Genomic DNA, 288,358 nt, shown 5'->3' with positions numbered 1-288,358 from the left:
TGGTGAAAATGTACTCATAACACAATGATTTTATTGTGATTGCCACATAAGAATTTCATCATTGAACTAGGGAAGAGCAACAAAGACTTATCTACCTGATTCTTGGATCAGGCACTTTAGCTACGTGGACATTTATAGGAGAAATCTTTGCTTGCACGAGAGAAGACTGGCTTGGGTTTCAGTGAGGGATTTTTTTTAACCCAAACTACTACTACTACAGCTTGATTTCTTGAATGTAGGTTCTCGCTTTCTATCCTCTTAACACAGTCAATAATTAACAGAGCTGTCCCTCCACCTGTCCCTAACTTCCCAGCAGTTGGGGCTGTTTGGGGATGTGAGCCATGGTCAGTTTTAATAGTCAGCTCAATTAAAGTAAAGAGGGTTATTAGAGGCCATTGCAATGGTAGGGAAGTTGGGGAAATCAATTCCAGGAATTGGAGACAGCATACTGTGATGCAAAAGGGGCGATATTTATCAGGGATGTGACCTTAAACGTGTCATCTGCTTTGACAGTCCAAAATCCCACAGAAGAGCATAAAGGCATAGTTTCCTCTCACCTTGAACTGTAAATATTTGCCACCATGCTCCAATATTCAATGCTACCTTTCTTGAGTAATATGAGGAGGAGCAGTGAAGGGTGAAGGCATCAATAATCCTATCACACTTACCATGACTTACTGTGTTTGCCTAGCCTGGCTGGTGTTACATTTGATTCATTGTAGTCACGTGTACCGAGGTACAGTGAAAAGCTTTGTTTGCCAGCAATACAGGCAAATCATAGCAAGCAAGGACATACACATCACAGGATGCTCAGACAGTGTGAGGCATACAGGTTACACTGCGCAGGAGGTACGTGAAGCAAGATCAACATTAGCATTATTTGAAGTCAGAGAGTCCATTCATCAGTCTAATAACAGCAGGGAAGAAGCTGTTCTTGAACCTGTTGGTGCAAATGCTCAAGCTTCTGTATCGTCTGCCTGATGGAAGAGATTGTAGGAGAGCATTATGAGGTGCGAGGGGTCTTTGATGATGTTGGCAGCTTTTCCATGGCAACATAATATGCAAATGGAGTCCATAGATGGGAGGTTGGCTTCTGCTATGGTCTGGGCTGTGCACATAACTTTCTTTAGTTTCCTACAGTCCTGGGCAGAGCAGCTGCCATACCAGGCCGTTATGTATCCGGACAGTATGCTTTCTATGGTAAAAGTTGGTGAGGGTCCTTATGGACATGCCAAATTTCCTATGCTGCCTGAGGAAGAATAGGCGTTGTTGCGCCTTCTTGACCATCTCATCTACATTGCCAGTTATCATCATTCCTCGGAACTTAATGCTCTCAATCTCCACATCACTTATTTAGATGGGGGCATGCTCTCCTTTTTTCCTGAAGTCAAAAATCAGTTCTTTTGCTTTGACAACATTGACAGAGAGGTTGTTATCATTGCACCACAAGTGAAATAGTGTTGTTATGTCAAAAATCAATGTAGAGGCATTCCATGGCCTTCCTTGGTACTGTCCCACTGTACCAAGGACCATGTTAAACTATCCATTGTGATTAATGCTGATTGCTCACAATACTACGGACCTGTTCTGCTTTTCATATTCTCAATCCAGGTTAATCGGAAGCAAGAACAATGGATCTAGCCACAGCAAGGGTTTTGGTGCTATTGTTAAGTGCAACAATGGTACAGAGAAATGGAGCAGGAACAGATGCACCAGTGAGCCCATGAGCAGCAGCAATCCCCCAAAGCTGCCATACATGAAGAATTTGCAGCTGAATCTCACCAGAAAGTGCAGGAGGCCGCGAGACTATCATACTCAATACCATTTCCTCCAGATGAGCAAGGCACAGCGTTGATGCAAACTGAGAGTGTCCTGAGATACTATTACAGAACAGTGAGAAGTGCTGGAGTGGGACCTGCAACATGAAGAAGTGGGAGGCCATTCTATCTCTGCAGTCACCAAGGTGACAGCTGAGCTAAACTTGTATAATTTGCTGCTTTCAAGAATTCACTGGGGCCCTGGATGAGATCTCTCAATCCTCTACCCACATATGCATCAAGGCTGTTACTGATACAGTTTGTGCCAGATCGCACTGCTACATCTTGTTTCTCTGTGACAAGGTCAATGCTGCAGTTCGGGCAGTAGGCTTTGCCAACATAGCTGGCATTCCTCCAGGTACAGGACTCTATATACTGCGCACACATTTCATTGAGAGTGCCATATGCAGCTGAGTTGATGAACAGAAAAGGGTTCCATCCAATCAATTTACAAGTCATCTGTGATCAGCAGTGACACATATTGGAAGGCTACACCAGTTCTTTGGGAGCTTCCATGATACATATATCCTTGAGAATTCTCATTTTCCTGCTTCTTTTCAAAAGGCCAGATGTGTTACAAAGCAGACGCTCTACAGGCATGGCTGATGATTAGCAAACCCTGACTGAGGCTGTGTGTAGAAACAATGCTGTCCATTGATGCCCAGGGTGATGATGGATCACACGGTAGATCTGCTGAGAGTGAGGCTCTGATACTCGGATCAATTTGATGGAGCAGCGTGGGTCTTGCTGTACATCCCAGACAGAGTCTGCCACATAATCCTAGCATGCTGTGCTCTGCACTACTGGAGCAGGCAAAGAGGGGATGTAATGCATGCGACAAAGCTGGGACAGTGACAGCAGTCTTCCAAGGAGAAAAACAAGAACATTGAGCAGGAGGAACATAACCCTCTGCATGATAGGTGCAGCATCAAGTGCATGTAGCCAGACAGAACCAAATTGACATCCATAAGATAGTAAGACAATAATAAATAGGTCCAAAAGAGGCCATTTGGCCTCTCAAGCCTGCTCCACAATTCAATATGATCACCATAACCCTTGATCCCCAACTGAACGAGAATCTTATCTCAGCCTTCAATGTACACAAGGACTCTGTCCCACAGCTCTCTGTGGTAATGAGTTCGAAAGCCTCTAAGAGAAGAAATCCTTCCTCGTCTCAGCCTTAAATTGGCTCCTCCTTAATTCTGAGACTATGCCCTCTGGTCCTCGACTCTTCTATGAGGGGAAACATCCTCTCAGCATATACCCTGTCAAGCTCCTTAAGAATATATGTTTCAAAGAGATCGCCTCTCTTTCTCCTAAACTTAAGTGAGTAGAGTACTAATTTGTTTAACCTGTGCTCCTAAGACAATCCCTCTATGTTGGGGATCATCCTAGTGAACCTTCTCTGAACTGCCTCCAATGAAATAATATCTTTGCTTAAATGAGGGGACCAAAACTGTCCATGGTGCTGCATATCAACAGATGAGAGCTGGGTTCAGTTATCATTCATTGCCTGTAAATGTACAACTCCTGGCTGGTAGCACTTGACCTCGTTCATGGCTGGGCTTGAAATATGGTTCTGGTGCTTTGAGCAGGTCCCAGGAAGTGTGAGTACTCCATATGTTGGCAAGAAGGGACTTGGTATGAATAGAATAGAATATCCTTTACTGTCACTTGTACTCGAGTACAGAAGTACAGGAGTACAGTGAAAAGTTTTTCAATGGTTGCCTTTAATAGCACCATCTTAGGTAAAAGTACCTAGGTACAAATCTTGCATACAAAAGAGGATTAAAAGGAGACGTAGGAGCATTACTTACAGTGTGTGAAAAAAGCAAGTTAGAGATAACGTAGTTGTTACAAATGTTATAGACGAGGCCAGACCACCTCAAAGCATTTCAAGAAAGTAGCCAGGACCCTAACTTTCTTAGCTATTATAAGCAGGTGTAAAGGGATGCAGCTGGCCCAACCTTAGTTTTAAACAAAACATAACTTATTAACATGATTACCAAATGAAACACAAACAAAAGAGAACAGAATATAGAATAACTTAACTAAAACCCAATTTAATAATACTGTTCCAAATACTTACAACGGCTGGAAAATGGGAAGCTTTCAGAAATGAGATAACAAGAATCCAGAGAAAGTATATTCCTGTCAGGGTGAAAGAAAAGGCTGGTAGGTATAGGGAATGCTGGATGACTAAAGAAATTGAGGGTTTGGTTAAGAAAAAGAAGAAAGCATATGTCAGGTATAGACAGGATGGATCAAGTGAATCCTTAGAAGAGTATAAAGGAAGTAGCAGTATACTTAAGAGGGAAATCAGGAGCGCAAAAAGGGGACATGAGATAGCTTTGGTAAATAGAATTAAGGAGAATCCAAAGGGTTTTTAGCGCCAGTACTCCGGTTTCCCTACACGTCCTGCTCCGGTAATCCGGTTTCACCACACGCCCCGCTACAGTACTCGAGTTTCCCCACATGTCCAGCTCCGGTACTGGGGTTTCACCACACATCCTGCTCCGATACTCAGGTTTCTCCACACGCCCTGCTCCGGGACTTGGGTTTCCCCACATGCCCCGCTCCGATTTCTCCACAGGGCCTGCTTCGATATTTGGGTTTCCCCACACACCCCGCTCCGATACTCGGGTTTCTCCACACGCCCCGCTACGGTACTCGGGTTTCCGTACACACCCCTGCTCCGGTACTTGGGTTTCCCCACACCCCGTGCTCCAGTACTCAGGTTTCCGCACACCCCCTGCTCCGGTACTCGGGTTTCCCCACATGTCCTGCTCTGGTACTCGGGTTTTCCCACACCCTCCGGTCCGGTACTCGGGGTTCCCCACACGCCCTGCTCCGATAATCGGGTTTCCGCACACCCCCTGCTCCGGTACTCGGGTTTCCCCACACGCTCTGGTCCGGTACTCAGGTTTCCCCACACCCCCTGCACCGGTACTGAGGTTTCCCCACACGCTCCGGTCCGGTACTCGGATTTCCGCACACCCCCTGCTCCGGTACTCGGGTTTCCCCACACGCTCCGGTCTGGTACTCGGGTTTCCCCACACACTCCGGTCCGATACTCGGATTTCCGCACACCCCCTGCTCCAGTACTCGGGTTTCCCCACACACTCCGGTCCGGTACTCGGATTTCCGTACACCCCCTGCTCCGGTAATCGGGTTTCCCCACACGCTCCGGTCCAGTACTCGAGTTTCCCCACACGCTCCGGTCCGATACTCGGATTTCCGTACACCCCCTGCTCCGGTAGTTGGGTTTCTGCTCACCCCCTGCTCCAGGACTCGGGTTTCCTCACACGCCCTGCTCCGGTACTCGGGTTTCCCCACACGCCCTGCTCCGGTACTCGGGTTTCCCCACATCCACTGCTCCGGTACTCGGGTTTCCCCACACGCTCCGGTCCGGTACTCGGATTTCCGCACACCCCCTGCTCCGGTACTCGGGTTTCCCCACACCCCCTGCTTGGGCACTCGGGTTTCCATACACCCCCTGCTCCGGTACTCGGGTTTCCCCACACGTTCCGGTCCGGTACTCGGGTTTCCCCACACGCTCCGGTCCGGTACTCAGATGTCCGCACAACCCCTGCTCCGGTACTCGGGTTGCTGCACAACCCCTGCTCCGGTACTCGGGTTTCCCCACACGCCCTGCTCTGGTACGCGGGTTTCCCCACACGCCCTGCTCCGGTACTCGGGTTTCCCCACATCCCCTGCTCCTGTCCAGTACTCGGGTTTCCGTACACGCCCTGCTCCGGTACTCGGGTTTCCCCACTCGCCCTGCTCCGATACTCCGGTACCTGCTCTGGTACTCGGGTTCCCATACACCCCACCGCTCCGGTACTCGGGTTTACACACATGCTTCGCTCCGGCACTCGGGTTTCCATACACCCCCGCTCCGGTACTCGGGTTTCCATAGACCCCCTGCTCCGTTCCTCGGGTTTCCCACAACGCCCTGCTCCGATACACGGGTTTCCGTACACCCCTGCTCCGGTACTCGGGTTTCCGCACACCCCCTGCTCTGGTACTCGGGTTTCCGCACATCCCTGCTCTGGTACTTGGGTTTCCCCACACACTCCGGTCCGGTACTCGGGTTTCCCCACACGCTCCGGTCCAGTATTCGGGTTTCCCCACAGCCTCTGCTTGGGTACTCGGGTTTCCGTACAGCCCCTGCTCTGGTACTCGGGTTTCCCCACACGCCCTGCTCCGGTACTCGGGCTTCGGTATACCCCCTGCTCCGGTACTCGGGTTTCTGCACACCCCCTGCTCCAGTACTCGGGTTTCCCCACATGCCCTGCTCCGGTACTCGGGTTTCCCCACACGCTCCGGTCCTGTACTCGGGCTTCCGCACACCTCTTCTTCGGTACTCGGGTTTCCGCACACGCCCTGGTCCGGTACTCAGGTTTCCCCACACGCCCTGCTCTGATAATCGGATTTCCGTACATCCCCGGCTCTGGTACTCGGGTTTCCGTACACCCCCTGCTCCGGTACTCGGGTTTCCGTACACCCCCTGCTCCGGTACTCGGGTTTCCGTACACCCCCTGCTCCGGTACTCGGGTTTCCCCACACGCCCTGCTCCGATAATCGGGTTTCCGTACACCCCCGGCTCCGGTACTCGGGTTTCCCCACACGTCCTGCTCGGTACTCGGGTTTCCGCACACGCCCTGGTCCGGTACTCGGGTTTCCCCACACGCCCTGCTCCGATAATCGGCTTTCCGTACACCCCCTGCTCCGGTACTCGGGGTTCCCCACACGCCATGCTCTGGTACTTGGGTTTCCCCACACGTCCTGCTCCGGTACTCGGGCTTCCGCACACCCCCTGCTCCGGTACTCGGGTTTCCCCACACGCTCTGGTCCGGTACTCAGGTTTCCCCACACCCCCTGCACCGGTACTGAAGTTTCCCCACACGCTCCGGTCCGGTACTCGGATTTCCGCACACCCCCTGCTCCGGTACTCGGGTTTCCCCACACGCTCCGGTCTGGTACCCGAGTTTCCCCACACGCTCCGGTCCGATACTCGGATTTCCGCACACCCCCTGCTCCGGTACTCGGGTTTCCGTACACCCCCTGCTCCAGTACTCGGGTTTCCCCACACACTCCGGTCCGGTACTCGGATTTCCGTACACCCCCTGCTCCGGTAATCGGGTTTCCCCACACGCTCCGGTCCAGTACTCAAGTTTCCCCACACGCTCCGGTCCGATACTCGGATTTCCGCACACCCCCTGCTCCGGTACTCAGGTTTCCCCACACGCCCTGTTCCGGTACTCGGGTTTCCCCACATGCCCTGCTCCGATAATCGGCTTTCCGTACACCCCCTGCTCCGGTACTCGGGTTTCCCCACACGCCATGCTCCGGTACTTGGGTTTCCCCACACGTCCTGCTCCGATAATCGGCTTTCCGTACACCCCCTGCTCCGGTACTCGGGTTTCCCCACACGCCATGCTCCGGTACTTGGGTTTCCCCACACGCCCTGTTCCGGTACTCGGGTTTCCCCACATGCCCTGCTCCGATAATCGGCTTTCCGTACACCCCCTGCTCCGGTACTCGGGTTTCCCCACACGTCCTGCTCCGGTACTCGGGTTTCCCCACATGCCCTGCTCCGATAATCGGGTTTCCGTACACCCCCTGCTCTGGTACTCGGGTTTCCGTACACCCCCTACTCTGGTACTCCGGTTTCTATACACCCCCTGCTCCGGTACTCGGGTTGCTGCACACCCCCTGCTCCGGTACTCGGGTTTCCCCACACGCCCTGCTCTGGTACGCAGGTTTCCCCACACGCCCTGCTCCGGTACTCGGGTTTCCCCACATCCCCTGCTCCTGTCCAGTACTCGGGTTTCCGTACACGCCCTGCTCCGGTACTCGGGTTTCCCCACTCGCCCTGCTCCGATACTCCGGTACCTGCTCTGGTACTCGGGTTCCCATACACCCCACCGCTCCGGTACTCGGGTTTACACACATGCTTCGCTCCAGCACTCGGGCTTCCATACACCCCCGCTCCGGTACTCGGGTTTCCATAGACCCCCTGCTCCGTTCCTCGGGTTTCCCACAACGCCCTGCTCCGATACACGGGTTTCCGTACACCCCCTGCTCCGGTACTCGGGTTTCCCCACACACCCTGCTCCAGTACTCAGGTTTCCGCACACGCCCTGCTCCGATACTCGGGTTTCTCACACGCTCCGGTCTGGTATTCGGGTTTCCCCACACGCTCTGGTCCGGTTCTTGGATTTCCGCACACCCCCTGCTCCGGTACTCGGGTTTCCCCACACGTCCTGCTTCGGTACGGGAGTTTCCGTACACCTCCTGCTCCGGTACTCGGGTTTCCCCACTCGCTCTGCTTCGGTACGCGGGTTTCTGTACACCCCCTGCTCCGGTACTCGGGTTTCCCCACATGCCCTGCTTTGGTACTCTGGTTTCCGTACACCCCCTGCTCCGGTACTCGGGTTTCCCCACATGCCCTGCTTCGGTACTCTGGTTTCCGTACACCCCCTGCTCCGGTACTCGGGTTTCCACACTGCTCCACTCTGGTACTCAGGTTTCTCCACACGCCCTGCTCTGGTACTCGGATTTCCGTACACCCATTGCTCCGGTTCTCGGGTTTCCATACACCCCCTGCTCCGGTACTCGGGTTTCCGCACTGCTCCACTCTGGTACTCGGGTTTCCCCACACGCCCTGCTCCGATACTCGGGTTTCCCCACACGCTCCGGTTCGGTACTCGGGTTTCCCCACACGCCCTGCTCCGGTACTCAGGTTTCCGCACACGCACCGCTCCGATACTCGGGTTTTTCACACGCTCCGGTCTGGTACTTGGATTTCCGCACACCCCCTGCTCTGGTACTCGGGTTTCCCCGCACGTCCTGCTTCGGTACGCGAGTTTCCGTACACCCCCTGCTCCGGTACTCGGGTTTCCCCACTTGCCCTGCTTCGGTACTCTGGTTTCCGTACACCCCCTGCTCCGGTACTCGGGTTTCCGCACTGCTCTACTCTGGTACTCGGGTTTCTCCACATGCCCTGCTCCGGTACTCGGGTTTCCGTACACCCCCTGCTCCAATTCTCGGGTTTCCGTACACCCCCTACTCTGGTACTCGGGTTTCCGCACTGCTCCGCTCTGGTACTCGGGTTTCCCCTCACACCCTGCTCCGATACTCGGGTTTCCCCTCACACCCTGCTCCGATACTCGGGTTTCCCCTCACACCCTGCTCCGATACTCGGGTTTCCCCTCACACCCTGCTCCGATACTCGGGTTTCCCCTCACACCCTGCTCCGATACTCGGGTTTCCCCTCACACCCTGCTCCGATACTCGGGTTTCCCCTCACACCCTGCTCCGATACTCGGGTTTCCCCTCACACCCTGCTCCGATACTCGGGTTTCCCCTCACACCCTGCTCCGATACTCGGGTTTCCCCTCACACCCTGCTCCGATACTCGGATTTCTGTACACCCCCTGCTCCGGTACTCGGGTTTCCGTACACCCCCTGCTCCAATTCTCTGGTTTCCGTACACCCCCTGCTCCGGTACTCGGGTTTCCGCACTGCTCCGCTCTGGTACTCGGGTTTCCCCTCACACCCTGCTCCGATACTCGGATTTCCGTACACCCCCTACTCTGGTACTCGGGTTTCCGCACTGCTCCGCTCTGGTACTCGGGTTTCCCCTCACACCCTGCTCCGATACTCGGGTTTCCGTACACCCCCTACTCTGGTACTCGGGTTTCCGCACTGCTCCGCTCTGGTACTCGGGTTTCCCCTCACACCCTGCTCCGATACTCGGGTTTCCGTACACCCCCTACTCTGGTACTCGGGTTTCCGCACTGCTCCGCTCTGGTACTCGGGTTTCCCCTCACACCCTGCTCCGATACTCGGGTTTCCGTACACCCCCTACTCTGGTACTCGGGTTTCCGCACTGCTCCGCTCTGGTACTCGGGTTTCCCCTCACACCCTGCTCCGATACTCGGGTTTCCGTACACCCCCTACTCTGGTACTCGGGTTTCCGCACTGCTCCACTCTGGTACTCGGGTTTCCCCACACGCCCTGCTCCGATACTCGGGTTTCCGTACACCACTGCTCCGGTACTCGGTTTCCGTACACCCCCTGCTCCGGTACTCGGGTTTCCATACTCCCCCTGCTCCGATACTCCGGTTTCTGCATAGCACCTCTCAGGTACTCGGGTTTCCCCACACGCCCCGCCCCGGTACTCGTGCTGCTCCAGGACTGTTGAAAGAGAGAAAAAAATTGAAAAGTAACAAAAAGAAAGGTGTTGTGCATAGCTAATGAGGTAAACTGCAGAGAATAGTTTGAGAAACCTCACTAGGGATTTACAGAGAGAATGCCTCTAAGAAATGTAACAAAAATTACAGTTAGCCAATTTCTGGTCAAATTCAGGATCATGCCTCCCCTTATTCACCTACCTCACAGCACTCTGTTCAAAATTAACTGTGTGTAATGTGAGCCAACATTATTTTAGTCAGATCTTATGAAAGGCCGTCAACTGAGATACTACCAGCTGTGTTTCTAGTTTATCTGATTAACTTGGTTAAATGTCACACGGTAATGGTTTGACTTGTTTGATGTCAACAAGTCTGCTTAAACTCCTTGTTTATTTTTAGCTTTACCACTGGCTTCAAAACCAACAATGGACGGTGTGACCTATTTTTCCTTCTTATGTGTAGGACCGTAGCGACTTACATGCAAATGTTTCATCTGCCACCCTGAAGCACAACACAATAACATGTTGCCCATAGACAGAAGCACTACTCTTCTGTTCATAAGTTCAGCATGGGTTCAGTTTGGATTTCTTGTAACTTTCCCTGCTCTGAAGTATTCAGAGTCCATCTGTGTTTGTGAATAGTTTATCTCTTATGGGACCCATGAGACATTTTTTGTGGGTATAACGGTTCTAGGCTGTGATAATCAGTCATCTGCTGTGATTTGAAATAGTGTTTCCACATCTTCATACTTGCTTTGCACTCTATACTAAGCAAGTCAATTGGAAAACCAGGCATAGAATCATAGAAACCTGACAGCATGGAAGTCCACCCAGCCCTCTGAACAGCATCCCACCCAGACCTACCTCCAAATCCTATCCGTATAACCCTACATTTCCCATTGCTAATTCACCTAACCTGCATATCCTTGGACGCTATAGACAATTTAACATGGCCAATCCAACTAACGTGCACATCTTTAGACTGAGAGAGGAAATGGGAGCACCTTGAGGGAAGAATGTGCAAATTCCATATCAACAGTCATTTGAGGGTAGAATTGAACCCAGATCCCTGGTGCTGTGCGGCAGCAGTGCTAATCACTGAGCCACTGTGCTACCCCAAACACTTGGATTCCAATGAGTTATATTTTGTGCAAACATGAATAGACTCATAAAGTCATAGAGATGTACAGCACAGAAACAGACTCTTTGGTTCAACTCGCCCATGCCGACCAGATATCCCAACCGAATCTAGTCCCACCTGCCAGCACCTGGCCCCTATATAGAGTCATAGAGATGTACAGCACGGAAACAATGAATTTTTATTAAAAACACAATACTGTAACATAATTCATCCTCAAAATATTCTGATGAGATTGAAAGTTTTAAATTTGACTTTCATCCTTAAAATTTACAATATTTACAGATTTAGAAAAACCTGTTTTGAAGTTTTACCAAATATGTCATTTGTATATATTGTACCAATACTGATGCCACTAAATCTATAGATTTTCACAAATTCTTTTGTAATAGTGAGAACATAGAAATTATAGTTCTCAGGTTGCTTAAATTTTGTGCCTGAAATTTTTGAAAATGGTATACAGAATTTGTGAAAGCCTATAGATTTACTTCGATCAATATTATTTCTTCTACATTTTCATGATTGCCAGAATGCTGATTGAGATCACATTTATGCTTCAAGCAGTGACATTTGTGACATAAACAACTACAGAATCGTGCTGTAAATATTTGTAATAAAAGCATGAAATCAATTGAATTCTTTCAGAGCACTGAGGCCTTTTGATAAAAAAAACATTACTGTGTTCACTGAGAGGCAGACTTTACCAGCAATAAAATAGACAAGAATCAAGATAATGACCAGCTTCCCCTCATCCACATACTGTCTTGCGATGGTTTGAGGAAACAGAATCATAAAAATTAGAATAAAAATGGAAGGCAAATGGAGAAACACACATGAGTATACAACTTGCTCTAAAAGGAAATATTAATAGGACTGCTAAAGTGAAAGAGGCAAAATGTTTGTTCATGTCTTATCCACAATGACCATAAAAAGGGTGAAGAAACACACCTGAGTTTGATGCAGTTGAAAATAAAGAATACATGTAGGCTGTCGAAAGAGAAATGGTATAATGAGATGTAAGATGAAGTATTGAAGCCAAAAAGAAATCACAAAATGAGTGTCATCACAAAGGGAAATATATGACAAATAGGTGGAAAGGCATAACTATAGGTGGCAGTTGTCACAAAGCTGGTCCTCTTTTTCTAAAATCTGTCCCTTCTTCTCAAGGTTACCGAGTCCTTGATTTTTTTCAGCGGGGTAGGAATACAGCCTGGGCTCCGAATCAGCTGAAGTGGTACAGAGATGAAAGGGTTTACTGAGAGGCTTTTTGTTGATACCTAAACAAATAAGTATTCAAACTTTAGGCTTTCATGTCTTAGAAGTAGCCTGTCTAATGAAAGGGGCCATGGCCAGCTCTCTAGCTGTGCAGTTTCAGTTCAGCAGTGGTGTGTGTGAAGAAAGGCTGCTGAAGTCAGTCAGATGAGACTGGAAATTCTCTCCCTATTTCTGCCCTTCTAACTTCAATCTGAAAGCCTCTGTTTCAGTTTTACTCTGTGTTTAAGGGGTTTGTTTACTGGGACTGTTGTGTATTTTTGGAACAGCATAATTAAGTTTAGTTTGGATATACTAACTTCGGGGGGTATTCTATATTCTGTTCTTTGTATTTCACTCTGTAATTTTGTGAATAAACTTTTTGTCTGTTTTAAAACCTGGTAGTCAACCTAGCTAACTTACTCCGGGTAATTTTCACTGTACCCTTACCGAAACAAATAGCAAAGTTACGGTCTGAGCTGCCTGCTGAAGAATGTTTTGAGTGGCCTGGCCTAGTCCATAACACGGTGGCATAGAAGATAGTCCTGAAGAAGGGTCACATCTGAAATATTGACTTCTTCACCTCCTAATGCTGCCTGGCTTGCTGTGTTCCCACAGCCTCCTACTTTTCTACCTTGGATTCCAGCATCTGTAGTTTTTTTTTGTCTCTATAAGATAGTCTTGGCAAAGTATTGTCTGAAAGGGATGCAGTTGCAAAATGATGGACAGATTATGGTAAGTGGATAATGTGATAGTCCAAAACAAGGCAAATAAAGGACCAAACATGATATCAGAGGTAAAAAAATGCTTTAAAATTGACGAATACAGGGAAAGCTCCATGCATAGACCAATTAACAGCAGGATATCTAAAAGCCCTTGAAGAAACAGAATTAAAAGTGGTAATGGAAATTTGTGATCAAAAATGTACCAAAAAATATGTTCCAAGTGACTTGAGATATTAATTATTTGTTAAGATAACTCAGATACCTAAAGCAATGTAGTGCAATCCATTTAGAACTTTCAGCTTAATGAGTTATCTTATTAAAGTGGTCATCAAAGAGAGAACTAATAGTGCATTTGAAGCAAAAACTAGTGAAACAGAGTCTGGATTTAGACCTGAGGTAGAAATAAGAGGAGGAATATTGAACATAAGGACAAGTTCAATGAATATCTAGAAGTAAACAAGAACAAGATAATGGGCTTCATTTTCCCATTTTAAGTTAAAGTATGTTTTGTCCAAGTGAGACTCAGGGCATGATTCTCAGTGATTTTTTGCATCTAATCCTTTGCCCCTCACCTCATTAATTACACATTTGGGCTTGTTGGCATGCTTCTCATGGAATCACATGGAAAGGAATGGTTGAAATATATCCTAGGATTTTCTGACATTCATGCAGCTGTCACCATATTTAACTCTGGGCTGTGCACCACTTCAGACATTGCAAGCCAGGCATTGGCCCTCACACTGGTGCTGCATCATTACCACAGTACAGTACTTCCCAACCTTTTTGGAATCAAGGCACACTTCAATGGGACAAACAATTCAACAGTATATCCACTTTCTCACATTGCATGCGTGGCATCAAAAGTCTATGCATATGTGGCTCTGGAGATTTGCATGTATGGAGTCGAAAGAAGCACCTGGTGTCACCAGTTATCAGATTCAATAATACACACTGAGGCACTGGAGGAGATAGGAAGTGTGAATGCACCTTAAAGCAGCACTGCTTCCTAAACGTTTTGCAGCACACTTCTCCACAGCATCCCAGTGGAAAACCCCTAACATAGAGGACACGGCCCAGAAAGGCAATTTCACTCTATGTATCAATGACAGAGCCGTGGAGGTACTGGTACACTCAGTAATCATGAAAAGGGCAGTGATTTTTTTCCTGCAGGTAGCTAAAGGAGGCTATGACATCAGACACAGCCAGTCTGGACTGAGAGAGTGGTGTTGCAGGTAAAACAGCGTGCCCAGTGGTGCAAAGAAAAGTGTTTTGCAGTCCATAAGGATAATTGCCACTATCTTCTCTCTGCTACATCATACTCATGGGTTTAGCACACATTTTGCCACTGAACCCACCTATCACCAAGATGCACCTCTCACCAAGATGCACAGACTACCACACTTAGTATTGTATGTCCACTCAATGGCTTTGGCCCACTACATTCTCCCAAACTGCTAACCCTTCCTATTGTCTAAGCTTCTGACTCACTCACTGTGGACACCTGAACAACTTCTTCTGGTCTTGCGTCACCACTAAGAACTCTTCCATCCAATTTTATTGTACTTAATCCCTCGCTTTGTCTCATTGTAGGAAACATTGACCCACAACTGGGCCTAAAGGCTAAGATCAGCAGTGAAGTGTCAGAATAAGGTCCCCCTCACAATGAGGAGAAAATACTTGAACTGGCAGGAGAAGGACTGACTGTTCATGTGGGGATGGGGAGACATTAATGGGCAACCAAAGCAATAATCCCCATTTTGATGCACTGCTCTCCCATTACAAAATTAAAAATCACACAACACCAGGTTACAGTCCAACAGGTTTATTTGGAAGCACTAGCTTTTAAAGTGCTGCTTCTTCATCGGGTAATTGTAAAGCAGGACCATAAGACACAGAATTTATAGCAAAAGATCACAGTGTTATGCAGCTGAAATGATGTACAGTCATAAAGTCATAGAGATGTACAGCATGGAAACAGATCCTTTGGTCCAATTCATCCAAACCGACCAGATATCTCAACGTAATCTAGTCCCACTTGCCAGCACTCAGCCCATTTCTTGAACAAACCAAGATTTTTAAGTCTTTCATCTTTTAGAATGAGTTTGCTGGTTTAGGTTCTTTAATATGTAAATCCCAGAACTTCTTTGAAGTCAGATTCTCAAGATAACTTAAGGTTTTATAACAAAAGGTGACATCTCAGCTCAGACAAGGTATGAAGTTAGAGTCTGTCTGTGTCCCAACCTTGATCAGACTGGTTCCATTTCCAAAGTAGGAATTTATAAAATCTTACATGGATTGACTGCTTGCATTGACTGCCTGCAGATTATGTACGTTTTGAACAAAATAGAATATATCTGCAATTACAGTTCTGCAAATGCAAATTCACCCCATAGACTTATATATGTGTCTGTGCGCATGCGACAGAGAGAGAGAGAGAGAGAGGAGGGATGTGTGTGTCTGTGTGTGTGTTCCCTGCACGTATTTCTTGTGTAAGGGACTTCTACTGCCTTCTGAAGATACAAAAAGCCAACACACCTCATTGTTCCATTGTGTCAGAGAACGGAACACTGTGTGAGAACCTCTCTGGCTATGTTAAGGGCATCTTGAAACCCATTGTACAGGTGACCCCCAGCTTCTGTCACAACACTATAGACTTCTTACAGAAACTCAGCACCCACGGACCAGTCGAACTGGGAACATTCCTCGACACAATGGATGTTTCAGCACTCTACACCAGCATCCCCCACAATGACGGCATTGTGGCAACACCCTTAGTACTCAACACCAACAACTGCCAATCTCCGAACACCATCCTACAACTCATCAAATTCATCCTCAACCACATTTTCACTGTTGACAACCAGTTCTTCATCCAGACACACGGAAGTGCCATGGGGACACTTAAATCCCAATATGCCAACATTTTTTAGATTAGATTAGATTACATTAGATTACATTACATTACAGTGTGGAAACAGGCCCTTCGGCCCAACAAGTCCACACCAACCCGCCGAAGCGCAACCCACCCATACCCCTACATTTACCCCTGCACCTAACACTACAGGCAATTTAGTGTGGCCAATTCACCTAACCTGCACATTTTTGGAGTGTGGGAGGAAACCGGAGCACCCGGAGGAAACCCACGCAGACACGGGAGAATGTGCAAACTCCACACAGTCAGTCGCCGGAGTCGGGAATTGAACCCGGGTCTCTGGCGCTGTGAGGCAGCAGTGCTAACCACTGTGCCACCGTGCCGCCCATTTTCATGCACATGTTTGAACAAGGACATTTGCTGCACAGGACCTCCTAACAGCACTATACACCAGATATATTGATGACATTGTCTTCCTCTGGACCCATGGTGAGGAGTCACTGAAACGACTACACAGTGATATTAACAAGTTTCATCCCACTATCAGCTTTACCACGGACTACTCTTTAGAATCTGTCTCATTCTTAGACATATGCATCTCCAGCAAGGACGGGCACCTCAGTACCTCATTCTACTGCACACTCACAATATATCTCTCACACACACACAAACACACACACACAAAAACAACAGTCTCTCCGTCACATGCACACACACATAGGTCTATGGGGTGAACTTGCATTTGCAGCATTGTAATTGCAGATACATTCCAAAATTGTAAATAATCTTGCATTTTTGTAAACATATGTGCCCTTGTAATTTTAAGATGTTTGCGGTAGCGTCTTTGTTGCTGTCAGATCTGGTTAGGGTCAGCATGCCTTTTTCAGATTCCCAAGGATGGAAGAAATAATAATGGCTCAAGATTGTTCATCACTCACAAGCAACTGACTCTTTGATTGGAGACACCCTTAGACCTCAGGGATCCTCAAAATATTATATTGATAACTGCAAGCAAGTTAACATGGTTGCTAAACACAATGTGCAGGGATTGTGCTGGTGTCAGACCTGCACACACCTTCCACATTTACACCTGTCTTCTGAGTGAGAGGAGAAAGTGAGGTCTGCAGATGCTGGAGATCAGAGCTGAAAATGTGTTGCTGGAAAAGCGCAGCAGGTCAGGCAGCATCCAGGGAACAGGAGAAGCGACGTTTCGGGCATAAGCCCTTCTTCTGAGTGAGACTACAGCATTAGTGATGATTCCGCAGTGTTACAACAGGGGGTTAAACCACCCCCGCTTAATTTGAACCAGCAACACAGAAAAGATTTATCCCGTGCAGTCATCTGTGAAACTTCGAGGCCAAAACTATTTAAAGTAAAAATTAATAGCTGTTCTGAACCAAAAGTTACATTGTAAATTCTCCAGCATTCTGTATGCTTCTCTAAGTCCTTGCTTGCTTTCAACTTGCTTAAAGGTACAGCACCCCTTACACCTTCATAACACCTCCCCCATAAGAAAAAATGAATCATCATAATGAAAGGATGACTTCATTTTTTTGTATTCTTTAAACACATTACCCTAACATACAGATAACTTTAATCCATATAATACAAAACTGATCGAAACTTTATCAGTTAAAACCGTGATAACGCATCTGCGATTACACTCTTACGACCTGCAACATGTATAATTTTTAAATTAAAAGTCTGTAACATAAGAATCCAATGAAATAGTTTCATATTGTCTTTAAAGTATTCTAAAAATGTAAGAGGATTGTCATGTGTGTACACAACCATCTCTGACACATTGTTTGTGACATGCACATTAAAATGTTGTAAGGCCAGTACTAAACTCAACAGTTCTTTTTCGATCATGGAGTATTTCCTCTGGTGGATGTTGAGCTTCTTCGAAAAGTAACCTACTGGCAATTCAATCCCATCCTCATCTTCCTGTAGGAGTACAACTCCAACTCCTATGTCACTAGCATCAATGGCAACTTTAAAAGGTTTTGAAAAGTTTGGCATAGCCAAAACTGGTTTGGTGGTTAATATGGCTTTAAAATGGTTGATTGCCTCCTGGTATGATTCTGTCCACTGAATCTTTGTGTTCTTCTTCAGCAAATCAGTTAATGGTGCCACTACACTGCTGAAGTTTGGAATAAACATTCGATACAATCTGCTAAGTCTGAAGAATCAAAGCACCTCTTTCTTCGAGGTTGGGGGGGTCATGAAAATTCCTTGATGACCTTTATCTTTGTGTTCCGTGTGGTCAACTTTCCATGATTGATGTTATATCCCAAAAACATCACCTTTGCTTTCACAAATTCAGTTTTATTTCACTTTATTACTAGTTTGCTTCTCCTAGTCATTCAAAGAGCTCTGGCAACTGTACCATGTGATCTTTCCAGGACATACTAAACATCACGACATCGTCCAAATAGACTGCACAGTTTGTTAACCCAGCCACAAGTCTGTTCATGAGTCTTTGGAATGTGGCGGGTGCATTCTTCATTCCAAAGGACATCACTTTAAATTGATATAGCCCATTTGGGGTTACAAACACAGAAATTTCTTTCGCTGTCTCTGATAAAGGTACCTACCAGTAACCACGCATTCAGTCCAACATGGTAATGTAAATGGCTTGTCCAACTTTCTCCATATAGTCCTCCACTCAAGAAATCGGATTTGAGTCCGATTTTGTAACGGCGTTGACCTTCCGATAATCCTCCCACAGTCCAAAGATGTGCAAGTCAGATGAATTGGCCATGCTAAATTGCCCATAGTGTTAGGTAAGGGGTAAATGCAGGGGTATGGGTGGGTTGCGCTTCGGCAGGTCGGTGTGGACTTGTTGGGCCGAAGGGCCTGTTTCCACACTGTAATGTAATCTAATCTATCACTGGAACAGTATTAACACATGATCCCCTTGGGAAAACGTCCGAGTCTCAGAGCTTTTATCTGTCACCTGCTTCATTCTGTACTATGCCCTCTTTAGGTGCTGTTTAGCTAACTCACCTATTCGATCTAATCTCTCCCTCACCTCTGACACATAATTAAGTGTGAAATCTCCGACTTTGGTCCTGTCAATTTTTCTTTAATCAATCTCAAACGTACTCTCACGTCATGACCGAATATTAACTGAAAGGGAGTGAACTGAGTAGATTTGTTTGGGGCATCTCTAATGGCAAACAATACGAATGGGATACCTTTATCCCAATCATTAGAATAGTTCTGACAGTATGCTCTCAACATGGTCTTCAAGGTCTGATGCCACCTTTCTAAATCTCACTGGGATTCAGAATGATACACACTGAACTTAAAGTGCTGTATACCTAAGCTATCCATGACCTCCTGGAAAAGCCTAGCAGTAAAATTTGACGCTTGGTCCGACTGAATATGTCTGGGTAGCCCATACCATGTGAAGAAAGCTACTAACACCTCTACTACACTTTTGCCTTGATTTTCCGTCATGGAATTGCCTCCGGATCTGGTAGATGCATCCACGTGGTTAACAAGTACTGGTTACAACTTTTAGTTCTTGGGAGGGGAACTACACAATCAGTTATATCCCACATGAAAGGTTCTTCAAATGTGGGAATTGGCAACAAAGGTGCTGGTTTTATTACCGCGTGTGGCTTATCTACCATTTGACATGTATGACACGTATGGCAAAAGTTAACCACATCCTTGTGCATTTCAGGCCAATAAAAATGGTTTTGTATCTTAGCCTGAGTCTTTTTACCCCTAGGTGACCTCCTACAGGTGTTTCATGTGCTACCCATAACACCTCCTGTCTGTATCCTACCAGCAACACAATCTGGTGCAATTCGGCCCATTTCTCCTCTGCAACCTGCCATGGTCTCCATTTCCGTCTTAGGATGCTATCTTTCAGATAATAAGCCTCCAGAATATTCTCTGTCTCCTTTTTGGAGTATGCATCCGCATACATATCTTTTATCATCTTGTCTTGCTGTTGCAAGTCCATCAGCCTTTCAGGACTAAACACTTCTGTCTAGTCAGGTTTTTCTCGCACCATTATGTAAAACAGGGGTCTGCTAATTGAAGCTCAACTCCGTCATCTTTCTCTTTAGATTTTGCTTCGTGCTGTAACTTACGATAGTGGAATCTGGTTACCACACAGTCTAGGAAAATATCAGGATATTTCTGTTTTAACTCCTCAGTTTCTTGGTCTTCCTTGGGCTTCTCCACAACAAGGGGAGTCACTCCCACCTTGGATCCTGCCAAATCATTCCCAAGAACAAACTGAATTCCTGGAACTTTGTCAATCACTCCCACTATTACTTTTTTTTTTATATAGTCTTTTTTTTATATAGATATTTTTATTGAAAACTTAACATATTTTTACAAGTTTACAAATAAAAAAACCCAGGTATAAACATTGATATACAATTAAATCTTAAATAAATAATAGCCAAAATTTATCAAACAAAAAAACCGAGAAAAAAAACTCAACTAACTACTAATCTAACCTACAACTAACCAGAGTGTATAATTAAGTCTCTTAGATTATTCAAAGAAGAGAAAAAAAACCGACGGATAACACAGAAATTGGGTAGTGAGATACATGCTCGGAATGTATTAACATCAAATCGTAACAAAACCCGTATTCATGCGGGATTCCTCTCCCAAGGGGCCCCGGACCAGCCAGGTTCACCATCTCAATTAAATAAAAGCTCTTGTTAGGATGGCTGAAATATCTGTATTTATGTAATTCAAGAAGGGCTGCCATATTTTATGGAATAATGCGGTCTTTTGGTGCACCATATTTGAAAGGAAGTCAAGGGGAATACATTCCATGATTAATCTGTGCCAATTCCAAAGTCCAGGGGGGCCCTCAGCCACCCAGTTTTTTTTCCTTGCACAGAAAGAGAGAATAGAAAATAATCTCTTCACGTGCATATCCAGGGAGGGTAAGTTCAAAAAGCCCAAAAGGAAAGATACAGGGTCCACTCTAATTTCCGTTCCTAAGATTTCTGTCAGAGCACTTGCTACTTTAGTCCGATATCTACGGATCTTATGACAGGTCCATAAGCAATGTACAAGAGTGCCCACCTCTATTTTACATTTGGGACACATTGGAGATGCTCCTGTCTTAAATTTTGCCAATCGGTCCGGTGCTATATGGGCCCTATGAAGTATCTTCAACTGAATGGCCTTAGTTCTGTTGCAGATGGTGATTCTTCTGGCGTTTTCCCAAATGTCATTCCACATTTCTATAGAGATTTCCAATCCCAAATCCTGATCCCATGTTTTAAGCTGATTGTCCATATCTCCCGATACATCATGTAATAAATGATAAATAGTGCTGACGGAAGATACTCCCATTTGCCATAGCACTCTACGTTCTCTATCTGATTTATAAAGACTATCTATTAACATAGTCTTCCTCTGTATGTAGTCGCGAATTTGGAAGTATCGAAAGAGGTCTCCATTAGGTAATCCAAATTTCTGACACAGTTGTTCAAAAGACATCAGGACCCCTTCTGTAAACAGATCCCCGAAACATGAGATACCCCTGGATCTCCAGAGTTTGAAAGTGACATCTGTAAGCCCCGGTTGAAATCCCCATGCTCCCACTCAGAGCATAGGGGGATGTTTTATGTGAGTTGCCCTCATTTTGCCGCATTATATTGCAAGCTTTAATTGTGTTTAGTATTATAGGGTTTTTACATTGATCCGTGATGATTTTCCTCTTGTCTGAAAATAAGAGGTTAATAAGTGGGCATTTTACTTGAGAAGCCTCGATGTCCAGCTAGATCGATTGTGGGTCAGACAAGACCCACCGGCTATGTAACTTAATAGGGAACTTAACTGATGTTTCCTAAAATCTGGGAAAGCCAATCCTCCCCTTGCCTGTGGAAGCTGTAGCTTCTTCAGCTTAATGAGGGGCTGTCTATGATTCCAGATAAAGGAACCCAACCAGCCATATAATTTACGTAGTGCCAGCTTCGGCAGCATCACCGAAAGCATTCTCATAGGGTATAGGAGACGGGGCTACCTAGCCAGGAAATTGGAAGGTCTCCCCATCGCTGGAGGTCCTGCCTTATCCTTTCCAGTAAATGCACAAAGTTAGCCTTGTATAACTGACCAAATACTTGGGTAATAAAAATGCCTAAATATAAGAAACCCTCCAGGGAAAGGGAAAGTGGGATTTGTCCAATAAGTGGGATATACTAGCAAGGCCACCCATTGGCATAGCCTCCGATTTTGAGAAATTAATTTTATAGCCTGAAAATACACTAAATGTATTAATGACTTGGATTAAGCGAGGCACAGACATCAAAGGATTACTGAGAAATAGAAGAACATCATCTGCATAGAGGGTAATTTTTTGTTTACCTGTACCAATCCTCGGAGCCGTTATATTAGGGTCAGCCGTATAGCTTCTGCTTGTGGCTCGATTATTAGTGTAAATAGCAATGGCGAAAGAGAACATCCCTGACGGCAGCCCCTATCCACACTGAAGGTATCCAAGCCTAATCCATTGGTAATCACAACTGCTTTGGGATCACTATACAGTGTTGAGACCTATTTGGTAAACACCTTTCCAACGCCAAACCTTTCCAATGTGTAAAACAAATATGACCATTCAACCCTATCGAATGCTTTTTCCGTGTCTAATGAGACTACTACTCCTGGCATCTTTCCCTGATGGCAGGCTTGAATCACATTCAAAACCCTTCTAACATTATTGGATGATCTACGGCCCTTAATAAACCCCAACTGATCCTCCTTTATGATATGTGGCAATACCCTTTCTAGTCTCAATGTTAACGTTTTAGAGAGGATTTTAAAATCTACATTTAGCAAGGATATTGGTCTGTATGACACGCAATCTTCTGGGTCCTTTCCTTTTTTGAGGATAAGAGAGATATTCGCTTCTTTCAGCGAAGGCGGGAGACAACCCTGACTGTATGAATAGTTATACATGCCCATAAGTGGACTAGCCAATATTCCTCTAAATTCTTTATAGAATTCAGCTTGAAAGCCATCTGGGCCAGGCGCCTTACCGCTCTGAAGTTGCCTGATTGCGTCAAGTATTTCTTGGATTGTTCGGCTATCATTCAAGACCGATACCTGTTCCAGAGTTAGGTCCGGGAAGGTCAGGTTTTTAAAAAATGACTGCATCCCCCTGGTCCTGTCTCCACAATTCTGCGATTTATATAAATCAGAATAAAATTTTCTAAAGATTGCGTTAATCCTTTTATGATCATGAGTCAGAATACCCGTACTTTCCTTGATAGACGTGATAGTTTGAGGGGCCTTCTTTTTCTTTGTGAGAAATGCTAAATATCCACCAGGTTTATCGCCAAATTCATATAAGCTTTGTTTTGCAAATAATATTTCCCTCTTACCCGTTTGGGTAAGCGTGGCGTTTAGAGCTGTCCTAAGGGCTGTAATCCTTTGTAATTTGATAATGGAAGGTTTGTCAGTGAATGCTGTTTCAGCCGCTTTTAAGCGAGCTTCGAGCAGACGCTGTTGTTCTCCCTTTAATTTTTTCTGGGTCGCTGAGTATGAGATGATCAAACCTCAGGCGTAAGCTTTGATGGTCTTCCACGTCATTGATGGGTTGCTAGCCGAACCTGAATTAATTTCTAAAAAAGTTTTAAATTCTTGAGAGAAGTACTTTACAAATTTACTATCTTTCATCAGAAAGGGGTCCATACGCCAATGCCGGGGGGATGTCTCATTGTTTCTCGCCTTGATTTCCACATATACAGCAGCATGATTGGAAATTGCTATACTGTCTATTTTACAGGATGATATGGAATTTTAAAAAAATCGAGGGGGCAAAAAACATATCGATTCTGGTATGACATTTATGTGGATTGGAGTAAAAAGAAAAATCTCTGCCTGTGGATGAAGGCATCCTCATACATCTACTAGTCCTAATTCTTTGTTCAAATCCACCAATTGTCTAGATCTGGGAGATACTCCTGCAGTATTCTTGGTAATCCTATCTATTTCCGGAATCATAATGCAATTAAAATCTCCCCCTATAATTGTATGACGAGCACTGAGAGCCATCAATTTTGAGAAGGTTTCTGTTATAAATTTAAAAGGATGTGCCAGGGGGTAATACAAATTTAAGATTCCATATTCCTCTCCATTTATAAGGGCTTTAATCAGAATATATCGTCCAGATTCGTCTTTTATCTGATTTAGGATTTTGAAAGGGAAATTCTTCCGAATAAGAATAACAACTCCCCTGCTTTTTGAGCTGAAAGAAGAAAAAAAGGCCTGATCAAATCCACCCTGTCGTAATTTCAAGTGTTCTTTATCCAGTAAGTGTGTCTCTTGTAGGAGAGGTATACAGACCCTTTCTTTCTTGAGGTTTGATAATATTTTCCTCCTTTTGACTGATGAATTACTCCCCTTGACATTCCAGGTGCACCACTTAACAGACCGATCAACCGTAATTATCCGGGCAAGTCCGATACCCCTCGGGAGGGGAATTCCTATCCAGAACATCCCAAGCATAGAGCATATAAAATTTACAAAAATAAAGGCTCTTTAGTGCACTCACATCGATATAATAAAAAACTATTTCAAAATAAACAAAATATAAAATGTATTTAAATAGAGATTTTCCCCCTTGTTCCCAGGGGGTATCACTTCCTTTCCAACAGTCCATCCTATCCTCTCCCAACCATGCCCCACCCTTGGCACACCTCGATAGGATGAAAAAAATTCAAATATACTACAGAGCTAGAGTTAACAGTGAGCATCCTACCTCCCCCCCACCCACACCAACACCTGGATATGGTAATGTTAATACCATGTATAAACATATATAACTATAAAATTACAATCTCAACAAGTAATAATTAAATATAACAATACAAAATAACAGGGGAAACGAACCCCGCTCCTAAAGACAGAAATAAAACAGGATAAGGTAACCACCTCCCCCCACAAACATTAACTAGACCCCCCGACCTATATATATATAAGAAAAAGGGAGAAAATCGCTAAGTGGAGAACAAATAAATAAATCCCTCTCCCCACCACCCGAAGATAATTTTAAACAGTAAGGTAAAAAAAGGGATTAATATAAAAAAAAGGATGTAAACCGGAGTGGGGGGAGAGTAAAACAACATCAATTAACTCTTACAATATATCTAAAAGAGTCCAAACATTCCTTGGCCTTTTCCAGCGATCTGAAGTTATACACTGACCCTTCATGGTTAAAGCGTAGCGTCGCTGGGTAGTGTAAGGAGTACTGAATATTTAAGTCCCTTAAACACTTCTTCGCTTCATCAAACGCCTTCCTCTTTTGGACCAGAGCTGGGGAAAAGTCCTGGAATAACATAATCTTGGATCCTTTATAAATCATGGTTTGGGCATCTTTCCCAAGATTTCTGGAAGCTTCTAAGAGTATCTGCCTCTTCCTATAGCTCTGCAGCCAGAACAGGACTGGGCGGGGGCGTTGGTTCGAGCCGGGCCTGCATATTGCAACCCGGTAGGCCCATTCCACCTTTACCTGGCCTGATCCAGCCTCCAGATTTAAAAGCTGTGGAAGCCACTGTTCAAGAGACGCTGTAAGCTGGCCTTCCTCTTCCTGTTCGGGAAGGCCCAGCAAACGAATATTTTTTCGATGACCTCGATTCTCGAGGTCGTCAATGTGATTCTCTAAGGTCCGGACTCGCTGTTTGAGAGTCCGGACCCGATCCACGGCCGATTCTGCTGTAGTTTCGGAGGTCGCGGCCTTTAGCTCCGCCCCTCCGACTCGGCGCTCAATTTCCTTGATGTCTTGGTCACGCTTTTGTAGTGCGTCCGAGAATGAGTCCCATCGGCTCCGGGATTCTTCAGTGAAGGCATCGATCTTCGCATCGAGTTTGGGGATTATTTCCGCGAGGCTCGCCACCGTAGGTAAGTCCCCCGGGGCGGCTGCGGACGCCTCTGCTGCAGCTGGAGAGGATGGAGGAGGGGTTCCTGCTTGCTGAGAACTGCGGGTTCCCTTCCCTTTAGTAATTTTTACTGGAGATTAAATTGTTTAAATGCAGTACTAAGCAACTAATTACATTCAGTAAAAACTATTTTAAATGATTTGGTGAGTGTGGTGGGGTGGGTGACCCACTTTGCCCAAGCCTTGGGAGGAGCACTATAGACTCAGACTTGCTGGGTCGCCGCCATCTTGGATCCCCCCACTTCCCCAGTCTTGAGTTGGCACTCCAACCTGATCTTACAAAGGGGAACACTAAATTTATTTTCAACTATCCCATAAATTACCACACTCTCAGGTAACAGATCAGGAAGATTGCATATTCGCTCATTCGTTACTATCAGTGACTGGTGAGATCTTGTATCTCTCAAAATTATAACTTTCTATCCTTCTTCCCCTGTTTTTTCTGAATAAACGTTACCTGCAGAGGCAAATTCTTTGTAGAGATCAGGTACTAACTCCATACCCAGCCGCTGCCTAGGCTGTGCACTCTACTGCAGCTCCTCGGCTCTTTTGTCGTCTCCTTTACTACTTTCACTAGTGCCACTGGCCTACCTTCTTTTACCACATCTTTTCCCACAGTGCCTTTCTTTAACAACCAGCACTGTGTCTTTATGTGTTCCATCTTACCACAGTGGAAACACCTGAGGCCTTTCACCTTCTTTCCACCCCCTTGGGCTTCTTTTTTAACCTGTGGTAAACTCTTACTAGTGCTCTCCTCTTTCTTTTGTAGTGTAGGATCTCCCCTTCTCCCAACTTCTATCCCTCACAGGACACAATTCTGGCCGGAAGCTTGACTTATGCACCAATATGTATTCACCCACGAACTCTGCTGCCCTTCTCAACTTCCTGAACTTTCTGTTTCTCCACATGAATTCTTACCATCTCTTGGAAGTGAGTTTTTAAACTCCTCCAGCAGATTAATCTCTCTTAGAGCCTGAAAGGTCCTATCTATCTTTAAGGCCAGCACCCATCTATCAAAATGACTATGTTTAATTCTTTCAAACTCAATATAAGTCTGACCTAGTTCCTTCTTTGTATTTCTGAACCGCTGTCTGTGTGCTTCTGGTACCAATTCATAAGCACTTAAAATAGCCTGTTTAACCTCTTTCTTATCTCTTGACTCCTCATCTGACAGTGCGGCAAACCTCACTAGCTCTACCTGCCAGTTTAGTCTGAACTAGCATTACCCATAAATCCTCGGTCCACTCCATCTGCCTAGCCAACTTTTCAAATGAAATGAAGAAGGTGTCAACATCTTTCTCATCAAAATGTAGCAGAGTTTTGACATATTTGTATATAAGTGAAAGTGAGGACTGTAGATGCTGGAGATTAGAGTCAAGATTAGAGTAGTGCTGTAAAAGCACAGCAGGTCAGGCAGCATCCGAGAAGCAGGAAAATCAACACTTTGTGCAGGAGCCTTTCATCAGGAATGAGGCTGGAAGCCTCGGGGGTGAAGAGATATATGGGAGGGGCTGGGGAGAAGGTAGTTGAGAGTGCAATAGGTGGATGGAGGAAGGGGTAAAGGTGATAGGTCGGAGAGGAGGGTGGAGCGGATAGGTGAGAAGGAAGATTGACAGGTCGGAGAGATCATGAGAATGGCACTGAGCTGGAAGTTTGGAACTGGGGTAAAGTGGGGGGAGGGGAAATAAGGAAACTGGTGAAGTCCATATTTGTATACATATATATTTGTATATATCACTACCTTCTCTTTTAATCTCCATCCTGTTAACTTAACTTTGCTAACTAAATCTCAACTTCTCAAGTTCAAATTCTCTCTCTTTTTGCTTAGCTAAGAATCTTCTCTCTTTCTTTTTCCTCTCTCTTTCTCTCTCCCTTTCTTCTCTCTCTTTGCTCAGCTAAGAACCTTTTCTCTCCTCTTTTTCCTCTCTCTTTCTCTCTCCCTCTCTTCTCTCTCTTTTTCTTCTCTCCCTCTTTCTTTGTTTATCTTCTAACTCCATTTTCCTCAATTATAAGTTAAGTTTTTCTACCTCTACTGCACTTGTCTGTTTCTCTGACACAATAAGTACTTGAGTAATTCCCTTACAATTTCAGCTTTACTTTTGTCCTTAGTTAAACCCAAATCTAACTTATTTGCTATTTCTAAAAGTATAGCCTTTTTCTTTCCTTCTAAACTTTCTTGGCAAATTTGAGAATCATTCTTAAATCCCAGAATCTCTTTAGCAATTTTAAGAGCCATTTCTCTCACTTTTAATTTAATCAACTACAAGTCACCGAAATTAAACAAATTGTCTCACCTACGTTTTATTTAAAGATCTAGGACACTAACCTGCAAGTGTTAAAATCTGCCCCCAAATCTATTCAAATCTATCTAAATCTCAGACTGGATCTGTCTCAACCAGTTCAAATCCTGATGACGAGTCCCAAATTGTTATGACACGGGGTAAGCCCTCCTGCTTAATTTAAACGAGCAACACAGAAATGATTTATCCTGTGCAGTAATCTGTGAAGATTTGAGAGGCCAAGAACCATTTAAAGTAAAAATAAACAACTTTATTTCTTAAAGTAAAGCAGAAAATAATTAATTAACAATATTTACAACTCCTTCCTCTAACCTATCTTTTACTTTCCCTTCTATAATACTAGTCCGATAAACCACCCCCCACCCTGAATAATATTTAGAAAAAGTTCCAATTTCAAAACCAGGCAGTTGTCAGGTCTTCTCTTTGTATCTTCCTGTGTAGATTTTCTTCTTTTTGGGGATTTCTGTTTTACAGGTCATTGATAGATAAAGATACTTTTAAGAGAGCTGTGTTTTGGGCAGTCTGTACATGCTGATGGCTTGGCAGTTCTCTCCCCGCCCCCACAACTGTCCAATTTTTCTCTGGTCTTATACCCCAAAGCATTGGATTATTTCATTGGTTTTTAATATTGTCAATATCCTAAATTCAAACTTGTTTGGAGATTGGTATTTTGGGGTATAATTTAAACTGATTGACTGAATTTGAATTTGTTTTTGTCTCCAGGTAACCCAGCTAGTGCTAGAGGTTCTGAACCAAAAGTTCTCCAGCACTCTGTGTGCTTCTCCAGTACTCTATCTGGTTCCTGGGCATACTGGGCAATTACTTGCTTTGGTATTAGCAGACAGGCTAAGAATGAATTCCCACATCATGCTTAGAAGGGAAATCAGGAGAATTAAAATCAGGTGAGTTTTTCTTAAACTGGTTTACCATCCAAGTAATGATGATGAAAATTAACACCAATGGATGTTTCTAAAACTTCTCTTATTTCATATCTCCTGCAGCTGCAGCGACCTTTCCTTTTAGGTCATGGCATCATCTTACTTTTGTCTTTTTGTGGGCTTCCATAAGTTTGGATTGTTATTGTTGTTATCTTAATCCTTTAAGGATTTAATTTACACACAAATGATGCCCAATATCACCATAACCCCAAAGAGGTGCCTGCTTGAGCAATTGCTCTCAACTTCCAGCACAGTCACCTTGGGTGATCTGGCAAGGGGTTAAGAAAATTACTTGCACTGATATCTTTCAACTGTCTCCCTGCTGCGGCACATTACATCATCCAATAATTTCCTGTAATTTATGCAGGCTCTTTGCAGATTACTCAACCCATTATTTTCTTCTGTGTGACTCGATTATTTGCAGTTTCTGCCCGTTCATTTTCTCAGGCTTAATAAATGAACTTCTTATGTGTTTTCAAGACTTGCTGTCTTTGTTTCAGATTCATCACACCTGCTTGCTTATCTTTCAGTTGTCAGGACTGAGAAAGCATTTTTATGTCTGAAATGCTCACCTATCTACTCTCATCATAGATAGTGAGTGATGTGCTAATACACATGTCTAATACTTTCTATCTTGGAGAATTGGATAGTATGTAGTTCACAAATTTATATGTGGTTCACAAATTTGTATTTCCAAGTAGTCCTGACATCTTTCATATGCATTTTTATTAGGAATTAATCATTGATGTGACAGCTGTTGTCACACCAATAATTTAAATATTTGTAGAGTTGGCCCATGTTGCCAACGTTTTGAGCCACAGCCTAATTGATAAGAGTTGCCTCATTTAGCAGCATCCTGTCCCAAACTAAAAGCTTCAAAAATAAAATCTGGTCACTGGTGGAATGAGCGGCTGAAGAACATAATCAACACTGATAATTCTTTGTTTTCTATTACTGTATTTCCATGCTATTAAGAATGGCATATCATCACTAAATAGAAATGACCAATTTCTATTTCTGTAACACAGATGACATTAAGTGCCTGAATTTCATCTGCCATTGAAACCTTTGTCCATGCCATAATCTCAGGATGACTATTCCAATGCACTCCTCACCAACATTTACAGATGCACTATAGAAAACAAACTGTCCAGGTGCGTAACGGCCTCGTATGGCAAATGGTCTGCCCAGGACCATAAGAAACTACAGAAGGTTGTGTGTACATTGTGGAAGCCAACCTTCAATCCATGGACTCCATTTAAACCTCTCATTGCTGTGGAAAGGCTGCCAGTCATCAAGGAGTGCTGATGAAGGGTTATGCCTGAAGCATTGACTCTCTTGCTCCTCGGATGTTGCCTGACCTGCTGTCCTTTTTCTAGTGCCATGCTTTATTGACTCTGACTCTCCAGCATCTGCAGTCCTCATTATCTCTTAACATAATCAAATGCTCTCCTACAACCTCTTCCATCAGGCAGAAGATACAGAAGCTTGATCACACACACACACACACACACACACACACACACACACACACACACACACACACACACACACACACACACACACACACACACACACACACACACACCAGCAGCACCAAGACCAGCTTCTTCCCTGCTGTTATTAGATTTATGAATGGACAATCAGTGAGGGCTGCAGATGCTGGAGATTGGAGTCAAAACGTATGGTGCTGGAGAAGCACAGCAGGTCAGGCAGCATCCGAGGAGCAGGAGAGTTGACGTTTTGAGCATTAACTCTTCGTTAGGAATGTGCAGGTGTGGGGGCAATGGGGCAGAGAGATAAATGGCTAGGGGGAAGGTAGCTATGGATGCGATAGGTAGATGAAGGTGTGGGGTGATGGCAATAGGTCGGAATGGAGGTTGGAGCTGATAGATGGGAAAGTAGATGGCCAGGTAGGACAGTTCAAGACAGCGGTGATGAGAAAATAATGTTGATCTTGCCTTGTGCTTCTTAAGTGAGGTGTAACCTGTATGCCTCATTCTGTCCAAGTTTTTTTCACTTCTTTATCTTCTTGCTTACCATGATCTTCTGCACTGCTCGCAAACAATGCTATTCATGGTGCACGTGGCAATAAATCAAATTAAATCATATCCTCTCCTGAATGGCCTTCCCATTCTGCCTTCCATAAACCTGTGTTCATCCAAAACTCTGCTCCCCATTGTCCTAACTCTCACCAAATCCCATTCACAATGTTGCATTGGTGGTTCAGTGGTAGAATATTTGACCCCACCCCCAGACCAATGCATGGCAGTCCTTTCCTTCCGGGGTGGCATGCTGGCTCAGTGGTTAGCACTGCTGCCTCACAGTGCCAGGGACCTGGATTCAATTCCAGCCTGAGGTGACTGTCAGTGTGGAATTTGCACATTCTCCCTTTGTCTGCATGGGTTCCTCTGGGTGCTCTGGTTTTCTCTCTTGGTCCAAAGATGTAGGTTAGGTGAATTGGCTGTGCTAAATTGCCAATAGAGTCCAGTGACGTGTAGGTTAGGTGGAAAAGCCATGTGAAATTCAGGGCTAAGGAAAGGGGGTGAGTCTGGGTGGATGCTGTTCAGAGAGTCGGATTTGTTGGGCCAAATGGCCTGTTTCTACTCTTGTAGGGATTCAACGATTCACCTCCACCATCTCTGTGCTCTCTGACCTACACTGACTCCTGGTTAAGCAAAGTCTGAATTCAAAAATTCTCATCCAAGTTCTCAAATTCTCTGCCTTCTCACCCTCCTTACCCCCGTAACCTCATTCAGTTCTATAACCTCCAAGCTATCTGCATTTAAATTAGTTGCTGCATTTCCTACATTACAACAATGACTACACTTCAAAAAGTACTTAATTGGCTGCAAAGCTCTTTGAGAGGTTCAGTGTGTTTGTGAAAATGCAATTATCGCCATTTGAGCATCCCTGATTTTAATCACTCCACCCGTTAGTAGCTGTGCCTTCATTTTTAAACACAGAAATTTCCTCCTTCAATGTTTCTGTATCTCAACTTCTATTTCCCCTTTTAAGATATTATTTAAAACTCATATCTTCAATTGAGTTTTTGTTATTCTTCCTAATGCCTCCTTACGTTATTCAGTGTCACATTTTATTTGACTGTGTCTGTGTCTATAATGCGTCTGTGAAGCATCTTAAACCAATATAGTCATCAGAGCCATTAGACTGCATAATGGAATAGCCCAAGTTAGCACTCTTATATAATAATGAAAAAATTAGTCAGGAAGTGGTTCTCCAGCATATATCTATAGTGCAAAGAAGCAGGCACAAAGTGGTTTCAAACACAAAAGTAAAATTAAACTGCAAATGCTGGTAATTAAAAATAAAAACAAGTCATAAAATTTTGGAGAAACATAGAGTCGTCAACAGCTGAAAAGCAACAAAAACAGCTTATTGTTTCGAGTGTGCACCTATATGTAACCATAAACAAAGGAAATGGTGAGAATGAGGACTGTGAGGATTATGGACAGCTATGAGATAGACTTGTGAAGACAAAGGAGTACAAATAAAATTTTCAGATGATATCAAGGTTACTAGTGAATGTTATGTGTGAGTACATCAAGAAAAAGATCAAGAGAGAAGCTGAGAGCATTCATATCAGATTTTAATATGACCCCAGTTATAAACAAAAACAGGGTATAGCTGTTAAGTTAATGATTTGCTTTCACTCTGGTCTCCACAGTGAACAATGGAGAGAAAATGCCAGAGCTATGAAGAAAAGAGATTAGTGAAGCTTTTTGCGATTAGCTTGAACTGAAATGTTTTAATGGCAAGATCTTTAAAGTACTGAAGCCAGTCAAATCTCCTGGTTCAGACAATTGCCTCAAGAGTCTTTAATAACACAGCAAACTCTGGGCAGCTACTTATGTTCTTATAGTTAAACATTACACAACACCAGGTTATAGTCCAACATGTTTATTTGAAAGTACTAGCTTTCGGAGCGCTGCTGCTATATCAGGTAGCTGTGCAGCAGGATCATAAGACACAGAATTTATAGCAAAAGATCACAGTGTCATGCAACTGAAATAAGACATTGAACAAACCTTGATTGCTGTTAATGTTCTTATAAACTTCCAAGGATTCAAAGATAGTAGTAGAGGATTTCAGGGAAATTAAAGTTCACAAGGGCAATAATAGAGAAACCAACAGAGTAATTTTAACCACAAAAAAGTCTGCTTTGAAATTACTCCACAGAAGCTAGTATCCCATTACAAGTCACCCTTAATTTACATATAGAGAGTTGTTGTCACTGATCCTGCTCCCTCAGAACTTCTGACACTCCTGTTTATATCTGTCAGCCACACAGCCCCAATCAAGGAACCCATATTCTATGTGGTCCAACAGGCTGACTTTGTAACAATCACTATAGGCTTGAGTCAGGTGGACACTCCCAATACACCGACTTCTGATTCTTACATGTTTTAGTGAAGGCAGTGGTGGTGAGAGGGGACTGCTGGTTGGTTGGTCATGGAAGGGTGGGGGTAGTGTGGTGACAGTGGATAACCAACCATTGTTTGTGGGCTAGAAAAAGTAAATGTGGTTCCCCAAGCTCTCCAAGTTAATCCATCTCCCTGTTCATCATTGGACCCACCACTTCTTCCCATACCTCAGATTCAGAGATTCACTCCCCACATCCCCAAGGTCTTCAGAGTGTTAATGTCCTATTTGCCTGGGGCATGAGCAGTAAAAATCAGCTTGGCTGAAGTGGACACCACCTCGCTCCTTAGAGGAAATTGCTAAGGTGAGAGTGAACAGACAGGTGCTGTCTTCCAGGAATTAGGGGAATACTACATCAGTTTGCTCTATATATCAAGGCTGCATTTGTGGGGCATACCACCACTAGGTGGAGCATTGCTTGCATATGCACAATATCAGAAAGCAGCTTTTAAACTCCCATCCAGTATCAATGAGTTATAAATAAATGCAATTAATGGCCAAATAAATTAAAGTACATTTGGGAAAAATGCTTGTATATAGCCTCCAAAATGCTGACTCTTATTTGGAATGTTGTACATTTAGTTTCCTAGGTTTTAACAGAAACTACATTCGTCGGCCAGGATGGTGGCTCAGTGGTTAGCACTGCTGCCTCACAGCGCCAGGGACCCAGATTCCAACCTTGCACGCAGTTTGCACCTTCTCCCAGTGTCTGCGTGGGTTTCCTCCGGGTGCTCTGGTTTCCTCCCACAATCCAAAGATATGCAGGTCAGGTGAATTGGCTGTGCTACATTGTCCATAAAGTTCAGGGATGTGTGGGTTAGGTGCATTAGTCAGGGGCAAATGTACAGTAATGGGTCAGGGTAGGTTACTCTTCAGAGGATCAGTGTGGACTTGTTGGGCTGAAGGGCCTGTTTCTAAACTGTAGGGATTCTATTCTACATGCTTTATTGTCAATTTCCCAACTCTGATCTCCTTCGAAGGGTTGTACATTTTGCAGTATGTACACTCAATGGCACTCAGCATTTTCTCTTTAATTTTCTGGCAGAAGGCCTTATTTTAATTATGCTCAAATGAGTCGGGCTATCTTTCTAGCAAATTATTGACAGTAAATTCCATCAACTTCAGAAAGATAATGGCTTAAGATACAAAAAAGACAACTTGTGGTTTACAACTGTTTAAATGTCCATCAGCTTTGTGAAAGTGCATCAAAGCTATGCAACCTTTACATCACAGGCTGCATTTCAGTAATGGCATGATGTCAGGGTGTAACTATACATGCTCACAAGGATCATGATGGTCATTTTTATCACAGAATCGTTATGGTGCAGAAGGAAGCTATTAGTCCTATTGTATCTTTACCGAATCTCTCAGTATTTTAATAGTGCCAATCTCTTGCCTTTTCCCAGTAACCCTGCATATTGTTTCTATTTAAATAATCATCCCATGCCTCAACTGAACCTGCCTCCACCATGAGTCATCTGAAACCTAGTGAAAAAAATCTTCTCACCTCATATTTGCTTCTTTTGGAAAACATTTTTAAAACGGTGCTTTCTGGTTCTCATTCCATTTCGAGTGGAAATAGTTTCTCCCTATCGACACTGTCCAGGGCCCTCTAGATTTTGAAAACTTATATCAAATCTTCTTTTAGCCTTCTCCTCTCCAAGAAAAACAATCCAAACTTCTTCTACAGCCTTTAGAATAATACCTTTTATACTGTCTCTCTGTACGCTTTGTACCAAAGTGTGTTACATCACACTTCCATCCATAAGACCATAAAAAAATAGGAGTGGACCATTTGACCCCTCAAACCTGCTCCACCATTCAATTGGATCTGGGTTGATTCAACAGTCCGCATGTCTATTTTCCTGCCCTTTCAGCTTAACTCTTGATTTTCTGACTAATCAAGAATCTGTCTATCTCAGCCTTAAATATGCACAAGGTCTCTGTCCCACAGCCCTCTGTGGCAAGGAGTTTCAAAGATTCTGAATCTTCTGAGAAGAAACTTCTCCTCATCTCAGTCTTAAATTATCACCCCTTAATTATGAGACTATGCCCTCTGATCCTAGGTTCTCCCACGAGGGGAAATATACTCTCAGCATTTACCCTGTCTAACCCCTTAAGAAGCCTGAACGTTTCTATTAAGTCATCACTCATTCTTCTAAACTCTAATGAGTAAAGTCCCAACCTTTGCTCATAAGACAACCCCTCCATACCAGTCAACAACCTAGTGAACATTCCCTGAACTGCCTTCAATGAAATAATACATTTTCTTAAATAAGGGGACCAAAACTTCTCACAGTACTCCAGATGTGGTCTCATCAGTACAACTGTGGTAAGATTTCCCTACTCTTCTATTCCAACTCCCTTGAAATAAGGGCTAATATTTCATTAGCCTTCCTGATTACCTGCTGCATTTGTGTGCACGCTTACTGTGTTCTGTGCACAAACACCTTCAATTTCCTATGAATTGCAGCTTCTGTAGCTTTTTCCTCTTTGAAGTAATACCTTTATTTTGTGCTTCCTTCCAAAATGAACAACTTCACATTTTTCCACATTCACTTGCCAATTTGTTGCCCATTAACTTAACCTATCGATATTTCTCTGTAACTCAAGGCCCTTCAGAAATACCATCAACATTGTTTGAGATGGATTCTCCTATCAGCTGGGGTGACAGGCATACTAATGCTAATGTCCTCAAAGCAGCTAACAACACCAACATCAAGGCCATGATCATCTGAAACCAATTCTGCTGGGCCAGCCACATGCTTAGGATCCAATTGCGAAAGCAAATCTTCACCCAGTTCAAGGAATACACTCAAATGTGAAGAGGACAAAGGATGGGTTTCAAAGATTCCCTGAAGGCTTCGTTCAAGAAATGCAACGCAGATGTTAACATGTGGGAGACCCTTGTTCAGAAGAAACCAATTGGTGGAATTTCCTTTATGGAGGGCTACAATTCTTTGAGAACACTCAGTGGCAAAAGGATAGAAAAGGATCCGGAGAAAGAATGCTAACAATCTCAATGCCAAGGACCAACTTTAACTGCTGGAAACACCTGCCAATGTGTGTTGGGAGATGTGGCTCTAGGATTGGACTCATCAGCAATGCAAGGATCAACAGAACCCAGGACCAATGACACAAAATTTCTTAAGTGGACAATCTTAAGGCTTGTGATTACTGATTTAGTGATTACTGACAACAACAGCTTTCATCCTGGTCCCAGCATGATTCAGGTGGAGCCCATCCCTTCAGAAAATGGACTGAACTTTATCTTCCAACTCCCCCACTATAGTCCACCAATGTATTAATGGAAACAAACATGATATATACTTTACCTGGATTAAGTAATAAGGAGCATTCTTCAATTTACAGCTGATGCGTTTAAATGATGCAGGGGCTGTCATTAGAATTATGCTACAAGTTTCAAAGAGAATCGTTTGCCAAGAGGATTATTATGCACATGCAGATTATCCTTGTGCAACAAAAGATGTTTAAGTACATCACCATGTGTCGAGTCAAGAGACATCGGTACCATTCTGTTCAACAATGTTCTTGCTATTGCAGGCATTGAATTAATGGGCTGAATAGCCTCTTTCCATGATATAACCATTCTGATTTGGAATGAAAATAGTTTGAATCACAATAATCATGCTTGTGTGAACTGCCATTATAAACAGGGGCCTTCATCGCATTTGTATTTTTATATAATGTTGTTACTAAGTAAGGAGCAAAGCCCTGGGAAAACACAAAGGTTATGTTCAAGATTTTAACACTGCTGTCTTTTTGTTGTTTTAACTTCTAAGGAGGTCACTTGGGACTAAGTAAAATGCTCCAGAAAACCCACCACAATCTGCTAGCTTTTAGTTTTGGCTCATTGCTGAATAATAAAAATAGTACAATTCATGTTAAAATGCCACACTAAATGGATTTTGGCATAGCCTCAATCTCAGGACCTTAGTCTGAAAGCTGTTGGGATTTCAGCAGGATAGCAGGCAGTGGAAAACTCAAATAACGGATCATGTTACCAAGCTCTATGACATGGAGCCTACTTTGTAATCAAAATATATTACAATAATAACCAATTTATATGTCATTAATGAGCTAAAAAGGAAAAGGGTCCTTACAACAAATCACAAACAAAAACACTAAGTGCCAGAAATTAGCAAACGGAAGAGAGGCATGAGCCAACATTTTAGGTGCATTATAAGTGATTCCTGCTTTTATTTCTAAGATTACATTCAGTAAATAGAACATAAAATTATATCTTTCTTTAGCTCTTCTGAACAAGAGAACTTGACTGTGACTATCATTCATAGAGTCATAGAGATGTACAGCATGGAAACAGACCCTTCGGTCCAACCCATCCATGTCGACTAGATATCCCAACCCAATCTAGACCTACCTGCCAGCACCTGGCCCATATCCCTCCAAACCCTTCCTATTCACATACCCATCCAAATGCCTTAAATGTTACAATTGTACCAGCCTCCACCACATCTTCTGGCAGCTCATTCCATACACGTACCACCCTCTGCATGAAAAGGTTGCCCCTTAGGTCACTTTTATATTTTTCCCCTAAACCTATGTCCTCTAGTTCTGGACTCCCCGACACCAGGGAAAAGACTTTGCCTATTTATCCTATCCATGCCCCTCATAATTTTGTAAACCTCTATAAGGTCACCCTCAGCCTCTGACGCTCCAGGGAATACAGTCCAAGCCTGTTCAGCCTCTACCCATAGCTCAAATCCTCCAACCCTGGCAACATCCTTGTAAATCTTTTCTGAACTCTTTCAAGTTTCACAACATTTTTCCGATAGGAAGGAGACCAGAATTGCACGCAATATTCCAACAGTGGCCTAACCAATGTCCTGTACAGCCGCAACATGACCTCCCAACTCCTGTACTCAATACTCTGACCAATAAAGGAAAGCATACCAAACGTCTTCTTCACTATCCTATCTACCTGCGACTTCGATTTCAAGGAGCTATGAATCTGCACTCCAAGGTCTCTTTGTTCAGCAACACTCCCTAGGACCTTACCATTAAGTGTATAAGTCCTGCTAAGATTTCCTTTCCCCAAATGCAGCACCTCGCATTTATCTGAATTAAACTCCATCTGCCACTTAGCCCATTGGGCCATCTGGTCCAGATCCTGTTGTAATCTGAGGTAACCCACTTCGCTGTCCACTACACCTCCAATTTTGGTATCATCTGCAAATTTACTAACTGTACCTCTTAGGCTCGCATCCAAATCATTTATGTAAATAACAAAGAGTAGAGGACACAGCACCGATCCTTGTGGCACTCCACTGGTCACAGGCCTCCAGTGTGAAAAACAACCCTCCACCACAACCCTCTGTCTTCTACCTTTGAGCCAGTTCTGTATCCAAATGGCTAGTTCTCCCTGTATTCCATGAGATCTAACCTTGCTAATCAGTCTCCCATGGGAACCTTGTCAAACGCCTTACTGAAGTCCATATAGATCACATCTACTGCTCTGCCCTCATCAATCTTCTTTGTTACTTCTTCAAAAAACTCAATCAAGTTTGTGAGATATGATTTCCCACTAACAAAGCCATGTTGACTATCCCTAATCAGTCCTTGCCTTTCCAAATACATGTATACCCTGTCCAAGATTCCCTCCAACAACTTGCCCACCACTGAGGTCAGGCTCACCAGTCTATAGTTCCCTGGCTTGTCTTTACCACCCTTCTTAAACAGTGGCACCACGTTTGCCAACCTCCAGTCTTCCGGCATCTCACCTGTGACTATCGATGATACAAATATCTCAGCAAGAGGCCCAGCAATCACTTCCCTAGCTTCCCCCAGAGTTCTCAGCTACACATTATCAGGTCCTGGGGATTTATCCACCTTTAACCGTTTCAAGACATCCAGCACTTCCTCCTCTGTAATCTGGACATTTTGCAAGATGTCACCATCTATTTCCCTACAGTCTATATCTTCCATATCCTTTTCCACAGTAAATACTGATGCAAAATATTCATTTAGTATCTCCCCCATTTTCTGTGGCTCCACACAAAGGCCGCTTTGCTAATCTTTGAGGGGCCCTATTCTCTCCCTAGTTACCCATTTGTCCATAATATATTTGTAAAAACCCTTTGGATTCTCCTTAATTCTATTTGCCAAAGCTATCTCATGTCCCCTTTTTGCCCTCCTGATTTCCCTCTTAAGTATACTCATACTTTTTTTATACTCTTCTAAAGATTCACTCGATCTAACCTGTCTATGCCTGAACAGTGGGGGACAAAAACTGTTGTAAGCCTCGAACAAGGAGATAGAAATTTGGGCTGCAGTTGAGCGCTCTGTGCATTGAGTATGTGGGCAGGTGTCTTCAGGGGAAATTAATTCTATTTCCACCAGTGAGAAAACCTTCAGGATCAGGCACTGGTACTGTCTGGTAAGCTGCATGTCTAATGAAGTGGCATCACTGGAGTACGACTCCAGCTAAAGCACTTAGCAAGTTACCCTCACTTGTCTGTTAAGAAAACAACTACATTTCTTGTTTGTCAAAAAGTTAGATAATTGGGACGGTAGCGGATGAACACTTTACGTGGCTGTTACTTGACTACTTAAATGCCTTGATTGGGTGGTGGATCAAGAAATGAATTGCCTTGAGGTGGGTAAAAGACAAGTAAATCTCCAGAGCTAATCCACCCAAATATTTGCCATTAAACCTCATTTATTCTGTCTGACAAATAATCGTCATGCGTTTCAGCCCTGGGTTTGTTCGAAAAAAACCTGCAACTCACCAAAGAAAAAAGCATGCACACTCTAACTTCAAGCCGCAAGAGAAAGTATTAATTTTTGTCAACATGAAGAGATCACACCACACACTGTTGGAAACTCTATTCACTGGAAAGCACCAAATTGGCCTGTTCCTATTACAATTGGAAGTCTTGAAAATGTTGTTGTAGAATGTCCAAATTGTTGGCTGTTTATTTAATATGTGTCAAGAGTGTGGTGCTGGAAAAGCACAGCAGGTCAGGCAGCATCCGAGGAGCAGGAAAATCAACCTTTCGGGAATAAATCCACAAGCCTCATTCCTGAAACGTTGATTCTCCTGACCTGCTGTGCTTTTCTAGCACCACACTCTCGACTCTGATCTCCAGCATCTGCAGTCCTCACTTTCTCCTGTTTATTAAATAAGCCACAATTCAGCAGAATTACATTCTCCATTTACAGACATGCAGCTTCATTAGACATGCAGCTTACCAGACAGTACCAGTGCCTGATCCTGAAGGTTTTCTCACTGGTGGAAATAGAATTAATTTCCCCTGAAGACACCTGCCCACATACTCAATGCACAGAGCGCTCAACTGCAGCCCAAATTTCTATCTCCTTGTTCGAGGCTTACAACAGTTTTTGTCCCCCACTGTTCAGGCATAGTAATCTCTCCTCTTTCCCACTGAGAAGATCCCAACTGACACAGAGATAAGTAGAGATACTGCTTTGTTTCCAGCTCAAAAGTATCTCGTGTATTCTGGAAAAATCAAGTTATCTCAGCCCTTTTGATTCATTTTGTTCCTATTACAAACAGTCATATCCAGAAATCTGAACGCATCAGTGCATTTCCCATGAGCTCTGTGCAATCAAAATGTCAATTTTCTTCATAAATTATAAACGTGAAGTGGACTTCTCAGAAAATTCAATAAAAGCATAAATAGTAATTCACTGGTAAGAGGATAATTTTAGGTTAATAAATTAGCTGAAAACACATTTATTATTTGTATTCATGAAGATAAAAATCAAGATAAACTTTTCATTTTATGGTGTCTCATTCTGTGGCTTTGTTAAGTAGTGAAATGCAACTGTATTTGAAGATAACAAAATGCGTTAGAAATGTACAAATTTAGAGAGCTTTATATAAAAATGTCAACATAAAGAACAGAGTGGACTGTAGTGTTAAACATTATTTGACTAATAGCGAGCTCTTTGTATTGTAATCCTCACTTTGGCTTCATGGTTTTTACTTTTAGTCCCAGGTTGCCCATTTTCCATTTCCCATCCAAAATGTCATGGCAGCTCAGCATCCCTTTATTATTTTATAAATTTTCACAGCTTACTAAATTAAATTCTTTTATAACATTTGAACAGATTGGCAGGAATGGATGCCAAGTGTTTTATACTTAACAGTTCCAAAATCATCAATTTTCCCTGTTGCAAGCATGCAAACAAGCAAGGACGGATATCCAGGAAACATAGCAGCAGTTCAGTACCTGGCCGCTCGAAGGATTTAGTAACACTAAGTAGGGGCCACCATCAGGTTAATTCAAATGTCACTTTAAAATAAAAAGAATTTTGAGATCATTCATTGTGAGTTTGTTATTATAAACATCTTATGAAAATCCTGCAGCTTTGTTCTTTTACTTGAGCAGCAGCACAAATGGCAACATAAGTCTATTTACTTTATGTGCCTTAGGTTATACAAAGTTTGATTCATCGATCCTAGAGGAGAGTTTATGGGATCATCATGAGAAAGATCATTCTCACACACCTGACAAAAGTGAACTAACCTTGCTACATTTAGTGAGATTACGTTATTCTTTAATAATTTATGTGCCTCTGACAAGGATAAAAAAGTCAGTACCAATGTTCCAAACCACATTGACTCCTTTGTTCCCTTGTTTCATCTGTCTGTAATTAGAAAGATGTTAGAAAGATCCGTAGCTAGAAAGCAGCCCAAGACCATATTCATGTGCAGGTCCATGCCAAGAGCACTAGGAGGGGGAATTTGTTAGGTTTACCTTGAACATCAGCTGGGTGAGGTTTTCACTGTTATGCGGCATCACACGATGGCTCTTATGGTTGGATCTTTGGTATGGACTGGCTTTTGAACATATACATACATGTACACTAAATTACATTCATTAACCTATGTACACAATACTGTCAATATTACTTCCAAAAGAAACACTGATTTGGACTGACAAATCAATTAAGATGATTAGTCTTTTAAATGTTTCAGTATCAGATTGTTATAGTTCACAAAACAGTAATAGATGGCTTAGCATTTACTTTAATAGCCCACGGACTGCTTAAATCCACCGTGAAAATTCTGGCCTTTTTATCTTCCAAACATTAAAAAAAAGGGTCATTGGCAACAATACAACAGGTGATGTCGGCATTTTGTTTCTGCCTGGGAGAGCTGTGGTAAGCAATGTTGGCCTTGGGGATGGATATGCATCACGGAAGACTGTGGCAATGTTTTTGGAATTAAAAAAATGATGAGCTTAGGAAAGGTGGCAGTTGTGTCGATGAGGTAACAAATACTTTGAGGACAAAACTGCAAGTGTCTTTTATGTTACTGTTCATTCTATAATACTTTGTGTATCCTCAGTCTCGAGTGATACACATGACACGGATCTAAAGGGGTAAGTGACAATTAGGACACTCTGACAGCAGTGGCGGCCAAAAGACAAAACTAACATACTTACATCTTTTAATAATAATTATATTTTTAGGAAATTTATATATTAAATTATTATGGGAAACACAATGCTCTAGGACAAGAGCAACTCATCCTATTGATTATTGGCAACAAATGTTGCTATTATGAAAATACTGTCTATAATCTTTAATGACATGAATATTTTAGATTCTAATTGTGGTGTTTTGAATGACAAATCCCTGTTACAGCAACTATTTCTGACACCACCATATAAAAGATGCAAGATATATAGTGGCCTGCCACATGCTATGACAAGTAGCTTTTTTGAAAAGACTGACTGGCTAACTTGTGTGACACAGTCACGGCTTGGTTATAATTAGCCTCATGAGCGGAGATACTTATTGTGTCATGTGCTTGGCTGCAATACATTCTACTTATAATTACTGTGTAGCTTCCCTGGAAAAAGGTAATCAGTTTATATATAGTATAAATAGTTTATGTATATGTATTCTAGAAAATTGAGAAAAGTTAATGAGTGAGGGCACCGTGCCACGGTGTTAATACACTTCTTGAGTTTATAACCATTCCTAAATGTCCTGGGCTTTTCAGAAATTATTACTTCAATCACAGAAAGGCATACCTTTGTAACCGGATTGTAGTTTAAAAAACAAAACTACGCCATTTCATTTATTTTTGTGACAACTGGGCTTACTTAGGAATTAAATACTTCGCATCAACATTGATTAATCTTTTTTATAATCTTATCATCTCTACAAAAAGCTTAAACAAATATAAAAATAGCTAAAATACCTGATACAGAAATTTCTAAACAATGTTTTTATGAATTTCCTTTAGAAAGGAACCATTGCAGTCTGCTTTGTTGAAAGAACACTGAAATTGACTTTGAGGAAAGTAGACAGTTACCTCTTAAACAATTGGACAGGGTATATAATGGACAGCTGATCTGCACTTATTTTGCACTCTCAACTACAGTTGAAACTGATGTACAATATTTTTGTTTTGAACAAAAGATCTAATTTCCTTGGCTGACATAACATGTACAGCAAGAATGGTAACAGTGCTAAACTACAGTGTATCAATGGAAGATCAGTCAAACCATGCCTTGTGAGAAGACAGTCATGACACAATAAAATGGACGTTATTAGTGAAAGTAACAGTCTTCTGGAGTAAATATGATTAAGCCTTAGCCTAGAAATTAGACACTACGTCTTATTGTGCCTGAGACATTTGCAAATGCTAACCTTACTCTGATCATATTGAGACCTCTCCAGTTGTACGTGGGATCTGTCACCAGCTGCTGCATAAGAGCTGGAATGTTGCACACATCACCAAGAATGTTGTTTCTTGTGGTACCAGTCTAGCAAGTTTCACAACTTTATTCTGTGAGTGCCTTAATTTGTCAATGTTGCTCTATCTCTGGCTGATGTCATCTTGCCCATTGGGAGAGGCTTGCCGGTACAATCCAGATTGCATGATCCTATACTAAAGATTCCATCCAGCTTGACTCTCATGATTGGTACGATTGGAAAATGAGTCTTAATGAGTTTGCGTGGCTCCCACTGATATAGGATCGTCAACTTTCCAGGATTAGCCTGGCATATCCAGGAATTAGCAAATAATTTCCAGGTTATTGCTGAGTGCAAAGAGAAACAAATCATTCACATAAAAAGATTCAAAATGGAAGGCAATGATCAAGAACCTTCCAATCTGATAAAAATTTCGTGTTTACGTCTTGAGTGGCCTTGGAAGATAGTAAACCACGAGAAGGAATATGTTGAGTGTCAAGTTATGGAAGTGTGAGGGTCAAGCTGTTGGAGACAGCATGTCACCTGATGAATATGTTCAACCAGAGTTGGCAACCTTTCATTGACAAGGTTCCTCCAGCAGAAGAAAATGCTACAAGATTTGCCGTTCACTGGAATATGAATTGCAACCATTTATCAAATGCATTTCAATTTCATCCTCCTCCTGAATAATAATCTTGTGATGACCACCATTTGGGAACTTCTGGTCGGATTACCTGACTGTTACCTGATTCAGTTAGTACAATAATGTTAAACTCAGTGCCAAATAATTTTACCTCATGCTGAAGCAGCAAAACAGACAATGGTCACACATTCAGTTCATGCTATGGAGTAACTGAAAAAGTAACAAGGGTTTCTTTTAAACAATTTGAACAATTACAAATAAAAAAAGCATCTGCAAAAGTTGACATAGAAGCTGCTGAAAGGACCGATAAATATTCCAAATCAAAGCAAAAGGCAGTGGATGCTGAAAATCTGAAACTCAGAAAATGCTGGAGTAACTCAGCAGGTCACAGAATCACAGAAGTGTCACAGCACAAATAGAGGCCATTTGGCTCATTGTGCCTGCACCCTTGTGCCAACCTCCTGCTTTTACCCCATACCCTTGCACGCTATTTCTATTCAAATTATCATCCAATGCCCTCTTGAATGCCTCAACCGAACCTGCCTCATTTCCAAATAATGTATTCCATACCCTAATTACTTAGTCATAGAGATGTACAGCATGGAAACAGACCCTTTGGTCCAACTCGTTCATGCCAACCCGATATCCCAACCTAATCCAGTCCCACTTCCCAGCACCCGGCCCATATCCCTCCAAACCCTTCCTATTCATATACCTATTCGAATGCCTTTTAAATGTTGCAATTGTTCCAGCCTCCACTACTTCCTCTGGCAGCGCATTCCACACATGTACCACCCTCTGTGTGAAAAAGTTGCCCCGTAGGCCTCTTTTATATCTTTCCCCTCTCATCCTAAATCTATGCCATCTAGTTCTGGACTTCCCTGCTCCAGGGAAAAGACTTTGTCTATTTATCTTATCCATGCCCCTCATGATTTTATAAAATTCTATAAAGTCATCCCTCAACCTCCGACGCTCCAGGAGAAACAGCCCCAGTTTATTCAACCTCTCCCTATAGCTCAAATGCTCCAACCCTGGCAACATCCTTGTAAATCTTTTCTGAACCCTTTCATGTTTCGCAACATCATTCCAATAGGAAGGAGACCCGAATTGCACGCAATATTCCAAAAGTCTCTTTCTTCAGCCACACTCACCAGGACCTTACCATTAAGTGCATATGTCCTGCTAAGATTTGCTTGCGCAAAATGCAGCACCTTGCAATTATCTAAATTAAACTCCATCTGCCACTTCTCAGCCCATTGGCCCATCTGATCAAGATCCCATTGTAATCTAAGGTAACTTTCTTTGCTGTCCACTACACCTCCAATTTTGGTGTCATCTGCAAACTTACTAACTATACCACTTATGCTCACATCCAAATCAATTATATAAATGACCAAAAGTAGTGGACTCAGCACTGATCCTTGTGGCATTCCACTGGTCACAGGCCTCCAGTCTGAAAACAAATGTCTTCTACCTTCTGTCTTCTACCTTCGAGCCAGTCTGTATCCAAATAGCTAGTTATGCCTGTATTCCATGAGATTTAACCTTGTTAACCAGTCTCCCATGCGGAACCTTGTCAAACGTCTTACTGAAGTCCATAAAAATCACATCTACTGCCATGCCCTCATCAATCCTCTTTGTTACTTCTTCAAAAAAATTCAACCAAGTTCATGAGACATGATTTTCCACATACAAAGCCATGTTGACTATCCCTAATCAGTCCTTCCCTTTTCTAATACACGTTCATCCCATCCCTCAAGATTCCCTCCAACAACTTGCCCACCACTGACGTCAGGCTGACTGGTCTATAGTTCCATGGCTTGTCCTTACCACCCTTCTTAAATAGTGGCACCACGTTAGCCAACCTCCAGTCTTCCGGCACCTCACCTGTGACTATCGATGATACAAATATCTCAGCAAGGGGCCCAGCAATCACTTCCCTAGCTTCCCACAGATTGTTGTATAAGCAGGTTTCTCTCATATCACCCTTGTTTCTTTTACATGTCAATTTAAATCTAAGCCTTCTTGTTCTTGTTTCGTTTATGAGGGGAAATATTTATTCAGTCCAGCCTGCTCACAAATCTCCTCTTCGATTTATTTTCTCCGATAGACAGTTCCAACTGCTCCTATTGTCATAATGCACTGCCTGCATCTGTGGAGTCAGAAACAGTCTTGAGTGTGTTATCACCCTTCTTCAGTATTTCCTTGATGTCTAATGTTGATCTTGCTTTTGTGCACTACCTGTGCAGCTGTAACCTTGTCTGCCTCAATCTGTCTAAACACCCTATGATCTATATGTCCTTGTACATTATGATCTGCCTGTACTGCTCACAAAACTGAAGTTTTCACTGTATTTAGGCACATGTGACAATAATAAATCAAATATTGTCAATTATCCTGCACAGACACATATCTGGGAGCAAGTGGGACTTGATTCTAAGCAAAAGTGAGGACTGCAGATGCTGGAAACCAGAGTTTAGATCAGAGTGGTTCTGGAAAGGCACAGCAGGTCAGGCAGCATCCAAGGAGGAGGAAACTCAACGTTTCAGGCAAAAGCCCTTTGTCAGGAATAGAAGCATGGAGCCTCCAGGGTGGAGAGATAAATGGGGGAGGGGGGGGGGGTGGCGGGGTGAAGGGAGGAAAGAGTACAATAGGTGAATGGGGGTGGGGATGGATGGAGGTGACAGGTCAGAGAGGAGGATGGGGGAAGGTAGCAAAGAGTACAATAGGTGAATGGGGTGGGGATGGAGGTGATAGGTCAGACGGGAGGGTGGATCGGATAGGTGGGAAGGGATATTGGCAGGTAGGATAGGTCATGAGGACAGTGCTGATCTGGACTTGATTCTAAGACTATTGCAGCAGACTGTCGGAACACAACAGCCTTCAATAAAACAGATAGTCTTTATTTCTGAGAGGGGGTGGTGATGGTGTATCATCAGCTACAGATATACAGACATATTAATACAGATGCTGAAAATCTGAAACAAATTCCAAAGAAGATTCTCACTTGAAACCAACAAAGAAATTGCTAGAATAAACCAGCAGGTCTGGTAGCACCAGTAAAGAGAAAACATGCTCCGATTGACCCTTCGTCACTGGGACTCGAAATGATAACGCTGTTCTCTCTCCAGCAATTTTCTGACTGTTTCTTTCAGATTTCCAGCATTCTTTAGTGTTATTTTTATGCAAGAATCAGATCAGATTCGAAAAATGCCAGATCTGCTGTGATTCTCCAGCAATTTTTGTTTGTTTCAAATCTCCAGCAAATCTTTTGGTATTTTTTAAAAAATCACACCTAACTGGAAACTTTAAGCGTCTCCTTCCTGCTGGGGTTTCTCTCTGCTGCGTCGGTTAGCAACCACAATCAAATCCGGCTCCCGCCTCAGAGACTGACAACTGTCGTGAGACCTCCTCGCCTGAGGGGCGGCGCTGCGCTCGGAGGACCCCAAGCGGGAGGCGATCCGTTGGTCGGCGGTACACTTGTCGTTAAGCCGGAAACTTCCTGGAGACGGGCCGGTGAAAGGAGTGTGTGTGTGTTTGTGGGGGGAGGGGAGGACAGAGAGTTGACAGCAGCCCACGGGGAGGGAGAGAGGAAGTAAAGAAAAAGAACAGCAAGTTATTGTTGCAGGAAGTGGGTGCTCAGCCTGTGGCATCCTTCACCTCGCGACGGCAAGAAGTTGGCGATCAGGCGGCGGACTGTTACTTTTAATTTAGGGGTTGGCTGTGGTGGTGATGGTCAGGGGAGGGTCTAGTTTGAGAGCTGGCGGCCGGTAGGCCGGACACGGTGGACAGGGAGTGAGAGCTACCCCCTCCCCGAGGAGTCGCCGCTCCCCAGCAAACCCTCCTTCGCTAAAGTTTTTGCTCGAAGACACGCCACGTCACGGTCCTGGTGCTTTCACCTCCATCTCCTGAGCTGCTCCACTTTCTCCCTCACTCTTCCAACACCCATTTGAATTTATTTTGAATACCCTTCCACGCCTCGTTTCACTTGCTGCATCTTTCACGCTTTTACCTGCAGGCAAACTTTGATTTGCAGTCTTTTCCCTTTGTTTTTCTTTGTCGATACACGCTGAATTTTCAGACCTGTTTTCTTTTGGGCGTTGTTTATCCTTGCATTTTATCTCTTCATAAGCTTTTGATTTTTAAACTAATATTTCTATTCTGTTATCCAGCTCTATCTGCCTTATTTCAGTCTAATTGACATGGTAAATTTCCTTTGCTATGTATAACTTATGTTCCAGGATCACTTAATCGATCCCGCCCCAGGAGTGTTTTGTTTGGTACAGTGCTATTGTTTACCTTATGCTCCAGCTATTTTCACCCTTTCAAGCTCTTGCAGAATTTTTAAAAGTTGCAACACCGTACAAACTAGCAGGGTCAGTTTTCTGTTCGCAAATGACAAGTTGGGGTTGAGAACATAATGTTCGATACTCGTCCGCTAATGAGGACAAGATTCAGTAGGCAGCTGTTTTCTGTTTGATGATGTGTATCTGTCCTTCATTAACTGTTAATTCGCAACGTCGAAGAGAGATGAGCCAAGAAGTCTAACGTGTTTTGTAACCACATTTTGAGATTCTGCGATATCTCCCCCCCCCCCCCCAAAAAAAAACCTGATCAAACATGGCTACTTCAAACTGGGGCCTCATCATGAATGTGGTGAACAGTATCGTGGGAGTGAGTGTGCTCACCATGCCGTTCTGCTTCAAACAGGTGAGTGAAGATGTGCCAGGCTACAGGTGTCTCTAATGCAATGCTGTACTAAGTGTTGGAAGTCTTTTTACAAATATAACATCTTTACCTTCGTGTGGATGTTTTATTTTTAAACGAATGTGGTTTAACATATGTTTCAGTTTGACTCACTGGCATATTAGGTACCTTGAGTCACAAGGCCATGGTTTCATGTCCCACTCTGAGAATTAAACACATTTTTGAGATTAGAATATCAGTGCAATACTAAGCAAGTAAGCTCACTTTTGCAGAATATTACATTTAAAGCTCCATATTCCTATTGTAGATTCTAAAAAATTTACTAAGGTGTGCTGAAATCTCTGGATCATCCATATCTGACTTGTAATCTTGAATAATTTTACTGTCACTTTAATTCACTTTTGTAGAATTTTATTTTGCTTTGAACCAGGAGACTGTGCACTAAAACTCCACTCCACTCCAGAATTTGATGAAAGAAAAATCTCTGCAAACATTTCAATGTAACACTGAGGGAGTGTAACGTTGCAGGAGATGCTGTATGATCTAAATTGTGGGCAAATTCTGGCCTGTTTAAGTGATTCACTTGAATGTTAAAGATTTCATGGCACTAGTTATAAAATAACAGGAAGTTCTGTGGTGTTTGGATGATGGCAATGCTAAATTCACAGATTTTTGTCTCTTTGATTTTTGGGAGACTTGTATCCAAAAAACTGGTCCTGTATTCGCCTGCACAAAAGTGACTGTCCTTCGTAGGGATTCATTGTAAGAAAATGCTTTGGGCCACTTCTGATGTGGATGGTATGATGTTAGGGAAGTGTGATACAATTTCCTTCTATACCTCAATCATGAGGTTACTTTATAGTTTTGCAAATGCTCCTTGGAATCTGTAATAAGATTGAAACTGTGGAGACTCAAATGGCTTATCAAGAAAGGACTCTGAAGGTTCAGTGGTTATAAGTGACTGCTATCTTGCATTTTGACATCATCTGAATCCCTGAATTAGATTGGAACCTAGAAACTCCTCCTTGGTAAAATTGTTTATCATAAAACATCAAACTGAAGCTGTATTTATCTTGTGCAGCCTGTGTGGTTAAAAACTGTCAGTACTTGGGTACCTTCATATGTGATGTCTATAATCAGAAGACATGATTACACTCGGACTGATTTATCAAGAAATAATCCAAAGTTGTTAATTAGAGAACATTTGTGTGTAGTGCCTATAGTTTTGTGAATAATTCTGTGGAAATATGATCCAGGAGTTTCAATAACAACTGCTGTCACAGTTCATATGTACAGATCATATTACAGGCCACTATTGCTGCCATGATGTACATTCATAATGGATCCAGGGTTGTTGCCAGTAGGGTTATATCTTTCCTTATTGACAACTTTTTGTTTGTTACTTCTGGTATATCTGACATTATTGCTGCTGTCTTGCCACCTGGCTTCAGCTCATATGACAAAAAGGGGGCATTTTGCTCAGAAATAATAAATGTTCTCTTACATCCAGGAAATAATTGTTCTGTTGAAATTTATGGCAAACACTTTCTTTGTTTGTTTCAATAACAGCAATCTGGTGTTTTAGTATTCAAAGGAATTATGTATTGATTGTTCATCTCCTTTCCCAGCCTGCGTTTTGTCAGCACGTTTTAGCCTGACAAGCAGCATATTTCTTATATGATTTGTAGCAATTTCAAAGATATCTGGATGTAAGTAACTGGAAGGTTCATTTTCAGACATTTCACGATACGAGGTAACATCTTCAGTAAGCCTCCTGTGAAGTATTGGTGTTATGGTCTGCTTTCTACTTGTGTTTAGATTTCCTTGGGTTGGTGACATCATTTTCTGTTCTTCTCGGAGAGTGATAGATGGGATCCAAATTGATGTTTTTGTTGATAGTTTCAGTTGAAACGCCATGCTTCTAGGAATTCTCGTGCATGTCTCTGTTTGGCTTGTCCTAGGATGGTCAAAGTGGTGTCCTTCCTCTTTTGTATGTAAGGATGCCAATGATAGTGGGTCATGTCTTTTTATGGCTGGTTGATGTTCATGTATCCTGGTGGCTAGTTTTCTGCCTGTTTGTCCAATCTAGTGTTTGTTATAGTTCTTGCAAGGTGTTTTGTAAGTGACATCACCAACCCAAGGAAACCTAAACACAAATAGAAAGCTGACCATAACACTAGTGCTTTACCAGAGGCTCACTGATGATACTTCGTATGGTGACAAAACATCTGAAAATGAACCTTTCAGCTCAGCGAGCAAACTTAGATCCAGGACCTCAACCTGAGCTACAAATCGTCTCCAACCTCAAAGATATCTCTATTATAATTGTGGATAATTAGGAAAGTTATTAGTATACACAGGCGGTCTTGTTGTATTTAGCTAGGTAAAGTTACATTCAGTAATAGCTTGAAGCATCATCGTGATTTTCATGTTTTTACAATCCCAGCAGTAGAGGGACGGAGGGAGGTTTGGGTCATGGTCATTCCTCAATTACTTTTTATTCAGCCAATGTTTTGTCAAGACTCAGTGACAACTGCACATTATTTGCATTGAGTTTATATTTCCAAACGTCACATTGGAAGATGTCACCTTGGCTGTTCTATGCCAAGTTGATTTAAATCTGAACATCAGCCTCCTTGAACCTCATTCTTGGACTTTTACTTTTTTCCCTGAATTTACACAGACCTGAAAGTCAGAATGATTCTTGGTATTATCTGGATAGATAATGCACAGCATTTAGGGAATCAGCTGGAGAGTTACTTATTAGAGAATTCCTAACCTCTGATTTGCTCTTATACCTGCAAGGATTTACATGGTTGATTCAATTATAGTTTTGAGCAATTGTCACCAAACTCCACCCAAAAAACCCAAAGATCATCCTGACTGTCTGACTGTCAGATTTGTGCAGACTCAGGTGAAATGATGGGGATGATGGTGCATTCCATAGAAGAATTACATAATTTACAAAAGCAAGAGTTTTAAAAAAAAAAAAAAAAAATTCTTTCTCTGTGCATGCTACTTTCTCATCAACCCAGGCCCAGAAGTGAAGTGCATTCTTGATGGACTAATGGTCCCAGCATAAACCTGCAACTTGGCTGTTCCTCATAATATATTGTTCGGGTATGAAATGGAGGAGTGCAGGAGCATGTCGAGAAGTCCTAAAATTGCTTGCCTTGATTCTCACCTGAGCAAATTGTCTTTATTATTCCAGAGCCAAAAAGATTGGATGGTGCAAGGTTCAAAAACAAGCAAATTAAAATATTGCTTCCACTTTGGTTTATTAATAGGTTTACTCAGACTGGAAGGACTATAACAACTCCTTGAGGATGCACAACCTCGCACATTGGAGTCCTTTGTATTGGTGCATCCCATGAATGCTAGTCCAGGGAAGAACAACAAAGATCATGAATGACCCCTCCTTTCACTTTAAAATTTGTTCCATCCTACCTTGAATCTCTAAAAACACATCCTTACCATAAGGTGGTGGAGCTTTGGCCAAAGTTGGCTTTGCCTTATTTATTCTTTTGTATTTTGGTAAGTAAGATTGTAGTAATGATCAGCTCAAGGGTAGGTCATTTAGTTTCTTCAACCTATCCAATCCAAAATGTCTCTAGTTTTTTGTTGTTTCCTTGTATGCTTAAACTGCTTTTACTGAAGGATCGCTGTTCTGCAAAGGTTAAGTTACTCTACCATTTTGACTGAAAGTTTGTTTGTAATCCTGAGTATGGAACTCTTAGCTGGACCTGGGCAGATTGCAAATGGGATAACTGCCCTTTGAGGTCTGTTATTTTTGGTAAATAGGGAATTACACAACTGTTCTAGAATTATATTAGAATTTTTTTTTAGGTTTTGATAAACTGAATTGAAAGTCATTTTCAATTCTCGTTTTAGTTTACAGTCTAACATTCCTATCGAATACTGTTTGCAGGCAATTTTTTGTCTGGTTCAGATTTCTGAATCCAGTCTACACCACAGGTAATTTCACCGGACTGAATTATTGATAGGTACTTTTAAAACTGCTAATGTACAACCTTTGGGATCAGTTCTTACTTGGTCCATACTCTTGTTGCTGCTTTCAAATTATCATGGATATCTTATCTCCTGATTTTTCTTTTACCTTGCAGTGTGGAATCGCATTTGGTGTTGTTCTACTTCTCTTCTGTTCCTGGATGACTCACCAGTCCTGCATGTTTTTGGTGAAGTCAGCAAACACCAGCAAGCGCAGGACATACCCAGGCCTTGGTAAGATATTTTGTGGGACTGCAATAATAGAGACGTGTTTCTAAATGTTGAAATTATCCTCTGCACCTTTAGACTAAAATGCAGCAATTTCAAATACTGCCTCCTCTGTTATATGTTGACAAGTTCCTGTTTATTACCAATGTGCTGTCAACTGTCTATCTTACAGTTGAGAAATATTATAACTGAGCCCAGTTCTGTCTTGAACTGTTGCCCATTCACATGAACCTCCAGTATCACTGATGCTGAATCACACAGAAATCAACTCGTTCCAAGTTACTAACTGTCCAGGCGGTGGGATGTTGCAGTTGATTTCCATTTTACAATTCTGTTCTAATGTTGACTTATAGAACATTAAGAACTTGGGTAATCTAACAATTTAGGCTGTATTCTAATTTTTTAGTAACTTGTTAATTCAGTGCAAGTATTGAATTGCCTTTCACTTGATTTCAGTAGCTGGAAGATATATTTGTTCTGATTGGGTATTTGTTTGCGTATGATTGAAACTGTTTCACTATATGTAATCCATTGCACCCTCTTTAATGTTTCCTGCTTTAGGCGTTTGATATGCTTTCTTTTGTTGGTCAGAGTATTGATTACAGGAGTTGGGAGGTCATGTTGCGGCTGTACAGGACATTGGCTAGGCCACTGTTGGAATATTGCATGCAATTCTGGTCTCCTTCCTATCAGAAAGATGTTGTGAAACTTGAAAGGGTTCAGAAAAGATTTACAAGGATGTTGCCAGGGTTGAAGGATTTGAGCTATAGGGAGAGGCTTGGGCTGTTTTCCTTGGAGTGTCAGAGGTTGAGGGGTGACCTTATAGAGGTTTACAAAATCCTGAGGGGCATGGATAGGATAAATAGACAAAGTCTTTTCCCTGGGGTGGGAGAGTCCAGAGCTAGAGTGCATAGGTTTAGGGTGAGAGGGGAAAGATGTAAAAGAGACCTAAGGGGCAACGTTTTCATAGGGTGGTATATGTATGGAATGAGCTGCCAGAGAAAGTGGTGGAGGCTGATACAATTGCAACATTTAAAAGGCATTTGGATGGGTATATGAATAGGAAGGGTTTGGAGGGATATGGGCCAGGTGCTGGCAGGTGTGACTAGATTGGGTTGGGATGTCTGGTTGACATGGACTGGTTGGACCGAAGGGTCTGTTTCCATGCTGTCTATCTCTGACTCTATGACTCGTAAGTGGATTTACTCTGTGTTCGTATTGCTGATAAAATGAATGATCAATCTAGATACAATATCAGTTTGCATTTATGGAATGTAAGAAACTGCGGTGAAATAACACAGAATTTAAAAAGATGGTTTGATGATTTGTTTTTTGAAGAAGTTTTTTAAAAGATCGGTTTTAAAAAAAGTAGGTAGTATGGTTTTGGATGGATGACCACTGATCTGGGTGGACTGGAGAAGTTTTTTGAAGAGGAGATGGAGTTAGATTTGACAGCTATTTGGATGGGGTTTGGCAACAGTGGTTGTCTAAAGAGAGCCATTTTCATGATGATCACCATCAGTAAGGGAAGGCCAAGATTTATTGAAGGAATGGGTTGGGAAGTTGAATGAGGAAATTAGGCAAGGACTGAGGGAATATGGCTAAGTCACAGAGCAATTATTCTGGTAGGATTAAATTTAGCTGGTTATCCAAGAGAACCACAAGCAAGAATAAAATTCAGAATCCAAGATAATAAAGGTTAAAGTGAGTTTTTGTGGCAGATTGCAGTTAAGTGAGGATGATAAGACTAGGAAAAAGGAAGTGGGGAAAGCTCAGGAGATCGAGTAGATAAGCCACTGGCCCTAAAGGTTAGTGGGAGAGCATATGGATTAATTTTTGAATAAATCACAATGGTACTTGGGAAAACTTGTAAATAAGGACTTTACAGAAGGGGCAAGTGAAGAGGTGAAAGTGTAACATGTTCTACTCTGACCACTTTGATGTCTCGTACAGACTTTTCATCCAGCCTGTGTGTAAAATAACCCTGAATCCTGATTTCTATTTTTGACCTTATTTCCACCAGCAGCTTTATTTTTAAACATCAGTGTGTGCTCTTTAAGGATAGGTGATTCCATAGGTGCATATTATCACTAATAAATCTTTACCCATAGAGTTTTCTTGATGTTGTAATTTCCTTTCTGCTGGCCACTTTAATTTTTTTCTTGCTGCACTCTGCTGAGAATTTAACAATTTAAATTGTATAGCTGTTGATATCTGTAATGTTGACTGAATACTGCTGTAATATAAATATCATGCAACAGTAGGTGGCTTATCTTTTTGAGAAGACATTGCAATCTTCATAATGTGCAGCCAGCAAGCTGAAATTTTTCAACTTCCCTGCCATTTTATTTAAAGTAGTTCTGAATTCATGATCTGACCATTATGTCAATCTATTCTTGATGTAAGCAAGAATGGTCATTGCAGTTGAGTATACAATATGTGCGAGTACTTTATCAACATATTAGGTGTTCTGATATCTCATAGAAACCATCAGTCTTATGTTACTGAACTTGAGATAGCTGACCTGGCATTGGAATTTTTACTACAATTCTGCTGACTGATGTTCAAATTGATATTTCAGTATTTTAGAATTTATTAATATACTGTTCTTCGAAGGGAATGTGTTCCATAAGGAAGTACCATCAATTATTGATATTTTTAGATAGAATTCTTCCTCTTTGCCTTGAAATAATATTTTGAAACCAGCATTTAAATGTTATTTGCAGCCAAGAGCACCTATTAGCAATAATGTATCCTTGTGGAATTACACTCACCATTAAATGGTATTTAGTGCTTTAATGTCTTGCACTAAAATTCAGCAATGGTAGAAGCTAATGCTCTCTGTATAGTACAAAATGTAACAAAGATTGATCGTATACTTTGGGAATTTTTATATATTCAAATTATTTCTGTCGCATCTCACTTGCTATATAACATTTTATCCTGAAATGTAATGGAAAATAAGTTCAAATCTATTCTAAGTGCTTGTACTGCTGTGCGGTTCTAATCAGTTACTTTTAATTTTTAGCTTTTCATGCCTATGGAAAAGCAGGCAAAATGCTGGTTGAGACCAGGTAAGCTTGACTTCCACAATTCAAGGTAGTTTTTTTAAACAATAATATTCTTTCATTAAGCACACTTGCACTACACTTTAAAGCTATCATAAAACCTAGATAACTTGTCGAGCTATGATTCCACAGCAAGCGTTGCGCTTAACATTGAACCAAAGAAATGGTTGTCACACCAATCCTTACCTTGTGCTAATTGTCTCTTTGAAGAAGACCTGTTACGAGATCAACTGGGAAAATCTGTCTTTTATGAGGTTCAACCTATGATTACTGAGAATCATGTAATTCTGAAGTATCTGGATTATGCAGTTCATAATAGAGAAAAAGATCAAGAGGTTACAGATGTTTACCAAGGCACCACCCATTTGTATCGAAATACTCAGTTTTTCTTGTGAAGCTGTCACCTGGGTGATTTAATTCCGTTGAGTAGCTTGCTGGCCTTAACACTGACTTGGGTTAAGATCAAATCTAATTGAAAGGATGAGTAGCTTTCAGTTTTAACAACAATGAGTAGTGAAGGCAGGTGCAACTTTGTCGTTTTAGAGTAAAGGCCTCAAGCTCAAAGTACCACAAGCTTGGAACTCAGTCTGTCAGTTAGTGCACGCATTCAGATTTAATCGGTTGTTGTTATGAAAAATGTCATGCTGACTTGGTGGGATTTTGATATTGGGGAAACTACAACAAAGCATTGGAGAAGACTGCTAGACGCGCTCTACATTTAACTGTTGTGACTCCCATAAGAGAGCTTGCTATTAACACATATCCAAAGTGGAAAATTTAAATTTCCCTTAGCTAACATGATTTTAAAAATCACGATTTACAAAAACTTAAATCTGTTTTCATCAGAATCTAAAACATATTTAGTGAATACTTTTCTCTCATTTAGTCAGACCTGTCAATCTTTTTTCAAACATTAGCTGCATTCACTCTGGCATTCAGTATTGTACAAAATTGTTTGTTGATTGCCTTAAAATCATTTCTTGGCAGTCTTAAACGCACTTTGGTTCTCTTCTCTAAGTGAGCATATCTTTTTGGGATCATGGATGTCTGTGAAAAAGGTATTCTTTGTAACTTTGTTTAGATTTTCATCAAACTTGTTGTCTTAACTACCTATGTTCTGTGTGCTAATTTTGAAAACAGAAGTACTTGAAACTTAATAAAGATGTTGGACTGCTATTTTCTGGTCAACTTTCTACAGAATCGCTGAATTGTTTTGGTGCAGGTGGAGGCCATTTGGCCCATCATGTCTGGACCTGGTCATTAAATATGCATCATTATCTAGTGCCAGTTGCCTGCTTTTCTGCCATACCTTGCATGCAATTTTTAAGCAACTAATCATGCAATTCCTTCTTGAATGCCTAATAAAAATATTTATTTCAAATTAAAGTCAGGACTGTAAATCATGCTAATTTGCTATTTGTAAGTTGCTTAGCAAAAGATTAGTTTGTTAGCCAATCTGAGGTTTTAATCCTTAGTTTTAAAGACAGTTTTAAGCTTTTTCTGCAGGATGTTACCCATAGTGCTCTAGACTTGAACTGATGTTTGATGGGAAAGAGAGATTCTCAAATTGTAAGTAAGCAAGGCTGAGTGCTATTGGATTAGTATTTAGATCTTGGATTGGTTGTGGAGCAATTGGCTTGTGTTTTGCCATTTGTCTTTTACTGTGAGATGAATAAAAGCAAAATAATACACTTGGATAGGGGCGATGTCAAGCACATGAACTCTGCTGGTATCCTGCTTGAGGCTGCTGAGTGGGAAGTGGACCTGGACATTTTAATGCACTAGTTGTGGAAGCCCCATGAACAATGTAGCAAGACTGTTGTGAGAGTGAATAGAGTATTAGGGTCTACTGCCAAGTTAATGAATATAAAACAATAAATATTATTTATCTGGCTAAATCTAGAATGCTGTATATGGTTTGTTTCCTTTATCAAGTCGAAATATAGACTTTGGAAAAGGTTTTTGTAGAACAATTATTTTAAGATTCCTCAGTTACTACAATAGAGTGAGGGATTGGCGCTTTTTATCCCTAGAAAAACATAGAACGTTGTTGTGGTTCTGTTTGCCGAGCTGGAAGTTTTTGTTGCAAACGTTTCGTCCCCTGGCTAGGCGACATCATCAGTGCTTGGGAGCCTCATGCGAAGCGCTTCTTTGATGTTTCCTCCGGTGTTTATAGTGGTCTGTCCCTGCCGCTTCCGGTTGTCAGTTTCAGCTGTCCGCTGTAGTGGTTGGTATATTGGGTCCAGGTTGATGTGTTTGTTGATGGAGTTTGTGGATGAATGCCATGCCTCTAGGAATTCCCTGGCTGTTCTCTGTCTGGCTTGCCCTATGATAGTAGTGTTGTCCCAGTCGAATTCATGTGGCTACTACACACGCAGACAACAAGCAACATGAATTCGACTGGGACAACACTACTATCATAGGGCAAGCCAGACAGAGAACAGCCAGGGAATTCCTAGAGGCATGGCATTCATCCACAAACTCCATCAACAAACACATCAACCTGGACCCAATATACCAACCACTACAGCGGACAGCTGAAACTGACAACCGGAAGCGGCAGGGACAGACCACTATAAACACCGGAGGAAACATCAAAGAAGCGCTTCGCATGAGGCTCCCAAGCACTGATGATGTCGCCTAGCCAGGGGACGAAACGTTTGCAACAAAAACTTCCAGCTCGGCGAACAGAACCACAACAACGAGCACCCGAGCTACAAATCTTCGCACAAACTTTGAAAACATAGAACTTTGAGGAGACTCTCAAAATATTTAATGATAGGCTTTGCTTCAGAAAAGTGGATAGTCTACTGAGCGATATAGTTTAGGGAGGATATGAAATTAAAATTCACTCAAGATAGATTTGGGTTATATATTGGAAGTACTTTGTGTACAGTGAGTGACCATTCTTAGAATTGCAGTGATTCAAATCCGTACTGGATGAATTCAAAAACAAAAGTTTGTGCAAACAGAGCCTATAACGTAGAGAAATGTTTCAAGACTTTTCATAAAAGCTCAGACAAAAATGAACTGAAGTTAGTATTATTTAAAAGTTTGATCAGTATCAGAAAGAGCCTTGAGAAAGGAACTAAATATAGGGCATTTAGGGTGGAATTCTGTAGCTTAATGCTTCATTAACTGTAGGCATGTATTGTGATGAGGACAGTAGAGGAATCTCAATCCCAGAGTTAGAAGGCTGCAGATTTCTTGGAAGTGTTCCAAGTTTAAATGTTAGAGCTAGAGATAGGCTAGCCTATGTAGGGTGTTAAATTGGAAGCTTTGTGGACCAGCAGTCGGTATAGGTTGCAAAGCAGGAGTGATGAGTTAGAGGGATTTCTTGAAGATCATAATGCAGGCTGTAGCATTTTTTGATGAAGTTTTATTAAGGATGATGGAGAATGCAAGAAAGGCCAAGAGAGTCTGGAAATAGTTCTAGAGTGGCCAACATAATTGCAGGTGGAAGATAAGCTGATTGTTGTGGGATGTGCTACTGTGTCATTGTGGTCTCCTGGAATGCCTTTAATTGCCTTCAGAGGCTGGAGGGGAATTACCACAAATATGTTTCCTGTGTTGATCCAAGTTGCTTTTCCTCTGTTTTAACCTTTTTGGGGATGTATTGTGTAGGTGGTACAGCATGCTTTTTAGGGATACTACTTTGGTTGTCTGTGTTTAAGAATTTTTTTTTTATTCATTCATGGGATGAGGGCATTGCTGGTGAGGCCAGCATTTATTGTCCATAGGGCAGTCAACCACATTGCTACAGGTCTGGAGTCACATGTAAGCCAAACTGGGGAATAATGGCAGTTTCCCTTAAAAGACATGAGTGAACCAGATGGGTTTTTCCAACTATTGACAATTTGAACCATCTTCAGACCTTAGTTTAGACTTTTTTAAAATTGAATTCAGATTCTGCCATCTGCCGTGGTGGGATTTGGACCCAGGTCCTAAGAACATTACGTGGGTCTCTGGATTAACAGTTCAGTGATAATACCACAAGGTCATCACTTTCTCTGAATTGGCTTTCAGAAAGATGTATTATTGCTTCAGCTACTTGACCCGAGCTGAAAAGTTACTGAAATCTCTTGTGGAGGGAAGGAGAAGGGCAGTAGAAAGGGAATTTGGCCTAATTGTAGTGGAATGCAAAATAGTGTGGGGGTTATAGATCAGCATGACATACCATGACAAATTTCCTTACAGGAGGAACTACAAACAATGTGCTAAAATCTGGAGGAAACATTAATAGCTTTGTATTAAAGCTAGTAGCTTGTCTCTTATGCAAGATGTTTTTTATTCATTTGTGGGATATGGATGTCACTGGTCAGCATTTATTGTCGGCCCCTAATTGCCATTCAGAAGGTGGTGGGAAGCTGGTTTTTTTGAATGGTTGTATTTCACATGCTGTAGGTTGACCCACAATTTCCTTAGGGAGGAGATACCAGGTTTTGACAGTGACCGTGAAGGAATGATAATCTGTTTCTAAATCAGGATGACGAATGGCTTCAAAAGAAACTTACAGATGGTAATATCCCCATGTATCTGCATCCATTGTCCTTCTTGATAGAAGTGGTTTTGGGTTTAGAAGGTGCTGGCTAAGAATCTTTGGTGAATTTCTGTAGTGCGTCTCGTTCTATTGAATGAAGGTGGTGGAGGAAGTGGCCATTTGTGGTACCTGTCCAGCGAATTGCTTTGTCCTGGATGGTGTCAAACTTCTTGAGTATTGTTGGAACTATATCCAGCTAGAAAAGTAGGGATTATTCCATCATACTCCTGACTTGTGAATTATAATTGGGCAGGCTTTGGAGAGTCAGGAGGTGAATTTCTTGCCGCAGTATTCCTAGCCTCTGACTTGCTCTTGTAGCCACTGTGTTTATGTGGCAAGCCCACTTGAGTTTCTGGTCATTGCTAAGTGCAGGATGTTGATAGTGAGGGATTCAGTGATGGCAACACTGTTGAATGTCCAGGCAGAGTGGTTAGATTGTATCTTAGTGGTAATGGTCATTGCCTAGCATTTTTTGGTGCGTATATTACTTGCAAGTTGTGAACTCCAGCATAGATATTGTTCAGATCTTGCTGCATTTGAACATGGACTGCTTCGGTATCTGAAGAGTCTTGAATACTGCTGAACATTGCACAATCCGAGGCAAACTTTCCCAATTCTGATCTTATGATTGAGGGAAGGTCATTAATGGAACAGCTGAAAACCATTGGGCCAGAGGAATTTCAGCAGCCATGTCCTGAGCTGAGGTGACTAACCTTCAACAACTACAACTATGTTTCTTTATGCCAAGCATGACTCCAACCAGTGGAAAGTTTGCCTCATTGTCCAGTTTTGCTATGCTTTCCTGATGTCATGCTTGGATTACTGCAGCCTTGATGTCAAGGGCCGCCATTCTCACCTCTGGAATTTAGTTCTTTTTGTCTGAATTTGAGCCAAGGCTGTAATGACATCAGGAGCTGAATGGACCTGACTGAACCCAACTGGGCATCATTGAGCAGGTTATTGCTGAGCAGTTGCAGCTTCGTAGCACTGTTCGTGACACATTCCATCACTTTACTGAGGATTAAGAGTCGACTGGTGGAGTGGTAATTGGCTGGGCTGGATTGTCCTACTGTTTTAAAAAATTCTCAAGGTCAGGTTCGTAGGAGAGTAGTCTGACACAGAACAAACGACCAAGAGGCGAGTCTGCTAGAATATGAGCATTTTATTCCCCGCAGCGTCGCCACAACCAACGGGTCTGGCTTATACTCACTCTACATGTTACCGGAACTGGGAGCCGTCAGTTCTCGTAGAGCGGTTGCCAACAACCCACGCTCGGCGGTTAAACGTAACCCCGGAGCAGACTCCCCGAACTGGAGACTTTTCCAGCTGATATACTCTTTTCCAGATATAAACATTCATGTGAACAGCAGAGCAAGGCTAAAAAACACATTCCATTCTGGTTACATACAGATAAGAAGATTCACACGGGGAGGTGTGTAATAAGATTCACACGGGACTAAGCAACACCTCCATTCCGGTTAGATTCACACATGTATTGGGACATAATTTTTTAACCGTTTCACCACATTCCACTGCTTGGCCCAATACATGTGTTACATTATGATTCACACATGTATTGGGACATAATTTTACACCACACCTACTTTTTGTATACAGGATATACCTAGGCAAATATCCACTTGTTGGGTAGATTCCAGTGTTGTCGCTGTACTGGAAGAGATTAGTTAGGGGAGTGGCTAGTTCTGGAGCACAAGTCTTCGTGTTATTGCTGGAATGATTTCTGGACCTGTAGCTTTTGCAGTATCCAGTGCCTCCATTGGCTGAAGCCTGGTATCGGTGATGCTGGGGACCACTAGAGGAAGCTGCTGGGCACTTCTGACTGAAAATTGGTGTGAATGCGTCAACCTCGTATGTTTTGGGCTGATGCATTGATATTTTGGGCTGTTTCATCATTGAGAATATTTGTGGAACCGTCCCTTCAAGTGAGTTGTTAAATGTCTGCCACCATTCGTGACTGATGTGGTAGGACTGCAAAGCTTAGATCTGATCCGTTGGCTGTGGGATCGCTTAGCCGAGTTTATCGCTTGCTGCTTGTGCTGATTAGTATGTAAATAGTCCTGTTTGGTAGCTTGACCAGGTTTAAACCTCATGTTAAGATTTACCTAGTGCTGTTCCTGGCATGCTGTCTTGTACTGTCTTGGGTTGATTGCCTAGCTTGATGCTAGTAGTCGAGTGGGGGATATGCTAGGCATGAGGTTGATGGCCCACAGTACTTCATGGATGTCCAGCATTGTGTTGCTAGATCTGTTTCAAGTCTGTGCCATTTACCCTTGTGGCAGTGCCAAACAACGTGAAGGCAAGACTTCATCTCTATCAGGATGGTTCAGTGGTCACTCTTGCTGATACTGTCATGGACAGATGCATGTGCAGCCAGCAGATTGGTAAGGATGAGGTCAAGTATGTTTTTCCCTGTTGGTGGTTTCCTCACCAGATGCAGTCCAGTTGCTATGCCCTTTAGGACCTCACCAGCATGATTAGCAGTGCTTTTGCACTTTGCCTTTGCCATCCTCGATGCCTCCACCAAATGTTGTTCAATATTAAGGAGTACAGATTCATCAGCCGAGGGAGGACTGTTTATGGTAACCAGCAAAAGGTTCCTTTCTCCGTTAACCTGAAGCCATGAAACTTAATGCTGTCTGGAGTCAATGTCGAGGACTCCCAGTGCAGCTCCATCCCAGCTGTGTACCACTGTTCTGCCACCTATCCTGCTGATGGGATAGGACATATCCAGGGATGATGTCTGGGACATTTTCTGTAAGATATGATTCTGAGAGTGTAACTGTCAGGCTGTTGCTTAACAAGTCTGCTAGACAGTGCTCCCAATTTCACCACTAGCCCTCAGAAGATGAGGATTTTGAAGGGTTGACAGAGCTGCCTCTGTTGCTGTCTTTTTGGTGCCTAGGGCAACACTAGGTGGTTTGTCCAGCGTCATTTCTTTATTGGGACTTCGTAACAATTGATACAACTCCACCATATTTCTATGGGTCTGAAGTCACATGTAGGCCAGACCAGGTGAGTGTGGCAGATTTCCTTTCCTGAAGGGCATTCATGAACCAAATGTGTGTTTCTAACAATCGACAGTGGTTCTGTGATCATCAGTAGATTCTTAATTCCATGTTTTTTATTAAATTAAAATTCCACTATCTCTCATGGTGGGATTTGACCCTGAGTCCCCAGAATGTTATCTGAATTTCTGAATTAGAAGCTTAGGGATAATAGCACAAGGCCAGCTCCTCCCCTAAAAATAATTCCTTGAGTGCTCCACAGATAAGAAAAGACAAAATAAGTAAGTGAAATAAGTGTAGGATGTTAAGGCACATAAAAGCAAAATAACTTTCATCTTAGACTGTTAAGAGTTAACACTTGTATCTTATTAGAACGCTATCACATTACTCTAGAGGTCGTTTACAATTTAAACTGTAATATTTCAGTCTTGACAACTAATCCATGCAGCCAAATAATTGTAGAGCAATGTTCTTCACTAATTATAGACTTCCTTTCTTCAGTAATTAGAGTGTAATTGACTTGGACTGAAAGGACAGGCCTCTACTGCTTGGCATCTTTTTTGCATCTTTGGTTAAAATGCAGCATTGTGAAATGCTTCCTGAAAAGACGTGTTTCAAATTGCTTTGTAACTGTGTACTGGGCTGCTTTTACATTGCCACATAAATGTATTGCAGTAAATCGAACTTGAATGCTAGGTTGGTGATTTGACTTTTCTAAGTATTTTGTCCTAATTTTGAAATTGTCTCCACTGGATGACTTTACCTTCACCCTATAGTTTTGAAGTTGTACATTATAATTGATATGAATCTACTTCTGGAAAGGCCTAAGAATTTGAGATTTTGTGAAGCAGTGACTTTTTCATTGCCGAAGTAAGTGACTACTCTAGCCTGTGTCCTCAGAGGGAGATTTTCTTTTAAATAGTTTTTGAGAGGTGGTGGAGAAGCGGTATTGTAACTGGATGAGTAATCTGGAATCCCAGGCAAAGGTTCTGGCGGCATGGATTCAAATCTTTTCATGGCAGATGGTGAAGTTTGAATTCAATACAATCTGAAATTATAAACTAGCCTAATAACAACCACATCAGTGTTTATTCTGTATATATGTGACCTGTCACTCCAGGAGTTTCTATGCCCAACCATCTTCAGCTGTTTCATCAATGACCTTTTTCTTTCTCCACAAGATCATTCACTGATGATTGCATGATGTCCAGCACCATTTGGAGTTTTTTTCCCAATATGAAGGCTGTCTGTTCAAATGACAAGACCTGGACAATAATCAGATTTGGGCTGCTAACATTTTTGGGACACAAGTTGCAGTCACTGACCATTTCCAAAAAGAATAAATCTGATTAACCACCTCGAAATTCAGTAGCATGAATATTACTGACCACTATCAGCAGCCCTTGGGTTATTATTGAGCAGAAAATTGGAGTTGCAGTAGTCACACACTGATGCGTGCGCACACATATGCACATGTCAGATGCTAGAAATTTCTTTGGTAAGCACTTACCTCTCTGATGCCTGCCCACCGTCGATGAAACAAGGCAGGAGTTAATGCACTATTCTCCACTTGCCTAGATGGATGAAGGTCCAAGAATATATTGAAGCGCAAACAATCCAGGACAAAGCATCCTGCTTGCATTGGTAGCCCCCATCCACCACCTTCAAGATTCATTTCCTCTCCATCACCACCATGTAGTGCTAGCAGTGTCTATCATGCAGTACATGCACTACAGCAACGTAACAAAGTTTTCTTCAGTAGCAGCTTCCACATTTGTGATTTCTACCACTCCTCAGCCCATTGGCCCATCTGGTCCAGATCCTGTTGTAATCGGAGGTAACCCTCTTCACTGTCCACTACCCCTCCAATTTTGGTGTCGTCTGCAAACTTACTAACTGTACCTCTCATGCTCGCATCCAAATCATTTATGTAAATGACAAAAAGTAGCAGACCCAGCACCGATCATTGTGGCACTCCACTGGTCACAGGCCTCCAGTCTGAAAAACAGCCCTCCTCCACCACCCTCAAATTTCCTCCAAAGGTTCCTAGATAGTGATCAAATGTATGAGCTAAGAGACATTATATATTTTTGTTTGTATTTTTCCATTTAGCTCATTTTATTGAGGTCTGTTGAAGGTTTCTGCAATCATTCCAGCTGAAATAATCTATAAAACCCTGCAGATGGAATATAAAACTCAAGATATGCGCTGGTCTCTGTGAGTTTATATCATGATGTGGTGCAGCTACCTCTAAGCTTGCTATGGCTTAGGGTAAATGGTGAGGGTTAAATTTTATTTCAGGCTATTAATTATGGGCTTCTGTTTACTTTCTAGCTTGATTGGTTTGATGTTAGGTACCTGTATCGCTTTTTACGTCGTTATTGCTGATTTAGGATCCAATTTCTTTGCTCAATTGCTTGGACTTCAGGTAAGTGGATTTTGCATAGAGTATAAATTGAGTTCAAAAAGGTTTACTTTCAAGAGTGGCACACAAATGCAATTATGAAGTTGCACCCCTCAGCCAAATAAAATATGCAACGTTTTATGATCTAGTTATTCCAAGCAATGAGCTAATAGAAGTATTATCCATTTATGGGGCGGTGGCGGTCGGGGGGTGATCTTCCTGAAGTGGCTAAATAATATATGTTATGCAGATCATAAACTTGGAAACATTTGATTTGTACTCCATCTTTCTTTTGTCATTTTGATTTCAATTCTTAAGCTGCACTATAATTAAAGCACTCTAAAATCATGCATATAAATGAGCTGCCAAATCTTTCTGGCAATATTTTCATTTTGGGGTGCAAGTATCTACCAAAGTCTGAGTTTCATTCTGAATGCTTGTGAAGTCAGTTAAGTCCTCAACAGATTGACAGCTTTGTAACTCACTCCCTGATTTCTATAGTGTTCTATTATTCTTTTGAATTTTCTGACAGTAATAATCTTCTATGATGACCTTACAATGACCTTACACCAACTGCTGCTGTTATATTTTTGATGCTGCCTATAACTGACATTATTATTGTACTCCCTTGAGCAAATCTGAATTTTTTTTATAAAAATAGATGATAAACGAAGAATAGAAGACTACAATTTAATCTTGAGTTTCAAGTGACAACCATAAACCCTTCAAGATTCATGTTGCTTAGTTCTGACCTTGTTTGAACGCTCTGATTAAATTATAATATTATTACTCCAATGATTTATATTTTTAGGTATATTGCATTTTTTGTTCATGTAATCTGTTTACTGGAGGACCATACCTTGTTATAAGAAATGAACTTGTGCAGTAACCTGTTGGCACGATGGAGTTCTAACATCATTTTGCACTTTCACTATCTTTTTTTTTTCTTTAGGTAACTCCAGGATTTCGAGCATTCTTGCTATTTGCAGTCTCTGTATTTATAGTGCTGCCACTGAGTTTGCAACGGAACATGATGGCCTCTATCCAGTCCTTCAGTGCTATGGCTCTCATATTTTACACACTCTTCATGTTTGTCGTGAGTACCCTACCTTTCATATTTGACTGTCAATTCTTCAAAATCTTTCATTTCTCATTTCCACTGCAGGTTTTCAGCATCCGTGTAACTATTCTTTTAAAGTGTGGTATTTATTGGAACTTCAGACTTTCACTAGTAATGCTGTATATTGCCAATTTCTAGAATTAAAGCTATAAATATGTTGTTTAAAGTAGGATAAAATTGAATGTGAAATTAATAAATGTGTTGGAACTAAATTGGTACATGTTAGCAAAGTAGAAAGTTGTCTTGACTGTGGAATTATGATTGTTTGCAAAATGTTTGATCATCTCAAATCAAAAAACAATCCCGAACAAATTTTTAGTGTAAAATTAAAACTTTGCAATATTTCCACATTTTTAAATCAACATTAAATTTTGGATAACAGATCACAATGGAATCGAATACTTAAGTACTTCTAGTAGCGAAGCTAATTTTTAAAGAACACTTAGAATTCACTGTCCCTCTCATCACTTAATGTTATCAAAAGATAATTAGAAGAAGCTTGCAAAGTTCAAATTAAGTCAACAGTAGGAAATTCTTAAAATGCACTTATGTAAAAGCCAGGTTTATGTATTGGGCTTTATTTCAGATTTGTAGCATCTACAGCGTTCCCGTTTTAATTTTACTTCTGTTAATAGCCATGCGCAAAGCGCAAATAAAACAGGGATTTAAATTCAGGTTAGTAAATATTTAATTTTAATTTCTCCAATAAAATGCTGTAGTAGTATTTTCGGAGTAACTGCAATATTTGTTGGATAAGCATTAAAGTAAATGTATGTTGAGGTAATCTTTATCGTTATGTTGTTAAGATGTGTGAATGTACTCTGGGATGGACACAGTTGAGGAACATATTGCGGTTATTGCCACAGTGGAACCGTTTATAATGCTGTACTGTAGACATAGTAAAGTAATACGTTGTATTCATCAATTGCTCACTCATACGAGAGTAATAAATATGTATATGAGGTACTACTTTTTTTTTCAATCCTCATAATATCTGCAGGTAATTGTTTTGTCTGATATTTATTATACACGATCACAAGCTGCTTTAGGTCAGATTTGGTCATTTGTTGAAAGTTTATACGAAGTGCAGTGATTACTGGACTTTATTTTCAGTTGTTTTAAAAATGTAGTAAATGTTTCACTTTTAAAAGGAAAAATAAATGCATATTGATGTACATTAACTTTAGCAATTTAAGTTTGACCTTATTTCTATTTCTGAGCAGAGAAACAAATTGCATAATGAAAACAATTTCAAATGTCATTTCAAACATGTATTATTTCCGTCCCTTCTTGAAAGACAGTAATTGCCTCAGGCGCATGTGTTCTCATTTGGGTTCAGTAGTACTAAAATGATGTAGTATAAATGGGTCAAAAATCAGGAATAAAATGTGGGTTCAGATGTTAGAACATATGACCTGAGAATTGGGAACAGGAGTAGGACATTTATCTCAAACCTGCACCATCAATTTACAATCTCATGGCTGATCTGCCCCAGGTCTCACTCCTCTTTTGTGCCAATTCCTTCATATTCTTCAGTTCCTCTATTTATTAAAAATAATAGTCATGATTTGGAGATGCTGGTCTTGGACTGGGGTGTACAAAGTTAAAAGTCACAAAACACCAGGTTATAGTCCAATTAAACCTGTTGGACTATAACCTGGTGTTGTGTGATTTTTAACTTTATTAAAAATAAGATTGTCTATCTGTTTAATACTGTCCATGATCTCGCCTCCATAACTTTCTGGGTAGAGAATTCCAGACATTTATTACCCTCCTGAGAAAAGAAATTCCTTTGTGTCTCAATTTTAAATGACTGTAATTGTGTCCTCCAGCTTGAGATGCCCCACTAATGGAAGTATTTTCAAAACAGCTAACCTGTCAAGCCCCCTCAAAATTTTTTTTCAATAAGAGCACCATTCATTCTTCTAAACTGAAATGAATGAAAGCCTAATCTGTTCAACTATTCTTGATATGCCAACCCCTTCCCAGAAATCGACCACATGAACCCTCTGGCGATACGTCCGAAGTCTGTCTCTCCTTTTTTAAATACAGGAGCCAAAACTATATGCAGTTCTCCATGTTTTAACATTTCTTCTTTTTTTCAACTCTAATCGCCTAGCAAGAAACGTCAGAATTCCAATTATCATCTTTTTATAGGTAGTAAATAATTGAGGCACTAGGACTAATCCTTAGGGCACTTCACCAGTTATATATTTCTAACCTGAAAAAGAACTATTAATCCCAATTTTTGTATTCTGTGTATTAACCAATCCTCAGTCCATGCAAATAAAATACCTATCTTTTGCAATAACTTAATGAATGCCTCTTAGAAATTTACCTTCCTTAGCATCTTGCTTATCTGATACCTTTGAGATGCTTTCAGAGCTCTCCATCATGAAGACTGCAGAATATTGGTTTAAACTATCTGCCATTTCCCTGTTGCTGTTATCAATTTCCAGTAACATCTGTGAAGGATCTCTCTGCTACTTTACATACTTTTTCCAATATACCAATAGAATTTTGATTGGATATTCTCCATCCAGTCAGTTAGGAGATAACAGTGAAGCATTTCCAAAGGAATGACTCCACACCTCAGGACTTGCCCATGGATATCATTGCAATAAATAGATGTAAATTAGAAGAATGCATTTGTCTAATTTTCCTTTTGATGTTATGAGAATCTTCCAAAACTCTGAAATATGGAAAGGAAGTGCAATTAGAGGAAGGATTGAAAAGCATGCATTATGTTTTGAAGGTGATGACAATTTAACATGCAAGTGTAAACTTCCTGACTAATTGGCAAACTCTACATTTATGACCACAATTGCAATGCTCTGATCCAGTGCTATTAATTTCTGCTTCTGGTTTGCTTTGGTGCTGAATTTAATAGATCATAAGTTTCATCTAAAAGGTCACAAATAAGAAATGACAGATTTCGGGCGGATCAAACCATGTCCTTGCTTACCTGATCCATTTAGATTAATAGAATACACTAAGAAGGATCATTATTAGCCTCAGTGATTTACAAGATCATAATTTATGAGCCTCCACATGGTACAGTCTATAAAGTGACTTTATTCAAACAAAATGCTACATTAATATTTAGAGTGCAGATTTACTTTTTTTAAAAAAGCTAAAATGTTTTAGAACTTCTTCCCAATCATTGAGTTGTGCCTATTGCAAGCAATGAAATTTGAAAAACAAATCAATAATCTATGTTGCTGTTTGTTAACTGTGAGAAGTGGAACCATAGATAAGATTCTAGCATTTTTTGCTATTCTGAATTACCACAATTTAGATGACCATGAATGTAAAACTTTCATTTCCAGCATGCAGTATTTATAAAAACAGTGCAACTTCTATTACCAATTGGAAGTGTGATAGAAAATGGCAAGTTGGAATCTTGCAAGTTGGAATCAGAACTACCATACGAAATTGTGTAGTAAAGCTGTCTGTTTACATAGTCTAACACTTATTTGGTGACAATGACTGGCTGTGGATTTATTATAAAGGCCCTGCAGTAAACTCTAGGGAGAGAAAGTACTACACTTACCGAGACATCGAATCTCCCACACAGCACTGATTTACTTGTCGCAGTTATAAGCACATAACAAAATAAATTAGCTAAATTAAATGCCATACTTCCCTCACCCTACAGCCTGTACCCCCCCAACCACCCACAAAAAAAGACTGTGCAGGAAACCCCTTCAGTCCTGTCTAATAGCTGAGTTGGAACTTAGTTGGGATGTTTAAACCCAGAGGCATTATTTCGAATCCAACAACAGAATACATTTGTAACGTACTTTATTCAATTTCATTTGAGTTTTACCAAACAATATTACAAGCTGAGCTTATTGGAAGTTGAGAAGTTTGATTGCTGAAATAATATATCTTGATTATATTCTGTACTTGTTGAAGCATCAAAAGTGTATTTTATAGGGGAGCAGTTGTACATGTTAGATAAAATGAATACAAGAAGTTGCAAGTAGTTAAGGACTGCAAATGTAACATTAGTTTGTGACAAGCCAACAGGTTTGTTTTAATGCAGCAACTAACTCAGACAGTGACAGTGAGACCAACACTGCATCAACAGTCAGTGCTCCCCTGGCATTGTGGCACAAATGAATGTAACACAATTTTATATAAAACCTATTTGCTTTGACCAAATGACTTGAAATTTGGTGAAATACCAAAAATGCTATATTTTTCTTAGAATTCCTTGAGGGTAAGAACAATATGTACTATTATTTTTTAAAAATCTCTTCTGAGTTTCCACAAATTAGTTCCATAAATTTATAGTGTTGTCTTCAGTTGAGAGTGGGACTGTTGAGTCTTGACAACTCCAGGTACAGCAAGTAGTCCCAGAAACAGGCCATTCATTCAGCCCTGCAAGTCCACTCTGCCACTCAGTATGATCATGGTAATCCATTCATTGGATGAAAGTTGCTGTTTGGTGAATCTTCCCATAACTGCCATGTGGAGAGGCAAGGGCAGTGCTTTCCAGATTGTTTTCCCATTTTGACCCAGTGTTCAGGCTTTTAAATTGTCTCAATTCCTCAGTGAGAACAGAGGGAATAGAGTACAGAGGCCGAGCAGGAGTGGGAGCACAGCTGGTATAATGTGCTCTTGGACCCTAAAATTTCACTTCATGGCCCCATATACCCTGGATTAAAGATCTCTTCAGGCTTATTTTCCCCTGGTTGTGGTCCTCCTCAAAATTCGTCCAAGTTGAGGAATTTCTGTTGCAAGGGAAACTTGCAAGGATTTGTGTGCTTGATAACACAAGGGCATCTATCTGCAAATTAAGATTTCAAATGTCTGCCTTTTACACTTTGCCTACTTTTGATCAAAAATATTTGTTTGTATTTCTATAAATTTGAAATGATGAAAAAAAGTTGACTATGAATATTTATATTTCAAGCTGCTTTGTTTTAGAATTTACCAAACCATCATCTCCCAGACCATCCATAACCTCATCACCTCAGGGGACCTCCCATCCACCGTCTCCAACCTCATAGTCCCACAACCCCGCACCCCCCGTTTCTACCTCCTGCCCAAAATCCACAAACCTGACTGCCCCGGACGACCCATCGTCTCAGCCTGCTCCTGCCCAACCGAACTCACCTCGGCATACCTCGACACGGTCCTGTCCCCATTAGTCCAAGAACTCCCCACCTACTTTCGTGACACCACCCACGCCCTCCACCTCCTCCAGGATTTCCGCTTCCCCGGTCCCCAACGCCTCATCTTCACCATGGACATCCAGTCCCTGTACAGCTCCATTCCCCATCACGAAGGACTCAAAGCACTCCGCTTCTTCCTTTCCCGCCGTACCACCCAGTACCCTTCCACCGACACCCTCCTTCGACTGACCGAACTGGTCCTCACCCTGAACAACTTTTCTTTCCAATCCTCCCACTTTCTCCAAACAAAAGGAGTAGCCATGGGCACCCGCATGGGCCCCAGCTATGCCTGCCTCTTCGTAGGGTATGTGGAACAATCCATCTTCCGCAACTACACTGGCCCCACCTCCCATCTTTTCCTTCGCTACATTGATGACTGTATCGGCGCTACCTCGTGCTCCCACGAGGAGGTTGAACAGTTCATCCACTACACTAACACCTTCCACCCCGACCTCAAATTCACCTGGACAGTCTCGGACTCCTCCCTCCCCTTCCTAGACCTTTCTGTTTCTATCTCAGGCGACCGAATCAACACGGACATCTACTACAAACCAACCGACTCCCACAGCTACCTGGACTACACCTCCTCCCATCCTGCCCCCTGTAAAAACGCCATCCCATTCTCCCAATTCCTTCGTCTCTGCCGCATCTGCTCCCAGGAGGACCAGTTCAAAATACATACAACACAGATGGCCTCCTTCTTCAAGGACCGGAATTTCCCCCCCGACGTGGTCGACGGTGCCCTCCACCGCATCTCCTCCACTTCCCGCTCCTCCGCCCTTGAGCCCTGCCCCTCCAACCGCCACCAGGACAGAACCCCACTGGTCCTCACCTACCACCCCACCAATCTCCATGTACAGCGCATCATCCGCCGTCACTTCCGCCACCTCCAAACAGACCTCAGCACCAAGGATATATTTCCCTCCCCTCCCCTATCAGCTTTCCGTAGAGACCACTCCCTCCGCGACTCCCTTGTCAGATCCACACCCCCCACCGACCCAACCTCCACTCCCGGCACCTTCCCTTGCAACCGCAGGAGGTGCAACACTTGCGCCCACACCTCCCCCCTCACTTCTCTCCAAGGCCCCAAAGGAAAATTCCATATCCGCCACAGATTCACCTGCACCTCCACCCACATCATCTACTGCATCCGCTGCAGCCGGTGTGGCCTCCTCTATATTAGGGAGACAGGCCGCCTACTTGCGGAGCGATTCAGAGAGCACCTCTGGGCCACCCGGACGAACCAACCCAACCACCCTGTAGCACACCATTTCAACTCCCCCTCCCACTCCACCGAGGATATGCAGGTCATTGGACTCATCCACCGCCAAACCACAACAACGCGACGGTCGGAGGAGGAGCGTCTTATCTTCCTACTGGGAACCCTCCAACCACAGGGGATGAACTTGGACTTCACCAGTTTCTTCATCCCCCCTCCCCCCACCTTGTCTCAGCCGAATCCCTCCAGCCCGGCACCGCCTTCCTGACCTGCAGTCGTCTTCTTGACCTCTCCGCCACCATCCTACTCCGACCTATCACCCTCACCTTGACCTCTTTCCACCTATCACATTTCCAACGCCCCTCCTCCAAGTCCCTCCTCCCTACCTTTTATCTTCTCCTGCTGAACACTCTCTGCTCATTCCTGAAGAAGGGCCTGTGCCCGAAACGTCGAATCTCCTGTTCCCTGGATGCTGCCTGACCTGCTGTGCTGTTCCAGCAATAAAGTTTCAATTTAGAATTTACATCTATAGATCTTTCCTGAAGGCTTCCCCTCCCCCGCAATGATTGTCAGGAATCTGTACTGTATCCACTCTTGTTCCTTCACTCCTCCTCACACAACATCCCTTACAGAACAGCAATATGGTTTCCCTTGTCCTTGCCTTTCACCTCAATTAACTTCAACATCCAAAATTTCATCTCTAGCCTTTTCTTTCACCTGCAGCATAATGCTACTATCAAGCACACCTTAAGCCTTTCCGTTTGCATTCCGAAGGATCTTTTCCTCTAACTCTGGTCCAGTTACTCTCCCAAGAAGGTTTTCCACAGTACCTTCACCTTCTCGCTGTCCAATGCTTGAAATTAATTTTTTTTAACTTAATGTGTTCACCGTTTGTAATATGGTCTCTACATTCAAATCAAATGGGGGTTCCTGGCCACTTTATGGAACATCTCTGCTGAGTTCATAAGCACGGTCCTGAGTTTCCAGTATCTTGCCGTTTTAATTCTCCCTCTTGTTCTCACACTGACATCTCTGTCCTCTGTCTGTGTAGTTTCTGTGAAGCTCAATTCAAGCTCGTGAAACAGGGTCCCATTTTTCAATTTGGTCACTTAGATTCAACATTGTGTTCAACATACAGTAAACTCTCCTGTTGTATTTTCACTTTGATTTGCATATGTCAGTCCTAACCTTGCCTCTGCTATCAGATATGATTTTGTTATTCTGGCATTCATGCCACCCTGAACAAATATTTTATTTCTTTGCCATAACCATTACCACTGTCTTCGCTCATTGTGAAATCTTTTGCCATTTAATTTCTCCTGCTCACCGACCTACAATAGATTTCTTTTGTTCTTTTCACTTGCTCTGCCTATTACATTTCCATATATCTTGAATTATGAAGAAAGGCCTTTGACCTGAAATGTTAACCCTGTTTCTGTCCACAGATGCTGCTGGACCTGCTGAGTGTTTCCAGAAGTTTGGTTTTGTCTCCAATTTCAAATATCTGAAGTATTTTGCTTTCATAATAGTGTAAAATAGATTTCCAGATACATCAGACACAAATCCAAGAATCATTCAAAAGGATAAGTCGCTGCAGTGATCTCTGGGGCCAGTCCAGATGGATGAATTGAGGTGGACCAAATAGTCCCCCTCATTTGCAATGCTCTGTTAATTTTGTAATCCTTAAAAGGTGATGCTTAGAGCTATTTATTTACTGACTGATAACCTTGGTGATTTCTCTTCCCACAGATTGTGCTGTCTTCCTTCAAACACGGCCTCTTCAATGGTCAGTGGCTTAGCCGAGTCAGTTACGTTCGCTGGGAAGGCTTTTTTCAGTGCATTCCTATCTATGGCATGTCTTTTGCTTGCCAATCGTAAGTACTTTGTTTTCTTTTTCTAAATTGTTTTGTGCTGTTTCTACAGCAACAACATTTCATCCTTAAAGCTTACTAGTTGTTATTCATTAAACGTGGATTAATTAGACCTGCGTGATCTTACAGGAGGAATTGGAATTGAGCAACAACGTGCATTTACAGTGTCTTAATTTTAGAAAAATTTCCCTAGACACTTCGTGAACATTAAGAGGCGAGCAAGAGCTTGTTTAGAGGTGGGTTTTCAGGAGGGTATTACTGAAGAACAGGGAAGTGGCAGGTTGAAGTGTTGTACAGATTGGCCTAACAGCTTTGATCCAAATTCGATGAAAGCAGGGTTGCCTGTAGTGGGGTGAAAAGTGAGATGAATGTGCAAAAGGATATTGTTGGAACTATAGAACTAGAAGTGATTACTCAGAGAGGTGTTTGGCAAAACACATGTTTTAATCACAAAGACAAAAATTGTAAATTAGAGTTGTTGAAAAATTGGGATCCAGTTTAGGTAGTATTGGGTGTTGACTGGAAGAGTGGGATTTGAAATAGGGTAAGAAATGAAAGTGAAATTTGTTACATCATCTAAATGCATCTTTTCTCTTAGGACCAGTACTTTTTCAGTCTTTAGGGAGGTAATTTGGCTATAAAGATGCACCTGTCCTCCACACAAGACGCCCTTATCTTGTAGATTTTGTTGAACTAATTTTATATAGCAAAATAAAATTCTCATTATTAGTTGGTTTCAGTTATTGATGTAGCTGCTGTGTGAAATTCAAATTATTTAAGATAATTCGAGTTTGATATCACCTTCGCAAGGGATTGCTTGTTTTAAATGTGCCATACCATTCTATCTATTAAACTTCAATGTTACCCATCAATTTGTAATTAACCTGGGTAGAACTGATGCAGTTGAACTCCAATGAACAGTTACAAATAACCGAAAGCTGTCCAAATTTTATTCATGTTATTCTGCTTCAGTTAAAGAACATACAAGCAAATTCCTTAACTCTGGCCACACTGAAATTCATGGTATTGAAGTTCTTTTATATTCACAACATTACTTTAGTGCAATTCTGTGCCAGTGCTCCATATGCAAATTGCTTAGCATTAAAATGCATTTTATTGCATAAGTGCTGAAAAAACAAAATTAACAAACTGTTACTAAAAGTATTAAGGCGGAAATCTCCTTGTGCTCCCAAAACAGGTAAATTGCACTTCAAAATATACATGCATCCACTGAAAATGAGAAGCTGCCATTGAGTTATATACTCTTCAATATGTTACTGCTTAGGTTCATGGGAAATTTTTTAAAGTTGTAATCAGCGGTTAGATAACAATTTATATTTTTAAATCTAGTTGAATTTGCAATATAGTCAAATCAATTTCACAAACAGATTGTATCTTTTAAGTTAATTTCTATTTTTCCCACAAATCCCTCTTGCTGGCCATATTTCCAAAACATTTGAAACATCTGCTTCTGACCCTGACTCATCTGGATTGTATCTAAGGTCATTGAATATTCAGATTCAACTGTATTATAATGCAAAATGAGTTTATCACTAAGAGAATTTCTACTATCAGATGTCTTTCATTTCAAAATTACTTTGTACATCGTGATTTTACTGTTAACTGCTCTCATAGTAATGTAGCCCAATGCAAAGCTATTTTGTGAACAACATTATCGTGCAATTAGCACAATGAATGGTCAGGTTATTTTGAGGAACTTCAGCAGTGCATCCTCTGGAGAAACATAGAATCTCTGCAGTTTCTGAATTTCCACATTATTCTGTGCGTGTGTGCACTGCCAAAGTTAATATCAATTTTGGCTATCTAATGAAATTGCACACTGACAATTTTGCTGTCATTACCACCACTACATCGGAGCCAGTTGCAGATGAATCTAGCCCTCTTTCTTTCTCCAGCTACCTATCAATTTTTGGTTTAATCATGGAGAGGGAGCCCCAAGTTTTTGTCTACTCTAGCTAAATCCACAGGTACAAACTTGCACTTGCACTTCTCTGTTAAGTCTATTTACTGGAGTATAAAGCTTCAAATTCCTGAAATGATTTTGCTGTATTTTTATTATAGTAATTAAGAACAATCACAATTAAGATTATTTAGACTAGTGAAGCTTATCTTTTCAATAAGTTTAACTTGAATAATTTGGCATTCAACTGCATGTCAAATTCCTCGAAGGCTTTTGTCTCAATTGCATTGCTAGGCAGATTATTTTCAACAGTTATCGAACATTAGGTACAGAAGTGCTTTGTAGTATTTGAATTTTTAATTTCACTAATTTAATTTTGTACCTTTTGTTCAAATTTGTTAGACTTTAAAATCACCTGTATTTCAATATGCCTTTTTATACTACTAAATTTTCTTCCCAAGCTGTCGAGATGGTTTTCTGTAATAGTTTTTTTCTTGGCTCAATCCCTTTATTCCAAGGAATATTCCTGTTGCTCTTTTCAATTAATCAAATTTGTAGCATTGTAACACCAATATATTGTTTAACCTCAGCATAACAAATAGATTCACCACCGAACAATGAGACTTATGGCTTAGACTTAAGTCATTTTTAGTTGTGCATTTTTTTAAAGATGATTCGTAGTGCTTTGAGGAAATCTACTTATGATAGTCTTAACAATTTCTATCTACTTGCACTTAGTAAGAGCTTTGAGTCATACACCCAAATTTAATAAAGAAACATTAATGGATTAATTGTGAAAAAACAAGTTGCTAGAGAAACTTAATAAGTCTGGCTCTGAATAAATTATATATTTGACGCAAACATAAACTCTGTTTCTCTTTCCAGAGATATTTCCAACTTGGAGTTTCTGAAGCATTTCTGTTTCTTTCTCAGATCTCCAGCACCTGCAGTATTTTGCTTTTCTAATTGTCAATAATTTTTGAGCTTTAGAGATATTTCAGATGTCATTTTGATTTTTTAAAAAAAAGTGTTGCTCAAACTGATGGGTTTATTTTTATAATTTTCTCATAGTCAAGTGTTGCCCACCTATGACAGCTTGGATGAACCTTCTGTTAAACGGATGAGCACAATCTTCTCATCAGCCCTGAATGTGGTTAATATGTTTTACATAACTGTAAGTCTCTGGTGGTTCATATTGCATGTAACTAGATAACTGTGCAGTAGCTTTTGAAAATTAATAGAAGCAGCTTGTATTGGGGATAAATTATAGAAGATGATATGTATTGCAACATTTCAGCTTAAATGATGTGAACAGTGGCAACGCTAGACTTTTTAAAATAGAAAATCTTTTGAATAGCTATAATTTGACGCAACACACTTTGGTGAATTTGTTTAAGTGTGATGTGTCATTGGTATTACTTTAAAAAAAAATTCCTAATAATCTGGCAGCATCTACGAAGAGAAAGTAGAGTTCATATTTGGCCTTCAGAACTGTTCTAAACAGGGTGGCGAGTGTTTGGGCGAGTGAGTTTGTGGAATACGTATTGAACCCAAAATGTTGACACTGCTTTCTCTCCACAGAAGCTGCAAGAACTGATGAGTTTTTGCAAGAATTTCCGTTTTTGCTTCTGGTTTCTAACATCAACAGTTGTTTGGTTTTTATTGTCAATCAATATTCCTGAAATAATACTGACTGAAGGCTTAGAAAGATATATTTGTTTGATATTTACTTTTATATGCTAGATCTTTAGATCTAATTAACTTGTGGCAGCTTAAGGGACAATTTAATTGGGGGGGGTGGTGGTTGGGGGGGTGGGGAGGGAGCTTAGCCGAGTCACAGCATTAGAAATAATACACAAGTCTTGTTGGGTAACTTTAATTATTGAAGAAAACACATTCTGATATTTATAATTCTTGAAACAAAAACAAAATCCCTTATTAATTCCCAAGATGTAATTAAATTGGAGAGTATAGAATAATATATTGGAGCAGATAAATCTAATGCTTCACAAATCTGGTCAATTAGTATAGTAATGCAACCTTAAAACTTACAAGCATTTACATATGTATCTAATTTTTTTCCTATCAATTTGTTTGAAAACCATTTAATTTTTTTGTGTAAAGAGATTTGGTTTTACATTTGTGTAAGTAGGACTGTTTAAAGATAAATATTGAAAGATCCAATGGCCATCTGACAAATACCCGCAAAGACTTTAAAGTGTGTAGTTTAAGTTGTACATTTCAAAATGAATTCTTAGTTTAAATATTTTTATCTATAAAAAATAAACCCAAGAAAATGTTTAAATTTCTACTTGGATTAAGAGTCTTAATTTAATATACCTGTTGTGTTACTGTTTTACTGTTTCTCATTCTTTTGAATTTTGGTGATAAATGATGTATCTTGTTTAGTTTTCTTTAAAATTTTTTGAGTATACAGTGCTAAAAAAGAACTATTTCTGCTATGTAAAATCAGAAAAGGTTTTGAAATACAAGTTTGAAAAGTTACTTAAGACTTCAATATTTTACACTGGCTACATTGCTTAGATTGTAAACATGGAGATGAGCTTCTCTCTCTCTCTCTCTCTCTCTCTCTCTCTCTCTCTCTCTCTCTCAAGTTTTTCCTGTTATGTGGAGTTGCCATAATGCTGGTTGATTACCTTGATGTCAACAGTAATTTTAGATTTGGCAGTTGGTTTTACAGCTGAATGTCCGTCTTAATGCTAGACATTTCTATTCATTAGCTGAGAATCATAGCATAATTGACTAGCTAATTCCCCACTCTGACCAGATTCATATGCACTTATGAAGGATTCATAGCCTAGTAATTAATCTTTTTGTCCATCTTATGAGCCCCACATTTCATGTCTATCAGTCCCGAGCTGGGGCTTGAACCTGGAGTTTCTGGCTCCTCAAAATGCTTGTAGATATGGATAATGGTGGATAATAGCTTGAGTATTTGGCAATTAACGTGAAGGGAAAATTGTGGGATAGAATACAAGGCAGGGATGCATTGCTAAGGCTGTACAAAACTCTGGTCATATTGTGAGCAGTCATGGGCCCCATTTCTAAGGAAGGATGTGCTTGCCTTGGAGAGGAAGTTCACAAGAATGCTCCTTTGTTCCCAAGACTTATCACATGAGAAATGGTTGAGAACTCTGCATCTGTACTCCAAGTTTGGAAGAATGCAGGGCGATATCATTGAAGCCTATGGAACACTGAGAGACATGGAGAAGATGCTTCCACTAAAAAAAGAGACTTGGACCAGGGTGAAGGGAAACCCCTTTAGAATTAATAAGAGAAATTTCTTCAGCCAGAGGGTGGTGAATCTGTGGAACTCAGTGCCGCAGAACACAGTGGAGGCCAAGTCGTTGAATGTATTTAAGATAAAGATAGGTCCTTGATTAGTAAAAGAATCAAAAGTTACAGGGAGAAGGCAGGAGAATGGATTGAGAAACAAATCAGCCATGATTAAATGGTGGAGCAGATTCATTAGATTGAATGGTCTAATTCTGCTGCTGTGTCTTAAGGTCTTATTTGATGATTATTGTTATTATTATCATCGTCACCCAACAGGTTGGTTCTTTTGGTTACATCGGTTACACTGATAATATCGCTGGGAATGTTATGATGAACTTTCCGTCCAACTTGGTCACAGAGATGATTCGTGTAGGATTTATGATGTCTGTTGCTGTGGGGTTCCCCATGATGATTCTTCCTTGCCGACAAGCTCTGAACACTTTTCTCTTTGAACAGTTGCAAGTAAGTACATTGAAAAAAAAAGCTATCTGTATGTAATAAATGTACAGGTTGTGGGAGGGTTAGAATAAGTTTTAAATGTAAGTAGTTTTTAAAATTATTTTAAGCTTGAAACTCACTTCTATATTCCAGTCTGCTCATGTTCATTCCGTAGCATTGGTGGTTTGGGCCGCAGCGTTTAAGGTTAATTTCGATACAGAAATTGAACCCCAACTGTGATTAATTATTTGTGGCTGGCAAGTGGGTTTTCTACATTTGTTTATAGGGTATGGACATCACTGGCTAGAATAGCATTTATTGCATATCCCTAATTGACCTGGAGATGGAGGCAGTGGGCTGCCTTCGAGTCACTGTCGTCCTCATTGGGTTGTTGACTATTTTTCTGACCCGATTTCCAAGTCTGGCTGATCCAAGTGCATCATCGGTGAAAATCAGAGAGAAATGCATTCAGTGCAGGAACAGCATTGTTTGCAATACTTTCCATATTCATGGCTCTTGCTGTGCTCTTTTAGGACTTAAGTTATATAAAGACCCCATTCCATTTTAAGTGTGGAAGTGAGGGGGTTTATAGATAAGAGAATAATATTCAATGGTTGAGGTGCATAGGGTGCCAGTTGAACTTTTGAGTACCTAATGTAGGTGCTGGTAAGAGGTTGTGGGAGTGGAAGAACGAGAATGTTCGATCGAGGTGGTGAAGTGACATTAGGTCTGGCAGGTGGCTGTTCAGTTAGGGCCAGGGAATGACTTTCTGTTCGGGGGTTGGTGTTGGGAGGGAGCTATGGGTTCCACTGGGGTTGTGGCAGTGGTACAGAAAGTCAGAGCAGGGATTTGGATTGGGGTTCTCAGTGTGGTGGAGGGTGTTGAATTTAGTAGAAGGGTCAGTGTTGCATTTGGGGATTAGTTTAATAGTTAACCAGTATTACAGTTGTTTGTCTAATCTACTAATCTTTCCTGGATAACTATTAAACTTAACTGAATTTGGAACTTACTGAATTTTGACTTTAAGGAGATTTTTTTGAAGGCTTGGGATGTAGGGCCATTTCTAGGGCAATTTCTTTTGGAGTCAGCTGTGTTGGAATTTTCACATGGCCCTCATGTGCATCTCCAGCGAGCATTGCAGAAATTACTGTCTGGCCATTAGTATTTCTGGGCCACTATCTTCTGAAGTATACTAATATTTCCTACTTTACAAATATCTGCAAGTTGAGAAATTTAGAAAAACTCAATCTTGTTTGAGAAGTGAAATCCTTTGTCAATGTTAAGCTAATGTCAACCGCAGGCTTACTTAGTAAAAGCAACTCAGTAGAATGAATATTCATGGCTCTTGATGGTAACCTTATATATGACCCTGAGAAAGTCAATAGTTTGTTTGGTAGGTGGTGCACAACTGTGATCGAGCATAATGTCCTTACCAATCAAGTGTATTTTAGTTAGAGTAATGGAGGTTATGGCCAAGCTAAATAGTGATGAGATTTGATTTCACAATTGAATTCTCATTTTATCCCACTTAGCTAGATTTTCATGTTTTCTTAATTGAAGATATTGAACAATTTACCAACTTTCTCCTCCCTTTTGATTTCAGCAGAAGGACGGTACCTTCGCTGCAGGAGGATATATGCCACCCTTACGTTTTAAACTTATTACAGCTGGAATAGTGTTTGGCACCATGTTAGGTGGAATTCTGATTCCTAATGGTAAGATTGCTTCACATTTAATGAGTCTTATTTTGTTAAAGCAAAAATATTGTGCTTTGGAGGAAAAAAAACATACACTCTCTGGACTGCAGGCAGTGGCAGCGCATACTTTTCCAACTATCCTTTTTCTAACGCACTTGATCATGAAAAAAAAGTATTTGGAATGGCAGCTGAAATAGTTTTCAACAGGTTCATCAGCAGCGACTTCAATCTTTTATTGGGCAAGATCCTGGTAATTTTGAACCACCTGAATATAGTAATGTCCATCTTGCAAAATGTTTTTCATAGTCATGCATTTTGAGGCCTGAATTTTCCAGAAAACACATGAAACTATAAATGCATATCTTCAGTTGAGTTTACAGACACACAAAATTCTTGGAGCATCAGTGGTCCATTTGAGGCAGCCCTTTGAGTCTGTTCTGTTATTTGATAAGACCGTGGTTAATCTGTAACCTAACTCCATATACCTGCTTTTGTCCCATAATTCTTAATAATTAAAGTAAATAGTTTTTCAGTCTCATTTTAAGTTCAACAATTGATTGGCCATCAATTGCATTTTGCAGAAGGGAGTTCCAAACTTCTCTCTCCTTTTTCAGGTAGAAGTATTCCCTATATTACTGAAAAGTCTGGCTCTAACTTGTAGACTATGGCATAATCTGAGACATCCCAACCAACAGGAATGTTCCCCTTAATTAATTTGAAAACTTCAATCAAATCATCCCATACTCATCTAACTCCCAAGGCCCATACCCCTACTTTGTGCTGTCTGTCCAAGTAACTTATCCCTTAGAGCCCAGTTGAGTATTCTGTTAAACCTAGCCGACATGTGCAACCCCCCCCACCCCGAGCATTCCAGTAACCAAGGGCTTTGTACACCTATAAATAATAATTCCACCCTTTGTATATCATTCCTTTAAATATCATGGTGACATGATGGCTCAGGGGTCAGCACTGCTTCCTCATAGCGCTGGGGACCTAGATTCGATTCCACCCTTGGGCGACACTGTGTGGAGTTTGCACATTCTCCCAGTGTCTCCAATGGTTTCTTCCAGGTGCTCCAGTTTCTTACCTCAGTCTAAAGATGTACAGGGTAGGTGGATTGGAAATGCTAAATTGTCTATAGTGTCCAGGGATATGCACAATAGATGGGTTGGCCGTGGAAAGTGCAAGGTTATGGTGATATGGGTGGGTCTGATTAGGCTGCTTTTTGGAGGATTGATGTTAATTCGTTGGGCCAAATGGCCTGCCTCCGCACAAGGGATTCGATGATGATGAAAACCAATGTTTAATTAGCTTTTTTGATTAGTTTTCTGGGCTAGTGCATGGCATTTTGCTGAGCCATGTACTTGGACATTTTTGCATCTAAAATCTCTTTGGATCTGCTCTGATTTTAATATTGACCTTTTTAAGTTACATTATTATCTAGCATGGACAACCTCTCACCTTTATTAACATCTATTTGCTACAGTTTGATCATTTACTTATCATAGAACATAGAACATTACAGCACAGTACAGGCCCTTCAGCCCTCGATGTTACGCCACCCTGTCATACTAATCTGAAGCCCATCCCACCTACACAATTCCATGTACGTCCATATGCCTGTCCAATGACGACTTAAATGCGCTTAAACTTGGCGAATCTACTACCACTGCAGGCAAAGCGTTTCATACTCTTACTACTGAGTAAAGAAACTACCTCTGACATCTGTCTTATACCTATCTCCCCTCACTTTAAAGTTGTATCTCCTCGTGTTTGCTGTCCCCATACTTGGAAAAAGGCTCTCCCTGTCCACCTATCTAACCCTCTGATTATCTTGTATGTCTCTATTACTTTCTCTGTTATTAATCCATTACTTTCATAAGATTGCAAATGCAGTGCTTGCAGTCTTGTATGATTATTCTGTGGAGTCTCAATGTAAACTTTCAGATTAAAGGCCTTGATTTTATTAACAGACCTTGAATTATAAGACTATACTTCAGAAATTATTTTCTTTATACTTTGCAATGGTTGAAATGTGCTGGAGGGCAAAATTAATTTGAAAGCATTTTCATATAGATGGCTACTCTTGACAAATTCATTGCTTTGTGCATGTTCTGTACTAAAACCTAACTTAATGATAGTGATGAGCAAAATGCAGTACAGTTAATGATCATGTATTTTTCATGATCGCACTAAAAGACCTTGTATATTATACAAGGTTTGTGATTTACCTGTAACTTCCAAACTAAAATGATATGATTTGAGCTAGTGATATGTGAATTTTGGTCCATGTCTGAAGGGCATGGTTAACTTGCATTTATTTCTGTAGTCATGGTGATTTCTTTTAAAGCCATCGAAGAGAGTTGTTGGATGCTCATGGGAATTTATTTGGGAGAGTTTGTACCAGGAACAAAGTAAACTGTTGTGCATTAAGAGTTCAGTTTAGAAGGTCAGACTTTTTTTTTTCTTCTGACTTGAGAGTGTAACTCAGATTGGAAAAAGCTTTTGGATTTTTGTTAGGTTTGTGGACTTCTTGGCAGAAGCAGAATGCATAAAACAGTCCCAAGGGTTGGTTAAAATCCTGAAGAGGTTATTTGAAATTGGCAAAGTCTATGCTCACGACTACAGACAGACACGGTCGGATAGGATACGAATGCTCAGTTGTATAAAGGCTTATGGCAAAGGCTATCGAATTCTTGTGACTGGGAATTGAAATATCTGTTAAGTCACACGCTGATTATTCTCTGATGATTTGAGTCCTGTAAAGCCGTGCCTTTGGAGTTACTGGGGTTGTAGTTTACTACATCTTTCAAAATCTTTGAACTTGTGTTATTTGTAAATTGTCACATCTCACTGGTGTAGCATGGTGGAAGTAAAGTCCTACTGTTCCCAGAACCCTCTCAAAAGTTCGAGATTTGTCAAAGTGTACACACTCTCCAATTTTAGCAGTCTTTGTAGACCTAGAAAATACAGACCAGAATTCAGGCTTTAATATTTCCCGACTGCAGGGAGAAGGACACTGCCTCCTACTTTGGAAGTCAAAGGCTTCTAGCAGTGTAATTCCCAAATACAAGTTGTTTGTTTACCCTGGAGTCATAATTATTGGCAGACTGATTTTTCTTTTTATCATCAACAACGAGTTAACCACTCCAAATCAAACAGCTACTTATTGCTGGCTGAATCTCTCATTGTGTTAACAGCCTGTTGCTAGTCCATCTGCCAACCAACCGTCGCCACTATTTGAACAAAGCAGCTGGGAAAATACCACTTGCAGTGCGTTCCACTAACTTGCTTTTAAAGTCTTTGTCTATTTTAGTCCACTATCAAAAATACACAAAAAGATAGTTTGGCTTATTTTATTTTCATTTCTTCTGCACAATAAACTTCTGTTTTATTGTTAATACTAAATATGCATCATTGCATTTTGTTTCTGTGAGAGATCACCTGGTTAAAACCAAAAAAGTTCAAAATAATCTGCCAAACCAGGTTGTAGTCAGGTATCTGATTTTTCTGGTAAGAATATCAGTACCATTAAAACTAAACAGAAAAAAAAAATCCATTTAATCAGAATTTCACATGGATTGCAACTATGTCATTTTAACCAGGTTGTCTTCACTATAATACGGATACGCAATCCTTTATCTGAAATCCTTGGGGCCACTGGTTTTTTTTCAAATTCAGCATATTTCAGATTTTGGAATAAATGATATTTTCACAGTGAAATTTAAAAAATTACCTAACAACAGACGCACATGTGAATATTACGAGCACTAAGACACAATTGATGCCTACCAGTGCTGGGCCATGCCACCCTGTTACATCTGAGTGACATAGTTCGAGTGGGTATGGAGTTGGGTTACCTGTTCGTACACTAAAGTGACATTCCACGAAAAAGTTTCATATTTCGGAGCTTTTCGGATTTCAGAATTTCTGATAAAGGATTGTGTACCTGTACTTCACTACTGTGGTCAGTAACATTTCTCTCCAGGACTAGACCTACATTTTGCAGCTTAGCAAGATTAACTTTGCAGTGATTTCTGAAAAATTCTAAAAGTGAAAACTGGATAAACTAATGGTATAAACCCTGGTATCATGTTGAATGTGACTGATTTTTGGCTCAATAATGCAAGACTTAATGGAGAAATTGCAACATTTTTCTGTGGTGTCATCAGTAGTTATCAAAAAGAAAGTTGTTAAAAATTAGAGGCAGATTGATTCTGGCTATTAATCTCATTTTGTAACCCATTTGTAAACTAAAATTTATAGCTAGTTGTTTTCCAAATCTATCACCCATTTCACTTCTGAACTAATAATAAGCATAATTCCTGTGTTTGTGGAGCCAATATCACATTTTTAAGTCTTATTCTGGTGTTTTCTCCTTGTTTGTTAGTTGGCCTCTAAAACAAACTTCCTTGAAGGCATACCAGTAAAATACTGTGGATGCTAGAAATATATTATAAAGCCAGAAAACTTTGGAAATACTCTACAGGTCTGACATCAACCGTGGAGACAGAAACCAAATTAATTTTTCAAATCATCAGAAATGTTCTGATGAAAGGCTATCAACCAGAAATATTAATTTTCTTTTCTCTCTCCATGGATGCTGCCTGATTCTGTGATGCTTGGGAGGGACCAAGCCGCCAACTATCTTCACATTGACTGCTTGAATTGCCTTGTGACATCAGCACAGTGTAGCTATTTGTGTCCCATTGCATTCAATAGTTTTGTTTGAAGGGGTGTTCTCTTAAATTTTAAAGTTTGAGACAAAAGGGCTGGGAATACTTTTGGCTTAAGGACTTTCATCCCTTCTGCCAAATTTATGCAATCTGATAAATTCATAGTATGTATTATGGAAGATGTATTTCTCCACTATCCCCAAACAACAATGGAATGACATGTTAAGGGTCACTGTTGATAAATTAGCAATCATCAATGTTGCAGGTTTGAGTACCACTCCTTCTAAAAGCTGATTTGAGTTAGTTGATGCAGATACTTTCTGATCCCTTGACAAACCTGTACGTCTGGGAAAAAATTAGACTGAAAATAATAGCTGCATTCACACTGTAGGGACTCTGATTCCCTTCAAATGGGTAGTGGAAGTGGTTGCTCCTCATTTGATCAATGGTATAAGCAGCATGTAATAAGTGGCTTGCTAGTTCGAGAAAAGTAGTTTTCCAATGAATTTCTATGAATTGTTGCTGCAGACTCAACTTGACAGCAAATCATACAGCTAATCACTGAGGCATACTCACCCAGTCAGATTTATTTTTCCAAAAGATTCAAGCTATGCACACTCTCCGATTATATTAATCGGTGATTGGTATAATCTTGGCATATGAACCTATGTCATGATCTCTGTAGTGACCACTAAGCTATTGTAAAAAAACTCTGGTTAGTTGTTGAAAGGATAATTCAATAACATTTCATGCTTAAGACATAGAAGTTGAAGGGTGAGTAGAATCTCACCTGTTTCCCCTTGAATCCAATGGGATAGTTTGTGTCCACTGGACCGAACAGACGAGCCTTAATTCAAAATCTCACTGTACAGTACCTCTGACAGTGTAGCACAACTCCATTGCTACCATTGTCCTTATGGTTTATGTTGTAGTTAGAATGTTTTATTACAGACATCTTTAACTTGCATTTATAAAATGCCATTAATGCAAAAACAAAGCTACAAGTATTTCAAAGATGTATAGTCTGAAAATAAATGCATGCCAAATCAAACCATGGATGCTGCCTGATTCTCTGATGCTTGGGCGGGACCAACAGCATTGACTGTTTGAATTACCTTGTGACATCAACACAGTGTAGCTATTTGTGTCCTATTGCATTCAAGAGTTTTGGTGTCCCTTAGAACAAAGCTGTTATGTTCTCTTATACAGGTTTCCTATTATCAGTTAGAATATTGCTATTGATGCGTAACCTGTAGATATTTCAGGAATTTACTAGAATCCATTATTAAGGAGGTTATAGGAGGATACTCAGGAATTGGGCAGAATTGATATGGCTTTGTGAAAGATGTTCTATTTATCTACCAACTAGTTCTTGAAGCAACAGGCAAGATGAATAAAGGGGCAACTCTACCTGTGCCTTACTTATTTTCTGAAGACATTTCATGAGGTTCCATTTGAAAGGATGCTACATAAGATAAGAGCACATGGTGCAAGAGGTAACATATTAGCATAAAATAAGGATTACATTGCCAACTTGGAGCTGAGATAATTGGGTCGTTTTCAGGTTTGAGAAGCTGTAACTCTGGAGTGCCATGGAATCTTGGGACCTCAATTATTGACTTGGATAAAGAGACCAACATTTGCTATGTACACCAAGATGGATATGAAAGTAAGTTGTGAAGAGGAGCTAAAGAGTCTGGTGGTTGTGATGTATAGGTCAGAAGAAGTTGGTATGCAGATATGGCAAATGATGAGCAAAATAAATGGAATATTGACATTTGTTGCTGGAGGTGGTATATTGAAGTAGAGAAGCCTTACTGGAGCTGTGTAGGGCTTGGATCTGGAATGTTTCATGCAATTATGAACTCTATCTTTTTTAAAAAAGGCTAATTGATCATTCCTGGAAGGAAAAGCTTATCTTAGGCTGAAATGTTGAACAGATTGGTCCTGAACCCATTGGAGTTTAGAAGAATGAGAGGTGATCTCGTTTAAACATAAGACCTTGACAGTGAATGCTAAGAGAATGTTTCCTTTTATGGGAGCGTTTTGAACTAGGAGACGTGGTTTAGGAATAAGAGGCTTCCTTTTTAAGTTAGAGGTGGGAAAAACTTTTAAATTGGTTTGTTGGTTATCTTCCTGATAAAGCAGTACAACGTGAGTCATCAAACTGCTGTAGAATAAATTCGATATCTTTTATAAAAGGCATTTGACAATTTTGGGGACAGATTTGGAAAGTGGAGTTACGACCACGTCTAGATCAGCAACGATGCCATTGAATGTGGAAGGTTCAAGTGGCTGCCGCCGCCTCAGTCGTGTATTCCTAAAATATCAGTTTGTAGCACACATATGTAATTTATCTAATACAGCCCTGGAGTTCTTTTGAAAACTGTCTTCCTGAAATTTAAGAGCTACTGAATGAATACTTGCCTAGCACTTAGAGTCATAGAGATGGACAACACGGAAACAAACCCTTTGGTCCAACTTGTTCGTAGATATCCTAAAATAATTTCGAGCCATTTGCCAGCACTTGGCCCATATCCTTCTAAAATCTTCCTATTCATATACCCATCCAATCTCCTCCACTTCCCCAGGCAGCTCATTCCATGCATGCACCACCCTTTATGTGAAAAAGTTGCCCCTTAGGTACCTTTTAAATACTCCCCGCCCAAAATATGCCCTCTAGTTCTGGACTCCCCAAACTCAGTGAAAAGACTTTGCCTATTTATCCTATCCATGCCCCTCATGATTTTTCAAACCTGTATAAGGTCAACCTTCAGCGCAGTCTATCCAGTCTCTCCCTACAGCTCAAAGTCTCCAATCCTGGCCACATTCTTGTAAATCTTTCCTAAATCCTTTCAAGTTTCACAACACCCTTCCTGTACCTTTCAATGCCACTTGTTATTCTTTTTAAGCAATCTCAGATATATCAACGCTGTAGTGTTGTCCTTGCCAATAACCTGAGGACTCATATCAAAATTGGAGGAGCTCTTTCAGATTAGTTAAACATGCCTGTCATAATCAATTCCTTACAGAGAATGATACTTTTCAAACCAGGCAGCACCATCTCCATCCCTGGGTATTCTGTCCCACAAGCAGGACAAAGCCAGCAGAGATGGCAGCATACTGGTATACAGTTCGAAGGGAACTGGCTGGGAGTCCTCGATATTGACTCTGGAGCCTATGACATCTCAAGTATAAGGTCAAACATGAAGGAAGCCTGCTTAGAATGTCACCACTTTACTCCTCAAAGCAAGGCACAAGTCATAAAACTGATAGAATACTCCCCACTTGCCTGGATGAGTGCAGCTCCAACAATACTTGAGCTTGGACAAAGCAACTTGCCTGCCATCATATGGGGAGATCTATTATTGCGAAACCTTTAATCCAGAAACTCAGCTAATGCTTGAGATTCTGGTTCAAATCCCACCACAGCAGATGGTGAATTTGAATTCAGTAAAAACAAATCTGGAATTAAAATCTACTGATATCCTTAGCAAATTGCTGGTTGCAGATACATCTATCCATGACAGTGTTGGTGGGAGAGGAAATTGCATAGTCCTTGTGGAGACAAAGACCTGCTTTCGCATTGACAATGTTCTCCATTGTTTTGTGGCAGTATAACTGTGTTAAATGGGAGAGACTTAGGACAAATTTGACAACTCAAAACTGGATATTCATGAGCTGCTACAGGCCATCAAAAGCAGCAGAATTGTACTGCAGCACAATCTGTAACCTCGTGTCGTGGCATACCAATCCTGGTACCAGGGAGGATGCAGGACCTAAAAATGAGGTATCAACTTGGCAAAGCTACCCAACAGGGTTATTTGCAAGTCAAACAGCATAAGCAAATGACAGGCACAGTTAAGTGAGTCCGAAGGATCAGATGTTATCTCTGCAATCCTGCGGCATCTACTTGTGAATGATTATGAACAATTAAACCACTCGCTGGAGGAGGTGGAGGCTCCACAAATATGCCTTTCCCCAACACATCAGTGCAAAAGATAAGGCTGAAGCATTTGCAAGTTTTCAGCCACAGGTGCTAAGAGGGTGATCTACCTCGAGATCTTGTAATGGTCCCCAGCATCGCAGATAAGTTTTCAGATAATTCTAATCACTCCATGTGATATCAAGAAATGGTTGGAGGCATTGGATGCTGCAAAGGCTACGGGTCCTGTCAACATTCTGGCAATAGTGCTGAAGACTAGTGTTCCAGAACTTGACGCTCCCCTAGCTAAGCTCTTCCAGTACAGCTACAACACTGGCATCTACCCAACAATGTGGAAAGTTGCCCAGATATGTCCTGTACACAAAAAGCAAAAAAACCTAATCCGGCCAATTACCACTCCATCCACTGTCATCAGTAAAGTGATCAAAGGTGTCATCAACAGTGCTATCAAGCAGCCCCTGCTCAGCAATAACCTGCTCAGTGATGCCCTGTTTGGGTTCCACCAAGACCCCTCAATTAATTCTTGACCTCTTTACAGCTTTGGTTCAAACATGGACAAAAGAGCTAAATTTCAGAGGTGAAATGAGAGTGGCAGCCCTCGACATCAAGATCACGTTTGACTGAGTATAGCATCAAGGAGTCCTTGCAAAACTGGAATCTCTGGTTATTGGGCAAACTCTCCACTGGTTGAAATTATACCTGACACATAGGAAGATGGTTATGGTTGATGGAGGTCAGTCCTCTCAGCTCCAGGACATCTCTGCAGGAGTGTCTCAGGTAGTGTCCTGCAATGTTCTTCCTAAGTGCATTGAGGGTCAACCCACAGCAGGTCGACTGCAGTGGTTCAAGAAGATAGTTTATCATCACCTTTTCAATGGCGACTAGAATTGGGTAGTAAATGCTGGGCGGGCAGTGATACCTGTGTCCCATGAATGAATTTTAAAAATCCACAAACCTATATTGTCAATATTACCAATGCTCTATGTACCATCCACTTCATGGACTGCATAAATTTTTCGAAAATAGGCCTCACATTTTAAGCCTTTCTGGGAAACTGATATTTTGAACAAATAAGTGCTGCTTTTCTCCTCCCTGTCAAAAGATGAACCACAATTTAAATCTCCCTTCTGCAAAGGCAATCTTTCAATTTAAGCCTAACAAAAAGTACAGTAGATGGTTGGAAGCAGACCGTTTTGTGTTTCTGTTCTAAAAGTGCAGTTTGCAGTGATTGTTAGTGACACTAATTTCTTGTGTCTTAAGAAAGCTAAAAGAGCTTACCACAGATGGTCATAACAATCCCCTTTCTGCCATCAAGTCATATGTACGTTCATTTTTCCCATTGACTCAGTGCAAAGTGCTCTGAAATTCTTGGTAATGATTCAGTTTGATGCTCTTCTCAGAATTCACTGCAATATGTATCAATTTCTCATCATACTAACATGTTGGTTTCCACGGTTACTCTCTTCCTTTTTGCTTCTCAAATTCACTCCACAATTTACCAGAACAGTTGTAGCATTCTTTTTCCTGAACACCCCTGTGATTTGCCTTCTTTGCCTTAAATGTTCTTTTTACATTAACTTGATGTGATGCTCTTCTTTCCTGGAACATCTACCCTGTAATATCTGTGACTTAGTGTAATAGTCTTGTTTTCTTGTAGAAATCCATCATAACACTCGTTTTTGTAGACTTGCTACAGTGCTTCTCTCTCCCAGAAGCCTGACATCATCATATAGATTCTACCATCAAGTTGCCGATATTTTTCTCTTCCTTTTCTCTATAATTTTCCATTCTCATTGCTTGTACGGATTTGTTGTGACAGTTATTTCTCACAGGGATTCATTGTGATGCATGAGATGCTCCTGTTTCACACACTGACCCGTAAACATTGACTTGTGACCTCAATAAATTCAAGACTTCATTAGGTTGTGTTCAAACCTGTAGGTGACTTCCTCTTAGAAATTTAATTTGTCAGGTTCATGACATATTTTTAGGGTGTGAATATGATTAGCTATGTAACCTAAATGTTACAGTAAATTTGCATTATTGCAGAATTCACTATTTAAAATGTTTGGTGGAAAATGTAAGAATAGATTTTGTAGTTGTAAATGTGTTACAAAACATCTTGTTCTCTCTATTTGTTTCATAGAAGTTGACATATTTAAGATTTCAGCAACCTCTCAGCCACTTTGTAAGGGATTTTTAAATTTATGACAAAATATGAGTTCATTTCATTTTGTTGCAGATGGAGAATATAATTTTCTGTTGCTTTCTCCCCCCCGGCCCCCATCTTGAGAGGAGCAAACAATCTATGGACATGTTCCAGTCTATAGGTGAACTGAACTCAGTGATTTATAATGACTTGCCAGGGTGCAGAGTTACCTAATGAGTTTGGAATCTGTCTAAGGAATTGCCCACATTTTGTGTTAGCTTACTGCAGTTAATTATGGGGCTTTAGGGGAGGGCAGAATGCGTGTAGTGCCACCTCAGCAGAACGATGCATTGTGTCACATAGCTCAAAGCTGTTGTCTTCTTAAAACAGAGTATTCCCCTGACTTAGCAGAAAGTGAGGACTGCAGATGCTGGAGATCAGAGCTGAAAAATGTGTTGCTGGAAAAGCGCAGCAGGTCAGGCAGCATCCAAGGAGCAGGAGATTAGATGTTTTGGGCATAAGCCCGTCTTCAGGAATGAGGAAGGTGTGCCAAGCAGGCTAAGATAAAAAGTAGGGAGGAGGGACTTGGGAGAGGGGCCTGCTTGGCACACCTTCCTCATTCCTGAAGAAGGGCTTAAGTCCGAAACGTCGATTCTCCTGCTTGGATTCTGCCTGACCTGCTGCGCTTTTCCAGCAACACATTTTTCAGCTATTCCCCTTACTCACAGTCTTGAGCTCTGATAATATATTAAATGGCACTGCTTAACTGCTGAGTGACAGTATTGAAGTTAAGTTTTAGGTTCACACGGGCAAATATTGAGGAATAATAAATTAATCAACACTGGCGGTTGGCTACTGAAGTAGATTAAAATCTGCATTTTGGGTTTAAATTTAACCACTTCCTATAGAGCCCCAAAAATTAATCTTATTGCACTTTTACATGCTGTTCTTTGGCATCAGCCACAAACCTGGTTAGTGATGCAGAGTGACACCAGCAGTGAGAGTTCAATTCCTGCACTGGGTGAAGTTACCATGAAGGTTCCACTTTCACAACCTCTCCCCTCCTGAAGCATAGTCATCCTGGCATTAAACCATCATCAGTCATTCCTCTCTGATAAAGAGAGCAGATCTGTGGTCGTCTGGGACTGTAGTGAGGTTAGTTTTACTATTAAAATCACAGAGGTGTGACTAGCTTGTACAGCTTTATCAATGACACTAACTCTAACTTTCCACAGTCTGTTTCAACCCTTCATTGTATGCCAACAAGTCTTGGATAAATTACCACATTCTTCTATTAAACATTCGGAAGATGGAAGCTGTTACTTTTTTTTCCTGTCACCCCACCCACCCATCACAGTCGCAGGTTGAAACAGCTTGCTTGGAAATGTAGTGTCCTGTAAACTGCAAGCTGAAGTTCCAAACCCATAATCTATCCTTTACAAAAAAAAGCCAATTTCTCTCTGCATAACGGGGCCTATGTTCATTGCATATCTTCCTCTTTGCTATTGAAAGCTTCACCTCTGCCTTTGTTCTAATGCACTCTGGACCAGAGCTTCATCCTTCATATTCTTTAAAATGTTTGTTTAACCAAAACTGTGGTACCTTCATTATCATATGATGAAACCATTTTCTTTCTGTGTTCGTCACAGGAGCCTAGATGAAATCAACTTGGGCAACTGCTTGCCTGCTTCTAGCTAATAGATCCATAGCTCATAGATTTGCACAATCCTTAGTATATTTTGGCAACAATACTCAAGAATGATGTAAGGATAAGTTTAATATGAGAATTTAATGTGTCACTTTCATATAGTGGCTGTGCTCTATTAATGTTGGGTTTTAAGAGATGCTCTTCAATGTAGAGAGCAGGTATAGCGTATTAGTAGTTGAGCAGTGCTTTGCCACAGTATGATGGACATGCATACAGTTACATTACACCACTTGAGAAAGTTGTATTAAGCTTAAAAAAAAGTGGCACTGCCAATGCCCCAAGTCCAGTTGATTATGATTACATTTCCTACAGTGTGGAAACAGGCCCTTCGGCCCAACAAGTCCATACTAACCCACCCAGGCCCATTTCTCTCTGACTAATGTACCTAACGCTATGGGCAATTCAGCATAGCTACTTCACTTGACATCTGTGGACTGAGAGGTACCTGGAGGAAACCCACGCAGACACGGAGGGAGAATGTGCAAACTCCACACAGACAAGTTAACTAGTTTTTCCGAACTAATTGCACATACTTATGGAAACTGGTATAAAATGGTAGTAAATCATTATTTCAACCTTAGATTTGCAGAAAGTGGAGAATTTTGATGAGCCAGGTGCTGGCAAGTTGGACAAGATTAGGTTGGGATATCTGTTTGTTTGGCATGGACGAATTGGACTGAAGGGTCTGTTTCCATGCTGTACATCTCTATGACAACTTGCAATGTAAAATAGCTTGACATTATTTGATACAGCAACGTTAAATGGAAGTATTGCATTTGGATTTGTTTCTGAGATTGTCGCTGTTATTGTTTTCAAGTTCTTTCTTGATATATCTTTGAGTTCCATTGTGTATGTGAAAGATAGTGGAAAGTTATTGATGTGTTATATTAATAGAGGGAATGGTTAGTGGGAGATGCATGACAATTTCAGAAAAGCCATTTAGTGGTTTTGATTGCTTGGCTTAATAACTTTCTACCAATCAAATGTTAATGGCAACAACTTAATTGATCAATTGCTTCATTCGCATGCTAGTTGATGTTAACATGGTAAAGAGTACTATGCAGATAATATTGATATATTTCCTATCTATAAGAACGCTAATGAGTTTGTTAATTTTTTTAAGTTTATTAGCAGGATAATTTCTCCAGATCAGTCAAAAAAAGGAAAACATCCAGGCTTATGGAGATCACTATATGGGTGTGCTGGATCTTGGAATGCATCTGAGAGATGCATTTTTTTGTTCATTTGCAGTTCATATCAGTTATTCATTTCCATAAGATTATGTGAATATAAAAGGACAAACTATTTATTGCATTTGTACATTTAAAGTGGAAAGGATGATCCAGTTTTGAAGTCTAACACTGTTTCTCCTTTTGTCAGTGGAAACAATCCTTGGATTGACAGGTGCTACAATGGGGAGCCTCATCTGTTTTGTTTGCCCAGCACTTATCTACAGAAAAATCCAGAAGAATAGTTTCATTTCACAGGTTAGTTTACTAATTCTTAAAATAAGCAAGAAGCCATTTTACTTCTGCCTTTCATCCATGCTGTGTGAATTTTTTATTTCTGTTCTTTTATGGAATATAATTTAAAAATGGGGAGCTTGTGCATTTGTTATATATCAGAATATATCGCCCACAGTTCTGCACTCTTGAATAGTGCTATGAAATTCAATTGGAAAAATGAAGTACCTGACTGACATCGTGAATATTACTAGAAGGTGATACTCCATGTCTACACACTTGAACTGCTGCCTCCGTGTTTTCAAGTCTTTAAAAACAGCAAATAATATTTAATTTCCTTTTTCAAAGTGTTCCGACAAAATTTTTAAGCATTGTTTTTTAAAGTCCATTGCCTCTAGTTCAAGTTAGTTTCTGACAAATAAAGAATTTTAAAAATCAGTTAACCCTGTAATTCATGTAGTACACTGTTGATTTCCCAATCTGCTAAGAAGTGTTTTGTGTGATCTCTGCTAACTCACTTTTTGTCCTCGTCACTTAAATGTTCTGCAGTTGTAGCAAAGTGGAAATTGAAAGTTTCTGTCCACTGCAAATATGCCCTTCTGTGGAGTGATGTTGAAATCGAATTTCAAAAGTCAGTCATTTTGCTCTGCTTTGCCAGTTTGTCTGAAAGAGACTTTGTGAAGCACAGCTACCTTTGTGGTAGGAGCTGGAGAACACCTGGATATAAAAACAGTTTGAACTAGGAAAATTGATATTCAATTTTCATTATCAGTCAAGCTATGTAAGTTCAATGGTAGTTGCCAAAGGCAGTTCTAGTCAAGATGACAGAATAGCAGTGAAAGATAACTGGTATTATTCTTTTATTTGCAGTAGATTGAATTACATCAGTGTCTTACCAGATTTATATGTACATAATTTTTCTAGTTTAATTGTCCTAGGGCAATTGCAACCAGAAATTCTTTCCTAAGCATCTGTTTTGGTTGTCCCAAATGATACAGCTGTGTTGTCATGAGGACTGAATTTTACTGACAGCTTTAAAATACATGCATTGCATTTAATCATGTGACAATAAAACAGTCTTATAACATTTAAATTACAAAGTAGAGTCGGAGGAAGAGAATTAATCTTGGTTGTTAATTTACTTTAATCCTCTCTTCATTGGGGTAATGTTTGGGGTACTCGGTTAAAAGTGGCTCAAACTATAAAAATGAAAATGATTTAAGTAGTTCACTGGAACTGAAGCGATATATCCAATGATATTCTCCAGTTGTCCTCAGTGACTGAAAATCTTGCCTGATGGTCTTCACAGTTGGGTGGCATGGTGGCTGAGTGTTTAGCACTGCTGCCTCACAGCACCAGGGTCCCAGGTTCGATTCCAGCCTCGGGTGACTGTGTGGAGTTTGCACATTCTCCCGGTGTCTGCGTGGGTTTCCTCCAGGTGCTCCGGTTTCCTCCCACAGTCCAAAGTTGTGGTCAGGTGAGTTGGCCATGGTACAATTGCCCATAGTGTTAGGTGCATTAGTCAAAGGGAGATGGGTCTGGGTGGGTTACCCTTTGGAGGGTTGGTGTAAACTGGTTGGGCCGAAGGGCCTATTTCCATGCTGTAGGGAATCTAATCTAATTGTGTTGCAACTTGTTTTTGTGCTTTGTAAATTGTATTCTTCTCTACCTATTTACTTTTGCATTTATTTTACTTCTGTAATATGGTATTACAATGTACATTTTCCAAAACATGTTTCAAAGGTACTTAGTTTCTTATGGACTTAAAACCACATGAAAATATGTTACCCTTTGTTTTAATTAAGCTAAAACATGTTTAAAAATGTTCAATAAGTTGCTTCCTTGAACTGAGGCCAAACCAACCAGTAAATAGTAAAAGCACTTTGTATTTTCTTTTAGTGTGTTCTTTCTATTAGTGTGTTCATGTGGGAATTTTATAACTAGAGCAAATTTAAAAAAAGACTGTCTTTGTCTTTGATCTAGTCACTGAAGTTATACAGTCTAAATAAAGTTTACAGTAAGCCAGCTGGCTATATTTTCTTAGTGACCAGATTATTGCTTAGTACATACGTTTAAATTGAAGACATTTTTGCTTTTTTCTAAGAGTAGAACAATTTGACTATCTGGGCAACAGGTTTGCAATGACAGACATTCAGGGAAAACAGCAATTCACATAGTTTTTGCCATTGGTCAGGCAAGCCTACTACTAACCAATTAGTTTATCCAATGTGATAAGATACAAATTTACTAATACTTTTAATGTGTCACTGTTTGTGAAATAAAGTACTTTTTTTTAGGGACAAATTTGTATTCCAGTACACTCTTGGACTGGCTTCAACATACTTTGTTGCTAACTCTTCCATCTGTTCACTATGTCACTCTTCAAATTGTTAGTTTATTCAGAGTCAAAATGAGAAATAGAAACCAAGGAGGGTAGATTTAATCCTCAATCTACTCAAATCAACTGATTTCAAGTAGAACAGGTAGCAATGCTATATTTGATGCTAGTACCTTTACTTTAGATAGAAAGATTAGCCAAGTTTTCTGTGATCACTGCTACGAGTGCCTGTGGATAATTGTTGAGGGAAGCAGTGTAATTTGTTGTGCTATTCGCATTTAAATAGTTTTTCAAACTTGATGCCAAAGTTCAGACATCAAGACTAAGAATTTGGCAGTATGCAGAGTTATCCATTCTTCTGGAGCTACTGTGCAGCAACACGAGAGAAAATTGGAAGGAGGAGCTTCCATTAGTGCAATGTCTTTTGCTTTGCACCAGTGCTTTGTTTTCAAAGTGCAGTCAATGTTATGTCAAAAAATGTTACTGCTAACTTGCATACAATGACGTCCCACACACAACAAATAAGGGGCAGTCTTGAAGGTCAATACAGCAATTATAAAATGACCAACAAATGGTGTGCAGGCAGGAGGATGAAAAAAGTTAAAGATCGTTTGGGAGTTGAGTTAGTTCTTAGTTAACATGCCTGATGATGACAAATTAGATGCTGTATAGTATTTTGGTCATGTCTCATGAACTTGACTGAATTCTTTGAAGAAATAACAAAGAGGATTGATGAGGATGGAGCAGTAGATGTGATGTATATGGATGTCACTAAGGCATTTGACAAGGTTCCTCATGGGAGACTTGTTAGCAAGGTTGCATCTCACGGAATACAGGGGGTCTCGCCATTTGGATACAGAACTGACTTGAAGGTAGAAGACAGAGGGTGGTAGTGGAGGGTTGCCTTTCAGTCTGGAGGCGTGAGACTAGTGGTGTGCCACAAGGATTGATGCTGGGTCCACTGCTTTTGGTCATTTATATAAATGATTTGAATGTGAACACAGGAGGTAAAATTAGTAAGTTTGCAGATGACACCAAAATTGGAGGTGTAGGGAATAGCAAAGAAGGTTACCTCACATTACAACAGGATCTTGATCAGATGGGCCAATGGGCTGAGGAGTGGCAGATGGGAGTTTAAGATAAATGCAAATCAGAGCAGAACTTTTACATTAATAGTAGTGTCCAAGGGAGTGCAGCTAAACTAAGAGACCTTGGAGTGCAGATTCATAGTTCTTTGAAATTGAGTTGCAGGTAGATAGGATAGTGAAGAAGGCATTTGGTATGCTTTCCTTTATTGGTCAGATATTGAGTACAGGAGTTGGGAGGTCATGTTGCGGCTGTACAGGACATTGGTTAGGCCACTTTTGGAATATTGCATGCAATTCTGGTCTCCCTCCTTTCCAAAGTATGTTGTGAATCTTGAAAGGTTTCAGAAAAGATGTACAAGGATGTTGCTAGGGTTGGAGGATTTGAGCTATAGGGAGAGGATAAATAGGCTTGGGCTGTTTTCCCGCGAGTGTTGGAGGCTGGGGTGACCTTTATAGAGGCTTATAAAGTCATGAAGGGCATGTATAGGATAAATAGACAGTTTTACTGGGGTGCGTGGGGGCGTCCAGAACTAGAGGGCATAAGTTTAGAGTTAGAGGGGAAAGATATGAGACCTAAGGGGCAACACTTTCACACAGAGGGTAGTGCATGTATGGAATGAGCTGCCAGAGGAAATGGTGGATGCTGGTACAATTGCAACATTTAAAAGGCGCGTGGATGGGTATATGAATAGGAAGGGTATAGGGGGATATTGGCCAAGTGCTGACAAATGGGACTAGATTAGATTAGGATATCTGGTCAGCATGGACGAGTTGGACCGAAGTGTTTGTTTCCGTGCTGTACATCTGTCTCTGCGACTGTAATATTTAAGCATAGTTACATGCCGTTGAGGAAAACTGGTGATTTTTTTTGAAGGATGGCTCGTTAACACTTTATCGTGGGGTTAGTCAGTATTATTCCATGTTGTCTCTAGAAAGCCTTGTAACTTAAATCACTAAAATGTGGGTAGGCCCCCATGGCAGAAATTTGAGAGTCCATTGTGCTGAAGATTTGCATGCGTTTGGCTGGTTACGTTCTCTGTGCTAATTGTGTGCCAACTTCTTAGGCCCTTGAGTTTTGCACAGCATATAATTATTCTAGGTGTGGCTAAATGAAGTATGTCCCAAAAAGAGCATTTGATTGGTTTTAAAAGAAGGCAAATGGAAGTTGTACTTGTTTGGAATTCCCAGTTTGAAATCACTTTAGCATAGTGATATGTTCTTATGCATGTCTCACCAAACTATATGATGCATCAAGGACATTGCCGTTATTTGATACAGACAAATGATGGACTTTGACCAGCAGTCACAATAATTTGGAAACAGCTGAATCCTGGACTAGAGTTCTTCTTTTCTTCCTGCCCTAATAAATCTATTCTGAAATTGAATCTTTAGTACATAAGGAAAAAATTATATTAATTCAATGCTGTAAAGTAAGATCAATTCATACCATTCTTTTCACACTCATTGTTATTTTACAGCCTGGATCATGACTTTGATGACATCTTACTCATGCTACATTTACCTTGTACTGATTGTTAAATTGAAATATGTATTGTTCATCAATACACTGACAGTTTTTAGTCAGTGCTGAGGTTAAGGTGATGTATCACTGAAATTTTTCATATCCATATTCAATGTAAAGGGAATGGTTGATTTATTTTAAAACTTAATTCTTAATACTAACATGAATGCCTTCATGCCTCCTACGCACTTTTATATTCATGTACTTTTTTTTATTGCACAGTTCATTCTGATACAATTATAAGGACACTTCAACAAATCAAAATTCCTTTCTCAACCAATTCCAGATATTTCTATTGATGCTGCTCATTATACTAATTAGCATGCAAATTTGAGTGACAAGCAATTTTTGTGGAACTGACAACTTCATTGGCCTCCCAAACAAAAGATTAGCTACCACACTAATCTTTTTAACACTTCATTCAAATGCAGTGTTTCCCCTAAAATGTTCTGGGAGAAAATAGGGACTTACTGCCTGTTCAAAATTTTGAAATCTAGGTTGTTGCATCAAACCATTGCTTTTCAAAGGCAATGTTTATTCCATAAAGTTGAAACTGGGTGCAGCTATTGTGTTTAAGGAATTTAAATTATATTGGGTATGCAGATTGGTTCTGTGTACAATAATAAATTGGAAATATCATGTTACAAATTATAAAGGAATTGTTAAAAGAAAATCATGACTTTATGGTGTATTATTTGCTGTGATTTTTTTTGTTTCTGGCCTGGAAAGCCAGATGTTTCTTTTGGCTGAACAACTGCTGTATTACTGCCAGAAATCAGTCAACTGTTCTTGTGACAGCTGGTTTCTAGCTTTGCTTCATCTTCTAACACAGAAGTGGCATCCATGCAGAAAACTATTGCAAATACACTGATACATGTACTAAATAGTTACTTTAGAGGCAAATCAGATGAGTGAACTGTTGAATGTACATGAAAAATAATGAAATATATAAACCATAAATCCAGTCCCACAATTAATTTTAAATTATGATTTTGTTCCAAGTGAGTTTAAATTCTAGCAACAATGCACTGTCATATTGAATAAAAGATTGCAAATGTATATCTTTTATATAACTTGAGAAGGGAGTTCCAAGGCTATAAAGCAATGGATTGAAGGTGTTTCCATTCATCTGCCCTTGACTTTCTAGGTGGCAGGGTTCACTGTTTTGGTAGATGCTGCTGAAGAACTACTGGAGAGTACTGCTGTGCATCCTTTGTATGCTGTGCTGCCATTGTATGTCGGTCATGATGGTAGAGGGACTAACTATTGAAGTTTGTGACTGGGTTGCCAATGCTGTGGGAAGAGTTTTGTCCTGAATCATGTTAAACATCTAATGTTGTTGGAGGTGCATTGGTCCAATCTAGTGAAGAGTATTCCTTGACACGCTTGTACATTTTAGGGGGTGGATAGACATTGGGGAGACACGCGATGAGTTGTTGGCACTGAATTCCTAGCTTTGAGCTGCTCTTGCTTCTACAGTACTTACATGGCTGCACTAGTTCAGTTTCTGGTCAATGCTAACTCTGGAATTGATTGGTGAAGATTCAGTGATGGTAATGTCGATATTTGTTAGAGTTATGATTGGATTTATCTTGCAGGATATGGTCATTTGCTACCACTTAATGCTAATTGATGCATAGGATAGCGTACTGGGCAGAGTTTCAGACAACTGTATAAATGTTAAGTTTGGAGCATTTTAGGACTGTTACCTGTATTCATAGATGGTGCCACACTTATTTCAATTGTAACGTGCTATATTGGAAAGAATTTAAATGCATAAAAGAATGATGCATTATATTACTGTTAACCTCTATTCCAAGATTGTTTTTAACTGGTAACTTGCTTCCAGGCATTAGTTAGTTAATGTGCTATGAATTATTTCTAACTATTATTATTAAAATTGTTGTAATTTGTTTCGTTATAACTTGCACAAAGACGTGATGTCACATAAAAATAGCCGGTTGAAACTAGGGTATATGAATAGTTAAGGTATAAGTTCAAATTTCTATGGATAGAAGAGGTAAGGAGAAAAGCGTTTGAATAAATATTATCTATATTTTATTGCAAAAAATATCTTCATGCATAATCTTCCTTGCTACATTGTTATCCAAAATGGGACCAAGGCATTTTAGCACACTTTTATCTTGACACCAGCAATCTTCCAGCATCATTTAAGCCATTGTGTATACGTGAGTATCTACAAGCTGTTGACTATGGGGGAGAAAGGAGTCACAGCCAAAACTGGTCCGAGTGAATACACCAGCCTCTTTCACTTGTTAAAGGCTCAAAGTGGAAATCAGTGTTTTTTTTTCATTCTTCCCCTCTGTTGTCATGAGCTTAAAATAGACTTTTTATTAATTCTCTCGATCACTGCCCTGTGTGAGATTATACCAGGATAGATTAAGGATAAAGTATAATATTTTTCTAGTTTACATTGTTATCACAATAAATAGGGCAATATACTCATAAGCTGACAGTGGAGCATATCAAACACTATTGATGTGTTACAGCAATGAGCAAGAAGAACTAAGTGGCTAACTGGTTTTATAATAAGAACAATTTAACATCTTGAACAACCAAGTGTGAAGGGAGAGTGGAGTGTGAAATCTACTGTCAAGAGTAATTATGAATTTTTTCTAATGAGTTTATACTGAATTTTGACTTTCTGTATTTAAATTTTACCTTTTCATCATCATTCACATGAGGTATTTAATTTGTTTATTTCATTCCTTACCTTAGTGATTTAGGAGTGTTAAAGCCCCTTGTTTTCTTTTGGCATTGCAAAGAATAAACCGCAGTTTCATGAAGACACAGAGTAACACCGATACATTTAAATTGTAACATGTGCTACTTTGGTAAGAATTTAAATGCATAAAAGCAATGTAATACTATAATGATGATATGAAGGAAAGTTAGTGCAATCATAATTTATTTAAGAGCTCATAATTATGCAGATCTAACTTGCACTCCACAATTTGGAGAGGTGAGGGAGAAATGCTGGAAAGGCTTTTTCAGCTGAGCACACAATCTGCAATGCACAAATCAGGAATGTGATGGAATACTTTGCACTTGCTTGAATGACTACAGCTCCCACTGTACTCAAAGTTCAATACCATTTAGGACAAAGCAGCCTGCTTGATTGGCACCCCATCTACTATTGACGCACAGTGGCAGCAGTATATAATTTGTAAGATGCACTGTAGCAAGTCACCAAGGCTCCTTTGACAGAACGTTACAAACCTTGTCCTCTACAACCTTGAAGGACAGATGCATGGAAGTATCTTCCAAACTGCACACAATTATGTCTTGAAACAATACTCTCATTCCTGTGTTGTCACAAGGTAAAAATTCTGTAACTCCCTTCCTAACAACTCTATATCTACCTCTAACGTTTCAAGAAGGAAGCTCACTGCTCCCATTCACTCTAATATCTTTCCCCTTTATGGACCTGCAAGGTCCATGTGCAGCAGCGGAAACCAGCCAGGGCAATTCAGGTTGCAACAAATGCTGGTTTTTCCAACTGTGTTCACATCCCAAGAATAAATCAGCAAATATTCTACCTATTTGGGCTGATGCTTGTTCACACATTATTGTGGCAAATACCATAATTTGTTGAATCAAATGAACAAATCTCTGAATACCTTACTGATTTCTTAATTTGTTTTTCTGTTCATGAGCAAGCGTGCTTTGGCAGAATCTGACCTGTCTTGTAGGTTTGTCTTGTTGGCAGGGATGGCTTGGAACCATTGGGTTGAATTTTACTAGAAATTGGCTGTGTCAGTTCTGACGCATTTCACAGAGGTTTTTCTCACCATGAAGTCGGCATGCTTTTTCACGCTATGTTCCCAAATTGCCTCAATGCCTGTGCACTACACTTCTATGATACCGCGCTTTTATTTTCCTACTTGCTTTAGGCGTAAATACTAATGAGTGCTGGGACCTACTGAGATTCCCAATGCTGCCACCATTTTGAAAATACAGTTGTGCACCAGGTCAAACCGGAACTGCCCACTATAGTTCCTATCAATCACTGTGGACATGTCGGGCAAAGAGAAATTGACACCTAATATTTGTCACCTTGTGCCCTGTGACAATAGGATTCTGATCCTGACTGTCCCAAGCGGTTGACTGACTTTGCCCACACCCTTAAATTGCTATCAGAGGCTGTCCTTGTGCTGGGATCCTCTGACTGAGGACGAGCCACTTTAGACTTTGCATGTGCATCAGCCAAATGGCCATATCCCAGCATGTTTGCTATGTACAGAGCTGGTGCATGATGCACATGTGAGATTGATGTAGTATGCTGCAGTACAGCAAAATGTCCACCCGTTGTTTGATGGCTGCTGAAAACCATGATAAACTGCCTGGTTTTGTATCTGTGATAAAAGGAAAGTCAAGACAGTGTTGTGAGCCTTTAAGCTCTGACTGGTTGGAAGGACAGAGGCATGGACTACTTCCTAAATTGGGAGAAAAATTCAGAAATCTGAAGTGCAAAGGGATTTGGGAGCCCTTGTCAATGTTTCTCTCGAGGTAAACTAGCAGATAGAGTCAGTAGTTAGGAAGGCAATTAGAATGTTGTCATTCATATGGAGAGGACTAGAATGTAAAAGCACGGATGTACTTCTGAGGCTTTAGAAAGCTCTGGTCAGATCACATTTAGAGCATTGTGAGCAATTTTGGACACGATATGTCAGGAAAGAAGTATTTGCTCTGAACCAGAGAAGGTTCACGTCCGAGGAATGAAAGGCTTAACATGAGAAATAGTTGAGGACTCTAGGACTATACTCAATGAAGTTTAGAAGGATGAGGGGGGATCTGAATGAAACTTTTACAATACTGAATGGCCTGGACAGAGTGGACTTCAGGAAGATGTTTTCATTGGCGGGTGAGACGAGGACCCGAGGGCGCAGCCTTTAGAGAAAAGGGACGGCCTTTTAGAACAGAGGTAAGGAGAAGCTTCTTTAGCCAGAGAGTGGTGAATCTGTAGAATTCATTGCCACTGAAGGCAGTGGAGGCAAGGTCATTTAGTATGTTTAAGATAGAGATAGGTTCTTGATTGCCAAGGGGATCAAAGGTTACATGGAGAAAGCTGGAAAATGGGGTGGAAAAACCTATCCACCATGATTGAATGGCTAAGCAGACTCGATAGGCTGAATGGCTTAATTTCTGCTCCTATATCTTGTAGTCCTATGGACTGAAGGTGCATCGTGCAAAAAGTCAAGACAGATGCTGTGAAGATCGAAGGTGCAAAGTGAGTGAGTGCTTATAGAGAAAATGAGCTGGTCCAATCCATGTGTTGGATACTTCTCCCTGTGTACAAATGGTCCTGACAGCAGCATTGCAATGAGAAGTACGAGTGAACTCCAAAGTGCGCATAGTGCAGAACTAACGGACATATGGCATAAAGATCCGTTAAAGCTGGTATGTGTTTGATTTCAATGTTCTGCATGGAGAGTATGATTGCAGTCCTTGGAGCATATTGGTGAATGTTGCCCAAGGTAAGGGCCAGAGAAGCAAGTAGCGAGCTTGAATCACTGGGTCATGCACTTTTACATGTAAGGAATTGTCATTTAATTTCTATCATGTGGATATGGGAATGGGAAACCAATGGATACAAATAGGCCCCCCCCCCTCCACTCACCAGCAAGAATTCTGTCTGTATTCAACACTTGGTTCAAAGATGATACTTTTTGTTCTCAGCATCAAAATTGCCTGACTGCCAATCTCCTGCAATGTTACCAATTTTCTTGTCCGTATTATTCAGTACCTGGGAAGATTTTGATCATTTGGTTTAAAATTGAAAATATAAAGAAAATTACTGCAGATGCTAGAGATATGAAAAAAAGAATGAATTGCTGGAGAAACTCAGCAGGTCTTACAACATCTGTGAACGGACAAATGATTATCATTTTTATGTGGCTCTTTGGACCTGTTAGTTCTGTAGAAGACACTCATTGGGCTTGAAATGTTAACTCTTTCTCTCTCCACAGATGCTGTCAGATTGGCTGAATTTCTGTGGCATTCTGTGTTTACTATTGAATCATACCTGTATAGGCAATTTGATAAATTACAATTCCTGCTAGTTTGAATGCGAAAAGGTGACATAGAAAACTGACTATTTGAGCTGTGATTCTCCAATTAAGCATGGCTTCCGAGTCTGCTCTATTTACTTTGTATTTTAAGTGCTGAATTGTTTGAATTTGCTGTTACTTTATTACAGTAGGCAACATTATTTAAATAGGGTCGTCTTGCTTTGGAATAAAATTATTTAATTTATCAAATTAATAAACAAATCAATGGTTTTGATCAAATAAGAATCATGTATCCTACTGTTAATGTGTGTGTTCCGTAATTTAGAAGATAGGTGCTTATATGACTGAAAATGGCTAATTAAACAATGGTTATTAGTTATTGGATTTAACTATGGCCATATCCCATTTTGCATAAAGCATTCAAGGGTGTTGGAGTGTAAGGGTAGGGAAATTTTCAACTATACAAATTGCTGGTGAGTCCCCTTATTTATGAAAACATAATTTCATTGGAGGCAGCTCAGAGGAGGTTCACAAGGATGATCTCAGGTGTGAAAGAATTGTTTTATGAGCAAAGCCTAAATGAGTTGGGACTCTACTCACTGGAGTTTAGAAGAATGAGGTGTTCTCATTGAAGCATAAGATTCCTAAGGGGTTTGACAGGGTAAATGCTGAGAGATGTTTCCCCTAATGGAAGAGTTTAAGACCAGAGGGTACAGTCTCAGGATAAGGGGACACCAATTTAAGACTGCGGTGAGGAGGAATCTGTTTTCAGAGGGCTTGAGTGTCTTTAGAACATCTGGCTGTAGAGAGCTTGAGGATAGTCTTTGTGTGTTCAAGGCTGAGATAAAATCCTGATCAGTAGGGTAATTGAGGATTACAGGAAAAGGGCAGGAAAGTGGACATAAATGTTGGATCAATCGTGATGCTATTGAATGATGGAGTAGGTTCAAGTCCAAACGGCCGCCTCCTGTTCCTATTTCTTTGTTTTTAAATGCTTAAAAAAGCTGGTGAATTTTACATATTTGTTGATATATTTGAATTTCTACAGATTATTCTCTGTATTGGTCTCGTTATTCTGGTGATCAGCACATTTACAACGCTGACTGCAACAAGTGACCAATCAGTGACACCTGAAAAGCCACTTCAGGATATTAACAATGAGAAGCTACAAAACGAAGGGGACCCCCAACCGAAAATCTCAGGTAATTGAGAGAATGGAGAGAATTGAGAGAATTGGTGATTTTTCAAGTGTTTAATCTTGTTTTACCTCAGCTGAGAAGAGTGACGCACAATGTTACGGATGAGCAGCAAATAAAGCTTAGTTGAAATGAAATAGAAATTATTTGGATAAGAAGTTTAAACACACAGATGGTATAAATCTAAGATGATTCAAAGGAAAATCAGTGACATTGGGATTCACTAATTACTAATAATTTAACAGAACTAATTTACACTTCTCCAACTGAAGAGATTAAACACACGGGCCAGAAAGGCTTTTTCAGTTGGGTGCAGCAATGATAGTCTGTACTTTAGCCCTGAGTTAAGTATTTTTGAATAACTGATGATTATCCTTTAAACTTATCCATCATTTGACACCTCCTAACAATTGTTCTTGACTTAGTAGTACAGAGCTAGGTGCATTCATGGTTCTAACAAAGCTGATTATTGATACCCAATCCTTCCATAATAGAGAAGAAAAGCCAACAGATAGAATTGGTGAGGAGCAATGCGGATGAGCATCTGGTTAATATGTTTATATATTGCACCAAAATTATAGATGTAATGAACTCTTGAAAAATATTGATAATGTGTATATATGCACATTTTCCAGCAATTGGTGATAAAACACATTCTATTTAGCTTCCAGAAATTATCAATGTGAACTTCTTGTAATTTTCTCTTCCTGAAATAGTGACAGATTTCCATTACTTTTAAAATAGCATGCACTGAAAAGTACTAGCCTAATCTAAAGAAAACAATTAGGAGCCTGCTACACTTTTAGATATTTTACAGAACCATTCTCTTACAAAACTATTATATTATCAATTCCTGTCATTGTCTGTTGGGACCTGGAATCTGTAGTTTTGCCAGCAATTTGCCCTTTGCAGACTGGTGTTGCATGCTTTGTAACAGGATTAAGAATAATTGTATGCTATGACATTTTAGGGTGGATTCACGAAACGCAAACTGTGATTAACTTTAGATTAATTTAGTTAATTCAGCTGGAGCAAATATTGAGGGTGTACACATAATTACAAGAACAATCCATAATGGCTCAGATACTATTTGATAAAATATTTCAGATATCAAAAGAAAATCTCTGACATTACAAGTTTAGTATCAATCCCTTTGGATTGGATTATACTTGATACAACTTGCATACAATTTGAGAGACTTCAAGAAGTATCCATGTATTTCTTACAGACTGGGATTCTTCTCAGAACATTGAACAATTCTTTTTGGCTAGAAACTAGTCTGTCAGCTTTCAGAATCACACTTTCCTCTTGCCATACCAGTCAGGATCAGCTTCCTCCCTCCCTCCTTGCCATAATCAGTCAGAATCAGTTTTCTCCCTCGTTTTTGTTTTCTTAAACCGTATTCTCTGTGGTTAACAATGGTCCTCCTATGATTAACTAACTCAACATCTAACCAGCTACCAGCCCTGCACATGGCATCGTACATTGTTTAATAGTCTGGAGAGTACCTTTGATAAGTAGATGCATTTAAATCGAGGCAAATCACCAACACCAGCAATGCATTTGTTCTTTCAGTTTTAAATGCACAGCTGTGCAAAATTCAACTAGCCCTAACTTCCTCTCACTCTTTCAACAAAAACAATGAGAAAAATCGTGAGGGTCTCGACAATGGACTATGTTGACTTGATGGCAGATTTCTGGAATGGTCTGATGTTGCTTTGCAGGCGACCTCTTTAACCCTCAATTCTTATGAAGTCAAATTTTTAGTCTGTCTTAATATATTTTTAAATGCAATTGACAAATACTATTATGATGCCTGTGGGAAACCATAAACCAATCTACCCAGAATCACCAAATGACCCCTCCATACATGAAGACATTTCCAACAAGAAACGTGGGTAGGTGATGGCCTAGGGATATATTATTGCTAAAGTGTTAATCCAGAGATTGAATGGCAGATAGTGGAATTTGAATTCAACAATAATCTGGAAACCTGAGTCGAATGATGACCATGAAACAATTGTCAATTGTTATAAAAAACCTGTCTTCTTCACTGGTGTCCTTTTTAGGGAAGGAAATCTGCCATCCTTACTGGATTGCCCCATTCATGATTCTGGATCCTCAACAAAGTGGTTAACTCTTAGCTGCCCTCTGGGTAATTTACGGATGGGCCATAAATGCTGGTCCAGCCAGTGACTCCCTCATCCCATGAATAAGTTTTTAAAAAATTACACCTTTTTTGTTTCTACTTTATCACAAATTGGAATGTATACAATTTCTGCGTGAATTAACAGATGAATTATTATTCTAAGTAAAAAGTAAAATGCATTTTAAATAGTGACAGTGAAAATGAATCTTGCCCAACCACAACCATCCATCGCTACCCTCATAAATGTGGCAATGCGTTGCTAAACTTCCGTAGTTTATTCTTTATTCACACAGGGTAGTTCAGGAGTTCTATTCAATAAAAACTTTCACCTCTGGGTTTCATGGCCACCGTTATCATCAATATAAGACACTTCTATAAGCCTTCTCCCCCAAAGGTCACAAAAACCCTGATGGTGAATTTTCTATTCCCGTTCCTAATAAATATTCATAAATCTAGAGTTCCTTTTCCAACCAATAACACTCCCACTGCTGATTTGTATGTTGGTAAGTATGTTCATAACACTCTTGGTTATGGTTTGCCTGCCTGTGGGAAAACACCAAGCTCTTTCACATCTCCAAACTATTCTCATTACTTTTTTTTCTAGTCCATATTTAGCCAGGTCACACATTGCCTTCAAAAACTTATTTCTCATTTTCTGCTGATCAGAAATACTGACTCCTTCTCTTTGGTCTTTATCCATGAGTTCACCCTTCAAGTTATCTGTTTGTAGTTCTGACCTCATGATTTCAGAATCAACTTCCTGTTAATGTTCCTTCCAGGTCCAGAATCTTCAGTTTACATTAACCAATATTTCTGCCTATCCCAGGAAACTACAACTTATCCCTTTGCTAATGATGCAAACTCTTTAAAAATCCCTTTCTCACATTGCCACTGTTTGAGTACACAGCAGTGATAGATTGTTACCTGTGTATAAACTACCCTGACTTTTCATTGCTGTGTATTACTTCTGGGGTCCTCTGAGCCCAGGTTTCATACGAATGCAAAGTGCATGTCTCTCTGGGAATGCTGCTAAGTGGAATAAGTGGGAGGGAAAATGTATACCTTTTTACAGCACGAGCTGGTATTTTTGAAATTTAAAGATCTGGTGTGAATATAATTGAATGTACGAGGAGGTGATTGGATGAGTCTGTGGGTGAATAAATGGACAGGTGGGATTGATGGATGAGGTTGGTGGTATGTGGGTGAGGGCTGGTGGGTTATGCAGTAGGACTTGGAATTGATAATGGTATAATATTATTGGGAGTGTTGAGTGGTTTGTTGTATAATTACTGAAGTGTTAGACTATGCGTAATGTGTCTAACCTTTCCTGGGTAACTGCCCAGCTAAGTACACTGAAACTGTCTGGTACCCTGACTCTTCAGAGTTGGAGACATTTTCAGAGGATCCTAAGGAGCAGTGGGATTGTCATTTTAAGTCTGTCCAATTCTAATGTGGGCCCATGTATCAGGACTTCCAAGTGCCCTAAGTATATCTTCAGTCCTGCTTTCAGTCTTTGAATATTCAAAGACTAGAATGTTTGGCACATTGTTTTAAACAATTGCAGATTCCCATTGCATTTTAAAGAAATTACAAGTTTTTGTTACTGCTTCTGGATGTGATGATACTATGGCTTTAGGAAGTGTATTTTTGTCCTGTTTTTTTGAAGAGGTTTTGAGCCACAGTTACTGAGCTGTCTCTTGCAAGTCAATAAACATTGGTGAGGCCTCCTTGTTTTTTTTTAAAAGTTGGAACAATGGAAGCAGCATGAATGAGTAGAGTCAGTTTCCCATAGAACCAGGGTTTTAGTTTAGCTTTCAGCAGTTGCTGGGGTTTTAACTTGCCTGTGGAAGCCGTTCATCTTTCTCTGCGACAGCAAAAAGCTTGAATTCTATCTGTCTCTGCCAGAATATTCTCTTGGTATTCATTCCTCCTAGACTGAAGAAACATGGCATGTGAGGCAATCTATTTTATTGGATTTTAACTGTATTGCAATGTTTTGTTTAGAGCGGAGTAACATGAGTAATTAAATTGTGCTTAGAACATAATATAGAATATATAACTTTACAGCGCAGTACAGGCCCTTCAGCGCTCAGTGTTGTGCCAACCTGTGGAACCAATCTGAAGCCCATCTAACGTATTCCATTCTTGTCCATATGCCTATCCAATGACCGTTTAAATGCCCTGAAAGTTAACGAGTCTACTACTGTTGCAGGCAGTGCATTCCACACCCCTACTACGCTGAGTAAAGAAACTACCTCTGACATCTGTCCTATATCTGTCACCCCTCATTTTAAAGCTATGTCCCCTCGTGCTTGCCATCACCATTCGAGGAAAAAGGCTCTCACTGTCCAACCTATCTAACCCTCTGATTATCTTATGTCTCAATTAAGTCATCTCTCAACCTTCTTCATTATAACGAAAGCAGCCTCCAATCCCTCAGCCTTTCCTCATAAGACCCTCCCTCCATACCAGTCAATGTCCTAGTAAATCTCCTCTAAACCCTTTCTAAAGCTTCCACATCCTTCCTATAATGTGGTGACCAAACTGTACACAATATTCCAAATGTGGCCACACAAGAGTTTTGTACAGCTCCAGCACGATCTCATGGTTTGGAAACTCAATCCCTCTACCAATAAAAGCTAACACACCGTATGCCGCCTTAACAACCCAATCAACCTGGGTGGCAACTTCCAAGGACACTGAGATCTCTCTGCTCATCTACACTATCAAGAATCTTACCATTAGCCCAGTACTCTGCATTCCTGTTACTCCTTCCAACGTGAATTGCCTCTCACTTTTCCACATTAAACTCCATTTGTCGCCTCTCAGCCCAGCCCTGCAGCTTATCTTACCTTACACTCATCTTTAAACAAGGTAAAAGTTAGGATCTCAGCTACCTCTGTGATACATTTGAGGGGAGGTTGGTCTGGTCCATAACAGTTAGGTTATATTTATGAATAAACTGCCATAAATATGTATAATGGTAAAGCATGTAAAATGAGCTTAGCTACATCTATTTTGGTCTCCCATTTTGCATTCAATTTGAAGTTTCAACTAAGCTGTTGTATTAGCAAAATGTAACCAAACCTCCTGATGTTTGCATGAAATCTGCCCTCTGACCTCTGTTTCCCATGCTTATCCAACTTGTTGCACTGCATGGTACCCTTAAGATTGCGCATACATGTATTTTAAAGTGAACATTGCTTTTGCATGGCATGTGCCCGCAGTATATATTTCTGATGGCTGTCAGGTCTGCAGATTGAAGGAAATATTGGTTAGGCAATTAGTCCATTCTGATACAAGAAATCTTGTTACTTGTTAATGCAGAAATTGGCCACTTTGTTCTAGGACCTGAAATTCAGTACCTATTCAAAAATAAAGTGTTTTTTCTATTTAGCCATAGACTGCATTTTTCTGGCAAATAATTTAAGGTCAACTCAACTAAGACACACTAAATTACTTTGACATTCCAAAGCCCTATTAATGCAGGACTGCACAATGTTCGGTACATGGTATATTGACTTAAAAGCAAATGACTATAGATGCTGGAAATCTGAAATAAAATGTTTGAGCACATTAACATTTATTTTGGGGGATAAATTTGAAAATGTACAAAATAGGTTCAGCAATTACTTGTAATTTATTGGTAGTTACTCATAATTTAATGCCAGGAGTATTAGTCATTTGATAAATTTCAACTTGCTGTAATCTTCTTTTAGCAATGTGACTTCAAATTATTATTCTTTTTCACAAAAGCCATAATACTCATTTTTTTTTTTGCAAATTTCTGTTTCTGATTTATTCAGATGGCAAAATTCATTCGTACCATGCTATGAATTATCTAAATTGTCATTGATATGTTAGCATTTCTTTATGATGATCAGTATACTGCTAGACTAACCAATAAACAATGACTTTATTCCACTTCTAAATATTACCAGTTTTAGTGAAAATATTTATAGATTAATGAATATTCGAGGAGTGGGTCCAAAATACCAGTGATGAGAACCCATGCCATGATTGGCATTTCTATACAGACTATTGTCTGGTAGTCATTGTGATGTACAGCACCAACCCATTCATGCTGACCAGATATTCTAACCTAATTTAGTCCCCATTCCCAGATTTGTGGTAATCTAATGTGTGTGCGATGATTTCATTGTTCATTTTTAATAACACGCATTTTCATTGGTTTATGGCCATCTCATTTGAGACAAATATTGTGGAAATCCCATGACATTGATAACCTGAGCTTGTTTTAGGGGTCATTAATACTGGCATTTCAGTGCAATGAGGGATTGCACCATTTGTGTACTTATATATAAATATATCTTTAAAGAGAAACAGAAATTAGGACCCTGTTGTAAAGTCCAAAATGTAATTCCCTTTCACAAACAGTGAAGAAGATACAGTATAATCATGAATGATGGACATTTCCTTCAAGAATATCTGTTTCCAGACATAGGTGTCAGTGACATCACTATAAAGTGTTGAACCTTTTCCAGTCAATATTAAGTGTTCACTTTGCCTCCTTCAAAATATGCTGTAATCAAGATGAAAAACATAATCCTTTGCAGATTCTGCCATCACTTCGGTTCTACTTAATTGGTAAAAATGGACTTATACAGTCTTTCCCTTGAAGGTGAAACAGTGGATAAATTTATTAAGTGCTGACGTTTTGTTTTTAGATCCATTAATGTGCCTTTATGTAACTCCTTGAATGGTAAACTGATGAAGTAAAGTGATGCCAACACTATACAAGATCATGCAATGAATCTATTACATCTGTTTGTGTTCTTCTCTTGCAGCTGATCACATTATGTAGTTTAGCTGCCATCAAATGAATATGGTAATTGTATATCCACTCTGGCTAAATTTGCGATCTTGTCTTGCTTTAAGGAACTTAATAGATTTTCCTCCCATGAAAATGTACTTGGGGTGTTGTCAAATAGAATGAAAGCACTTGGCAAAAGTCATGCACTTTTAGTTTTCTATCCCCAAATTTAGGGCTTGAGAAATGATTCAACAGACTTCAAAATCTTCAAGCTGCAAATCTGAGATTTTTCAGGAATGACATCATAATAGATGTTGCTTCATCTGCCTTATCTGTAGTAGAAAAATTACTTATAGCAGTTTAAACTGATCAAAATGTGTAATTATTCAAAACTATGAATAATTATATTTGGGCCTGTAGTGAATGGAATGAGGTCAGCCAGGTAGATCTCATAGAGTGAGTTCCCTGATTGGGACTGTTATTCTGGTGTAATCAGAGCGCCCTGGCTGACAGATGTAAACAGGAGTATCAGAGGTTCAGTTCAGTGAGAGCTTGCTCATTCTGAGGAAACTGGATCAATCTTAAGGACTTTGCACATATAAATAAGGGGTGACTTGGTGATGGGATGCTGGGATTAATGATGTAACCATGCAAAGTGCCTACTAGCTGAAGCCCATATGGACTTCGGACAAGCACTGCAACTGACTTTAGCATTGAAAAATGTGGCAAATGGAGCATATGAGTTGCAGAGTATTCTGATTGAAGTGGTCACCCTTGCCAGCCCAGCTGATCTTAGCGAACACCACTTGAGTGAAGGCAATTGCACAGCCTCACTCAGGACTTATCCTGAACTAAGGAACTCTAGGTAAGCCCGAAGCAAAACTCCAAAACAAACCACAGCCACGCCTCAGCCAAACAGTTAACATTTTTTTCATGATCTAGGCTGGCAAGCCAACGTAGTTGCTGCCAGTATGTGGACTTGAGACAATAAAAGGGTCCCACTAATTGAATAAGAAAACTCATAAGTCAGTATCCAGATGAGTGCACATTCTGGAAAGTCAACCTATATTTGATTTGGAACAGTGAAATTGTTTAGCAACATCCAACTCGACCAAATAAAACAAATGTCAGGTTAAATGGTCGCCTGGTTCTGATGGAGGTTGAAACTAGTGTGGCCATTTCAGAACCAGTCTTTAGCAAAATCCGCTTTAGAACATAGAACATAGAAAATACAGCGCAGTACAGGCCCTTTGGCCCTCGATGTTGCGCCGATCCAAGCCCACCTAACCTACACTAGCCCACTATCCTCCATATGCCTATCCAATGCCCATTTAAATGCCCATAAAGAGGGAGAGTCCACCACTGCTACTGGCAGGGCATTCCATGAACTCCAATCCTTGCATTTGTGCAAGACTTCAGTTAGACTGAGAACCTATACCAGGGGATCTTTACAGATTATGGGTGCAACTTCGGTTCCGGTCTGCTTTGAGAAGCAGCTGGTTCAATTACCACTGGTTGTCGGTAAATGGCGCGGACCCAGGCTTAATAGGATGAAATATGTTGAGAAAGATTCAACTAGATTGGCTCAACATTTTTTGATTAGAAAATGGCTGGCTGAGTGAAGTCCTAATTAAATACCTGGAAATTTTTTTTTAGGAAGGTTGAGGAAGTATTAAATGAGCCAAGGCCACCTTGCATATTCACCAGGAAACAATTCCACGAGTCTGCAAGGCCTGCCTGTGTCATTAACATTTTCGGCAAAAGTAGAGTTAGAAATCAGAAGTCTGGAAAGTGAAGGAATCATCAAACTAGTGGAATGGGTTGCACCAGTCCTACAGATTGTGAAGCATGCTGGGTCGGTTTGCCTTTTGTGAAGCTGGATAACTACCCAGTACCTTGCTTAGAGGATTTATATGCAAAGCTTGTGGGGGAGCGCTTCTTCACAAAGCTGAACAGGAGCCACACAGACTTGCAGTTGTGTGGCTCCTGAATTCCTGAAGAATGCTAAATTATTATCTATAGGGGTTTGTACCAATGTAAGAGACTGCACAGGCTGACAATACCCTAAATGGCAATTTTTCAGTGGACGATAGAGAGCATTTTACAAGGTCTACCAGGTTGCCATTTATCTAGATTATATGCTAATAATCAAGAAGACAAACAAGGACACTTGCAGAATGTGGACCATGTCCTTAGATGTTTCTCCCAGGAGGGTGTCTACCTTAGAAGGGGAAAAAACGTGTGTTCCAGATACTGCAATAGATGTGCTTGGGTCACAGAGCTGACAAGACCAGGTTACACCTGTTGGAAGATCAAGTGAGGGCAATCGAAGGTGCCCCTGCACCCACGTCTGTACCGTAGCTTCGGTTTTTCCTTTGGGTGGTGAATTGTGACGGAAAGTTCATACATAACCCAGTCTTCATCCTGGCACCTTTGCATCAATTTTTTTTTTAAAAAAAGGCCAGCCTTGGAAATGGTCACATAGCCAAGCCATAGCTGTCAGGAAGTCAAGAAACAGCTAGCATCCTCTAAGGTGTTGGCACAATGCAATCACAAGCGAGATCTGGTATTGACGTGATGCCTCACTCTACAGCATTGCAGTAGTAGCAGCTCATACTTGGCCCAATGGAAAGGAACACATAATAACGTGCGTATCCAGGACTTTGGTTAGTTCAGAGCGTAAACTCACCAAGGTAGAGGAGGAAGGTTTGGCGGTCGTATTTGGAGATGAGGCATGCCACCAATACACTTATGGATGTAAATTTGTAACAGTAATGGACCAGAAACCCCTGCTGGATCTACTGAAAGAGATCAAGGCCTCAGACCGAATTCAGCAGCTTGAATGCTAAGTGCATATAAAAAGTTGAAACACTGGGAAGCCAAGTAGCAAATATGGATGCATTGAGCTGGCGGATGCATTGAGCTAGTAAATGCACTGCTGTTGGTACTGTGACTATAAGAGTCTGTAATGGTTTTAAATTTTCTGGACATACTTCCAATCACAGCTGACAATATCAGACTTTAGATGCAGAAAGATCCAGTCTTGGCAAAACAAAAACAGCTAGTGATGTTAGCAGAAAACCAAAGGGTTGTCACACCCAAAATTGAAGTCTTTTGATTCTGAGATACCATGTCACAGTGCTAGATGATACATTCTGGGGAATGAGTGATTGTCTCAAGCAGTGGTCACCACCCGATACTGACTGAACTCCACCAGGATCATCCAGGGGTTTCCATAATTAAGATGATAGCAAGAGGTTATGTCTGGTTGCCAGGATTGGATTCAGACTTTGGGCACTGTTCTATCAATGCAGCTGAGTGTCAACAAGGACAAAATTACTGCCAGCAGCTCCCCCACATTCGTTGGAATGGCCAGGTAAACCATGGACTTTGTTATATGTCAACTCTGTAAGACTCTTCATGGGATTTGTCGTCTTGGTCATTGTGGGCGCCCACTCAAAGTAACTCAGCATGCATAGAGTTCATTTGTCAAATGCTGGGATGACGATAGAAAAACTGCGTGCAATGTTTTGCAATATGTGGATGCCTGGAAGTGTTATAGAGATAGACAGTATAGAAACATATCTATGCCAACTAGATATCTTAAACCTAGTACCATTGGCTAGGATTTGGTCCATATTCCTCAAACCTTCTGACATATACCCATCCGGATGCCTTTTAAATTTTGTAATTGTACCAGCCGCCTCCACTTCCTCTGGCAGCTTATTTCCACACATGCACCACCCTCATGTGAAAAAGTTGCCTCTTGGGTCCCTTTTTTTAACACTTATTTTCCCCTTCACCTTCAACCTATGCTCTCTAGTTTTGGAATTCCCCACCCCAGGGAAAAGACCTTGTCTATTTACCCTATCCTAGCCACTCATCTTTTAAATCTCTAAGGTCATCCTCAGCCTCCAATGCTCCAGGGAAAATAACCCCAGTTTATTCAGACTCTCTATAGCCAAACCCTCCAATCCTGGAAATATCCTTGCAAATCTTTTCTGAACCCTTTCAAATCTCACAACATCCATCCGAGAGCAGGAAGATCAGTATTTCGAAAGTGACCTAACCAATGTCCTGGACAGCTGCAACATGACCTCACAACTCCTATATTCAATGCACTGACCAATAAAGGCAAGCATACTAAACACAGTTTTCACCAGCCTACCTGTGACTCCACTTTCAAGAACTATGAACCTGGACTCTTTTCGTTCAGCAACACTCCCTAGGACCTTACAGTTATGTGTATAAGTGTGCTGCCTGATGTGCTTTTCCAAAATGCAACACTTCCCATTCATCTAAATTAAGCTCCATATGCCTTTTCCCAGCCCATTGGCTCGTCTGATCAAGATCCCATTGTAATCTGAGGTAACCTCTTTTGCCAACCACTATACCTCCAACTTTGGTGTCATCTGCAAACTTACTAACCATATCTTCTACGTTCCCCTCTAAATCATTTCATTAATGATAAAAAGCAGTGGACCCAGCATCGGTCAGTGTGGAACACTACTGGTCACAGGCCTCTAGAGTCATAGAGATGTACAGCATGGAAACAGACCCTTCGGTCCAACCCGTCCATGCCAACCAGACATCCCAACCCAATCTAGTCCCACCTGCCGGCACCCGGCCCATATCCCTCCAAACCCTTCCTATTCATATGCCCATCCAAATGCGTCTTAAATGTTACAATTGTACCAGCCTCCACCACATCCTCTGGCGCTCATTCCATACACGTACCACCCTCTGCGTGAAAACGTTGCCCCTTGGGTCTCTTTTATATCTTTCCCCTCCCACCCTAAACCTATGCCCTGTAGTTCTGGACTCCCCGACCCCAGGGAAAAGACTTTGTCTATTTATCCTATCCATGCCCCTCATAATTTTGTAAACCTCTATAAGGTCACCCCTCAGCCTCCGACGCTCCAGGGAAAACAGCCCCAGCTTGTTCAGCTTCTCCCTATAGTTCAAATCCTCCAAACCTGGCAACCTCCTTCTAAATCTTTTCTGAACCCTTTGATGCATCTTTCCGATAGGAAGGAGACCAGAATTGCACTCGATATTCCAACAGTGGCCTAACCAATGTCCTTGTCAGCCGCAACATGACTTTCCAATTCCTGTACTCAATACTCTGACCAATCAAGGAAAGCTCCATCACCCCATCCTCTGTCTTCTACCTTCGAGCCAGTTGTGTATGCAATAGCTAGTTCTCCCTCTATTCCATGTGATCTAACCTTGCTATCTAGTCTACCATGAGGAATCTTATTGAACACCTTACTGAAGTCCATATAGATCATTTCCATTGCTCTGCCCTCATCAATCCTTCTCAATACTTCAAAGAACTCAGTTAAGTTCATGAGACACCATTTTCCCCACACAAAGCCATATTGCCTCAAATCAATCCATATCTTTCCAAATATGTGTAAATCCTGTTCTTCTGGATTCCCTCCAACAACATACGCACTACCAATGTCAGGCTCGCCAGTCTACAGTTCCCTGGCCTTTTCCTCACTACCTTTCTTCAATAGTGACACCATGTTAGCCAACTTTGTCTTCCGGCACTTCGCCTTTGGCTATTGATGATGCAAATATCTCAGCAAGCAGTCTCGCAATCACTTCCCTAGCTTCTCACAGAGTTCTAGAGTATATCTGATTGGGTCCTGGGATTTATCCACCTTTATGCATTTTAAGACATCCAGCCCTTTATTTAAAGATGGCGCTATTTATTTCCCCATGTTCTCTATCTTCTTTATCCTTCTCCACAGTTGGTCACAGGTAATGAGCCATCATTTACCAGCAGGGAATTTGAGTATTTCCTAAAGTCAAATGGTAGTAGAGATATAAGGGCAGCTCCATACCACCTTTCATCCAATGGTGTGTCAAAATGAGCAAAATGAGCAAACTTTAAGTCTGCTTTCAATGAAACAGCCTCCAGCTCAATTAGATACCACACTGTCCTGGTTCCTTAATTATAAGACAACCTCTCATGCATCTGCAGCATTCGCTCCAGCATTTAGCTAATGGGGAGAAGACTCTACACCAGATCTTGGGAGAGGGGAGTGAAAGAGAGGTGAAACAGCATCAGGAATGCCAATGCCAGATACACAACTCCGCTGAGAGAGAGAGGCATTTTACTTCAAGGAATGAGGTTTGGTGTGAGAACCAATGTAATGGTCCTGCATGGGTAAGAGACCTTGCCAATGTGAGGTCAGGTCCACGGGTAGGTGCAACAGTCCTGAACAAGCACGTGGACCATGTGAAAGCTGCAAATCGTGTGGGAGCAAAAACTTGACTGCCTTGCCGACTGTTCCGAAACCCATTGGTTCTCGCTCCCCATCAAGCATTGAAGACCTCTTCGATTCTGAGATGCACATTGCAGATGTTGCAGCCTTGATATCTTTGCTGCCTGAGGAGGAAAACAAATTTCTTCCTAGATGCTCCGGACGCAAGAGGCAAACTATGTGTTACACCCCATCCGTATCAGAAGGGTTGGAGGAACCTGACCTAGTGTTAAAACACCCCAGGAGGCAATACACATACACATACACAAAAAAGCCCTTTTCCTCAGGCTAGGTGGGAGGGATGTTGTGATTGTAATGAGGTCAGCCAGATGGGACTTGTAGAATGAGTTCCCTGATTGGGGCTGTTAATCTCGTCTAAACAGGGAGCCCTGGCTGACAGACTAAAAACAGGAGTGTCAACATCCTTACGCTGAGACCTGGCTCTGAGGGAGCTGGATCAGTGTCAAGGACTTTCCTCATATAAATAAAAGGTGACATGGTGACGGGACACTGGCCTCTGTGGAGTTATTTCAGAGCAAATCCATCATAATATTTTTCAATTATCTATTAAATTACAATATATTAATATAAAGTTTCTTCAAATTGCTGAATTTATGTATTGAATGTTCCCAAAAAATCAAGAAGAATACAATGTTTCGTAGTCCAGTCTAAGTTCCAGGAATTATTACGAGTCAGACATGCTCCAGTTTGTTGGTGGTAGCTGTTTCTAAATGTACTTGAATGTATAGTGAGGTCTAAGTTAGACTTGGGTTTTTGATCCCCCCCCCCCCCCCCCGCTCCCGGTGAAAGTCTGTCCAAGGTCTTTTTAAGCAGGTGTGATATGACCCTGCTTTGACCTTCACCATCTGTGTCCTGTTTCTCCTGATGCAAAAATACTCCAATTCTGCATTCAAAAGGAGCAAATATAAAACATGCGCCCTGGGATTATCCTAACATTGGGCTGTCACAATAATTTATTACCAAATTAACCAACCCTGATGAGACTAAATATTGATTATTTTTAGCATAATGATGGTAATGTTTAATGTGATAATTGTACGAGATGTGGCAGTAATTGTCACTATGTTAATTGTATCCAAATCTTTTCACGTGACATTTCCTGAGGTTCTCGGAGGGAATCTAATTGTTTTCTTGTGAAAGAGCAGAAGTGAATGTGGTTTGTGTTAAGTCTCATTTCATTAATGGAAATCTGTAACATTTTGTTGTATTTAGTTGTTTGTATGCACATTTTTTCTTTGCTAAAGTGGTGATAGACATCCTGATATTTCCATTTGCAAAATTATGCTTTGACACTTACCTACTTAACCAAAAATAGGTGCATACTGTATCAAAGATCAATCTGGTTTACATACAAGACCTGCGTCAATGCCATAGCAATTATCAGTTCTGAACACAGCTAAGCGTCCTTATTCCTTTTATCTGTAATAGCTCTTCTGCTGTCAGAAACCTACCATTTTCACAGTGCATAAATCCAGTGCTTGTGCCACGGACAGACATTAGCCTTGGCAGAATACACGTACAAATCCAGTGACTGTATTCCTGTGAAGTCAATAGATTAGCCTTGATATAATATGAATAAATTTTAGAGTTAAAGGATAAAGGAGTAATGAACTACTTCGAGTACCAATAAGAAAAACAGAAAATGCTGAGAATACTCAATGTCTGGCAATATCTGTGGAGAGAGAAATGTTAATGTTTCAGATTGATGTAATTGGCTAAATCATTAACTTTGTTTCTCTTTCCGCAGATGCTGTCTGACTTGTTGAGTATTTCCACATTTCCCGTTTCATATTTCAGTGTTTGCAGTATTCTGTTGTATGGTACGTAACTGTTTGCATAGGATTTTTAGATTTTTAATGGATGTCAGGGAGCAAACAATTAAATTTTAAAGCTGATCTAAGAGATTAAAATGGGTGTACTTTTCAATAACCAGTGTTCCATTGTTTTGATAGTAGAAAGTGATATTTTAACCTGTCTGCATAACTCAATTTATAGGAACAGGCATTGTTTAATTTATAAAGTTTGATAATGTTTATTCTGTTTTGGGAATATCAATGTGTCCTTTTTAAAGTCTTGACAGGTGTTAACTCTTCAATCGTGACTTAAACAAATATTTCCATACCAACCGTGCCAATATTGAGACCTATGAACTGAAATATTTCCTGCAATGGCAACTATAAAAGGATGTTTGATTTTTGTTAACTGCTTTGAGAAGATATCACACTTCTGTGACATCAGACATTGCTGTATGCTCAGATTGTTAGTTTGCTTGCTGAGCTGGAAAAGTAGTTCGCAGACGTTTCATCACCATACAAGGTAACTTCAGTGAGCCTCCGATGAAGTGCTCCTGTTATGTCCTACTTTTGTGTGTCTTGATCTCTTAAGGTGGATGACATCATTTCTGATTCTCTTTCTCAGAAGATGTAGATGGGGTCTAAATTGTGTTTATTGATGGATTTCTGGGTAGAATGTTAGGACTCAAGGAATTCCCATACATGTCTCTGTTTGGCCTGTCTTAGGATAGGTGTGTATTCCCAGTCAAAGTGGTGTCATCCATCGTTTGTATGGGAGGATACTAGTAATAGTGGATCATGGTGGTTAGTTGGTGTTCATGTCGCCTGGTGGCTAGTTTTCTGTCTGTCTGTCCGGTGTAGTGTGTGTTACAGTCATTGTATGATATTTTGTAAATGACATTTGTTTTGTTGATTGTTTGTATAGGGTCCTTCAGGTTCATCAGCCATGTTTGTGTGTTAGTAGGTTTGTAGGTTACCATGATGCCAAGAGGTCTGAGTAGTTTGGAAGTCATTTCAAAGATCGCTTTGTATGGTAATGTGGCTAGAGTGTCTGGGTTTGTTGAGAAATCGGTGGACGGTGTTTATTGGGTACCTGTTCTTCTTGAATATGCTGTATAGGTATTTTTCTTGTGCTGTTCATAGTACCATGCAAGGACTGTAACAAATACTATATTAAACAGACAGGCAGAAAACTAGCCACCAGGCTACGTGAACACCAACTAGCCACCAAAAAGCATGACTCAATAACACTAGTATCCTTACATATAGATGAAGAAGGACAACATATCCATCCTAGAACAGGCCAAACAGAGATGCGCACAGGAATTCCTAGAGACCTGGCATTCTAACCGTAACTCCATCAATAAACACGTCGATTTAGACCTCATTTACCATCCTCTGAGAAAAAGAACTGGAAATGATATCACCCACCTTAAGAAATAAAGGCACACAAAGACAAAGCGGGACATAACAGCAGGGCTTCACTACAGGCTGACTGACGATGATACCTAGTATGGTGACGAAACATCTGAAAACAAACCTTCCAACTCAGCGAGCAAACTTACAACCTGAACCTCAACCTGAGCTACAAATCATCTCAAAAATCATTGCAGTATGCTGTCGTCATAACCCATAATTGTCAACTCACATGTTCATCTGTATTCTGACCTTTCTAAGTTGAACAATGCAATATTTTCTATATGAATATGCCATAGAAAATTTGCCAGGAGCTATTTGATACAATTTATTGGACAAACCCAACATCCTAAAATGTAATCAAATGCACCACTATTAATCTGTATTCTGCACATTGTACAATTATGTATGGGTAAGTCTTCAATTATAATATTGTATGAACTTTGATACTTTTTGCATGTGCAGTAAACTGAATATTGATGATTCTCTTTCTCATTTTTTTTGATAAGGCAGGATTCGAAAATATATTGAAATAAATATTTCTTGACTTCAAGGTAGACTGTTGATCTTATAGTTACCAAATTATTGATTTTAGTAGCACTCTTTTGAGTCATACTTTTATACATATGAGCTACATGTGAGTGCATAATCCAGACTAAGTGCTACATTAAACCAAAGGCGGTAGTCTTGTTCTCCTGGAATGAATGAAACATAAATGAGCATGGTACTGTTCCAAGTGGTATGCTATCCTGGTGTTCTCAAACAATCCCATCAAATATAAATGAACCAATACCTCTTGTCACAACTGTGTGGGAGTTTGCTGTATGCAAAATAATTGTATGAGCATGTATACAATGCTGCATTTCGAAGTACTTTATGTGAAACTTAATAGATATTTAAGAAGTGGAATGAGGTAATTACATAGACACAAATAGCCATTGGCTGAAGGGCTTGTTCACAAAAGTGTTCTTCATGTTTTGGGAGTTTTGATGCTGTACCCTTCTTTTGAAGATAAAAGTACAAGGCAAGACTATCTCCAGTGAGAGAAATCTAATCATTGCTCCTTGACAGGCAATGTTATTAACAGTTTCTGATTCTTTTACTGTCAACAACCTGGGGTTACCATTGATCAGAAATTGAATTGGACCAGCTGCATAAGTACTGTGGTTGCAAGCATAGGTCAGAGATTAGTTCCAGGATTTTAATAGTGAAATTGAATGAACGGTAATTTTGGTTTCAACATCAGGATGGCGGGAGAGAGTTGGAAGTGAACTGATAGATGGTGTTACCATGGATCTTCTGCTCTTGTTCTTCAATAGCAGCATCTTTTGAAGTTAAGTTGTAGTTTGTCTCAACTGAAGGAATATGGCAGTTCCTATCAGACTGCAAAGTCTGCAAGCCAAGGCATGTCAATGTCCATGCCCCTCTGAGGGGAAAAGAAGCAGCATTCAAATATTCTACAAAGTAAAGCATCCAACTCGAGCAAAAAAAAACTAGGTTCAATTGCCCTTCAAATTAAGAATCACTCCAGTTGACAACAATTATGGTGTCATCACTGAAATGAGAGAGAATCTGTTCATTGCATCTTTTGTGATTTGGATTCTGGATTCATATCATTAGTTCCTTTGTTTTGCATTCATGATATTTCTGCAGAACTGTCGTGTTCTCCATGTCTTCGTTTTATGTAAGTGTGTATGTGCCTGTAATGATTTTTATGGGATATATCTTAAGGGTTTGCATATGAGTTAATAACCTGCTTTCCACTTTTTGAGGGCTAAGTTTGTTTATAATGTTTTGTTTATTGATTAAACCCAGTCTGCATTTCTTTTTATCTTGGGTAGTAGGCCAAGTCAGGCAAATTAACCATCCTAGTGGGAATTAAATTGGTTCGTGAAGACTGGAATAGTGTGGCTTGATTTCCAATGTATTCTTCCCAGCAGGGATGTGATCGAGACCATTCTCTGGTTTATTGATTATGGCATTGAATTTGGGGAATGAGAGGCTCTCTGTCTGACTTAAGTTTAAACAAAGCTTTGTAGTCAATTATCAGTTCTCATTTAACGAGCACATTTTCTATGGCAATGCCTCTACTAATCAGAGTTCAGAGTCCATTGGCCAACCAATCAGTACTCTTTATGAGTAAAGTTTAACATATTGTTCCCCTTTATGTTAGTATCCCTGCAAATGTCTTGATAAGTGCCAGATGAAAAGCTTTGACAAAATGCCTTTTTTTCAGCAATAAGTTTTCCTTGTAGAACATGTCATGACCCATTGGAAAAGTGAGCTCCACTACACCCAGAACCATCATAACATTTCAAGATTTAGTCAGATTACTTAATCCCCAAATTCAGGTTAACATAGAACCCTAAGCAGATTTCTTACCACAGACAAACAAAATATAAGTTGTCAACTCTTAAGTCTTTATTTTTATCACTTTTTAAACCCCTACATACACATGCAGATAGACACAGACATTGGGGGGAAAAACAGTTTAAGTTATGGGGGAAGGGTTAAAAATGGGAGAGTACCACCCAAAGATTCAGTGAGGTTTCCTTTTGCTCCTCCAAGCTTCCTCTTTGATCACTTTTCCAATCATATCTCCTCTTCACTGAAAACCTTGGGGCAGCCGGTGCGCGCATTGTTCAATCTTTGAGTCACTGATTAGAGGCAGCAGCTCATAACAAATGGTGAGTAGTGTAGACCTAGCTAGCTTCCATTCTTTGTCAATTCTTTGCAAAGAGATAGGATTTTGTTTTAGAGTCTGCTGTATTGTTCACATAGGCTGTCCGTCTGCCCAGGAGCCAGAGTTGTCATGCTGAGCACTCCTGACCCACAGAGCTCGGCTTGTTTTTAAAATAAAAAATCAACAGGCTGTCTCTGGGCAGTACTACCCTGAAGATATACCATTGGTATGTGGTGCATTGAGCAATTCTCCCCCACTGCTTGAACAAGGCAACAATGTGCATGAACTTCCAATGAGTTTCAGTAACTTCTTTCAAAATTGCAACATCATCTTTCACAGTTTCCTTAGTTTAAAGCAGAATCTATTTCCAATTTTGGTCAACAATCCAAAAATAAAGAAAAATAAAAAGACGAGGTGCTTAAAATGTAGACATTGCTATTGCTAAAGAAATAATGGTTTGCAAATTTTGAAAAGTTCTCAATTACAATGTCTGACTTGAACATTTTATCAATATTTTTAATCATTTCAGCTGTACTTGCAATGCACTGATGACCTTTTGGATTGTAGTTGCATCTATAATTGGTGGTCAGGGAATAATTGCATTGCAGTATAGAAGGAGGGCTTTTGTCTCTTTGGGTACTAAGCCCAGTTTTAAAAAATCTAACCCTTATTTTACAAATACTTATCTAGGCCCTTTTTAAGTGAAGTCAGTATTTTGACTCTGGTGAATATTGCAAAACATTCCATGTTATTTTTTCAATGAAAAGGAAGTTTCCATTTTTCCTTTGAACCAATGATCCTTAGTCCACTTGGTTGTTAGACATCTGATAGCAAGAAGAAAATAATATTTCAAAATTGTGATGGCTGATGAGACTTTGGGGAATAACGCATGCTTTAGGTTGGGGCTTAAGAGCTTTAAGAACTAGGTTTCTGTGGAAGATTATTTCTTGTAAATGGCAGCTTCCTTCCCGTAACTGATCATATGACCAAGCTGCTTGAGAGATGAACTAAAAAAAGTCTTTTAAAGAAAAGTAAATAACAAGTTAACTACAGGAGTTGGCAGGGAATGATGGGAAATAGATTGTGATTTTGTTTACAACCTGCTTAATTTCAGGAAGCTGGCAGCAGGGAGTATCGCTTTCAAGCTGAATTCAGTTGAAATTCTTCCTGCTGCTACCAGGGTTTAAAATTAGATTCCCTCCATTGTGGAAACAGGACACTTGGCCCAAAAAGTCCACACTGACCCTTCGAAGAGTAACCCACCCAGACCAATTTCACTCTGACTAATGCACCTAACATTGTGGGCAATTTAGCATGGCCCACTTGACTTGCACATCTTTGGACTGTAGAAAGAAACCTGAGCACCAAGAGGAAACCCACACAGACATGGGGAGGATGTGTGGAGTTTGCACAGACAGTCGCCTGAGTCTGACATTGAACCCAGGTCCCTGGTGCTGTGAGGGAGCAGTGATAACCACTGAGCCACCTTACCCCTCAAATCCTTTTGATAACTGCAGGACATTACTAATACTGAATTAGACTTCTGGCTTATTCAAAGTTAGAAGAGAGTGATTTCCTAGTTACAAGATATCAGAATTTAAGAATATTCAAAGCAGGAGCGTTCTGAGTAGGGTGTCTGTGCTTAAAATACTTATGATGGCAAAAGTGTTTTTAGAATCTTACTCTGTATGCCAGTTGGCAGAGATTTGAAGAGACAGCCTTCAAGTTCCAACAAATCTGAAAGTTCGCACAAATGTTTGAAATGGTACACAAGCCAAATGGTTAATTTTGTAGATTCTAATAGGTGTCTGACTTGAGTTTTTTTTTTTGGCTGTGTAAGTCATATGGATGCAGAAGGAAACTTGAGGTGTAAATAGTGTATAAATGCATGACTAGTTCAGAGAGTGTAATCATTCTGTTTAATTTTTGGGTTTTTTTTGTTTTTAAATAGTGGTTGCATTCTTTTGGTAAAAATCTGGGTTTTTGAATTTCCCAAAAAATGATAATCTTCATCCCTGGGATATTTGTATTCAGAAGTACTTGCTGAACTCTTCTATTGATCTAATGTCCAACACAAAACTGCACGTACTATTTCATGCATATTTTAAGTATTACTGTCTGTAAATCCAACATTTCTTTAATTTTATATTTAATTTTCATAACTATTTCCACTTGTCATGTATTTTTTTGAAGATCTGTGTATTTGCACCACTTGATTTTTCTATATTTCATTCTTTTAATCAGTATTAGCTTTTATTGCATGCTTTTAATATTATCTCAAAATATGCTAATTTACACTTCTCTGCATTGATCTGTCATTTATCTGACTACTCATTAACCTTTCCATATTCTCCTTTATTTTTGACAGATTGTGATCCTTCTAGTCTCAATATAATTCCTCTTATTACTTCCAACTCTCTTTTATATCAAAGGAAAAATAAATACCTTGCTTTACCAATGCCCACATCCCAACTTTCTGAAGAATAGATTAGTTGTTTAGTCTCACACTTCTGCTTTCAATCTTGTTTTTCTATTTTTTTGTCTAATACTGTCTTAATTTTCATGTCCCTTACTAAAATCTGTTTATACATGTCAACTGTCTGAAACAATTGATTTGTTAGCATAAGCTGCTGTTTGCAAATCTATGCTTGACTTGATTAGTTTCCTAAATATTCACTAATTTCATTCAAATTTTGCAGGCCTGCCCACATTGAAATAGGACTGATTTTTCTTTAATTTCCTGCATGCCAATTTTTTGCTTTTTTTTTAAAGAAATTGGAATACCTTCCTTTTGGCACAATTTGCCAAAAGAAAATCTTAATAATATAAAGGAATTATAACTCTCTTCTGTACTCTGAATCCATCTGAGCCTGGAAACTTCTAATTCCATTCACTACTTTAATTTTCTTCTGAATACTTGTCTCCAGTAGCTGCTATGTCATGTATTCGGGCACTGCCACTGGTTTCACAATTAACTCTAAGACATATCACTGTATAACTCTTGGCATCCTGACAAATCTTTCTCTTCATCTCAATAGTCCTATACCACCTTTGATTTGTTCTTTTATGCTATTGTTATCAAAGCTATTCTTATCTGTTTGTTTTGGACTTTAAAAACCTCCATCCATGCTGTTTATATTTCTTAGTTTTTCTCTGTATTTCCCTTTATAATTGTCATACCTTTTTTGAAAATATCTCTTTACTATTCATTCCCTGCCTTTGACACATAATCCTTACAGTTTTTCGGAATGTTTAACTAGTTTATTCTTCCTTATTGAAATATTTTCCATTGACCTACTGTCAATCTGGATTTAACTCAGTTCAACTACTCAACTCAGCATCTTTGTTTTTGAAAATACAGAGACAAAATGAATTCCAAGTCAGCCTAGTGAAATTATAGTTGCTACTTCAGTCTTCAGGTAACTCGCTTGTCCTGTTCATTAATCAAATTAAGATCTAGTAGTGCGTCAGTGTAAATTACAAATAAAGCAAGTCATGCTCTACCTAATTTTTAATTGGGAAATGTATCCTAATAAATTGTTGCATGATCCATCATATTACAGAGGGTATTATTGATATGTGTATCAATTACCGTTCAGCACTTCAAAATTGCTAATCAGGGAGTTGAGGAAAGAATATTTAGTTTTAATATTCAATTGACCAAGAGGATCTGCTTTAGTGGATAACATAAAGGAGAAATTTGTAATTGCTTGCTGCATTATGTGTTTAGTACCTCTCAAATGTTTCACAGCCAACTGATTTTTCTGTGTAGCTGCTGTTATGTAAGGAAACGTTTTAGCCAAACAACGGACAGAAATCTTACATCAGTGAACAAATGAAAAGACAGAGGCAGTAGCCCAAAACATATCTCAACATTAAAGCAGTGCTCATAGCACTTGCCATTACTTAGTCAAATGTCACAACTTCTGGTGAAAACAATACTTGGATTTAAACATTGATATGAAGAAGTGCTATTAACTTTGCAAAAACAGTATTTACTTCTGTGCTTTGTTTTTCAAGTACGCTGAATAGTGTGAAATTCTTATGCTTGCTCTGTAGCTTCAAAATGCAATGTTACAGGAAGTTAAAAATGTAATTTTGTGTCTATATCCTTTTAACAATCCATAAATGTGAATTATGGACATTCGATAGGTCTGAAAGTTAACTGTTACAAGTAGATTCTTATCCTACAGACTTTAATTATTGGAGGTTTTTAAAACAACAGTTTTTAACTTTGTATTTTTTCTATCTTAATTCAATTTTTCTTTCTCTTTCTGTTCCTGATTTGACATGCAATTCTCCCCTTCTAGCTTGTACCTTTTTTGTGTGCAAACTTTGCACTGTTCATTTCACAATTATTCACAATCTGATTAGTTAAGGCAATGCAAAATTTTTTGCCTCATTCATTCAGATTCCAGATGATGTATAGAGAGCATTGTGCATTTCATTTTGAATCTCCCAGCATCTTGCCCTTTTTAATCTCCATAATATTTTGCATGGCAAATCTAACTAAAAGTGATCAAAGTTTGTTAATCAGTTACATGAATTTTGGTATTATGAATATGATTTGGTAAAATGCTTTTGGTATCATATGTGATTTCAATATTTTTAATTGATGAGTACTTTATCTTGTATTTCATTACCACCTACCTATGTTCAAAGTTATTATAAATGAATGCCCTTGAAACATATTGTGTTCAGAGTAGAAAATAGCAAAACTGGGGAGGGGCAACAAACAAAGTCCTAGTTGAGTCACCCTCAAGGGGATTAAAAGAACAAAACCCATTTAATGGAACTATTGATAACGTTATAAGTTCTCTGTTCATTAGTGTGTGTGGCCCTTGAAGAGAGAAATGCTGACTGGATGTTTAATATAAATTGAAATTCATGTCCAAGCCATACCTTGAAGGCAGTATTTCTTTTATTTTGAAATAAAAGGGCTGCAAGCATACTTAATATCTTGTATTTAATCACACCCACTAAGGTAACCTTACAGGTCAGGAGAAATGTTGTTGCCTTGTGGCTACGTTCAGCATATAATATTTGATCAAAGCGCAACTATGTAATAGAACCCTTTAGTAGTTGAAACTTGTTCTCTGGCACTTTTTTTTTGTTTAGATGTAACTGGCAGTTTGATGAAATGTACAAATCAAACTCCGTTCCAGTACATAGATCAGGTTGAAGTGCTTGCATTCTTTGTGTTGACTGGAGGTGCTTCAGAGAATTTCTGAACCAAAACAGGTGGTGAATATCAATTTGCTGCATTTGACATGGAAGCTGTGATTTTTTTTTTACTGAAATCTGGTTAAATTTTCTCCAGTTTCTTCACTTCTAGATTGGCTTGTTGAACTTTGCGTAAAAGCAAGAGAGAGACAAATTGCCGATTGCAAAGGATTTTCCAGCTAATTCTTGTATAAATCATTAAATTATAGATTATTATTACCTGCAGGTAGAGGAAAAAAGAGACTGTTAACATTTCAAATTACAACTGTTTTTAAACTGTCTTATTAAAAAGTTAATGAAGCAGTTCAAATTCAACTGCATCAGCAAATAGTTAAGTGTTATCCATTTTGCTTTTGTCACTTTAGAAAAAAACATGTGAAACTGAATCTAAATAAACTGATGGAAAAGTGTTCTTCTTTCCCATAACTATAAAGATCCAAGATAAATAGGTTTGAAGGAATTCAGTTTCTCGTACTTTGTTGACCACAGTATAAAATAGCGCATTTGAAAGGAGTAGATAGTCATAAACTCAGACAAGCCACAAGAATTCTTGGGGAGGTCATTCGTACTTCTACGGTAGTAGCCATGATTGAGAGCTTAACATACCCCCTCTGGACAATTGTGTCCGATGAGAGTGTTTTTTTGTTTTCTATTGTATAACAATACACAATGGAAGCAATGAAGAATACTATATTTGTTCCACATGTGAGTGAGAATGTTTTTTAGTCTTCCTCATTAGTGGATTCCTCTTGGCATGTCACTACTCAACCCCGTGCATCCTCTGTGTATATCTTCAACTCTATAGGGGAAAAGCACTCAAATAGCCAAATGGCTACCAGCCAGGGTGAGTTATGGTATAATCAGATCTGTCCTAACATGAAATTGCAGCCATTATGGATGTGGCCTTGGAATCTGGGAAACAGCTGCTTTCTGGTTAACAGCATGTGCACTATATACCAGCACAGTCTTTCCATCACCTGTGCCCCCTTAATCAATAAACATCTGTTTCCCATTCACTTTATACAAGCTGGTTTTATTTTAACATGTGTTTTTACTTTGAACAACAAGTACCTTGTTTTTGCACTGTGGATTGATTTTTAATTAATAAGTTGACTCACTGGGTTGGTCAGTGTTTTGTTAGTGAAGAATAAAAACAAAAGCTGCCAACCTGCTCTTAATAACTATTTGACATTCTTTAATAATAAATGAGGAAGGGAAAGAAAGTTTTTTTTTAAACCCAGCGTTCTTATATTCAAAATCACAGGAGGCATTACTATTCTTGCGTATAATTGAGATTGAAAACATGCATTGCATAAAAAGTTGTTGATGAACAACTACAAAGCCTGTCTGGAACTCCATTTGAGACTAATCTGATATGAGGAACACGGCTGGAAAACAGGTTAGTTTAAGTGGAATTTTGTCTGCAGAAATGCCATACAGACAGCATGGTGGATGGAGTATCTTATAGGTATTTCTTAACCAACTTATTTAAAAATGCTATGACACCTCTGGAACAATTGACACTTGAAAACAGGCCTTCTGGTTCAGAGACAGAGATTGCCACTGTGCCACAAGACCTCTTGAGCATCTTGTAGATATTTTTAATTAGTCTGTTCAGATGTGCTATGGCACACCTCTGAAGCAGGTGGAACTTGAACCTGGACATTTTGGCTCAGAGGCAGGGATTTTACTACTATGTCTTAAGAGTCCTCAAGCATCTTGTGTAATCTCTTGAATTAAGCTTGTTTTTGCTGTTGTCGTCATAACTAGCAATTCAGCCCACTTTTAATTAGCCCAATTAATCTGGGCAAATAATTGCTATAAATAATTGTCAATGTAACTCACTTAAGGAGAACGAATTCTTTGTTTTCCTTGTGAGGGACATTGCAAGTGAATACCTTAAGGAAAATTAAATACAGCATCCCATTTCATTATATCTTTATCCGTTAAATCATTTTATGATACCCCTGTCTGTACACTAATCTTTACCCCGTTTTAGTTTTGTTAGGTGAAGGGGAATGTCAGTGCTTGTTTATTTTTCATTTCTCAATAAAGTGCTTGGCTTTGGTGAGTTGTGAAGCTTTAATAGCCTAACTGAGAATCAACAATGCGAGACAAGTGAGACTTGGTTTTTTAGCTCATTTGTGGGATTCAAACATATTTGGCAATACCAGCATTTATTATCCATCCATAATTACCTTTGAAAAGATGGCGCTAAGAATATAAGGATGAACAAATGGTTTTGATTTAATTATTTTCTTTTGAAAGACAAGCCACTCATCAATAAACCTTTGTTTCTACTGTATGTCCTCCTACTGATATCCAGATTTCTTAATTTATTTGGCAAAATCAAAATCACAGTTTTTTTTATTGAAAGATACATGTTACTTGTGTGTTTGCATGTACTTCTGTGCTGGTAACGCCAGGGCAACTGATATGAGAACATAGCTTCACATCTGTAAACCCATAGCTTGAAGTTATTACATCAGTAATTGTAATGTTGGATACCAAGGAAGATTTACAATTTACTGGAGAGGGAAATGTTGGCTGGGCTGGCATTTATTGCCTTCCCTAATTGACCAAAGGACAACTGAGAGTCATCCTGATTGCTGTGGCTCTGGGTCACATGTAGGTCAGACCAGGTAAAGACAGTAGCTACTGTCTGTTGTAATGGCTTCCTATTTCCCCTCATCTCCACCCCAAAATGAAATCTGATTAAAACTGATTCTTTAACATCAGCAACAATGGTAGGTGCAAGAAAGCTAGTCTCCTCATGATATTACCACTGTTGTTGGCTTCTGTGGAACCAACCAGCTGTAGATATTGAGGACATTGTTGATTCCCATTATTGATTTGCTAAATTATTAGTGGAGGGTAATAATGTGAACTCTTGATAGGTATTTATGTGATCCTGATTTAAAATATCCAGCCAAAAGCAGATCTCGAAGTGTATGAAGAGGGTAGTCTCTGAGCTGAATAGTACAACTCCTTTCCCAATTAAAATCGTGCCAAATTTATTCCTTATTTCAAGAAAATCTCAACTTAATTCACACAAGTAAATGGTGTTGGTTATTGTTTTCCTTTTATTACATTTGTTTTCAAACTTGGTTTTCATATTGTCCAGAATTTTCTTACCCTAATTTTCTCATCCATACCCTGATCACTGTCCAGTATTTTGATTTCAGTCAGCAGTGTTTTATGTTGTTAAATGCATTCTGTATGGTTTCTAGAATGCCACTGCAAACAACTGTTTTTACAATTATGAAATGGATTTTTGTGTTGATTAAAGGCAGTCATACTCTGATATGTATTCCAATTCTTGCACTTTCCTGACCTGATAATTAAAACAGATAGTTTCTGTGACGTCAGCTGGCAGACTGCTGGAGCTCCCCCAAAGCAAAACAAGATTGTCTAGTAACTGAAGATAGGGTGATAGATTCAAAGCCAATTTTAGGAGTTGTGATGCTTTGATACTGCACTTTATATCATGATATATGTAATTGAGATGGTGAGAGTAGCTCTCTGTTCAATGGCTCAGGCTCATTTCTTAAAAATAAAATTTGCATTTCAATTCAGTTGTTAACTTGGTTTGAATATTTTTACATTAAACTAAAAAAGCTGCATCGACTTCATGCCTCAATAGCAAAATGCACGGAGTGTGGAAATAAGGCTGGCAAGATATTAATGTTTATTTGAAGTAAATAACAGCTAAATAGCTTAGTCAGTTTAGTCAATGAGTAGCTCAGATCAGGAAGGTTCAAATTTTCATTCCCGGTCTGCTATGGATCAAGCTTAACATAGAGGAGCTTCAGTTCGCCTTAATGTTGAAAAGAAAATTTAGGAAAACAATCATCCAGCTGCTTCAATTGATCTAATGGGCTCTACCAGAAGTGTGTACATATCTACATAAAGATGTTGAACGAGAATGCCTGAGGATACATAGTTTGCTGATGGTTATTATCTAGATTCATGTTATTTCAAGTCCTGGGGGTTGACCTATCACTGAACTGGATCAGGCATACAAATAGTATGGCTACAAAGCAGATGTGAGTTTGCAACTTCTGAAGTAAATTACCACTTGACTCCTCAAAGCTAATCTGCAAAACACAAGTCAGGAATATGGTAGAATATTGTCCATTGGCTGGAAGAGTGCAGCTCCAGCAATGTTTGTAATGCACCCTGGTGTCTAATTTATCTACCCAGGGCTGGAAAGGAACTTGCAATGTGGTCCACCTAGGGATTAGAAACCATGGGTATGTTAACTTGATGTCTGTCATGGGGAAGGTGTTTGAATTGATCATTAAAGAGATTATAGTTGCTCACATTTTTAAAAAAATCTCAAGGTAATCTCAAGAGTCAGCTTGGTTTCATTGACGAGAAATCAATCTAACAATTTATTGGTGTTCTTTCAAAGGAGTAATGTGTTGTGGAAAAAGCAGTACTGCACTTGGATTTCTGGAAGACATTAGATCTTGAGCAAAGATTATTGCATAAAATAAAAGCTCATGATATACAGGTAGCATTAGCATAGAAAAGAGATTTGTTTTCTTCCAGCCAAAGTGCAGGCAGTCTCTGGGTTGCAAACTGATTCCTTTTTTAAGTCCAAATGTAATAGCAGACAATATAAAGTAGCTATTTGTACGTCCAGGAAATGTTTATATGTTTGAACTTCAAAATTACACCGTTGTATGGGATTGCCCTCATTATTCGTTGAGCACTTTTATATCTATATCGCTCTTTGTCTAATTGACAGAAGATGATAAGTGGATCCTGTAAGGACCTTGACCTTTACAATTTAAATCTTTTGAGTTAGATGAGGGGAGTGAAGCTAAATGCAGATGACACCTTGATAGGGAAATATGTTGTGAAGAAAATTAAGGAAATTGTAGACAGCTACAGATAGTTTGAATTAATGAACAAAAATCTGGCAGATAGTCATAGAGATGTACAGCATGGAAACAGACCTTTGTCTAACTCATCCATGCCAACCAGATATTCTAACCTAATCTAGTCACATTTGCCAGCACTTGGCCCATATCCCTCTCAACCCTTCCCAGATGCCTTTTTTAAGTTTTTGTTGCAAACGTTTCGTCCCCTGGCTAGGCGACATTATCAGTGCTTGGGAGCCTCCCGTGAAGCGCTTCTTTGATGTTTCCTCCGGTGTTTATAGTGGTCTGTCCCTGCCGCTTCCGGTTGTCAGTTTCAGCTGTCCGCTGTAGTGGTTGGTATATTGGGTCCAGGTCGATGTGTTTGTTGATGGAGTTTGTGGATGAATGCCATGCCTCTAGGAATTCCCTGGCTGTTCTCTGTCTGGCTTGCCCTATGATAGTAGTGTTGTCCCAATCGAATTCATGTTGCTTGTTGTCTGCGTGTGTGGCCACTAAGGATAGCTGGTCGTGTCGTTTCGTGGCTAGTTGATGTTCATGTATGCGGATTGTTAGCTGTCTTCCTGTTTGTCCTATATAGTGTTTAGTGCAGTCCTTGCATGGTATTTTGTACACTACATTCGTCTTGCTCATGCTCATGTTGCCAACATGAGCAAGACGAATGTAGTGTACAAAATACCATGCAAGGACTGCACTAAACGCTATATAGGACAAACAGGAAGACAGCTAACAATCCGCATACATGAACATCAACTAGCCACGAAACGACACGACCAGCTATCCTTAGTAGCCACACACGCAGACAACAAGCAACATGAATTCGACTGGGACAACACAACTATCATAGGGCAAACCAGACAGAGAACAGCCAGGGAATTCCTAGAGGCATGGCATTCATCCACAAACTCCATCAACAAACACATCGACCTGGACCCAATATACCAACCACTGCAGCGGACAGCTGAAACTGACAACCGGAAGCGGCAGGGACAGACCACAATAAACACCGGAGGAAACATCAAAGAAGCGCTTCGCATGAGGCTCCCAAGCACTGATGATGTCGCCTAGCCAGGGGACGAAACGTTTGCAACAAAAATTTCCAGCTCGGCGAACAGAACCACAACAACGAGCACCCGAGCTACAAATCTTCGCACAAACTTTGTGCCTTTTTTAATGGCAATTGTACCAGCCTCCACCACTTCCTCTGGCAGCTCATTCCATACACGCACCACCCTCTGTGTGAGAAAGTTGCCCCCTAGATCCCTTTTATATCCTTCCCCTCTCATACTAAACCTATGTCATGTAGTTCTGGACTCCTGCACCCCAGGGAAAAGACATTGTCTATTTACCTTATCCATGCCCCTCATGATTTTATAAACCTCTATCAGGCCATCCATCAGCCTCAGTTGCTCCAGGGAAAACAGCCCCAGCCTGTTCAGCTTCTCCCTGTAGCTCAAATCCTCCAACCCTGACAACAACCTTGTAAATCTTTTCTGAATCGTTTCAAGTTTCACAACATACTTCCGATAGGAGGGAGACCAGAATTGCACACTGTATTCCAAAAGCGGCCTTACCAATATCCTGTACAGCTGCAACATGACTTCCCAACTCCTATTTGCAGTATTCTGTCCAATTAAAGCATACCAAGCACCCTTCACTATCCTATCTACCTGCGACACCATATTCAAGGAATTATGAACCTGCACTCCAAGCGTGCTCGCTCGCTCTCTCTCGCTCTCGCTCTCTCTCTCTTCAGCAACACTCCCTGGGACCTTACCATTAAGTATATAAGTCCTGCTCTGAGTTGCCTTTCCAAAATGCAGCACCTCATGTTTATCTAAATTAAACTCCATCTGCTGCTCCTCAGCCCATTGGCCCAGCTGATCACGATCCCGTTGTACTGAGGTAACCTCCTTCGCTATCCACTGCACCTCCAATTTTTTGTTATCTGAAAATTTACTAAATATACCTCCTATGTTCACAGCCAAATACATTTTATGTAAATGCCAAAAAGCAGTGGACCCAACACTAATCCTTGTGGCATAACCACTGGTCACAGGCCTCCAGTCTGAAAAGCAACCTTCCTCCACCATCAATTCTATATCCAAACAACTAGTTCTTTCTGTATTGCATGAAATCTAACCTTCCTAATCATGAGGAACCTTGTTGAACGCCTTACTCGTCCATAGATCTGACCAAAATATGGGATAGTATAAAGTTATTCATTTTGGCAGAAAGAATGAAGAACAGAGGGTTACTAAACTGGAGAACAACTATAGAACTCTGGTGCAAGAGAATTTGTGTGTTCTGGTGCATAATGTCATAAGTCACTATGCAGATAGTGCATACAGGCAGTTATTCTATAACGCAATGGTTGTGTTCTTGTGTGTTCCTGTGCTATATAAAAATCGTGCAATAAAATAGCATTTAAAGTATTGGCGATGCAGTCGCTTTATAGCCAACACGCATTTTAAAAGATCTTGCTTTAGAAACAGCATTGCCTATTCATCAATCGCATTATAGCCAATTCACATTAACGAAACGTGTGAGCAGAACAACCTGTATCATCAAAGTGGTAACTCGGAAGCTCTCCTTTATATGAGAGAAATTGAACATAATTCAAGCATAATGTTACTTTTATGTCGGACATTGGTGAGACTACATCATGAATACGTACGCAGTTTTGGTTTTGAGGGGAGATTTAAATGCATTGAAGGCAGTTCAGTGTAGATTTAAGAGATTAACATCTAGAATGAGTGGTTTATTGTATAGGAATAGATTTGACAGGCTGGTCTTGTTTCCACCGGCCTTTAGAGTGAAAGGTGACTTGTTTGACGTAAAATGCTGAATAGTCTTGACAATGTGAAATGGTAAGGATATTACCTCTTGTGTGTCAATCCAGACCTAGGGAGCACTGTTTTAAAATTAGGAGTTACGCTTTTAGTGTAGAGTTTATAAATAAACATTTGATTGTTGTATGACTTTGAAACGCACTGCCTCGGGAAGCAATGAAGGTGGGGTCGTTGAATATTATTAAGATAGATGCAGATTCTTGCTTGACTGGGAAATCTGGGGTTATCAGGCAGATGGGAATGCGGAATCGGGGTCACAAACAGATTGATCATGAGCATATAGAATGGCAGAACAGGGTCGAAGGGCTGAATGGTCAGCTTCTGATCCTTTTTCTCTCATGTTTGTAAGTACCATGACAAAACCCACTTGATTGTCACCTGATCTAAAATCTTCAGCATTCATATCATCCTCTACTAATGCACAGTAGCAAGAGTGCTATCTTCAAGATGCACTGAAGCAACTTAGCAACGCTCCTTAGACAACACCTTTCATGTCCATCACCTCTACAATCTAGGAGTTCAAGCGTAACAGATGCATGAGAACATCACTTGCAAGTCTCCCTCTAAACCATACACTATCCTGACTTGGAGTAGTGTCACTGTTTCTTCACTGTTGCTGAGTCAAAGTCCTGAAACTTCCAATAGCACTGTATGTTTACAACACAGGGAGTGCATCAGTTCATGTACGCCAGTGCCACCACCTCAATAGCAATTAGGAATGGTCAATATGTACTGGGCTAGCCAATGATGCCCTCATCCTGTGAGTAAATAAATCACTTGAGCAAGGAAAGATGTGCATCCAGATCTGCTGGAACTGTGCATCAACAAGTCTTTTCCTGTTTGTCACATTAGTGTATGTTCATAGAGTCAAACATTCAGGAGGGGAGTGAAGAAAATTAGAATTCAATTATTTGCATAGAGACAAAGCAAATGAATGCTCTTAAATTTTAACTTATCTGAAGAGGTAGCTCTAAAGGGTTCCTTTGCCACTGTCAGTAATGGAATGTTTTAATTTGTGTTTTTTCTAGTCCGATTACTTGGCTTTCAAATGTGGATTATACAATGTGGCTTTTAATATATTGTTGCAGAATGAACAGAGGATATATAGATACATAGAGTAATCTAAGGTGAAAGTGGAACAAAAGTAGACACTTGACAGAAATGGGATGCATTTTTACTGGCTTCAAATTGAAGGTTAGTCTCGGTAAACCAGATGCTGGAATTAATAGGAGGAGAAGAAATGACTTTATTTTGCAAAACTGAATACAGATGGTTGTGTTCATGTTATTCTCATTGTATGATCAATGTGTCAGATTAGTCTGTAGGGCAGTAGCAGTGGTTGTACTAATGATGGAAATTAAACACAATATATAACAACGGCTCCTGAAAAGTGTCCAGAAGGATCCTCGACAATGCTGCTTGCTCAGAAAACATCGGCAAGGATCCCAGAAACAGCTGCTTGACTATTTTGTTTATTTATGAGATGTGGGTATCATTGACTAGGCTGGCATGTAATTGCCCTGGAGAAAGTGGCAGTGTGCTAACACCTTCAACCACTGCAGCCTTTGCAGCATAAGAGCATCTGTAATGCTGTTTTGAAGGGAATTTTAGGATTTTGACCCCAGTGGCAATGAAGGAATGATGATGTAGTTCTAAGTCAAGATGGTGTGTGGCTTGGAGGGGAACTTCCAGGAGATGGTGTTTCCATGCTTCTGTGACCCTTGTCCTTCTAGGTGATAGAGGTCATTGGTTGGGAAACTCTTGTGGGAGAAACTGCCAAGTTACTGCGGTGTACCTTGTAGATGATTCACACTGTTGCCACTGTGCTTTTGATGGTAGATAGGGTGCTAATGAATGGGTTCCTTTATTCTGGATGGTGTAGTGCCTCTGTGTTTCATGACCCATGTGCCAGTATGCCAGCTAAACAAACAGCTGACCATTCCACACCATTTATTTTGCCTTCAACAACTAAAACTCATTGGTCAAAGCTCTTTTTCTCAAAATGAACCTCTGCAGAGAATTTTTTTCGCTTTACCCTGTTTGCCAGTTTGTGCATTTTGAGTTGTTGAGACGAGTGATCATTTATACTTTTGTACTTCTCAGTATGTGAAGTAGTTTTGCATCAGTATTGAATAATGTTTTTAAATAAATCAGTTATTTGTTGAAGAAAGTTAGTTGATCTTTTTATTTTGATTCTGATATAAAGGAAGCTTATGATTAGCCATTTAGTAGCTGGGTAAAGCAATTAAGTTTCTATTGTGACCGCTGGAATATTAGTAAAGAAAGACAGTGTACTCCTCCCACCTCAATGACATTTCGCAAAATGGCATTTTTGAGTATCGGGGTTTGTTTCTCTTGCATGGTTCTGTAAGGCCTCTCTGTTTACTACTCAAAAACTTAGGTTTTATCCACATGTTGACCAGAGGCTTGATGGTATGATTTGAAATTTTAAGTCGTCAACGACACTATAAAAACAAATCTTCTCGAACCATGCAAATCGATTTTATAAAACTTTTAGGATGTATTTGATGAAGTTAAGAGGCAAAATTCCTAGCTTGTCAATTGAGCATCACTTACTGGACCTCCATTTATTGTGTATCCCTAATTATCCAAAGGGCAGTTTAGAGTTAACCACATTGCTGTGAGTCTGGCGTCACATGTAGACTGGGTAAAGAAAGCAGATTTCCTTCCCTAAAGGACATAGTGATCCAGATGGATTTTCATTGACAATCAGTCATGATTTTGTGGTCATCATTAAACTCTGAATCCATTGATAATCTGGAAATAACATACCACTATCTGCCACTGTGGGATTCAAACTCAGGCCCCCAGAACATTATTTGGGTCTCTGGATTAATAGTCTAGCAATAATGCTACTAGGCCGTCGCCTTCCCTTTCTGTGCAAATGTGTTGTTGCATTGAGTCTTCTATCAACTCTTTTGGGTTGTGTGAAGAGTTAAGTCAGCTAGGGTAAGTTTCAGCAGTTGACCAGTTGATGTAACTGTAATGCAAGATGCTTCGTGTTCCAAGACACAACATTAGCATAATCTGATGAATAAAACTTGGAATCATGTGGAACAAAGCAGTGGGAAACAGAGTTAAAGATTTAGGTTTCTTATCTCATTGAACTAAAATGTTACACATGAAATGGGTTTAAGGAAATCCACAAAGAGGATAAAGATGGGTGTGCTTAGTGGAGGAAATATTGAGGAATGATGGTGGGAAGGTGGGACATAGTGATTAATGACAAAAGGGATAATAGTACAAACAAAAAGGGAATGGTAATAGACAAAGGAAAATAAGTGTTTTGAGGGCCAATAAGTTATAAAATAGAATCATTGCCAGCACTCGCCTGGGAAATTAGGAGCACTATTTAGGTTCTGAAATTGTTGAATTCTGGTGATTCTTGAAGGTTGAAGAGTATATTATTGAAAAATATGTTGCTGTTTCTCGAGCCTCTGTTGAGCTCCATTGGAAGAGCTTAATCGGGCAAGAGCAAAAAGGTCAGAATGGTAGTGGGACAGAGAATTGAAATGGGAAGAAACTCCCAACATTTTGGTCATGCTTATGAACAGAATAGAGGTGTACAGACCGCTAATATATCAAACTGACTACTGTTTCCTTTGCATCTCTACTTAAGGTTTTACTTCTGTGATGTCAACAGAAATATTCTTGTCTTCCATTAGACTGCACTTCTTGAGATTTTCAAGAGCAGCTAGGAATGGGCAATAAATGTTGGCCTCGCCAATGATGCCCATAGTCCATTCAATGGATAAAAGAAAAATAATGGAAAACCTTCACTGTTTTGTTTTCATTGAGTATTTTATGCAGGGTTGTGTTGTGCACGATATCAAAGTCATAAAATGACTAGTAGCCAGCAATAATTGAAGATTAAAGTGTCTTCTGTATCCTTAGTATTTGTTTGTGTAAATTATGTTGCTCTTGTATTATTTGGTATGGAATTGCTACCAGAAGCTTCTGATGATACAAAAGGTTTCAATGTATGTAAAAGAAAATATAGTAATACTTAATGTTCTTGCCATTCTCTGAAATATGTTTGTTTTCAAATGTACATTTGAGTTTATTACAACTTAAAATTAAGTTCAGTCTAGTATTCAAGGCTGTCGATGTACATTTCTGATTTTTTTTGTCAGAAGTTTTAATACAAGCTCTTTTTAAAAAAAAATCAAGAGTGAAATGTGATAATTAAACACTCTTTATCTGTATAGTAAACGGAAGTTGACAACGGTTCATAACGACCAAGTACATGAAGTGACGGGAACCAATTTCTACTCCCTCAAACAGGAACGATTCTCTGGAAGATCACATCAGAGCCATTGGTAGTTAAGGACTGAAAAATGCTTTTGGGATAAGAATTCCTAATTTTGGTTTGTCATTAAATATTTTCACAAAATTTAAAATCTGTTGAACTTTATCTGATTTGTGAACCCAATAAACAGGAAGTATTGCAAAGCTGAGAAAATCTGACAAACTGCTTCTAAACAAATTGGCGTGGCCTCCGAGTCAAAAAGAAAGTAAAGCTTTAAAAAAACTGAGTCAAGGCTTTCTGGTAACCAAATAAGTCAAATAGCTTTCTATTTCATTGATATTCAGGATTTTTATTTGTGCTTTGGGATCACATTCCACAATTCAGTTTGTTTTTCTGTGAAAATTGAAACCCAATGGCCTGCCGTATGACATGCAAAAAGAAACTGTTATAATTGGAAAGCATAGCTTCAGCAGCAGCTATTCACACTCCTCCATCGGTTTTACAATGTGAGAGAGACACATTGGGAGAGGGAGGTTGTGCAACTGTAATATTCAAATAAGTGGAGGATCCCAGAGAGAGCTCATAAATACCCGAAGTGAGTTATTGCAACGTCTGGTGTTTTCTGATTACCCTGGAGCCTGTGCTCTCTGCTCTTGTATCTCTTTTGTCTCAAATGTGTAAGATTTGTGTGGGTTTAGGTTCAGTGACAGCAAATCCACAATGCTGTACTTCACAAGGTTTTCCTTACGTGCTGTCAGTGATTGTGTTGTACTTATTGCACTTTCGCAAATAATTCAGAAGGGTTGGGTTGAGCATGCATGAATAGAATGAAAAAAACAGGATAAATTGGTGGTAGAATTTGGCATTCTCCCATCCAAAGGTATAAATTGATACTCTGGAAAACTGCAACAGAAGGCACTCTGCCAAACGGCAATAACTAGAAGAATAGAATATTACCCGTACCTGAAAGACTGCTTATTATTGAGAATGTAGTGACACACACACCCCATACTCAATGCTAGCCTAAATCTTTTGTTTGAAAACTTATTAATGCAAGTCATACTTCAAAGTAATTGATGTTTAATTGATATCTGTGCGAGGCACCAACTTGTTGTGAAGGGTCTTTAATTACTTACAAAGCGTTAATGAAGTTTTGTGATGTCCATCTGTGCTTGTGGAATATCAAATTATTAGCCACCCTCCTTGGAGTAGTTTTGGTGCTGGATGGAAGCAAATGTTGTATAAAGTAATATGCTAGTCACAATAATGTTTAAACATTCAACTTAATGTTTAACACAGTACTAGTGTGGTGATGTGCCATATCGTCTGTTTTACTGTACAAATATTTAACCTGCAAGCTGATTTCTACATTATGGTTATTTGTTTGGAGATGTATATCTAATCTACATGGTTGAATAATAATTCAACGTTTTCAGAAGTTCAGATAAACCTGATGATCAGTTATGGATTGTTAACTAATGGGAGGCAAGAACACTTTACCATGATGTGGATAGGTCTCCATTCAATTCTTACTATTTTTTTTCTCCTTTGAGTTAGACCTGTCTATGCAGTACTGTAACTAGCAACTTGCTGAAACCAAACTAAGCTTGGGAATAGCTGAAAATGTGTTGCTGGAAAAGCGCAGCAGGTCAGGCAGCATCCAAGGAACAGGAGAATCGACGTTTCAGGCATAAGCCCTTCTTCAGGAATGCCTGCCTGACCTGCGCTTTTCCAGCAACACATTTTCAGCTCTGATCTCCAGCATCTGCAGCCCTCACTTTCTCTCTAAGCTTGGGAATAACCAGGTTTGAATGTGAATTTTAAGTTGTCTGTGATTCTGTGTTTTGGAGTACTAATATGCAGCTTCTAACTCTGTTTCAACAGCATTCAAAAGAAATCTTATGAGTTGTATTAGTAATGCATTTGATTTGCCCAGAGTGTGTCTTTAAGGAGAAATTTTATTGTGTCTCTGAAAGAAAATTATTAGAACCCAATTGATGGATATATTTAGGAAGGTTTTTTTGCTGTAATTGATGAATAAATTTGTGCTGATGAAGTAGGTTAGTCTAATTGTATTTGCAGCAATAAATAATGAATTTGTTTCAATGGACGTACTATGAACTGATTTCATTGAATATCGAATTAATTTATCTTGAAATTTAAAATCATTTGAATTTTAATTCTCTTGACCATTGTAGGTGAGAATTTTCTTAGAGAGAGGTATGCTGCTGGATTGCATAGTTGCCATTGTCCCATTACCCATTCATGCAGGAACCTTAGGGAGATTGTTAAACACAGAACACATTGTGCAGAACCTTTTGCCTTTGCCCTGAAATATGTACTCAAAAGAGCACTTGGAAGATGGCATGAACCAAAATGGAGGTAACATAAATAGGGTCTAAAATACGCGTTCCACAAAATGAGCCTTTGAAACTGAATCTGCTAAAAATAAAACTATGACCAAGGTGCAGAAGATGCACAGATGGGCATTGGTGTCTTTTGCAAGGCTCTTTGAACCCATTCCTGACAATTGTGCTTTTCGGTGGAGAGTAATGCAACACTAACATTTACTAGTAAAAAGATTTAACCTTTTTTTTGGAAAGAATCACCTGTTTTTCATTCAGTGACCTAAGAGAATCATTCATTATATTTTAAGGCTGTTTTATCCAAAATACAAACTTCATTCACATAGCGCCTGTGAAACATTTGGCTTGTTGCTAATAACCTGAATATTATAAAGTATAATTAAAGAACACACGAAAAATTTAATGGCAGTACTGGTGGAAAGAGCTTTGCTTTGGACTTAGCATAAACTTTAAAGAGATTTTTATAAAGCTGAATAATTCTGGAGCGTTAATGTTCACTTTTTAATAAATATCTTAATGAGCAGTTTATTATTAATCATTTATATTCCTAGTCTTCTTGAAGTTAAATTATTTAATAGCCATGACACTTTATTCATCGCATTTTGTAGGCATTCAGGCTGCCCTGTGTGGTGGTGAACATACTTTATTTTAATTCTCCATGCTTTTTTCACACTGTGGCATCTCTGTTCTGAACCTTTTGTGTAAACTCAAGGAAACAGCACCCATCTTTTTGATTAAAACTTTACAACCTTCCTTGTTTAAAATGAGTTCAAAATTTTAAATTATAACCTCAGCCCCTATTGTTTGCTGGTTTTGGTTTTATTTTTTACTTTCAGATTGTAGCTATTGAACATTTGGCCATTCACATCACCTCAAGGCACATGCACCATTGCAACTCCCTTTGACTTTGAAACATAAATACTTTACCATTTAATCTTACCCGTCTTCCACTCTTTGACTAACCTTCTGTCTGTACCATTCCGCCCTCTCACTCGCACTCTCTCTCCCTTTCACTTGCTAACTTTTCCAGATTCATAGGTTTTGAGCCTGAATTGCTGAGTTTCTTTTTCTGTAGATGCTGTTAGAACTGTTGAGTATCACAAGCAATTTTTATTTTTATCTCAGATTTCAAGTATTCATAGTATTTTGCTTTTGTGTGAAGGTTTGAAGTTAGACTAATAAGTTAGCCTGTGTTATGATAGAATATTCACCTACAACTTTGCTACAGCTCTTCAAATGGTAATTGTTATTTATTTATTTTGTGGTAAACACAGCACAATACTAAAAATCACACTGCCCTTTAATGTTACCCAAAAAGGAGTTCCTTTCAAGCTCTTGATCATCCAACTCAGTCCCCTGTTTCCACTTTCTCCCCAGACCCTTTTGATCCCCTTAGCACTGAGGAATATATTTAACTCATTTCTGAAAACAATCAATAGTTTGGCCCCTAACCATTTTCTGTGGCCGAGAATTCCACAGGCTCCCTACTTTCTGGAGGAAGACCTTTTTCCTCATGTCAGTCCGAAATGGCCTACCCTGTAACCTTAGTCTGTGACCCCTGGTTCTGAACTCTGCGGTCATTGGGAGCAGCCTTTCTGTGTTTACCTTGTGTAGTCCTGTTAGAATTTTATAGGTTTCTATTAGTATTTTCCCATCCATCCGCCAAGCCATTCTTTCGGTTTGGTTTTGCTCTGATAAAATGCATTTTACCTTCTTCATTGCCTTTTTAAATTTGGTATCTGGGACAGAAGTTGTTGTCTGTGGCCTAATCAAAGTTTGATATGAATTTTACACCTGTTGTAGGGACCTTGGAGTTCAGGTGCACAATTTTCTGAAAGTGAGTCACAGGTAGACAGCAGTGAAGAAAGCTTTTGGCACTCAGTCAGGACATTAGAGAAGTTGGGAAGTTATACTGCAGTTATACAGGACTTTGGTGAGGCCGCACTTGGGAGTATTGTGTTCAGTTTTAGTCACCTTGTTATAGATTATATTCCCTACAGTGTGGAAACAGGCCCTTCGGCCCAACCAGTCCACACCGACCCTCCATAGAGTAACCCACGCAGACCCATTTCCCTCTGACTAATGCACCTAACACGATGGGCAATTTACCATGGCCAGTTCACCTGACCTGCAAGTCTTTGGACTGTGGGAAGAAACCGGAGCACCCGGAGGAAACCCACGCAGACGAGGGTAGAATGTGCAAACTCCACACAGACAGTTACCCGAGGCTGGAATCGAACCTGGGACTCTGGTGCTGTGAAGCAGCAGTGCTAAACACTGAGCCACCATGCCTCCTGTAAACTGGAAAGCGTTCCGAAGAAATTTACAGGTATGTTGCCAGGATTCGAGGTCCTGAGTTTATAGGGAAAGGTTGACAAGCTCGGACTTTTTTCGTTAGAGCATAGAAGACTGAGGGCATTGCATAGAAATGTGTAAGATCATATGAAGCATGGATAGGGTGAGTGCACTCAGTCTTTTTCCCAGGGTTGTGGAATCAAGGGATGAGAGGGGAAAGAGTAAAAAGAAACCTGAGCGATAACCTTTTACACACAGGGTGGTGCACATGTGGAATGAGCTGCCAGTGGCAGTGGTTGAGGCGGGTACATGAACTACACTTAAAAGGCATTTCGACAAATACATGGATAGGATAGGCTTAGCAGGATATGGGCCAAGTGTAGGAAAATGAGGTTAGCATGGATGGACGTTTGGTCAGCATGAACCAGTTTTGGCCAAAGGACCTGTCTCTGTGCTGTGGGACTCTGTGCATGCTTTGCTGTATCTCCAGAGTCTATACTAATATGTGCTAATGCTCTGTGTGTAATAAATCAAATGTACGAAACAAAAACTTCAAAGTTTTGTTTCTAATAAGTATCATAAAATGTTTTTGTACACTAGAATGTTTCCTTTGTAACTTATTTGTATGTCTGTAAGATTATTACTTAATTAGATGTGCAGACAAGCCAGTAAATGATATTGGATTAGCCCTCAAGGTCTGCGTGTATGTCTGTGCGCGTGCGTGTGTGTAACTGCTGCTTCTGGAATTTGCTTAGCCTGTGAGAATTGGCTGTTTGTAATTCCAGGGGAACAGAGGTTTTATAGTCCAACACACAGCTTGTAAAACCTGACACCACTCATAAAGTCTTAAGTGTTACACTATTTTGCCAGCATTATAGGAAACAACCTCCAGGGTGATTGTTAGATTGCCGTAATTATTCTGCATTCCAACTCTCATTGTTTAATATCAGATGAATATAGCTCCTTGAAGATCATTTAAACTCAAAGAATATGTTGATTTATATTCTCTTGCTCCCTTTAAATTCCACTTCCACCTATGGAAATGGCTAACTTGAGAGAAAATTGTACAGTTCCCATACAACTTAATGTTTTCAAAGGATTTTAAAAAATGGTTTAAGATCCTTGATACCAACAGTGATGAGTTTAAGTGCCCAATGCAAATTCCTTTAAAATAGTGTATTTCACAATCTAAGATTTAAATTGTCTATTAAACCCTGCTGCAATTTCCACATTATTGTTACGCACCAAAGGAGTCTTTTTTTGTAGTAGGTTTCTTCTTGAAATTTGTAGCCTAACAGTTTTACATTGGAACAATCCAAGTCTTTAATTTAGAATGTCAGATTTCTATTGATGATCTATAGTTTTAGCACACAAAACTTGTGTAAATTTGCACCAAAGTCAGAGTTGCGCAATAGCTCTGTCTTAGATTCTTATTTTTGTGTTGATTCCAGTAATAATTATACTTTTACACTGGTCAAGGTGACAGAAGCCTAAAAACAATACAAACTTTATTAGAAATGTAAATTGATTTCAATTCAGGAATTGCAGTAAACATTTGGTCTCTTTTTGTTTAACACAAGAATATCTGTGCTATCACTTTATCAGTTGCCTGGGAACCTTACATATATCCTGTGGCAGACACATTTGTCTTGACTAACAATGTACTTTATAGAATTCTGCTGGACTTGTGGAGTACACAGTCACTGGTACCTGCCTAGTCTGAATTTCTCAGCAAAAACGATAATGCAGATTTTCATCTTGGGTTTCCTGAGAGGTCACCTGGAGTAAACATTTGTTTCCCCAGTTAACTGTATAAACGCAGGCTCTTATTACCTTCCTAAATTTGTTTTCCCAGTGGAGATAATAGGGGTAGAAGCAGGACAAGGAAAAAAATTACCTTATTTGGATGAGAACACACACGTGACTGTTGAAGAGTTGGCATGTGTCACACAGTAATTGCTGCAGCTGTCTCCTAATTGGTATCTGTAAGCAGTGAGTGGTACTTGTTGAGATTACAGCTTTAGAACAGAGACTATGTGACAGATGTGAAAGGCACAGATTGTAAGCCTATGAAAACACATGCCAAAATTAAAGGACAGTGTCCCCCAGTATCATTTAAAAATAAAGAAAATTATAGTGCAATGAATATTAACTGGGGTTATACAATAAACTATTGCCCATTGAATTGTAAAAAAATATAAAATCTGCAGAAGTTCAAAATACCATTAATTTTGCAAACACTGAGGTAATATTGTATACAAAACTTCCAAGTACCATCAATACTTATTGTTTTATGTGGTCTAATATTAATGATTTGTACAAATATAGAAAAAGCACTTTGTCCCCATATTCTCAAAAGCAAATTACGTACTTGAAAACTACAGTTCATTATTTTGAAATGGCAGATTATTTTTCTCTAAATTTTCATTTCTGGTGATGGACAATTACTCTTCACCCCAATGTTGTTCTTTACCAGTGGACCCTTGTCTGGAGTCTAATCACATAGACAATATGGACATAAACATTGACAAAACAATGGCTATTTTCATGAATGAGGGAAATTATCCTGTAAATATGTAATATAAAACATGATCTCCAGATACGTTCAAGATATAGTTTTCAATTCGCATTTGTCCTGGCGTATTTCATTATTCCCATTGACCTTGGGTTTCTCCTTTTCTTTTCAAAAAAGCATGTATTTATTTAACTTGATTTCTAACCAACTGTGTGCTGTTTATAGTCCATGATGATGAAACCTAAGATGCTGTAAAAGTTCCATATACAATTTCCTTTGTTATCCTTTCAGCGGTCCAGCCATAAGGTTAAGCATAATGAAGGAACTGTGTACAGTTCAAAATTCATTCATAATGATCATTCTTTAATACAGTTTTTGGAACCTCAAAGTTGCAGTATTTCCTCTGTCTTGTATGGAACAGAAATCAACCACTTGTTGCTGATCATTTTGTTGTTTTGTGGTTTTCATTTGCATACCTTTAAAATTACAGAATCTGATTTCTGTGATGTTTCAACTATTGCTGTCTTTATAGGTTACTTATAAGGACATTGCATATAATTTCCACACTGTAGGGAATCCAATCTAATCTAATTTAATGACCCTTACCAGAGATTCATTTTAACACTGAACATACAAAATATCTCACCCAGTAGCTGGTCAGTCCAGCCTGTCCCATACAGTTCTAAGTCTTTAGAGATCATCTCATGAAACTCATCGTATCATCCAGATATTGTGCAGTCTCCCAGAAGAAGGGAAAAATCCAAGGTCAATTACGGGTAAAGAGAAACTAGAATTCCTCTAATGTCAAAACTAACTGTTAAGACCATATGCACCCTATTATATTATTTGCTTCCTACCTTTTGTCGGATATGTTCGCCTGCCAAGACAAATCTAGCCATCTTTTGAAGATACACAGGGAATCAGCATTCATTGCACAAGACAGCAACTTGTTTCATTGGCTTGCTGCTTTCAGTGAAATGAAAATCATGCAACATCTAACCTATTTGCTCTCTTGTGTAATTTATTCATATGTTTCTTGTCCTCTACAGCCTATTTAATTGAAATAATTTGTCAGCTTATACATGATCTAGTCCTTTTGATTATTTTATTGATTGCAATCAAATCATCTTTGTCCCCACTACTTTGAAGTATTTGAACTAAGACCTTTAAGCTAACCTGAATGGCTCTTCTGTCCTGAATCTTTTCGAAAGCCTCAATGTCACCCAGATTGAGTTTTAGCATCTTTAATGTTTGCTTAATACTTTCATTATTTAGAGGTGTTTTGTATCTTTTGGATGCATTTGTAGGAATTCATTTTTGTAGCTATTATCTGTCATATCCTTGCATTGTAGGAGCTTTTATATGTAAGATTGGGAAATATAATGGAAAAAGCTTTCTGTTTAGATCAAACTGTTTTGCTTCCAGTTTTAGAATGAGCTTGTGGGTGCAGGTACAGGGGAAGTATTGCAGCTACTCGGCTATGTCCGGCTTGATTTGAATGTAATTTATTGTCCTCTCTTATTTACCTTCACTGCCCATCTATTCGTCTGGTTTTCAACTCCTGTCAAATTTAAAAACAGTTATTCAGCTACAGAAGTTTGTGATGAGCAGGAGGTGCAAGTGATGAAGAATTTTTCCAATTTGCTTCCTTTTTACATTTACTATCTGTTTTATTTAAACCATGTTCTGTCCTCGCCACATCAACGGTTTTGTTTCCAGTAATATACAATTGTCTCTAACATACCATGCATAGTCAGATTTGTTGTAATTTACACCATCAGTTGAATCTCCTCTTTGAGGAAATCTGATTTTTTTTTTGTCCTGAGTGCACATGAATCAGACACAGGTCAACAGATTTGAATAATTTGAACTGAATTCTGTGGAGTCAGCTAGATTTACTAGCTATTAAGATTAACAAATTGTTACCCGGGTTTCATTGTTAAAGCACTGTACAGTAGAAGCCTGTCTACCCCTTTGACAACGCAACTATGTACTGTACAGGTTTGGACAACTTGCATTCCAGAAAGCAATAATTCATATTTCTAATCTGTATATAATTTATTACGCATTTCTTTGGTATCACAATTAGCCAATTTTTAAAATATTGGCAGTTTGTAAAGGGGAATAAACACTTATAAACAGCTGATTCTTCAGTGTTTGCTTTTATCCACCTATTCTAATATTCAATGTTTTGCTTTCAAACCAGATGTACTCATTATGACGTTTCTTACTCTGATTTTAACAGTAATATTTACTTGGTATTATAGGTTACAATTCTGAGTTACAACAGATTTGCAACATATTAGATCCTCTGCACTCTAGTTAGATTTACTTTGTCGTCATGATGCAGGAGGTACAAAACTTCAGTTACTTGTGGATGGAATCCTTTGCTGTAGTATTTTAAAAGCTTTGTTCATTGGATGTGAGTGTTGTTTCCTCGTCCAGTATTTATTATTCATCCCTAATTGTCCAGAGGGCAGCTAAGAGAGAACTGTATTGCTATGGATCTGGAGTCACATGTCGGCCAGACCAGTTAAAGGGTGGCACATTTTCTTCCTTGAGGGAAATTAGTAGACCAGCTGGCTTTTATGACAATCAGCGATGGTTACGTGGTCACCATGAGAACTTTTTATTTTGGAATTTTATTGAATTTAAATTTCGCCATCTGCCATGGTGAAATTTGAATCACCTTCCCATAACATTAGTCTGTGATTTTGGATTACCAGTACAATAACATAACCAATACCCCACCACCTCCCCCTAATGTAGTGTTCACTTATAATAGATTATCTGGATGTGGATGATGACTGCTACTCTAGCTCATCACAGTCACCTTAGAAGTTGAGAACAGAACCACTTAAAACTATAGAGTACCTTTTTAACTATATTCTTTAATGAAAAGAAGACTCTATGTTGATAGAGATATTAAATTCTTTCACAAAGCTAGATTGAAGAGTGTTATTTAATCTCTCTTTGGACTCTTCACACACTCTCTACTAAGTAAAAAGGTAAACAATAATCACGCAACTTTGCTACTTATGAACTACTGATGTGTGACAATTTTTGGCTACATGCAAGTTATGATGGATTCTGGCTTACTTCAGGGACAGGTTTTGGTGCTTATGTGGTGAATGACCAACTTTGGTGTTAACCAAATCGGAGAGAATTTTTATGTTTATGCCTGAATATCTAAAAAGAGCACTTCGAGGGTGTGCTGTATTCTGAGAAAGATAAGTGGAAACTGTCTCACTAAAACCAACTAATGGTGTACTCTGTGATTCAGGAAAAAGTATATAATGGTATCACCCCAGTCAATATCTTGTGAATTGTCACATATGCACAAGTGAATCAATGACTGGTCTAAGGAAGGGAAAAATGATTGCACTAAAAATACCTTTTGGGAATCCTTGCCACATATGTAGATTTGAGATGAGACACCTTCCCTCTGGGGACAAGTACTGTGGGCAGAATGAGAAAAACAGCTTGTTAAAATTGCATGTTGGAAAGCATAGGTGCTTTGGCAATGTGTGGTAGCAGTGGGTGTCTTCAATATATTAAGTTGAAAGCTGTCCCTTCCTTTCAAGATTTCAAAAACATATCTTTCAGTTTATACTTTGTTAGAACAGCTTATCCATTCTTTGCTTTTATTTCCACAAATGTGTTACAAGGCTTTGAGGAAAGAAATTTCTTAGTCTAATCAGCATTTCTGTTTTGTAATGCAGAAAATGCTCTGGTTTTGTGTAGATTCCTGCCCTTTTTCAGTGTGGAGGCCTCGTTAGAATGTGTATTAAAGCTGTATATGTCAGACTGAATGTATGTTACTTGATGAAAAGGCCAAAGGTTGACTGGTCAGGAAGTTCCTCTTTGTGTGTGGTTGAGATTCGGAACAGTGTATGGTTCATACCATTTTAAGCTTTGGGCACACTTAAGTTCCTTGAAATCTGTCCATGTTAATTAATTTGAAATGCTGGCATTTTAATTCCTTTTCTGTTAACACTTGACTCTCTTTGCGTGCTAAATGTTCTTTCAACTTTTGGAAAGCAGATGTAAACAATATTTAAATATTTTATAACTTAATAAGTATATTAGAAAAGAATATAAACAAAATAAGACAACAATTTATCCACACCAGAAGTGTTATGGCTGGTTATATTTCACAAGTTTGAAAGAACCTCAGTGTTGTCAGTACAGGGATGTTATGAAGGATTTTCCCCAAATACGTTAAATGGCTGGAGTTGGTTTAATTTTGGTTTCTACTTATTTTGATCTTTCCTTTGCTCAGTTTCATTTAAGGATCAGACAACAAATACCTCCTTGGATAATACAGCAACATTTTTTCGTTGAGCTGAGCAATGTATAAAGTAATCCCTCCTTGAATGTATTTTCCTACTTCCTGTGTTGACACAAGTTGTTAGAGTGACACGCTAAAAGAAAGGAACTGAAGACTCAGTGACTCCTTAGAACATGAGTCGAAAGTTCAGTGTTTCAACACTGTAGGGCACCAATATTCTAATTATTTCATTTTTGCCATGGTCCAATGGGCAGTGCATTCGCCTTCCGACTCTGAAGATTGTGAATTTAAGCTCTTTACTCCAGGACAGCGATGTCCTCTTATTGACGGTGTGTAAATGGAAGTCCTTAAGTTCCTGTTAAGAGCACTGCTTCAGTATTCAGCCTTCGGTCAACATCACAACAGAGCGACTGAAAATTTATCTCATTTGCTGTCCATAGATGCATGCTGTGTGCAATTTGGTGGTGTATTTTCTCACAAACAGTTGTGAAGACACTTGAAGTAATTCATTATAAGTACCTTTTTAAAAGAAGAAAGAGTTCCATCATATTGTGCTTTTCACAACCTCAAGACACCCCAAAGTCTTCTACAGTCAATGGAGTACCTTCTTTTGATGTGCAGTCACTGTGTGATATAGCTAGTTTGTGCACAATAAGCTCCAACACATAGCAATATGAAGATGACAGCATAATCTGTCTTTGAGAGTTAATTTTGCTTAGGACATGAGGGATAACTCCCTTGCTTTTCTTCAAAACCATGGCATCTTTTGGATGCAGCATAAAGAGCAGGTGGAGCAATTGTTTAACATTGCAACTGCTAAGGTTGTGCAGTACCCCCTCAGTCTTGGATTGGAGCACCAGCCTTGAATTTTGTGCTCAAGTTTGTTGTTTGAGCTTTGAACCCAAAATTTTCTGACACGTAAGTGAGCACAGCTGATTTCGTAATGTATCCTGAAGCATGGAGGATACTATGATGCAAATTTTTTATTGATTTCAAATAATTTATATAAATTTATTTTTCATTTGTGGCTAATTTCAATTTTTGATGTGACATGCAAAATGCATTAACAGTACGGAGGATAGTAGCAGACTTGGAATGTATACATATTTGGAAAACAGGTAGACATGTCAAATTAAATTTAAAACTTTCGTTAACTATACGTTTCAAAAGGAAGACAGCAAAATGGGGAAAAGCAATGTAAACTAAATAGCAAACATTTCAAAATGGGGTGCAGGAAGAATGAGAATGGAGCTAGGTGTTGGTGTTACCAAGAAAAATCTTTGGAAGTGGCAGGACAAGTAAGGTAAAGTTTTTTATTTTAATAAAGAACACATAGGATCCTTGGATTTATAATTATGAAGGAGCAATAAAGATATTTGACCCCAGCTGGAGTATTTTTACCAATTTAGACACCACACTTTTGGCATGCCTTTGAGGGGATCTTGGAGTGATTTACCAAGATAATATCAGAGCTGAGGGGCATTTGTTCCATTTAGTACCAAAAGGGAGATTTAACAAAGGTTCAAGATTCCAAGGATGTTTGATTGACTAAACAGGGCAAATCTCCTCGGACCAGACGGAGATTAGTAACCAGTGGAGGTAATTGAAGATTTAAAACACAGTAATGAGGAAGTTGAGAATTATTTTCTTGTAGTGAGTTGAGATTAGGAATTTGTAGATTAGATTGGATTGGATTCCCCACAGTGTGGAAACAGACCATTTGGCCCAACCAGTCCACACTGACCCTCCGGAGATTAACCCATCCAGACCCATTTCCCCTCTGACTAATGCAAATTTCTGATTTATTATCTGAAGAAATGGTGAATACAGATTCAATAGTAACTTCCAAAAATATAAATAGTAGAAAGACAAATAGTTGCAAGGCTATTGGATATGCTATAGGAAAGATACAATTGTATTAGATAGGTGCAGATTTTAAGGTAGAAGACACGAGATTTAGAGAGGTTTTTGAGGAAAAACGTTTTCAGAGGGTGGTGGGAATCTCGAATGCACAGCCTGGGAGGATAATAAAAGATTAGATTAGATTACATTACATTACAGTGTGGAAACAGACCCTTCGGCCCAACAAGTCCACACCGACCCGCCGAAGCGCAACCCACCCATACCCCTACATTTACCCCTTACCTAACACTACGGGCAATTTAGCGTGGCCAATTCACCTGACCTGCACGTCTTTGGACTGTGGGAGGAAACCGGAGCACCCGGAGGAAACCCACGCAGACACGGGGAGAACGTGCAAACTCCACACAGTCAGTCACCTGAGGCGGGAATTGAACCCGGGTCTCAGGCGCTGTGAGGCAGCAGTGCTAACCACTGTGCCACCGTGCCGCCCAAATGTGGGAAACTTGACAATTTTTAAGAAGTGCTTGGATGAGCGCTTGAAATGTCCTAATGTGGCTATTGGTCAAGAACTGGAAAGTGAGATAAGTGTAGATAAATTGGCATTTACTTGTACTATGTGACTGTATGACTCTTAAGAACAAGGAGCTTGAATTAATTGGAATGCTGTTCAAAAACCAACACTCCCACAATGGGCCAACTATTCTCCTCCTGTAATTTGTGATCGAGTCTCCTATTTACCATGCATGCTGTTCAAGTAGCCTCTAATGGGGAAATTCGCAAGTTATGTTGGTCAGGATGACTCGCAGCCTGTCCTTTCAGCCTGTTGGGAAGTATTTATCTGCATTCTGTCCTTTTTTCATGGTGGAGGTATAATTGCAATTGGGAACAGGCCAGATGAACTGGAGATGAAAATTTTAGTCCCTATGGCAAATGCTGCTTTATTTTCCGATCTTTCAGTTTGTGTAAAATTGAAGGTGCTGTGTCTTTGTGTAGGTGCTGCCACCTGGCAATTATCACCTTTAGTTCTGAATTTGATCAAATTATCAGAAGAGTTCCTCACCAGAAGCAAAAATTTCTTCATGTCAGTATAGAAGATTAATGAGTAAAGACTGTGAAGTATTAATTAAACTGGGAATATTGATGAGAAGTAATTTTTTTTGCAATTGAATTAAAGTTCTCAGGAAGAAGTGAGGTTAAGTAAGTAAATGTATTTAAGTTTACACAACAGTTTTGGTGCATTTGAAATTCACTGTTAGGCATTTTATTATACTGCAACAATCTGAACAACTGTTCTGGAGTTTGATGAAAAAATCTGTAATTCCAAATCAGTCCTCCTTACAGTTACACAAAGTAACATGTTTTAGCCCTTTGAAGTTAGCAGTATAGTTTTTAAGCTAAATCGACTAAATGCACCGTTTAGAGTATCCTGAGTTTAAGTAGTGTTCTTTGTGTACTGCTGTTTAATTGCTGTCTCTTAAGCAAAAGGTCCTAAGGGGAAATGCAGAATCATTGGTAGTTCACATGAACGACCACACTTGAATATGAATATTTCGGAAACTAAGCATCATAACGTTTGTTTTTAATTCCAAACATCATTTCTGTAGAAATATATTATGAAACATAGCATTCTGAACAGTTCTTGACTTTTTTAAAAACTTTTTTTTAAACTTCAACCTTTTTTTCTCTTTTTTTTTTGGTCGTCTTATTCTTTACATTATACTTAATATAGAAGGTTGAACAGACTTGCTTCTGTGCACAGTTTTGCTAAAGGGCTTTTGTAGGATTGTTGACATATAGTACTGATACTGCAATCTATTTTTCTCCACAGACTTGGGATCGGAGTTTTTAAAAAAAAATGTCTCTTATGCCATTGATCAGCTTGTCTGTGGGATAGTTGCTTGTGATTTCAAGGCCCTCAGTCTTTTGGTGTATCTGTGCCAAGACTTACCTAATTACGAGTTAGTGATTCTTTCGTGTTGAGAAAAATGTCTATTACCTTGATAAAATTGGTGGTAACCCTCTGCATTAGTTTGTGATTTTATTATTCCTATTGATGTGATGAGTTTTTCTGTGACATCTACAAAGTTAATTATACAAGAGTGTGGTTTTGTACCTTATTACATAAGTTTTTTTAGTATAAACGTTTAAATAAACTTTGGATCTGCATTGTATTCAGTAAATAGTTGCATGCCATAATCATGAGTTGCTTTTGAAAGTTGCATTAATTGACTATAAACATTGGAGGAGCTAGTTCTTACCAAAATTTTATATATCAATTTTTTAAGAAGATATTTATTTCATGGAAACATTAATAACTGGTTAGGACCCATGATTATTTTGAAATATTTATCTTTTCTGTTTTCACAAGTTATATTTTTGACAGATTTGCATTTAAAAATTTAAAACATGTGTGTTCAATGCATCAAAGCTTCAGTTTATACTACTCCATTGTTAAGAATGCATTCACAGCACAAATTAAGTATTGGTTAAAAAGGGTGTTTGCGTATCCCGAAGTGAAAGTAATTCTTCCATGCAGTTTCCTTCTATTTTGCTCTTAATCTGGGGACCCTGATTTTGGATTTAGTTATATTTTCCCTGTGATTCATACAAACTCTTACTGGTTGTTCTTTCACTTCATATTGAAGTGACTAATTTTAAAGGAAACATTGGTGTTTAGTTGGATTTAACTTACAAATTTGATAAATACTGAATCTACCAACTTTCAGAATTTCTTTTTACTACTTTGCAGATGATAAGATTAAAATGAAGTATGAGAGACAATGTAGAGAAACAAGTTTATTAAAAATTAAGAATTCTCTCAAATGCATTTATATTATTTTGCAACAAATTCTCTGTAGTTCTCCCCTTGGTTTAATTCACTAATAGATTTGAGCTTTCTCAAGCCTTGAGAACTTGAAATGTTTGGCCTTTCAATAGGATTGAAACATTTTTTAATCATGCACCAATGCTGAATAATGTAACATTAATATGTCCTTTCTTGGGACATGATACAGGAGCTGATGAAAGCACAAGTGTATTACTGACAGCTTTTAATCATAAGGTTTGTTGTTCTCATGTAGAACTAGCTGTGTATTGTGTGATAGTCACTCGTTAAAAATATGTATAATTTATTTTAAAGTTGTATTGATTGCTGGCTGTGTAAGAACTTGCATGATACTGCTTATAAAACTCCAGTGTCTCAAGGTGAGATTTTTGAGAGATGCAGGCCTCCTGCTACTTAACTAAATGTTACTTTGCTGTTCACCATTGTTTGCTATTATGCTTGTATTAATAAGTTAAGGGTTTCTCCTGTTGAAGGTATGGGAGATTAAGTTTTGCAGATCAAGTATGAGCAATGGGTCAGATACTTTAAGAGGAAAGCAGACATGTTAAGAAACTGTCTCCAGGATTTTAATTTCTAAATCATTGATGCATTATGGTTCAAACCATTTTTTAAAAATAAAAGTTGTGCAGTGCATAATGGATTGGGTGTATAATGGACTGGCCATTGAAAGAAAATACCTACAGAAGTAATTTTCTTCTTCCACCATTAGAAAGTAAATTTGGATAGCAAAAGTGTAATTGGCTAGCATGAAGTATGATGCAGGTTTGTGTTGTAAACAGGAAAACTATTTTAGAGAGATCATGATTAAATCAACTTGACAAAAAGAGGAAATAGGCAGGAAAGTTCTTGCTTCCTAGCAGCTGGTTAAAGAGTAACATTTTCCTGACAAGTGACTTCTTTGCAGAGCAGAACTGTGTGTAACATTAGATATCATAATTGCCAATATTTTAAGAATAAATTAATTTTTATTGTGCTGATTTAGTTATTAAGAGATCTATAAGCACAAGTCACAGGTTCACAATTAGTATTGTATTGTTTTGCTAAGCTTAACCCTGGGGGAATATTGGATCAAAATTACTGGCTGGATGTCCAAATGTAAACTTTAAATAGAGAAACCTCCACCTGAAACCAATCAATATGTAGTAAACTATCCCAGTGTATAGTTCTGTTATGGTCCATTAGTCTGGCTTGTACTACACCTGTGGTTTCTGATGCTTATGGGTGAATACTGAATGAAGAAATGATATCACATTTGTTATGCAATGAGATGGAGGGGATTAGTGGGAAAGAAATCTGATTAATAAAATTGAAATTAAGTTATGATTCAAAATCTGATTTCTACAAATTAGAACAGTATTTTCTTTTTAAACAGGTCCCACAAAAGGCTTATTTAGGATTACACGGTTAAACTTTTTATTTCTAAAATTTGCTTTGTAGATTTGAATACTTTGAATACTTAAAACAGAATTCAATACCAGAGAGTTAGCAAAATATCATTGTTACACTTTCAACTGCAAAACAAAATACTGTAATAGAGTTAAATATGATGAATTAGTCCCATATGTTGTATTTCAGGTACTATTTTCTTAGAATGGTGTCTATTGCCACCTATTGATCATGTTGGGAACAATCTTTTCTAGAAGCAAAACCTTTAAGAGACAAAATCAAATTTTCCAGTTGATCATTTTTTAAGTGTTTATATTTCAGTTTTTAAGGACAGTTTCATTTTAACATTTGAATGTGCCTTTCAGTCACCACATTTGTGACCATGATTCTGTTAAATAGAATACATTGATTTGAGCAGTATCAGATTTAATGTCTTGAAGTTTTAATACTACTGTGTCTAGACCTATTCTGGATTAGTGGTGCTGGAAGAGCACAGCAGTTCAGGCAGCATCTGAGAAGCAGTAAAATCGACGTTTCGGGCAAAAGCCCTTCATCAGGAATAAAGTCAGAGAGCCTGAAGTTTTCCTCCTCTCTCTACAAGAATCTCTGAGTCCCGCTCCCACTGCAAATGTCAGCACTGTCCCCATGACTTGTCCTACCTGCCTATCTTCTTTTCCATCTATCCACTCCACCCTCTTCTCTGACCTATCACCTTCATCCCCTCCCCCACTCACTTATTGTACTCTATGCAACTTTCTCCCCACCCCCACCCTCCTCCAGCTTATCTCTCCACCCTTCAGGCTCTCTGCCTGTATTCCTGATGAAGGGCTTTTGCCCGAAACGTCGATTTTACTGCTCCTTGGATGCTGCCTGAACTGCTGTGCTCTTCCAGCACCACTAATCCAGAATCTGGTTTCCAGCATCTGCAGTCATTGTTTTTACCTGTGTCTAGAGTTCAGTTCAAGAAGTGATTCGGAGATGCCGGTGTTGGACTGGGGTGCACAAAGTTAAAAATCACACAACACCAGGTTATAGTCCAACAGGTTTAATTGGAAGCATACTAGCTTTCGGAGCGACGCTCCTTCATCAGGTGATTGTCCTTCATCAGGTGATCAGCTCAAGAAAGACTGCTAATTCAACTCAAACAAGCTGACTGAAAGCAGGTGGAGCATAAATAAAACTTTTCAATTGCTGAACTAGTCACTTTGTTGAGATCAGTTCAAGGCTTATATATCTTTAAAGGTGAACAATCTTTTGACTTTGCAAATAGTTAACTAAATTTTCTAGTGGTAAACTGAACATGAAATTTTAACAGTTAAAAGTTCTCTGGAGTCACTTTTAGGTGTCAGTCTGAACAAGTTGTACTTTACAGAATTGAGTTATGTCCAGACATAGAGCGGGATATATATTTTAAATGTAAAAACAATGCCAAAAACATCTGAGCATTGTTTAAATGTGTTCAGTTTATCATCTCAAAAATACCTTTTTACAAAAGAAAAAAGATTTTGGATTTGTGAATTCTGTATAAATAGACATTTAAATTGTTCATACACAAATACAGTAATTCTCTGATAATATGAATGTTTGTGTTTAGCTCAAAACAGTGTACTTAAAGAAGCCAGTGATGACAGAGATCGTCCAAAGTTAGACAAGGATGCCATAGAACAACCTCAGATAAAGGTCCCAATAGATCCACCTCAAGACAGGAATCTCAAAGGCGAGGAAGTGCAGCTGGATCGTCCTGACCAAGGTATTGCAAGTTGCGGCTGTACAGAAAATCACTTTCAATTGAAATTGAATATTTTGTTTAGAGACTGACATCTTGATGATCGTGCATACAGCAATATATATTCATATTTGCTCCAGTTCTGTTGTTTAATACAAGATAACCTTATTTGTCCTTGTTCTTTTATCAGTGTTCTGCAAGCCATTCCTTGGAGATTTACAGAGTGACCAGGTTCCCATTTTTCCCCTTTTATGTAAGGGAGTACCAAGCTTAGCAGAATATTTATCCAGGGTTTGGAAGAGATACACATTCTACTTCACATTTATTTTTAGTTTTTAAAATGAGAACATTTTAAAGGTATTGTTTGAGAAAAAAACTTGTACTGAAAGAAATGTCTTTTGAATAAGACAAAATTCTAGTCACTGCTCATTGCCATGAGTGAATCAGAAATAGGTGCCTTTTTTTAAAAAGACAGTACCCCTTAAATGTTTTTAATAATGTAACAATTTGACAGTAGTGTAATTAGAAAGGCAGATTGCTGTCATAAGGTGAATTAAAACAAAACAGTAAAAACTCACTAATGTATGACTAACAAGCCCATATGGAAACACAAATTTGTATATGAAGGCCAAGCAAAGAAAGGAAAGTAATTAAAAATCATAGCACAGTAAAATAGCACCATTCATGATGACTCAGACACTGAAGTAGTCTATGTTCAAATGCAGTAAAACCTTAACAATATCCACATTTGGGCTGACAAATGGCAAATAACATTTGAACTATCAGAGTAATGACCATCTCCAACAATACAGAATTGTAACTACTGCCCTTTAACTATCATGGCATTATCATTGCTGGATCCCCCACTATCAGCATCCAACGAGTTACCATTGACCACAAACCTGAATTGGACTAGCCATCTAATTACGGTGATGACAAGAGCAGGTCTTATGCTCAGAATCTTGTAGTGTATAACTCCCCTCCTCACTCTCCAATGCTTGTTCACCATCAAGAAGGCACAAGTTAAGTATGTGATGGAATATTTTCTACTTGCCTGAATTAATGCAACTCCAACAACACTCGAAGATTGACACCATCCAAGATAAAGCAGTGTGGCACTACTTACACAAACATTCCCTTTTTACATAACTGACACACAGTAGCAGCAGTGTGTACCACCTAAAACAATCAATGCAGAAATTCTCCAAGAATCCTTCGATAGCACTTTACCAACCGATGATTTCTACCATTTAGAAGGACAAAGGCAGCAAATATGTGGAAACACCACTGCCTGCAAGTTGCCATCCAAGCCCCATACAACCCTGGCTTGGAAATCCTTCCATGTTGCTGGGTCAAAATCCTAAAACACTATACATATTGAGTTTATGGATCTTGCAAAAGCAAATTTCCTGTAGCAGCTCAAGACAGCAGTTTACCATTTTGAGGGTAACTAGGGGTAGGCAATAAATAAGTGCTTGCTCATCAGGCGATACCCATGTCTCATGAATTTTTAAGTCTGAACAGGGCCACACTGATAAATCAAAAAACCCAATTTGTAAAGAAATTTAAAGCACATAGTGCCCGTTGCTTTCTCGCGTTCGTTACTGACTGTCACTTTCAAAAAGCGATCTAATACTGATTCAAATAGTGCTTCAAATAGCCATTGCTCTACAACCCTCCTCCCAAGCTACAAGTTTTACCTTCCACCAAGCTTCAAGCCATGACTCCCACTGAGCCTCAAAAGGTGTTTCCCCTGTGCCTTCATTGCTGTTGTATTACAAAGTTCCCAGGTATGTTCAGGTGTCAGTGCCAGCGCGTCTTCATAATGTTTTCTTACAGGACTAGCATGCCTGATAACTTTGGAGTCTTTTCTGTTTCCTCGAATACACGTTTGGTGTTGGATGGAGATTTATTGCTGGTTGGATAACGAAGGTTTTTAAGCATTCAGGAAAAAAAAGTTAACACCTGGTTATTTAATTTCTTTATAACATGTTTGCACTTGTAATCAACAACTTTTGGAAACGTTCATGTGTTCTTGAGATCTATCCATCATTTAACTCAAACTTGATTTTGTTCCCTGAACAACGTCACAGGAATGAATAGCGTATTGGGTTCATTAACTCAACAGTCAGGTGTATTGGTAAGATTTATGAATCACTGAATCATTATTAAACTAAAAATATTGGTGATCTTGCTTTTGAGTCCTCATTGACCAAGTCAGATTGACACGTTACAGCTGCATGTCGTCTGTTTGAAGATAGAAATGATCAAATGTACTATAAACAGTTTCAGAAATCATGACAGTGCAGCTATTCTAAATCATAATTTATATTTGCACACTCTCATTTGGAATTAGAATGAATAGAAGATGAAAATCTTCTGAAATGAAAGCTGATAAATACTTGTCCATCTAAACGAAATGACAACAACCCGTCTCTTGGCTTTCAATGTGCCTGTTTGAAGTGTGTTAATCGAATAAATCTGTCCATCAAATTATTTCTTGTAGGAATTGGGTATTTCCTCTCCATGATGACTATATTTTTTGAAAGTTTATGATTTAGTGAGAGCTGCCCGAAGAATCCCCAAATCGCAGCTAGCATGGTAAGTTGTCAAAGATTACTTAGAATTTCCATCGTTTATTTTTTCATCTTTTATTTGCAGGGATTGTTCATCCAGTGGGAGAGGCTCATCGGCATGAACCACCTATTCCACATGATGAAGTCATTGTCGATGAAGGAAAGGATGGTGATGAATCAAATGAGAAGAAGCTTCCAGCAATGAAAGCTCAGCAGCAAGGCGATGAAAAACAAGGGGTGAAAATTGATTTTAAAGAAAAGATGAAAGAATTAGGGGAAGAAAAGATGGTTAATCCTGGTTTAGAAGAAGAACAGGGAAAGGAAATTAAAAAGAATGTCAATGATGCTGGAAATGCTCCAGAGAGTGATCCAAAGCAAAAGGAACAGCCAGCTCAGATGGAACCTGAAGTGCATGCACAAGTGGCAGTTCCTCAAGTAGGTGTAGAATTGCATCAACAAAAGTTGAAGGATGACCACGATGCGGTTCCTGGAGGAGATGATTCAGTGATTCATAATCCAGAAGGGAATAAAGAAAACATGAAGAACAAAGAGCTGGAAAATGGTAAGCTGCACCTGATTAGATCTACCTGCAAACTTGGTGAGTGCTGCAATAGATCCTGTAACCGGTACATTCTGCTGCTACAGTGCACCAGTGCTGGGACAGAGAAAGAATATTAAGCTGTGTGGCAGCAGAATTATTTAAGTAAATTTTATACCTTTGATTCTATCAAGTTTCTTTTGTTGTGACCCAGAAAGGTGAGAAATAAGCATTCCATTACACACAGGCACACAGGTCTGTGCACACGCCACCAACAAGGCTCAAATTAATAGGCTCGGAAAAGCCATGAAAATTAACCACTTGAGCACCAAACTTTATCACCATGGTCATCTTGTCAAGCTGCTGGTCAATAGTGACCACCCCCCAGATATTAATAATAGACTTCCTCTTCCTCCTCTTCCGGTCAAGTAATGAGAAATTGAGTTGTCCATCTAAAAGAAATTGCAGCAACCTGCCTGTTGGTGTTCAATGTGCCAATTTAAAGTGTGTTAATCAAATGAATCCATGCATCAAATTATTTCTTGTAGGAATTGGGCATTTCTTCTCCATGATGACTGATGTTTTCTTTGGCCAAAAGTATTTTAATGTCAGTTGACCTGTTAGCAGAAGTGGTTTTATATTGTTAATTTGCTGACTTAAATTTCTGCAGTGCAGCTAACATCAGCAAAATGGCATCCTTTCAGGTCTGATTAATCTTTCTGTGGTCAGGGACAGAAACTGAAGTTGTGGAGGTGGCACGCTGGATGAGAGGGGATACAAGAGGGGAGGGGGGAAGGGAGTACAGAGGTGAGCAATACATCCTTCAAATTAAACTGCCCAGATAATGTGGTGCTAATCTATTAAAAGGGTATAACTCCGCTACCATGTGGTGCAAGGAGATTTTGTGCTTTTTATAATATCTCTTGCATTAGTCACATATTGTTGGATCTCTCATTTGTATAATGTCAATTATATTTCTGTCCATTTTCATTCTCGTAATCTAACTTGATTGTCCTTTTTGATTGGTACTTTTGTTTTCATAATTCAGCAAACAAACACCACCACCTCCAATAATTTCTGTTCTATTGAAAACATGTACGCTGTCTCATTTTAAATAACTTCTTAAAAAACGTTGAGTATTAGAGTTAAAGTCACCATAGTCCTACCAGACTATAAGGCTGTGCTCTCTTTAGAGATAGAGAGGTGACTGGTGGTGAGTTTAACCTGAGGGTCACCATGCCTCAGGTAAGGGTAGAGCTTGAGAGGAGAGTCCTTCATGTAAAGCTCAGTTGGTGCAGGAAGTGAACCCACGCTAATGGCATCGTAAAGCAGCTGTCAAATGAACTGAGCTTACTGATGTTCAATGGAAAAAAATGTTACATTTAAATACACTCATACATGTCTACCTCTGGGTGTCAACTCTTACCCCACCATAGGCAAGTCACAGATATTAATTAGAGAAGAGCTGTCCACTCATATAAAATTAGTTCTCCAGATTACTGGCTAAAATATGATAAATTACTGAATGTTACATAGCAGTTTCATATAATTGTATTGATTTGTGAAGGACATTGAAGCCCTCTAGTGTTGGAAAATTGTTTCTGCAGTTGACTGAGGAAAGATAAAATTCTTGCCCGAGTGTTGTACTAATTCAGATTTCTGTTGACATTTGTGGATCAATTCGTCAAATGCGGAGAAGTCGGTTTGATTATTTTTCACCCTGTCCCATTAAGGAAATGAAAAGGATTTGCCAGCTCTGGAAAATATTGGTGCAGCTAAAGTATTGGAACCACGTGTTCGTGATGAGAGAGACAGTGAAAATGCAGTTTTACAAGAAAAGCAAGATAGAAAGCCAGCTGAAGGTGGTGAGGGTGAGTTGTGACAAAGTAGATTGAGTTGTGCATTTGTAAAGATATTGAAGCACTGCATTATTATGGCAAGCACAACACATTTTTGTCTCTGTTATCCTTTGATACAGTCCTTCCCGCGCGCTCTAACCTCACCTCCCCCATTCCCTACTTAACACTTTTTTTAAAAAAGTATTTATAAAAGGAACATTGTTCTTATGACAACATAAATTGCTTTACTTCATGGATGCAGAACAAAATGAAGTGACTTTTGAGAAATTCTGGCCTGTAGCTATTTTATTTACACGATAAACAGAATATAGCATGCTAATGAATGTTGCTTGTAGCTTTCCCCTTTATGAATCATCATTCAACAAAGCAGAACAAGAAATAAAACAGGAAACTCTGTAATTCCAAAATTGTACTCTGCAGAATATGCATATTTTATTGAAATTCTTCAGTCCTTTATTTATTTTAATGCTTTAGCTTCCCTGTATGACATGCAGCTTTACTATTTTGAGATGGACAGGCAACTTGCAGGCAGATGGTGTTCCTGTTGTGGACCAATACATATTGTAAAAATATTGTGAAAATGTAGGGTGTCTCAAACATAACACGGTTTCCAACCATATCTTGGCACAGGTTATTAGGTCTCCTTACTGGAATTAGTTGAGTGGCAAACGTGTACTCGACCAGAAATTTTGAAGAGTTTCTCATTACCACATTAATAGATCTTGAATTAAAATATTTCTGTTAACCTACTTGCAATTTTGTCCCCACATCATTTTATTAAAAAGTAGATGATTTTAGGTGCAACCACACTCAAACTTAAAGCTTCTGTTCCAAAAATGAGCAAATGTGTAGATTTAAAAGTATAAAGCAACAATTCAGCTGCAATGTTGTGCAAGAGAAAAAATGCTGATTTAATGTTTATCTTTTTTCCAACTCTTCCAACTTCTGATGCAGATGGTGAAAAACATATGGATCATATAGTTCTCCTGAAAGTGATTAAAGAACAACAGCAGCAACAAAAGCGGCTTTTGGACCAACAGGAGAAACTGTTAGCTGTCATTCAGGAACAGCACAAGGAGATCCACCAACAAAGAATCGATGAGGACAAAGGACAGCAGGGTAAGAATCATTATGAAGAACAGAATAAAGCTAAACAATATTTTATCACATTGAGAACCAATACCTGAATGCCTGATGAATCTCTTCTTTATAATCTGGATCATTTTTACTCATTTAGCATAAAGGGACAAGATTGAGACAAGTCACTCATGTACTGATGTGGCATCAATTGTCATTAAAGTTGCTTAATGCTGGAAGAAGGAACTTGAAATGACAGATTCCTCAACATTGGAAATCCAAAGTAAAATTTACATTATACCTTTTTTTTAGACCAGCTTTGATACATAGCTAGGTTCTATAATGTTTTACACTGCAATATATTTTCCTTTAAATCAGCTATTGTGATTTTTTTTCACAGAGTAGACATGAGATGTTAGAATTTGCAATATTTTAGTCTGTAAGCATATGAAACGTCTGCATTTGTATGTTACTCATGAATTCAATGGCATAATTTGATGTTTGAAAAATTGCTGTAAGAACTTTTAGCCAAGAACTTTACTACGATCAGTCATGTTTGATTGGCATCTTAAAATAAATGGAGATTATGCACAAAGAATATTTCTATATTATCAGCCAGCCCTTTTGCATACATGATATACCATCTGTTCGTTATTACAACTCTTGCATTTCTTCCCATCATTTGTCATAACTGTCACATCAATGTAGCCATGGTGGGAAGTATTTAAATTTTGTAACAATATGCTTACTCATAAGCATCCAGGTACTATTGCTGTATTACCTTAACTTCTATCAGACCAAGGCCTATTTGAAACAGCGTCTTGTACGTTCCATTATTGTTATCTTTTTTGATCACCTCAATCCTGAAATATGTTCATCTTACCGATAGTATGAGCACTGGTTTGTAATTTCCTTGAAGTCATACCTGCTCTTGTAATTGTACAGCATTTTCACTTATTGACAAATTTTAAGCAGATGGGCGATGCGAATATATAGAATGGGACAACTATACAAAGGAATAATTTCAGACATTCAATTAGGTAGCATGTTTCTGTTAAACCATTACAGTTTGCTGAAGTTGAAACTTTATTGCTGGAACAGCACAGCAGGTCAGGCAGCATCCAGGGAACAGGAGATTCGACGTTTCGGGCACAGGCCCTTCTTCAGGAAGCCATGTTTAAGTTTAGACTCAGTTTTAAGGGAAGTCAGTGGTATGTAACAAATATTCTGAAGTTGTAAGTGGTGAGTAGGTAACAGGAATGTAAGAGATAATATGTATGTTTGAAAGGAATTTCTAAAAGTGCTGCCACAAAACTTCATGTGAGTCTTCTGTAGAATTCGTCTCAGTCTTGCAGTAGTTTAACCAATTGTCTTTTGCTCCTGACATTTCCAGCTTAAGCTGTACCTGAAATTTCCAACTACGACTTCTCTTCTCTCCATGTTTTCATGTTGCTTTGGAGTAATAATACACGAGCTAGACCCATGTTCAGTACAGGTCATGGAGTGCAGTCCAGCACATCACTGGAGCAAATGTTGGCGTCAATATTTATTAACTATGTTAATGAAATCATTAAATTATCTGTATTTTGGATTGTGAAACAAATGAACAAGACATTTTATACAATGTAAATAGATTTACTACTTTACTCCCCAAGCAGGTGACTTATTTAGTAATGTGTAGTCCGAGTTAAAGGTTTTACAGCATGGAAAGAGCCCAATCAGTCTGCGCCAGTTATCAAACATCCTTATAGTAGCTACATTTTTTTAAAAAATTAGTTACATTTAGATGTAAAATGAATTAATAGTATGAATGGATGTCAGTAATATGTACTATTAATAGATATTAGGTATGTGTAATGTACAACTTTTTAAAAATTATTACCAAGTGATAAATTTTACAAAATATTAAGCAGGTTGAATGGTGACTGTCTGAGAATCACCACAGCAAAAGATTTTGCCAAAGTAAAAAGGCATGCAATTGTGCATAGTTTTTATTCTTAACATGGGATGTGGGCATTCTGATGAAGGACTTATGCCGAAATTTCAATTCTCCTGCACCTCGGATGTTGCCTGACCTGCTATGCTTTTCCAGCACCACACTTTGAGTCTGACCTTCAGCATCTGCAGTCACTTTCTCCATAGGATGTGGACATCACTGACCAAGCCAACATTGGTTGCTCTTTATCCGAGTGGAGTGCTAGGCTATCCTAGAAGGCAATTACTGTGTATACTCGTGTAATAGTTGAATTTTTAAAGACTTTTTATACTCTATTTATATGGTCGACTATTACATGGGCATTAGTTTTGAGGGGCTAAAATTCATGCTGCAGTTCGCAATACCATATCATTGGTGAAGTTGATTTGGTCGCTCAACTAATCCCAGGTAAAGGAGAAAAACACAATGAATTTCTGTAAAGGTAATTACTGGATAAAAGCAAGTGAAATAAGAATGGATTACTGGTAGTAAATTTTATTTATCCATATCGCTACGAAAATTTAACATCAAAAGATTCATTGAAATCCTGCAAAATCTCACTGTTCAACATTGTCTTGACCTAATATAACGGCACACTTAAAATGAAGCATATATTAAAATCTGAATATGTAAGCACCTTGAACTTTCCTGCCAAATTCTTCAGTTTCCCTCCCATTTACTCTCATATGTAATGAACCTCAGCAACCTGTCAAAAGAATTAAAAATATATGTAACTAATATATCTCACTTTTATTCAGATATAATGGCACAATTATAATGATTAACATCTTAACGATATTAACTTTGGGACGTGTAGTGAACAAAGTGCGATAAGTTCCGATAGACTTAGTACTGGCCTGAATGAATGAATCAAAATGTGCTGTAGTAAACCAAGTGGGCTAACTAGAGTTATGACTGATTGGAGACGCAATGAGTAGAGTTACCAGTATGAATGAACAAATGCAATTTTGTTTAAGTAGGTTAATGGGAACATGCAGTTTTCTTTGTAAAAGGTTTATAATGTGATATACTAGGGTTGACTTTTACATGATATATATATGGAAAATACAAGATTTTTTGACCAAAAATACGGGGTTGACTTTTACACGAGATCAACTTTTACACGAGTATAAACAGTAAGAGTCAACCATGTGTTGGTCAGACTGAATAAGGATGGCAGTTTATCTTCCCTAAAGGACATTACTGAGCCTAACGACTTTATGACAATCAACAATGGTTTAATGGTCACCATTAGACTTACTTTAATTCCAGATTTATTAATTGAATTTGCCGAAATAGGATTCAAATCAATGTTCTGAGACAATACCAGTCTGCCGTCTCCTCTCACTAAATCTAGCCAAACATGTAACATTGATCTGTAACATTTTTATGCTGCTTGGAGCATCACTAATTTGCTGTACTTTTAAAAGGCAACAAAATATTATTTAAGTTGTTGAGCTGTGCAAAGAGTCTTTTGGAGATATTTTGTTTATTTCCCTTAGGAAAACCAGCTTGAGCAATATGGGAACATGTGAGGCTTTAATGTTATGAGGAAGTGAATAGATTAAATGTCAGTTTGGGAAGTTGTTCAAAGGACATTGGGGTGGAATATGTAGAGTTTAAGAAACTGACCTAAATTAAGCTAGTTAATATAGTAAATTTATGGAATAAACTGCTATCAAGTGCCATGAATATTGAATCTGTCACCTTTTGTCATTGTTCTGTTACCAAAGTCCTGGTTAAAACCGAGATAAAGTGAGGACTGCAAATGCTGGAGATCAAAGTAGAGTGTGTGGTGCTGGAAAAGCACAGCAGGTCAGGCAGCATCCGAGGAGCAAGAGAATTTACGTGTCGGGCATAAGCCCTTCATCAGCAATGAAAGGCTTCATTCATTCATTCCTGATGAAGGGCTAATGCCCGAAACATCGATTCTCCTGCTCTTCGGATGCTGCCTGACCTGCTGCGCTTTTCCAGCACCCCGCACTCGACTCCTGGTTAAAACAGAGCTGGAAATTAGTGGACATTTTTAAGAATACATGTGAAATTGTATTGAGCAGTGTTGGCCTTTTTCTTATTTACTGGCCTGTGTGGAAAATGACTGTATCACCTTTGTTTTTGTTTAACTTCTGTAGACAATGAAATCCCTGTGAAAGAGCAAGCAGATGAAGCAAGTGAAGATCAGGTGAAAAATGTTGACTCTGTCAATGGACAGAAAGCAGTGAAATCTCATGTGATCAATGCTGATTCCCAGGTCAATTCTCCTCAACTTGGTCAGGATCTGCCAGCAGTTGATCACAATAAAGATGGTGTTGAACTTAAAGATGCTCTACAAGAAGCGTGGGGCCATCTCCCAGGTAACCAGGATCAAGTTCTTGATTCGAAACAGAAGGGTGGATTTGGAGCTCATGTTGAACCCCATAATGGTGCTCAAGTCACCCCTCAGTCTAGAGATCGTTTTAAAGAAGACCTCCAAAAAATTGAGGCTGCAGACCCCTCAAAAAGAAGAGATGGTGAAAGGATGGTGCCGCATCTTGATGCTGAAGTCCCAAAAGCAGTTCCACGTGTCAAAGGAGCAAAACCTATCCAAGCACATGGAGTGAGAAACCCAGATGTTCCATTGAATAATATGGTTAAAATTGAAAAGAAAGGACCTGAACCTGGAGAAAGAAATCCAAATGTTCCAGATAATGAGGCCAATGTCCCAAAACTTTCTGAAAATCTTGATGTTAAAGCAAAATCAAATGAAGAGGTTCATAAGATTGAATTAGAAGTTGAGGCCAATGCGTTAAAAGTGGAAGAAGCAGAAAGACATAGGAATGATGATAGGAATGAAAATCTGAAAGTCAGAGATGGGGATACATTCCAGGAAAACCCTAAACAAGCAGGACCCATTGAAAACATGAAGGAAAAGATTCCGTGGCCTGTGAATGCAGATAAAGCTCACAAAGCTAGAGGAGAAAATCTTAGCAACAAAGCACAAAATCTTGATGAAAAGAAAATTGAGGAAGAGCAGAAGGCTTTAAAAGGAAATATTGATTTTCAACATGCAGACCCAAACGCACCATCAAACCGTAAGGAAAAGAATCCAAGCCAAAAGAATGGTGAACCATATAAAGATTTGAAAGTTGACGGAGGTGGTGACCTCCGTAGAAAAAAGAGAGACCTAAGGTCAAGCATGGCTGAAAGCTATCAAAGTGACAATGATAAGTTGATCATCAGCCTTGATCCAGTGCCAAATTTTAAAACCGATAATCTCCGAAGTGCACTGGAGAGTCAAATAAAACAGGTAGCAGGAGCATCATTTCAGATAATTCAAAGTCGAAAGATAAAGCAAGTGACAGATACAGAAAAAGATACGTGATTCAACATTTCCAGCTTTGCACTTCCAGTGGGAGTCTGTTTTGAAATTCAAATAATGACATTCCCTGGATGGTATTGAGCTGTCTTGGTGTCCTGTGTGCAGCTCATAGAGTGTCGCATCTGCATTGCATTGTGTGAGCAAAGTCTGCTGAACACAGATCAATTAAGTCGGACTTCAATGAGAATTCTGAAATAACTGATCAAATGAATTCAGAGAAAACCAAATGAATATCAGAACCTAGTTGCCTGCTGAAATAATGAATACAAGGAGATTAATCAATAACTGTACCTGTGTAGCTCAGTATACTACTTGCTTAGAAATGCTGTTTACTATAAGGCATTGCTCAACCAGAAAATTTAAAGAAAGTGTCTGAATTACTGGAAACTGCAATTTGTTATTCTGTGCACATCCACCCAGAAGCCACCAAAATTGAATGAAAATGACTTTACTGTTGGGATTCTGACATTTAAATGTACAGTTGACTGAATATAGGTCTGTTTTCAAACATTGGAAATGCCATTCCTAGTGTCTTTTTCCTCTCAGGGCAATGTGCTGTTTCATTGTAAACAGTAGAATTTTCTTGTATGCATTTCTAAATGGTTATTCATTAGGTTGGTTGATTGCATATCTTATTGTAAAGATCTTTGCAATTAATATCTAATTTGTTTACAAGTGTGCACGAGAAAACTAGCTCCCAGATTTACATATTATAATGGCTGATGTTTTCAAAATTTCATTTCAGACTTTTCAGCATTCCATGCTAAAATAAACCAATTCAGCACCTTTCATAATATATGCTTTAAAATGTGGTGGTCTGTTTTCTTAACTTGCTGCATTAATTCTTTGCATCCATTATAATTTGGACACTGACCCTGACTAACGCATTCAACAATGTAATTGTTTTGCACATTGTATGTTTCATTAAGGGTTAATTGTGCAATATTTAATTCTGACCTTTACCTCATGGACCTAAACAGCATACTCCCATATTTCGTATGTCATCTGCAAGTTCACAAATGGAAATTATCTCCAACTAATACAGTTTGGTAAACAAATGTATAAGGCCCTGTACACAATAGTTTTTAAACCCTCATGTTCATTTGGAAAATACATTTTTGTGTTTTTCCTTACAAAGAATTGACTTTTTTTAAATTGCCTGGCAAATATTTTATTGAAAGTTTGAAAACTTGGAATGTCAAATCGGACTGAATGTGAGATTTAGTCACCAGCATCTGGACTGTTTTAGGTGAGGGCAAGAAGATAAATTTATATAAAATTGTATAACGAAAATATATTTGAAAAAATTGACTTAATTCTGCTGGCCTACATTACTGGTATTTTGCACACTGAGAAAACCTGCATCCCAAAGGCTGCAGCAGTTCAAGAAGGCAGCACACCATCACTTTTTCAAGAGAAATTAAGGATGGACACTAATTGATGGCCTAGCCCATGAATAAGTTAGACTGTTCAAAAAATTTCATCATGATGATGCCACCAAATTAGCCCCGTTTTGTAGTTTCTCAAAGATGTAATTTAGTAATAGATTTTAAAAAAACAAATTACAAACATGAACTCTGCACACGTGTAAATAGTGTTCAAATCATATAGTATCACGTATTCTCTGTAGACTTGGAACACGCTGCAGGTTTTCAGTTTTAGAATTGTTTTTGTTAGAATATCAATTTTATTTATGAAAATTTATCAGGACAGAGGATTATTTTGGCCTAAACGTGGTCACTGTTTTTGCATATAATTTTAGACCATTAACATCTTCCAATAATTCTTCACTTTCTAGCACATCACCAAATCAAAGCATGACCGCGAAATGAATTTTTCAAAAAGATATTTACAACCTATTCCATATTTAAAATAATGATAGCTGGTATCTGGTCACTGCCAGTGTTGTCGGAGAGCAAAGGTTAAAATTGTCAATGGATCAATTACAGTTCCAATCTCCTTTCATTTTAAATGTAATTTGTTGATGCATGCATTTTATATATTTATCTTTTGGCAAACTTAAAGAACCATAGAGCATCTGTTGTTAGTGTCAGACAATTAGAGAACCTGTCTACTTTTAAACGATATAATATTCTGCACCATCTCAGTAAACAGGATGAATCTGCACTCAGACCCTGGCAAATGCTGCTGAAGCTACTTGATGGGAGATGAACAGACAGTGTTCATTGCCTTAGCCTCTGGATTTATTTGTTTCCTGTAGATAAGTGCCTGAGTTCCACTTGATGCCTTTTCTCAAGGTCCAATCAAGTTTTGTGAACCTACTATATGAGTAGTATAAGTTATACCTTCTACCGCATGGTTTCAGTAAGCACTGAAATCTAATTTACAATATTTCCTGGTATGAGTGATTGAAATGGCTCAAATTATTTCCACTTTTCCATCCATTTTCCTATTTAATGTTTTGCTTCCTTTAAAACAGTGTTAAACTATAATGAAGGCATTGTTAAAGTAAAAAAATTAAGGTTCAAAACTTTGTCAATTTTACAGTTCATTATCCCACATGGATTTTGCAGAGTTTGGGTAGTTTTTTATCCTCACTGTTAAAAGATGCTGGCATTTTCATCCACCTGTGAAGCTTTTTAATAGAATTGCTTATAATTTATTCATTACATACCAAAAGCTTTCCCCTAATATTTGTAGGTAGATCTTCTTTTGGTATCATTTTAAGCTATTTCTTGGCCATGTTGACTCATCCTAAGTCAGGATTGTTCTTTTATCAGTCATCCTTCACGTTTGAAATAAGGAGTGAATGAACTTAAGTCAAAGAATCTACAAGTGAGACTAGATGATGGTGAAGCAGGACTAAGTAATTGGCACTTTAAGCCAGGGAAACATTTCTGATGAAATCCAATGTTAAGCAACATTCCAAATGAATATCAGCTACAGTTGTAAAATCAAATGGAACATTACTTGCAGATACACCATGTATTCTGTCCAGTTGTAAGTGGTTCATTTAAAAATAAAGTGCAATTAATAAAAACCTTTTGGCATAGATTTTTTTCTCTGTTGTATTTTGTGGAAATGTTGTGACTGGATAAAGGCTGACTAATCTGTCTCATCATCACAAGAATAACGCTAGTTTGCTGAGCAATTTCCATTAAATGAGTCTGTATTGTAAGAATAATGCACACAAGCAACCAAATCTGAAATAATTCCTATCTTATGTTGTCTTATGTGATGCTGTCATAACTTGAATTAATTATATCAATTCTGTCCTATGTATTTCCATCCATGTATTTCTATCTATTCCATAATTAAGTATTTCAGAAAATACTAATGAATTGATAGTCACATTTCCTGTATCAAACAATGTCCACATCAGGAACAAATTAAAACAAATTCTTGGTGGCAGCACAGTGGTTCAGTGATTAGCACTTCTGTCTCTCAGCACCAGGGACCTGGGTTTGATTCCACTGTCAGGCAACTGTCTCTGTGGAGTTTGCACATTCTCCCAGTGTCTGTATGCGTTTCCTCCCACCGTCTAAAGATGTGCAGATTACCATGCTAAATTGCCCATAGTATTCAGGGATGACTTGGTTAGGTGCATTAGTCATAGGAAATGTCGAGTAATGGGGGAGGTTGGGTGGACTTGTTGAGCCAAATGGCCTATTGCCACACTGGTGGGATTCTATAATGAAACCCTATTCTGAAAAGGCAAATTATTCCAAAGAGAGCTTTCAAAAGGTTATTTCATTTTTTTTTGTTGGTAGGTTCTTCATATTGGTCATCAATATTGATGCTTATAAATTGGTAATTATGTATTAGCAATTTTGAGCCAAATTTGTTTTGATTCATTTACTACAACCTCAGTTCTGATTTACTGCTGTCTTAATTTATGGTGAATCAACAGGGTAAATGCAGCTGTGCCAGTAAAGATAGTGCCTTCTCCAGCACATGATGCAGTACAACTCTTTAATATCTGTTGTTATGATTCCAGCTGATATTACTGCTGGATAAGTCCGATCCCAGAAAGAAATCTGGCTTGATAGGCCATATTTTCATTTTCTTCAATACACTGAAATAAATGTGTGGCTGCAGATTCAGTTTTAACAGTGAAACAATTTTGTTACACAAAATAAATCAAAGCAAAACTAAGCAAGTTAAATACAATAGTTTGAAAGACTTCAAAACACAGCAAAGCTAAATCCCATCCACTGGGGTTTTGTCAATTTGCAGTTAATCAAAATCCAGAGATATTTTCCTTCCCTTTCCAATCTGTGTGCTGTGAAGTTCTTTCCCTGAACATGCTCTCAACTGAGTATTTAGACTTTTAAGCTGTGCATTCTAACCAAACACTCCTGGTCTGGATGTTTTCAAAAACCCAAATCCTTATGTGTGAAGTTAACATTTCATTAACAGCTCTGAATAATCATCTTTATTAGGAGAAACCATACTTGCATCAGACTTCAAGCTACACCCAACAGCTTTTGATGTAAATATTTTTAAAAGTTTGCTCATCCCAGATGCTGCTACAGCTAATGTTTTTGCTCTCCTGTCATAAACTTCCATAGTATTACTGCTAACACTGTTGCAGTTGTGAATGCTGCTCTGACATTCTTGCATTTACTTAAATTTTCTGTGCTTTTAAAAATTTTCCTGAAGGAGCCACAACAGCATTGAAGTTGGGAACAAACTAGTAATAAAATTCACTAATCGAACATATTGCAAAAATTTTGAATTGTCTGAAGCACAATAGAGTTAGGGTTAGATTTACTTGGCCGTGTTCCACATTCTGGCTCAAATAAGACTGTTGGTTTGAGAAATCCACCCTTCGCCAGATATTGGATCAAATTGGCTCTTTGTAGCTGACCAGTCTGGTCAACTGGTGGAATTGTTCTTCCTGTGTCTGGCTGAAAACAACCAAATCATTGATGTAAGCTCCACAAGTATATAGTTCCCTAAATGACTTTGTTGGCTAATGGTTGGAACGTCGATTTTCCTGTTCGTCGGATACTACCTGACCTGCTGTGTTTTTCCAGCACCACTCTGATCTAAACTCTGGTTTCCAGCATCTGCAGTCCTCACTTTTGCCTGCAGTACTAGCTGCTCAATTTACAACATTGAGGTTTTGTTTTGGATTTGACAAGTTCCAGTGACCCTTGCTTTTAATTGTGCCCCAGAGACGTAACAATGCTAACACCTTGTCTTCAACAACAAAACCATGAACTTCATCCTTTTTATCTACTCTAGTTTGCATTGTTTGTTGAGCACCCTTCAAATGCTTTTTGGCAAATTCTCACACTTTGATTAATTTCTCTCTCAAGCTTGAAATGTGGGCTGGAAGTGCAGTCTCCCAGCTTTGGTTTATTGATTTTTCTTCAATCTAACTGTTGCCTTACTTCATGTCCATATATCAGTTCAAAAGGACTGATTCCTGTGGGCTCATTAGAAGCATCCCTAATGAGAAACTAACAAGGGAATTGCTTTATCCAATTATTATGGTATATGAGTCATCGAGATGTACAGCATGGAATCAGACTCTTTGGTCCAACTCATCAAGGCCGACCATATATCCCAACCCAATCTCGTCCCACCTGCCAGCACCCGGCCCATATCCTTTCTATTCATGTACCCATCCAGATGCCTTTTAAATGTTGCAATTGTACTAGGCTCCACCACTTCCTCTGGCAGCTCATTCCATACACATTCTACCCTCTACGTGAAAAGGTTGCCCCTTAGGTCTCTTTATATCTTTCCCCTCTCACCCTAAACCTATGCCCTCTCGTTCTGGAATCCCCCACCCCAGGGAAAAGACTTTGTCTATTTATCCAATCCATGCCCCTCATGATTTTATAAACCTCTATAAGGTCACCCCTCCGCCTCCGATGCCCCAGGGAAAACCGCCCCAGCCTGTTCAGCTTCTCCCTATAGCTCAAATCCTCCAACCCTGGCAACATCCTCGTAAATCTTTTCTGAACCCTTTCAAGTTTCACAACATATTTCCGATAGGAAGGGTTAGGGTTAGAATTGCACACAATATTCCAACAGTGGCCTAAGCAACGTCCCTTACAGCCGCAATATGACCTCTTAACCCCTATACTCAGTGCTCTGCCCAGGAGAGGAAAGCATACCAAACGGTGTCTTCATAATCTTATCTACCTGCGACTTTACTTTCAACGAGATATGAACCTACACTCCAAGGTCTCTTTGTTCAGCAACACTCCCTAGGACCTTACCATTACGTATATAAGTCCTGCTAAGAGTATTCTTGACAATGTGTTCTAATCATGATCGTCAAAGCTGCATATCTTTACAGTGTACCTTGAGATTGAGAGAGAAGCGAGAATGAAAATTGTTTTATTCCCAAACCAGTCATTATTTCTAAATATATTTACAGCATTAAATTTGATCAAGATACTATTGTATTTATTTAGGTAATCCATAATTTGTTATAAAAAAATTGAACTAACTTTTCCATTATCATTTTGACAATTTTCCCTAAAACTTCAGGTGGTTTTCTTGGAACATCTGCTAAATGGCAAAGCAGAATTAAAGGTGTAGGCTTAATTGATGATTTGAGGTTCCTCATTATCAGATGTGTGACAAATCTGGTGGTAATTTGACCACATCTTTTAACAATTTTGCAAAAGCTTAGTCTGTATTTCCTAATGCATTATATTTTGTACTCCTAGAAAACAGCAACATTCAGAGCAATTTTCAAAATATATGCAATGAACTTCATGCTACAGCCATTTTATGTCCAGACATATGTCTATTTCTTTAAAGGAGACACAGAGCCCTCTTAAATTCAATGAAGTCAGAACCTGGTAACAGCTCCCTTTATGATCCCAGCTGATGTTAGTATGAGTAAGTCAGATCCCAGATAGATCGTAGTTCTTTTAATGTGATCATCTCTCACTCAAAGAAGTACACAACACTGCAGATTTAAATTGAACAATAAAGCAGAAATGATTACATGTATGAAGTAAAAGAAAACCAACCAAACTCTGATTATAACAGTTTGAAAGACTTTGAAACACATGGCAAAAACAATAAGGCAAAAGATGTACAGCAGTAGGCAATTTCAACCGATCAAGTCTGTTCTGCTATTCAATGAGATCATGACTGATCTGATTATCGTCAGCTCCATTTTCCTGCCTATTCCACATAATGCTTGATTCCTTCACTAATTCAAAATCTGACTATGTCAGTCTTGATATACTTAATGATCTTTGCAGTAAATAATTCTACAAATTCACAAACCTCAGAAGAAATTCTTTCTCATCTGTCATATGTGCAACCCCTTCTTCTGCAACCCCCTCTTGTCCTAGAATCTCCCACATTTACCCTGTCAATTCCCCTAAGAATCTTGTATGTTTCAATAAAGTTGCCTTTCTTCTAAATTCCAATCAATAGAGGCGCAGCCTCCTGTCATAACTTTTATCAGTCCAGTGAACCTTCTCTGGACTGCTTCCAATGCCAGTATACCTTTCCCTAAGTAAGAGGACCAAAATGGTTTACTGTATTCCAGCTGTGGTCTGCTGCCTTATTTGAGCAAAACCTCCCTACTTTTATATTCCATTTAATTTGAAATAAAATACATTGCATTTACATTGCCTATTGAATGTAAAGAAAAATCCCATCAACTGATAAACACCATCAATGTACAGTTAATCAAAATTCAAAGATTTGGTCCTTCCCTGTCCAATCTGCAGGTGTGACTTTACTGCTTCTCAGTTCCTGTCCTGAGTTGTGAAGTATTTTTCCTGTTATTCTCACAACCGAAAGCATAGACAATTTAAAAAAAAAATCTGCATAGTTTTAGCCAAGTATGCCTGGTCTGGAGGGTTTCACAAATTATCTGAGGTAAGCTATTCCATTACTGCTCTGAACAAGCTCCTTTCTTTGGAGAGAATATGCTTGTGTCTTGACTTTAGTAAGCCCTCCTTACAATTGCACCCAAAAACAATTGAACTTTTTTCAAAAAAAACTTGCTCATCCTAGATTATGCTACAACTAATGGCTTAAGACTTCCAGCTTCCTGTAATAAAACCAGATAGTTCCAACAAATCTTCAGAAACACTCCAGCATGCTTTGCAGTCACCTGCTCTTGGACAGGTACTGGTTTTAAATCATGGATCCTGAAAGACTGACCTAGTTAATTTTTGAAACTCTTCACAAAAATAAGCCAACATCCATATGCCATAACATTGAAATTCAACCTGTAAGAAAAAATGATATTGATATATTTATCACACCTTTGTACTAGAGATGGAATTTGCATTTGTACAGGGCCTTTCACAATTTCTGGGAATTCCAAAACACGAGTTAATTAGCTTTGAAACAAAATTAATGTTGTACTACATGAAGCACCACAGATATTCATAAAGAAGTCAAAGGCATTGAGGAAAGATAGTGTGTCATGAATGTGAACTTTATGGTTCATGATTTTTAGCATATAATTAAGAGATTCACAGCTGGAAATAAGATTATTTAAATGCTGGACATTGTAAGTAAATGCTGGAATACAAAACAAATTCAGAAGATTATCCATGTTTGTCTAATAGAATCAAAATAGAAGAGACAAGGCTATAAAAACAGCAGGTGTCTTACTTAGATGAAAACGTGGTGTCTGAAAAGCCTGCAATTCAGCAGGATTTGGAACAATATTAGCTGAAAAGCAGTCAATAAACCCTAAGGACACCATGGAAAAGTCCCCATCATCATTGAAGTTGGACGAAGTTTAAGGGGTTCTCTGCTTTCAATTTATCTGCATGTTTGCTGGAAGAAGGTAGTTACAGTTTGGAGCTGGGTGAATACTGAAGCAGAAGTGACTCCAAGCAGCTGCTGTTAACAGATTTAAGGAAATTATGGCTAAGAAGAAATCCCACAAATATTTTAGCTGGACTTGGGTTAAAAGTGGCATTCAAAAAGCATGCTTTAGTTGCCTTGGACACAACTGCTAATGAATTATATCAAGACAGATCTGAACCAACACCTCAGCTGAGACAGAATGTGTGCAGGGGTAATTAATAGCTGGCAGGCTCAAAAGAAGAAAAATGCAGAGTTACGACCAAATGTCAGAAAGGAGTTGATATGCAGGAGGTTGAAATTAGTATAATTTTCAAATTTGATTTTTCAGCGATCTAAAATTTTAAAAAATTATTTGGGGACATGGACATTGGTGGTAATTTATTGTGCATCTCTATCACCCTTAAATAGGCTAGACAGTCTATTTCAGTGCACTGCAAACACACAATGAATTATCTTGTCTAGGCAAGGACTGTAGATTTCCCTTCCTAATAAATATTAATAAACCAGCTTTTTTTAAAACAATGTGGCAGTTATATGGGTTCTATTACTAAAATTAATTCCACAAATTCTGCATTTAATTGTTAATTGGGATTGAAACTACCCCTATGCTATAGTGAGATTTGAACTCCTATTTTTCCATTATTAGTCCAGGCCTCTATTACTGGTTCAGTAACATAACCACAATGCTACTGCTCCTTGCTTGAGGAACGTACAGTGTTCAACATGAATGGACAAAACTTGAAAAAGAGTTGTGTTTACAGAAAATTAATGCAGAAGCATGTACTGTAAAAAGTGATATATTTGTCACAAGATTTTCTATGAATTCTTTAAGCCAATCATGGAAATGCAGATAATCAATGTGACTTGCATGAAATATTTTCAAAATATACATGATTTCACAAGAATGTATTCAAGACATTTATTATTTAATTATACAAAATATGGAAACATTTAATTAAGCAAACAGCTAGTCATATAATAACTTGCTAAATAAAACCAAAATCTCAATCTATTTAATTCTCATTCATATAGCAGCATTATTTTAAACAATTGTGGTCAGTAAGGTTACACACTTAAAAGTGAGAAATCTGAAGTCACAGTACCAAAGCAGTATTTAGGATTGAGGAACAGATATACCACATTTGTCCTAAGTCATGGCTGTTCTACAAATATTGGATGCAACATGAAAAAATGCTTAATATTTGAAAATCTTTCACAAAATGCACCAAGCCAAGAAAATAAACAATATATTGTTCTGTTGAGTTCATGCTTCTCTTCAGTACATTTGTCTCTTAATCATGGTTCTCCAGCTGTAGGAACTTACTTGACAACCAACTGGGTTGTTCTTTTTGTGTAGTAGTGGTCTATGAACTTCTTTGCAGAAATCAATCTTGCTTTTTACCTTGCTTTTTTGGCCTGAGAGGGAAGTAGTAAAAATGTGCATTATTACAGAGAAAACGAGTAAAACATTAAAGGATAATGGTTCGGTGCAATGCTACACAATGTGAAAAGCATAATTTTAAAGAAAATTGTTTTTCATTCTCAATTCGGTTCCCCAATTGAAAGAGATGCCACACTGAACTTGAAATGTTTCTCTCTACAAAGATACTGCTAGGCCTGTTCAGCTTTTCCAACATCTTCTGTTTTATTACGTACAATTGAGTTCCCAGTTGGCTTCAGGGTAGAACTGGCAAAATGAGTTGTGAACGTGTCTCTCCAATGGGACAAAGTACTGGGTGAAGATGCTTTTAGAAATTTGTTACAACGGTTGTTAATTTTGAGGACTAATTTTGAGTTATTAAAAGGACTGACAAAATATTGAAAAAAATTTACATTATCTATATTTTTATTGTTGACTTTCTCAATTGTTCCTTGGATAATGAAAGATGTTGTGGAACTTGAAAGTGTTCAGAAAAGATTTAAAAGGACGTTGCCAGGGTTGGAGGATTTGAGCTATAGGGAGAGGCTGAACAAACTGGGGCTGTTTTCCCTGGAGTGTCAGAAGCTGAGGGGTGACCTTACAGAGGTTTATAAAATCGTGAGGGGCATGGATAGGATAAATAGACAAAGTCTTTTCCCTGGGGTGGGGGTGTCCAGATCTAGAGGGCATAGGTTTAGGGTGAGAGTGGAAAGATATAAAAGAGACCTAAGAGGCAACTTTTTCACGCAGAGGGTGGTATGTGGTATGGAATGAGCTGCCAGAGGAAGTGGTGCAGTCAGGTACAATTACATTTAAAAGGCATCTGGATGGGTATATGAATAGGAAGGGTTTGGAGAGATATATGCCAGGTGAAACATGACTGGGTTGGGATATCTGGTAGGCGTGGACGGGTTGGACCGAAAGGTGTGTTTCCGTGCTATACACCTCTATGACTATGAGTTATTCCAGGTTAACAGATTTCATTCAGAATACAATCTGTATTAGCTACTGAATATTCTGTTTACCAGAGACTTGTTAAATGTTGAATGGGAACAGGTATTTATACACAACATACTTTAGTATCTCTTATTTGTCTCACTAAAGTCTATTTGGCTAGCACCGAGAAAATCCAGTATTTGAGGTTTAAGCCAAATAACTGCAGCTCCTACAGCCCTGTGAACACAATGATAATACATCTGGAACAGACTTTGAAAGGTCACATACATTTGAGAACTAGAGTATTCACCAGAGCCAAATATTTAATAAACTTATGAGCAGCATTGCATTTACAGCTGCTAAGTTATTTTTAAAAATATTGGCACAAGGTTTCCACTGCAATAATTTAGTTGGAACTTTAATTTTACAACTGGAAATATTCAAAGATGATGTAGCTACTAGAAAAGTGTAAGGGATGTAACTTCACTGACCTATAAATATATCATTGTTTACTGCAGTGCATTATTCATTACTGCATTCTGAAAATTAATGTTAAATTATGGAAAATATACATAATAATGCACAAATTTTCAGACTATTTTGCAGGTGAGATATTGCTGTACTTTTAATTTGTCTTTCTTTTCCAGCAAAAACTTACATTTACTGTAAAGCAGTTCTTCAGCGCCTGAAACTCATTTGCACACTTGTCCTTTCTGAGGTCCTTGCTCCCCTGAGTATTTGCAGCCACACACCTCCCATATGCTGATGCCTTAGAATCAAAAAGGGAGATGGAATAAACTATTACACTACAGATAAGTATGATAGCAATGAGAAAGATTATTAATAAAGACTGTACAAGAGTAAATAACAAACATACATGGATCATTTAGTAACTGCTTAGCACTGCTGCTTCACAGTGCCAGAAATCCAGGTTCATTTCCACCCTCAGGTGACTGTGTGGGTTTCCTCCAGGTGCTCCAGTTTCCTCCCACAGTTCAAAGATGTACCGTTTAGGTGAATTGGCTCTGCTAAATTGCCCAGTGTCCAGGGATGTGCAGGCTAGGTAAATTAGCCCTGGCAATATGGCGGTATGGGGGTGGTGGGTCTGGGTGGGATGCTCTACTCAGAGTCAGTGTGGACTTGATTGACTGAACGACCTGCTTCCTCACGGTATGGATTCTATGATTCTATGTAACAAATAATTAAGCAGTTCAGTCAAAGAGTGAGAGAAATAGGCTCAACAGTCCCAGCAAGAGGGGGAAAAAAGTCTGACATTAGATAGCTGAAAAGTTTTCAAAGTAAAGCATCATTCCCTAGGCTTTGCTGACAACATTGTATGGCATGCAGATGTTTCTTTATTTATTGAAAAATAATTGTCTTTCTCTATGTAAAGATTGCACTTTAACCTTTAGAGTCATCAAACTATTTATCTTTAGCCCCGTTCTCTACATCATCTTTCTTGCCAGCTCTGCAGACTAATGGCCAGTCTCCAAATGTATGCTCACAACACCCTGCTCTTCTGACCAGGCCTTTATGCTATCAGGCTGCCTTATTCACGTTGTCTGCGTACATTTTCCTCCAGTTGAACACCGGGGACAGGTAGAAGCCATAATTTTCAGTCCCTCCATGAAATTGACAGTCCAAGGACATCATTCTCCTTGCAGGACACTGATTCATATGAATAGGGAATCTGAAAAAAAGGGATAGCTTGCAAAAAAAATGCTGTTCAATAAAGCACTTTGCTTCAACCATAAACATCTTAGATGTCACATACATCACCGTCTTCAACTTAGCAGAGCCCGAAATACAAAAAAAATGAAGAGCTGCAGATGCTGGAAATCTGAATCTAAAACAGAAATTGTGGAGAAACGTAGCAGGTCTGCCAGCAACTGGAGAGAAAGCAAGGAGGGGCAACGTTTCGGATCCAGTGACCAATCTTCAGAGCGGACACTTACACCACAGCGGAGAACCAAGGATTATCTTCAGTTCCATTGCACCATCTGTCACTACGCCCACCTTAATGGCCCCCTTTGCTGCAGCAACAAGCTCGTCTTGCTCAAGGAGAAAGTGAGGTCTGCAGATGCTGGAGATCAAAGTTGAAACTTTATTGCTGGAACAGCACAGCAGGTCAGGCAGCATCCAGGGAACAGGAGATTCGACGTTTCGGGCACAAGTCTTGCTCAAACCCCACCAGACTTACAACCTCCTACCCCGACAGTGGTTTGACTTTATGATTTGGTCCGGATGTGCATCTTCCACAGGCCAGTCCCAGTTCCAGTCACCTCAGCCCAAATTCGGTGAACTCCACTCCCTCTATCCCCATCTCCCCCTCTGGTTAACAGCTGAACGCTCTTCCCCTGTTGACCTCCGTCTGTCAAACGTCCTGCAACACCGAGGACACTTTATAAATCCATGCGTAACTCTGCAGCGGTTAGCCAATCGCTGGATGGGATTTAAATGATTTATGGACCGACCTCTGCGGCACACGCTGCCATCAGGTGTGGGAAGCTCCTGAGCTTTTCCCTGGTGCGGCTCCACACTTCCCGCCGGGGCATCGCCGTGGGCGCGGCCATCTTGTTTCGGTGACGCAGTTCCGCTTCCGCAATTCTCACCCCACCCCAGGGAACGCAGACGGGTAGAGGGCGGGGAGGCAGCTCATTGGACGGCAGCAGCTGTCAGTCAAAGGAGACGAGAGGATGGCAACGATCGGGGAGAAAGTGGGCTTTGTACAGCGGGTAGGGGGGAGAGGAATTAGGGGAGATGAGGGGAGGGGATTGGAGGGAAGTCGGGGAGGACGCGGAGGGAGGGGGGCGACAATCGCGAGACGAGTGTTGCAGGTGGGAGGGGACCGTGGGGCAGGGAGCTGGGGACGGACTAGGGAGAGGGGAATGGTGGAGGCAAGGTGGAGGGGAGTGGGGCTGGGGCTGGGGCTGGGTCAGGGTCAGGGTCAAAGGGGGAGGGACCAGAGGGAGATGTGGGAGTTGGAAGGGATTGGTTGGGAAAAAGGAGTGAGAGAAGGAGGGAGGTGGTGAGGGGAGAGAGTGTGAGAGGAGGGAGAGGATGGGATTGTGGAGGGTGGTTCACATGGGATGTTGAGATGGGATGGAGGGAGATGAGAGGAGGAGGGATGAGTTGGTTGAGGGGAGTAGAGGTGGGTTTGGGTAGTGGAGGCGGTGAGGTGGCAGTGCAGGTGAGGGGCAGGGGTTTATTTCAGATCTTCAGTGTGCAGTGTTTTGCTTTCATTCTTATTATCCAAGTTCCTTACCTCATCATGTCTGATCTTTGGGAGCAGGTTGCTGTATGGGCATCCTCAGACTGCTAATCCCAAATTCCTGCAATTTCTTCACCTAAATTCAGCTATGTGAGGAAGTTCAAATGAGCATAGAATTTGGGCAAACTTTGCTATAACTAGATTCCTTTTTAAAAAGATTGCACTATCTTTCTTTGCAGCTGCCTATGTTGATGAAAGCAACATCAGATGATGAAGTACCATGTCCTGGATATCTGTTTGAGGAGATTGCCAGTATCCTTGTATAATGCATTTAGGATTCTTTCTGAGATTAACTATCCAGTGTGCCTTTAGGAAGCAAAATTGAATCCTGGCAACAAATTGTTTTTGGTTCCAGTAAATTGCAAAATGCAGTCAAATTTGTAAACACTGGAAGAACAACAGGATTAGACTGTTTGTTTTTATATGGATAAAACCACCTTTCAGTTCTCTACTATTCTCCCACAAACAAATGTAATAATATCCTTCCACTTTGACTTCTTTCTATTCCCTAGCCGCTACTGTCCTTTCGCAGAGTTAAATATAATTACAAATACATTTATGCTCATCAGCTCTCCATTGTCCAGCTCTGTTGCATGACCCTCCACAGTTCCACTCCTACCTAACCTGATACAGTCACTATATGCCCAGCAATGCCTTCAACTTCCTTTTCTACATAATCACTTCTGGAGTCGTCAAAAATTGCACCTTGGTATTGAGAGTTACTTGTTTCTCTTCATGTTTTAGATGAATTGTGACTTCCCGTTGAGAAGATCAAACATGTTGCTTTTGGCTACGAAAACACACTGTCCCCCATTGACATTAATTCCATCACATTCCTTGGTATCCTGTGCCGGCTAAACAAAAGCTTTTTGTCCTGTTCAGTACTGAGCAGTGGTTCATAATCCACTCTTCTGTGTTACCATTTCATTTATTTTCATTTTTATTTATTTATTTTATTCCCCACCCTCAGACGTTCCACCCATGATACTCTATATGATGGATGAAATCTTTATCTGTGATTTTTGTCATTTTTAAACTAATTCATTCTAATGCTCTCCTAGCTGGCATTACTAAGCATAATTCTCTGTTCACCCATGAGTTGGGTTTACACTGACTTCCTGTCGCCAAGATATTCAGTTTTAAATCCTTTATTTTGTTTTCTAATCCTGCCATTGGTCTTACGCCGTCCTTCTCTGAAACCTCCTCTGGATTTCCTTACTTTTTGTTACTCTTTCATCGTCAAACACTAACTTTACTACATTCTCCGTGCATTCCAACCACTGTCTCTCCAACTGCCATCTTTGCATTATCACTGAAGACAGAGATTTTGCCTGAAGGCCCCTCCTGGGAAATCCAACTTAAAGCTCTTTATACTGTCCTTTAAATTTTTTCAACTTGTGTCTTCTCACATAAAACCTTGAACTGTACCTCTTAAATTTTCCCTTGCAATTTACGTATAAGTTTTCTTTGGACAGTGGTGTTATTTCCTAACAGGACGGAATTGCAGAAATTTCTCTTGAGTCTGTGGGATTGTGTCGGTGCCTTTTGGAGTACCTGTTGGAGCGACTGCAGAGCAACTCCTGTCATGTTAAACTTAAAGTGAGTGAATCTTCTTTTGGCATCATATGTCCTTTGTCCATTGTACTTGCAGAATGAAGTACCTGTGTCCCCCACCAGAGTTATTTAAAGGGATCATGATCTATTTATGGGTCAATTGCTATGTTGTTTGTTCTAGCAAGTGGTGCATTTTTGAAACTTTCCTATATTTGACTGAAGTTCCAATCACGTACAGGAAGTAAGCTTGCAATTTTTTAAAATTGGTGACACAGTTGACTGATGGCACCTTCTGTACTGTTGTGACTCTGAAATGTAAAAGCAAATGGTGAAACAAGTTGATTTTAAATGAAGTGTGGTCTGATAACCTTCCTCTTGTAATTCAGGATAATTGTGAAATTAAGACAAACAATGGGAAGAAAGAGGGGAAGATTTGGGGGGAGAAAGGCTCTCATTGGTAAACCATATCCATCAGCGTCTTTGGAGATAAATGTTAGCACAGCTTCAGTGTTGACTAGTGCCCAAGATATCTGAACCTTGTTCAGGAGGCCAGGACTGAAGTCTGCCAATTTCTTTCTTATTCATTCATGAGATGTGGGTGTTACTAGCTGGACCAGCATTTATTGCCCACCCATAAATGCACAGAGGACAGTTGAGAGCCAATCACATTGCTGTGTGACTGGAGTCACATGTAGGCCAGGCCAGGTAAGAATGGCAGATTTCCTTGCTAAAAGACTTTAGTGATAATATGGGTTTTTCCTGACAATCAGCATTGGTTTCATGGTCATCATTAAACTCTTATTTCCATATTATTATTGAATTCAAATTCCACCATCTGCCTGTAACCTCAGCTGCCACCATCAAGAGGCATTGCTGTGGCTTTCAAGGTGACTGTAGTTCTAAATTTTTATATGTGCAAAGCTAACTAGTAGAGACATAACCAACATGTCATCTCATAATTTGTATAAGGGTGGCACTTGAACTCCTTGTTTACAAAACATGCATCATCTCATTCCCACTTGCTAAATGGAAACCTGCTCAGTGTACTGGAGAGTTTACTTGGAATAGAACCTTCCCTCTAGGATAGGGTATTTTTAATTCCATGAGCCTTGCTTTGTATACAGCTGTCCTTCTGAATTGAACCACATCTCTAGTGAGCAGTAGGCATATGATAACAGGCAACCTATCATCCATGCTAGTTATCGTGGCAGCAGTCATTGTTTCCTTCTAAATCAGCACTCTGTGCCAATAGTATTCCACCTGCCATGGTAAATCAAAGACTAACGGGTAATAAGGTTACCAACCCACAACTTTGCTCATGATGCCAGTCTGGAACTTCCACTTAAATGCATAGTAGGTATACAACAAGAACATTATAGAAGGTAACGTTGACATCTTCATGCAACACTTCTGTCTGGACCACTTTGGAGTAGTTCTGTAGTACTTAGCTGAGTTGGTATCAAGACTTATGGTGATTTGCTGTATGCTACATACATTGGTCATTGACAGAAGAGCAATGTTAAGCACCTATCATTCAAGCAGCACCAGAATGAGGAGCAAATGATGGAAGATGCAACACAGACTGCTCCTTTCTGTCCAGATCTGATGAAATAACTCATGAGCAATGTTAATAATCTCATGATTTGGAGATGCCGGTGTTGGACTGGGGTATATAGAGTTAAAAATCACACAACACCAGGTTGTAGTCCAACAGGAGCGGCCCCTGACCCCAAAACCGTCCGACATAATTCCAATTAAACCTGTTGGACTACAACCTGGTGTTGTGTGATTTTTAACTTCATAATCTCAGTCTCACTTCCCATTTGTAAATAAGGCCAAGCTGCTGAACAAAGAGACCTTGGAGTGCAGGTTCATAGCTCCTTGAAAGTGGAGTCACAAGTAGATAGGATAGTGAAGAACGCGTTTGATATGCTGTCCTTTATCGGTCAGAGTATTGAGTACAGGAGTTGGGAGGTCATGTTGCGGCTGTACAGGACATTGGTTAGGCCATTATTGGAATATTGCGTGCAATTCTGGTCTCCTTCCTATCAGAAAGATGTTGTGAAACTTGAAAGGGTTCAGAAAAGATTTACAAGGATGTTGCCAGGGTTGGAGGATCTGAGCTACAGGGAGAGGCTGAACAGGCTGGGGCTGTTTTCCCTGGAGCGTCGGAGGCTGAGGGGTGACCTTATAGAGGTTTACAAAATTATGAGGGGCACGGATAGGATAAATAGACAAAGTCTTTTCCCTGGGGTTGGGGAGTACAGAACTAGAGGGCATAGGTTTAGGGTGAGAGGGAAAAGATATAAAAGAGACCTAAGGGGCAACTTTTTCATGCAGAGGGTGGTACGTGTATGGAATGAGCTGCCAGAGGAAGTGGTGGAGGCTGGTACAATTTCAACATTTAAAAGGCATTTGGATGGGTATATGAATAGGAAGGGTTTGGAGGAATATGGGCCGGGTGCTGGCTGGTGGGACTAGATTGGGTTGGGATATCTGGTCGGCATGGATGGGTTGGACCGAAGGGTCTGTTCCCATGCTGTTCATCTCTGTGACTCTTGTACTGTTAGGCCATTCCCACTAACGTCTGCATTGTATATTATAGGAAGTACTGACTATGTGCAGCAATCATTTAAAACAGCAGATAGTGGGGTGTTAGGTGCTATCTGAATTGCAGTGATTGAGCACTGACAGCTCTGCCCCCCATGCAGGAGTTATTTAATCTCCACAATGTTTTGAGAAACTATGTAGCTTAATCTTCCAGATCTGCCATCCATTTCTTTTTTCAAATCCTGGGATTAATAACCCTGAGTGTTTTTTCCTAATAGGAATGAGTCTGAAATAACACCACAAAGTCCGGTATCCCGTCACCAAGTCACCTTTCATTAACACATGCACAGTACATGACACTGAGCCATCTCCTAGAGTGAGCATAACCTCTGACACTCTTGATTATATCTCTCAGCCAGGACTCTCTAATTGGATAAGATTAACAGCCCCAGTCAGCAAATTCCTATGAGATTCGTCTCACTAAGATGATTAGTACATCCCATCTCTTCTAACTCCTGGGACATAGGCCCATTCCTTTTCCTGTAGCTTCTCCCTGGACAGTTTTCTATTAGGTCCGGTTGCTCTGACTCTGCCTCAGATACTGCGTCGTGTACTGGATCGTAGACCGTGTCTTACGTCTGGAGCATCTCAGCCGAAATTTATTTCCTTCAGGCGGTAACGGCATCGAGATGGTGTCATCTGCCATGTCCATCACGTCCTCAGAGGGTTTCTCAATGCTAGGCAGAGAGGGAAAACCCACAGGTTCTGACGGCCTTGCTGGATGTTCTCTGGGGCTGGGTATGTTTTGCTCCTGTTCTGTTTGTTAGGTTGCAGCTTTCATATGGTCCACATGCTTGTTCAGGACAGTCTCTCCTACCCGAATTTTGTACTTCACGGGACCTGACCTTGTATCAACCATTCCCATGCGTTCAGCACCAAACCTCGTCTCCTGAAGTAAATTGCCTCGCTCGCTTAGAGGCTAGTGTCCAGCATTGGTGTTCCTGATGCTTTTCACCCTCCACTCCAAGTCCAGTAAGATCAGATATAACCCAGTGTGGAGTCTTCTCCCATTATCAACTTTGCTGGAGTTATCCCTGTAGTTGTGTGAAGGGCAGTCCTATACTCAAATAGGAACTGGGACAGTTTGGTATTTAGTGAAGCTGTAGACTGTTTCTTTAAGCCTGCCTTCAAAGTTTGGACTCCTCTTTTTGCCAGACAATTGGATGATGAATGGAATGGAGCTGTCCTTATATGTTGAACGCCATTTGACTTTAGGAAATATTCAGATTCTCTGCCAGTAAACGATGGCCTGTGACCAACACATCCAGGAGTCAGTGTATTGCAAAAGATGCTTGCAGTTTTTCCATCATCGTCTTCCTGTTTGACAAACTAACTCCATGCACATTCAGCCTCTTTGAATAGGTGTCCACAATAACCAAAAACGTAGAGGCCCATGAAAGGATCTGCATCATCGATGCGTAACCAGGTTCAGGATTTACCCAGCCATTCCCATGAATGTGTGGGGAGCTGTGGGCAGTAATTTCTGTACTTGTTGGCACTGTCCCAGCAATGCAGCTCTGTCAGCATCCAATCCTGGCCACCAGACACATCTTCTTGCTAACATCTTCATTTTGGAAACCCCTGGATGCCGTGGTAGGATTCAGCCACTATTTGGCAGCGACTTTTGCACAGCACAATCACTGTTGCTTCCCAAAATAATATGCGAGGCACCATGTTGGTCTGGTCTTGCTGGGTCCAGAAGGGTTTGATTCTGGTTGTGATGACCCTTTTGTTGTTTTTCCCCCATCACCACCACCTATTTCAGTTTTGCCAGGATGGTATCTTTTTGTGTCCGCAGTCTGATGTCAGCAATGACTGGAAGGGTGTCCTGAAAGTTGAAACCAGAACGAACTCTTCCAGTGGGAGGCAGCTCAAAGCATCTGCATTTGCCACTTGGCCTCCGAGACAGTGTTCCAATTTGTAATTGTATACAGTCAGAATGAGATCCCACCGCTGAACTTGGCCTGAAGCTATGGACAGCACGGCACTGTCTTCTTTGCCTATTCTGCAAACTGTATTGGTTTGATCATTCTTTCACTTTCCAGCCACCTGATTTCTGCTTCAACTTTTACACATAAGGCAAATAGCACCGTGCAGAATTGTGGAATTGCTTATTGGTTAACATATAAGTTGGCTTTGGCCCCTTTGATAGTTTCTAGACCTTCCTGAAAACCTATTTGATGAGGACTTCACTTCGGCAGCCATTTTCTGATTGGAAAATGTTGAGTCAATCAAGCTGAATCTCTCTCAACCACTTTCCGCTCATCAAGCTTAGACCCGAGCCTTTTACTACAATCAATGGTAACTGAATCAGCTGCTTCTCGTAAGAGACCAGAATTGAAGTTATACCCTTAATCTGTAGGTGTTCCCTGATATAGATTCTCAGCCTGGTCAAGGTCTTATGCAAACTTTAGGATTCGAGCCCAGAGTGAGTTTTATTAATGACTGGTGCTATGATCACTGAAACAGTTAGACTGGTATCGACCTCCATTACAACTGGTTGACCATTTAACCAGATGTTTATTTTGTTTGGTTTTTTTTTTATCCGAAAGTTGCTAATCAATTTAATTGTTCCAAACCAGCTTTAGGTGCATTTTCCACAGTGTGCACTGTCCTGGATACTGGTCAAAGAGTTCTCTTACTTAATTCAGTCCGAATGGGATTCTCTTTCTATCACGAGTCCACATACCAGCAGCAACAACAATGATTGACTGGCCCAGATCCTTGAGAAAATTTTAAATGTTTGGCTGAGGCTTGGCCTTGCTTTGGGGCTTTACTGTGTGCTGACCTGAGGTACCTCTGTTCAGGATATGTCCTGAGTAAGGCTATGCAATTGCCTTCACTCATTCGGTCTGGCGAGGGTGTCCACTTCTATTGGCACACCCTTGCCATATTTTCTAAGGACAAATCCAGTTGTAGTCCCTATTTGAAGTCCAGTTGGACTTCATCTGGTATGCATTATTGTACAGTCACATGATTAATTCCAGAAACCAAACATTCTCTTAGCACCTCATTAAAGGTTAAACCAAAATCACATTCTTCTGTCAGTAAACGTAACCTCATCAAAAATCTCAATGCAGATTCCCCTCCTTCTTGTGACTTAGAGTAAAACCAAAAGAGTGTCAGAATAGGGGAGGTTGGGGGCTGTAATATTCCTTAGCTAAATCTGGAACTCTTGAAACGTCTGAATATCTGGTGCCTCAGGGAAGGTTAGGCTCCTAATAACTGGAGTGTCCTCAAGCTGTCAAGAGAATTATTTGTTGTTTTTGATCTGCTCCAATGTCATTTGCCTGGAAAAAGTAACCCATTTTGTCCACATACTGGGCCCATTCTTCAATGGCAGGATTGAGTCAAGCATCCCAAATAGTGGCATGATGACAGAAATGCTTACCCCCAACTCAAAGGTGCCTGTTGCAAGTGAATCTCTTGAGGGGTGTGTTTTTCTCATTGCCATTGAAATAACTCCATAAAGGCTGATATCTGTCACCAAGTCACCGTTTATTTACACGTGCATAGCACATGATACTGACCCAAGGAATGCAGAGCCGGCTTTAAAAGTGAGCAGAGCCCCTGACACTTATGTTCCTTTCTGTCAGCCAAGGCTCCCTGATTGGCACTGTTAACCCGGTCCCATCGCTCTTTCAGTAAACAAACCAATGTTTTGTATTTTTGGTTTGATATTCTTAATTTTATGCTGTGCTGTCTACTGCTGTAGTCCTGTCTGTAACTTAGGAAGTTCCATGTTCTCTATGCTTTTAAAAATTAAAGACTTAATCAAGTTTAGTCCTCCTCATCTCGAGTCAATTTCTGTGGATTCTTTGTTTGTGAAACATTTTATTCCACTCCAGTGAGACTTTTTTCTGTGCCATAGGACAATAATAAAAGGTTTGCACAAAAGATCTGTTGCTCAGGTTGTGGATGAGGTTAGCTCACTGAGCTGCTGGGTTATCATGCAGACACTTGGTTCCCATACTGGCTACCATAGTGTGACTTCTGTAACCCGCTGTTGTAGAATGGATGACTAACGGATATACATCCAAAGTACATGGACCCCACCCACACAGACCAGATCCTCAATCACTATAGCAGCCACCCAAACGTCCACAAATGGAGCTGTGTGAAGACACTATTCAAAACAGCTGTGACACACTGCAACACACCAGCACTGCACATAGAAGAACAACAACCTTACACAATATCTTTGCTAACAACAAATATCCCAATCAGCTTCGTCTGCCGATGCCTGTGCAATGAGGACGCCAAGAATACTCTGTACTACCCACACACTGGCCACCCTATCGTGAAGAACATATCAGAATTAACTGCCAGGCTGTTAAGACCAAGAGGTATTATGGTGGCACACCAACCAACAGCGGCACTACACCAACTATTTACCAGGACTAAGGACACCATACCCACAGCATGCAGGACAAACGTATATAAAATCTCTTGCAAAAACTGCAACATGCTCTACATTGGACAAACAGGTAGAAAACGAGCCATCTGACTTCACGAACACCAACTGGCTACTAAGCAATGCGATCCACTTTCCCACATCCCTGTACACACAGACCAAGGGCCCATCAGTTCAACTATGACAGAGTTACTATTCTAGTACAGGCCAGCCAGAGTATTCTTGGAAGCCTGGTTATCAACCAAAAATATCATCAACAAACACATAGACCCAGTGTACAAACCACTGCAGAGAAGGCCCATACGTGACACTCAATTCAACAGAGCGGACCCAAAAAGAAAGCAAGCAGGACAGAACAATAGCACTTCACAGAAGTTGCACTGATGGTGTTACCCACCTGCCAGCATCCAGCCCATATTCCTCCAAACCCTTCCTACTCATATACCCATCCAGATGCCTTTTAAATGTTGCAATTGTACTAGCCTCCACCACTTCCTCTGGCAGCTCATTCCATATGCGTACCATCCTCTGCATGAAAAAGTTCCCCTTAGGTCTCTTTTATATCTTTCCCCTCTCACCCTAAACCTATGCCCTCTAGTTCTGGACACCCACACCCCAGGGAAAAGACTTTGTCTATTTACCCTGTCCATGCCCCTCATGATTTTATAAACCTCTGTAAGGTCATTCCTCAGCCTGTTGCGCTGCAGGGAAAACAGCCCCAGCCTATTCAGCCTCTCCCTATAGCTCAAATCCTCCAACCCTGGCAACATCCTTGTAAATCTTTTCTGAACCCTTTCAAATTTCAGATTTTAGAGTGGTGCTGGAAAAGAACAGCAGGTCAGACAGCATCCGAGGAGCAGGAAAATCGATGTTTCGGGCCGGAGCCCTTCATCAGGAATGGGACTCTGGAATCTAAGCTCTGGTTTCCAGTATCTGCAGTCCTCACTTTTACCTTTCAAGTTTCACAACATCCTTCCAATAGGAAGGAGACCAGAATTGAACGCAATATTCCAATAGTGGCCTAACCAATGTCCTGTGCAGCCCAACATGACCTCTCAACTCCTGTACTTAATACTCTGATCAATAAAGGAAAGCATACCAAACACTTTGTTCACTATCCTATCTACCTGTGACTCTACTTTGAAGGAGCTATGAACCTGCACTCCAAGGTATCCTATGACTCCCTATGACCTCAACAATACTCCCTATGACCTCACCATTAAGTGAATAAGTCCTGCTAAGATTTGCTTTCCCAAAATGCGGTACCTTGCGTTATCTAAATTAAATTCCATCTGCCACACCTCAGCCCACTGGCCCATCTGATCAAGATCCTGTTGTAATCTGAGGTAACCTTCTTTGCTGTCCACTACACCTCCGATTTTGGTGTCATCTGCAAACTTGCTGACATCCAAATCATTTATTTCAATATGAAAAACCCAACAGCTCGGTGAGCTAACCAACTACCACAATAATCAAAATTGAGTACAGTATTCTCCGCGTGGCATTGCCAAGGCCTAATATAATTCATTGGTTATTTCCTTACTTGCTTATTCCTTAAAAAATGCACCACCTGTCACTTTTCTAGCTTAAATTCTATTTACTATGTTTCTGCCCATCTGACTGACCTGTCTACTTTGTCCTGTAGTTTGAGACTTTCCTCCTCACTATTTCTCATACCACCGATTCTTGAGTTATTTGCAAATTTACTGTTCATACCTCCTACATTCATGTCCTACCAGGTGTTGGCACTTGATAAATAATCAAAATTCTTGCCCCTATTCCTTGATTTTAATCCTGTGTTAATTTTAAATGGTACAACATGTTCAACTTCGTTGTTCTGGAATATCTGCATTCCTCCAATTCTGGCCTCTTGTGAGTCCTGATTTCTATCATGTTATCATTGGTGGCCTCGTCTGTATTTGCCTAAGTAGGCCTTGAGTTCTGAAATTCCTTGCTAACCTCTCTGCCTCTTAACCTCTTACGTAAGATGTTCTGAAAACCCTACTGCTTTGATCAGGCTTTGGTTATTAAGGTTGATTTCTGCTTCTGTGGTCTTATGTAAAATAAAATCAGAAACGTAAAGCGCTTTGGAAGACTTTACTTTGTTAAAGGCACTTTATAAAAGTGAATTGTTGTTTTTGGATCAACGATGCGAGAATTGCTATGCATATATTTTGTGTACATTCTATGAAATAGACAATGGATTGAGGAATATTTAATTTGTATGCTCTATCTTGCTTCTTTTGAATGTTTGGATATTTCAAATTGAAAATCTGGCAGATCACTCATAGTAGCACTTGGGTTTTAAATTTATGGAAGGTGTGAATTTTAGTGCTATTTTGTTTGAAGTGTTGCCAATAAAATAACACTTGAAAATTAGAAAGCAATATCATGAAACAAAGGAAATATATCGTTGTTGCTGAAAGCCGAACTAAATAGGTTTCTCGACTTTCAACAATCTCGCTGGAATTATTTTCCATGGTTATCTGATAAGTACAGTTAAGGGGAAGCTGATAAATAAGTTGATTTCAAAATTCTTGCAAGACAGTACTTTGGTGTGTAGAAAGTTTGTTATAAATTGGCTGTGTAATGACTGAGACGTGTCATAATTTGGCTGCTGCATAAAAGCCAGACAGGGTGTTAATCCCAAATAAAATAAAGGGTATATTCTTGCTGGCTTATGGCAGTTTCAGTTGCACAGCGAAAATTCGACAAAAGGTTCTATTGTGCTGTGTTAGAGACTTCCTGTCTTACTTTCAGAAAGCAGTCTGCTCTATCTTTGTGCTTATTGATAGGTTCTCAAGATATTGCGGCATGTCTGTAATCATGGTTCACTTCAATTTACTCTGGAACTTCGGAGGAATACTACTCTTATTCAGGAGGTGACAGGTAGGAGTAAATAATAGCTGGTAAACTGATATTTGATGTTAATTTAATTTGATTTATTGTCACCTACTGAGACACAGTGAAAAGTATTGTTTTGTATGGGTAAGTGACATGGTCGATATGAGGTCAGGAGAGACAGTCTTGAACAAACATGTGGACCACATAAAAGCTGCAGCCTTGCAAACAGGGCAGGAACAAAACATACCCAGCTCCTCAGAACATCCGACAAGGCTGTCAGAACTCATGGCTCAGCACCTAGTGCCAAAGAAATGTCTGTGGATGAGATGGGCACAGCTGATGTTGCAGCGTTGAAACTGTCACCGCCTGAAGAAGAAGAATTTCTTCCTAGACGTTCTGGGCACAAGAGGTGGGCTGCGTTCTAACGCAAGCTGCCAAAATCTGAGGCACTGGACTTGGGGGAGAAAACACTCCAGAAAACGTTACAGGAAAAGGAACTGTCACAGGATTTACAGAAGGGGTGGAGTTAGCCAGGTGGATCTCAGAGTATCAATTCCTGATTGGGGCTGATAACCTGGTCCAATAAGGCTGTCCTGGCTGGCAGATAAAATGGAATATGAAGGATTTTGTTCATTGTAGGAGCTGGCTCTGTGCTAGCTTGGTCAGTGACTTCTAATATGCATATTTAAATAAAGTGTGACTATGTGACAGGGCACTGGCTTTCGTGGAGTTATTTCAATGCCTTTAGTTGTCAGTGCCAAAATTCTGGAATTCCTTGCTTTAAGTATTGCATTTTAAATTTTTAAATTTATTTTTAAGTGTGGGCTAAAATAGAAAATGGACAATTTCAAAACCAAGGACTGTGGAAGGAGTTGCTGCACTTTTGAAAAAGAGTTACTAAAACCCATCATGATGCATGTGTAGGGTGAGATCTGACTGGCAAGAGATTATAATGTTTCCTCAGTGTTTTATTCCCCAACCTATAACATCAATATTTTTCTGTCTGTTTGTGCATGTCAAGATTTTAAAAGGGATTTAAACTAGTAGAGCTGTATGTTGATAGCTCCTTGTCTTTTTCTTGTAATTAGTATTTATTTGTTAACAATAAATAGCAGTTCTTAAAAGCATAGTGTCTTCTGTTAACTTGATTCCATCAGACAGGTAAATAGAGGACTTTGCTTATTTTGACTAAGCCATTAACTCTTGTGGTGACCTTTGAGTAGTGGGTGCCGAGTATCAGCACACTCTCCCAAATGAGTCATAACTTTCACTGAACTCCCAACATCTAAAATCTCCCCCTTTGGCCAAATATTTGATCACCTGCACTAATATCTCTTTCATGTGCCGCTGTCAAGTATTTGTTTGATAATACTTCTGGAAAAAACTTTGGATGTTTTCAAGGTGTAATATAAATGCAAGTTATTTCTGTTTTATGTAAAATTCTGCTTATATCTGAGAGAAATAAGATTTGCGACACCGTTTCAGTAAATATAACACTTTTTGGTCATCACCATGTATGCTGTTTTCACTGGCAAGACTGATCACCAGAGGTGGCAGCACAGTTGAATATGGTTGTGAGTTGCCTGAGGTGACCTCAACAGTGACTGGGTCCCATGAAGACTCTGTCATCCAATCCAACATGGACTAGGAAACCTCTTGCAGATTACCACTTACTGCCCCCTCCTTCCTCCTCAGCTAAGAGTCAGTGTTCCTGCATGTTGAACACCAATTGGAGGAAGAATAGAAGTTAGCAAGGGCACAGATTATACCCAGGATGGGGGAGTTCAATGGGTATCACAAAGAGTCCATTATGGACTAAGCTGGTTGAGTCCTAAAGGACATGGCTGTTAGAGTAGGTCTGCAAAAGTTGCTATGAGATCCAACAAGAGGGGAAATATCTACTTGACCACAGTGCTTGCAATCTGTAAATAGCCATAATGATAGGAGTTACTCCTGCACCATTTTTGTGGAAGCTGAGTCCCATCTTAATATTGAGGATACCTTCTGTCATCTCAGATGGCTATATCTCTGTGCTGATTGAGATTGATTGCAACCGATGTAACAATTCTGACAATGGGGATAATCAGCAATAGAATTGTATAAAACCATAACCCATAACTTTATGGTATATCCCACTTTATCATTATCATCAAGCTGTTGTATCAAGCCTGATTCAATGAAAATTGCAGGAAGACATTCAAGGATCGGCACCAGGCATACCTAAAAATGAGAGATCAATCTATTAGCTGCAACACCAGAATGCATGCAGCAGAAGTAGGATGTGATAGGCAGGGAAAAGTAATACCACAACCAATAGATCTGATCTAAGTTCTGAAATTCTGCCAAATCAAATTGTGAACGGTGAGGGCAAGTGATGAAGGAAATAGGAATATGGTATTGTTAGTGAACAGTATAATTAAGGGATTAAATACTTTTCTGTGCAGGTGTGACTGAATCCCAAAGCCTGTGTTGTTTGCCTCCTGCCAGAATTAAGGACATCTCCTCAGGGTTAGAGAGGAACTTGGAGGGGGAGAGCAGGGATCTAGTTGTATTTGTCCATGTCGGTACCAACAACATTGATATAACTAAAAAGGAAGCTCTGCTGAAAGATTTTGAACAGTTCGGAGCTAAGATAAAATGTGAATCTCCAAAATAGTAATTTCAGGATTACTACCTGAGCCATGAACTAACCGGCAAAGGATAATTTATGTCAGGGAGTTACATGTATGGTTTAAAGAGGGATGTGGTAGAAATAGGCTTCAGATCTAGGTCACAGGTACCAGCACTGGGTAGGTGGGAGCTGTTCTCATGGTCTGGGCTTCACTTGAACTGCTCTAAGACCACTGTATGGTGAATTGAATTTCTAGGTCTGTAGAGAGAACTTTAAGTTAATGTTGGGGGTTGGGGAAAGTTCAAAAAGGGGATAAGTAGATTTACAAACTGAAAGAATATGGCGACTTTACAGGGCATCTGTTGGCGATGATTTCAGAGTGGGACAAGAAGGAACAGAGTGTACAAGCATTAAAAAACAGCAAATAGTGTCAAAAGGGGGAAAGAAGGCAAATGAATGATTCATTATTTAAATATGCACAGTGTTCTAAACAAAATTAATAAATTAACAGCACATTTAGAGGTTAATTGGTATAGATCTCATAGCCATTATGGTGACCTGGTGACAAGGAGACCAAAACTGGGAACAAAATATCAAGATATTTCAAAAGAACAGCCTGGAAGGGTAGAGGGGTAGCTTTGTTAGTAGGAAATGCGATAAATATGATGACATGAAATTATCTCTAATCGAATGATGTGGAATCCATAAGGATAGAGGTAGAATACACCTAGAATATACTGAGTAAGAATATGCTGCTGGGAGTAGTCTATAGGCCCTCTAAAAGTAGCTGTGTTGTAGGACAGAGAACAACAGGAGATTGAGGTTATGTAAAAAGACAATACTTTAATCATGGTGACTTTAATCTTTATTTAACTAAGATAAATAAAAGTGGCAAAGGTCGACAAGGAGAAATCTTCATAGAGTGTATTTGGGACAGTTTCTAAGAACAATATACAGTAGCTCCAACTAGAGATCAGGCTGTATTGGATCTGATAATGCGTGATAAGGCATGTTTCGTAAACAATCTCAGAGTAAATGATCCTCTGGGGAACAATCTTGATAACATGGTGCAGTTTAGTATTTGGTTTAAGAGTGAGAAACTTGGTCTGGACACAATTGTGCTAAACAATAAGGATGAGGGCAGAGGTGGCTGAGTAGACTGAGAAGAGAATGGAGTAGAAAAGAGTTAATGAGCAAGGCAGACGTTTAAACAAATAGTTCCTGACTCGCAGTGATTTATCCCAGTGAGGAAGAAGGATTCTAGCAAGAGGATGAACTGACCATGGTGAACCAAGATATGTCAAGTTGAAAGAAAACAAAAATGCAATGTGGCAAATATTACTGGTATACTAGAGGATTGGGAAAGTTGTAAAAATGAACAAAAGATGACCAAATAAAAGAGAAAATAAACTGAGGACAAATTAATATGAAAACAGACAGTAAGAGCTTCAATAAATGTATATAAAGGAAGAGAGAGATCAAAGTGAATATTGGCCTTTTAGAGAACAGGGCTGGAGAAATAATAATTGGGAACCAGGAGATGACAGAGGAATTGAATAAGTACTTTGTATTAGTTTTCATGGTAGACTATATTTAATAACTTTGCAAAAATGCTAGATAATCAAAGGCTAAAGGGGTTGGGTTGAAGGAAAGGAAATAATCACAATAACTATCACGAAAGAAAAAGTACTGGGGAAAGTAATGGAGCTAATGACCATCAGGTCCCCTGGATATGATGGGTTTCACCCAAACATTTTAAAGGAACCAGATACAGAGATAGTGAAGGTAATATATTACTCTTCCAAGTATCTTTAAATCCAGGAATGCCTCAGAGCATTGGAAAACTATCAATATAATATCTTTATTTGAAAAGGAAGGGGGATTAAAAAAAACTTAACTATTAACTATCTTAACATCTGTCATTGGGAAAATAATAGGATCTCTTATAAAGGGTGCAACAGTAAACCATTTAGAAATACATAATACAATCAAGAAATCGTCATGGCTTGATGAAGGGGAAAATCATGCGTAATGCATTTATTAGTGTTTCTGAAGGAGGTGGCAAGCTGGATTGATCAAGACGAATGGGTAGATATAATACATTTGTGGATCCAAAAGGCATTCTATAAGATATTCTCCATAAGGTTCTTTAAATAAGATGAGAGCCCTTGGTATTGGGAGTAATATTTGGATGGAGGGCTAGTTAACTATTAGAAGACAGAGAGGTGGGATAAAGGGGACATTTTCAGGAAGGCATTCTAACTTATGGAATGCCACAGGAACCAGTGCTGGGGCCATAGTTACTTACACTATATTAATGACTTGGTGACAGAAGTGACTGTACTATTACCAGGTCTGTGGCTGAGATAAAAATAGGAAAGCAAATAATCAGGATAATGCAGAGTCCCTCGGGACTCCAGTATCACAGTTGAACTCTTCAGTCAATTTGTTTGTATACTGCAATCTTGATCTTGACAACATTCCAGGAATTCCATTGACGACTTGTGTTCTGAAGCGAACTGATCCAAGCTGTTCAATTTCAGTTACAACATTAGCATTTACTGAATCGTATGGAAAATTGCCCAGCTTTATGCCTGGACTCGATGGCTAGAAAAAACTGGAGAAATCCAACCTGGTTGATTAGCACCCTGTTAATCTGCTCGCAATCATCAACAAAGTGATGGAAAGTCTCATTGACAATGCTATCAAGTGGCACTTACTCAGCACATACCTTGATTAGTGATGCTCACTTTGGGTTCCACCAAGGCTATGCAGCTCTTGACCTCATCACAGCCTTGGTCCAAACGTAGACAAGGACAGCTGAAATCAAAAGGTGAGATGAGACTGACTGTTCGTCACATCGAGGCACAAGGTGACTGAATATGACATCAAGGAACCCTAACAAAACTGGAGTCAGTGGAAATCAGGTAGAAAATTTTCTATTAGTTGGAATCATACATTACACAAAGGAAGATGGTTATCATTATTGGTCAATCATCTCTGTCTCAGTACATTTGTTGTACTTCGAAAAATTAATACAGCAAAGTTCAATACCAAAAGCAATTTTTTCAGATATAATAAGTGTGCTTCTGTGAGAAGCAGTATCTGGATAGCATCCAGACTTGGGCAGTTAAGTGACAACTAACATTTGCACCATGCAAATCATGGATAATAATTATTTTTGAAAAGTTTTCAAAAAACACTTCCCTAACATTTAATATTACAGAATTATTGTAAAACCATCCATAAAGTCATAATAAACATTGTTTAGTGCTTCCTCTGCAACAAATTCAACCAATTCTGAAGTATGAATGCAAATCCATAATCTATTTATTTCAGACATTTTTGCCACTTTTCTGTGTTCCAAAGAGTTTGCTAATACTGAGATTGATAATTAGGATTCCTGACTAACAAGAGAGAGATGCGTAAGTTATTCTAAATTAGAAACCAAACTTGTTCAGTCACATCAATATAGTCGCTGCAAAAACAGGTCAGAGGCTGGGAATTCTATGGTGAGCCACTCACCACCTATTACCCCAAAGCCTGTTAACTATCTACAAGACTTAAATAATCAATCTGATAGTATACTCTCTATTGACCTGGATGAGTCCAATTCCAGCAAAACCTGAAGCTTGACACCATCCAGGAGAAGCAATCCTTTGATTGACACTCTGTCCATCACCTTAAACATTTACATCCTTTGCCTCTGACACACACTGGTAGTAGTGTATATCATCTACAAGACTCACTGCATCAACTCACCAAAGCATTTTCGACAGCATCTTCTAAATCTGTCACCTCTATTATCCAGGAGGACAGAACAGCAAATGTACCATCTACAAGTCCCCTGAAGCTACTCACTGGGCTAATTTGGAAATATTTCGCAGTTCCTTCAGTGCCACTGGATCAAAATTCTAGAACTCCCTTTGTAACACCACAGTAAAGTATCTACATCACGTGTACTGTAGTGATACAAGAAGATGGCTCACCCACACCTTGTCAAGGGCATTTAGGGTTGGCAATAAATGCTGTTCAAGCATACTGATGTCCATATTCCTCTGAATGAATAATTATAAAAACAAATCCTGCCGATGAGCAGAACATCTCAATCTAACCTCCACCTGTATGTTGTTCATTTAAAATGATTCTGATGATTTGAAGAGGAAGAGAGAAGGTGTGTCAGGGAAGGGATTTTTATCAGAAGTTGTAAGTTCACAAAAAATGAAGTATTTTCCATGTCTTCGTCAGGATTCAGTAGGTAACTGAATTCAATGTATGAAGACATTCTGTAGGAATGAACCAAAGTTTTCTTAAAGCAATGCTAAAAAGACAATGATACAATTTTACCTTCTGTCTTCTGCAAAACCTCCATGAAACTTTTGGTGCCCCTCCTTTAGAGTTATTCTGAAGATTGTGTGGTGGAACACAAATTACATTCTAAAATATGATTATCTCGACTTCACAGTTTAGGTAAATTAGATCTTTGAATCATAATGAGTTGTGGATGAGATCATAATTGCATCTGTTATGACTGTTGATTGCAATACAAAGGAGTTTAGCAATATTACCAGATTAAACAAATAGGCCAAAATGTCTTGTAAAAATATGCTTGAAGACAGTTTTATTATGATGATAGTTGCTGTTGAGTAAAGGCTTAGAACAAACAATGATGTTGTATCAAGTAAGACCACGACTGTCAAAGGACAAAGAACGCATCATGTAGCATAAGATGAGAATGTGGAAGGATTTTAAAAAAGGTAAGTCATGAGGATCAATTAGAATGTACAGCCTAGACATTTAATACTCATTGTTAAAAGAAGGTAAGTTGGAGAAAGGAATAGACCAGCAAACCTTTTTTTAACAAAAGCTGGAGTCAGTGGATGCAACTTATGAAGATCACCTCTTTAGTATTAGAACAGAAAAAGGAAAGAATAGTGTAATTGCAATACCATAGCAAATTTGAACTAAAGGTTAAATTAAGTATGAAATAAAATTACTTTATTAGGTGGACATTGGATATAACAGCTAGATGCCAGAAATAATAATAATCAGAATTTTACTTTGACAATATTTTTGAAAGACATTTGAGTTGTTTGGTTGAGAAATGAAGGAATAACAGCTCATTGAAAAGGAATGCCAGCCTATTATTGATTCTATTGATTGTTGGTAACTGAACAAAAATAGGAAAATGTGAAAAATGGTTTTGGCTGTTAGGAAGTTATTGATATATAACAGTTCGAATTTGAATCCACCCTTAGTGGCAAGTTTAGGAGTGATCATTGATCAAGTGGGCAAAGAGTGTGCTGTGGGCACCTAGTCGCCTTTCTGAATCGCTGTGATTGAGCTGAGGGCAGGAAAGATAGTGGGCAGCCTTCTCACCTGGAGACTAATTGAGACTGTTAGGTGGCAACTTAAAGACCTTATTAAACAGTGGTGGATGGAAGAGTCACCATGTGGGGAGACAGCTGAGTAAATCATGATGGGTCTACCTTTGGCCTAATGATAGAGAGTGTGGGGAGAATGGTTGAGAATGAAGCATCCTATTTATATCTAATTGAGAAGCCCAGAATTATTACTTGCTTCTAAACTCCCATCCTCCCTGCCACTGCCAACCCAACCACACTCAGCTTCATCCAGAAATCCATGGTCAATGAATTCTGCAAGCCTGAGTATTTTGCCAGCGTTAGCCACCACTCCCGTTGGCACTGCTGGTACTGGAGAGGTGCTGCTGCCCTGTAATAGGCATGTAGCACTCGGGGGTGAAATGTCTGCATTGCTCAGGACTTAATTGTGTGGGAAACCCAACATTGACTGGTTAGGTTTGTAATTACCTCGTATCAGAGTTTGCCCTTCTAAAGGTAATTTTCCAACTGGTAGGCAGAACACCCATCATTTCTATTATGTACAATATAACTGTTTATAATCATTTTTATATTCCATTCTGGCTGTTGAAAAATATTTGAGGATTGACTTTACAGCCCAATATTATCAAAAGAGAGTCGAAAAATATGGCGCTGGAAAAGTACAGCAGGTCAGGCAGCATCTGTGGTGCTTTTCCAGCACCACACTTTTCAACTCCAGCATCTGCAGTCCTCACTTTCTCTCATTATCTAAAGAGACAATGTCAAAGTACCTTCTTTCATTGTTTTCAGTGAAGATTTCAGAATGTCGATGCTCGTTTGTTTCAGACACCACAAATCCCTTTTCCTTACCTGGCAATATATTTTTAATAGGTTTTTCATGGTTTAAGTTAGTCCTTGATAAATAGCTAAATATCTAGAATAATTTACATGCCTAATTTTAAAATTAATATATATCATTTGAAACAGAGAAGAAAATTGTTATAAAATGTTTACAGTTTTCTTCATGAGTAAAGCAATGACTCACTCAGCAATGTTTTAAAGGTTGGTCTTATTCATGAAATAAATTTCATGCCCTGACTATTTTCTGTCCTGTAGCTTCTGATTATTTATTGCATTTCTTTCCTGCTAGTTTTTAGTGGGCCTCCAGATGTGCTTCATGGAAATGCCCTATATCAGAGGGTCCGAACAACTGCTGAGGTATTTACTTTCTTAAGTCTAGGTCCAATCATTTTAAATGTTTCAAAAGTCTATTGTTCGGAACTTGGAGAATATCAGTTCTATGCGGTGCTTCTTAATTTATGCTACATGGTTTGAGAGAGGTATAGAAAATGGGTTCTGGATTCTCTGAGACCAGTGATTAATGTCTATCTTTCCCTTGACAGGATTTAGCAAATTTGTTGTTCTCTGATGCTTTGCCATATCAAGCCTCATGCAATTTGTCCCCTTCCAGATCATATCTGCAGACAGGTAAATCTTGTTCATAAATTTGGCAAGATATACAAGCCCTCAAATCGTTTTATAATTCGTCTTACAGTATCATTTCAATGCAAAAATATGTATTAGAGTCTCCAATCAACTAATTGTAAATATTTGGTGTAGTCAAGTCCACAATCTATATGAAAGCGAAAAACTTTGCAAGAGTGGAGGTCTGAAATTAAGATAGAAAGTGCAGGAGAAGCTCAGCAGGTCTGGCAGCATCAGTGGAAGAGAAACGAGTTAATGTTTCAAGTACACCTTGATTTCTCTTTGCAGCATAATCACAGGGAACTGGTTATTTTTAAAGTAAGGATTCTTATGAGTCATATATGATATGTAATAGGAACAGAGAAGCAAGAGTCGGCCACTCAACCCATTGAGTCTGATCTGCCATTTAGAATGATCATGACAATGGAACAGATGAATGTTTTTACCCATACTATCCTTACAACACTTGACATCAATTATACCCAAAACTTTTTCAACCTCTAAATATGATCTAAGACTTATCTTCCACAGCACTCTGGAGTAGAGAATTCGAAAGATTGACCACGTTTTGAGTAAAAGAAAGTTTTCCTTTCTTTGGTCCAAAATGGATTCCCCTCCCAACAATTATTTTTAAGCCCCTGGTTCTAGGCTCCCCAGTCAGGGGAAACTTCTTGCCTGCATCTACCCTGTTTATTCTTTTAATATTTTGTAGTTTTCAATGAGATCACCTCTCATTGTTCAAAACTCTAGAGAGTACTGGCCCAGTTTGCCCAATCTCTCTTCACAGGGCAGTTCCAACACCCCAGGAAGAAATCTGATGAACCCCAATTGCACTCCCACTATGATAATATCTTTCTTCTGATAGGAAGGCAAAAACTGCACACAGTACACCAAGTATGGTCTAATCAGTTTCACATGTACTCCTGAACTCAGTAATAAAGGCTAACATTCCATTAGCCGCCTTAATAGTTTGCTGCATCTGCATGTTAGCTGTCAATGACTTATTGACAAGGACACCCAAGTCCCTTTGCAGATAATTCCTGTTGGTGATAATTCCTATATATTTAGGTTGGTGATTTCATTTCCTGTGGTGGTCACTTCCTTTTTCCTTTTCTCAGGGGGTGGTAGATGGGGTCTAACTCGATGTGTTTGTTGATAGAGAGTTCCGGTTGGAATGCCATGCTTCCAGGAATTCTAGTGTGTGTCTTTGTTTGGCTTGTCCGAGGATGGTTGTGTTGTCCCAGTCAAAGTGATGTCCTTCCTCATCCATGTGTAAGGATACTAGTGAGAGAGGGTCATGTCTTTTTGTGGCTAGTTGCCAAGTACAGTCATGCCAGCTCAGCTAACATGTACAAAATACTTTCATAATTTCCTTCATTTAAATTTAACACTCTTGCTTCAGATTGAACTTCCTCACTTTCAAACATTATGTAAAATTATCTCCCTAATGTGGTCACTCATCCCTAAAGATTATTTTATAACTCGATTACTAATTACTTATTAATTAATTATAAATTGGCACATTTTCATTACATAATACTGGATCCAAAATAGCCTGTTTGCTACTCAGCTCTTCAACATGCTGCTCTAGAAAACCAGCCTGAGACACTCCAAAAACCAGGGCTCCCCAAGTGTAATTTGTTTGTTCATTCTATGCACAGATTAAAGTCACCGATAACTATGTAGTACATGCTGTAAACTACAATGTTGGAAATAAATCAGCTTTTCTCATTTTTTAATACCAAAAAGAACTTTACACACATAAAAATCAGTTTTTGTTTTCTCCAGTGATTTGCCTTTCATTCATGGAGATATTAGCTTAGTTCATTAGATTAATTTACTAAATGTCAGATGCTGTGGCTTTAGAACTTTAGTGCATCAGGATTCACTAAAAATTCCAAGACAATCCATTGAATTCATTACTGGGGTTTGTTTATACGAATTTTAACATTTTGGCATCACACGGCGCAGCCTCAGTTGTGGTTCCATTTTGCATGTTAAAAACATTTTAAGAAGTGCAATATCCAAAGGCTAGAAGATTGTATCCCAATATTACCAAATGTTTTTCAAATTATGAAATTAAGCCAAAGAATTTAAATGGACACTATTATAGACCATCTGCAGTTCTATTTTGGCTTTTCAGACATAAGGTTTTTCAGATATAGCTCATTGAGCTTGTGGCTCATGTGTTTCATAAACAGTCTTCCTGAGGGAGATAAGTTGAGAAAGCATTCTGTGACCAGTGGGTGCAAGATTGCTGGACTATTCCTCCCAATAGATTGTTCTAACTTGGTGAAATTCTGCTAAGAGCGTAATGAGCTGTATATTATGAAATTCGTTTGACTTTTCTGTAACATTTTAGATTGAAAGATTGGAAACGAAAAAAACTCAGAAGTAGAATGGAGATAAGCAAAAAAGGGATCAGAAGTAAAGGCAAAAATTTCTTTTTTTTTTGTTTATGAGCAACACCGTAAGAAATCTATTGTTTTTTTTATTTTATCTTAAACAGTGGAAATTGTGGCAACTTATTTTTCATATGGGCAAAACTGACATGATTTTACAACTGATGAGTTTCTAAATTTTGGTCTATTCTAATGCATCCATTCACTCTAATTTAAACAATGTCAGAGTCTATAAATTACTGTTTAAACTTAAATTGTTCACTGTTTTTAATAATCTAAAGGGGATCAAAGTTTATAGGAAGAAGGCAGGACGATGGGTTGAGAAATATGTCAACCCATTTAGTGTGCCCCATTGACTTCCACTTCCAAAATTCCTTGCCACACAGCCCCTGGCGTCTGTGCAGCAGCAGAAATTGGAGGGAACATAAGCCACAAGCTCCTGTGCAATTATTTCAGTCAACCTGAATGGAGAATGTCTGGTACATATCTGGGATATATGGACTTGAAACTGGACTTACTGGCTGAGAACTAGGGACACTACCTATACATGATGAGCCGTTGTCTACTTGTTTATTTTTAAATTAGATCATTAAAGTTAATATGATATGTAAAGAAGAATTGTCTCACTTTGATATTAACTAAGACTCCAACTTTGAGGAATAACAATTCTAGTTACAGATGAGGTTTGCTTAGAGTAAGCTACCTGGTAAACAAAAAAAAAGAGTTAACCCAGATAAAAGCCAAAAATGCTCAAAATGTGTAGCAGACCCACCAGAATTTGTGAATGTTTTTATATCTGACTTCCAGGATTTGTAATATTTTGCTTTTGTGTTGACATGAAACTTAATTTTCTTGTTGCACATTAGTGCCTTATTTCAAAATATTACCAATGCATGCTTTCCTTCTTCCCTTCATTCTTACGTTGTAGAAATCTACACACTATAATACTTCCTCCTTTATCCCTTTTTTGGGACCTTATGACTGCCACCTTACTTACCTTTGCAAACTTAAGCCAATTCTGACATCTTCTAAGTTCCTTGATTTATATTGCCATCTTTCTTTGTTCTTTTGAACCTTCCTGAAACTGTGAATTCTGCTAATTGATTATTCATCTTTCTCAGTAATGAGCAAGATGTTGGGTAATGGCACATTTTTATATGTAATGGGTGAATCCAAAATCAACTTGCAATTAATTTTATACGTTTCTTTGATATTTAATGTATATAATTAATAATGAATGCACATTTTTGCTCCTATTGTCTTTCCTATTTCTTAATTGCTCACTGAGTTCTTCCTCAAAAGTTGGTATTGCAGTGGGTTTGGCATCTAATAATTCCACAGTTGGAAACTGAAATTGTTTAACCTTTGCTTTTTTTAAACAAGGCAATTTTTCACAGATTCTTTAATTTCCCGATTTCTCGTCATACTTAATTTATTACAATTCAACTAAAAGCCTCATTGAGTAAAAATTGATCCAAGTTTAAAATATTTTAAGATCAAATGCTAAACTCAGTATTCTGAATATACTCTTATAAGTACAGTGCAATGCAAAGTTTAGTGGAATTAATTGGCAAGATAAGTTTTGATTTTTCTTTTCTATAGGAATGGGTTCAAGTCCTTCATCTGGCTCCACGATGCAAGGCTTTGGGAACACAGCAGGGAAAATTCTTTCAGGTAAGTGCAGAAACAGATTGCTGCAGAGTACTTCAGCCTTATCTAAAAGAATGCAGTCAGCAATTTAATCATGAATTATACATTCTCCTGTCTAGGTTAGGATATCCTGGCGTAGGCTCCATTTCTTGATTTTTCCAGATGCCATTTGATGATAATTGGATTGACGCTAAACTTGAAAATATCATATCTTTCTGCAGTAATTTTAACAGTGCCATCGTAAGCACATTAATTAGCGTAATAATGTGTGTCTGATGTGCTGGCCCCAGGAATGGGTAACACTATAAAAATAAATGTTTCCCAAAGCGCAAATTGGTGACAGACCAAAGAGTTGTTTCATGTTTACATAAACAGGAATGGCAATGTCAGTATGATATAAATTGGAGTGTGGTAAAAATGTGCTTTTCTAAGATATAAGTAACTGAATTTATGGTGTAGGTTTGCTCGCTGCGCTGTAGGTTTGATATCCAGACGTTTCATTACCTGGCTAGGTAACATCATCAGTGGCGACCTCCAAGTGAAGCAAAGCTGTTGTCTCCTGCTTTCTATTTATGTGTTTGTCTTGGATGGGGTTCCTGGGGTTTGTGGTGATGTCATTTCCTGTTCGTTTTCTGAGGTGGCATCCAGATCTATGTGTTTGTTTATGGCGTTGTGGTTGGAGTGCCAGGCCTCTAGGAATTCTCTGGCATGTCTTTGCTTAGCCTGTCCCAGGATAGATATGTTGTCCCAGTCGAAGTGGTGTTTTTTTTTCATCCGTGTGTAGGGCTACGAGGGAGAGAGGGTCATGTCTTTTTGTGGCTAGCTGGTGTTCGTGTATCCTGGTGGCTAACTTTCTTCCTGTTTGTCCTACGTAGTGTTTGTGGCAGTCCTTGCATGGAATTTTGTAGATGACGTTGGTTTTGTCCATGGGTTGTACTGGGTCTTTTATGTTTGTTAGTTTTTGTTTGAGAGTATTGGTGGGTTTGTGTGCTACTAGGATTCCAAGAGGTCTTAGTAGTCTGGCTGTCATTTCTGAAACTTCTTTGATGTATGGTAAGGCGGTTAGGGTTTCTGGCTGTGTTTGGTCTGCTTGTCGTGGTTTGTTCTTGAGGAATCTGCAGACTGTATTTTTTGAGTATCCGTTTTTCTTGAATACATTGTATAGGTGGTTCTCCTCTGTTTTCCGAAGTTTGTCTGTGCTGCAGTGTAAGGTGGCTCGTTGGAATAGTGTTCTGATACAGCTTCGTTTGTGTATGTTGGGATGGTTGCTGGTGTAGTTGAGTATTTGGTCAGTGTTTACTGGTTTTCTGTATACGCAGGTTTGTAATTCTCTGTTGTCCTTTCTTTCGACTGTGACATCCAGGAATGCGAGTTTGTTGTCGGTTTCTTCCTCCTTGGTGAACTTTATGCCTGTGAGGGTGTTGTTGATGATGCTAAATGTCTCTTCTATCTTGTTTTGTTTTGTGATGACAAAGGTGTCATCTACATAGCGGACCCAGATTTTTGGTTTGATGGTTGGTAGGGCTGTTTGTTCTAGTCTTTGCATTACTGCTTCTGCTATGAATCCTGATAGCGGAGATCCCATGGTTTGTTTATAGATTATGTTGTTGAAGGTGAAATGGGTGGTGGGGCACAGGTCCACTAGCTTCATGATGTTTTCGTTGATAATGTAATTGATGGTGGTTGGGGTATCTCTTCTAAAAGTGTGGTGAGTGTTTCCTTTGCCAGGTCGATGTTGATGGAGGTGAACAGTGCTGTTACGTCGAATGAGATCATTGTTTCGTCTTCCTCTATTTTGGTGTTTTTGATGATTTTTAGGAATTCCTGGGTGGAGTGGTTGGAGTGCTGTGACTGTCCTTCTAGGTATTTCAGCCTTGCGTGTAGTTCTTTGGCCAGTCTGTAAGTTAGTGTTCTGGGTAGTGAGACTATGGGTCTGAGGGGGCTCCTGGTATATGGACTTTTGGTAGTCCGTAGAATTGTGGGACAGGCCAAGCAAAGACATGCCAGAGAATTCCTAGAGGCCTGGCACACCATACACAACGCCATAAACAAACACATGTATCTAGATACAATCTATCAACCCCTCAGAAAACGAACAGGAAATGACATCACCACAAACCCCAGGAACCCCATCCTGGACAAACACACAAATAGAAAGCAGGAGACAACAGCTTTGCTTCACTTGGAGGTCGCCACTGATGATGTTACCTAGCCAGGTAATGAAACGTCTGGATATCAAACCTACAGCTCAGCGAGCAAACCTACACCCTAAACCTCAACCTGAGCTACAAACCTTGCAACTGAATTTATCAACACTGAATTTGTCTCAGCTTGTATCTTGTGGTCATTACTAAGTCACATGGATACATGGCTGGAGAGATGGTGCAAGGGAGGGGCAGGGTTTTGGATTTCTAGGACATTGGGACCGGTTCTGGGAGACCAGGACAAGCTGCACAAGTTGCACCTGGGCCAGAACCAGAACTTCTGTATTTGCGAGTGTGTTCGAGAGGGTTTAAACTAAAATAGCAGGGGGGTTGGAACCTATACAAGGAGAGAGGAGAGGGAAACCAGCACAAGAATAAAAGACAGAATGAGAAATAAGAAAAGTGATGACAGAAAATTAAAGTGCAATAATCAAACAAGAACACAGTGCAAAATAATATGAATGGGACTTAGAATGTTAAAAAGACCTCAAGGCCTTATGTCTTAATGTAGAGCATTATCAATAAACTGCATGGATTATCCTTGCAAATAGTTATAAACAGTATGATGTATTTGGGACTATAGGGCTTGGCTGCAGGGTGACTAGGGATGGAAACTGAATTTCCAATCTTCCTCAGTTTTTGGGAAGGACAAACAAAAGCCAAAAAGGCAGTGGGATGGCATTGCTGGTTAAAGAGATCATTAATTTGAATAAGGCAAGTTATTAGCTCTAGTATAATAGAATCTGTATTGGAAAAACTTAGAAACACTAAGGGTTTGTTAGGATTGTATATAGATCTGTAGTGGTAATGTTGGGGAATCATTAAACACGAAATTAGAGATGCAAGCTGTAATTATGGATGATTTAATCTGCATATAGACAGGACAACTTAAATTGGTTACAGTATGGTAGAGAAAGAATTCTGGGGTGTGTACAGGATTGTCTTTTGAATCAATAAATCCAAGAAGCCACCTAGAGAAGGGTCTGAAGAAGGGTCACTAGACCCAAAACATTAACTCGATATTCTCTTCATATATGCTGACAGACCTGCTGAGTTTTTCCAGGAATTTCTGTTGTTGTTTTGGATTTCCAGTATTTGCATGGTTTTGTTTTGTCTTTTATTCTGTAGAAAACATCCTAGACTGGGTATTATATCATGAGAAAGGAAAATTGGTGATCCAGCTGTGTGTGACACCTTGGGAAACAGTTACCATAATATGATAGAATCCTTCATTAAGGAGGAAACTGATGTAGTTGTTTCTAAGACTAAGGTCGTGAAACTTAAATAAAAGAAGCTACAGTGGTCTGATGTGGGAGGTGGCTGTGATAAATTGGGAAATGTTACTTATTGAGACGATAGTGAATAGACAATGACAAACATTTAAAGAACACACTTGGACACTGAACTAGCTCTAAGGTATGAGACAGAGGGTGATGGTGGGGGGTTGCTTTTCAGACTGTGACCAGCAGTGGGCCACAAGGATCTGTGTTGGGTCACTGCATTTTTTTCATCTATATAAATGATTTGAATGTGAACATAAGAGGTATGGTTAGTAAGTTTGCACCAAAATTGGTGGTGTAATTGTCAGCCAAAAAGGTTACCTCAGTACAATGAGACCTTGATCAGATGAGCCAAGGAGTGGCGGATGGAGATTAATTAGATAAATGTGAGTTGTTGCATTTTGGAAAGGCAAATCAAGGCAGGACTTATGCGCTTATTGGTAAGGTCCTGAGGAGTGTTGCTGAATAAAGAGATCTTGGAGTGCAGGTTCATAGTTCATTGAAAGTAGAGTCAGGTAGACAGGATAGTGAAGAAAATGTTTGGTATGCTTGCCTTTTTTGGTGAGTGCATGGAGTATAGGAGTTGGGAAGTCATCTTGCGGCAGTACAGGACATTGGTTAGGTCGTTAGTGGAATATTGCATTCAATTCAAGTCGACCTGCTATAGGAAAGATGTTGTCAAACTTGAAAAGGTTCAGAAAAGATTTACAAAGATGTTGTCAGGGTGGAGAGTTTGACATGTAGGGAGAGGCTGAATATGATGGGGCTATTTTCCCTAGAGGGTCGGAGACTGAGGTGTGATCATATTGAAGTTTATAAAATCATGAGGGCCATGGATAGGGTGAATAGCCAAGATCTTTTCCTCAGGATAGTGGAGTCCAAAACTAGAGGGCATAGGTTTAAGGTGAGATTTAAATGGGACCTATGGGGCAACGTTTTTATGCAGAGGATGGTGTGTGTATGGAATGAGCTGCCAGAGGAAGTGGTAGAGACTGGTACAGTTACAGCATTTAAAAGGCATCTGGATGGATAGAAAGGGTTTAGAGGCAAATGGGCTAATGAGACTAGATGAATTTAGGAGATCTAATTGGCATGGACGGGTTGGACTGAAAGGGACATGGGACTACAACAGTTGTTTACTCCTGTCTGGCACATAACTAAAATGGGAAAGGTGGCCCAACCATGGTTCACAAGGGGAATTTGAGATAGTATAAGATCCAGAGAAAGAGTATGTAAATCAACCATAAAATGCTGCAGACCCGAGAATTGTGACCAGTTTAGATTTCAGCAAAGGAGGGCAAAGGAATTGTTTAATAGGGGGAAAAGAGCGTGAGGTTAAGAGTGCAGGAAACATACAAACTGACGCAAAATTTTGATAGTCAAATGTAGATCCCTTACAGCCGGAAACAAGGAAGTTATAATGGGAACAAAGAGATGGCAAATCAAATAAATACATATATTGGTTTCACAATGGACACAATTAAACTCCCAAAAATGTTGAGGAACACAGGATCTTGTGAGAGGGAGCAGGTAAATGGTATTGGGGAAATTGATGGAATTAAAGCCAATAAACCCTTAGACCTGGTAACCTTTTTTTATTCACTCATTGGATGAGAATATCGCTGGCTAGACCAGCATTTATTGCCCATCCTTAATTTCCCAGAGGGAAATTGCGGTCGATCTTTAGTCACATATAGGCCAGACTAGATAAAGATGACAGTTTCCTTCCCTAAAAGTGAACCAGATGGTTTTTTCCAACAATCATTTCATGGTCATTTTGAGACTTTTTTTTATTATTGAGTTCAAATTCCACCATCTGCCATAGTAGGATTCGAACTCCGATTTCTACAATATTCCCTAGTCTCTAGATCAACAGTCCAGCAATAATACCTGTAGCCATCGCCTCCCCCCACTAGAGTCCAGAACAATGAGGTGGGGGAGTCTCATAAAAACCTATAAAGTTTAACAGGACTAGACAGGGCAAATCAGAACGAATATTCTGATGAGCAGGGAGTCCAGAACCATGGGTCAAGTTCAAGAATATGGGGTGGGCCATAGAGGACTGAGCTGAGAAATTTCTTCACCCAGAGAGTGGTGAGCCCTGTGGAATTCCCTGCCACAAAAAGAGGTTGAGGCCAAACATTGAATGTTTCAAAGAAGGAGTTAGATAGTGTTCTTAGGGCTAAAGGGTATAGGGAGAAAACAGAAACGGGACTGATTTGGATGATCAGCCTTGATCATGTTGAGTGGAGGAGCAGGTTCAAAGGCCCTAATTGCCTACTTCTATTTTCTATATTTTTCTTTTTTTTAATGAGTCTGACTGTTAAATCGTAATCAGAAATTAAAAATAATGTTTCTTTCATTATCAGGTTCTACCAGTGATGCAATTCTTAATAAGATACAGAAAGCAGCAGAGGTTATGGCAAATGCTGTACTTCCTCAAGATTGCCCCAAAAATTGTGGAAGCCGTTATCATGTTGAGGGCTACCAGCCAGTATTGTCAACAGCCTCTGAAGCAAAACAAGTGAAGTCAATTCCTAAAAGTCCTGTTGCTAGACACAGTACAAAAGGCAAGTCGGTCTTCAGAAATTACAATGGATTAATTCATTCATGAACACTCACATCTGAACAATGCACTTCTGGTCAATATAAAAGACTGTGAAGTAATTCCCTGTGTATCCTATTCTCCTGTTGGAGCCAAGCTAATCAGAATTTAACCTAAAAACAAAGCAGAAGATATTTTTTACACTAACTTTGATTTAAGGTTGCTTGGCATGTAATAACAGTGAAGAGCGAACACAAATTCCTTTGGATGCATTTAGAACATGGTGCACAGAAGAGGTGTAATTTTGGCTTGGGTATCATTATGGTTCATTTTCCTTTGCAGCGATTCATCATAAACCTGGTCTGCCAGGGGGAGGCTGGGAAGAAAGTGACAGTGGGCACAGTTCCCAGGAGTCCTCACAGACCAATTATATCTCAGATGGCAGCAACAGTAAAACAAGTACAGACAGCCAGTCAGGGGGCAGCAGAGAGAGTGGAGACTTGATGGAAAGGTAAATGAAAATTTAACAGAATATTAATGAGCTATTTTAACCAGACTATAGTGAAGTTAAGTACATGTACAAACTTGTGTATTTTAAATGAAACTTGTTTTCTGATCATAATGCAGTGACAATTATATTCAAAAACATTTTTAAAAATCATACCGGTTAGAGGTGTGGGAACAGAAAAGCATGCTGAAAGAGTTTCTTGTTTCTACTGAGGATTCTGTACAGCAAATCTACTTTCTGTTATGTTACGGTTTTTGTGTGAAAATGCTACATGTTTCAGTCATTACTTTTGTCTGATTGAATTTCTACGCAGTATTGAAAATTAGAGAAGATTGTAATTCTATACAATGTGAGCAGAAGTTTATGAAATATTCAAAATCCCTGTAATTAAGATTTTCATGTTTAGTTGTAGTCATTTGAGTTTTGATAGTGGGCTGTCAGTATAGATATATGCATCCATAAGTTCAATTCATCTTTCTGATATCTTCAGTTCTTAAGTCAACTTTAATAATAAAGTGGTTAAAATGCTATAATAAGCATCTACTTTTTAAAATTTCTTACTTAGCTAAAATCAACAGTGAATATTTTAGTCTCAGTATGATTCAGTAAACATTTCAAGATAAACAAGATTGTAACTTGATTTTATTCTAGGAATGTTTTGCAAATTAAAGTTGTGTTATTCTACTGATAGCTGTGTGATTTCTATTCGACAGAGTTGAATCAATAAACCTCAATGACTGCATTCAGGAAATAGCCTTGGTAAACAACCTGATCCAAGGGTCAAAAGTATTTTTGACGAGAGAAGAAACACAACATTTTATCAAAGAGTGAGTATGGTTCTATTAATGAGCCCTTTGACTAAACCACTTTGACTTTCTGGGATAAGTAAAAACCAGCAAACTTTGAAATTTCTGACTTGCACTGAAATGGATAATTGGTTGCAAACTGCAATGCCCATAAGAGTATAATCCAGGAATGTAGTCCTAACTTTTTAATTCAACACTCCTCCGATTAAAGTTTTGAATTCTAAGTTTTAATAAGACACCTTGATTATTCTCACTCATCTTAGTAAGAAAATGCTCTGGTGTGATTTGTTCTGAAATAATTCTCTCAAAAAGAAACTAATTAAACTACTTGTAATGTGGAGCTCAGAACAGCTTTCAAATTGCTATTCTGGAGAATATCCATTGTGCTAACTGATTTGAATTTAGGCTCACCATGTCGGTGCATTTCCCATTGTTTTTACAGTGATATCATTTAATTAGGTTATGCAAATAGATTTTATTTATTTTTTCATTGGCAAACCTTTGTTGCCCATCTCAAGTTGCCCTTGAGGTGAACTGAGTAGTCCATCTGGTGTAGGTAAGTCCACAGTTGTGCTAGAAAGGCAGCTCCAGGATTTGATCATAAGCATGATCCTAATTTTTAAAAACCCAAAAGAACTGCAGATGCTGTATATAAGAAGCAAAAACAAAAATTGCAGGAAAAGCTCAGCAGGTCTGGCAGAGTCTGTGGAGAGAAATCAGAGTTAACATTTTGGCTCGAGTGACCCTTTTTCAGAACTGATATAACTAGGAATTAATGCTGACCTGAAACATTAAGTCTGATTTCTGTCCACAGATGCTGCCAGACCTGCTGAGCTTTTCCAGCTTGCCCAGTGCTTCTGAGGAATTAATTGACTCAATTATAATGTGAGGAAAAGTCTTAATTTAACAAACGTGAATGGGAAAGTGACAAAAAAAAGCTAATCCACCAAGCCTGTCATGTGTTTTGGTGAAACATTCTTACGCCATGATCCTCCTCCATCTGATATCAATAACATTGCTACTCATTGAAGAAAAATGTTTTCAAAGATGTTTTCAGCAGTGACCTACTGAACAGTTTCAAACTTTGTTCTGGGCCTTTATTTCTTGTAAAATTCATTATGTTTTCATTATCTTTCTCTTCCCAAATTTAGATGTGGATTACTGAACTGTGAAGTGGTTGTGGAGCTTCTCAATGAGAAACTGAAAGATCCCTCTCACTCTGTCAATATGGTATTTTCTTTAAAAATTTATTTTAAGTTCTTAGTTCCAGAGCAAATAATCATACGCAAAGCACTTTGAAATGTGGCACAAGATAAATTCATGTCTATCATTTTCCTCAGACTTGCTATTCAAAAAAGTCAGGTTAATAACCACTTTTGAATGAACCCTTAGATTTGATACTTTGCTGAATACCTCTAGTCGTATAGAAGTTGTAGTAGTGAGATACTACAATACCAGCAACTCATAAAATTGGAAACAAAAAAACCTTAAATATCTGACTGTGTATTTCAGATAATCAGATTAATATAGGAATAGAGGTTAACTTATGGAAGAGGAGTAAGAAGGTATCCCAATCTATTAATTTTCCACTGTCCTGGAAAGGTAACTCATTCATAACATTAAATTGTTCCCTGATAGTGTGGAGGTCAGGGTTTCTTTCACATGTGCAAAGGGACTACTGTAACTACTTTAGAGCAGCAATGCTTTTAACGGAGTTTTCATGAGCTTAAAAGAAGCACAGTCACCACCAACTCAGCAGAGGCTCCTGTGAAGGTTGAAGTTCTTCCTGAACATGATTATTGTTTAGACTGAAGTTGGTAAACTTGGACCTTCACAGGCATCTTGGATTCCTTCAGCTTGTGTTTGTTTAAATGCCTCAGTAGTTTGTTCACAAGAACGGAAAAGCAGATGTACAGCTTTTAATAGTTGTATCTGTGTGTTGTGTCTAAAGGTATTGCTTTTGCTGTTTTCTAATCTATTCTATTTGGTACTTTTATTTCTTGTAGAGGTCAATGAGTATTCTCTCCACTCTCATGTGCTCAGACTTGTTATCACATGACCAGATATTTGCAATTACTCACAAGTCCTTGCAACAGTTGAGTGAGGGTGGACCAGGGCCTGTGACCAATCGAGCCACTAAGGTAAGTTATTGATCAAAATATTCACCTTTTCACTGTTGAGAAAATATTTTCTTTCAGAATTCAGCACATTCATAACTAAAACCAAGAGCAGTATTTTAAAATAATTGTCATATGCTTGCAATCTTGAGAAATAGATTGGAAAAACCAATATTAACCTATCCTGTAATTGCTACAGCATTAACTGATGTTGTCTATACTTTATTGCCCATGATTCTACTCTGTATTTGTTTACTTGACCTGATCAAAGTTTATAAAATAATGAAAGGTATAGACAGAGTTAATGGTAGTTGTCTTTTCTGAAGGATGGGGGATTTCAAGATTAGGGGGCACATTTTTAAGGTGAGCGGTGAGACATTTAAAAAAGACATGAGAGGCAATTTTACGCAGAGAGTGGTTTGTATGTGGAATGAACTTCCTGAGGAAGTGGTGGATGTGGGTACAATTACAATGTATAAAAGACATTTAGATAGATACATGAATAGAAAAGGTTTGGAGGAATGTGGCCCGGGAGTAGTTTAGTTTGGGATTATGATTGGCATGGACTGGTTGGACCAAAGGGTCTGTTTCCATGTTGTATGACTGTGACTTATTATAAGCCAGTCTTTCAAAGTTTGTGAGAAGATTTGTAGCTCGGGTGCTCGTTGCTGTGGTTCTGTTCGCCGAGCTGGAGGTTTTTGTTGCAAACGTTTCGTCCCCTGGCTAGGCGACATCATCAGTGCTTGGGAGCCTCCTGTGAAGCTTCACATGAGGCTCCCAAGCACTGATGATGTCGCCTAGCCAGGGGACGAAACGTTTGCAACAAAAACCTCCAGCTCGGCGAACAGAACCACAGCAATAAGCCAGTCTCCTCCCCCTTTCTTACTACTGTTGGTGCTTTAGTCTAACATATCTTCAGTCCCTTCAGAATTTAGTGTCCAAAAACAATTTTATATGTCATAGTTCTGACAATGGATATCTGATTTCAAGATAAAAAAATATGAATCATGATGTTCAGCTGTGATTATCACCATATTACATTCAAGACATAATCTTTACTTCAGTGAGGTCAGAGGAAAATATGGCACTGTTATGAACTTTGATTGTTTAAATGCATATGGTATTATTTGAAAACGAACAGAAAATTATTCTTGTGTATAGCTAACATTCTTCCCTCAACCAAAAACAGATTGCTTCTGTACATCACACTATTTGTTGCTGCGTGCAAGTTGTCTGTCTCTTCGCTATTGCAACACTCTTTGCATTTCTCACCAACTCGTTGGTTGTGAAGAGCATTGTTATATTGTTTGGACTTTATGCAGTGTAATATAAATGTGAGTTATTTCTTAATGGTGGTGGGAATGTGGGAAGAGTATTTCTGTTTGGGACGGAGTACAGCCAGGGATGGAAAATCTTGGCGCGGCATACTTGAAGCTGTGAAAGTAAAAGGACAAAGAACTCTATGCAGCTCCAGCTAAAAACTTCTACAAATAGTTGTCAGGCTTAGCTTGTAGGAGTTATAACTGCTATCAACCTCTCTCTCACCTGTGGAAGAGCTCTGATCTTTTACCATTCATCTGAAAAATGACATAGAATGGAGCATGAAAGGGCAAATCCTTTTGGAATGTCTTGCTACCTTAAAAGCGCTATTGAATTGCCTGTTTCTGGTGACGCTCTTAAGCAGAGAAGAAAAATAATTAAAATATTTTTTAATATGCTGTGTTCGTGGCTACAGCTAGGTGGAACACTGTGCGTCTGTATAAAACTGGAGTGCAGTTTTTTTTTAAATTCACATCCAGCAGCAATACACAGTGTATTATAATTAAATATAAGAGCCAAAAAGAAATGAAAGCACATTTTGGAGGAACCCTTGAGAATAGCCTTCAAAGTGCTGTCTTCTGTATTTGGAACAACCATTCCATTGTAAAAGAGAATTACTCAGTATTTGCTTAGAATAATGACTGACAGGCTGGGAGGTTAAAAACGCATGACAGTGTGCACCTGAAGAGGTGCCAAGGTACAATGATCAAAGATGCAGATAATATTAATGTTTTGTTCTTTCTTAAAGATTCTGAGGCAGTTTCAAGCTTTGGTTGGGAATAGGCCAGCAACTCAGTGTTCAGCGTCAGAAATACCTCTGTCTATTTCCACTGACATCCTGTCATGTAATGCTGTGACACCTCTAACCAACTTCACTTCAGAGTTGAAAGAGAAAATGTTGATTCAACCATTGCAGTTTCATCCTGGGTTAGAGAAGACTTCACTATTGGAGAAACAACAGGAATATTCACTGAGTTTACCTGTGCAATCAGGAGCCTCAATCTCCCAGGAAAACCAGGGACCAGTATTTCCATCTCTTCCAGCATCAGACATTAAAACCCAGTACACAGAAAAAGTAACTGAAGTTACATCAAATTCAGCTGATACTAAAATTGGTCAAGCACATTCAGAAACAAAAATTGTAAACCCAAGCACGTTCCCTTTTATGACTGAGCAACATTTGCATTGTGAACTGCAAAAGAGAGTAACTGCAGAACCTAAGTTGCAGTCTGTACTATGCCAGAGCACAGCTTATGAAGACATGGCAGACAGTAAACTTTCCCTGTTTGCTGACATGGTTCTTCTGGTGCATGAAACACCTCCAATTCCGAAGTCCTGTCTTAGTCAAGAATCATGCAGCGAAATGCACACGTTACCAGAACAGAAGAAAATACCAGCATGCAGTAAAACTGAGATGAAACTTCTGCATGGTAATCAAGAACAAACTGATTCTGAATGTAACCAGCCATCTGTATTCTCATTTCTTAACACATCTTCCTCTTCACACAATGTCTGAATCCTTGTGTTCTCCCAATCACAAACCAAAATGAAATTTTCGCAGACAGGTTTTCTTGATTGTTTCTGCTAAGACGTGCACATGAACAGAACTCTGCCTTCCCTGCTGATTAAAATCCTGATTTCAGAATCTGATACTTGCAATGACATCAGACACTATCAAGCAGACTGCAAAACTGGTGGCTTAAGTACTCATTGAATGCAAATGATGGATTTTGTGCCTTCAAACCAACCAAAATGGTGGTATTTAATGTTACTGTGTTTAAGGTAGTTGTCTAACATTTGTTTTGTTCGCAAAACCATCATAACCTGGATGTCATACATTCTTCTGCAACATACTTCAGGAACAATATGTTTGTGGTATGCAAATTAATATTTTATTTCAATGAATTGGAAAGAATTTAAGATCTATTTAATTTCACATATAATAATCAAGACATGCTTTGAAAGAATATATGATACTAATATGATAAAAGGTCAAATGCAGATTTCAGTTGTTCAGTTGGAGTGCCAACTTGTCATTTTGCTAAGTGCAGAGATCAGGTTGGTTAGCTGCTTACTGCAGGTATGTGAAAATGAAAATATTCTCATTTCTGAATAAGGTTCTGCTTACAACAAGTGTCTGCGTAATCAAGTTCACAAGGAATGGTTTCAATGTATTACAAATGCTGCTGATTAAAAGAAGTGCAATTTTTAATGTTTCATTGAGAAGTTTCTGTTACTTTTGTTGTTTTACCTAAAACCAAACCAAGTGCAGCGCTAGTGAGATGTCACAGCCAAAGATAGAATTTAATTACCTTGAGGGGTGAATTTTTGGAGACTGTGCAAGGGAAATAATGCTAATGTATTCCAAGAGTATGCCATTTCAGAGCTGCCAGCCACATACTGTCTTTAAGGAGTTATTTTTTGGATTGACATTTAATTAGAGTGTCTTAAGCCTGTTAATGTGTTGAAAGCTGACATTGTATTGTCTTTCCAGTCAGTGCATTTATGCATTCCAAACCATTTTGTGTGCTGTGATCAATAGCCGCTTTACAAATGACAGCTTGGACTTGTACAACAAGTTTGTAACTTCAAAATGATAGGTGCTTCAGAAAGATGGGACAGAGGAAGAAATAGATACCAAACAGACGTTTGGTAAGATGAGAAGTGATGGAGACTTTCGCTTGCAGTGAAAGGTAAGGGAAGGTGGGGAGTTTAGATGAAATTTTAGTTAATTTGGATAAATACGAGGTACTGCATTTTGGTAAAACAAATAAGGGCAGGATTTATGTGTTGTACATAACTCATTTAAATTTACGTCACATGTAGACAGGGTAGTTAAGGCATTTAACACATGCACCTTCATTGCTCAGACCTTGAGTACAGGAGTTGGAATGTCATGTTGAGGTTGTTCAGGACATTGTTGAGGCCTCTTCTGGAATAGTGTGTCCAGTTCTGCTCGTCCTGTTATAGGAAGGATATTATTAAGCCGGAGAGGAGTCAGAAAAGATTTACAAGGATGTTGCTGGGAATGAGAGTTTTGAGTCATAAGGAAAGGCAGGGACTTTTATCACTGGAGCATAGGAGGTTGAGGGGTTATGTTTTTTTCTTTATTCATTCACAGGATGAGGATAACACTGGCTACGCAGCATTTGTTGCCTGTCCCTAATTGCCCAGATGGCAGTTCAGAGTCAACCACCTTACTGTAGGTCTGGAGTCACATGTAGGCCAGACGAGATCAGCAGTTTCCTTCTCTAAAGGACATTAGTGAACCAGATTTTTTTTTCCAACAATCAACAATGGATTCATAGTCATCAATAGACTTTTAATTCCAGATATTTATTGAATTCATATTCCCCCATCTGCCATGGCAGGATTTGAATCCAGGTCCCCAGAACATTATTTGAGTCTCTGGTTTAACAGTCCACTAGATTATTGCCTCCTCTGGTTTAGAGTTTTATAAAATCATGAGGGATTTGGAGAAGGTGAATGGCAGGTGTCTTTCCCTAGGGTGGGCGATTTCAAGACTTAGGGACATATTCTTTTAAGGTGAGAGGAGAAAGATTTAAGAAAGACACAAGCTTGGAGAAATGGAGTGGTCTCTGCCCCAGACCTTTCCATAAGTGTGAGGTGCTTGCTGCCTGTACGGCTAAGAAAGACTACAGGGTGGTGAACGATCTGATCCTGGGTGCAGAATGCTATTTAAATCAGGAGGAATGAAAAGGACTATAATGTTGTAGTTCTCTGCAGCCAAGACTGGGAACTGTAAGTTGTTGTTTGCCATTCTCCAGAATTAAAGCTGGAGAGGAGCCTCCAGTGGTACATATGAGAACCTGTGTCATATCTGAACATCATTCCTAGTCTGCCTAGTGAGGATCTAAATTAAAGGTGATCATACCTAAATTGTTTCCGGAGCTATGTGCCAATTGCCAAAGTGTCTAGCAGACTAGAGACTAAATTTATGGCTCAAAGAATGGTGTAAGGAGGAAGACTTTTGGTGGCAGTTGTAGTTCTTACTTCTAAACCAGGGTTCAGGTCCCACCTGGTCCTGAGATGTGTAGTAACATCTTTACCAGATTTTGATTATAAAATATCTTTAACTAGGTCTGTAGACGGGGCTAATATTGTGTAATGAGGCAGGGTTAATTTGTATTGTCATTGTAAAACATCCACTGGGAAATGGCAATCATTGTACAAATTCTATGTAAAGTTTGGAAGTTAAATACTCCAGTGTCAAATAAGATTCTTTAAACAAAGCTAATTGCATAAGTATCAGGGGAAACTAAGATTGAATAGCTAAATAGATATAAGTGTATGGTGGCAATTAAACAATGGGAAACAATTCAAAATTCTCAGCAAAAATGCATCTCAGAAAAAGAAAAGCTCAGCAAGGAAGACGCATCCCTGGCTCAAGACTCATCCAGTTCACTCAAGAAGTTTAATTTAGATAAATGTGAGGTGCTGCATTTTTGGTAGGCAAATCAGGGCAGGACTTACACACTTAATGGTAAGGTCCTGGGGAGAGTTGCTGAACAAAGAGACCTTGGAGTGCAGGTTCATAGTTCCTTAAAAGTGGAGGCTCGGGTTTTTAGGATAGTGAAGAAGGCATTTAGTATGCTGTTTCTTTATTGTTCAGAGCATTGAGTACAGGAATTGGGATGTCACGTTGGGGCTGAACAGGACGTTGGGTAGGCAACCTTTGGAATGTGTTGTATGCAATCTGGTCTACCTCCTATAGGAAGGATGTTGTGAACCTTGAATGGGTTCAGAAAAGATTTACAAGATATTACCATGGTTGGAGGGTTTGAACTATAGGGAGAGGCTGAATAGGCTGGAGCTGTTTTCCCTGGAGCATCGGAGGCTGAGTGGTGACCTTCTGGAGGTTTATAAATCATGAAGGGATAGGGTAAAAAGCCAAGGTCTTTTTCCTGATTGGGGGAGTCCAGAACTAGAGGGCATAGGTTTAGGGTGAGAGGGGAAAGATTTTAAAAAGGAACTAAGGGGCAACGTTTTTACACAAAGGGGTGGTGCTTGTATGGAATGAGCTGCCAGAGAAAGTGGAGGAGGCTGGTGCAATTGCAACATTTAAAGGCATTTGGATGGGTACATGAATAGGAAAGGTTTAGAGGGATGCTGGCCAAGTGCTGGCAAATGGGGCCAGATTAACAGGATATCTGGTCAGCGTGGATGAGTTGGACCGAAAGGACTGTTTCCATGTTGTATATCTCTGACTCCAGGTTATGCATAGTTTTATATTAAAAGAGGCTTATAATGTTGCAAAGAACAGTACAGTACAGAACAATTCTGAGGTTTGGAGTGTTTTAGAAACCAGAGAAGTGTCACCCAAAGTATGATAAAGGCCTTCATATCCTTGCTATTTTTCTCTTTAAAGTCTTTAAAAAGCAATTAAAATAAATATTGTTCCCTGAAACAAGTTGAATACCAGAATGAGGGCATCTTAAGAGAAAGACATAATGAGAAAATTAATGATTATTATCAGCAGGAAAAATGCTGGAGGGACTAAAATCTAATGAATCTCTGGGAACAGATACTCTACCCAGTAGAACTGTTTTTCATAAAAAGATTATGCAGCAGAGCTGGTATATGCGTTATTATAACTTTCCAACATGCTTCAGATTTAGGATAGTCCAATCAGGTTGGAAGTTGGTTGTTGTAAAGCTGTATTTTCAAAACAAGAAAAGTGAACTACAGGCCAATTAGCTAAATATTGGTATTTGGGAAAATGCTGGAATGCAATATGCCCGAAACATCGACTCTCCTGCTCCTCAGATGCTACCTGACCTGCTGTGCTTTTCCAGCACCACACTCTTAATTCTGATCTCCAGCATCTGCAGTCCTCACTTTCTCCCACTTGGAAAAGTTTAGCATGATTAGAAGTTTTGTTTGACAAATTTGAGAATTTTTTGAGTATGTAACTTGTGGATAAAGGAGAATAAAATGTATTTAGATTAGATTACTTACAGTGTGGAAACAGGCTCTTCGGCCCAACAAGTCCACGCTGACCCACATAAGCGCAACCCACCCATGCCCCTACATGTAACACTACAGGCAATTTAGCATGGCCAATTCACCTGACCTGCACATCTTTGGACTGTGGGAGGAAACCGGAGCACCCGGAGGAAACCCACGCAGACACAGGGAGAATGTGCAAACTCCACACAGTCAGTCACCTGAGGCGGGAATTGAACCCAGATCTCTGCCGCTGAGAGACAGCAGTGCCGCCCACAATTTGGTAAGTTTCCACACAAGTTTAATAAAAGGCTTGTATTTGGGGGACGATACATCAATACAGAAGATTAGTTAATCGTGAAAGTCAATTGGCATACACACGGTATTTTTAAGTCAGCAGGCTGAGACTAGTGGTGTGTCGTAGAGATCGGTGTTGGGGCGTCAGCTATTTAAAATATAAAAGACAGAATAATGTATCTTCAGTTTGCTGATGAGCCAAAGCTAAGTGAAAAGGACACCTGTGGGACAGAGTCTGTCAAGGGAGGTAACCACATTAATTGAATGGGTAACAAGATGGCAGAAGGAATATAATATAGAAAAATGCAAAAGTTATTCATTTTAGATGTAAACTACAATTCAGTACTTTTTGAAAGGTGTGTAACTTTGAAGTGTTGCTGTCAAAGATATTTGGATGTTCTCATGCAAGGAACTTAGCAAGTTAGCATGGAGGTACAAGAAGCATTTAGGAAAATATATGACATGTCTTTATTGAAAACTTTGGAGTACAGGAATAAAAACAAATCTTGCTACAAAGTTTGTGAGAAGATTTGTAGCTTGGGTGCTCGTTGCTGTGGTTCTGTTCACCGAGCTGGAAGTTTTTGTTGCAAACGTTTCGTCCCCTGTCTAGGTGACATCCTCAGTGCTTGGGAGCCTCCTGTGAAGCGCTTCTGTGGTGTTTCCTCCGGCATTGAAATGACAGCCAGACTACTGCGACCACTAGGACTTATAACAGCACACAAACCAACAGCCACACTCAGACAACAACTCACCAGAACGAAGGACCCGATACCCAGCATGAGCAAAACTAATGTAGTGTACAAAATCCCATGCAAGGACTGCACAAAACACTATATAGGACAAACAGGAAGACAGCTAACGATCCGCATCCACAAACATCAACTAGCCACGAAACGACACGACCAGCTATCCCGAGTAGCCACACATGCAGACGACAAGCAACATGAATTTGACTGGGACAACACTACCATTATAGGGCAAGCCAAACAAAGAACAGCCAGGGAATTCCTAGAAGCATGGCACTCATCCACAAACTCCATCAACAAACACATCGACCTGGACCCAATATACCGGCCACTACAGCGGACAGCTGAAACTGACAACCGGAAGCGGCAGGGACAGGCCACTTTCAATGCCGGAGGAAACACCACAGAAGCGCTTCACAGGAGACTCCCAAGCACTGAGGATGTCACCTAGACACCGAACTCATCTCCACCTACCCCCCTGGTCCAAGAACTCCCCACATACATTCGAGACACCACCCACGCCCTCCGCCTCCTCCAAGACTTCAGTTTCCCCGGCCCCCAATGCATCATCTTCACCATGGATATCCAATCCCTCTACACCTCCATTCACCATGACCAGGGCCTCCAAGCCCTCCATTTCTTCCTCTCCCAACGTCCCCAACAGTACCCTTCCACTGACACACTCATTTGTTTGGCTGAACATGTCCTCACCCTTAACTTTTCCTTCGAATCCTCCCACTTCCTCCAGACCAAGCGGGTAGCCATGGGTACCCATATGAGGCCCAGCTATGCCTGTCTCTTTGTTGGCTACGTAGACCAGTCCATCTTCTGTAGTTACACCGGCACCACTCCCCACCTCTTCCTCCGCTACATTGATGACTGCATTGGCGTCACCTTGTGCTCCAGTGAGGAGGTTGAGCAATTCGTCAACTTCACCAACACATTCCACCCCGACCTTAACTTCACCTGGACCATCTCTGACACCTCCCTCCCCTTCCTGGACCTCTCTGTCTCCATTATTGACGACCGACTTGCCACTGACATTTTTTACAAACCCACCGACTCCCACAGCTACCTGGATTATACCTCTTCCCACCTTATCTCCTGCAAAAATGCCATCCCGTATTCCCAATTCCTCCGCCTCTGTCGTATCTGCTCCCAGGAGAACCAGTTCCACCACAGAACACACCAGATGGCCTCCTTCAGAGACCGCAATTTCCCTTCCCACATGGTTAAAGATGCCCTCCAACGCATCTCATCCACATTCCGCCCTCAGACCCCACCCCTCCAACCATAACAAGGACAGAACCCCCCTGGTGCTCACCTTCCATCCTACCAACCTTCGCATAATCCACATCATCCGATGACATTTCTGCCACCTCCAAACGGACCCCACCACCAGGGATATATTTCCCTCCCCACCCATTTCCGCAAAGACCGTTCCCTCCATGACTACCTGGAGGTAATGGAATCTGGTGGACACGTCCATTATGGTTAACAACTACTGGTTCCCACTTTTAGTTCTCGGGAGGGAACCTACACAATCAATCATAACCAGTGTGAAAGGGTTCTTTGAATGCGGGAATTGCCAATGAAGGTGCTGGTTTTATTACTGCTTGTGGCTTCCCTACCATTTGGCATGTATGACACATATGGCAAAAGCTAACCACATCCTTGTGTATTCCAGGCCAATAAAAATGTTTTTGTACCTTAGCCTGAGTCTTTCTTACCCGTAGGTGACCTCTGACAGGTAGTTCATGTGCTAACCATAACACTTTCTGTCTGTATCCTCCGAGCAACACAATTTGGTGCATTTCAGCCCACTTCTCCTTTGCACTAATCTGCCATGGTCTCCATTTCCATCTTAGGATTCTTTTAGATAATAACCCTCAGGGATATCCTCTGCCTGTTTTTCAGAGTACGCATCCACATATTTATCATCTTGTCTTGCTTTTGCAAGTACATTAGCCTTTCAGGATGAAACACTTCTGTCTGACTTTCTGCCTGTTCAGGTTTTTCCTGCACCATTACATCAAATAGGGTATCTACTAACAACCTCAACTCCTTCATCTTTCTCTTTAATTTTTGCTTCATGCTGTGACTTATGTTAGTGGGATCGTGTTGCTACACAGTCTGGGAAAATACCAGGATATTTCTGTTTTAACTCCTCAGTTTCTTGATCCAGCTTGGCCTTCTCCACAACAAGAGGTGTCACTCCCACCTTGGACCCTGCTAAATCATTCCCAAAAACAAACTGAATTCCTGGAACTGACTCTGTCAATCACTCACCAGTCTTGAGTTGGCACTCCAACCTGACCTTACATCGTGGAATGCTAAATTTCTGTCCAACTATCCCACAAATTACCACACTCGCAGGTAACAGATCAGAAGGAGTGCAAATTTGCTCATCCCTAACTATCAGTGACTGGTTAGATCCTGTATCTCTCAAAATTATAACTTCTTGTCCTTCTCCCCCTGTTCTTTCAGAGTAAACTTTACCCACAGAGTCAAATTCTTTGTAGAGATCAGGTACTAACTCCATACCCAGCCCCTACCTAGGCTGTGCACTCTCTTGCAGTTCCTCAGCTTTTCTTGGGGTTTCCTTTACTACTTTCATTAATGCCAGTGGCTTAACTTCTGTTACCACATCTTTTCCCACAATGCTTTTCTTGAACGACCAGCACTGTGACTTTCCATGTCCACTTTACCACAGTGGAAACACCTGGGGCCTTTCACCTCCTTTCCACCCTCCTGGGCTTCTTTTTTATCCTGTGGTAAACACTTACCAGTGCTCTCTAATCTTTGCTAGTGTAGGATCTCCCCTTCTCCCAACTTCTATCCCTCACAGGACGAAATTCTGGCCAGAAGCTTGTCTTATGCATCAACATGTATTCATCTGCTAATTCTGCTGCCTCTCATTTTCTGAACTTTCTGTTCATCTGTGTTCTTACCATCTCTGGAGTTTTAAAGCTCCTCCAGCATAATAATTTCTCTTAGAGCCTCATAAGTCTTCTCTATCTTCTAAGGTCTGCATCCATCTATCAAAATGACTGTTTAATTCTTTCAAACTCAGCATAAGTCTGACCGGTTCCTTCTTTATATTTCTGAACCACTGTCTATATGCTTCTGGTACCAATTCACAAGCAATTAATATAGCCTGTTTGACCTCCTCATAATCTCTTGACCTCTCACCTGACAGTGCAGCAAATATCTCACTAGCTCTGCCTACCAGTTTAGTCTTAACTGGCATTACCCATAAATCTCAGACCACTCCATCTGCCTCGCCAATTTTTCAAATGAAGTAAAGACTTCAAAATGTGACCAAGTTTTGACAAATTTCTTTATATCACTAACTTCTCTTTTAATCTCCATCCTGTTGACTAAGTCACAACTTCTCAAGTTCAAATTCTCTTTTTTTGCTCAGCTAAGAAGTCTCATTCTTTTCCTCTCTTTCTCTTCCCTTTATCTTCTAACTCCATTTTTCTCAATTGTAAGTTAAGTTTTTCTAACTCTACTGCACTTGCCTGTTTCTCTGACACACCCAAGTGTTTGAGTAATTCCCGTACAATTTCAGCTTTACTTTTGTCCTTCTTAAACCCAATTCTCACCTCTTCGTTAATTCTGACAGTATGGCCCTTTTTTTTTCTTTCTGAATATTCTAGGCAAATTTGGGAATCATTTTCAAACCCCAGAACCTCGTTAGCAATTTTAAGAACCATTTCTTCCACTTTTAATTTAACCAACCACAAGTAACTGAAATTAAACAAATTGTCTCACCTACATTTTATTTAAAGATCTCAGACACTAAATGGCAAGTGTTTGTATCTACCCCAAATCTATTGAAATCTATCCAAATCCCAGACTGGCTCTGTCTAAACATGTTCAAATTACGGCTGGGAGCCCCCAAAACTGTTACAACATGGAGTACAACCCCTCTGCTAATTTAAACCGGACACCTTTTGCCACAATCTGTTAAATTTTGAGAGGCAGAAGACTATCCCAGAGGTCACTACTTAAAGTAAAAATTAACAATTTTGATTTTGTTCAGTCCATCAGAGAACATCAAAACAACAGCTATATACAACTTCTTTCTCTTAAACATATCTTTTACCTCCCACTCTAGATGAAATCCCGTCTTAAATTTACGGCAAAATCAGTTTCAAACCGAGGTATAATCTTTGGATGTCGAACATTTTCTGTAGATTCCTCTTGGTGTTCTGTTGCACAAATTTATTATAGACCTTTCAGAGTGTGATTCGGCTAGCAGTCTGTTTGCCAGTGCTCATTGCTGTTCTGCCCCTAACTGTTCAAAATGTCCAGTTTTATACCCCAAAACATTGGATCATTTCATTGGTTTGATGTCATCCCAAACATTAAAATTCAAATTCAATTGGATTTGGTGTCTTTGACATAATTTAAACTGATAGGCCGAATTTGAATTTGATTTTGTACCATGGCAACACATCACCAGATATTTGTGTCAACCAAATGTTACATTTTCAAATCTTTAGTGCGACTCTTAAGTCCATGCCAGCTACCAGCCTCTCTCAAAGATACAGTACAGACATACACCTTCATAACAATACATATCTCTAGCCACATCTAAAATGTTATTTAATCTCAAGTTACTGCACCTGCAAAAATTTATTTTCCAATACGTCTACATTGTCTCTTTGCAACTTGGTGTTGGTTTTCCAGTTAACTATGAAAACCACATCCACATAAGTCACATCAGTATGCTTTGTTACCCCCGAAAGCACTCAACTTGACCATATTGAAACTTGTATCCAGAAATAACCAAGCATCAGCATATTATGTATGTTAGCCATGGGAAAAGCAGGATTTCACGAATAGGGTAAGGGGTTGGGCCTGGATGGGATGCTATTTGGAGGGTCAGTGAAGACTAAGCCATTTCTGTGCACAATGTGACCCTCGGGTGGAATTTGAGTTTGCACATTCTCCCTGTATCTGCATGGGTTTCCTCTGCTGTCAAAAGATGTGCAGATTAGGTGGATTGGCTATGATATGCTGTGGTGTCAAGCGATGTGCAGGTTATGGGAAATGCAGGGTTGTAGGGATAGGGTAGGCAGATAGACCTGGGTGGGATGCTCATCAGAGGTTTGATGCAGACATGTTGGGCTGAATGTTTCCACTATAGGGATTCTATATACAGGGTGATGCCTGAATCCATGGAATTGTTTACTGTGGCCCAAATATTTTATAGGGAACGTTCCAGAACCAGGGACCGGGGGCTGCCGGGAAGGTAAATTTCCCATTTAAATGAATGGATTCGCTCCTATCTGTGGTTTTGGGCTTCCACGGTAGATTTAGGAATGTATCCCCCATGGGTACAAGGGTCTCCTGTATACAAACTTTTGTTCACTATGCCAGTGATTCAAGTGTATAAATAACCTCCTTGCTATCATTTATAAATGATTTTCTTTCACCTTCCTGCTGCAAGCAAAAACCCCTTCTCAATCACTTTTTTATGCCACATTAGGAACTCAGGTGCTTTCTTCCACGAACAAATTGTCACATAATCTGTATTTAGAGAGACCTAACTTCAGTATTAAGGAAGCAAGTTAATACTCTTTGCATTAGCTTTTGGTTAACAATTGTTTAAATTATATTCAAGGGTTGTAGAGTATCAGAATCACTAACTGGGAAGAATAACATTTTCATAGTATGGTGAACCAAGGCAACTCAAAACAAAGCATGTTGAAAATATGCAGCATTACAAACTTAATAATGCTTTCAATAACTCTGAAATTAAAGACAGAGTCAGAAATTTAGGTAAAATAAATTTTATTTCAAAATTGTTGAAAGCAAGAAATGGATTTTCTTGGAAAAGAGACCTGAATCTCTAAGAAACAAATGCATTTTTGGCTATAACAATATGTTTGAGATCTTGAACAGCCATGATTTTTAAAATACTTTAAATGTCAAGCAAATTCATTTTTAACTCAGAACACTAAATTTGAACTCTAAACTGCAAACTCCACTATAAGTAAGTTGGTTGAAGGCAAACAAAAAAAAAACCAAACTATCCTCTCTGGTTCAAAGCTGATGGTTTCAAAAATCATAACTTGGCTGATGTAAACAAACCAGGTTAAAATGTAACCTGTGCCTTACTATCCACTAGGAACTGTTGTCAGCAGGTAAATTCCATTTTAAAGTTGACATGCACACGATTCATCGTATTGCCTGCTTCTTCAGCTGTGACCTTCCATATATTATACTACTGAGCTGCATCGATGACCTACCCATGTGAAATTGAGTGAGTTAGAAAAAGTATAATTTTCCTGTTTGTTCTGCTTCACAGCAAAGAAAATGGAATGTAATTTGAAAAAGATTATAACATTTCAAATACAGAAAACAATATTCTTATTTTTAGCAGTTTGCTATGATGTTCACGGCTTCTATTTCGCAGCTACTCAGTTATATGATTAAAAGGAACTACAGGCATAGAATTGTACTGGACTCACTGTGTGATGTAATGAATTACAGTATTTCTAAAAATACTCCTTGAAAATAAATTGGCTGCAATTTTTAGATGTCCCAGTTGTTTGTTGCAATCCGATCCCAGATGTTCATAAAGACAACTGTGAAGTGCAGATGTACCACCAGAAGTTTTCACTTCCATAAATTAGAACAGGTACCAAAATAGAACTTTACCTGTAGTCCAGAAGAGCAATTCCACGATTACTCATCAACACGAATTTAGTTTGGAGATAAAGTGCAGCTCAAACGTAAAGTTCATTGTTGACTTAAATTGATCAGTGATATTAAGAATAAAACTGAGTGCAATTGGACTGTAAAACCCACAAACCATAAAAAGGTTCAAATTGATGGGATTTATTTCTCAGCAAATCACTGGTCATAGGAACACACATTTTAGCAGAGCCAAGCTGCTTCCACAACCAGCTAGAAATGGACAACTTAAGAGAAAATTGTCAGGAATCTTATCCTGTCAGTGCTCCAAACTGAACGTGATCTTCAGTCCAAGTGGTATATAAAAATTTAACAGTTGCTTAGAAAAGCACAGTGTCTTCAGCCTCATACCTTGAAGATTTTATGAAAGATTCTGTTCATGTACTATGGGCTTCCACACTGTATTCTTGATTGCATTTCAAATGATCTCATTGATTTTACTGAATGCAAGTTACAATAATTTTATACTCACTTCTGAAGGTTAAACTTGGTATCTTTAGGCTTACAAATAAAATATAATTTCAGACTCTAGAATAAGTTTTAAAAAAATCCCTGACAAAGAACAAATTCCCAACCCCATTCCAAAACAAGAGTCAGGCATGTGCACCCTGAGGTTTGAGTAATTAGGAATGTCATTGACTGTGTCATATCTGTTAATTTTTTATCCAATCATAACAATATAAAGTAATTAAAAATAGAAAGTTTATCTTTCCTTTTGTGACTACTCTCACATTGTCCTAGAAGTGTTACTCCAAGGTAGGATACAGTTCCAAAGGCATCCTCTGACACATCTAGTTGTCAGCAACTAATTTCAACACAAGGATCACTGTGACTGAACCTTGTGCTGTTTTTGCCTGAATCTGTCCCCACATGGACATTTCCAATATAGATTCTCTATACGGTTGCCCCATCTGAGAAAATTAACAATGCACATCAGGGATCACAACTGAAACCTTTATGGTCTGTGCGGCTTAGCTAGTCACTGAGGAAGCTCTTGATGGCTGAATGTCTTACACTAATCACATCTGCATGTGAAACTGGCAAAATATAAATATCTATAATCTGCTTATAACTGGAGGCATAATTTAAAGAAAACCTTTAAGCAATATTGTTCAGGTTTAGTACAAGTTAAGATTTGTATCAAATGCAGACCCAACACAACATAAAAGAGTACGGAAACCTAGATTAACACAACCCTTTTTGACATATTTTTAGTTAAATGAATTTTGGAATGAAGACAGATTTTTAAAAAACTCCAAATATAGAGCCTAGATCTGCAGAGGCATTCATTTTTTACTCAAATAATTATAGAAATTCCACTACTGTATCTGTTTCTGTCTCTGAATGGCAATGCAATTTCACAATAAGTGGAATTTTTCAGCTTGTAATATTAGAGTCTCAAAGAAAAACTGGTTGTAAAATACCAAGGAAACTGTTGTAAGCCTAATACAGTTAAGATCATTTTAAAAGATACTCAAGCTGGTCGTAATCCAGGTACATATCACTTAAAATTCAGTGGAATGCAAAAACGTTTTTAGACCAAGTTGATCTTACTGTGTTTGAAAAATAGCCACTTTCTTCTTGTTTCTTCAAGAACGCCTGTTGCAACATCACTGGAGGACTTTGCTTATTTGCAGATGAACTCCATAATGAACAGATTAGTAAATTAGAATGGTGCCAAACGGGGTAAATGAAGCAATCAAGGCTACAGTTGTGCCATTATAGCCCGCACAATTTTGATATTACATTTGTCCAAGGGCATTTAAAAAGTGAAGAGATGTTAAACTTTTAACCAAATGGAGCAAAAAAAGGGAAAAGATTGTGCAATTTAAATCATCTAAGTACAAACATCCACTCCAAAAGATTACATTTACAGTCCCTGTCCTTCATTGAAGGCACACAGTCCCACATTCTGGTCACGTTTGATGTCCACGCTGATGTAAGCTATAGAAGTGTGCCTCCTTCAGGATCTGATTGATTTGAAAGTACGGGCCTTGTGCAGACTGTTCGCTCGAATCAGAAAACGGAAGCGTAGTCGAGCTGTTGCCTGATTTAGTATTGGCTTCAGCTGGTAAGTGTCCATTCGGTCTGTCAGGACTACTGACTATACTGCTGCTGTCACTGCTTGAGGACTGCAGAAAGAAGAGTGTGTTTAGTTGGTGAGAGAAACTCTAGAATGCTACTAACAAATATCATGCATACAACAAACTTTACAGCACATTTCCACTTATTAGCATTTTGTACATCATATCATTGTGAAGCCAGAAACTTCCTTAACCCTCGTTGAATACCAATATCATCCCCATATATTTTAATGAAGAAACAGGCATTCTTTTGTGGAATTACACAATGGTTGCAGAACTCTTTCACAGGTTACCAGTTCAATGATGCAAGATGTCAGTTTGAAACTAGACAGTAGCCCAACTTTCAACACTAAGAAGCTTCAGTCAAACAACAGACAAGTAACATCATATATCAAAAATATCAAGTTCACTAGTTTCCTAATTATACAAATTACATTGGAACAAGCAGTTTGTAAAGACAGCTTGTGGAGAAACAGTGACATAGGCAGTGGCAGAGACATCAGGAATCCGGTTCCTAAATGGACATATGCTAAATTTGACAGGCTGGGGGTAACATTCTTTTTATTGCAGTCCATATCCAGGGAGACAGATGTACTGGGAAAGATGACAATGTCAGTCTGATTAGTTGCCTAGCCTGCTCCACTATCCATTCTTGCTTGCTGCCTCACTGGTGTTTCTTATGCTCATTATTTCATTTTGAAGTTTCCACTTACATAGGATTGAAAAGATTGCTCCCTTGTTAGAAATACTAAAACTCAAATTAACTATATAGTGGAGTACAATTTTCTAATTCTCCAGATTAGATAAGTTCAAAAATGTTGAAACCAACTAACGGACGAAAAGAACCAAACCAAAAATTGCTGGAAAAGCTCAGCAGGTCTGGCAGCATCTGTGAAGAGAAAGTAGAGTTACTGTTTCGGGTCCAGTGACTCTTCCTCAGAGAAAAAGATTTTCTAAACCTTCAGTCAAGAATTTGACAGCCAGCTAATCAGAGATTGCAGGCTTAATTTGTCTCAATTATTCAATTTGACCAAGCTGAGTTACTAATACTAAAATCAACGTAAAATTTACAACAACGGATTGCCAGCTATATCTGAATGTGGAGGGAAAGCCAGCATTTTAGATAGCCTTTCAGTTCACCAGACAGCAACACCTTCCCTGCAGAATGCCAAAGTTAGCTAAAGATCTGCTGAACCAGAGTTCAGAAAGTATCCAACTCAGCCACTGTTTGCTAAAGAGCCTTTATGTTGCTGCAACTGCCTTCACCTGAATACATCAGCCAATGTTTAAAAAAAATCTCAAAGGGGATCCTTTTGTAGTGTAGAAGTAGTGTCCCTACCCTGGACCAGGAAGCCCAGGTTCAAGCCGCATCTACTCCAGACGGGTGTAATAACAGTTCTGACCAAGTTGATTAGAAAAGTAGGTTAAATTAAAAGTTAAAATGAAAAACCTCAATGGGGACCCTCTTATGATAGTGTCCCTAGGGTAGACAAAGGCCTAGTGATATTATTGCTGGACTCTATTCAGGGATCTAGGTGATATTCTAGGGAACTGGATTCAAATCCTCGCAGATGGTGGAAATCAAAGTCAACTTTAAAAATCTGGAATCAAGAGCCTGTGATGAATCAGGAAGCCTGAGCTCAGATCCCACCTGCTCCAGGAGTATATAATAACATCTCTGAACACATTGATTAGAAAAACAGGTTAAATAAAATTGATTTGTTTTAATCCTCAAAGTATTCTTGTAGCCAATGGTAGTGTCCCTACCTCTGAGGTAGGAGACCCAAGTTCAATTTGCACCTGCTTCAGAGGTAAGTCGCAACATCTCTGAACAGGTTAATTAGAAATATTTCAAAAACCTCAAAATCCAACTTTATTAATTTGGTTACAAAAGGCAGTAGTGTTCTGATATTCATCAGAAATTGGTTTGAATGTGACTTTTATCTGCTGGGAAAACGTTTTCTAATTTGCTCGCGAGATATGGACATTACTGGCTCGAGCAGTATGTACTGTCCACCCTTAACTGTAGATGGTAGTTAAGAGTCAACCACACTACAGTGGGACTACAGTCACATGTAAGCCAGACCAGGTAAAGATGGTAGATTTCCATCCCTGAAGGACTTTAGTGACCAAATGGGTTCTCACAACAATCAACAGTATTTTCTGGCTAGCTTTTTATTCTGGAGCATGAGAAATCATTACTACAACCAAGTTTCAATTCACGCGGTTAACTTTCAGACAGCTTGATCGAACGTCACAGTCCTTGGGTGACAATAGTACAATTTTATAATTTGTTTCTAACCTCACAGTCCCAGCTGTCTCTTGGTAGATCCTGCAACAATGTACTGTTGCTGAGACGTTTCGGTGGTGGCACAGAATGGTTTTCTTCATTGTTACAGTTCCGTCGCCGCTTCCTGAAATGGGTTAGGTTGGCAGTGGTGGTGGTGGTGGTGACAGAAAGAGTCAGAGAACAAACCTTAATTAATATCCATAGACACCAATTAAAGTGTACAATTACTTCAACTTAACTACTGGCTTTCACAAAAAAAGCCTTCAATAATGGTACATAATTTTAAAGCTGTATTCAATAATCATACAGGTCTAGACTAGCAAGTTATTCAAGCTCAGCATTAAGTAAAATAAAAAAGGAAATGCCCACTGTCTTGGTGTCATATAAAATTAATGATCATGAACAGCAATGTTGAGATATCCAACCCAATACTATATGGTGTATAGCACATTTTAGCTGCAGAGGATAGTTGGGTTATGCCCCCTCAACTCCTGCTATCATTGAGGTCAGTTAGCATGCCTTTGAGGGACTGCCTGCATCTTGCTCACCAAACTGGGACAATTGGCATTGCACAGTTTGCAATTTCCAACTGCATTCTATGCAAAAGTGATAGGAATTTGGAACTCTGTCAAATCTAAAGTTGAACCCTCTCTTCCTCTTTCAATCAGTAAACCAGACTTAGCTCCTGAGATTAGGGTTAGCTATAACTAAGGAAGGAAGATGCCGAATGGTTGAAAGTTGCAATAATCTGCTTTCAAAAGAATGGGAGCAGGAGTTTGCTCTGCCATTTAATACGATTTTTTACCTCACTTCCAATTTCCCAAATGGCCCCACAGCCCTCAATTACTTTCTTGACCATTTTGGTGACAATGTCATTGAATGGTGATAAAACATCATTGTGACATGGATCTACATCGCTGTTCTTTCACTGTCATCAGCATCAAAATCCTGGGGCTTCCTTCTTAGCAGGACTGACAGCAAATCCATTGCCATCTTCTTTAGCGCTATTTGGGATAGTGAACAAATGCTAACCTTGTCAGTAACACCCACACCCGATGATTTAAAAAGCTACAGCTGATTCTTTTGCACAATCTCTAGTTTTTTTTTTGCATGTTACTTATGATAGTGTCATGCTTGAGCAGATAACTCAGATCAATATTTACTGACAATGTGCTGAACTTCGAGGTTTCCTGTCACCATTTGGATAAACAAGGTCAGTTCTGCTCTCTTGGGTAGACATAAAAGATCCCACAGAACCATATGAAAAAGACCAAGAACGTTTTCCCCTGGTTCCTGCTGATATTCATACTTCAACGAACATGTGAAACAGATTATCTAATCATGATCTTTTTACTGTTTGAGAATTTGTGTGTAAATTGGTTGCCACATTTCCTTCATTACAAGTGACATTTCAAAAGTTATTTTATTGTCTATTAAGCATTTTGAGACAGAGGTTATGAAAGGCATGAGACACATGCAAACTCTTTCTTTATATCGAAGTTTGTGGCATGCTTCAACTGTGATTGATCTTGTGGTTTTAGAAGCATTTCCTTAGATAAAATAAACAAATATTCTGCATCACTTACTTGTAAAGTACAAACTGTACCAAGTTTAAGTACTGAGCCTGGCTAGCAAATATATTTGGAATGATTTCATTTTCTCCTGTTTTTCCAATTGTAGTCTGGATTCAAGTTTTATTATTGAACATTTAATCTTTGTCTCTTCCTCAAAATGATGTTAAAACTTGAATGGAATAAAGTATATTTTCTATATTACTGATTCCAAATTATGTCCTTTCCAAAGCAATTAATTTTTATTGCTGCACATCCACATAAACCTCTATAGACATTTGCCAAACTTATAATGCTGCCAAAATCTGGACCACGTGGGACTAGTTTATATTATGGAAATTAATCAGCTACATTAACTGTGTAATCGCACTGATTTGGTACTTCTGCATTTTTTTCCCCATTTCCCACTCCAAAGTCTTTGCCCTGCAAATTGCAACAGTCCTTTGGGTAGGAGCTTGACACCAAGAGTAATCTTTAGTGTTGGGCAGTATTCTGGAAAAGGCACTGGCTTTCTTTTAGGGAAGCTTTACTAGATAAGATAGTCTGTCCATTCCAAGTATTTATGAGGAAAAGTTGGACAGGTTAGGTTTGTATCTGCTAGCGTTCTGAACAGTAAGAGGTGACTTGAGTGAAACATAAGATCCTGAGGAATCTTGACAGGGTGAACATAAAAAGAATCTGAACTCAGGGTGACTTAAAAATAAGAGGCTATTTTTGGCTATTTAAGACAGAGGTAAGATTTTGTTTTCCTTAAAGGGTCGCGAATCTTTGGAAATGTCTTAAATCTTTGAATATTTTTAAGGCAGAGATAGATTATTGATAACTAAGGGAAAAGGGGTATTAGGGGAGGTGGTAATGTGGAGTAATTTGATCAGCCATGACCTTGCTGAATAGCAGGGCAGGCTTAAGGGGTTAAGTAACATATTCCTACTCCTGATTGGAATGTTTGTTCTTCTAAATAAAATTGATGAATTGGCACACAAGCTCTATCACTGCTGAAAAACTATACAAAAAAGACTGTGGCACCCTTTTGTTAGTGACTAAACTATATGTTCATCCTGTTGTAGATGGAGTTGAGACCAAAACAGATCAATCATGATCTTATTAAATCCTGCTTCTAATTCATATGTTAGACAATAAATTCAAGGTCGAGATGATTGAGGTGAAAGCATTTCAGCAATGCTTTGTGGAAATGTAGAATTAAATAAACAATACATTGCAAAGTATTGTGGAACAATCCATGCTTCATAATCATTAGATCAGTCCTAACTAGGACACAGTTTTTAACCTCAGAATTCGTAAAATATCATTCATAAAATAAAGTTGTCACACTGTGACAATTTCCTGCATCATTGACCCTTCCAGCCAAGTATTGCAATTTAGCAGTGACATCTTTAGTTGCACACCTTCTGGTATGATATTAGAAAAAATTTGCCTGAATTGAATTGTACATCAGTCACAGACCAACTATTCCATCTCTGGTCATTCTCCTAAAAATATTCTTCTTCAATCTATGCAGGTTTGATCCTCCATGTGTTTTCACTCTGGATTATGCCTACACAAGATTCAGATTAGTTTCAACCATTCATTTACATCTTTCCAGTCTCAGATTGATTAGAAAATATCTATATTAGGGATCGTCTGTACACATACAGCTGCAGCACTATTTTTTAAATCTCATGTTTTAAGATTATCTAACAGCCATTTTACAAACATAATACTTTGTTCAGGTTCTTCCATTTAAGCAGGTGAGTTCAGCATTTCCTCAAAAGGAAAGGCAAAAATATTCCACAGAGTAATAAGTGCGGCAAATACAGTCAAAAATATTTAATTTTCAGCATAACTCTTCTCACCATTAACCTAAAAGATTTAATGGAAGATTATTAGGAATAAAAGTCTTAATTTTTTTGTAAAACACCATACTTTAATATGTGGAGCACATCTTTGAATACAGCATACCTCTTAGTATAAAAATATAGTCAAAAATATCACATTTAGAGATTTTTCTCAATTTAAAACTACTGACGCAATGTACAAAGACTTTGGTGGGCGGCACGGTGGCACAGTGGTTAGCACTGCTGCCTCACAGCGCCTGAGACCCGGGTTCAATTCCCGCCTCAGGCGACTGACTGTGTGGAGTTTGCATGTTCTCCCCGTGTCTGCGTGGGTTTCCTCCGGGTGCTCCGGTTTCCTCCCACGGCACCAAAGATGTGCAGGTCAGGTGAATTGGCCATGCTAATTTGCCCGTAGTGTTAGGTAAGGGGTAAATGTAGGGGTATGGGTGTGTTGCGCTTCGGCGGGTCGGTGTGGACTTGTTGGGCCGAAGGGCCTGTTTCCACACTGTAAGTAATCTAAGTAATCTAATCTAATCTTACCATGTCTTCAATTATGTTGCACTTCAGCCTGATGTTGGCAAAAGTGGAACAGTTTAAGTATAAAATAACATTTGTTTTAACACTACAGTGATGAACAAATGTGCCCACACCTCCCTCCTCACTTCTGTCCAAGGCCCCAAAGGATCCTTCCACATCTGACACAAATTTATCTGTACTTCCATAAATATCATCTACTGTATCCATTGCACCTGACGTGGTCTCCTCTACATCAGGAATACTGGATGTCAACTTGCGGATCGTTTTAGAGAACATCTCTGGGACGCCCGCACCAATCAATTTCACCACCCTGTGGCTGAACACTAACTCCCCCTCTCACTTCACCAAAAACACGCAGGTCCTGGGCCTCCTCCATCGCCAAACCCTAACCACGCAATGCCTGGAGGAAGAACGCCTCATCTTCTGCCTTGGGACCCTGTAACCACATGGGATCAATGCAGATTTCACCAGTTTCCTCATTTCCCTTCCCCCCCACCTTATCCCAGTCCCAAGCTTCCAACTCAGCACCGTCCTCTTGACCTGTCCATCGTCCTTCCCAGCTAAAAACTCCACCCTCCTCTCCGACCTAGCACCTTCTTCCACCTATCACATTCTCAGCTACTCTCCCATTTATCTCTCAGCCTCCCCCGGCCCACAACCTCATTCCTGAAGGGCTCATGCCCGAAACATCGATTCTCCTGCCCCTCGGATGCTGCCTGACCTGCTGTGCTTTCTCAGCACCACACTCTCGACTGATCTCCAGCATCTGCAGTCCTCACTTACTCCAAGTTTGGATAGCCAAGTTTGAAGTAAGATATCTGGTTTTAAAGTTAAGACATCTTCCAAATTCAATTGGGCAAGACATTTAAAGTGTTTTTATACATCAAATGAGTTATTTGATGCCAGACACACAATCTCTTACCTCAGAATACTCATAACTACACCAGAGACACTGTACATTTCAGTACATAAATACCACTCAATTAAAAATTTTGCTTTGAACCTGAAGCCATGAACAGGCTGGTAAATTCTGTTAATTATTTGATTATGAAACTTTTATTGGAGTGCTAAATATGCCCATGAGGAAGAACTTGTATAGAGCTCATTGTTATTTTTGACAAGAATTTGCCTTTGTATACTTATCAGCAAGTGAAAGAAAATATCCACCAGGTCTCAGAAGGAAAACCAACAGGCCAACTAGAAAGGAGCACTAAAATTTCATTTCAGCATAATCATTGGAATGTTTCTTATTTTTGGAGCAATTCATTAATCTAAACGATTTAGAAGAGTACCTACATTTTCATTTTTTTGAGGGAGGTGGAGGAGAACGAAAACTGAGTAACATAGTCATACTAGATTTGCATAATTGATAATTTAGTATGAAAGGATTTATTGTTTGGCTGAAATCTGAATAAACGCGGCAACTCAATGATCCCAAGAACATCACTGGTGAGACTAATGGTGCTGCAAAACATTAGAAAGTTACTGGCAACGAGGTAATCCTGATCATTTAAGTTTCTCAATTTATTAAAACGTCGGAGCTGCACCCACCGACGAGTACAAAGGCAAAACTGCATCGCTTTCTCCCATAGTGAAACCCAAACTCTCACTGAGCTGCCACCATATTGGAGAGGAGGAGGAGTGAAGACTCAAAGACAATACATCCCCGGCCGGGAAAGGGGGAGCGTCCCTTTAAAAACCTCCATCCGAGGTGACAGTAAGGGCAGGAAAAGGGGAGAATGATCCGAGCTGATGGATCACTCTGGGCCTTCCCTCAGTCACAAGGCCTGCAGACCCCGGATTTACAGACAGCCTTGTGCCTGCGCCATCGGGGCCTCAACCCTACAGCGCCGTTCTTTTCCACCTTTAGCCCGGAGCTCTATCGGCCAAGGCGGCTGCTCCTGCCCTCCCGCGTCCCACCGCAGGGCTCAGGCAGCCCGGAGCTGTGGAGATGCCCGCCCTCACTGAGCCGGCCAACGGGCCTCGGACCCACTACAGGCCGCCCGCTGTGAGCCGCCTGCACGTCATCTGCCCGGCTTCACAGCCGCCCCTCAGGGAGTTCTGCGACGGGGGTGGGGGAAGCGGGTTGTAGGTGCGGTACAAGGGGGTAATGGAATGAGCCGAGCTACCGCTCACCTGCCGTCAGATAACATCTACACCCGGCTGCTGCTGCTCGCTATGTCTGAGAGTCCCTGGGCCGGGGGGGCGGGGCCAAGATGAAGGGGCGGGGCAAGCACGATGACGCGCTAATAGTGACGCCACGTAGTCCACCGACTGCGCGGGCGCAGCAAACACGCCATCGGTGCCAGGAAAGGGGCGGGGCTATGGCCACAGATGGGCGGGGTTGTGGGTAAACGGTCCGACCGGGTAATGGGGAGCTAATGACAGATGGAGGCGGGGCCACGCGCGCAGAGGCGTAATAATAAAGCGGAGCCGGTACAATGGGACTACACGGCTGGCCCAGAGGGGGCGGGGCTAAGGGGGGAATGTGGGCGGAGGGGGCGTGGCGGTGGCCCAGTGTGGAGTGGTGTCATGGTATGTGGGCGTTACCAGCGTTTGGAGGCGAGGTCAGAAGGGGGGTTTTTGGGCGGAGCGTGGTCATGGTCAGGGAAGGGGGCGGGGCGTGGTCACTGGAGGGGCGGGACAAAGAGATTTGGGGCGTGACCGATGAAAACCAAGCTCAAAACAGCCCGTCATAACAAAAACAAAACCAAACAACTGCGGGATGCTGCTGGAAATCAAAAATTACTGGAGAAACTCAGCAGGTCAGGCAGCATCTGTGGAGAGAGGGAGAGAGGAACAGAGTTAATGTTTTGAGTCTTGTTTCTCAGAACACAGAATCTGAAAAGTTAATATTGTTTTTCTCTCTGCACAGATGTTGAATTTCCGTTTTTGTTTTATTTACTAAAAGCCTGTAGTGTGGCTGCTTGTTTCTCCCCAACATCTCTCTCCCTCTCACAAACACACTCTGTCACTTTCTCTTTCCGGACACTATTCAACTTCTTCCCGCAGATGCCCCGTTCCCCCTCAGCGGGGGCCTTAAAGCAGACGGACCGGATGTTCGCTCCCCGCACCGGAAGGTGTTCCACTGGATTGAGTCCGCTGTGTCTGAGAAACATTGTGCAGACGAATAAAACAGAGGTGCAGTTACTTTCCGTGAGTTTTAAAACGAGAGGAAGGAATGATAAATGTGGTATTCAGGCCCTAAGCAGGCGGTTGCGTAGAGTTTTAAGAAAACGCTAGAGTCGAATTTTTGAAATATTTATTGCCATAATGTAACAATGTTAATAATTTTGACTTTAACATGTGAGGTTGGGAGTCAGACTGGAGATACAATAAAAGAAGCACTGTAAGTATCTGTTTAAGTAGAACCATCAATTAGGGAGAATGTGTTGGATGCAGGAAAGATGTGGTCAGTGGCAGGGCTTGGGATTTGTGAGTGGATTGGGGAAATTCCTCGACTTTTCTGGAAGAAAAGGTCGAGAAGAGACTTTCGGTGTTCAAACTCGTGGATCTGGATACACAAATAAAGAGAAACTCCTTTCGGCAGAAGGTTTGGGCGAATTATAGAACAAAAGCAAGGGAAGAAAATCCTTTTAACAGGACTATGGCTTGGATTTGGAACGCGTTGCTTGAGTGAGTGGTGAAGATAGATTTAATTATGGCTTTCAATAGGTATTGGATAATTGTGAATTATAGAATCCCTACAGTGTGGAAACAGGCCATTTGGCCCATCGAGTCTGCACCGACCCTCAGAAGAGCATCCCACCCAGACCCATCCCACTACCCTATCCCTATCCCTGTAACTCTACATTTCTCATGGCCAAGCCACCTAAACTGCACATTTTAAAACTGTGGAAGGAAACAGGAGCATCCAGAGGAAACCTACACAGACACAGGGAGAATGTGCAAACTCCACACAGACAGTCGCCTGAAGGTGGAATCACATGCAAGTCCCTGGTGCTATGAGGCAACAGTGCTAACCGCTGAGTCACCATACCAAAAAGATTGAAAATATTTGCAAAACTACAGAAAGAGATAGAGGAGTCTGATTAAGTTGCTCTTCTAGAGATCTTGCACGATTTGACTGGCTGAAAGGTCTCCTTTTGTGCTGTAACAATTCTATCATTCTAAGAATGATGTCTTTGCATTTGTATAATTCCCCAGATTCCTCCAGTAGCCTAATTTTACTATCCTGAGTATTTCAGTTTGTCTTTAATCATTGCTCATATTTACAGTCATGTATCCTTTCTGGGGCATGTGTAAGATAATTGACCAAATGAAGTACCTGCATTGAAGCATTGGGAAATGTGAAATCCCCATTTTTGACTATAGCAACATAAGACCATAAAACATAGGAGTGGAAGTAAGGCCATTCGGCCCATCGAGTCCACTCCGCCATTCAATCATGGCTGATGCGCATTTCAGCTCCACTTACCAGCGTTCTCGCCGTAGCCCTTAATTCCTCTAGACAACAAGAATCTATCAATCTCGGCCCTGAAGACATTTAGCGTCCCGGCTTCCACTGCACTCCGTGGCAATGAATTCCACAGGCCCACCACTCTCTGGCTGAAGAAATGTCTCCGTATTTCTGTTCTGAAATGACCCCCTCTAATTCTAAGGCTGTGTCCACGGGTCCTAGTCTCCTCGTTTAACTGAAACAATTTCCTAGCATCCACCTTTTCCAAGCCATGTATTATTTTGTACGCCTCTATTAAGTCTCCCCTTAATCTTCTAAACTCCAACGAATACAATCCCAGTATCCTCAGCCGTTCCTCATATGTTAGACCTGTCATTCCAGGGATCATCCATGTGAATCTCCGCTGGACACGTTCCAGTGCCAGTATGTCCTTCCTGAGGTGTGGGGACCAAAACTGGACACAGTACTCCAAATGGGGCCTAACCAGAGCTTTATAAAGTCTTAGTAGTACATCTCTGCTTTTATATTCCAACCCTCTTGAGATAAGAGACAACATTGCATTCGCTTTCTTAATCACGGACTCAACCTGCATGTTTACCTTTAGAGAATCCTCGACTAGCACTCCCAGATCCCTTTGTGCTTTGGCTTTATTAATTTTCTCACCATTTAGAAAGTAGTCTATGCTTTTATTCTTTTTGCCAAAGTGCAAGACCTCGCACTTGCTCACGTTAAATTCCATCAACCATTTCCTGGACCACTCTCCCAACCTGTCGAGATCCTTCTGTAGCCTCCCCACTTCCTCAGTACTACCTGTCTGTCCACCTAACTTCGTATCATCGGCAAACTTCGCTAGAATGCCCCCGGTTCCCTCATCCAAATCATTAATATATAATGCGAACAGCTGTGGCCCCAGCACCGAACCCTGCGGGACACCGCTCGTCACCGGCTGCCATTCTGAAAAAGAACCTTTTATCCCAACTCTCTGCCTTCTGTTAGACAGCCAATCCTCAATCCATCCCAGCAGCTCACCTCGAACACCATGGGCCCTCACCTTGCTCAGCAGCCTCCCGTGCGGCACCTTATCAAAGGCCTTTTGAAAGTCTAGATAGACCACATCCACTGGGTTTCCCTGGTCTAACCTACTTGTTACCTCTTCAAAAAATTCCAACAGGTTTGTCAGGCATGGCCTCCCTTTACTAAATCCATGTTGACTTGTTCTAATCCGACCCTGCTCTTCCAAGAATTTAGAAACCTCATCCTTAATGATGGATTCTAGAATTTTACCAACAACCGAGGTTAAGCTGATTGGCCTATAATTTTCCATCTTTTGCCTTGATCCTTTCTTGAACAAGGGGGTTACAACAGCCATCTTCCAATCATCCGGGACCTTTCCTGACTCCAGTGACTCTTGAAAGATCTCAACCAATGCCTCTGCTATTTCCTCAGCCACCTCTCTCAGAACTCTAGGGTGTATCCCATCGGGGCCAGGAGATTTATCAATTTTAAGACTTTTTAACTTTTCTCATTTAATGTAATAAAACATCCTAAGCTAATACCATGGTGTATTACAATTTAGATTCTGGATTAGTGGTGCTGGAAGAGTACAGCAGTTCAGGCAGCATCCAAGTTATTCATTCATAAGGTTATGGTGGTGATATGTTAAGAACTTTGAAAATTATTGTGAGAATTTTGAAAATAAGACTTGGCACTCATTCAAGCAATGCAGGTTTGAAAACACATTGTGGATAGGTGAACGGGTTTGTCGCAAGCCAAGACAGCAGATTTTAGATGACCTCAAGTTTACAGAGTGTGGACTAATTGAGAGAAGCAAGGAATGTAAAGGAATAGTTGAGTATAGAGATTACAATGGTATGAGTGAGAAAATCATTAGCAGATGTACTGTAAAAAGGTAAAGTCAAGTGACATTACAGAGGTGGACTAGGGAGGTTGGATGCCTCTCTTGGGTGAACTATGGTAGGATTAGTCTCCACCTGTTGCCAGGGGAGAGGAATTGCATTGGTAGTTCAGGAATGGAGTTTGAAACAGGGACGAAAAGCAAGACTTCAGTCTTTCCAATATTTAACTGAAGGAACTTTCTGCTTATTCAGTTTTGGCTATCATATATATTGTTGATTATGTAGCAACAATAGAGAAGTTGTGAATGGTGTCCATAATGTGGAGGTGCCTGTGTTGGACTAGGGTAGACAAAGTTACAACTCACACAATACCAGATTATAGTCTAACAAGTTTATTTGAAAGTACAAGTTTATTTGAAAGTACAAGTTTTGGAGCACTGCTGTTTTGTCAGGCAACTAGCGGGGCAGAATCATAGGACACAATTTGTAATAAAAGATCAAAGTGTCATACAGCTGATGCAATGTATTGACCGAACCTAGATTGCTGTTAAGTATTTAATCACTTAAATATTGAATGGAATGGAGATGCACATTTTGATTGATTATTATGTAAATCCCAGAACTTCTTTCAAGTTGTAGTCCAGTGACAAGTTTTAAAAAAAAGCATCATCTCAGCTCAGACAAATCAATGAAGATGTGAGGTTAGAGTCTGTCTGTATTCCAACCTTGAATCAGACTGGATCTGTTTCCAAAGTAGGAATTTATAAGGACTGCCTACAGATTGTGTGGTTTTTGAACACAATAGAATGTATCTGCAAATACAAATTCACCACGTAGACCCGTGTGTATCTCGTGTGTTTACATGTGAAAACTAATGCTCTTCTTTTGGATGATGTCATTGAAGGACAATATATCAATTGAAAATATGTTAGATCCTTGAGGGGTCATCAAAGGTAATGGTGTGGGAGAAGGAAAATAAGCCAATATCAGCGATACTTTGGCTATGATTAAATAGATATAGAACGGAACCGAGGGAAAGCAGTCTCGCACAGCTAGACGACAGAGGAGATATATTGGAGGGGGTTTGTGTGCTCAGCTGTGTCAAATATTGCAGACCAGTTGAGAAGAAACGAGGACGGATAGTTTGCCCTTGCCCAGTTGCATTAGATGTCAGTTGTAACCTTTGATACTATGGCAGCAATGAAGATCTGATTGGATAATTTCCAACATGAAATTCTACAAAAGCTGGATATGGTTTTGGGAGGTAGAACATGTTTAAGGACTTTGAAAAGTGAGACAGGGAATGGGCAGCAGTTTAAGAACAGTGGGAAAAGGACTTTTTTGGTTTGAGGAGTGAATTGATGAGGATGATAAAAAGCGAAAAGGCTCATATGCCACGAGTCAGAGCTAAGAACACTATCAGCACCTGGGGACAAAGTGTGGAACTTGGTGATAGCAGTTAAGTGGAAGTAGGGTTGAGGATAGAAAGGTAAGAGATAAGAAATGCCTAGCCAAAAGTGCTCCTTCCAACAAGCTAAGATACTTGGCTGAGCTATGGACTGTACATATTTTCTAATCCGCTTGCTCAGAGATATGCTGGAAAAGCTGAACAGGTCTGGCAGCATCTGTGGAGAGAAATGAGTTAATGTTTCGAGTCGAGTCACCCTTCCTCAGTACCTGACCCCAAAGTTAATTCTGATTTCTCCACAGATGCTGCCAGATCTGCTGAGTTTTTCTAGCAGTCTCTATTTTGTTTCTGATTTACAGCATCCACAGTTCTTTTGATTTTTATTTTGCTTAGAGATGAATTATATATCTCACAAGCGAGACTTGAACCTAGGCTTCTGGTCCAGAGGTCGGGCTCTACCACTGTGCCACAAGAGCCTCTGAGCTATAGAACCAATAATATCTTTCCATTTTGGTAGGAATCATGTAAGTTGCCTGCTTCAATATCATTCCTGAAGAAGGGCTAATGCCCGAAACGTCAATTCTCCTGTTCCCTAGATGCTGCCTGACCTGCTGCGCTTTTCCAGCAACACATTTCCATCTCTGATCTCCAGCATCTGCAGACCTCACTTTCTCCTGCTTCAATATCTTGTATGGGACTTCAGAAATCTATTAACCTTTGTGCAAATAAAATTGTCCAATTTCCTTTCTTATTGACTTACTAATTTTTTGTGTTCTCCTTCCCCTGTCTACTGCTGAGAGTTTGAGTTGTTTATTTTTCTCTAAATCCTGTCCAAGTGTATTCCAGTTCCATGATCCTGTCATGATTTGCCAATAATCTGCATTTAACTGGTGCATGCAAAAAGGATACAAATTCTGTGCTGTTAGTTTTTTTTATTGTTTGTTTCCTGTTTCAGTAGGCATGAAGAAAAAGAAAAACTTGCATTTATACAGCACCTATATAAATACACTCACTATCCCAAAGCACTTAACAGGAAATTAAATCTTACTGAAATATTGTCACTGATGTAGTGTTGGAATTGCAGTATCCAAATTATCTCTCAAATAGCAATGTTCATAATGACTTGATAACCACTTTTTTGATGTCAGTTGAGAAATAAATATTGGCTGGGATTTGGGATAACTTCTGTAAACTTATTTGAAATAGCACAGGGAACCTGTTGCATCCTGCTGAAGACAGACTAGGTGTCAGTTTATTGTGTCATTTGGCAGACAGCATCTTTGACAGTGCAGCACCTTCAGCACCGCGCTGGAGTGTCAGCTTAGACTTTGTGTGAATATTTGAAGTGGGACTTGAACCCCCAATTTTCAGAATCAGAATAAAGATGCCAACCAAAATTACCTGTGCTGTCAAAGACCTGAAAGTTCCACGCTGGCTGTTCACAAATTGTCCTTTTTGAGATGCTGCAGTTGTGCAACCATGCAATAATGTTGTATTTGGAACTGTACATTCGGTTGAACAGACCGTGCACAACAAGAAAAATTAGATGGAATATTTCTTCCACCTGAGCCATGGCTGGTATTAATGAAGGCATTGTTTTCAGTTTTGTTTTAATCCTGTCTTGGGTCAAGCATTTCTTCACCCTTTGTGGCATTTGAGAACTAAAATTGAATTGCATTAGAAGAGAAATGGTCCTAAAGTACGAGGTCTTGTACAAGATGACAAAGCCAGGCTCTTGATAAATTTTAGTTCCTGATCTGGATTAGCTGATTTTGTACCTGCAATATTAAAAATCTCATCCTTGTTTAAAATCCCACCGTGGGCTTGTCTCTTCCCCATTATTTGTGATCTTCTTCAACTCTGCAACACTGCTGCAATGTTTGTGCCTATCTAATTCTGGCCTCTTGTTCACCCTCCTTGACCAAGTGTTTGACTATGTGCTCTAATCTCTCCTTTATGTAATTTGGTGCCATATTTTATTTTAAAAATGCCTTTTAAAACCTTGAACATACTGCCCAAATATAAACTGTTAAATGGGTTTCATTGTAGCCGTGAAGAAAGTGATTCTTGCCTGAAATCTCACCAAGAAGCTTGGCATTTGTATTGCCTGTTTGTAAAAGAGTCAGGGTATGTAAAATGAAAGGTCTGGAAAAAGTATGATACGTGGCTTTGAACTGTGACCCAGTTATCATGACATATTCATTGATGTATTTTCTGTTTTAATGGAAAACATTTAATCTTCAGGGGAAGAACTAATTCTAAGATCGGCATATTGTGATGAAGAAATAGTAGATGAACAAGTCATTCGTTAAATTTTCATTACATTACTGATAGCTCCAAGGAAAAGGACAGAATCCGGAGTTGGAGCAATAATGTTGAAACATTTATGATGTTGGGAAACTTGTTTTTAAACATTACAAACATGCCAACAGCTTCAACCAATCATGACTGGTTTACACACTTTGCGCTTTTGGTTTAAGATTACACTGTCTTTCTCTCCAGTCTAAAATGGAACATATTTCACCAGGAATGCAAGTGTGTCCATTTTGTGGTAAAGCTTTTAAGCGACTGAAAACACATCTTCCTCACTGTAAGGTGGCCAGAATTGTGAACAGTAAATCTAATTCTAAAGAGACAGAGATACCAGTTGCAATTCCACAGCAAAAATTAAGTTGCAAATCTGTTAGCTCTCCAGCATCATCTAACAAGAAGACGAAAGTTAAAGCAAACTCAGCAAAGACTTTAACACAGAAGGAAGAAGCAGCATCACCAAAAAAGAGCAATCATTCAATAGGTTTACAAAGTGTTTGGAACAAAGATATTAATGAGCCACAGTCAGGTCAAGAAGATTTGATGAACAGGAGAGAGCAAATCAGAAAAAAATGTCAACAGTCTGTTAGTCAGACAACTAAAGGACAATCTAAATGGGCAAAAAAAGAAATGGTCTTAAAATCAAAGTCAAATGAGCATTTTTTAACACTGGATGAGGATAAGGTAGATGCAAAGTTAAAAGGTGCTGCTAGAGCAAAAGTGAAGAGTTCGCAAAAGATTGTAAATGACAATTCTTTAAAGAAAAAGCAAGGAAATAGTTCTTTAACGATTCCACTGAATGAAAAAGGATGCACTGACTTGGTATCAAAAAGTATATTTTGCCCAAAAGGGAAAACAGTTCTTAATTTAGAACAAATTTACACTCGACCAGAATTTGAAAAGGAGACAACTGTGTTGGATCTGAAAGCCTATGAAATTGTACCTCAGCTATCTTGTGCTATCAAATCAAATTCACTTCACTTTACAAGCCGAGAGAATGCAGATTCTCAAGATGGCATAAGATGTCAAGCTAGCCAGAATGAAATCACAGAACGGATGGGCTCAAATATATCAGTATCTGAACGAACTCCAGTAAGCAACATCAAAACTAGCGTGTGGCATCACAGTGAAAATAATTTGTGTAAAGCAAGGACCAGCGTAAAACAGGATTTTATGTTGAATGTGAACGCGAGTGAGATAAAAGGTGGTTATAGAGCTGATGTTTTAGAGACTAGTAATTATAATTCTTCTGCGAATAATCACATTTACAGTGGAATTATGACTTCTGAGCAAGTGAAGGATTTAAATAAAGAGAAAGGCAATCCAAGTATTGATCTTGTGGCTGTGAAGGGAATAGAACCAAGTGACTGGAACACAACGGAGGCCATACAATCTGAATACATGCATTTGTCCCAGAGAAAAAATGATTGGAAAGAAGACATGTTCCTATCAACAAGCTGCAGGAGAACAGCACGTTTGGATGAAAGGATTAAAGAACTTCATCTTAGTCGTTGCACAAAAACTGGAATAGGGATGGAGTGGTTCCCTGAACTGTATCCAGGATACCATAGCATTGGACTGAGAATGCTTCCTGAACAAACTAAACAGTTTGAAACCCCAATCAGACTGTCTGCCACTTGGCGTGAAAACATAAAAGGTACAATTAGTAGAATGTTTAAAATGTTTTTATCCCAGTTCTGCCATGTTTGATGATTTGTCTGCTGTGACATGACTTAATTGGACATTTGTGATATTTGCTTTGGGGAAAATAATTTTCAATAATTCAAAATATAAAGTTAATTATTTAATTTCATATTTTGTCATGTATTTCTCACTCTCTACCCTCTTGTTTTGCTGACTGATGTCAACGTTGCCTTATTGTGGATGTTCAGGTAGTTTAAATATATACATTAAAAGATGTCATTTCTCTAACTTCTCAATGGCTCAGCCAAACACAGCGCATATTATGGAGGTTGTTGTACCATGCCAAATTGGTTTGTTTTGGTCAGTGAGTGCAAGCACATGCTATTCCCTTTTCCATCAAGGAAATACTTACTGTTGCTTCCTACAAGTCTGCAGAAGTGAAATGTCCAAATTACTTCACAGGATTAGACAGGTAGCCTGGAAATCCAAAAATGAATTGGGTTATTGTTTGCATTGGGTAATCACTTTTATACATCTTTCTTGGTTTGTGCAACTATGTAGAACTTAAGTTCTATTTCATGTAATGCTCTTTGAGATTGTGCCATATTTTTCTTGCATGCCTTGAATCTTTTAAAGAAGTAATATCCATAATATTTGTACACTGACAAATGAAATTATATCAACAAAAGTCGACATCTGTTGTAGCTAAGTTCCACAACAAAGATTAATTGTTGCAAATCACTTTTTCATTTAATTTTGAAATTTGGTGCAGTATTTCCTTTGCTAATAGTGCTATACATGTCTTTTGGCTTGAAGTATATGTGTCATGTATCTTTTGTGATCAGTTCATGTTGCTGTTATTGCTCCATTTCAGCCTGCTCCCAACTTTTTCATTAAATCTCCCATCATAATCCTCTATTTCCTTCTCATCTGCTTGTCTAGATTCCTCTCAAACGTACAATTTACTTTAACAACTCCCAATGATATCCAAAATTCTTTGTTTTTTCTTTTGAAGTCATTTTGATGATGCGCCTTGGATAAACTATTCTATTGGTAAAGTGAAAGCAAAATTGGCATCTATTTTGCAAGTTATGTTTATGCAGTGAGTTGCTAAGTTTTTGTATGTAGACACTGTTTCAAAGAGGAGTCATTATCCAAATATGTTCTGTGTAATTTGCTTGCATTGTGACTGGAACAGAAGTAGGATGTAGTGTGGGTTTCAGTGGTTTTGCTTTTGTTTTGTTTAATCAGTCATGGGATGTTGGGTGTCACAGGCTGGAGCAGATGCTGTGGGTCTGGTATCACATGTAGGCCAGACCCCAGGTAAGGATGGCAGATTTCCTTTCTGAAAGGACATTAGTGAACCAGATGAGCTTTTCCCCAATGGTTTCATGATCATCATTAAACTGTTATTTCCATATTATTATTGAATTCAAATTTAAACTGCCATGGCAGGATTTGAACCCATGCCCTCTGAACATTACCTGGGTCTCTGGATTAATAGTATAATAAAACTACTAGATCATTACCTGCCCCTTTGTTTTGTTGTTCAAATAAAGCCATTGGTCTCTTGTTGAAATAATCTCACGATGTAAATGGGTGGTGGTATAAAGTGGAAGGAATTGGATACATTAAACTACATGTCCATAGACTGAACAGAACACAAAATCTCAGCTTTAATTTTTATTAGCACTAATTACAGACGATCCTTCAGGTGTACTCAGCCCTATGAAAACAGATTATGTAATCCTGTTACAAAATTCCAATGAATTAATAATCTAAATTTTAATATTGCTTTTTTGACCTCCTGATGTTCCCAAATGTTTTACAGGCAACTGAAGTGTAGTCACATTTATAATGTAGGAAATACAGAAGCATATTTGTGTTTGAAACGCTCCTGCTAGATTAACCTCTCTTTAATAATGTCACACAAGAAAAATGTTGAGCAGGACATCACTGGGGAGAATTCCCCCACCTTTAAAATAGTGCGATGGGGTTTTTTGCATTGATTTGAAAGGCCCTGGTTTAATGGCACAGGTCTTCTGGTGCCAAGATTGACTAGGACCTGCAATAGTACAGCATTCCCTCAGACTGTGGGTTGGAATTTGAACTTGCAATTTTCTGCCTGAAAGGGGAGAATTACAGAAGTAATTCTGAGCAAAAACTGGCAATTGATTGCTGATTGGCATTACGTAACAAGTACCAGCCTGCTTCATAGGTGGCAAGCTCCTTCGGGGAAAAGGTCAAAAATAGGAGAACAATAGAGTAGAAATGAATTTGTCCGTAAAACAGAAATAATATTTTTTAAACTTACTTCCTGCAGGTTATAGTAAGTATTGCAATAAATATATGAACCCAAGGAGAAGAGGAGCTGGAGGTGTGATCACTTTGTTTTTGGGATGTGCACTCTTCAGCTACATTTGGAATTATGATTTGATCAGTGAGTACATCAGCGTCTTTTGACAGATGTTGGGATATCTGAGAGAAATACTGTTAATTATATCCCATTATGATGGAGTTAACATTGTTTCTAGTGATCTCATTAGTGTCCAAATGACCACAAACTAACATCTATTTTTGATGTCCTCGCATCCCCACCCCTTTGTTTTAAAGAAAGACCAAGTAGCCATTCCTGTTCAGCCTGTTAGTAAGGGAAGTTGTTGCTAAAAGCCATTAATGCTTTAACAGCTGTTGAAACCTTTGTTTTAGAACATGATTACAGAAGAAAATACCATTGAGAATTGAGCTACAATGTTTTTGATTCATTCCACTCCAACATGAAAAAGTTGAAGACACTATATGAAGAAAAAAGATTAAAAATTTTGCATTGGATTTTAATTAGTTTTTTTTTAGTTACTCTGCCTAGCATTGTGTAGGAGAGGGCATGAATAAGATAAAATATACCTGAGTTGCTTTACTCTGATATTTTAAGATTTTACAAGCTGTAAATAAAAATATTATTTGTAAGAGTGTCATTTGTCATTGTTTTTATGTCATTGTTTATGTAAAGTGACTTAAGTGCACTTTCCTAACTACTGCAGATAGAAACAGAACTTAAAATAAATGGAATTTCCAAGAAAGTATTTTGAAAAACTGACTTGTAAGTAGTTAAATGGCAATAAGCAAAATAGTCTTGTTTCTAAGGTTTTTGGCATTCAACCATCAAAATCTTATTCCAGATTTTTTTTTTCCTAAAACAAAAATCAGCATTGCATCGGCAATATCATTTATCACTTGAGATAGAAGAAAATCTGCACATCTTAAAGCATTTGCTCAAACAAGCAATAAATGTTTACGTTTTTTGAAAGACACTAATCAAAGTAATCTTGTACCTTCTTCAAATTTATATGAGGAACTTGCTGTATTAATTGTAAATAAATTACAAATAAATTTACTATTTGCTTTTACAAATCTGTTTTCTCTTTTTTTTTACAATCACTTCTGGACCAGACACTATGATGCAGGGGTTTTTGCTACTGTATCTATGCAATAGCAGTGATGCTTTGCTGTTCACCTTTTATTATCAGCCAGCAAAACAAATCAGCTTTTTGACAATTCTATAACATTGCTGCTGGAACCATGGCCTTGGAATTTGAAGTATTTAAAATTCCACTAACCAATACTATATATGACTTGAGTGAGAAATAGCAAAACACTGTTTTAAGATGGAAACAGACAACGGACATTAAGCAGGATGAGAATCTATTAGTGATTACAAACAGTTAAAATCTAACCAGCTATAATCTGCAGTAGGATTAGATTAATGATGCTGTTCTTAACCTCATAGTTCATAGCAGAAGCATAATCACTAACATGGATTATTTTTCAGTTTAGGGTGAGAGGGGAAAGATATAAAAGAGACCTAAGGAGCAACTTTTTCACACAAAGGGTGGTGCATGTATGGAATGAGCTGCCAGAGGAAGTGGTGGAGGCTGGTACAATTGCAACATTTAAAAGGCATCTGGACGGGTATATGATTAGGAAGAGTTTAGAGGGATATGGGCCAAGTGCTGGCAAATATGATTAGATTAATTTAGAATATCTGGTCAGCATGGACGAGGTGGACCTAAGGGCCTGTTTCTATGCTGTATATCTCTGACTCTGCTACAGTTTAAATGGAGTATTGCTTAAATCGCTGTTGAAGGAGACCATTCATTGAAATATATTTCCAAACAATGCACTATACAGAGGAACCTCGATTATCCAAAGGACATGGGTGGGGAGTATTTTGCTCGGTTAATCGAATGTCAGATAACATAGTTTACCCAAGCATCAGGACGTCGCAAACTTGACAAATAATCTGATATTCGGATAATCTAATGCCTGATAATCGATTCCTCTGTATATGTAATCCTGGGTGGGAATCATATTCATTGTCATTAGAAGCTCAACTATGTTCATGGTCTGAATTTTCCTCATGGTATGTGGTTGTCATTTTCTAATTAGTATTTTCCTTACTCTTTTATGGAATATGGACATAATTTTTCACACATCCCTAATTGTCTTGAAAGTGCTGGTAAGTATTTTTTTATTCACTTGTGGGGCATGGGCATCACTGGCTGGACATTTATTGCCTGTCCCTAGTTGCCCTTGAGAAGGTGGTGCTGAGCTTTCTCCTTGAATCGCTGCAGTCCATATGCAGTGGGTTGACCCACAATGCCCTTAGGGAGGGATTTCAGGATTTTGACACAACAGTAAAGAAGTTATGATATTTCCAATTCAGGGTGGCGAGTGGCTTCTGGGGAACTTGCAGGTCATGGTGTTCCCATGTATTGCTGCCCTGGTCATTCTAGATGGAAGTGGACTTGACTCATCACAAGGGGAGCTAGGAACAGGCAATAAATTCTGGCCAGCTATGCCCATGTCCCTCAAATTAATAAAAAAAAATTGCTGGTGCTCAAGCAGAATGCAAGTCAGAGGTTATGCTCAGATTGAAGACACTAAGTTCTTAAGGAATTAAGTGAGGCGAGAAGGTTCACCTAGAGATAGGGATCTTCAGCATAAACCTTGCCTTGAAAGCCAGTTTTAGATTAGAAGTTATTAGATTAGATTCCCTACAGTGTGGAAACAGGCCATTTGGCCCAACAAGTCCACACCAACTCTGAAGAGTAACCCACCCAGACCCATTCCCCCCACATTTCACCCCTGACTAATGCAACTAACATTATGGGCAATGTAACATGGCCACTTCACCTGACCTGCACATCTTTGGATTGTGGGAGGAAACCGAAGCACCCGGAGGAAACCCACGCAGACTCAGGGAGAATGTGCAAACTCCACACAGAGAATCGCCCAAGGCTGGAATCAGACATGCTGTGAGGCAGCAATGCTAACCACTGAGCCATCGTGCCACCCTAAATTATCAGCTGGGAAAGGACGCAAGTCATCTGAGGCTGAGAATAACTTTGAAGTGATTCCAGGAGCATGAAGTGCCTATTGCAGTATAACTGGAGGGGGATTTTTAATTAGTTAAAAAAGTTGAATTGGAAAACCTCAGATTTAGATTATAAATCAACTACAAAAATATTAGTTGCTCAAGAAAACCCATGAGAGACTGGTTAGCAAGGATAGATCACATGGAATACAGGGAGAACTAGCCATTTGGATACAGAACTGGCTCAAAGGTAGAAGACAGAGGGTGGTGGTGGAGGGTTGTTTTTCAGACTGGAGGCCTGTGACCAGTGGAGTGCCACAAGGATTGGTGCTGGGTCCACTACTTTTCGTCATTTATACAAATTATTTGGATGTGAACATAAGAGGTATAGTTAGTAAGTTTGCAGATGACACCAAAATTGGAGGTGTAGTGGACAGTGAAGAAGGTTACCTCAGATTACAACAGAATCTTGATCAGATGGGCAAATAGGCTGAGAGTGGCAGGTGGAGTTTAATTTAGATAAATGCGAGGTGCTGCATTTTGGGAAAGCAAATCTTAGCAGGACTTATACACTTAATGGTAAGATCCTAGGGAGTGTTGCTGAACAAAGAGACCTTGGAGTGCAGGTTCATAGCTCCTTGAAAGTGAAGTCACAGGTAGATAGGATAGTAAAAAAGGCATTTGGTATGCTTTCCTTTATTGGTCAGAGCACTGACTGTCGGAGTTGGGCATGCAATTCTGGTTTCCTTCCTATCAGAAGGATGTTGTGAAACTTGAAAAGGTTGAGAAAAGATTACAAGGATGTTGCCAGCATTGGAGGATTTGAGCTATAGGGAGAGGCTGAATAGGCTGGGGCTGTTTTCCCTGGAGTGTCGAAGACTGAGGGGTGACCTCAGAGGTTTTTAAAATCAGGAGGGGCGTGGATAGGATAAATAGACATAAATGGGAGAGTCCAGAACTAGAGATCATTCATCTAGGGTGAGAGGGGAAAAATATAAAAGGGACCTACGGGGCAACTTTTTAAACACAGAGGCTGGTGTATGTATGGAGCTGCCAGAGAAAGTGGTGGAGGCTGGTACAGTTGCATTTAAAAGACATCTGGATGGGTATATGAACAGGAAGGATTTAGAGGGATATGGACCAAGTGCTGGCAAATGGGACTAGATTAGATTAGGATATCTGGACAGCATGGACGAGTTGGGCCAAAGGGTCTGTTTCTGTGCTGTACATCTCTATGACTATGTCCAATGGGTTGTTGTCCTTTATTAAGAGAGGAATTGAACATAAAATTGAAGATGATATGCTCAAGTTTTAAGGCTATTGCTGTTTTAGTCTCCCTACTTAAAGGATGTACATTGAACTACTTAAAATTAAAGGTGGTTTGCTAATTTGATAGCTGGAAACTAGCAGGCTGTCTGATGAGAAAAGATTGGACAGGCTTGGCTGGAATTTAGAGGATCAGGGGTGCTTTGAAGTTTAAAAGATCCTGAATGGTCTTAAGATGGATGTGGAAAGGATATTTACTTTTTGGGAGTGTTTAGGTATAAGGGACATTGTTTTAAAGTCAGGGATCACACTTTTAGGGTGCAGATGAGAGGAATTCTTTCCTCCCAGTTGGGTTGAGATTTTGGAATTGTTCTTAACTCAAGTAATGGAGGTGGGATCATTGAATATTTGTAAGGCACAGATAGATTAATTCCTTTACCAAATAACAATCTAAGGTTATTGGGGATAAATGGAAATGCAGAATTTAATCTTATTGAATGGCAGAGCAATCTTGTAGGGTCATATAGCCTACTTCTCCTATTCAATATGTTTGTAAAAATTTTTTAAAAGTACTTTATGATTTTCAGACTGCCACTGGAAAATCAATCTTTTAAAATTTATTGTCATCTACATGTTTGTAGCAATGGTGACCACTTAAAAAAAAAATCACCACAACCATTACAGGTTAGATGCACTATTTGAGGCCAGTATTTTCCATTGGTAGTCTTTGGTGTGACTTTGTTGTCATAGTGTGAATATAACTAGTAGTGCCACATAGATGAATAGGTTAGAAATAGTCAGACTCAGCAAAAGAGACCATGCATTGTGCACTTTGGCAGGAAAAATAGAGGAGCTAATTATTTAAATGGAGCAAAACAGCAGAATGCTGCAATACAGTGGGAGTTGAGGGTCCAAAGGCATGAATCAGAAAATGCCACTATACACATTCAGCAGGCAATAGAAAAGACAAATAGAATGTTGTCCTTAAATTCAAAGGGAATTAAGTATATAGGTGGCAAGGTCTAACTTAATCTGTACAAGGCACTATTTAGACCACACCTGGTACACTGAACATTTTTGGATTCCTTATCTAAGGAAGCATATACTGACATCAGAGGTGGTCGAGAGAATATTCTCTGGGTTAATTCCAAGATTGTTTTTAAGGTAATGTTATAAAGGTGTAGAGGTGTACTGTACCTTTAAGAGAGTTGACAAGCTGAACAAAGTAGGAACGTAACACTTGGTTGAAACAAATAGCTGCAGCTGAGTTGTCTTGAAACAAAAACAAATTCAAATTCAGCCAGTTTAAAATTATACCCCAACACCAAACTCCAATCAAATTTTAATTTAGTATTTTGATAATTATTAAAACCAATGAAATGATCTGATGTTTTGGAGTGTACAACCAGACATTTTGAACAGCAAAGACAGCCAAGCCAGCACCAACAAACAGACTGCTAGCTGAAGAGCTCTCTGAAAGGTACCTATCTATAAGTCATTTGTGCAGCAGAACATCAAAGCTGACCTAGAGAAAAATCTACAGAGGAAAAGCTAAAAAAGAGAATTGACAAAGCTGACTGGTTTTTGAAAGGAGACTTCTTTTTGTAAATCTTAATCAGGATGTTTTAAAATAAATCAGATCAGTATTATAGAGTGAGAGGTAAATGATAGGTTCAAGAGAAAGGAGTTGTAAATAATTGTTGGTTTTAATATTCTCTGTTGGATGTGAAGAATAAAATTGTTAATTTTTACTTTAAACAGTGACCTCTGGAATAGCTTGTTGCCTCTCGAATTTTAATAGATTACGGCACAAGGTGAACTTTTTCTGTGTGGCTGGTTTAAATTAGCAGAGGGGTTTACCCTGTATCATGAAGGTTTGGGGGCTCGTCGCCAGGATTTGAACAGTTTGGGTCTTGGATTCATGGTTTGAACAGGTTTAGATAGATCCGGTCTGAGATTTGGACAGATTTGGGTTATGAAGAAAGCCCAGTAGATTTAAACACTTGCAGGTTAGTCTCCTAGATCTTTAAATTAAACGTAGATGAGACAATTTGTTTAATTTCAGTGACTTGTGGTTGGTTAAATTAGAAGTGAGAGAAATGGTTGTTAAAATTGCTAAAGAGGTTCTGGAGTTTGAAGATGATTCTCAAATTTGCCAAGGAAGTTTAGAAGGAAAGAAAAAAGGACATATGTTTAGAATTAGCAATTAAGTTAGATTTAGGTTTAACTAAGGACAAAAGTAAAGCTGAAATTGTAAGGGAATTGCTCAAACACTTAGATGTGTCAAAGAAACAGACAAGTGCAGTAGAGTTAGAAAAACTTAAATTACAATTGAGGAAAATGGAGTTAGAAGATAAGCAAAGGGAGAGAGAAAGAGAAAGAGAGAGAGAAGAGATGGAGGAAAAAGAAAGAGAGAGGCAGTTCTTAGCTGGGCAAAAAGAGAGAATTTGAACATGAGAAGTTGTGACTTAGTCAGCAAAGTCAAGCTAACAGGATGAAGATTAAAGGGTATACAGGGTATACAAATATGTCAAAACTCTACCACATTTTGATGAGAAAGATGTCAATGCCTTCTTTATTTCATTTGAAAGATTGGCTAGGCAGATGGAGTGGTCGGAGGATTTATGGGTAATGCCAGTTCAGACTAAACTGGTAGGCAGAGCTAGTGAGGTATTTGCTGTGCTATCAGATGAGGGGTCAAGAGATTATGAAGAGGTCAAACAGGCTTATGAATTGGTACCAGAAGCATATAAGAAAGCGGTTCAGAAACTCAAAAGGAAGAACCAGGTCAGACTTTTGTTGAGTTTGAAAGAATTAAACATAGTCATTTTGATAGATAGGTGTGGGCTTTAAAGATAGATAGGACCTATGAGGCTCTAAGGGAGATTATTCTGATGGAGGAGTTATAAAACTCACTTCCAAAGTTGGTAAGAATTGATGTGGCAGAATAGAAAGTTCAGGAAATGAGAAGGGCAGCAGAATTAGCAGGTGAATACATATTGGTGCATAAGGCAAGCTTCTGGCCACAATTTCATCCTGTGAAGGATAGAAATTGGGAGATGGGGAGATCCTGTACTACGAAAGAAAGAGTAGAGAGCACTGGTAAGAGTTTACCACAGATTAAAGATGCCTAAGAGGGTGGAAAGGAGGTGAAAGGCCTCAGATGTTTTCACTGTGATAAAGTGGGACACAGTCACAGTGCTGGTTGTTAAAGAAAGGCACTGTGGGAAAAGATGTGGTAAAAGAAGCTAAGCCAGTGGCATTAGTGAAGATAGTAAAGGAAACCCCAAGAAAAGCCAAGGAACTGCAGGAGTGTGTACACCCTAGGCAGGGACTGGGTATGGAGTTAGTACCTGATCTCTACAAAGAATTTATCTCAGTGGGTAAAGTTTACTCAGCAAGAACAGGGGGAGAAGGGCACAAAGTTATAATTTTGAGAGATACAGGATCTAACCAGTCTCCGATAGTAAGAGAGTAGCAAATTTGCACTCTTTCTGATTTGTTACCTGAGAGTATGGTAATTTGTGGCATAGATTGACAGAAATTTAGTGTTCCCCTTTGTAAGATCAGGTTGAAGTGCCAACTCAAGACTGGGGAAATAACAGTGGGAGTGATTAACAGAGTGTCAGTTCCAGGAATGATTTAGCAGGGTCCAAGGTGGGAGTGACACCCCTTATTGTGGAGAAGCCCAAGGAAGATCAAGAAACTGAGTAGTTAAAACAGAAATATCCTGGTATTTTCCCAGACTGTATAGTACTAGATCCCACTATCATAAGTTACAGCACTTTAAATCCAGTGTGAATCATCCTGAATCCCAGGGAGCATTAGGAAAGTGACATCAGACTTTGAAGATCATATTGAGAGCACGCAGTCAGGATTATCCAAGTGATTGGGATAAAACTATCCCATTCGTTTTGTTTGTCATTAGAGATGTCCCAAATAAATCTACTCAGTTCACTCCTTTGAGTTTAATATCAAAGCATGAAATAAGAGTCCCTTTGAAACTACTTAGAGAAATTGACAGGACCAAAGTTGAAGATCTCACACTTAGATTATGTATCGGAGATCAGGAAGAGATTAAATTGTGTAGGTGAGTTAGCTAAACAGCCGTAAAGAGGGCACAGCATACAATGAAGCAGATGACAGATAAAAGCCCAGAGACTGATGTTTTCCCTACGGGATGACACGTTTGTACTGTTAGCAGTGATAGGAGATCCCATCAAAGGCAGGTTTAGTGGTCCCTATCAAATTGAGAAAAAGTTAAGTCAGGTGAACTATCTCAAAGATGCCAGATTGAAAGAAACTGTATCGGGTGTGTCAATGTGAACATGTTGAAACTGCATTATATTGGAGAGAAAGAATTGGAGAAACAGGTGTTAGTGACTGCCCCACAGAGTGAGGAACCAAATCCAAATGTTGTGGATTTTGATGTTCCTCAAAATATATTTAAAAATGAACAAGTCCTTGGGAGTGGGATAGGTTAGTAAACTATCTGTCACAAGAACAAAGAACTGCAGTATGAGGACATATGTAAGGAATACTACTCCAATAAAACACCCCTATTGGCTTAGTCCTTTCAAAGCCAGGCAGGTCCAGAAGGAGATGGACACCATGCCCAATGAGGATATCATCAAGCTGAGCAAGGCAGGCGTGGCATGGTGGCTCAGTAGTTAGCACTGCTATCTCACAGCACCAGGGTCCCGGGTTCAATTCCTGCCTTGTGTGCTTGTCTGTGTGGAGTTTGCACATTCTCCCCATGTTTGTATGGGTTTCTTCCCACAATCCAAAGATGTGCAGGTTAGGTGAATTGGCTATGCTGAATTGCCCATAGTGCATTAGACGGGGGTAGGGGAATGAATCTAGGTGAATTACTCTTTGGAGGGTGACTGTGGATTTGTTGGGCCAAAGGGCTGGTTTTCACACTGTAGGGAGTTTAATTTAAAATAAAAAAAACAAGTGGAGTTTGCTGATCATCTTAGTTCACAAACCAGACAGGACTCAATGGTTCTGCATGGATTATTGAAAAAACAGTTACAAAATCAGACTCCTATCTGATAGAGATTGGAGGACTGTATTGAGAATGTTAGAGAATGTTAGAGAAGCCAGTTACATCACCAAGTTGGACTTACTGAGCGGTTGCTGGCAGGTACCTTTATCAGAGACAGCAAAAGAATTTTTTTGCGTTTGTAACCCCAAATGGGCTATATCAATTTAAAGTGATGCCCTTGGGAAAGGAGGAGAACATACCCACCACATTCCAAAGACTCATGAAGTGTCGTGGCTGGGTTAACAAACTGTGCAGTCTATTCGGACGATGTAGTGATCTTTAGTAAGTCCTGGAAAGATCACATGGTACAGTTGGCAGAGCTCTCTGGATGACCAAGAGAAGCAAAACTGGTGATAAAGTTAAACAAAACCAAATTTGCAAAAGCAAAGGTGACGTTCTTGGGATATAACAAATCGGTCATGGAAGGTTGACCCCATGGAATGCAACGACGAAGGCCATCAAGGAATTTCCATGACCAACCTCCAAGAAAGAGGTGCTTCAATTCTTGAGACTAAGCAAATGCCATCAGACGTTTGTTCCAAACTTCAGCAGTGTAGTAACACCATTAACGGATTGCCAAGTGCTAAGTTGCCATTGATGCTTGTGACATAGGAGTTAGAGCCATACTGCTACTGGATGACGACTATGGGATTTTACTGCCAGTTGGTTACTTCTCAAAGAAACTCAACATTCACGACTGAAAAAAGAACTATTGAGTTTAATACTTGCCTTACAACACTAAAGGTGTATGTCAGTGTTGGAGACAGTTGTGTACAATGATCACAATCCTCTTACATTCTTGGAATGCTCTAAAGACAAAAATGAGATTATTTTGTTGGAGTCTTATGTTACAGACTTTACATTTATATATGGTACATATTGTAATCACAGCTGCATTATCACAGATTTAACTGATAAAGTATAGCTAAGGTTGGCATCTACTCAAATGTTTTATATAGATATGTGGGAAGAAGTTAATGAGCTTAAATTAAAGTCTATGCATATCATGGTAATGTAGTTAAGGAAGAGAAAATAAATGAAGGGATGGCTGGCTTCATTATGTTGGTTTCACTTTTCTGGGGGTGGGGTGGTGGAGGTGTTATAAAGGTGTAGAGGTGTACTGTACCTTTAAGAGATTTGAAAAGTTAGCAAGGACTGACAAAGCAAGAATGTAACATTTGGTTGAAACAAATAGCTGCAAATGAGTTGCCATGAAACAAAAACAAATTCAAATTCAGCCAGTTTAAATTATGCCTCAACACACCAAAATCCGATCAAATTTGAATTTAGTATTTTGATAAAACCAATGAAATGATCCAATGTTGTGGGGTATAAAACCAGTTGTTTTTGAATAGCAAAACAGCTAAGCCAGTACCAAACAGACTACTAGCTGAAGAGCTCTCTGAATGGTACCTGTCTGTAAGTAGTGTGTGCAGAACATTGAAGCTGACCTAGATAAAAAATATCTACAAAAAGCTACAAAGGAGAATCGACAAAGCTGACTGGCTTTTGAAACAAGTTTTTTTTTTGTAAATCTTAAATTGGGACTTTTTAAAAAAAAAATCAGACCAGTATTGTAGCGTGGGAGGGAAAAAATGGGTTAAAGAGAAAGGAATTGTAAATAGTTGTTGGTTTTGATATTCTCCTTGGATTTAAAGTAAAAATTAGCAATTTTATTCTTTAAATAGTGACCTCTGGGACAGTTCTTTGCCTCTTGAATTTTAAGAGATTACAGCGCGAGGTGAATTTTTTTGTGTGGCTGGTTTAAATTAGCAGGGGGGTTTACCCCATGTAACAAGGAGAGGGTGTGTATGTTTGGTTGTGGTCATTGGAATTAAGAAGAATAAGGGCAAGCTTATTAAACAGACAGGATTCTTAGATTTATTGGAAGCTATTCCCAATGGAATATTAAAGTCACAGTTCACAGAAACCCAGTACCAGCACTACATAATGGTGTTTAAGTTCATATAAGAAAGAGATACGAGAATACTTTACGATGGGCAGTCAAACAGTTAATTAATTTGAGGTAGTGTTTCAGCCACATAACCTATTCTGTACCATTAAACTATTTCTTACATCTACTTCATTATAAATTATGCCTATTTTTAAAAGGAGTTGACAGGTTAGATGCAGAAGGACTGTTTTCACTTGTGGAAGAGTCTAGGAGCAGAGAGTATAATCTTGGAATTAAGAATCACCAATTTAAGGCAGATGAGAAGGAATTCTCTCAGAATAGTGAATCTGTGGAATTGTACCACAGAATGCAGTCGAAGCAGTGTCATTAAATATATTTAAGATGGACATAGAGAAGCAAGGATTATGGGAAAAAGCAGGAAAATGGATTGGAGGATTGTTAGAATTAGCCATGAATTTATTGAATGGTAAAACAAAAAATTAGCCAGATGACCTACTTTTTACTCCATTATTTCAGTCTTGCTGGATGCTTAAGAAAATAAAATAAATCTGAAGGAAAAAAAAAGTGTCCTAAAGCATGGAATTGGGTTACTAAATGGCATTAATCCCACACATCTTAGTTTAAGAGGCACCATTGTACTGAAATAGTGAACTAACATTCCTGATGTGTTGCAGAACAGCATTTCAAGCATACATTTTAGAATTAGCAATAATGTCTCCTTTTCAAAAAGGACTTTCTCCCACATTTAGGCTTCCTACATTTTATGGATGTTATGTAGATTTTACAGGTCACATGGGATTTAAAGAACAATTTGCAGCAACTTAAGTGGCTCCAAGAATTTTAGCCTGTGTGAATCTGACAAAAAGAGTCCAGTGGTGGAGCAGACCAGGGTCAGCATAGTAGGGGACAGTCATAGCAATTCTAGAATGGGTTAATTGGTGTTATCAGGTCAGGGAAAAAAATTCAGATTGGGAGATTGATCCCTGACCCATGTCCATGGTTCATGTTTTAAGTGCAGATCTGCAAATAACAACAACAGCTTCTATTAATATAGCTCTTTAATATAATAAACCACTCCAAGATACTTTACAGGAGCATTATCCACATGTGGATAATAACCTCTTGAGTGAGCACCCTCTTGGAATTAGCCAAACAATAAATCCAATTACTTCGAGGAAGGAGGACAAAACTTAAGATATAAAAGATGAAAACAGTGATTTAGTGCATTCAAACCGTTTTAAGCTCGATATTATGTTGCTTAAGGCAAAAGAGAATAAAATTCATCATTTTTTGAACTTTTGCAATACTGGATAAAAGTCAGTCATTCTGCACATTAGATTGTTTGACAGTCCTGGGTTTCAGATCCATTTACATAGTTGCTGTAGTTGTCAGAGTTTGACATTTGTCATTGCATTGGTTCATGTGGTGTCCCTTCTCCCTGCACTGAAGGCAAAGGAGAAATTTCAAATTTGAGTTGCACAATAATTTATTTCATTTCAAGCAGCAATATTTGTTTAGCTTTTAAACTGTTATTTTCATGTTTGATCTAGGAATACATTTCTACTTCAGCTATTTTAAACAAATCATGCTCAATTAGTTCATTTGTTGGATACAAAGAGGAACTCCCATGTGCCACACCAATGTACAAGGACAGCTTGATCAACATAGCATGAAGCACTTAGCATGAAGCACTTTTGTATTTTTCTCCTTCAAACAATGCAAATTTGTTAAAAAATTAAATTACTCCATAATGGAAAGAACAGGATGAGAGACAAACACTTGCTCAAATAAAAATTGAATATCTTTTGAGTCTTTATCCTCAGCCCTCCTCTTCTCCCTTCCCACCAAAATGGGTAGAATTACAAAATAGTATTGATATATAAAACCTGGAGACTTAAGAGTTTTTGATTCAAGTAACACCATTATCAAATAACTAGCATTAATATGGGGAGGAGACAGCCCAGTGGTATTGACACTGGACTGTTAATTGAGAGACCCAGATAATGTACAGCAATGGTGGAACTTGAATTCAATAACAATCTGGAATTAAGAGTATAATGATCACCAGGAATCTATTTGCTCATCTCCTTTTGTGGGGCTGGATTGGGGGGGGAGGGGGGGATGGGGAGAGAAAAGAAGTGCCATCCTTACTTGGTCTGATCCACATCCATAACATGTGGTTGACTCTTAACTGCCCTGTGGCAATAACTGTTAGCCTAGCCAGTGACATCCTCATCACAATCAATCAATCAATTTTAGAAAAAAAAAAATGGTAAAATTTGTAATCAATTGTTAATCATTTAGTAGGTAGCAAATTATTTTAAATATTTATAGTTGATGTGAAATAAATGTTCTATACCTTGAAGCATTTTTGTTGACAGACTCAGCCTCCTTAGACCCTTGTCTCCGCAGTGCTGTCCTTTGTGAAAAGTGGGATCTCAGACATTTCCTATTGAAGAAAACAGTTTTTTACCTTGGCTGTTAGATAAAAATCAGTGCTATTTGAGTGAAGAGAAAATTTTGGAAGCCTCTTCATTCTAATATTCAATAATTACCATAGATCTTTATATTCCAACAGATTGGGAAACTTTGCACAGTCAAGGTCCTTTGCAGTGCTTTTAGAACATTCAACATGCAATTCTGACCTTCTTAAGATAAATTTGGGAGAATATCATAACCGGTTTTCCTTCATGGAAGAGGATGTATTAAACAGCTAAATTGGACCTGTGTACGGATTCTCCATGGGAAATTTATGTTAATGTTTGCTGGAAGCTAACAGCAAACAGTGACAATTTGGAAGTGGCCCAGGCAAAAGGACATCAATAAATGCTTGCCTTCATTTCCGATTTTTACCATGTTAACATAACTCATGTTTTATGCTGTTTCTCAAACCAAACATTCAACCAGTGAGCTATGTTGTGTTGTGTGTTTTCCACAAATCGGTTCACAAAAGTTGTGCTGTGTGTTCAAGCTATGGACAGTATAAGTATTTGTATATCACTGATGCTTGTGGTCAAAATCCATTTCAAAGCCAATATCATGTTTTGCTGGGGAAATAAAATCCTCAATACACAGAGTTGGTGGGAAGTAATGATTTAATCATTCATTTTTCAGATGTACTGCCTTGCAATCTTACAACATCTGAAATTCATGCTAAGAGCAATCTTATCTTTTGATAGGGACTAATTTTCCATTTGTTCCCTGAAAGAAATCTTCACTTATGTCATTCCACTGGAGGGAAATTTCTTCATATAGTTATCAATGAATTATGAAAATGCACATTTGGATTGATACTCCATGTTAAAACTTAACAATTGATACTGTTGAAAACTAGATCAGTGAATTGATGCAAACATTAAATGGTTTCCAAACATTCAATCCCATTGGACAGTAAACATTTTATGGCTGAAAAATAATTATTAGAGCATAACAGTGCAGTACAGGCCCTTTGACCCTCGATGGTTCCACAGGTTGGTGCAACAATCCGAAGCCCATTTAACCTACGCTACTCCATTCTCGTCCACATGCCTATCCAATGACCATTTAAATGCCCTGATAATTGGCGAATTTACTACAGTTGCAGGCAGTGCATTCCATGCTCCTACTACAGAGTAAAGAAACTACCTGACATCTGACCTATATCTATCACCCCTCAATTTAAAGCTATGTCCCCTCGTGCTAGCCATCGCCAGAGGAAAAAGGCTCTCTGTCCATCCTATCTTATATATCTCAATTAAGTCATCTCTCAACCACCTCCTCTAACGAAAACAGCTTCAAGTCCCTCAGCCTTTCCTCAAAGACTTTCCCTCCATACCAGGTAACATCCTAGTAAATCTCCTCTGAACCCTTTTCAAAGCTTCCACATCCTTCCTATAATGCAGTGACCAGAACTGCGTGCAATACTTAAAATGTGGCCACAACAGAGTTTTGTACAGCTGCAGCATGATCTCATGGTCCCAAAACTCAATCCCCCTACCAATAAAAGCTAACACCATATGGTTTCTTAACAATCTCATCAACTTTGGTGGCAATTTTCAAGGATCTATGTACCTGGACCCAGATCTCTCTGCTCATCTACACTACAAAGAATCTTACCATTAGCCCAATACTCTGCAATCCTGTTACTCATTCCAAAGTGAATCACCTCACTTTTCCACATTAAACTCCATTTACCACTCAGCCCAGCTGTGCAGCTTATTTAAGTCTCTAATCTACAACATGCTTCATCACCAGCCACAACTCTACCAACCTTAGTATTATCCTCAAATTTACTAACCCATCCTTCCATGCCCTAATCTAGGTCATTTATATAAATGACCAACAGTGGACCCAGAACAGATCCTTGTGGTACACCACAAGTAACTGAACTCCAAGATGAACATTTCTGTCTTCTTTCAGCTAGCCAATTTCTGATTCAAACCACTAAATCACCCTCAATCCCATGCCTATGTATTTTGTGCAATAGCCTACTGTGGGGAATCTTATCAAACCCCTTACTGAAATCCACATACACCATATCAACTGCTTTACCCTCATCCACCTGTTTGGTCACCTTCTCAGAACTCAATAAAGTTTGTGAAGCATGACTTACCCTTCACAAAATAGTATTGGCTATCCCTAATCAACTTCTTCCCCTCTAGAGGATTATAAACTCTCTCTTATAACCCTTTCCACACTTTACCAGCAACCAAAGTAAGGCTCACTGGTCTATAATTTCCAGGGGTTGTCTCTACTCTTCTTCTTAAGGGGATAAGATTTGCTATCCTTCAGTCTTCCTGCACTATTCCTGTGGACAAAGATCAGAGATCAAAGCTTGGCAATGTCCTCCCTAGCTTCCCAGAGAATCCTTGGATAAACCCCATCTGGCCCAGGGGACTTAAAAAAAAAAATTATAAACTTGTTCCATACTTTTTTAAAAAAAAAGTAATGGACTTTCTTCTCTTCATGGTGTTAACTCCAGTTTGACCTTTAGGAATCCAATTTACTTTTAAACTATTTTAGGAGTGATTAGCTCATTTAATTTATTCTTTCTTTTTAGCATTCACATTTCACTTCCAGTTTTACTAAAAAAATAGAGAAGGGATACTGTTTCTAAATGATATTTAGGGAGTGGACAGTTTGCTACCTTCTCACTTTGAATGAAATGAAATTAATATCATGAATGCCAATTAAAATGACTGGTGTATTTTAAAATACCAACTGAATTATGTTATCAGTCCTATTCATGTGGTAATTGAAATGAAACATTTCTGCCCATTCAGAATTAGAATGGAGGCTTCAAATTAAAATACCAGACAAATTTTTAAAAAGTGGTTGGAAGTAAATATGTTGAAGTAACCTGGCAGGCTAGTGAACGCTACTGACTCCACTCCTTGATTTTTGTGCTTAAAAGCTTTGCCCTCTGCAAATTTAAAAAAGTTATATTTATTCACAATATATATTTTGTTTTTCTGAAGTAAAGAATATCTAGACTTGTATTTAGCCATCAGCATAACCAACTCCAGATGCCAAATCCTGTAAATAAGTGATAAAACCATTAGATTCTAAGTTGAATTGGCTGTCCTTGGATTTTTAAGGTATCTTAGTGTATACAATTTTTCTTTTGTCATTGGACCACAACTCTAAACATTGCTAGTCATTAAACATAAACATAATTTTTGTATCAGTAACAATGCACACATTCAACAACTAGTGCTTCAGTGAAGCCTATTCAAGAGAAAATACATTCTTGAAATGTACCTTTAGGTCACTGTTCCAATCAGTAAATTCATTACCTGGACTGAAAAACATGGGATAAGTAATTAGTTATTAACTATTTGGCTCTAGAAAAAAAAAAGTTCTTCCTGCATTGATACAAGTCTTTTTTAATTCCCCTTATTGCATATTTCTTTCTTTTGACAGGGGGTAGGGAAGTGACTGCACTTGACATCAAGGCAACATTCAGAAGTGTGGGGTAACAAGGAGCCCTAGCAAAACTGAAGTCAAATGGGAATCAAGTAGAAAACCATCTGCTGGTTGGTGTCATTCCTAGAATAAGAAAAATAGTTGTGGTTGTTGGAGGCCAATCATCTCCGCTCTAGGACATCATTGTAGGAGATCCTCAGGCTAGTATGCTGGGCCCAACCATCTTTAGCGGTTTCATTAATGCTTCCGCACCACCATTAGGTGAGAAATGGGGCTGTTTGATAACTGCACACTATTCCGCAACATTCACAACTCTTCAGGTACTGAAGCATTGGGTGTCCAAATGCAACAAAACATGGGTCAAAATTGAGACTTGGGCTGATAACGCCCATCTCCAACAAGACAGCATCCTGTAATTACCTTTTAGCATTCAAAGGCATTTTGAGCAATGATTTCCCCAATCTCTTCTTGTGGGGTTACCATTGGTTCAGCTTCTGGACAATCAAACATCATGGCTACAAGAGCAGGTCAGAGGCTGGGAATCCTGTCAAGTGACTCCTATCCACTATCTAAAAGGCATAAATTATGAGTGTGATGGAATAGCCTCTACATATCTGGGTGAATGCAATTACAACATCACTCAGGAAGCTTGATAACATGCAGGTCCAGAATTACAGGGAATAGTTTTAGGAGGGGGAGGGGGAAAATATATAAAAGGGACCTAAGGGCAACTTTCTCATGCAGAGGGTGGAGTGTGTATGGAATGAGCTGCCAGAGAAAAAGTAATGGAGCATATATAGTTGCAACATTTAAAGGCATCTGGATGGGTGTATGAATAGGAAGGGTTTGGAGGGATGTGGGCTGGGTGCTGGCAGGCGGGACTAGAATGGGTTGGGATATTTGGTCAGCATGGATGAGTTGGACCAAAGGGTCTGTTTCTGTGCTGTACATCTATGACTATGACTGTATTCTATTGGTCTGATATAACCTGTAATTATATATCCCTTGGCATATCAGAGCACCTCAATTGTAGTTCACTCCTGGTTAACCATCTAGTGCCATGCAGTCATCTTGCTGGGTTACCAACACAGCTACCAAGTTGTACCCAGCAAGATATCACAAACCACAAAGGATAGAAATGAGCAATTGATGTCAGTTGAAGGAGAGCTCCTCAGCCTTAAAGTGCCATGGAGTCTTGTACACAAAACAAGATCTAGAGTTTGTCCGGTAAACACCTCATGAATTAGAGCATATCTAATGATGCTGCACTCCCTCAGTAGCTCTGACGTTACACTGACAAGTGCTGAAGGGAGGTTTGAACCCACAACTTCCTTGGTCAGATGCAAGTACAGTACTGACTCAACTGATTAAAAGACTCAAAAAAGTTTGACAAATAAACATTTGAGAATGTTATTTGATATTTCAACAGATTTAATTTTAATTTAACTAATTAAAAAGTTTTGTCCAGATATCAATTGTAACAACTAGCCAAGGACAGCACTACCTAATATAATTTGGAGAAAACTTACTGTGAAAATTTACATGCTGTTCCTTCAGGGCAGTAACCAGCCAGATAATTCTCACAGATTATCTTCCTGGTGTGTTTGTTTTTGCACAGTGGGCCTGCCACAGAAATAGATCAGTGGAGTGAATTTTGTAAACTATATTGTCAATTCACACTACTTTTGCAAAATTAAAATTCATACATACACATCTTTTAAAAATATCAATGCATTGTCATTAGTTCCCAGTTGTTGCTTTTTTTTTAAAAAAAAAAGTGTAGATGGTCCATCCCTACACTAACATTCAACTACATTAACATTCAAGGCTGTTCAATAATCTGAAGTACTAAAGCCAAGCAATTTACAAAAGTCACACAAGGTCAGTCTAGATGCCATGTCTATTGTGAGTTTAGCCCTCTGCTTGCAATTGGCACACTTCTTAGTTCCCAATATACAATTTGCCAGTAATAAACATAGCAAAAGAACTATTCATTCAGCAAATGAAACTTAATGGTTTTGGTTTAAAGGGAAAATAAAAGTTACTTCAAAATGCAAAGCTGATAATGATTTTCTTGGAGGGGGTCAGCATTCCCAATGGATTGTAAACTGGAAAGACTACCTGTAATGATTGAGATCAAATAAGATACCACAAACTCTGGAAGTTTACATCTGTGTCAAAAAAAACATTAGTTTGCTGTTTCGACTGAACCCTTTATGGAGGATCTTAAGCATCAACTTACATTATTGCTCTTGAAATGATGGACCTGCTGCAGAAGTAATTTCTATTTTTATATTTGAAATGTATGAAGACAAAGAGATTCAAGATGGGTTTGAGAAACATATGCAAAATTATAATAATCATAATACAAATAGAGAAGACAACAGAATCAGATATACTAAAGAGGATAAAAGGGTTGAATACACGTAATTTATTAAAGATAAGAGTAGTTTAGAACACATTCCTACCTTCACCTCAAGCTTCAATCAAATCTGAGCAAACAGTTTAATGAAAACTGAAAACAGTTTCTTTAGATTTTGTCTCAAGGTTTCCAATTCTCCCAATTTCATCATTAATCAGATCAGAACTATTTTCTTTGATGTTATTTGCATTTTGGGAAACTAATGCTAGAGTTTTCAGCATTCATCAGAAATGTTGCCCACTCTACTTTGCGTTATGCACATGCTGTTTCTGATTGAGAAAACATGGTAACCATGCGAGCAAGACATTTTATGCTTGTTTACAAACTATGAAATTTCCAATGATTCAGTCTGTAGAAATTGAAGCTATTTATTCCTTTGGTGGAAAGTTCATGAACTACAGGACACTGACTTGATCTGATTGGGGTGAACAAACAAAAAGGAGAACAAACCATTTTAATGCAGTGAGTGATTATAGTCTGGAAATGAGAGAGCATGGAAGAGACAGATTCAAGTGGGTCTTTCAAAAGAAAAAAAAACGGAATTAACTGAAAAAGAATGAAAATTGCAGGGCACCTCAGCTATAGATCATCTCTGCAGGGGTTCCTCAGGGTAGTGCCCAAGGCCCAACCATCTTCAGTTGCCCCAATGACCTTCCCTCCATCACAAGGTCAAGTCAGATGTGGGGATGTTCAACAATGATTGCACAATGTTCAGCACCATTCGCAACTTCAGATACTGAAGCAGTCCATGATCAATATATTAGGATCTGGACAATGTCCAGGCTTGGGCTGACAAGTGGCAAGTAATACTCACACCACAAAAGTGCCAGGCAATGACCATCTCCAATAAGAGACAATTGAACCACTGCCCCTTGACATTCAATGGTATTACCATCACTGAACCCTCCATTATCAGCATCCTTGGGGTTATAACTGACCAGAAACTCACCACATGACAATGGCTGCAAAAGCAGTTCAGCAGCAGGAATACTATGGTGAGTAATAGGAAAGATACAGAGGCTTTGGAGAGGGTGCAAAGAAGGTTTACCAGAATGCTGCCTGGACTGCAGGGCTTGCTGTATGAAGAAAGGTTGAATAAGCTCAGACTTTTCTCTAGAGAGAAGGAGGAAGAGAGGAGACCTGATCGACGTGTACAAAATAGTGAAGAATAGATTGAGTCAATAGCCAGAGACTTTTCCCCAGGGCAGGATTGACTGGTACGAGAAGTCATAGTTTGAAGATAGGTTCTTTACACAGTTGTGAATGCATTGCCAGTTGAGGTGGTGGAAGTGAAGTCTTTGGGGACATTTAAGCGACTGCTGGACGTGCACATGGATAGCAGTGAGGGGTGCGTAGGTTAAGTTATAATATTTTACATTAGGATTAAGTCTCGGCACAACATAGTGGGCCAAAGGGCCTGTTCTGTGCTTTACTTTTCCATGTTCTATGTAACTCACTAAATCCTGTCTACCTTCTATATGGCACAAATCAGGAATGTGATGGAAACCTCTCACCTGCCTGGATCAGTGCAGCTCCAACAACACTCAAAAAGCTTTAAAACAAGTATTTTCATAGGCACCACATACACAAGCATCCACTCCCTCCACTACCAATGCTCAGTAGCAGCAGTGTGTAGTATCTACAAGATGCAGTGCAGAAATTCTTCAACCTCCAGACCACAGACCACTTCCATCGAGAAGGACCAGGCAGCTGATACATGGGAACACCACCATCTGCAAGTTTCCACTGAGGCACTCACCATCTGGACTTGGAAATAGGTAGTTCTTAATTCACTGCTGTTGGATCAAAATCCCAGAATCCCCTCCCCAAGGAGTAATGTGAGTCAACCTACAGCACATGGACTGCAGTTCATCTTCTGAAGGGCAGCTGGGGACGAGCAATAAGTGCTGACCAGCCAGTAATGTACACAGTCCATCAGTGAATAAAAAAACACTGCAGGTGAGTAGCAAACTATTTCTGTTGATAAACTGCAGCAGGATTAAACACAATATTATAGTGCTAATTGCTCTGCAGATGACCAGCATGAGTTAAAACAGTTTATTTTTAAGATACTTCCATAGAAACAAACAGCGGCAGTTAAAAAACTCATTAATATAATATGGAATAATCCTGCTTGAGTGTAAAAAATATTTTCTACAGAATTAAAAAGGGTGCTGGTCAGAATTTGGACCATGAAGGATTTAGAATACATTTAAAAATAAGTTGTCATGAGTCGTGGACATTGCTGACATTTATTGTCCACCTCTAATTGTCCTCAAGGGGGTAGTAGTGAGCTGACTTCTTGAATCGCTGCAGTCCTTGTGATGTACCTCCTCAGTGCTGTTAGGGAGAAAATTCTAGGATTTCAACAACAGCAGTGAGAGAACAGCAATATAGTTTGTTATAATCAGAATGTTTATGCTCGAAGATGAATTCACATCTGTAGCAGTAGAGAATTAGTAACCAGGCCAGTATTGAGCAAAATGAAAAATTTAAGTCTGCAGTTACTTACCATATTTACAGAATCCTCGGTCATACCAGGGACAGTCTGGAATTTGCATCCGCGAATTGATGTGTAGGAAAGGACACTCTTGCTTATTGCATTCACCTGCATCCAAAATAGCAAGTCATGTGACTCAGTATGGCCTGTGCCCCAATCTTATTATTTGCATTTAAAGGGATGGAGCAGATTTTGACTGAAATACACCATAAAGATTTAAATCTTAGTAGGACTCTGGGAAGGTGTCAAGAAAAAGAAGATACATGGATTCCCAGCTATGGACAGATTGAACAAGCCCTGCTGCTTTGAAAATGGAAGAGGTTGTAACAAAATTTATTTGAATCTCCTCCCCCAATGATTCTTTTGGCCTATTCAGAATTGCTATGGATTCCTCATTCTCAATCCCTTATCATTTTAAGGGAGCAACAGTACAAGTACTGTAAGACAGGTTTATAAATGCAATTTCTTCCATATTTATTTCCTTGCCCTATGTCTGAAGGCAGCATCTCATGCTGGGGAAAAGAACCACAAGTTACAAATTTTTTTCTAGCACCTTGGTCAAGATCCTTGCAGCGTGTGCAAAATTTAAAAGCATGGCCTAGATTTTCACTATCATCCTACATCAAATGTTTTTCCCCTACAAGCAGGTAAAAACAATGACTACAGATGCTGGAAACCAGATTCTGGATTAGTGGTGCAGGAAAAGCACAGCAGTTCAGGCAGCATCCGAGGAGCAGGAAAATCGACGTTTCGGGCAAGAGCCCTTCATCAGGAATACAGGACAAGCACCAATCAAAAAATCTATCAACATCTGCCCATAATTTCTGACCATGCATTTATTTGAAAAATAAAAGAGCAACAAAGGTCATTTTCCAATAGTTGCTCCAAGCAACAGAAACAAAATTCTGGGGAAAACAATCAGCAAGTCTGGAGGCATGTGGAGAGAGAGAGAAACAGAGTTAGTGCTTAGAGTCCAGCCTCTTCAGAACTCCCAGCAGTCGAATCTGTGCACCCATCCCCAATCCTAGTTAAGCTCAATCTTTATGATTGTGGATAAAACCTTAACTGATGCCTCCCTTCCTCCATAGTGCCACCTTAGAGGGGCAGACCATGATGGAACTTTAAATGTTTGCAGTCTTTGCAATTTAATTCCACACCAAATGGCATTTGCCCACTGAAGTATTTGAAAACCCAAACAGTATCATCCAAGCCCTTGAAAGATGTGAACAATGGTGAATTAGTTGGTAAAACATGACAGATTGGAAATTTTTGCTTATCCATTTCGAGACAAAAAGTCTGACTTTGCACCAAGGGTTTGAATGGAGACATGAGAATCTTGCAAATGAATGCAAAGGCCTACTTGCATGTATTAACATCCTTTGGTAAAATTCAGGCCAGTTATTCAAAAATATCAGACCAGTGATTTGCTCTTGCAATGTTGTCAGTTAGAAATTGTACCAAAAATGTAAACCAGGATTTTCCAGAAACACTAACCAACTAACTTTTCCATTTTATGGATTTCCCAGTCAGTATAAGAATCAATGACGTACATTCAGACTTATTTTGTCAATGACAGTTTTCCAGTGTACTGATTTTAAAATGATCTAGTTAATGGGCACAAACTCTAGCTAAAACAGGAAATATTCTGGTCTTCATTTGTAGGGCTCAACATTAGTTGCAATTATTTCTGTAAGCTTCTATGCTTTCTACAGACCACCTCAATTCAGGAGTTCTTTCAGATCTCTCCATATTTGATGAATGACTCTATTTGAGACTTCAGCCCTTGGCATCACATGTCAGGCATCATTTTTTTCATGTCAAAGTTATGTATAGAAATAAATATACTGTGATCTCATTGAGTGGTAGAGTTGAAGGGCTGAATGGTCTACATCTGCTCTTGTTTTATTGGCTTACCATATTTTGAATAGAAGTAGCATCGTGGCATCTTGGTCTCATCATACTCATGCAAAAACTCACACTGGTCTCCTTTTTTACACAGGCTTCGGAGCCAGTGTTTGCATACGACATTCTTGTCACCACACGTGTGTCGAAATGGGCACATTTGTTCTACAATTAACAAAGACCGTTATAGTTACAAGTGGAGATTCACTGGAATACAAAAAAAGTGTTATTAAAAAAAGGGAGAGAGATTCAGTTTGGTGATGCCTATTATGAGATGATGATACAGAAAGCGTCTCTAATGACCCTGCAATGCTAGTAAGAAAACCAAGTTGACATTTACCATTACAGCAACACAGCAAGTTTGAACATAGACATTGTAATGTGAAAACTAATTAGCAATTATCTATTTAGTAAATAATATCAAATATTGCCTGAATATTTGATATAGTAATGAACTGTCAATTTACACAATAAAAACGATCATTTTCAAGGTTTGTTTTAAACATTTCCATAATTTTCTAAAATTCAATTTTTGTTGAATCCCAGTTATGAAGAAATTAAGGCAACCCTATTTTGTGATCACTCCCAGGATATGATTGCATATGGAGATTCATTTCTATAGTAACTGCCCTCAGTTTTAGAGTTCAACTGGACATTGAATAAAAATTGTTTATTCAGTGATGAAAGGTGGGCACAGGGGAGACTTTGATTTGAAACAAACAAAGTCTCTTTGACAAGATATCAGATTATACACAGTCAAGTACTTACATCCAGCTCAGTTGGGGAAGTGGGAAAATTTTACAGGCCAAGTTTTTAAAGGAGTAAATGGGGTAAAGCTGGTTAAATCCTTGAATATACTTGATTAACTATCCCCCAAGGGTTGTTACTGGGGATTAAGTAAAAGTCTACAATTTACTTTTCAACAATATATTTCTGGAAAAAAAGGCTAAAGCTGTAATAATTTTATTAAAGAGATACTTAATCATTGTGGACACAACCTTAACTAAATGTTCTTTTTCCTCCATTGTATCAGCTGCCCTGGTCCTTCTAGATGGAAGTGGTCCAGAACTCCCTCCTAGTCCAATACATTTTTTTTCTGGAAATTTGTGAAGAAGAGTTATGTATTTTGTTTTACTAAATCAGAACACCTACAGTATGGAAGGTCCATTGGGCCCACATTAACCTTCCAAAGAGCATCTGACCCAGACAGATGCACCTACCCTATCCTTATAATCCCACATTTTCACTGGCTAATCCACCTAGCCTGCACATCCCAGACACTTGGCAATTAAACATGGCCAATCCACTTGCACATTTTTGGGCTATGGGAGGAAACTGGAGCACCAGAGGAAACTCAGGCAAACAAGCAGAATGTGTAAATTCCACACAGACAGTTGGCAGAGGATGGAATCAAATTCAGGTCCCTGGAACTG

General features: G+C 39.6%; 6 protein-coding genes across 14 annotated transcripts in view; 3 read left to right on the top strand and 3 right to left on the bottom strand.

The window, feature by feature from the left end:
- The first annotated feature begins 48,518 nt into the window (after positions 1–48,518).
- On the top strand, positions 48,519–179,840 carry slc38a10 (solute carrier family 38 member 10). Of its 2 annotated transcripts, XM_043714766.2 has the most exons (17): positions 48,519–49,678; positions 52,963–53,209; positions 53,800–53,917; positions 56,940–56,985; positions 66,880–66,973; positions 67,902–68,045; positions 76,221–76,345; positions 79,335–79,437; positions 81,837–82,022; positions 83,602–83,713; positions 97,555–97,661; positions 109,666–109,819; positions 165,311–165,466; positions 168,104–168,580; positions 170,290–170,427; positions 171,370–171,534; positions 175,600–179,840. In XM_043714766.2, the coding sequence occupies exons 2-17, from the start codon at positions 53,084–53,086 to the stop codon at positions 176,826–176,828; spliced, it is 3,480 nt and encodes a 1,159-aa protein (XP_043570701.2). In that variant the 5' UTR covers positions 48,519–49,678; positions 52,963–53,083; the 3' UTR covers positions 176,829–179,840. The 2 variants fall into 2 exon arrangements, with proteins under 2 accessions (XP_043570701.2, XP_043570702.2); XM_043714767.2 differs by lacking the exon at positions 52,963–53,209.
- ndufaf8 (NADH:ubiquinone oxidoreductase complex assembly factor 8) lies at positions 133,682–190,653 on the bottom strand. Of its 5 annotated transcripts, XR_006315251.2 has the most exons (8): positions 190,431–190,652; positions 188,615–188,725; positions 186,925–187,016; positions 183,611–183,723; positions 156,726–156,789; positions 152,714–152,799; positions 147,292–147,375; positions 133,682–134,367 (listed from the first exon to the last, which is right to left on the bottom strand). XR_006315251.2 is itself a non-coding variant. In XM_043714765.2 (3 exons), the coding sequence occupies exons 1-3, from the start codon at positions 190,527–190,529 to the stop codon at positions 186,999–187,001; spliced, it is 228 nt and encodes a 75-aa protein (XP_043570700.1). In that variant the 5' UTR covers positions 190,530–190,622; the 3' UTR covers positions 183,730–186,998. The 5 variants fall into 5 exon arrangements, 1 of the variants encoding a protein (XP_043570700.1); XR_015761413.1 differs by lacking the exon at positions 147,292–147,375; XR_006315252.2 differs by lacking the exons at positions 147,292–147,375; positions 183,611–183,723 and having other exon boundaries at positions 190,431–190,653.
- tepsin (TEPSIN adaptor related protein complex 4 accessory protein) lies at positions 190,621–229,131 on the top strand. 2 transcript variants are annotated; one of them, XM_043714762.2, is made up of 13 exons: positions 190,621–190,691; positions 191,407–191,479; positions 192,735–192,826; positions 202,601–202,694; positions 211,753–211,820; positions 212,006–212,090; positions 216,092–216,163; positions 221,993–222,193; positions 222,511–222,679; positions 223,390–223,503; positions 224,634–224,712; positions 225,489–225,623; positions 227,668–229,131. In XM_043714762.2, exons 1-13 carry the CDS (start codon positions 190,653–190,655, stop codon positions 228,433–228,435), a joined length of 1,989 nt encoding a protein of 662 aa, XP_043570697.2. In that variant the 5' UTR covers positions 190,621–190,652; the 3' UTR covers positions 228,436–229,131. The 2 variants fall into 2 exon arrangements, with proteins under 2 accessions (XP_043570697.2, XP_043570699.2); XM_043714764.2 differs by lacking the exon at positions 190,621–190,691 and adding an exon at positions 191,169–191,317.
- A 10,586-nt stretch (positions 229,132–239,717) lies between these two features.
- LOC122562156 (protein VCF1) lies at positions 239,718–251,186 on the bottom strand. Of its 2 annotated transcripts, none has more exons than XM_043714760.2 (3): positions 251,094–251,186; positions 245,027–245,138; positions 239,718–242,772 (listed from the first exon to the last, which is right to left on the bottom strand). In XM_043714760.2, exons 1-3 carry the CDS (start codon positions 251,108–251,110, stop codon positions 242,557–242,559), a joined length of 345 nt encoding a protein of 114 aa, XP_043570695.1. In that variant the 5' UTR covers positions 251,111–251,186; the 3' UTR covers positions 239,718–242,556. The 2 variants fall into 2 exon arrangements, with proteins under 2 accessions (XP_043570695.1, XP_043570693.2); XM_043714758.2 differs by lacking the exon at positions 251,094–251,186 and adding an exon at positions 250,254–250,276.
- Positions 251,187–251,607: 421 nt separating this feature from the next.
- LOC122562154 (uncharacterized) lies at positions 251,608–264,000 on the top strand. 2 transcript variants are annotated; one of them, XM_043714751.2, is made up of 4 exons: positions 251,608–252,098; positions 258,886–260,608; positions 262,919–263,035; positions 263,305–264,000. In XM_043714751.2, exons 2-4 carry the CDS (start codon positions 259,150–259,152, stop codon positions 263,331–263,333), a joined length of 1,605 nt encoding a protein of 534 aa, XP_043570686.2. In that variant the 5' UTR covers positions 251,608–252,098; positions 258,886–259,149; the 3' UTR covers positions 263,334–264,000. The 2 variants fall into 2 exon arrangements, with proteins under 2 accessions (XP_043570686.2, XP_087856741.1); XM_088000615.1 differs by having other exon boundaries at positions 251,608–252,113.
- A 16,178-nt stretch (positions 264,001–280,178) lies between these two features.
- LOC122562155 (cleavage and polyadenylation specificity factor subunit 4-like) overlaps positions 280,179–288,358 on the bottom strand; it is a 10,877-nt gene continuing 2,697 nt past the window's right edge. Inside the window, exons 3-6 of the mRNA XM_088000359.1 lie at positions 286,938–287,090; positions 285,036–285,131; positions 281,631–281,724; positions 280,179–280,224 (exon numbers count right to left, since the gene is read on the bottom strand). Of these exons, the coding sequence (XP_087856485.1) occupies positions 280,179–280,224; positions 281,631–281,724; positions 285,036–285,131; positions 286,938–287,090 (389 nt within the window). The remainder of the gene's footprint in view (positions 280,225–281,630; positions 281,725–285,035; positions 285,132–286,937; positions 287,091–288,358) is intronic.

This window comes from Chiloscyllium plagiosum, unplaced genomic scaffold (genome assembly GCF_037043375.1).
Source record: "Chiloscyllium plagiosum isolate Xiang-an unplaced genomic scaffold, Cpla_swu_hap1 HiC_scaffold_25, whole genome shotgun sequence".
NCBI classification, from domain to species: domain Eukaryota; kingdom Metazoa; phylum Chordata; class Chondrichthyes; order Orectolobiformes; family Hemiscylliidae; genus Chiloscyllium; species Chiloscyllium plagiosum.
The sequence above is the reverse complement of the archived record's forward strand: the minus strand, read 5'-3'. Positions and strand labels throughout refer to the sequence as shown.

Coding starts and splice junctions, on each gene's coding strand:
- LOC122562156 (XM_043714760.2), bottom strand. Junction 242,773..245,026: donor GAGACAGCTGGGACTGTGAG/GTTAGAAACAAA, acceptor TTCTTTCTGCAG/TCCTCAAGCAGTGACAGCAG.
- LOC122562154 (XM_043714751.2), top strand. CDS start 259,150: ATGGAACATATTTCACCAGGAATGCAAGTGTGTCCATTTTGTGGTAAA. Junction 260,609..262,918: donor TTGGCGTGAAAACATAAAAG/GTACAATTAGTA, acceptor TACTTCCTGCAG/GTTATAGTAAGTATTGCAAT. Junction 263,036..263,304: donor TTGGAATTATGATTTGATCA/GTGAGTACATCA, acceptor CCTTTGTTTTAG/AACATGATTACAGAAGAAAA.
- tepsin (XM_043714762.2), top strand. CDS start 190,653: ATGGCAACGATCGGGGAGAAAGTGGGCTTTGTACAGCGG. Junction 190,692..191,406: donor AAGTGGGCTTTGTACAGCGG/GTAGGGGGGAGA, acceptor CTTTCTTTGCAG/CTGCCTATGTTGATGAAAGC. Junction 191,480..192,734: donor TCTGTTTGAGGAGATTGCCA/GTATCCTTGTAT, acceptor ACGGAATTGCAG/AAATTTCTCTTGAGTCTGTG.
- ndufaf8 (XM_043714765.2), bottom strand. CDS start 190,529: ATGGCCGCGCCCACGGCGATGCCCCGGCGGGAAGTGTGGAGCCGCACC. Junction 188,726..190,430: donor TGGCAGCGTGTGCCGCAGAG/GTCGGTCCATAA, acceptor TTTGATTCTAAG/GCATCAGCATATGGGAGGTG.
- slc38a10 (XM_043714766.2), top strand. CDS start 53,084: ATGACCCCTCCTTTCACTTTAAAATTTGTTCCATCCTACCTTGAATCT. Junction 68,046..76,220: donor ACACACTCTTCATGTTTGTC/GTGAGTACCCTA, acceptor CTCTTCCCACAG/ATTGTGCTGTCTTCCTTCAA. Junction 109,820..165,310: donor CCCCCAACCGAAAATCTCAG/GTAATTGAGAGA, acceptor GTTTGTGTTTAG/CTCAAAACAGTGTACTTAAA.